The 285,831-nt window shown below is 43.4% G+C and overlaps 7 protein-coding genes and 1 pseudogene across 12 annotated transcripts; 5 read left to right on the forward strand and 3 right to left on the reverse strand.

The window, feature by feature from the left end:
- The first annotated feature begins 353 nt into the window (after positions 1-353).
- zfyve28 (zinc finger, FYVE domain containing 28) lies at positions 354-64,109 on the forward strand. Of its 3 annotated transcripts, none has more exons than XM_021584939.2 (14): positions 354-716; positions 32,087-32,227; positions 35,026-35,163; positions 40,965-41,167; positions 41,280-41,369; positions 41,501-41,590; positions 41,683-41,784; positions 41,990-43,477; positions 43,770-43,868; positions 44,157-44,320; positions 61,040-61,150; positions 61,284-61,388; positions 61,502-61,605; positions 61,706-64,109. In XM_021584939.2, exons 1-14 carry the CDS (start codon positions 681-683, stop codon positions 61,835-61,837), a joined length of 3,003 nt encoding a protein of 1,000 aa, XP_021440614.1. In that variant the 5' UTR covers positions 354-680; the 3' UTR covers positions 61,838-64,109. The 3 variants fall into 3 exon arrangements, with proteins under 3 accessions (XP_021440614.1, XP_021440616.1, XP_021440617.1); XM_021584941.2 differs by having other exon boundaries at positions 61,287-61,388; XM_021584942.2 differs by lacking the exon at positions 43,770-43,868 and having other exon boundaries at positions 355-716.
- A 637-nt stretch (positions 64,110-64,746) lies between these two features.
- Positions 64,747-118,879, forward strand: LOC110505613 (fibroblast growth factor receptor-like 1). The gene is made up of 7 exons (XM_021584943.2): positions 64,747-65,251; positions 67,881-67,976; positions 97,738-98,010; positions 107,571-107,657; positions 107,783-108,067; positions 108,828-109,181; positions 116,634-118,879. Exons 2-7 carry the CDS (start codon positions 67,892-67,894, stop codon positions 117,068-117,070), a joined length of 1,521 nt encoding a protein of 506 aa, XP_021440618.2. The 5' UTR covers positions 64,747-65,251; positions 67,881-67,891; the 3' UTR covers positions 117,071-118,879.
- A 4,261-nt stretch (positions 118,880-123,140) lies between these two features.
- LOC110505614 (transforming acidic coiled-coil-containing protein 3) lies at positions 123,141-133,091 on the reverse strand. 2 transcript variants are annotated; one of them, XM_036962316.1, is made up of 18 exons: positions 132,947-133,091; positions 129,096-129,273; positions 128,705-128,835; positions 128,518-128,564; positions 126,566-128,407; positions 126,373-126,484; positions 126,172-126,220; positions 125,887-126,088; positions 125,735-125,793; positions 125,505-125,635; positions 125,205-125,286; positions 124,962-125,123; positions 124,815-124,882; positions 124,684-124,727; positions 124,423-124,583; positions 123,793-123,899; positions 123,572-123,692; positions 123,141-123,446 (listed from the first exon to the last, which is right to left on the reverse strand). In XM_036962316.1, exons 2-18 carry the CDS (start codon positions 129,270-129,272, stop codon positions 123,381-123,383), a joined length of 3,561 nt encoding a protein of 1,186 aa, XP_036818211.1. In that variant the 5' UTR covers position 129,273; positions 132,947-133,091; the 3' UTR covers positions 123,141-123,380. The 2 variants fall into 2 exon arrangements, with proteins under 2 accessions (XP_036818211.1, XP_036818210.1); XM_036962315.1 differs by having other exon boundaries at positions 126,373-128,407.
- Positions 133,092-133,177: 86 nt separating this feature from the next.
- kif15 (kinesin family member 15) lies at positions 133,178-153,688 on the forward strand. The gene is made up of 35 exons (XM_021584947.2): positions 133,178-133,740; positions 133,974-134,016; positions 134,258-134,444; positions 134,569-134,645; positions 134,727-134,764; positions 134,869-134,966; positions 135,061-135,240; positions 135,380-135,589; positions 135,749-135,874; positions 135,973-136,095; positions 136,328-136,472; positions 136,630-136,718; positions 143,219-143,428; positions 143,600-143,777; positions 143,993-144,134; positions 144,325-144,466; positions 144,661-144,846; positions 144,949-145,077; positions 145,401-145,506; positions 145,775-145,940; positions 146,093-146,243; positions 146,393-146,478; positions 146,577-146,655; positions 146,828-146,914; positions 147,000-147,104; positions 147,224-147,346; positions 147,460-147,606; positions 147,756-147,851; positions 147,954-148,118; positions 148,241-148,344; positions 150,061-150,127; positions 150,243-150,280; positions 150,412-150,544; positions 150,895-151,026; positions 152,777-153,688. Exons 1-35 carry the CDS (start codon positions 133,722-133,724, stop codon positions 152,822-152,824), a joined length of 4,155 nt encoding a protein of 1,384 aa, XP_021440622.2. The 5' UTR covers positions 133,178-133,721; the 3' UTR covers positions 152,825-153,688.
- A 12,898-nt stretch (positions 153,689-166,586) lies between these two features.
- On the reverse strand, positions 166,587-168,204 carry LOC110504206 (protein RD3-like). The gene is made up of 2 exons (XM_036962266.1): positions 167,888-168,204; positions 166,587-166,956 (listed from the first exon to the last, which is right to left on the reverse strand). The coding sequence occupies exons 1-2, from the start codon at positions 168,202-168,204 to the stop codon at positions 166,587-166,589; spliced, it is 687 nt and encodes a 228-aa protein (XP_036818161.1).
- A 1,888-nt stretch (positions 168,205-170,092) lies between these two features.
- On the forward strand, positions 170,093-196,971 carry LOC110504207 (annotated as a pseudogene).
- A 519-nt stretch (positions 196,972-197,490) lies between these two features.
- On the reverse strand, positions 197,491-243,661 carry rtn1a (reticulon 1a). 3 transcript variants are annotated; one of them, XM_021584949.2, is made up of 9 exons: positions 243,222-243,661; positions 220,949-221,665; positions 219,977-220,651; positions 201,432-201,639; positions 201,160-201,298; positions 200,663-200,732; positions 199,960-200,006; positions 198,020-198,078; positions 197,491-197,862 (listed from the first exon to the last, which is right to left on the reverse strand). In XM_021584949.2, the coding sequence occupies exons 1-9, from the start codon at positions 243,439-243,441 to the stop codon at positions 197,820-197,822; spliced, it is 2,178 nt and encodes a 725-aa protein (XP_021440624.2). In that variant the 5' UTR covers positions 243,442-243,661; the 3' UTR covers positions 197,491-197,819. The 3 variants fall into 3 exon arrangements, with proteins under 3 accessions (XP_021440624.2, XP_036818166.1, XP_021440625.1); XM_036962271.1 differs by lacking the exons at positions 219,977-220,651; positions 220,949-221,665; positions 243,222-243,661 and adding an exon at positions 216,098-216,361; XM_021584950.2 differs by lacking the exons at positions 219,977-220,651; positions 220,949-221,665; positions 243,222-243,661 and adding an exon at positions 207,114-207,244.
- A 329-nt stretch (positions 243,662-243,990) lies between these two features.
- lrrc9 (leucine rich repeat containing 9) lies at positions 243,991-264,988 on the forward strand. Its single transcript, XM_021584948.2, has 33 exons — positions 243,991-244,353; positions 244,664-244,731; positions 244,826-245,044; positions 245,278-245,418; positions 245,531-245,594; positions 245,686-245,756; positions 246,543-246,725; positions 247,166-247,321; positions 247,421-247,629; positions 252,905-253,036; positions 253,262-253,441; positions 253,648-253,765; positions 253,860-253,995; positions 254,174-254,314; positions 254,448-254,572; positions 254,690-254,878; positions 255,007-255,126; positions 255,237-255,428; positions 255,534-255,659; positions 255,834-255,974; positions 256,127-256,304; positions 256,502-256,722; positions 256,869-256,991; positions 257,091-257,221; positions 257,359-257,467; positions 257,628-257,767; positions 258,276-258,412; positions 260,651-260,868; positions 261,658-261,726; positions 262,799-262,924; positions 263,847-264,030; positions 264,315-264,474; positions 264,611-264,988. The coding sequence occupies exons 2-33, from the start codon at positions 244,675-244,677 to the stop codon at positions 264,648-264,650; spliced, it is 4,536 nt and encodes a 1,511-aa protein (XP_021440623.2). The 5' UTR covers positions 243,991-244,353; positions 244,664-244,674; the 3' UTR covers positions 264,651-264,988.
- Positions 264,989-285,831: the final 20,843 nt, after the last annotated feature.

Consider the following 285,831-nt stretch of genomic DNA (forward strand, 5'->3'; position numbering starts at 1 on the left):
TCCAAGAAGCAATTTGCATACACTTTGAAAATGTAAATGTAAATTGAAAAGAAAATAAAAAGCTTAATTACATTTACGATTTTCTGTTTACCGTTTGTCTTTTTCTGTTTACCATTTTCAATTAACCATTTTCTAGTTTCATTTTAATTTAGCAATTTAATTGTGGCATTACTCGTGCACACTGATATATAATAACAACGCATTTATAATTTTTACAATCCGATTTATTATGTAACCATTGCATTTTCGAACAGGCACTGATCCCCCTCCATAGACATCTTTCTACAATGAGTTTTGGAGTCGGACATTTCCAAGTTCCCAGTTGTCTTGAACATAGCATTTCCCTGGGAAGGTGGGTGGCGATGTTGTCAACGTGACTGTCATCAAGCAGAGGGAGAGAACAGCTATGGAAGCCATCCGTGGATGATTGCTTTTTCCCGTTGGACTTGAAAAGTGGCAGTGAGGCACTAGCCAACCGTAGATTTCGTAGACATAGATACACAACGTAAATGTTCAGGAAATTTGTTAGACACTTGAACTCTTTAAATTACAATTTCGGATATCATATTGGATTCAACATTTCCCACTTAGCTAGCTTGCTAGTCTCGGTAGTCTGTCTCGCACAGGTAGAATAACGTTAACGGTTGGTGACAAAGGAGGGGTAAGGTGGCGAGGTAACGATGAATCGGTTTCGAAAGTGGCTCTACAAGCCTAAGGTAAGTTTGTGATTGTATTATCCTGCTATTGCCAGTAATCGATGTTATTAGCATATATATTGTAGAAAATAGCTTGCTATTTTCCCACAGTACAATAATGATATTGATGCATCTTGTCTTTGGCTAGCTGTATGTAGCTAGCTAGCCTACATGCTAGTGCTGTCTCTGCTAGTGTTATCTTATCGTCTATAAAGTTGTTTTTTTTAGTCTGGCATTTCGATAACTGAAGCTGTGCATTACGAATGGCTGCTTCTCGAAGCAAATTGTCATCAACTGCATTGCCGAGATTGCTCAATACAGAAATACATAACTTTCATTGCAATCTCGAACTGTACCCTACAGCTTTTGTTAACTAACTAGTTATAACAAACGGTCATATGACTCGGACTCAGAATGTATTTAGTTGTTGTAGTTAAAAAAAAAAAGATATATCTGATACAGTAGCAATTCAGCCGACTGAGTGAATGCATTTGACAAAATAAATAAATCAGGCTAGAAACCAATTCTTGGTATAGGGTAAATCTATTTGCATTCAATCACTTTTTGACAGCACCCCCTTTGAGTTGAACGAAACATTCCATACTTAGAAAGTGACATTTTGGACCTGAATGCCAAAACATTCAAGAGATAAAGATGTTCAAAGTTGACCTATTTTGCATACCCCGCCATACCTAGTCTGATTAATTAGGCGGTAATGCACAATTTTGAAACAAAGCACTGCAAAAACTTGGAAAGTTTCCTCACAAGCCATAATGTTGAATAAAGTTACATAGAGTAAGTTTATATCGGGTGTCTGTGTGGTTGGTCCTTCAGTGGGTCGACATTTGAGACAGAATATCCACAGGAAAGTATTGTTTACTTGACTTTTTAGAGAGCCTGTAAGTATAAGGTTTGGCTTGCCACCTAGGTAAATGTAGTTTTATATTGGGTATTCAGTTCTTTCATCAATAGCTATTGAACTAAGCATGCCATGCCAGTGGAAATTGTATCATCTGAATCAGCTGAGGATGCAGAACAATCCAGACATTTCTTTATTTTATTGTAATTTTTAAAATATTTAATTAGAATAAAAACAATTATTCAATTCACACAAAAAAGGTGGTGATTTTACTCCATCCTCTGATTCAGAATATACTATGTTCATTATCATGGCATGATTGGTTCAATAGTTGTTGACGAGAGCACTGACTTTACTTTGGTGCCAAACCTACCAGCTCTCTAAAAAGGCTGGTAAACAATACTTTCCTGTGGCTATTTTGTCTTAAAAGGACAAACACTACAGGTAGAGTAAGTTTAAATGTAATTTTCTGGATTGTAAGGAACATTTACACCATTTTTTTAGGCTTTAGTTTCAGGCTGTATATAGCAATTACTTGTGTATTACAACCTGATTACACCATACCATCCATGTCTTCATCACTGGAAAAGATAAATGGTTGAGAATGATTTTTATTAAAATTATAATTTTACCTTAAACGTCAATTCTAAAAGCTTGTAAATTCTCATATGTTGTAGCTCGGACCGTATTTTAGATCTTAGGTTTTTGTGTTGTGCCCACCATCAGTTGAGACACAACATGCTCTTGAATACAGGGTGGGTGCCATGTTTTGGCTAATAAATGTAATAAAAGGGGAATAAAATTTGACATTTCAACTTTCAAACGGTACCACAAAGATGGTTGGAGGTCCACACATCAGAGAATGTTAACTTGAATGGGAATAAGTTGACATTCGACGGTGGGTAGCACCGGCAGCCATCTATGTGGTAATAGTTAGAAATTTAAATTAAATTTACAAACAACTATGACAGAATCTGTAGGTAGGACTGGGATCTGAACAGATAGTTCAGCTCTTCTGGGGTGACAGGTAGCCTAGTGGTTAGAGTGTTGGACTAGTATCTGGAAGGTTGTAAGATTGAATCCCCGAGCTGACAAGGTAAAAATCTGTCGTTCTGCCCCTGAACAAGCCAGTTAACCCATTGTTCCTAGGCCCTCATTGAAAATAAGAATGTGTTCTTAACTGACTTGCCTAGTTAAATAAAGGTTCAATTTATAAAAAAATATATATAATTCTAAGAACTACCTCTTACAAGCAAGAGGGACAATCTGGTGAGATGTCTCAGAGAACCAGGGTTACATATCGTAACCCAAAGTTATCATTCAGTCGACTCGGTTCGACATCTCACTATGAGACACTTGCAAAACGCCCCGATTTTCCAATCTGTTGTGGTACATGGTAATGTACCTGATCCATCATACTCAATCCCCGACAACTGTACGCCTTGGCGATAGCCTCCACTACCCAATGGGAGAGGCGTTGTTTGGACAAAGCAAGATTGATAAAACAAGCAAACAAACAGTTGGTCACAACTCTGGAATGGCCTGGTCCTGTCCATGTAAACTCAGCAAAAAAAAGAAACGCCTCTTTTTCAGGACCCTGTCTTTTAAAGATAATTCATAAAAATCCAAATAACTTCACAGATCTTCATTGTAAAGGGTTTTAACACTGTTTCCCATGCTTGTTCAATGAACCATGAACAATTGATGAACATGCACAAGTGGAACAGTTGTTAACTTCACTAGGGTAGGGGACAGCATTTGGAATTTTGGATGAATAGCGTGCCCAAATTAAACTGCTTGCTACTCAGGCCCAGAATATAGGATATGCATATAATTAGATCTATAGATTTGGATAGAAAACATTCTAAAGTTTCCAAAACTGTTAAAATAATGTCTGTGAGTATAACAGAACTGATATGGCATGCGAAAATCTGAGGAAAATCCAACCAGGAAGTACTATTATTTGGGGCGGCAGGGTAGCCTAGTGGCTAGAACGTTGGACTAGTAACCGGAAGGTTGCAAGTTCAAATCCCTGCGCTGACAAGGTACAAATCTGTCATTCTGCCCCTGAACAGGCAGTTAACAGTTCCTAGGCTGTCATTGAAAATAAGAATTTGTTCTTTAACTGACTTGCCTAGTTAAATAAAGGTAAATAGAAATCATTTTGAAAGGCTGTTTTTCCATTGAAAGCCTATCCACCATACAAAGACTTAGGACCCAGTTCACGGTTTCTATGGCTTCCTCTACCTGTGGCCAGTCTTTAGGCACTGTTTCTCTTTCAATCAGTGGCCAGTGGAAATTTCCATTCATCAGCCATTTGCCTGATCGGGAACGCGCCTTTCTTGTTTCTCCTTTCCTATTGACTAAGCTTTTGTCCGGTTGAAATATTATTGATTATTTATGACAAAAACAACCGGAGGATTGATTTTAAACATCGTTTGGCATGTTTCTACTAACTTTTATTGTACTTTTTAAAAACTTTTAGTCTAGACTTAGTGCACGCGCCTTAAGCATTCGGATTACTGGACAAAACACGCAACATAATCGCAAAGTGTGCTTTCTCCGTAAAGCCATTTTGAAATCTGACACAGCAGTTGCATTAAGGAGAAGTTTCTTTATTCGTGTGTTTAACACTTGTATCGTTTATCAATGTTTTGATGAGTATTTCTGTAATTTGATGTGGCTCTGTAATTCTGTAATTTGATGTGGTTTGTTTGGGACAATGCATTTCTGACCATAACGCGCCAATGTAAACTGAGATTTTTGGATATAAATATGAACTTGATCGAACAAAACATACATGTATTGTGTAACATGAAGTCCTATGAGTGCCATCTGATAATTAATTTGATCATTTTCTGCTTTTTGTGACTCCTCTCTTTGGCTGGAAAAATGCCTGTATGGTTTTCTGTGACTAAGTGCTGACCTAACATAATCACATGGTGTGCTTTCACAGTAAAGCCTTTTTGAAATCGGACACTGTGGTTGGATTTACAAGACGTTTATCTTTAAAATGGTGGCTGCAATTTCACTGGCTGTTGTCGAGATGGGACGCTAGCGTCCCACTTGTACCAGAAAGGTTAAGACACTAACAGCCTACAGACGGTAGGCAATTAAGGTCACAGTTATGAAATCTTAGGACACTAAAGAGGCCTTTCTACTGACTCTGAAAAACACCAAAAGAAAGATGCCCAGGGTCCCTGATCATCTGCATGAACGTGCCTTAGGCATGCTGCAAATGAGGCATGAGGACTGCAGATTGTGGCCAGGGAAATACATTTCAATGTCCGTACTGTGAGACGCCTAAGACAGCGCTACAGGGGGACAGGATGGACAGCTGATCATCCTCGCATTGGCAGACACACTTGTAACAACACCTGCACAGGATCGGTACATCTGAACATCACACCTGCGGGACAGGTACAGGATGGCAACAACAACTGCCTAAGTTACACCAGGAACGCACAATTCCTCCATCAGTGCTCAGACTGTCCGCAATAGGCTGAGAGAGACTGGACTGAGGGCTTGTAGGCCTGTTGTAAGGCAGGTCCTCACCAGACATTCAAAGTGATCGCCTGTAAGTGCATCCAGAACCAGGCCCAAGTCCCATGATGGGGCAAGTGGCTTGAAGATGGCGCATTCCCTTCATAAAACGACAAACCAGGTGGTGAGCCTCGATTGTCGTTTCACCTAGTAGGAAATGGCAGGCTGAGATCGCCGCCAAGTAAAAGGCCTTGCCCTGTCGAGCAATTCCCATAGGAAGGCGAGAACGGCAGGGATGGAACCCTGAAAAGAGACCAACTCGCGTCAGAGACCAACTCGCATCTCTCAAAACACCTCTCGAATGCCCACCACTTCAGGTTGTAAAGACCTCTTGTAGAAGGGGCTCTGGCACTCTAAATTGTGGCAACCACGTTCGAAGGCAAGCCCACCGAGTCCAAGTTGGATCTCTCACAGGCCAGGCCCAGAAATCCATCAGCTCGGGATGAGGAGGAAATATTTTGCCCTGTGCTTGGGATAGCAGATCTCTGCACTGTGGCAGGCGCCATGGTTGCGCGTACAGGAGTGGTACAATCTCTGCCAGCCATGGCTTCCCGGGCCAATACAGGGCTATCAGGATGAGGGATAGACCATTCGTTCTCACTCTGTCCAGACTAGGGGGGATCTGGCCCACCTGGAGGGAAGGCGTACAGAAGCATGTCTGGCCAGTTGTAGGCCAGTGTGTCTTTACCTAGAGGAGCATTGTGATCTTTCATCGCGAAGAACAAGCGTCAGTGCTCGTTGTCCAGCGATGCATAGAAATCGACGGCAGCCCTGCAGTAATGCCCCCACACCTCCTCGGTGACTCAGGACGAAGTCGCCACTCCCCTGGTAGGTGGTTCCCTCGCGACAGTAAATCCACACCTGAGTTTAGTCTGCCTGGCACATGGTTTGCTGTGAGAGATAACAGCTGTTCCCTGCTCTATAGCAAGATCTCTCTCTCGTCAGAGAGTGAAATTGACGGAAGTGTGTTCCTCCTTGGCGGTTGATATATGCCACCGTAGACGTATTGTCCAACCTGACCAGGACATGTTGGCCCTGTAGGAATGGACGGAAGTGCCTGAGGGCTAGTAACACTGGTCTGAGCTACCGGAGAAGGCTGCTAAGTCTTCTTAGGGATCCTCCACTTCTGGGAGGGAGGCCTCATGGGAACGTCCTGGGCGAACATGGACTTCTGGGGCTTTGGGTCTTGTTTCCATGGTAACAGGGAGCCCAGCGCCTCAGTCTCCTTTATCTTTGACTCGAACCTGGCCTGTATCTTCAATATGGCTGGACCAAACAGTCTGGTGGGACCGATCTGTCCATTCAGGATCTTTCCCATCTCCCTCTGACACCCTTGTGTTGTTCAGCCAGAGGGCTCTCTGGCCAACGGTTGCATGCGCCATGACCCTCCCAGAAGCCTCAGCGGTACACTTGAGGGTTCGAGTCGTATGGTTGGCAAGGCGACTTAGCACCACCATTCTTCTCCAGGGAGTCGCTCAGGTCCTTAGCCTGCACCACCATGTAGATGGAGAGGAGGGCAGCTGCGTTCAAAGAGTGCTCCACCTGAGATGCAAATCGGTAGATCCTCTCCTACACGGACACGGTGAAGCGTTTCATTAGGTTGAGCGAGCAAGAGGAGGGGTAGAGGAAGAGGAGCTCAAAGCCTTCGGGTGGAGGTGCTCAGACAGGCTGAGCCAATCACGACGACTCCATGCTGTGCATATCCAAGTGGGGGTAGCGAGTCACAGGAGAAGGTGACTTGAGTGGCTCTGCCCAGGAAGACTCCAACAATGCCAGACAGTCTGGGAAGGCTGGTACACTCTGTCGGACAGATGTAGAATTATTCTGAAATTCCATCCATCCTCATCTTCTTGGAAGGTGGGGGAGGCGTGGGATACTTCAGGGGCATAATCCATTTCCTTATCAGAGAGAGCGCTGCCTGATGCGACAAGAGACATTGTCCTCACTAGGGCTGTTGCGTTGACCGTAATACCGGCACACCAGCGGTCACGAGTCATGAGTAGGCACGCGTAGCACGCGCTCCAGCAGGTATATCTCACTGGTCACCCCCAAAGCCAATTCCTCCTTTGGTCGTCTTTCCTTCCAGTTCTCTGCTGCCCATGACTGGAACGAATTGCAAAAATCTCTGAAGCTGGAGACTCACATCCCCTCACTAGCTTTAAGCACCAGCTGTCAGAGCAGCTCACAGATCACTGCACCTGTACATAGCCCATCTGTAAACAGCCCATCTATCTACCTACCTCATCCCCATACTGGTATTTATTTATTTATTTTGCTCCTTTGCACCCCAGTATCTCAACCTGCACATTCATCTTCTGCCGATCTACCATTCCAGTGTTTAATTGCTATATTGTAATTACTTCACCACCATGGCCTATTTATTTCCTTAACTTACCTCATTTGTACTCACTGTATATATATACTTTTTGTTTTCTTTTGTTCTACTGTATTATTGACTGTATGTTTTGTTTATTCTATGTGTAAGTCTGTGTTGTTGTATGTGTCGAATTGCTACGCTTTATCTTGGCCAGGTCGCAGTTGCAAATGAGAACTTGTTCTCAACTAGCCTACCTGGTTAAATAAAGGTGAAATAAAAAATAAAAATAAATAAAAATGAAGGCAGTCAAATTCCACATGACCGTTTAGTCACGGTAATTAGGATTCTCCAAGCTCTAATGCTGCTGCTGGTTATTAGTAGCCTACCAAACTTGCTTAACTGCCTGGTACTCAGCACTCTATTGTCCCTCTATTCACTCTGATGCAAATGTATTCGAAAATCTAATCAAACACTTCATGAGCTCATGTTGCACAACATTTCTGTAGGTTATGCAGTTGCGGGAGAAATTGCATACTGATGGCCGCTATAAAAAGAGGAGGGTCCCATGAGCTTTCTATAGGGTAGGCCTACTATATTTATTCATCTGCTTTCCTAATATTAAGCACATTGCTTATATTTACAACCGAAGTATAGCCTACCTGGATGGCATGAAAATAAACCAGTGTCCTCCGTTCGCTATTTAAGTTCATAGATGACATGTATTCTTTCCCGCTGCCCCTGTTTAGATATAGATGCATGATAATGGTCCATTTCTAAATCATAACAAATGTCACATATATTATTTAGTATTTGTAAAACAAAATCAAATCAGGAATAGGCTAATCTTGTCACCCATCAGACTATCACTTGTGAATGATGCCCAGCATCAGAAACAATGCCTTTTTTTGCAACATGTTCAAATCACCTCATGTAGCCTAGGCCATAGGCCTGTATGTTTTAATAAGGTTTGTTTCACAACTAAAGTGGAAAAATAACTTCTTAAAATGAAGCACATTTATCCGCTTTACAAGGGGTGTAGAGCCTAACTGGCTCTAATATAATAATAAGCAGCTCGTGAGTTTCACATTTGGGGAAGATAAAAAATAAAAATGCACGTTTATAATAAAAGCAATACATGTCTAATCTCATTTGTAGTCACTTTTGATAATGGTGTTTTCCGCTAATGGAACATTCATGCTTATAGCCTACTATCATGTGCGCATCGCTGCACTTATAATGTGAAGAAATAGTCTTAATAGTTTATCAACATTTTAAGCTAAACTTTCTTATCTGTTGCGTCAGCCACATTTTGTAAAAAAGTTTTTCTGATGCTAGTGGTTGGTTGTGTTCATTTGGGATCTATCGCATCCCACAACTGTCCCAGACTGTTTGGAATGTTTATTTCTCGCACAGAATATAATAGGTAGACTTTTGTACTATGGGGGATAGTAGATTGACATAGGCTAGTGCTTTTGCTGTTCGTTAGGCCTACTCATCTTGTTGGCAGACGAAAAGTAAATGTGGACAGTTCATCCAATATCTTCAATATACACCTCAGAAGGATGAGCACAGTTGCATCCCCATTGTGTCTGTCTTAACTTGTAGCCTGTGAGAAAGACCCGTGACGGCGTGCCGTGTGAGTGAGAGATGCTTCGGATTGCGCAGCAGACTCGGGGAGAAGGGCACAACGCAGCACCCTGGGCCGCAAAAGGCATGTCTTTTTTTAGGGTGCATTACAGCCACAAAGGGGATGAGGGACTGAAATTATAGGCATTATCAAGTGCTTGTCAAGTTGTGAATGTGTGACTGATGTACAGGCTGCGCAAAAAAACAAAGCAGAGCTCAAGCCTTTCAAGCTACTTTTTTCAAATCATCATTAGTCTCATCATGTAGCCTTACAATGTATTAAAAATCCAAACATATAGCCTAGCGTTTTTAGAACTCAAGTTACATTAACAACTCTAAATTAAGCATATAGGAGTACCTATTTCTTTGTTAACCGCTCAACACAGAATAGCTGCATGTGCACACTCCCTCAAATCATTGAGAAAATATTTATATTTTATTCAGCATTGTTCAATTGTATTCTTCATACTATCAAATAATATAAAATAATGCCACGGAATTATAAGCTAATCTTGTCTGCTAAATGAACTAGTGTAGCCCACAGCCATTTGGCATAGCCAGATCAGGACCTAACATAAGGACAACTCAAATAATCCTATTATTTTCTTCTGAAATAGAGTACATTTTCTTCATATCATGCTTCTTTAGACCTGTCTAAAACAAATAATGGATTTGTTGTGAAGGTGTAGGCTATATTACACGGATTTCTTAGACTTTTTAAAATGTAGATGTTCCAACGGTCAGCATCAGTAGCTTGTAGGCTATTTGTGGAAGCCAGGAGATGCTAAATGTGTTTATTTTAATTAACAGTCAATTACCGTGAGACCAAGTTATTTGCTTGACAATCACCAACTGACAAAATTTTGTATCTGCCACTGCCCTAGTCCTCAATTCCGGATTTGTTGGAATTAAGGTCTGCCCCCTTTGAAAGTTGGGGGTTCTCCGAATCAGCCTGAAGCGCAGACGGAGGGGATGCCTGAATAGCTTCTCCCTCCTCTGGTACTTCGTGGTCAATGGAGTCATCCTCGAGCAAGGACGAGTCCTGGCCAATACTTTCCCATGTACTTCGCTCTAAGGACACCGGAGCCAAGCTCAGCGCAATGCACGCAACTAGCGGGGTCGACAAGAGCCTGCATAGCGGGTTCAACGCCGAGGCAAGTAGTACAGAGCGGATGGTAATCAGTCCCGGACATGTGATGCCTGCAATTGCCAGAGCAAGATTTGCTAGGCTTGTGCTGCTTTTTCTCCCTCATCTCTGACAACTTGGACAGTAAGCCTGTCGATATCTCGTTTCGACCAGATGGACAAAAGCAAATGGAATTGCCGGGAGGCTAGCTAGCCACTCCATGCACTGCTACTACGACGCAAAGTTGGGAGAGACACAGGGTAACGTGAGCTTAAGCCAGGTAAGCAGAAACCGAAAGCTTTATTTACCAGGGTGTTGGGAAATAAATGCAGTCTTTATACTTTCAGTGTAATGAAAGTAGAGCCAAAAGTAATGCTAGCTAATTAGCTGGCCATCTTCACCAGAGTAATGATAGCCAGCTAGCCGAGCCATCACGTGAGATACCAAGTCCCAACTCGGTCTGTAAACCAAGTAACTTGAGGTAGAAGGAACGGCAGGGTTATCTTTCACAGGGGAATGTAAAAGAGATGGTGCTTCAATGGTGGGGTAACACACTGAAGAAACCGCACTGCTCGTGCTTGCCAAACTAACTGAAAGAGTGTTTAGCCCAGAGGTTGCTAGCTAAAACATCAGTGTTGCGGTTAGCCCAATAACTAGCCAAGAGACTCAAGTTCAGCTAGCTAACGCCGAACAGTGGGAACCGACGGAGAGCTAGAGACCCCGGTAGAAGTAGCTAAAATGTGTGGTAACCTGCTATTAGCGGGGTGCTAAAGCATTGGAGCTAGCTAGCTAACAACGCCAATTGTATGTATGCCAGGCAACAGGTGTACGTAGCTAGCTGACGACAAAAAGCTCTGCTGAGGTAACTTCACTTGTTGAAGTGAAGCTGAAGTTAACAGAATTCCTGAAATAGAAAATGAGCCACACAAAGCTCCGTGGTGGGGTGGTAATCCACACTGAAAGGAACAGTTAAGTTGAGAGCGAGTTTTCTGAAGAAAGCCTCTTAACTGGCTACTAACCAGATAGTGACAAAATAGACCTGTGAAGAGGCAAAGAATGAGGAAACCAGAGCAGTGCAGGGTATTATATAGACACACCCACAAAGCTCTGATGGGCCCGTTAGGCGTGATTGAGTAAGGCTTCAACTAATGACCCGCAAAAGAGGGCGTGTCCCATAGTGAGATGTCAAACTGAGTCGACTGAAAGAGAACAGTCCTTGCCACATGGGTTATGTTGCGAGGTTGTTCCCGTCTTTCCTACAGAGTAAATTTGAATTTGATCCTTCAGCAACTATCTCCCCATAAATAGATGGGGACATTTCTTAATGTCCTATTATGCTCCTGCAGCTCAGAGAACACTGTTAGGCTAACTCCCTCTTGATTGTGCTCCAATTCAGTGATTTTGTCAAGATGTTAGGGAAAGTATTTTTGCAGCCAGAATAACATAAACATAGTCATTGACAGCTAACACAATTGCTTCTCAGTACTTTTGCCAGGAGGAGTACTCTGCATTGCCTTTTCTGAGTATGCAGAGGGAAAGAATGTTGTGATATTACTTTTACCTGCCACTAAGTCTGTAGCATTCCCCTCTGACAGTGTTGTTCAACACCACATAGCGTTGTCATTTACAAATCAACTTTAAGTTGTTTATTTTTTAACTAGGTTCTCCTGGAGATAGAAAAGCTAAGGCTATTGATATTTTCAGAGTTGCGCTACTTCCTAGATAAGTCACATAGGGAGTCATTTTTATTTCTCTCTCCTGCAAAACAATCGCCTTTCAGTGCTTTAAAGAACTCTGGTATGAAAGTGCAAACTACCTGAAAATAAGACCCACTGCTGTCCCCCCTAGAACACTGTACCCTTGGACTGTTGGAGGAAAGGCGTTGGCTATAGGGCAAACGTAGGATTAGATGATTTACCCACATCTACAATGTTGTAAGATGAGATGGCTGTCATTCCTTCTTGCTCTGTTAAACTGGTCTTGCTGGTTTGGTCTGAATCGTCTCTTTCTGTAAAAGGTTGTTTAGAAACTGTGCCTGTTCTGTTTTACATTATTTGGCAGATGCCTGCATGCTGTACAAGTACAGGTTCAAGTGCTCTACTATTATCCAATTATGGGGCAAATGCATTGAATCATGAACTAAAATACTAATAATAGATGGCTGTTTTATCCTCAATACCAAAAATGAAATACGCAAAGTAAGAATAAAGTGAGCGGAAGGTAGATGATGGGGTCAGTGTTCATGGAGACGTGGTTGACTGCACATGGCAGCAGACGGGGACAAAGACAAGACCATGGCTAAGGTCAAATCAAAGTTGATTTGTCACGTGCTTCATAATGCAATGGGTGAAATGCTTGCTTACGGGCCCTTCTCAAACATGCAGAGAAAAAAAAGACGAGGTCTAAAGGAATATAACACGAGGAATAAATCCACAAATAGTAACTATAAACACAGGGTACCAGTGCCGAGTCGATGTGCAGGGGTACGAGGTAATTGAGTACATATAAGTAGGGATGAAATGACTAGACAACAGGATAGATAATATACAATAACAGAGTATATGATGAGTCAAGAAGTTAGAGCTAAAAGTTTCAATGCACATAGTCTGGGTAGCTATTTGGTTAACTATTTAGCAGTCTAATGGCAGTGGAAGGTTTCCACTGAGCCAACATGGCCTCTCACCTCCTCATTCATAAGAAAGAGGAAGAGAGATGTCAGCAGGCTAAACCTGCACATTTGTCTCCCCTTTCCTAGTGTTATTCTATCAGGCATTCATTGACCTTCAGCCACACACCACCTCATCTGTCAGTGTGACAGGCCCAAAACCAGCGATGAGCCAGTCGGGCACGCTCAGCTCGCCTCCATCTGCCTGTATAGCCCGAGCAGATGGGAACAGAGCTGGGATGCTTTTCATTCCTCGCTTGCCAGTTGCCACTCTACCCACTAGCCAAGCACATTAGTACCCGCATTTATTTAAAAAACACATCCCTCCCCCATCCATTCACCCAGTAACAAGATAATATATACTGCATTTTGAGATAGAAATGTCATAGATTGCAGCTTAAAGGAAAACTCCCCCCAAAACCACTCATTCCTTTAATTTACCGTGCTAAATGACACTAATATGTGAACAATATTTTTTGTGAACAAATGTTTCATTTTGGTATTATAATAAGGTTGGTAGCAATATGGAAAATAATTGTGGAAATCTGTTGCAGTTCAAGTCAACTACAAAATCCACAATGCAATGTTCCCATTATGGGCAGGCTGGCTGGCTAGCTAGGTAGCTAGCTAGCAAACGTAGCTACACACAATAACACCAAAGACAATATCAGCTAGTTAGCTGTAAAATCGCCTAAACAAACTTCACTATCAATTTCGGAGTCTACAATCTCACCATTGTGAATGGACCAAGTACTTTGAGGTTGCTCTAAAGCGGAAAGGTGGTATAAACGAGTCAGGAGCAGGTTTTCTTAATTGAACAAAGTTCTCTATTGAGGTATTTATTTTCTTCTCAAACACTCCAACACAATCAAGGATGATCTCCTAAGGAAAACACAAATCTTATTCTTTACAAGAACAAGGAACACAAGGTGAGTATCTTTAAACTATAACATAAATCACGGGTGTGTCACCACCGTAACGATCCATTCGCTAAGGGAGCTCTTCATGAACGGATTGTTAAGGCTGTGACACACCCGCGATTCTGGGACAAGGAGCGCTCTCCTTCAAGGGAGTCTATTGGTCGATACCTCAATTTCGTAAACAATAAGTACAGCATTACAAATATTTTCAGCGATGTGAGATAATTAACTTGTTATCTGTAATATCGTATAGCTTTGGAATCGGGACATTACGTACAATACCAGTCAAAGGTTTGGACACACCTACCCATTCAAGGGTTTTTCTTTATTTTTTACTATTTTCTACATTGTAGAACAATATTGAAGACATCAAAACTATGAAATAACACATATGGAATCATGTAGTAACCAAAATAGTGTTAAACAAATCTAAATATATTTTAGATTCTTCAAAGTAGCCACTCTTTGCCTCGATGACAGCTTTGCACACTCTTGGCATTCCCTCAACCAGCTTCATGAGGAATGCTTTTCCAACAGTCTTGAAGGAGTTTCCACGTACGCTGAGCACTTGTTGGCTGCTTTTACATTAATTACTCTGTGGTCCAACTCATCCCAAACCATCTCATTTGGGTTGTGGTCGGGTGATCTGATGCAGCACTCAACACTCTCCTTCTTGGTCAAATAGACCTTACACAGCCTGGAGTTGTATTTTGGGTCATTGTCCTGTTGAAAAACAAAAGATAGTCTCACTAAGCTCAAACAAGATGGGATGGCGTATCGCTGCAGAAATCTGTAGTCCCAATGCTGGTTAATTGCGCCTTGAATTCTAAATAAATCACAGACAGTGTCACCAGCAAAGCACCATCACACCTCCTCCTCCATGCTTCACGGTGGGAACCACACATGCGGAGATCATCCGTTCACCTACTCTGCATCTCACAAAGACACGGCGGGTGGAATCAAAAATCTCAAATTTGGACTGTGAAGACAGATTTCCGCCGGTCTAATGTCTATTGCAAGTCTCTTCTTCTTATTGGTGTCCTTTTAGTAGTGGTTTCTTTGCAGCAATTCAACCATGAAGGCCTGATTCACGTAGTCTCCTCGGAACAGTTCATGTTGAGATGTCTGTTACTTGAACTCTGCATTTATTTGGGCTGCCATCTTAAGTGCAGTTAACTCTAATGAACTTATCCTCAGCAGCGGTAACTCTGGGTCTTCCTTTCCTGTGGTGGTCCTCATGAGAGCCAGTTTCACCATAGCGCCTGATGGTTTTTGCGACTGCACTTGAAGAAACTTTCAAAGTTCTTGACATTTTCCGCATTGACTGACCTTTATGTCTTAAAGAAATGATGGACTGCCGTTTCTCTATGCTTATTTGAGCTGTTCTTGCCATAATATGAACTTGGTTTTTACCAAATAGGGCTCTCTTCTGTATACCAATCCTGCCTTGTCACAACACAACTGATTGGTTCAAACACATTAAGGAAAGAAATTCCACAAATTAACTTTTAACAAGGCACACCTGTTATTTGAAATGCATTCCAGGTGACTCTCTCATGAAGCTGGTTGAGAGAATGCCAAGATTGTGCAAAGCTGTCATCAAGGCAAAGGGTGGCTACTTTGAAGAATCTCAAATATAAAATGTATTTTGATTTGTTGATAACTTTTTTGGTTACTACATTTTTCCATATGTATGTTACTTCATAGTTTTGATGTCTTCACTATTATTCTACAATGTAGAAAATAGTTTTTAAAAATAAAGAAAAATCTTTGAAAGAGTAGGTGTATCCAAACTTTTGACTGGTACTATAGAGAGTGAGATATTTTTACGAATCAATACTTGGAGTCAAAATATCAATATAATATCATCCAAAATAATATTATGATATGTACCTGTATTGATATTTTACCCCATCACCACTATCTGGTGGTTAGGCTGTGTAGTGGGCAACTTGCACCTTCTCATGAAGGTGTAACAAACATGAGTGCTTATGGGAAGGAGTTGCCACAGACGCTTTGGCCTACATTATTTACTGAATATCTCTTAAAATAAGTAATTATTGTTGTTTGATTTGTTCACTGTGTGTTTGAAATGTAAGTGTTGTCTGTTTTGAAAGATTACTACTCCATGTAGCCTCATTTTGCCTAAATTCTTAAGAATCTAACCAAAGTCATGTCCTTTTCGTTATTCAGCATCCCTTTGCTGTCAGGGAAATATTGCTGTAAAATACAGAAAAAGCTAAAGAAACCAAAGTAATTAGCGGCTTGTCTGGTCCAGAGTGGGTTCTGTACAATTGGCACCAAGAGGGAGTGAGAGGGAGCAGCAAATTGCTGAGCCGCGGCCAACATGCCTGAATATTTAGCCTGGTTTCTCCAGCTCTTTATGCTGCCCTGCCAAGCAAAAATGCTGTAACTGCTCATTTGGTCGAAAAGGAGTTAATGTCATTTTTGCTACATTAAATACATGCTTAATCATGTGGACAAGTATCCTGCCTCTATTGTGTTTTGGAGAAAATGTGGGTCATGTTAACAGTAACTGTATAAAGTTACTGTGAAACCAAGGTAAATAAAAGCATTTTTTTTCTCAGATCCACGCTATGAGCAGTTACTGCCGTTTTGCTTGGTAGGGCAGTATATGGATGTCTCCATTCTGCTTACCTAACAGCCGTGACATAATTGATTTGGTGTCAGCTGCCTGGATTTAGAGAGCTGACCCATGGTGCACATCTAGACAGGCCAGCCGATTGAAGGCCTTTTTGAAATTAATTGCAGGATTGGTATACCGTCTGTTGTGTCCTAGGTGTGGGGAGAAAGTGATTGAATGCAAGGAGCTGTGGAGAGGTTGGGATTGAACGCCACCAGGGAGACGCCTCTAGTGAGGGCAGATAATGAGAGTTTAATGGATTTCTTTTGACATTACGACATGTTGATAACAATCTGTGGTCCATCGATTAGATTGGAACAGGTTCTTTGATTCCACTTTATAGACGCAGTACCATGCACTTGAGGTGTTCTTTGCATTGAGTGTATGAGTCTGTTTGCTGCAGCAGGCAATGAAATGCACAATAACACTCCTTCTCTCGCCACCATCTCTCCAGCGGGGAAAAGGGGAGGGGGTGAGCCAGGGAGGGAGAACAGTAGGCCTATATTTTGGGGATTTGTTCTTTCTTGGCCATGGTTACGGTTGGCAGGAGATCAAATAAAAGGATGCGCCTCTCACAGCTTTCACACACTGGTATCTCTTCCTTTTTGTTTCTCCTGACTATTCAGTCTCACACCATGGGGGTTTTTGAGAACAAAGTCTCTGAGAAGGGCAGATTGAACAGCCAATGCTGTACAAACATTAGTCTAGTCCTACTGTTCATTGTGATTGAAATTTGCAGCAAAGATAAATATTTGTTTCATATTATTTGTTTAGACTTGCTGTAAAAAAATATGTTTAGTCGTGGCTTTTGGTAATTCATGTTTTGCAAGTTGATATAGCCTAAACTTAAAGATGGAACACGTGCTCAGAACCTTCAACTAGTTCACCATTGGATTGAGATGTCAATTGGGTTATTTTCCACTCTGTAAATGTGCCCACAGTTGAGTATGGCATGTGGTTTGTGTATAAATATCTTCCCTGCAGATGGCGGGCACCATGGCAGAAAGGACCTCCATGGAAACTGGACAGTGTGTATGTGGATGAAGAAAACCTGCAAGATGTGTTTGTGTGTGCGGTCCCTGCAGTCAGTCTTCATCCACGACTGTCATAATGTCTCTTTTCTCTAGCCTATATGGTCAAATTCTTTGTCCATCCATGACAATGGGCTGTTTCTGTGTGGACAGACTGAGCTAAGGCTTACTGAGTTGAGTTATGTTCCACAACAGTAGAAAGGGTTATAGTTCAGAGTTTATTTTATGGAGGTCTGACCAGAGCCCAGGGAGCTGACTCATTAGAATAGTACATTATTTATTTCAGCTCTCTGTCGAAGTAAATTTACTAGAAGTATTTTCTATTTTGACCTGATTTATTATATATATTTTTTGATATAATAGCATGTTACAGAATGAAGACAAACACAATGCCATGATGCATCTAAGAAGAAACTACATTCTGTCTCTCCCGGCCTCACTTCCGCCTCCCTGTCACCCCATCGGCCTAATTTATGCTGTTGTTTTGGGAATTTGAAACCCCCCCTCCATCTGTAGCCACCACAGCAGTCAGCCTGTACTGGATTGTATAACGGGATTAGTGCTTGCATAAAAACATCCTGGTGGTCACGGGTCCTAAGGAAGTGTGTCGGGTGGGAGGGTCCCCACATGCAACGCTGCCATCCAAGGGTCTGGGGACCCGCTTGCAGCAGCCCTAATCCTCTTAGCCCCCCCCCTCTGTGCTGCGGCTGCCCCATCCTGCCCTGCCAGCTCTTGTGCCAGGCTCCATCTCTCAGATCAAAAATCAGATGATGCCAGTGGCCGTTAAGACCCACACAATCAGATGATGACAGTGGCCGTTAAGACCCACACAATCAGATGATGACAGTGGCCGTTAAGACCCACACAATCAGATGATGACAGTGGCCGTTAAGACCCACACAATCAGATGATGACAGTGGCCGTTAAGACCCACACAATCAGATGATGACAGTGGCCATTAAGACCCACACAATCAGATGATGCCAGTGGCCGTTAAGACCCACACAATCAGATGATGCCAGTGGCCGTTAAGACCCACACAATCAGATGATGACAGTGGCCGTTAAGACCCACACAATCAGATGATGACAGCCTCAACCAGATCCAAATGGGAAGATGATCATGACTATGATAGGCTTCAAAGTCGAGACATAACTGACATAATTGAACTGACATAAAGGACCTAAAAGTTGTCTTTGCAGGGTAGCAGAGAGGTTTAATGATGACCAATGGGCCTGACTAGGACCATCGCTGTGTACAGCTGCTCTGCTCATTTGCCAGTAGCTGGCAGACACAGAATGGGCTGTTGCGGACAGTGTGAGTGAGACCGGTTCTCCTCCACAACAGTTGCTTGTGTTGTGTGTGAGTGAGATAGCCTATGTTTGGCAGGCAGCCAGGAGGCAGGTGAGTGATTCTGGAAAATGAAGGGCAGAAGAAGGCTTGTTATGAACGCCCTGACGTAGAGTCTATCTATGATGCGCAGGTACTGATGATGATGTAGGTTAATGGAGCAGTATTAGCCACCCCCACCATTTAAATGGAAATGAAGTCCGGAGTCGGCACCACCACAGAGACACGGCTGAAGGAGACTGCTGCTTGAGACAACACAGAGGTTTAACAAGATTATGCAGGCAGGCAAGACAACGCACCTCGAATGACAACAGCCCACTTTGTTCAATTACACTGATATCATCAAAGCTAAACCAACCAATTGGAAACACTCACTAAGTCTGTTTTTAAGTGTAGCCTAAGCCTAATATTGGTGCAGGTGTAGGGAATAGCCTTGAATATGTATCACTAATCCATCCAGGGTTAGGTTATGAGTGGTTAATCATCGGTAATGACAGGTTTTTGACCACAGAGAATGAAGAGGTTTGAGTCATATGAAAGAGAGGATCAAGGACATCTGACAGCAGTAGTAATTACAGGCCCTTGTCCTGCCACAGGGGATGGTCGGTCGCTGAATCTGCTGAATCATTTTCTCAATCAAGGTAGTGGTTGGTTGTCCTCAAGCAAGGGGACATGAGTTGCAGTTTTTACAGTAGATTCCAAAAACCTCGCAACCTCTCCTTAAGAGACTGATTTTAGTCACAACAAGAAAATGTGGTATAAAGTTGATTGGTTACAGACACTGTTATAGAAAATGGATTGTAGCCTGTCAAGCTGTTGGGAAATTGGTGTTCTGACTAGTCCTGCTCCCTTCAATCACACCAACTATTGTTATCGACTACATTTTGTTTCACTGAATCATAGCTACAGTTTAGTCATTCTTTTACCACTGACAGTTTGCCTTTTCTCTTTTGACATCCTTACTTTTGTTTTGCATTTAGTTGTCACTCAGTTATAACAAGGTTTCAAATCTGTCACTGTGACTAATCATAAATCATCTGTTATCCTGGACTATGGGAAGAAAGGGTTGCTCTCATTTTATCACTGGAATGACCTAACATTTCATACGTGACCTATGTATTCACCAACTGGACTATAGGTTTGGCTGAGCTGAAAATTGTGACTTGTTGCGTTGTCACATTGACATGTGTTTTACTAACAGATTAGTTGTCATGCAGGTGCCAGAATTGACAGGGACACTTAAGACATGCCTGTCATTCCGATGAGATATAGTGGAAAAGAATGTTGACAGGCTTTATGATAGGGAGAAGTTTTAGACTCACCTGTAGAATTTTCAGGCACTGTAATATGTAACTTTATGTCACTGTAGGCCTAAGTATCATACCAAATCCCTTCATGTGGTAAGTGACTGTTTCCGTATGACTGATTAGGGAGGTTGGATGAGAAATACCCTTCTAGTTTCTACCCTCATAAGAAAGATGGGTCAAAATGTCCAGCATATCACCCTCTATAGACTTCTGCCTATGACGCAAATGCTGTTGGAATGTTCCCTCTTGAGTGTGGAATGCTGCATAGAGCTAATGCTATCTCAATGGCGTTTTGTCTTCCTCTGAGTCTTGTGGACCTCGCCTGTGTCCTACCGTAACTCCCAGAGGAATGCCATCCCTCTCTCTATGGGCTGTGTTTTGCCCCTAAAGGTCAACCCCTGGCCTGGTACGGATTCCTATCCAGCCGCTTGTATGGCCTACATGTCATCCTGCAGATAATCATTTGACTAACATGCAAATAAATGTAGCCCGGTAGGCAATATCTAGATCTGTTTAAAGCTTCATCCAACTCCTATGATGTTTGTTGTCATGCCTTATGTGTTTGCATGACAACAGAATATGACAGAGGAAAGGCTAAAGGGAATCTGCCTCTGTCTTTGAATTCTACTCCAGGGCTGCGTTCCGTGCAGAAAAAAAGGTGTGCACTGCGAAAAGTTTAATTAAATGGAAACAGTGTTGTCCTGAATGACCATTTGAAAAACTGGGAGGGGTTGGGTTGTGCACCGCTGCCCTTTTTTTAAATGTCACTCATTGCTTCAAGCCACACCCCGCCCATACCCTCCAAACGTTCCTCAAAGTCTTGTAGAAAAAAGCAGGAAGGGAAGCGCTGCAATGGTACGCAATAGTAGGTTTTTGTAGACAGAAGGTGCTCTTTGGTAAAAGGGGTAAATTGGTCATCAAAAAGAAACGCGGACCAGGGCACTCTTCATATAATTAATTAAAATGCCTTTTTGTATGGCATGTTCAAGGGAAACAAAGATGGAAAAACTCTGATGCATTTCAACTGCATGGACTTTGTCAGGGAGTACAAAGTCTGTTCATTAACATTTTGGGGAAAAGTGCCGTTAAGTACAAACCGTTACACAATGTAGCAAACGTTTAATCGAACTGAATGCACCCCAGTTGTTTGAGCTCAAACCTTCTGTTGTTTCTGTCTTTGAATTTTTCACCCATGATGCACCATCTTCTCAGCTACCCTCCTGGCTCAGCGGTGGTGGTTTACAGCAGCAGGCACTTATTAACCTGTGTTCTCGTATCTGTGCTCACTGACCCACACTGAAGATGGGATGGTCTGTGGTGTGAAGACTAATTGTGTGTTTATGCTTTCACTGTCTCCTCTCTGAGAGCTACTTATTTCTTAGAAAACCATATAGGCCCTCTGTTTCCTCAGCTGTTTGTCTATCTGCTCTAATGCTTTTCGTTTGGGACCATACACAAACACACACTATCAGCCTATGCCTTTTCTCCTCTCTATCAGCCTCTGCCTTTTCTCCTCTCTATCAACCTCTGTCTGGAGCACTCTCACAATCTGCCAGTTCCTCTCTTTCTATATCAAGAATTGTAACACCAATGTCTATCAAAGTACAGCCATTCCTCTCCCCTCCAGTAATGTGTATATTGGATGTCATGTTAGTTCAGTGATTTTTGGCTTGTTGAGATGTATTGTAGGCTTGGGCGGTATATTGTATATACCAGGGTTCCCCAACTGGCGTTCCCCAACTGGCGGTCATTTAAGAACAAATTATGATTTACAATGATGGCCTACCAAAAGGCAAAAAACCTCCTAGGGGGACAGGGGCTGGGATTAAAAAAAATATAGGACAAAACACACATCACGACAAGAGAGACAACACAACACTAGATATAGAGAGACCTAAGACAACAACACAGCATGGTAGCAGCACAACATGACAACAACATGGTAGCAACACAACATGGTAGCATGCACCAGGTGATCTAATTACAGTATAGAATTCATAACTAAATGTTTGCCAGCTAGATATCTTATAACTATTAAGTTAACTGTCTAAAAGGTGCTAAATGCTCTGCAGTTGTGCATTTGGTCTGCTAATTTAGTAGCTAGTTAGCTATCTAGTTAAGTGTTTAGCTAGCTTCTTCCAAAATCAAGCGTTCGCTTGGTAACAGCAGAGTATCCCCTTCTGGATCAAGAGCCTTGCTGTTTAATATTTGTTTTGTGCTTGCAGCAAAATATGAGTAGCATTTTTTGTTACTTGTGTACTTGTATTGTTTAGGGCAGAAACAGGACAAAATGTTCGCAATGCGCTCATTAGCATTTAGTTAGCATTCTCTATAAGGATTCCTTAGTACTTGTTAGCATTTTGTTATCATTCTGGTAAGTGACATTTTTGGGGCTTCTCCCACAGCCCGCCAGTGAGCTTCCTCTCACTACCATATTTGGTAGTGAGTGGAAATGCCAACCGGATGCTTCACATTTATACATCCAGTGAAATAACTGTCTCATTGTCCTATCTGTGGTACTAGTTTCCCAAAACAGTGGTTTGAGCCAGTCAAGTGTTTGTTTACAAAAAGCACAATGAGCAAAATGGGAGTTTTGTAAAGTGTCACTCCTGCAGCACAACTTAAGTGAGGTGATCAAGTTACACTTGTATTAAATGCACTTCTGTTTGCCAGCTATATCTTATAACTATTAAGTGAACTATCGAAGATGTGCCAAATAAATTATCTTCAGCTGGGTTTTGCTAACTTGCTATTGTTAGCAAGCTTCTTGGTAACAGCAGCAGAGACAATCCCCTCCTGGATTAAGAACCCTGCTGCTTAATATTTGTTTTGTGCGTGCTGCAAACAGCGTTTTGAGATACTTTATGAGCTGGTTATGAGCTGGGTTGTCTGCCCAACCCCTCTGAGTTCGTAGTAAATGTTTGCATGCGCTTGTTAGCATCTGCTATGAGAATTTCTTAGTACTTGTTAGCATTCTGATAAGTGACGTTTTTGGGGCTTTTTTTTACGTTTGAAAAATAATAAATAGCACCCCTTGTGTGCACCACCAGTAATACCGTGTATCCCGGGATGGGACAGTATGAAGGTATGGAAATCTGGATAACGCCCAACCCTAACGTATTGTGTCGAGAGGCAGGCCATTGATCCTTTCCCATTAGTAGGACTAGCTATTTCTTGTACTTTGTGAATCTTCCTAATCTATCCTTGTTCTCTCACTGCCTTTCTCCCCATTTTAGCAGCTGGGCGCTGCAGCCTCTATTCTCATCCGTTATTTATATAAAGAGCTAGAAGATGTTCTTGACCTTGTTGAGAAAGAACACTTGATAAGTGTGAAACATTTATTTGCCTTCCTTTGCAGAGCTCAGTTTCCTGCTTACCATTTTACAATGACATGATCTGTACTGAATAATGAGGGCGTGGATCCTTACGTGTGTGCATGGGTACATGTGTGTGTTTTGTCAGTACCTCAATACCACCTTTTGGAGCGAGGTAAAGGAACAGTACATCATATTCAGCCTGGTCCCAGACAGCCCACAAGGAGAGCCTCACGCTATTAGGGATCAGACTGACTAGGGAAAACAGCTTGTGAAGCTCCAGAAAACATCATACTGTATGTGGATGATTTCCTATATAAGGGACATTTGGAAAAATATCAACAGTATTCCTTTGTCTGTGTTGTCAGGTTCCCTTAGCGAGGAGGAGCTACAGTATTATTTATTTTGGTCTGCTGGTGATGCCGCATCAATCCTTTTATGTTTTCATTTCCGTTAACATTTGAATGTTCCCTACCTTTCCCACAGATAGTTCCCCACCTGCTTCTCCCTCTTTGTCCCTATGCTTCAGCACACCTCTCTGAGTGGCGTGGCTGTGCATGTGCTCTGCTCAGCAGTGGAATGATCTGCTGTGCTGTGCTCTTCCCCACAGAACCACACACAGTGTGAGAGAATGACACAAATCCTTTACCAAGGCCAAGCTCTCTAATTACGCCTGCTCTTCTGGGGAGAGAACAGACAATATTAACCATCTGTTAACATCCTACCCTCTTAGAACCCAGCCTGTTTTCATCCATTTCACCATCTTTGTGCTCAAACATGTTCACTCATCCGTAATCCTGTTTTTATGGTATTATGTCTTGGTTGTCGTCAATTAAGTGGAAACCAACAGATCTATCATTGTAACTGGGATATAGAGGAGAGGAGATGAAGTGCTTTATTTAAAATCTAATTTTATTGGTCGAATACACATTTAGCAGATGTAATTGTGGGTGTAGCGAAATGCTTGTGTTCCTTGCTCCATCAGTGCAGTAATATCTAACAATACACACAAATCTAAAAAGTTCAATAATGAAATATTATATATATATATATACAGTGCCTTCGGAAAGTATTCAGACCCCTTGACTTTTTCCACATTTTGTAACGGTTACAGCCTTCTGTTTTTTCCTCATTAATCTACACACAATACCCCATAATGACAAAGCAAAAACAGGTTTAGAAATGTTTGCTAATTTATTAAAAAAAAACTGATATCACTTACACACGTATTCAGCCCGAGTCATAGTGGGTATGACGCTACAAGCTTGACACACCTGTATTTGTGGAGTTTCTCCCATTCTTCTCTGCAGATCCTCTCAAGCTCTGTCAGGTTAGATGGGGAGTGTTGTGGCACAGCTATTTTCAGGTCTCTCCAGAGATGTTCGATCGGGTTCAAGTCCGGGTTCTGGCTGGGCCACTTAAGGACATTAAGAGACTTGTCCCGATGCCACTCCTGCATTGTCTTTGCTGTGTGCTTAGAGTCGTTGTCCTGTTGGAAGGTGAACCTTCGCCCCAGTCTGAGGTCCTGAGCGCTTTGGAGCAGGATTTCATCAAGGATTTCTCTCTACTTTGCTCCGTTCATCTTTGCCTTGATCCTGACAAGTCTCCCAGTCCCTGTTCCCAGTCCCTGCTGCTGCCACCACCATGCTTCAACATAGGGATGGCGCCAGGTTTCCTCCATACGTGACGCTTGGCATTCAGGCCAAAGAGTTCAATCTTGGTTTCATCAGACCAGAGAATCTTGTTTCTCATGATCTGAGAGTCTTCAGGTGCCTTTTGGCAAACACCAAGCGGGCTGTCATGTGCCGTTTACTGATGAGTTGCTTCCGTCTGGCCACTATGCCATAAAGGCCTGATTGGTGGAGTGCTGCAGAGATGGTTGTCCTTCTGGAAGGTTCTTACATCTCCACAGAGAAACTCTAGAGCCCTGTCAGAGTGACCATCAGGTTCTTGGTCAACTCCCTGACCAAGGCCCTTCTCCCCCGACTGCTCGGTTTCGCCAGGCGGCAAGCTCTAGGAAGAGTTTTGGTGGTTCCAAACTTCCATTTAAGAATGATTGAGGCCACTATGTTCTTGGGGACCTTCAATGCTGCAGACATTTTTTGGTACCCTTCCCCAGATCTGTGCCTCGACACAATCCTGTCTCAGAGCTCTACGGACAATTCCTTCGACCTCATGGCTTGGTTTTTGCTCTGACATGCACTGTTAACTGTGCCTTTCCAAATCATGTCCAATAAATTGGATTTCCCACAGGTGGAATCAAGTTGTAGAAACATCTCAAGGATGATCAATGGAAACAGAATGCCCCTGAGCTCAATTTCAAGTCTAATAACAAAGGATCTGAAATACATGCCAAGAGTGTGCAAAGCTGTCATCAAGGCAAAGGGTGGCTACTTTGAAGCATCTGAAATGTAAAATATATTTTGATTTGTTTAACACCAATCTCAACTTCAACAGTGAAGAGGCGACTCCGGGATGCTGACCTTCTAGGCAGAGTTGCAAAAAAAAAGCCATATCTCAGACGGGCCAATACAAATAAAAGATAGGCAAAAGAACACAGACACTGAACAGAGGAACTCTGCCTAGAAGACCACCATCCCGGAGTTGCCTCTTCACTGTTGACGTTGAGACTGGTGTTTTGCGGGTACTATTTAATGAAGCTGCCAGTTGAGGATTTGTGAGGTGTCTGTTTCTCAAACTAGATACTCTAATGTACTTGTGCTCTTGCTCAGTTGTGCACCGGGGCCTCCCACTCCTCGTTCTATTCTGGTTAGAAACAGTTTGCGCTGTTCTGTGAAGGGAGTAGTACACAGCGTTGTACGAGATCTTCAGTTTCTTGGCAATTTCTCACATGGAATAGCCATAATTTCTCAGAACAATAATAGGCTGATGAGTTTCAGAGGAAAGTTCTTTGTTTCTGGCCATTTTGAGTCTGTAATAAACCCACAAATGCTGATGCTCCAGCTACTCAACTAGTTTAAAGAAGACCAGTTTTATTGCTTCTTTAAGCAGAACAGTTTTCAGCTGTGCTAACATAATTGCAAAACGGTTTTCTAATGATCAATTAGCCTTTTAAAATGATCGACTTGGATTAGCTAACACAACATGCCATTGGAACACAGGAGTGATGGTTGCTGATAATGGGCCTGTGTACACCTATGTAGATATTCCATTAAAAATCAGCCGTTTCCAGCTTACAATAGTCACTTACAACATTAACAATGTCTACACTGTATTTCTGATCAATTTGATGTTATTATAATGGGGGAAAAAATAAATCAAGGACATTTCTAAGTGATCCCAAACCGTGCACCTGGCAACCTTGGTTAGCGCGCACTGCGCCCGGCCTTCCTCAGGAGTCGCTGGTGCGCGATGAGACAAGAATATCCCTACCGGCCTAACCCGGGCGACGCCAGGTCAATTGTGCGTCGTCCCACGGACCTCCCGGTCGCGGCCGGTTACAACAGAGCCTGGGCGCGAACCCAGAGTCTCTTGTGGCACAGCTTAACCACTGCGCCACCCGGGAGGCCCGTGATCCCAAACTTTTGAACGGTTATGTGTGTGTGTGTGTGTGTGTGTGTGTATATATATATATATATTTTTGTTGTTATTTTGTTGTTTTCTATGTAGGCTCAAAATCAAAAGTAACAGTCAGTATCTGGTGTGGCCACCAGCTGCATTAAGTAGTGCAGTGCATCTCCTCCTCATGGACTGCACCAGATTTGCCATTTCTTTCTATGAGATGTTACCCCACTCTTCCATCAAGGCATCTGCAAGTTCCCAGACATTTCTGGGAGGAATGGCCCTAGCCCTCACCCTCCGATCCAACACGTCCCAGACATGATCTGGGCTCTTCGCTGGACATGGCAGAACACTGACATTCCGGTCTTGCAGGAATTCACACACTGAACGAGCAGTATGGCTGGTGGCATTGTCATGCTGGAGGGTCATGTCAGGATGAGCCTGCAGGTAGGGTACCACATGAGGGAGGAGGATGTCTTCTCTGTAACGCACAGCGTTGAGATTGCCTGCAATGACAATAAGCTCAGTCCAATGATGCTGTGACACACCGCCCCAGACCATGACGGACCCTCCACCTCCAAATCGATCCCGCTCCAGAGTACAGGCCTCGGTGTAACACTCATTCCTTCGACGATAAACGCGAATACGACCATCACCCCTAATGAGACAAAACCGCGGCACATCAGTGAAGAGCACTTTTTGCCAGTCCTGTCTGGTCCAGCGATGGTGGGTTTGTGCCCATAAGCGACGTTGTTGCCCGTGATGTCTGGCGAGGACCTGCCTTACAACAGGCCTACAAGCCCTCAGTCCAGCCTCACTCAGCCTATTGCGGACAGTTTGAGCACTGATGGAGGGATTGTGCGTTCCTGGTGTAAGTCAGGCAGTTGTTGTTTCCATCCTATACCTGTCCCGCAGTTGTGATGTTCGGATGTACCAATCCTGTGCAGGTGTTGTTACACGTGGTCTGCCACTGCGAGGACGATCAGCTGTTTGTCCTGTCTCCCTGTAGTGCTGTCTTAGGAATCTCACAGTACGGACATTGCAATTTAATGTTCTGGCCACATCTGCAGTCCTCATTCCTCCTTGCAGCATGCCTAAGGCACGTTCACGCAGATGAGCAGGGACCCCGGGCATCTTTCTTTTGGTGTTTTTCTTTTGGACCTTAATTGCCTACCAAAGCTGTTAGCTGTTAAGCTGTTAACGACCGTTCCACAGGTGCATGTTCATTAATTATTATGGTTCATTGAACAAGCATGGGAAACAGTGTTTAAACCCTTTACAATGAAGATCTGTGAAGTTATTTGGATTTTTACGAATTATTTTTGAAAGGCAGGGTCCTGAAAAGGGGTGTTTCTTTTTATATTAGGGTGGATACGTGCGTCTTGTTTGGTAAGATGCTTCACCGGGTGGGAGGAAGTTCAACAGTTTTTTGTTTTATTTTTTCTCTTATGTCAGGTTCAGTCTTCCATTTCCATTTAAAAGGCTTCACTCATTTCCTCTTTTTCCAAAGGAGGACTCAACCTCATTTAATAGGGTAGTCTGCTGGGAGTATACTTATGTCTTCTAGTTTGAACTTTAAAGGTTTGAACCAGCCAGTCAAACATAGTAGAGTACTTAATCTTCAACATCTGAGGACACAGATTGCTTTTTTACAAGAGACCCACCTGAGGGTTTTACATCACTTTAGATTGCGAAAAGGCTGGGTAGACGAACTTTATCACTCCACTTTTCAAAATAAATCGAGGGGAGCTGCAATTCTGATACACAAATCAGTGCCCTTTGTTTCTTCCAATGTTATTTCAGATGCCAATGGCAGATATATTTAATACACCATTGATCCTTGCCAATATCTCTGTACCAAATTGGGATGACAAAAAAAAAATGCCTTTGTCTTCACTTCCAGGTTTGACCTCACAGTTATTAATCTTGGGAGGCTGGCTTAATCCTACTTTGGATCATTCCGCCAACAACAATTTTCCATTACAGACCCCTGACTTTTTTTCAATCCAACTAGTAGGGAATATTCATTTTCCCCCTTGTCCATCACACTTATACCCGCATTGACTACTTCTTCTTGGACAACAGACTTCTTTCCTCTGTACGCTCATACAATTCCATTGTCATATCTGATCACGCCCCTCTGACTTTAGAGCTATTAATTGGTGGTGGGACTGAGCCTTGTGTACCTTGGCATTTTAATACGATTGCTGTCTGAAAGTTTTGTCAACTTTCTGACTACTCAGATTTATGTTTTTATAGCTACTAATGACACCCCCAACGTTTTACATCTGTTCTGTGGGAAACTTAAGGCCTACATTAGAGGTCAAATAATTTCCTACACTAGATTTGAAAGAAAAAATAAGAAAAAGAGACTCTCTTAGACAGTACTTCACCATCCCCAAATGTGTACAGGGATTGACTCTCTTTACAAGCTGAATTCAATACCTTGTCAACAGGCCAAATTGAGGAACTGCTGCTTAAGTTGTGACATACTCATTGTGAGTATGCTGAAAAGGCAAGTAAGTTGCTTTCTCATCAACTTCGCCAGTCTTCCTCTGCTCAACAAATGTCTCAAATTCTAACACCTACAGGTGCAACAATGGATCCCCAGCTAATAAATAACATGTTTAAGGACTTCTATGCCTCTTTATACACTTCAGAACAGTCTGCTGACCCCTCTGCTCTTTTTTTAATAGTCTAACTGTCCCAATAATTGATTCAGTCTTCAAGCTTCAATTAGAGGTACCTATCACCATGGAAGAGATTTCAGAGACGACACGTGCAATGTAAGGTGGTAAATGTCCCGGGCCAGATGGGTACCCAATAGACTTTTATAAGAAGTTACTATACACTTGCATCTGTCAGAACGAATAACACCCACTCAGACTGTTTCCCTCTCTCCAGAGGCACTTGACAGGGGTGTCCAATGTCTCCCTTGCTTTTTGCCATCACCATCGAGCCCCTCGCAATTGCATTTAGATCCAACCCACATAAAACAGGAGTGTTCAGAGGTGACATCAAACAAAGGGTCTCACTTTATGCTGATGACTTGCTTAGTCAAAACAGTGAGACAAAAAAATCCAACTTGTATCCGTAAAGTTCATAGAAACATGTCAAGCGATGTTTATATTCAATCCTCAGGTTGTTTTTTAGCCTAAATGATCTATAATATTTAAACCGGACAATAACGTCGTCAATATAAAAGGTAAACAAAAAATGCACATGCGCCTGAAAAAGCTCTGCGACACGTTAGGGTCCACTCGTTCAGACTGGTCTTACTCCTTCATTTATAAGAATACAAGCCTGAAACGATTTCTAAAGACTGTTGACATCTAGTGGAAGGCATAGGAACTGCAAATGGAGTCCTAAGTCAATGGATACTGTAATGGCATTGAATAGAAAACAACAAAACCAACAAAAAAACCTACTTCCTGAATGGATTTTTCTCAGGTTTTCGCCTGCTAAATCAGTTCTGTTATACTCACAGACACTATTTTAACAGTTTTGGAAACTTTAGTGTTTTCTATCCAAATCTACCAGTTATATGCATATCATATCTTCTGGGCCCGAGTAGCAGGCCGTTGAATTTGGGCATGCTTTTCATCCAAAATTCCGAATGCTGCCCCCTACCCTAGAGAGGTTAATGTATTTGGCCTAGACGCTGGTTACAAGTTAAATCTGAATAAGAGCGAGCTTTTACTTTTAAATGCGGCAGCTTGTAAAACTACCCATTGCCTTACAGAGTAGTTCTCAACAACATACTTGGGGGTACATGTCACAAACAAATCTGATCATTTTTAAGGCTAATTTTACTCTGGTGGAGAAAGATTTTAAACCATGGTCACTACTCCCCCTATCATTAGCTGGTCTACCTCTTTCAAAACCTATTTTTATTCCAGAATATTTTTTCTGCAAACTAGGGATGTGTGGGATAATCTCACACTTCATCTGTAATAATAAAAATCCAAGGATCCGCTAGGTGTTCCTGCAAAGGCCTAACTAAACTCTTAGGGGGCATGGCCCTACCTAATTTCCAGTTCTATTATTGGGCTGCCAACGTCCATGTAATTCAGTACTGGATCTGTGCAGATACCCCACATATCATTCCAAGATATAATCTTCCTCATGTATGCCATCCTCACTGGCTGCTTTGGCACATTCCCCTATTCATTCTACTACTTCAAGTTATACCAAAAACATTTTAGTAAAAACCACTTTCAAGATCTGGAATCAGTTTAGACGTCACTTTGGTTTGCAAACCTATTCATTAAGGGCCCCTCTACTCAGAAATCACGTTTTCCATCCAACGCTAGTAGATGGAGCCTTCTCCATGTGGTTCAGCCTTGGCATCAAATCATTCAATAATTTGTATATTGACGGCACGTTTGCATCGTTCCAACAAATCTCAGCTAAATTCCACCTTCTGAATAATAATTTCTTTAGATATCTACAAGTGAGCACCTTTGTTCGTGACATGACCACCCAATTCCCCACTCTTTCTGTGGGCCCTCCCACTGATGCATTTTTCACACCTTCCCCAACAGTAAAAGGCATTATTGCTTATATCTATGATGAAATGTACTCTCTTCACAATCCTTCATTCGCAGCTATTAACACTTTATGGGAACAGGATCTAGGTGATGAGTTTGCTGATGACACATGGGAAGATATTCTATACCGTGTCCACTCCTCTTCTATTTGTGCCAAACAGGGTTTGATCCAATGCAAAATGTTACACCGCACTCACTGGACTGAATGCAGACTTTCTAAGATCTATCCTGATGTCCACCCTGTTTGCGACAGGTGTTGGCAAGCTGCTGCTTCATTAATACATGTTTTGGTCCTAGCATTTGTGAGTTTGTTGGCAGGAAGGTTGATTTTACTTATATGGAATATGCCCTCTCCTCCCTCTCATTTTGTGTGGATTAAAGATATCTTACACTTTAGTAAATTGGAGAAGATAAAATTGACCCTACGGGATTCTTCTGTCAAATTCTACTGAATGTGGCAACCTTTCTTTACCTATGTAGAGACACTGCAATTTCCCTCTACTCTACAGTAAACTGCCTACCTAAGAGTTATTTAATTGATCTACCTTTGTGAGTGTTTAATATTAGCCTGTATTATTATTATTATCATTATTATTATTATTTTTCTATCTCTGCAGAGGACGGACCCTCAGCTCCTGGCCCAGTTCTACTATGCTGATGAGGAGCTTAACCAAGTGGCCACAGAACTGGACAGCCTGGATGGCAGGAAAGACCCTCAGAGGTGTACTCTGCTGGTCAACCAGTTCAGATCCTGTCAGGTAAGAATCGAAAGGTACTGACACTGGTTGATTTGAATACCCTCGGATTAGGGCCACAATTCTATAGCAAGTCTTTTATAGTTTAGCTTCGCTATGTTTCCAATTTCTTTGACTTAAAACTCCATCAATTAATACAAATCCTTCAGACATTTTATGAGGTAATTTTATAACCCTTTTTGACATCGAGCACTTAAGTAATCCACCATGCCAAGCAAAGTGAGTGATAGTTCAAGTATTGAAGTTTCCAGCAGATTCTGTTAAAGCGACATGCTTTTGAGTTAAGAGGATCATTATTTTTTACTCCTAAGTGGAGTTTGAACTGCAAAATGGCTGATATTGGTTGGCTAATATGGTAGCGGTTATATGATTGGATGGGCCCTTAAATCAAGCCAGCTCACAGTGACAAGGTGAGATAAGGAGTCACTCGGGGTGGAAGCAGTTGATTCTCATGTCACATTTTGTTGTTGTTTTGATAGCCTTTATCAGGTTGTGAGTAGGTTGTGTTGCTGTTATCTAGGTCAGGACTGAAGCCTTGAATGAGTGACTTCTTTGGAAGGCTTTTATCTAGAGATAGGCTATCATGACACCTGGTTTGATGTTTTCAGGCAGTATGGGGTCAGAGTGAATGGTTGAATGTCAGGTTGTTGTTGTATGACTTGATATGTCAATGTTATGTAGATCCACTATAGGATATTAACCTGCTTGCCAGGAGCTTAAGCTTATCTGCCTCACAAACGTACTGTATTTGTCTCTGTCTGAGACCTGTCACATGACCAATGGTAGGCCATTGTGTCATTTTGGAGTCGGGGGACTTTGACATTTATATACCATTCATCCTCCATATATGCGGTGAGGGTTAGGTGATGCGTGTGGGGTCGGGACTGTGTGAGTTGAAGGCTGCCATGCTGCTGCCTGCTGGTGTGATGTTCAGGGGGGCAGACTGAGAGATCGTTAGCAGGCCCACCACCATAAATGAGCCTAGTGCACCCAGGGCCCCGAGGGGGGGAAGCTCCTAATAAGGTCACTGCTTGAACCCCAACTGCTTTTCCTCTCCTATTTTTCTCTCTCTCCATCGCTCCCACCCACCTCCTCGCTCCCTTTCCCCATTCCATGCTCTCATTGTCCCTCCTCTCTTTTTCTTTCGCTCGCTTCATTGTCACCTTAAAGATGCACTATGCAGAAATCGCTAGCAATCGCTCGCAATAGTTTGCCTAATTTCACGTAGAACAGATATACCGCTTCTTAGACTTAGTTTCAATGAGTGACAGATCTATAACACACACTTCTATTTGGTCGGAACACCCAAATAGTTTCCTATTGCAGCTTTAAATTGACCACGCCCTGCTGTGGTCTGTATGTTAGTTTTGCATTGTGATGTGCTTCGTAAACTGAAAGAAAGGCTTTTAGCTGACTGACTGCAGGACATGTTCAGCAACTGAGAATTATAATTCCTGGTTTGGCTCTTTCCATATCTCCCCTAAAGGAGTCAGTGTTTTGCTTACACACTCAGTTATGGGAAACATGACTTTCACTTTTAATATATTTGGTATACTTTTAAATCCCATGATTAGAAAATTATTTTGGTGTAGGCTATCTTGTGAAGACAAAACACAATGTTACCAGCATGCTTTCATAATACCCTGTACACCTGAGACGTCCAGAATGGAAGGCAAGTGGTCTGAGCAAAGCAAAACCTAGAGGGTAGGAGTGTAGAGAGTGCAAGCTCTCTATTCTGCAGCTACTCTAGGTATCATCCCAATGTCATGTTCTGTGATGAGGGCTGATAGTGGTCAAGATTAGCCCTTGCTGTAGTGTACCACACATGGCCAAGACATACGTAGTACTGCACTGCAATAAAGGAGTCGGTGGTTAAGCTTTTTATTCTTTCTCCTTGAGGGCAGCAGAGACTCACTGATGTTCCTGACCAGATTACAGCAGCACACAGAGTGAGAGTGTCTAGGCGTGAAAGGCTCATTGTATCTCATTGTTATAACTGTTGTACATGCCAGCGCTACACAAGCTGTTGATTAGCTCTCGCTGTGTGTGCCAGTGTGTGTGCACCGCTGCAATTATGGGATTTAGTTTAGTGTTTTTTATTGAGGGGGAATTAAGATGTGACTGAGGGCTATAATGGGCCGTTCTGGACATGGGCCTGTAATTGTTTTCAGCCTGTTTCCTGTTTAAAGGGATTCTCCGGCACAGTTGGATACCTTTTTTGCCAGTAGTTTTGAAAGTAGCGCTCATGAGCCAAAAGTGGTCCCTGAAAATGGCATACTACGTCACGTACAGTATGTGCACCACGTCATCGCTCTCTTTCTCACTCTGCTGTGGGTGCATCTTGTGCATATTGCTAGCTGTCAATCATATGGCGAGGGGCTGAAGCTAATTGGTTAAACTGAATTGCTAGGTTGCTGGCCCACGTGCGGGAAAATGTAGGGAAAATGGCGCAGCACAGATTTCAGAAAAACAGTTGCTTTCAAACTAGGAATTTCGTAGCAAATTGAGGTAAGAGTAATTCTGCTCATAGATAATGCATATGAACTACACATTGACACATCCAGCCCAAAGTGGGAAGTTTAAAAAATAATTACTAGTCGCCAAAGGTCCGGAACATATCTTCGAGACACTACATGTAGGGGGTGATATTTAGTTAGTGGATTTACAGGGGTAGATTTTTTTGCTCTGTTTCCAGTCATTCACCCAACAGAAAAATATATATTGACTGCCCTTTATCATTCAGTACGTTTATTCACAAATGTATTCAATCTCTTTTCCTGTCACTCTCCATGTGTCTGCAGGACAACGTGTTGAACATTATCAACCAGATCATGGATGAATGTATCCCTGATGACCGAGCCAACAGAGACTTCTGTGTCAAGTTCCCAGAGGAGATTCGCCATGACAACCTGGCAGGACAGCTGTGGTTTGGGGCTGAGGTACTGTACTGTACTGTATGCCCTCCAGTATCATCTCACATCACAATAACTATAGGCACTCTTAAAGAAGTCATGCCCGTTTACTGTCTTTTTCCTATCTGTCTTTTTCCTATCACTATGTAAAGGTGTATCGTTATATAGCCTAACTCATTATTCCTTGTGTTAATCAGTTGCACATAGACAACAAGTCTTAATGAGACTAACCTGGATAAATAACTTTAGGTTACGACCGTAACCCCGGTTCTCTGATAGTATGAGTGAGGTATTTCACTTATGGGATCCTTCTCCAGCGTATTCGTTTGAAGCTTTTATTACACTACACCAGCCATGATTGGCTGGACATCGAGACGTGTGCGTCGGGAAGGGTGTCCCTCCTACCCTATAAAAGGTTCAACGCAGTGTCTCTTGAGTCATTCAAAAATATGCGACACCTCTTCCTCGCTCATACAAGGAGGGGGTGGTCTGGTGAAATACCTCACTCATAATATCAGAGAACCAGGGTTGCGGCCGTAACTTAAAGTTCTCTTTCAAGTATTAGTTTCGGTAGTTCACTTATGTGATATAAGGGGCAGCAGGCAGTATTAAAGTGGGCGAATGTGGGGGAATGTATACAGGTAGACGCGTGGGCACTCATGTGCCAATGCGTCCACTCCCATCGGTGCATACCGATCCCTCAGGGAAAAGAACAGTGGACACTGAGTATTCTCCATTGATGCATAAAGATCCACTGCTGGACTGCCGAAGTGCATCCAAACCTGATTGGCTACCTCTGGGTGGAGCTTCCACTCTCCGTGTAGAGTGTTCCCCCTGGAAAGTAAATCTGCCCCCAGAATCTGTACTCATGGTACATGAGTAGCTCTCAGTGACTGGAGATGCACACTGCTCCACATAATCAGTGCGTGTAAGTGAGAGGATCGCAGTCCCCCTTATTTATGTAAGCCACGACAGTGGTATTGTCTTTTCTGACTAGAACATGAAGACCCACCAGAAATGGGAGGAACAACTTTAATGCTAGGGACACTGTAAGGAGGTCCAGGCAGTTTATGTCCGGTGTTTCCAGAGGTGCAGTGCTACCATGCAGTCTATGGAGATCTGTACATGTGATGTTTGTGACATATTGGGCTCAGACCTAGAGAAGAGACCCAGCGTTGAAACCCTCTCATATTCTTAATGGGGTGACTACTCAAGCCGATGCCATCAAACCTAGCAGCCTCAGGCGTGTTTTGAAAAAGACTAGGTTCCCTCTGAGAAACAGTGCTAGGCAAAATTGGAATGTACTTATACGTTTCACTGAAAGGCGAGCTTTGAATGATACCGAATCTAGGATTAAACCTAGGAAAGAGATTGCGTGGGAATCAAAACACTCTTTACTGTGTTTATTCTGAAACCTAGCGATGCCAGGTGTTCCAATTGTAGCTGACTGTGTTCTAAGACCTCTTGTCTCAATTACTTGCACAACAGACAATTATCTATCTACAGTTGAAGTCGGAAGTTTACATACACTTAGATTGGAGTCATTAAAACTCGTTTTTCAACCACTACACAAATTTATTTTTAACAAACTATAGTTTTGGCAAGTCGGTTAGGACATCTACTTTGTGCATGACACAAGTCATTTTTCCAACGATTGTTTACACACAGATTATTTAACTTATAATTCACTGTATCACAATTCCAGTGGGTCAGAAGTTTACATACACTAAGTTGACTGTGCCTTTTAACAGCTTGGGAAATTCCAGATTGTCATGGCTTTAGAAGCTTCTGATAGACTCAGGAAGGAGACGTGTTTTGTCTCTTAGAGATGAACGTACTTTGATGCGAAAAGTGCAAATCAATCCCAGAACAACAGCAAATGTGTCACTTTCTGACCTTAGTTCCTTTGTTTTGTCTTTGTTTTAGTATGGTCACGGCGTGAGTTGGGGTGGGCAGTCTATGTTCTTTTTTCTATGATTTGGGATTTCTGTGTTTGGCCTGGTATGGTTCTCAATCAGAGGCAGCTGTCAATCGTTGTCCCTGATTGAGAACCATACTTAGGAAGCCTGTTTTCACCTTTGAGTTGTGGGTGATTGTTTTCTGTTGAGTGTTGGTATCTGCACCAGACAGAACCGGGTTCTCTTTATTGTTTTTGTTCAGTGTTCATTTACTTTATTAAAAAGATGGACACTTACCACGCTGCGCATTGGTCCTCACCTTCTTCCACCAACAGCGGCCGTGACAAAATGACCCTGTGAAGATGCTTAAGGAAACGGGAACAAAAGTATCTATATCCACAGTAAAACAAGTTCTATATCGACAACCTGAAAGGCCGCTCAGCAAGGAAGAAGCCACTGCTCCAAAACTGCCATAAAAAAGCCTGACAACGGTTTGCAACTGCACATGGGGACAAAGATCGTACTTTTTGGAGAAGTGTCCTCTGGTCTGATGAAACAAAAATAGAACTGTTTGGCCATAATGACCATCGTTATGTTTGGAGGGAAGCACGGGGGTGGCAGCATCATGTTGTGGGGGTGCTTTGCTGCAGGAGGGACTGGTGCACTTCACATAATAGATGGCGGGAAAATGATGTGGATATATTGAAGCAACATCTCAAGACATCAGTCAGGAAGTTAAACTTGGTCGCCAATGGGTCTTCCAAATGAACAATGACCCCAATTATACTTCCAAAGTTGACTTAAGGACAACAAAGTCAAGATGGCTTAAGGACAACAAAGTCAAGGTATTGGAGTGGCCATCACAAAGCCCTGACCTCAACCCAAAAGAAAATTTGTGGGCAGAACTGAAAAGGCGTGTGCGAGCAAGGAGGCCTACAAACCTGACTCAGTTACACCAGCTCTGTCAGGAGGAATGGGCCAAAATTCACCCAACTTATTGTGGGAAGCTTGTGGAAGGCTACCTGAAACGTTTGACCCAAGTTAAACAATTCAAAGGCAATGCTACCAAATACTAATTGAGTGTCTGTAAACTTCTGACCCACTGGGAATGTGATGAAAGAAATAAAAGCTTAAATAAATCCTTCACTCTACTATTATTCTGACATTTCACATTCTTAAAATAAAGTGGTGATCCTAAGTGTAACGGTTGTCTTCGGTGGAAGGGGAGGAGGACCAAAGCGCAGCGTGGTATATGTTCATGATATACACTGCTCAAAAAAAATAAAGGGAACACTTAAACAACACAATGTAACTCCAAGTCAATCACACTTCTGTGAAATCAAACTGTCCACTTGGGAAGCAACACTGATTGACAATAAATTTCACATGCTGTTGTGCAAATGGAATAGACAACAGGTGGAAATTATAGGCAATTAGCAAGACACCCCCAATAAAGGAGTGGTTCTGCAGGTGGTGACCAAAGACCACTTCTCAGTTCCTATGCTTCCTGGCTGATGTTTTGGTCACTTTTGAATGCTGGCGGTGCTTTCACTCTAGTGGTAGCATGAGATGGAGCCACACAAGTGGCTCAGGTAGTGCAGCTCATCCAGGATGGCACATCAATGCGAGCTGTGGCAAGAAGGTTTACTGTGTCTGTCAGCGTAGTGTCCAGAGCATGGAGGCGCTAACAGGAGACAGGCCAGTACATCAGGAGACGTGGAGGAGGCCGTAGGAGGGCAACAACCCAGCCGCAGGACCGCTACCTCCGCCTTTGTGCGAGGAGGATTAGGAGGAGCACTGCCAGAGCCCTGCAAAATGACCTCCAGCAGGCCACAAATGTGCATGTGTCTGCTCAAACGGTCAGAAACAGACCCCATGAGGGTGGTATGAGGGCCCGACGTCCACAGGTGGGGGTTGTGCTTACAGCCCAACACCGTGCAGGACGTTTGGCATTTGCCAGAGAACACCAAGATTGGCAAATTCGCCACTGGCGCCCTGTGCTCTTCACAGATGAAAGCAGGTTCACACTGAGCACGTGACAGACGTGACAGAGTCTGGAGACGCTGCGGAGAACGTTCTGCTGCCTGCAACATCCTCCAGCATGACCGGTTTGGCGGTGGGTCAGTCATGGTGTGGGGTGGCATTTCTTTGGGGGGGCGCACAGCCCTCCATGTGCTCGCCAGAGGTAGCCTGACTGCCATTAGGTACCGAGATGAGATCCTCAGACCCCTTGTGAGACCATATGCTGGTGCGGTTGGCCCTGGGTTCCTGCTAATGCAAGGCAATGCTAGACCTCATGTGGCTGGAGTGTGTCAGCAGTTCCTGCAAGAGGAAGGCATTGATGCTATGGACTGGCCCGCCCGTTCCCCAGACCTGAATCCAATTGATCACATCTGGGACATCATGTCTCGCTCCATCCACCAACGCCACGTTGCACCACCGACTGTCCAGGAGTTGGCGGATGCTTTAGTCCAGGTCTGGGAGGAGATCTCTCAGGAGACCATCCGCCACCTCATCAGGAGCATGCCCAGGCGTTGTAGGGAGGTCATACAGGCACGTGGAGGCCACACACACTACTGAGCCTCATTTTGACTTGTTTTAAGGACATTCAATCAAAGTTGTATCAGCCTGTAGTGTGGTTTTCCACTTTAATTTTGAGTGTGACTCCAAATCCAGACCTCCATGGGTTGATAAATTTGATTTCCATTGATACTTTTTGTGTGATTTTGTTGTCAGCACATTCAACTATGTAAAGAAAAAAGTATTTAATAAGAATATTTCATTCATTCAGATCTAGGATGTGTTATTTTAGGGTTCCCTTAATTTTTTTGAGCAGTGTATTTTAATGAAATATCACTGGACACAGAAAACAAAAGGAACAAGAGAAATAAATGAAAACCGACACAGTCCTGTGTGGAACAAACACTGACACTGAAAAATAATCACCCACAAAACACAGGTGGGAAAAGGCTACCTAAGTATGATTCTCAATCAGAGACAACGAACGACACCTGCCTCTGATTGAGAACCATACCAGGCCAAACACATAAACACAACATAGAAAAAAGCACATAGACTACCCACACCAACTCACGCCGTGACCAAACTTAAACAAAGACATAAAGGAACTAAGGTCAGAACGTGACACTAAGACATGCAATTTTTACTTGGATTAAATGTATTTGGCTAAGGTGTATGTAAACTTCCGACTTCAACTGTACATCATCAGCCAAATGCCCCTCTCTCTGAGTGGGGCTATGGCTGCCTCGGCACACTTCGTAAAGACACAAGGTGACAGTGAGAGTCCGAAAGGGAGTCCCAGAAAAGCGAATCTGAGAAATTTCTTGTGAGGAGGGTATATTGAGATGTGAAAGTAAGCGTCCTTCAGGTCGACGAATACGAACCAATCCCCTGGTCGCACAGAACGTAGCAGAGCAGTGTGTGTCAACATTCTGAACATGTACTTTCTCATGTGCCTGTTCAGAACACGTAGATCTAGGATCGGGCGTATGCCGACCCCCTTTTTTGGAACCTGGAAATAGCTTGAGTAAAAACCGCAGTGGCTTTGCTTGGGAGGAACAATTCTTATTGCCCTTTTCCCTATTAGCGATGTGATTTCCTCCCGGAGTACACACGCTGATTCCTGAGTGTATATGATTCCATTGAATTGAGGCGGGGTGACAGCGAATTCTAGTCTGTATTCCCTGTCTATCGTGCCCTGTACCCAGTTTGACACTGCTCATGCCAACCAGTTCTCTCTCTGCTCCAAGAGAGGGCTGACCGGGCTTCCCCCCACGTTCAGCCAATCATGGCTGGTGTAGTGTAACAAAGGCTTCAGACGAATACGCTGGAGAAGGATCCCATAAGTGGAATACTTGAAAGAGAACTGTTAAATAACACAAGTCATTCTCTCTCCATCTCTGTGTGTAGTGTCTGGCTGCAGGCTCCATCATCATGAACAGGGAGATCGAGAGCATGGCCATGAGGCCTCTAGCCAAGGACCTGACCCATAGTCTGGAGGAAGTCCGAAACATCACGAGAGACCAGGCCCTCAGAGACCTCAACTTATACACCGACCGCATGAGGGACGCGCTACGCCACTTCGACAGCCTCTTTGCTGAGTTTGAGCTCAGGTAGCTATAGGACATCAACATGTTTAGCTTTTGGACATCATCAACAACAATATATTTGACTGTATTTACGTATTTTGTTTTACACAATTCCCTCTATCTCCTCTTCTGTCAGCTATGTGTCAGCCATGGTGCCTGTGAAGTCTCCCAAAGAATACTATGTTCAGCAGGAGGTGATTGTGCTCTTCTGTGAGACTGTGGATAGGTGAGTTGTATGCAGGGGCAACAGAGGAATAGAGACAAGTGATGTCACAGGAGATGCAGGGTTTAGTACATTTTTTAAGTGGTTGGCCAATATTATTTCACATCCTCTCGTCTTTGTTGTTTTTGTCTCAGGGCGCTCAAGCTGGGCTATCTCAGCCAAGACATGATCGATGACTATGAACCCGCTCTGATGTTTACAATCCCCAGACTAGCCATTGTGTGGTAAGTGTTTTCTCCTCTGTCTCCATCTTCCTCTTCTTCCTAGAAGTCTCTGATACTAATAACATGTTATAATCCCCCTGTCTCTCTCTCAGTGGTCTGGTGGTGTACGGTGAAGGTCCACTCAACCTGGATAGGAAACCAGAGGACATGTCTGAGCTCCTCCGGCCTTTTCGCACTTTACTGAAGAAGATCAGGTACCGTTAAGAGGATACACATATAGATCCTCTTGTGTCCTCTGTATTTAATCATAGAAAATAGCTCTGTCATTCACAACAATCTTTTGAACATCAGTCTCAAGAACCTGGGCAAACAATCTAAAGGTCATGGGCCACTACCATCCTCATTGAATGATCATTTTAGGCTGGTAAGTATGTTGTTAAGGTTGTGTTATTCCCATAGAGACCTGCTGCAGACCCTGTCAGAGGAGGAGTTGTTGACGCTGGAGCGGAGCCTTTGTATCTCTCAGGATGGGGAGTTCCCCTTGGTCCCTGAGTGTCCCCCCACACCCACCCCAACCACCACCATTGCCCCAGACCTCCCTTCATCCAGCAGCCCCACCAGCGACACTGGTGAGGAGGGGAGCGAGGAGGAGAGAGTGCAGCAACAGGAGGTGCTGTCTCTGTGCATCTCCCACATCCAGGAGGAGGAGGACAGGGAGTGGGAGGAGGTGAAGCGGGCGAGGGAGCAGGGTTCTCTGTGTGAGGAGGTGGAGGAGGCAGACCTGGCCTGCTCCATGCAATATGATGAGGAGGAGATCGAACAGCTCAACATGATGGTGTACCGTGTGGGGGATGAGATGTCCACGCTGCTGTCCCCTCCCAGCCAGGGCCAGTCCCCGGCCCACCGCCCCAACAGAGGGGGCTCCAGCGGGGGCTCCAGCACCGAGGCCTCCCCCCTCCGGTTCCTGGTGGGCCGGGGAAGGACAGGTCTCTACCATGAGGAGGAGGACAGAGTCTTCTTCATGGAGGACCTGGACGCAGGAGGGGACATTGTGACCAGCAGCCGTTTGACCTCGCCTTCCAAAGCCCCTCAGCCCTCCTTGCCTCAGCCCCACAGACCTGGCCTCCTGACAGACTCAACCAGGAATGGCTGGTCCACTGATGCTCAGTCAGATCCATCCCAGCAGCCCCAAAACATGCCCCCCCAGTGCCCAAACACCAAGCGACCAGGCCCCACCCCCGGCCTGGAGCCCTTGCCCTACACTAACGGCTGGGAGGTGGGCCTGGAGGGGGGCGAGACTGCTGAAGTCATTGCACACCGTATGGGAGGGATGAAGCTCTCGGCCACGGTCATCTTCAATCCCGGCTCCCCCAGCCTGACTGAGCTGGCTGTGGACAAGCTGCTCCTGCCCCGCCCCCCCCCCTCCTCAGCTACAGAGCCCTGCGGCCCCCTGGTGGCCACCCACTGCCTGCTCAACTCCTGTGTCTGCTGCGGCAGCTGTGAAGACGGCCATGATGACACCCTCACCATGGACAACACAGGGCTGGGGATGGACCTGGGGTTGGACAAACACTGCAAGCCCCATCCGCCACACAGTTCTGTCATCCAGTCCTCTGCCTGTCGCCTGGCCTCCTCAGGACACAACTTACATAGGAAGGGGGACTCTCCCCCCCAGCTGACACCCCCCTCCTCCCGCTGCTCCTTAGAGCCTCCTCCAGGGGAGGAGGAAGGGGACCAGCGCTGTGACAAGTGCCTGGTGGTGGTGGCCCCGGGATCTCAGCAGGGCCTGGGCCAGGACAGCAGCCCCAATGGAGTAAGGGGAGCCCCAGAGCCCTGTGTCCACCAGTGGAGGACAGTGAGGAGGCCTCAGGCCAGCGGGGGAAGGGACAGGACAGGAACCAGACAGACAGAAGGGGAGTCCAAGGAAGAGAGCAAGAAGAACACTAGGTATGCGCATATGTACTATAGCTGTGTGTTTGGGTGATGTATTATCAGCGCTCCCCTTCAAAGCAGGTAGGCCTCAACAACAGTCATTTACATATCTGTGGAAAGCAAACTTCCTCCATGTCTCTCTGGCTAATTGAACCCAGAACTTGTCATCCACTTGTTGTTTTATGTTCTAGTTGCTATTTGCACTTGGCTTTATGCTACTTTTGTGCCTATCATAATGTTCACAGATCCCGTTTTATGTTGCCCATATGTTATCGGTTTATTATTTTATTTAATGATTTATTCCCAGTTTTTTCCAGGACTCTCCTCTCAGCTCAGTCTCCAGTAGTGACTGTGAGAGTGTGTCTGTCACCACATGTAGTCTGTCCAGCAGTGCTTACACAGCCAGGTAACCGCTGGCCGTGTGTGTGTTTCTGTTTCGTACATCCCCATGTTACAGCTTATGTTATTACTATGACCCTTGCCCATCTCTATTTCACTCACTTTGAGATTGAAATCAACCAAAACCCCTATAGTACGATGCATATTCAAGTGCAGTACACAATATGTCAATATGCTGGTGAACAGTGTTTCTGTGTTTATAACAATGACAATATGACAGTACCTCCTCTCTCCCTCCATCCTCCCTCTCCCTTCACTGGATCTCTCTCTCCCGTTCTCACTCTCTCTCCTCCAGCCCTGTCAGCAGTCTTACCACGAGCTCAGGGACGTCAGAGGATCTGGACCACCATGAGATCCAGCTGGCCCTGCAGGCTGCTAAGATGGCCGCCAGGAACAAGATCCGCTCGCGCTTCCACAGCAGCAGTGACCTCATCCACCGCCTCTTCGTCTGCATATCGGGTATGACACACTCCCTCTCTGAGGGTATGACTATCTGTCCAAGGATATTACTCTCCAAGGGTATAGCTGTGGTTTGATGGGGTAAATCAGTCTATGTTTCTCATGTTTTTCTTTCTTTTTACTCTGAAAGACAATGAAATCATGCTTTTGTTGCTTAACCAGTATGCACTCCTCTTCACTCCACCCCATAGTGCTTCTCTATTTATTACAAAGGATTTGCTGCTAGTCTTACAAGAAGCTAAAATGACTATGTAGGCTGATGACTACACATCAGCACCCACAGCCAGTGAGCTCACTGAGACGCTTAGCAAGGAGTTACAGTCAGTGTCAAAATGGGTAATGACCAAATAACTGGTCTTAAATACATCTAAAACCTTCCTCTTAGACCACAACCTCAGCTGTAGTTTGACATAAAGGCTGTGCCCATTGAAGAAGTTGAAGTCCTAGGAGTAACATTGGATAGTCCGTTATCACGGTCAAGTCATATTGACAAAGTTGCTGTGATGATGGGGAGAGGTAGGTCTGTTTTATAAAAATATTTTCTGTGTTTTTGACACACAGATCAACTAATTGTTCAGGCTCTGATCTTGTCCCATCTTGATGACTGTACAGTAATGTGGTCAGGTGCAGCAGAGAAAGACCTTGTAAAACTGCAGCGGGCTGAAAACAAAGCAGAACGCCTTGCCCTTAACTGTACACAGAACTAACAACAACATGCATGATCGTTTTTCATGGTTGAGAAATTGACCACTACTATTGACTAGGAAACGTGTGTGTTGGAAATGCCTAAACACTTGTATAATCTATTTGCATACACTTCAAACAGACATACATACTCCACCAGACACTCCACTATGGGTTTCTTCACGGTACCCAAACCAAAAACAGATGGAATGCGTCGCTCAGTTATGTATAGAGCCATGACATCGTGGAATGATCTGTCACCAGAGGTTACTCAGTTATGTATAGAGCCATGACATCGTGGAATGATCTGTCACCAGAGGTTACTCAGTTATGTATAGAGCCATGACATCGTGGAATGATCTGTCACCAGAGGTTACTCAGTTATGTATAGAGCCATGACATCGTGGAATGATCTGTCACCAGAGGTTACTCAGTTATGTATAGAGCCATGACATCGTGGAATGATCTGTCACCAGAGGTTACTCAGTTATGTATAGAGCCATGACATCGTGGAATGATCTGTCACCAGAGGTTACTCAGTTATGTATAGAGCCATGACATCGTGGAATGATCTGCCACCAGAGGTTACTCAGTTATGTATAGAGTCATGACATCGTGGAATGATCTGTCACCAGAGGTTACTCAGTTATGTATAGAGCCATGACATCGTGGAATGCTCTGTCACCAGAGGTTACTCAGTTATGTATAGAGCCATGACATCGTGGAATGCTCTGTCACCAGAGGTTACTCAGTTATGTATAGAGCCATGACATCGTGGAATGATCTGTCACCAGAGGTTACTCAGTTATGTATAGAGCCATGACATCGTGGAATGATCTGTCACCAGAGGTTACTCAGTTATGTATAGAGCCATGACATCGTGGAATGATCTGTCACCAGAGGTTACTCAGTTATGTATAGAGCCATGACATCGTGGAATGCTCTGTCACCAGAGGTTACTCAGTTATGTATAGAGCCATGACATCGTGGAATGATCTGTCACCAGAGGTTACTCAGTTATGTATAGAACCATGACATCGTGGAATGCTCTGTCACCAGAGGTTACTCAGTTATGTATAGAGCCATGACATCGTGGAATGCTCTGCTGTCAGAGGTTACTCAGTTATGTATAGAGCCATGACATCGTGGAATGCTCTGTCACCAGAGGTTACTCAGTTATGTATAGAGCCATGACATCGTGGAATGCTCTGCTGTCAGAGGTTACTCAGTTATGTATAGAGCCATGACATCGTGGAATGCTCTGCTGTCAGAGGTTACTCAGTTATGTATAGAGCCATGACATCGTGGAATGATCTGTCACCAGAGGTTACTCAGTTATGTATAGAGCCATGACATCGTGGAATGCTCTGTCACCAGAGGTTACTCAGTTATGTATAGAGCCATGACATCGTGGAATGATCTGTCACCAGAGGTTACTCAGTTATGTATAGAGCCATGACATTGTGGAATGATCTGTCACCAGAGGTTACTCAGTTATGTATAGAGCCATGACATCGTGGAATGCTCTGTCACCAGAGGTTACTCAGTTATGTATAGAGCCATGACATCGTGGAATGATCTGTCACCAGAGGTTACTCAGTTATGTATAGAGTCATGACATCGTGGAATGCTCTGTCACCAGAGGTTACTCAGTTATGTATAGAGCCATGACATCGTGGAATGATCTGCCACCAGAGGTTACTCAGTTATGTATAGAGTCATGACATCGTGGAATGATCTGTCACCAGAGGTTACTCAGTTATGTATAGAGCCATGACATCGTGGAATGCTCTGTCACCAGAGGTTACTCAGTTATGTATAGAGCCATGACATCGTGGAATGCTCTGTCACCAGAGGTTACTCAGTTATGTATAGAGCCATGACATCGTGGAATGATCTGTCACCAGAGGTTACTCAGTTATGTATAGAGCCATGACATCGTGGAATGATCTGTCACCAGAGGTTACTCAGTTATGTATAGAGCCATGACATCGTGGAATGATCTGTCACCAGAGGTTACTCAGTTATGTATAGAGCCATGACATCGTGGAATGCTCTGTCACCAGAGGTTACTCAGTTATGTATAGAGCCATGACATCGTGGAATGATCTGTCACCAGAGGTTACTCAGTTATGTATAGAGCCATGACATCGTGGAATGATCTGTCACCAGAGGTTACTCAGTTATGTATAGAACCATGACATCGTGGAATGCTCTGTCACCAGAGGTTACTCAGTTATGTATAGAGCCATGACATCGTGGAATGCTCTGTCACCAGAGGTTACTCAGTTATGTATAGAGCCATGACATCGTGGAATGCTCTGCCACCAGAGGTTACTCAGTTATGTATAGAGCCATGACATCGTGGAATGCTCTGCTGTCAGAGGTTACTCAGTTATGTATAGAGCCATGACATCGTGGAATGCTCTGCTGTCAGAGGTTACTCAGTTATGTATAGAGCCATGACATCGTGGAATGCTCTGTCACCAGAGGTTACTCAGTTATGTATAGAGCCATGACATCGTGGAATGCTCTGCTGTCAGAGGTTACTCAGTTATGTATAGAGCCATGACATCGTGGAATGCTCTGCTGTCAGAGGTTACTCAGTTATGTATAGAGCCATGACATCGTGGAATGATCTGTCACCAGAGGTTACTCAGTTATGTATAGAGCCATGACATCGTGGAATGATCTGTCACCAGAGGTTACTCAGTTATGTATAGAGCCATGACATCGTGGAATGCTCTGTCACCAGAGGTTACTCAGTTATGTATAGAGCCATGACATCGTGGAATGATCTGTCACCAGAGGTTACTCAGTTATGTATAGAGCCATGACATTGTGGAATGATCTGTCACCAGAGGTTACTCAGTTATGTATAGAGCCATGACATCGTGGAATGCTCTGTCACCAGAGGTTACTCAGTTATGTATAGAGCCATGACATCGTGGAATGATCTGTCACCAGAGGTTACTCAGTTATGTATAGAGTCATGACATCGTGGAATGCTCTGTCACCAGAGGTTACTCAGTTATGTATAGAGCCATGACATCGTGGAATGATCTGCCACCAGAGGTTACTCAGTTATGTATAGAGTCATGACATCGTGGAATGATCTGTCACCAGAGGTTACTCAGTTATGTATAGAGCCATGACATCGTGGAATGCTCTGTCACCAGAGGTTACTCAGTTATGTATAGAGCCATGACATCGTGGAATGCTCTGTCACCAGAGGTTACTCAGTTATGTATAGAGCCATGACATCGTGGAATGATCTGTCACCAGAGGTTACTCAGTTATGTATAGAGCCATGACATCGTGGAATGATCTGTCACCAGAGGTTACTCAGTTATGTATAGAGCCATGACATCGTGGAATGATCTGTCACCAGAGGTTACTCAGTTATGTATAGAGCCATGACATCGTGGAATGCTCTGTCACCAGAGGTTACTCAGTTATGTATAGAGCCATGACATCGTGGAATGATCTGTCACCAGAGGTTACTCAGTTATGTATAGAACCATGACATCGTGGAATGCTCTGTCACCAGAGGTTACTCAGTTATGTATAGAGCCATGACATCGTGGAATGCTCTGTCACCAGAGGTTACTCAGTTATGTATAGAGCCATGACATCGTGGAATGCTCTGCCACCAGAGGTTACTCAGTTATGTATAGAGCCATGACATCGTGGAATGCTCTGCTGTCAGAGGTTACTCAGTTATGTATAGAGCCATGACATCGTGGAATGCTCTGCTGTCAGAGGTTACTCAGTTATGTATAGAGCCATGACATCGTGGAATGATCTGTCACCAGAGGTTACTCAGTTATGTATAGAGCCATGACATCGTGGAATGATCTGTCACCAGAGGTTACTCAGTTATGTATAGAGCCATGACATCGTGGAATGCTCTGTCACCAGAGGTTACTCAGTTATGTATAGAGCCATGACATCGTGGAATGATCTGTCACCAGAGGTTACTCAGTTATGTATAGAGCCATGACATTGTGGAATGATCTGTCACCAGAGGTTACTCAGTTATGTATAGAGCCATGACATCGTGGAATGCTCTGTCACCAGAGGTTACTCAGTTATGTATAGAGCCATGACATCGTGGAATGATCTGTCACCAGAGGTTACTCAGTTATGTATAGAGTCATGACATCGTGGAATGCTCTGTCACCAGAGGTTACTCAGTTATGTATAGAGCCATGACATCGTGGAATGATCTGCCACCAGAGGTTACTCAGTTATGTATAGAGTCATGACATCGTGGAATGATCTGTCACCAGAGGTTACTCAGTTATGTATAGAGCCATGACATCGTGGAATGCTCTGTCACCAGAGGTTACTCAGTTATGTATAGAGCCATGACATCGTGGAATGCTCTGTCACCAGAGGTTACTCAGTTATGTATAGAGCCATGACATCGTGGAATGATCTGTCACCAGAGGTTACTCAGTTATGTATAGAGCCATGACATCGTGGAATGATCTGTCACCAGAGGTTACTCAGTTATGTATAGAGCCATGACATCGTGGAATGATCTGTCACCAGAGGTTACTCAGTTATGTATAGAGCCATGACATCGTGGAATGCTCTGTCACCAGAGGTTACTCAGTTATGTATAGAGCCATGACATCGTGGAATGATCTGTCACCAGAGGTTACTCAGTTATGTATAGAACCATGACATCGTGGAATGCTCTGTCACCAGAGGTTACTCAGTTATGTATAGAGCCATGACATCGTGGAATGCTCTGTCACCAGAGGTTACTCAGTTATGTATAGAGCCATGACATCGTGGAATGCTCTGCCACCAGAGGTTACTCAGTTATGTATAGAGCCATGACATCGTGGAATGCTCTGCTGTCAGAGGTTACTCAGTTATGTATAGAGCCATGACATCGTGGAATGCTCTGCTGTCAGAGGTTACTCAGTTATGTATAGAGCCATGACATCGTGGAATGATCTGTCACCAGAGGTTACTCAGTTATGTATAGAGCCATGACATCGTGGAATGATCTGTCACCAGAGGTTACTCAGTTATGTATAGAGCCATGACATCGTGGAATGCTCTGTCACCAGAGGTTACTCAGTTATGTATAGAGCCATGACATCGTGGAATGATCTGTCACCAGAGGTTACTCAGTTATGTATAGAGCCATGACATTGTGGAATGATCTGTCACCAGAGGTTACTCAGTTATGTATAGAGCCATGACATCGTGGAATGCTCTGTCACCAGAGGTTACTCAGTTATGTATAGAGCCATGACATCGTGGAATGATCTGTCACCAGAGGTTACTCAGTTATGTATAGAGTCATGACATCGTGGAATGCTCTGTCACCAGAGGTTACTCAGTTATGTATAGAGCCATGACATCGTGGAATGATCTGCCACCAGAGGTTACTCAGTTATGTATAGAGTCATGACATCGTGGAATGATCTGTCACCAGAGGTTACTCAGTTATGTATAGAGCCATGACATCGTGGAATGCTCTGTCACCAGAGGTTACTCAGTTATGTATAGAGCCATGACATCGTGGAATGCTCTGTCACCAGAGGTTACTCAGTTATGTATAGAGCCATGACATCGTGGAATGATCTGTCACCAGAGGTTACTCAGTTATGTATAGAGCCATGACATCGTGGAATGATCTGTCACCAGAGGTTACTCAGTTATGTATAGAGCCATGACATCGTGGAATGATCTGTCACCAGAGGTTACTCAGTTATGTATAGAGCCATGACATCGTGGAATGCTCTGTCACCAGAGGTTACTCAGTTATGTATAGAGCCATGACATCGTGGAATGATCTGTCACCAGAGGTTACTCAGTTATGTATAGAACCATGACATCGTGGAATGCTCTGTCACCAGAGGTTACTCAGTTATGTATAGAGCCATGACATCGTGGAATGCTCTGTCACCAGAGGTTACTCAGTTATGTATAGAGCCATGACATCGTGGAATGCTCTGCCACCAGAGGTTACTCAGTTATGTATAGAGCCATGACATCGTGGAATGCTCTGCTGTCAGAGGTTACTCAGTTATGTATAGAGCCATGACATCGTGGAATGATCTGTCACCAGAGGTTACTCAGTTATGTATAGAGCCATGACATCGTGGAATGATCTGTCACCAGAGGTTACTCAGTTATGTATAGAGCCATGACATCGTGGAATGCTCTGTCACCAGAGGTTACTCAGTTATGTATAGAGCCATGACATCGTGGAATGATCTGTCACCAGAGGTTACTCAGTTATGTATAGAGCCATGACATTGTGGAATGATCTGTCACCAGAGGTTACTCAGTTATGTATAGAGCCATGACATCGTGGAATGCTCTGTCACCAGAGGTTACTCAGTTATGTATAGAGCCATGACATCGTGGAATGATCTGTCACCAGAAGTTACTCAGTTATGTATAGAGTCATGACATCGTGGAATGCTCTGTCACCAGAGGTTACTCAGTTATATATAGAGCCATGACATCGTGGAATGATCTGTCACCAGAGGTTACTCAGTTATGTATAGAGCCATGACATCGTTGAATGATCTGTCACCAGAGGTTACTCAGTTATGTATAGAGCCATGACATCGTTGAATGATCTGTCACCAGAGGTTACTCAGTTATGTATAGAGCCATGACATCGTGGAATGATCTGTCACCAGAGGTTACTCAGTTATGTATAGAGCCATGACATCGTGGAATGATCTGTCACCAGAGGTTACTCAGTTATGTATAGAGCCATGACATCGTGGAATGCTCTGTCACCAGAGGTTACTCAGTTATGTATAGAGCCATGACATCGTGGAATGATCTGTCACCAGAGGTTACTCAGTTATGTATAGAGCCATGACATCGTGGAATGATCTGTCACCAGAGGTTACTCAGTTATGTATAGAGCCATGACATCGTGGAATGATCTGTCACCAGAGGTTACTCAGTTATGTATAGAGCCATGACATCGTGGAATGATCTGTCACCAGAGGTTACTCAGTTATGTATAGAGCCATGACATCGTGGAATGATCTGTCACCAGAGGTTACTCAGTTATGTATAGAGCCATGACATCGTGGAATGATCTGTCACCAGAGGTTACTCAGTTATGTATAGAGCCATGACATCGTGGAATGATCTGTCACCAGAGGTTACTCAGTTATGTATAGAGCCATGACATCATGGAATGATCTGTCACCAGAGGTTACTCAGTTATGTATAGAGCCATGACATCGTGGAATGCTCTGTCACCAGAGGTTACTCAGTTATGTATAGAGCCATGACATCGTGGAATGATCTGTCACCAGAGGTTACTCAGTTATGTATAGAGCCATGACATCGTGGAATGATCTGTCACCAGAGGTTACTCAGTTATGTATAGAGCCATGACATCGTGGAATGATCTGTCACCAGAGGTTACTCAGTTATGTATAGAGCCATGACATCGTGGAATGATCTGTCACCAGAGGTTACTCAGTTATGTATAGAGCCATGACATCGTGGAATGATCTGCTGTCAGAGGTTACTCAGTTATGTATAGAGCCATGACATCGTGGAATGATCTGCTGTCAGAGGTTACTCAGTTATGTATAGAGCCATGACATCGTGGAATGATCTGTCACCAGAGGTTACTCAGTTATGTATAGAGCCATGACATCGTGGAATGATCTGTCACCAGAGGTTACTCAGTTATGTATAGAGCCATGACATCGTGGAATGATCTGTCACCAGAGGTTACTCAGTTATGTATAGAGCCATGACATCGTGGAATGATCTGTCACCAGAGGTTACTCAGTTATGTATAGAGCCATGACATCGTGGAATGATCTGTCACCAGAGGTTACTCAGTTATGTATAGAGCCATGACATCGTGGAATGATCTGTCACCAGAGGTTACTCAGTTATGTATAGAGCCATGACATCGTGGAATGATCTGTCACCAGAGGTTACTCAGTTATGTATAGAGCCATGACATCGTGGAATGATCTGTCACCAGAGGTTACTCAGTTATGTATAGAGCCATGACATCATGGAATGATCTGTCACCAGAGGTTACTCAGTTATGTATAGAGCCATGACATCGTGGAATGATCTGTCACCAGAGGTTACTCAGTTATGTATAGAGCCATGACATCGTGGAATGATCTGCTGTCAGAGGTTACTCAGTTATGTATAGAGCCATGACATCATGGAATGATCTGTCACCAGAGGTTACTCAGTTATGTATAGAGCCATGACATCGTGGAATGCTCTGTCACCAGAGGTTACTCAGTTATGTATAGAGCCATGACATCGTGGAATGATCTGTCACCAGAGGTTACTCAGTTATGTATAGAGCCATGACATCGTGGAATGATCTGTCACCAGAGGTTACTCAGTTATGTATAGAGCCATGACATCGTGGAATGATCTGTCACCAGAGGTTACTCAGTTATGTATAGAGCCATGACATCGTGGAATGATCTGTCACCAGAGGTTACTCAGTTATGTATAGAGCCATGACATCGTGGAATGATCTGCTGTCAGAGGTTACTCAGTTATGTATAGAGCCATGACATCGTGGAATGATCTGCTGTCAGAGGTTACTCAGTTATGTATAGAGCCATGACATCGTGGAATGATCTGTCACCAGAGGTTACTCAGTTATGTATAGAGCCATGACATCGTGGAATGATCTGTCACCAGAGGTTACTCAGTTATGTATAGAGCCATGACATCGTGGAATGATCTGTCACCAGAGGTTACTCAGTTATGTATAGAGCCATGACATCGTGGAATGATCTGTCACCAGAGGTTACTCAGTTATGTATAGAGCCATGACATCGTGGAATGATCTGTCACCAGAGGTTACTCAGTTATGTATAGAGCCATGACATCGTGGAATGATCTGTCACCAGAGGTTACTCAGTTATGTATAGAGCCATGACATCGTGGAATGATCTGTCACCAGAGGTTACTCAGTTATGTATAGAGCCATGACATCGTGGAATGATCTGTCACCAGAGGTTACTCAGTTATGTATAGAGCCATGACATCATGGAATGATCTGTCACCAGAGGTTACTCAGTTATGTATAGAGCCATGACATCGTGGAATGATCTGTCACCAGAGGTTACTCAGTTATGTATAGAGCCATGACATCGTGGAATGATCTGCTGTCAGAGGTTACTCAGTTATGTATAGAGCCATGACATCGTGGAATGATCTGCTGTCAGAGGTTACTCAGTTATGTATAGAGCCATGACATCGTGGAATGATCTGTCACCAGAGGTTACTCAGTTATGTATAGAGCCATGACATCGTGGAATGATCTGTCACCAGAGGTTACTCAGTTATGTATAGAGCCATGACATCGTGGAATGATCTGTCACCAGAGGTTACTCAGTTATGTATAGAGCCATGACATCGTGGAATGATCTGTCACCAGAGGTTACTCAGTTATGTATAGAGCCATGACATCGTGGAATGATCTGTCACCAGAGGTTACTCAGTTATGTATAGAGCCATGACATCGTGGAATGATCTGTCACCAGAGGTTACTCAGTTATGTATAGAGCCATGACATCGTGGAATGATCTGTCACCAGAGGTTACTCAGTTATGTATAGAACCATGACATCGTGGAATGCTCTGTCACCAGAGGTTACTCAGTTATGTATAGAGCCATGACATCGTGGAATGCTCTGTCACCAGAGGTTACTCAGTTATGTATAGAGCCATGACATCGTGGAATGCTCTGCCACCAGAGGTTACTCAGTTATGTATAGAGCCATGACATCGTGGAATGATCTGTCACCAGAGGTTACTCAGTTATGTATAGAGCCATGACATCGTGGAATGATCTGTCACCAGAGGTTACTCAGTTATGTATAGAGCCATGACATCGTGGAATGATCTGCTGTCAGGGGTTACTCAGTTATGTATAGAGCCATGACATCGTGGAATGATCTGCTGTCAGAGGTTACTCAGTTATGTATAGAGCCATGACATCGTGGAATGATCTGTCACCAGAGGTTACTCAGTTATGTATAGAGCCATGACATCGTGGAATGATCTGTCACCAGAGGTTACTCAGTTATGTATAGAGCCATGACATCGTGGAATGATCTGTCACCAGAGGTTACTCAGTTATGTATAGAGCCATGACATCGTGGAATGATCTGTCACCAGAGGTTACTCAGTTATGTATAGAGCCATGACATCGTGGAATGATCTGTCACCAGAGGTTACTCAGTTATGTATAGAGCCATGACATCGTGGAATGATCTGTCACCAGAGGTTACTCAGTTATGTATAGAGCCATGACATCGTGGAATGATCTGTCACCAGAGGTTACTCAGTTATGTATAGAACCATGACATCGTGGAATGCTCTGTCACCAGAGGTTACTCAGTTATGTATAGAGCCATGACATCGTGGAATGCTCTGTCACCAGAGGTTACTCGGTTATGTATAGAGCCATGACATCGTGGAATGCTCTGCCACCAGAGGTTACTCAGTTATGTATAGAGCCATGACATCGTGGAATGCTCTGCTGTCAGAGGTTACTCAGTTATGTATAGAGCCATGACATCGTGGAATGCTCTGCTGTCAGAGGTTACTCAGTTATGTATAGAGCCATGACATCGTGGAATGCTCTGCTGTCAGAGGTTACTCAGTTATGTATAGAGCCATGACATCGTGGAATGATCTGTCACCAGAGGTTACTCAGTTACGTATAGAGCCATGACATCGTGGAATGATCTGTCACCAGAGGTTACTCAGTTATGTATAGAGCCATGACATCGTGGAATGATCTGTCACCAGAGGTTACTCAGTTATGTATAGAGCCATGACATTGTGGAATGATCTGTCACCAGAGGTTACTCAGTTATGTATAGAGCCATGACATCGTGGAATGCTCTGTCACCAGAGGTTACTCAGTTATGTATAGAGCCATGACATCGTGGAATGCTCTGTCACCAGAGGTTACTCAGTTATGTATAGAGCCATGACATCGTGGAATGCTCTGTCACCAGAGGTTACTCAGTTATGTATAGAGCCATGACATTGTGGAATGATCTGTCACCAGAGGTTACTCAGTTATGTATAGAGCCATGACATCGTGGAATGCTCTGTCACCAGAGGTTACTCAGTTATGTATAGAGCCATGACATCGTGGAATGCTCTGTCACCAGAGGTTACTCAGTTATGTATAGAGTCATGACATCGTGGAATGCTCTGTCACCAGAGGTTACTCAGTTATGTATAGAGCCATGACATCGTGGAATGCTCTGTCACCAGAGGTTACTCAGTTATGTATAGAGTCATGACATCGTGGAATGCTCTGTCACCAGAGGTTACTCAGTTATGTATAGAGCCATGACATCGTGGAATGATCTGTCACCAGAGGTTACTCAGTTATGTATAGAGCCATGACATCGTGGAATGATCTGTCACCAGAGGTTACTCAGTTATGTATAGAGCCATGACATCGTGGAATGATCTGTCACCAGAGGTTACTCAGTTATGTATAGAACCATGACATCGTGGAATGCTCTGTCACCAGAGGTTACTCAGTTATGTATAGAGCCATGACATCGTGGAATGCTCTGTCACCAGAGGTTACTCAGTTATGTATAGAGCCATGACATCGTGGAATGCTCTGCCACCAGAGGTTACTCAGTTATGTATAGAGCCATGACATCGTGGAATGCTCTGCTGTCAGAGGTTACTCAGTTATGTATAGAGCCATGACATCGTGGAATGCTCTGCTGTCAGAGGTTACTCAGTTATGTATAGAGCCATGACATCGTGGAATGCTCTGCTGTCAGAGGTTACTCAGTTATGTATAGAGCCATGACATCGTGGAATGATCTGTCACCAGAGGTTACTCAGTTATGTATAGAGCCATGACATCGTGGAATGATCTGTCACCATAGGTTACTCAGTTATGTATAGAGCCATGACATCGTGGAATGATCTGTCACCAGAGGTTACTCAGTTATGTATAGAGCCATGACATTGTGGAATGATCTGTCACCAGAGGTTACTCAGTTATGTATAGAGCCATGACATCGTGGAATGCTCTGTCACCAGAGGTTACTCAGTTATTTATAGAGCCATGACATCGTGGAATGCTCTGTCACCAGAGGTTACTCAGTTATGTATAGAGCCATGACATCGTGGAATGCTCTGTCACCAGAGGTTACTCAGTTATGTATAGAGCCATGACATTGTGGAATGATCTGTCACCAGAGGTTACTCAGTTATGTATAGAGCCATGACATCGTGGAATGCTCTGTCACCAGAGGTTACTCAGTTATGTATAGAGCCATGACATCGTGGAATGCTCTGTCACCAGAGGTTACTCAGTTATGTATAGAGTCATGACATCGTGGAATGCTCTGTCACCAGAGGTTACTCAGTTATGTATAGAGCCATGACATCGTGGAATGATCTGTCACCAGAGGTTACTCAGTTATGTATAGAGCCATGACATCGTGGAATGATCTGTCACCAGAGGTTACTCAGTTATGTATAGAGCCATGACATCGTTGAATGATCTGTCACCAGAGGTTACTCAGTTATGTATAGAGCCATGACATCGTGGAATGCTCTGTCACCAGAGGTTACTCAGTTATGTATAGAGCCATGACATCGTGGAATGATCTGTCACCAGAGGTTACTCAGTTATGTATAGAGCCATGACATCGTGGAATGATCTGTCACCAGAGGTTACTCAGTTATGTATAGAGCCATGACATCGTGGAATGCTCTGTCACCAGAGGTTACTCAGTTATGTATAGAGCCATGACATCGTGGAATGATCTGTCACCAGAGGTTACTCAGTTATGTATAGAGCCATGACATCGTGGAATGATCTGTCACCAGAGGTTACTCAGTTATGTATAGAGCCATGACATCGTGGAATGATCTGTCACCAGAGGTTACTCAGTTATGTATAGAGCCATGACATCGTGGAATGATCTGTCACCAGAGGTTACTCAGTTATGTATAGAGCCATGACATCGTGGAATGATCTGTCACCAGAGGTTACTCAGTTATGTATAGAGCCATGACATCGTGGAATGATCTGTCACCAGAGGTTACTCAGTTATGTATAGAGCCATGACATCGTGGAATGCTCTGTCACCAGAGGTTACTCAGTTATGTATAGAGCCATGACATCGTGGAATGATCTGTCACCAGAGGTTACTCAGTTATGTATAGAGCCATGACATCATGGAATGATCTGTCACCAGAGGTTACTCAGTTATGTATAGAGCCATGACATCGTGGAATGCTCTGTCACCAGAGGTTACTCAGTTATGTATAGAGCCATGACATCGTGGAATGATCTGTCACCAGAGGTTACTCAGTTATGTATAGAGCCATGACATCATGGAATGATCTGTCACCAGAGGTTACTCAGTTATGTATAGAGCCATGACATCGTGGAATGATCTGTCACCAGAGGTTACTCAGTTATGTATAGAGCCATGACATCGTGGAATGATCTGTCACCAGAGGTTACTCAGTTATGTATAGAGCCATGACATTGTGGAATGCTCTGTCACCAGAGGTTACTCAGTTATGTATAGAGCCATGACATCGTGGAATGATCTGTCACCAGAGGTTACTCAGTTATGTATAGAGCCATGACATCGTGGAATGATCTGTCACCAGAGGTTACTCAGTTATGTATAGAGCCATGACATCGTGGAATGATCTGTCACCAGAGGTTACTCAGTTATGTATAGAGCCATGACATCGTGGAATGATCTGTCACCAGAGGTTACTCAGTTATGTATAGAGCCATGACATCGTGGAATGATCTGTCACCAGAGGTTACTCAGTTATGTATAGAGCCATGACATCGTGGAATGATCTGTCACCAGAGGTTACTCAGTTATGTATAGAGCCATGACATCATGGAATGATCTGTCACCAGAGGTTACTCAGTTATGTATAGAGCCATGACATCGTGGAATGCTCTGTCACCAGAGGTTACTCAGTTATGTATAGAGCCATGACATCATGGAATGATCTGTCACCAGAGGTTACTCAGTTATGTATAGAGCCATGACATCGTGGAATGATCTGTCACCAGAGGTTACTCAGTTATGTATAGAGCCATGACATCGTGGAATGATCTGTCACCAGAGGTTACTCAGTTATGTATAGAGCCATGACATCGTGGAATGATCTGCTGTCAGAGGTTACTCAGTTATGTATAGAGCCATGACATCGTGGAATGATCTGCTGTCAGAGGTTACTCAGTTATGTATAGAGCCATGACATCGTGGAATGATCTGTCACCAGAGGTTACTCAGTTATGTATAGAGCCATGACATCGTGGAATGATCTGTCACCAGAGGTTACTCAGTTATGTATAGAGCCATGACATCGTGGAATGCTCTGTCACCAGAGGTTACTCAGTTATGTATAGAGCCATGACATCGTGGAATGATCTGTCACCAGAGGTTACTCAGTTATGTATAGAGCCATGACATCGTGGAATGATCTGCTGTCAGAGGTTACTCAGTTATGTATAGAGCCATGACATCGTGGAATGATCTGCTGTCAGAGGTTACTCAGTTATGTATAGAGCCATGACATCGTGGAATGATCTGTCACCAGAGGTTACTCAGTTATGTATAGAGCCATGACATCGTGGAATGATCTGTCACCAGAGGTTACTCAGTTATGTATAGAGCCATGACATCGTGGAATGATCTGTCACCAGAGGTTACTCAGTTATGTATAGAGCCATGACATCGTGGAATGATCTGTCACCAGAGGTTACTCAGTTATGTATAGAGCCATGACATCGTGGAATGATCTGTCACCAGAGGTTACTCAGTTATGTATAGAGCCATGACATCGTGGAATGATCTGTCACCAGAGGTTACTCAGTTATGTATAGAGCCATGACATCGTGGAATGATCTGTCACCAGAGGTTACTCAGTTATGTATAGAGCCATGACATCGTGGAATGATCTGTCACCAGAGGTTACTCAGTTATGTATAGAGCCATGACATCGTGGAATGATCTGTCACCAGAGGTTACTCAGTTATGTATAGAGCCATGACATCGTGGAATGATCTGTCACCAGAGGTTACTCAGTTATGTATAGAGCCATGACATCGTGGAATGATCTGCCACCAGAGGTTACTCAGTTATGTATAGAGCCATGACATCGTGGAATGATCTGTCACCAGAGGTTACTCAGTTATGTATAGAGCCATGACATCGTGGAATGATCTGTCACCAGAGGTTACTCAGTTATGTATAGAGCCATGACATCGTGGAATGATCTGTCACCAGAGGTTACTCAGTTATGTATAGAGCCATGACATCGTGGAATGATCTGTCACCAGAGGTTACTCAGTTTTGTATAGAGCCATGACATCGTGGAATGATCTGCTGTCAGAGGTTACTCAGTTATGTATAGAGCCATGACATCGTGGAATGATCTGCTGTCAGAGGTTACTCAGTTATGTATAGAGCCATGACATCGTGGAATGATCTGTCACCAGAGGTTACTCAGTTATGTATAGAGCCATGACATCGTGGAATGATCTGTCACCAGAGGTTACTCAGTTATGTATAGAGCCATGACATCGTGGAATGATCTGTCACCAGAGGTTACTCAGTTATGTATAGAGCCATGACATTGTGGAATGATCTGTCACCAGAGGTTACTCAGGCAAAAATAAAAATAAAAAAACATCTTGTATCACATCCTCTTCTCTCTTTATAGATCTAATTGAACTGTATATATGAATAGTGTGTAAATTGTATTTTTGTTGTCCCTTGTTGTCTTTCCAATATATAGTACTTTGTCATGAATTTGTGTGTTTTATGTGGACCACTGGAAGAGTAGCTGCTGCATGTGCAGTAGCTTATAGGGATCCTAATTAACTAAACTCCAAAGGTTTTACACTGTGTTCCACAATACATTAGCCTACTGGGCTTTGCTCTTATCACATGTACCACATTTGCACCAGTTTCCTTGCCTCTCACTGGTTCCTCTTGACCCCCAGGTGTTGCTGACCAACTGCAGACAAACTACGCGGCTGACCTTCGAAGCATTCTGAAGACACTGTTTGAAGTCATGGCTACCTCTGAGCAGGGGGACAATGACAAGCAGAAAGGTGGGAATCTTTATATTGACTTGCAGTAATGCCAAGGATCTTAGTGTACTTCTCCCAGTATGTTATTCTGTAATGTACTGTATACTGACAGAATGACCATGGTTATGACACAGCTGTGCTCTGTGTGGTTCAGCAGGTCCAGGGCTGCGCAGCGCCATGCTGGAGGACTGTGCTCTCTGTCAGGAGACCATCTCTTCCTCTGAGCTGGCAGCCAAGGCCCGGGAGGAACAGTTCGAAGGTCAGCACCTCCCCTTTCTCCTCAAAAATCACATACACACATATGCATGCATGCACAGTGACGCATGAATAAACAAGCACCACTATTAATGTGCCTATGCTTTTGCCCTGTAGACCCCCCAGACTGGGTTCCTGATGAGGAATGTGACTCCTGCATCACCTGTAAGGCCCCCTTCACAGTCATCCGCAGAAAGCATCACTGTAGGAGCTGTGGCAAGGTAACACAAAACAGCTGCACAGATCTCTTTAAGTATTGTACTACGTAAAATAAATGGTAAACAATCAAATATACCTTGTTTCTTCTACGTGTCATTTCAGATCTTCTGCTCTCGCTGCTCCTCCCACTCAGCCCCGTTACCACGGTACGGCCAGGTGAAGCCCGTTAGGGTGTGTACACACTGCTACATGTTCCACGTCACACCGTTCTACAGCGACAAGACTGGCATCTGACCCCTGCTGTACCAACAGACTCCCCCGCCTCCCTGCCCCCTGCCTCTACAGAAGCATATCCAGGGGATATGAGGCTATATTCAAAGTAAATCCCCAACTGCACAGAGCTACCTTAACGATCAACTTCATCACACTGCACGGCAAAGCAAGGCAAGGCTTTGAACTAGGAGGACATGGATGAGAGCGCAGAGAGATGAAATAAGGTCGGATGTGAAGGCACATAAACTATGATTATACCCTTTCTGTTATTTTTGAGATGCTACTGCTGCCTGAAAGGGACCCACGGCGCCTGATGCTATGCTGTCCTCCTCCCCTCTGACTCACTGATGCCTGTCTGTGGAGGCAGAGGAAGAAGAAAGAAAACAACCGACTGGAAATAGGGTTTTGTACTGGCATGTTGCAAGGCTACTCTGGACAGGTCCAGTGCTTTAGGAACAGCTTCTAGGGCTGTTTGAAGCTGAAAAGAGCGAGAAAGCCTGTGGAACATTTCTGTTTTATTGCTTGTGTATAAAAAAAGGCCTTCTGACATCATGTCCTATGCTTTAGTGGGCGTCCCACACTTGTGCCAGAGCTCTCTCAGGGCTCCGATGTTCATTTAAAGAATGTAAGTCATAATAAACATGTAAATTAAGGATGATTATGTTGATAGTGATGATAATCTCCGCACCACTGATCTCGCTTGTTTGGCCAAAATGGCCCTAAAGGTTTTCATTTTAGTTTGTCATGTAATTCCTGATGCTGTAATGATGAGGAGGGGAAAGCAATCCTCACCAGGCTACCTATCAGCGAAGCAACAAAAAAAAGAGATTTACTCCTAGAATGGTTTAGGTATAGATTCCTCCCACGGAAATGTGTGGAGTTTTCAGCAATGCTTTAAACGGCAATGAATGTGTTATATCGTTTAAATGGGATTTTGATTTTAGCGACCATGTCTCAAAGACACTTAAGTTGTCTGGCCTTTTAATAACAATGTGGGCAGTGGCCATTGCTCTTTCAGTCATAACATTTCATGTTTTTAATGATTTATCTTGTTCCCTACCCACCCCAACCTTAACCGGTGTAACTCGTCAACCTCTGAGATTGATGTGGTCACATCAGTCACTCTCTCAGGCATTGGATGCCCCCTAGTGGAGAGAGACTGTAAACTCCTACCACACATCATCAGCACCAAGATTATCTGTGATTATTAGAATCATGGAGGGCATATCACATACTAGTTAGAGGTTCATGAGGCTTGTCTCCCATCAGTTGGTTAAGGCAGCAATGTTGTTTTTTTTCCCTTCAGTGTATATTGTTGCAAAGCACATTTATCTTAAGTCATATTTGAACTCCCAGTGGTGGCACTGATCAAATCAAAGTTTATTTGTCACGTGCTCCGAATACAACAGTGAAATGCTTACTTACAGGCTCTAACCAATAGTGCAAAAAAGGTGTTAGGTGAACAATGGTCAAGTAGCACTGATAGCACACTTATCTAGACAGGTGTCACTAGAATAGAGACACAACTCTCTGACTACACTAAGCAGGTCAATGGTGTACATTCTCATTATCTTGTTTACATACCAGCTGCTATTGCAGAAACATATGTGATCTGTAGTGAAATCAGTTAGAATATGTTACAAATATAGTCTCCTATCATTAAGTTGTTAAAAATGTTTTGTTACATCCTAACCTGGTTATATACATTGTCTCCATACCTCTCTGCACAATGTAGTACTGTTCCCAGTTGATAACCACTTCCTCTACTGTTACATCATCATATTCCTGCTCCCTCTAGTCATCTCTGATGCAGAGGGAACGCTTCCCCATCTGGGTTACAATGGAGAATGAGTTGGAGTTGATGTGGATAGAGGAATGGCGTATCTGACATAACTGTCTCAAACAACCATGGCTTTTTACACTTCAAGGCCACACCAGTTATATCAAATCTGCGCTGTCTTATAAGCTAATTCTCAGGCTTCATCTTGTCTAGACCACTCACTACTTATACAAGTTTTATTTTTATTGAGGAAAATATAATAACTTTTAAGAGATTGTCATTTTAATTTTATAAAGAACAAAAGTAAATGATGTAAATGTATAAATCTATTACTCCTTTTTGTGTATAGAGGAATGATGCAGTAATTCAATGACTGGACGTTCTATTACTTCACAGCTTGTTCTTATTTTGTAAAGGCTAGCTACATTTCAATAATAAGAGCTATGTGGAACATTGGAAAAAAGACATAATATGATGTAAATGTCATGAAAATTAAATGACTTCCCCTTTGAATACGTGTTTATTGTCATTTATGTCATTTATGTCATTGTTATTCTCTCAGGCAGGTGTGACATTTGTCAACTCGTCATTGATACATACGGTCTTGGCACTTGAGTGTAGACACCTTCAAGCACAACATGATCCAAAAGGATTTCATGGAACATTGGAACATGCCTCTTGTGACGTTCTCAGGGCAGATACATCCCAGGCCCACTGGGTGGCAGCACCTATTCATTTGATCCCTCATTGGCTGATATCTGACTGATCGTATGCAGTTGTTTAGTATTTATTAGGATCCTTATTACTTCCTGGGGTTGAAACAGGGTGTCTTCAGTATGTTATCCATACATTAACACAACTCACCCCTAACAATTAAAATGTTTCCTTTTCATAATTCATTTTAAAGAATTGATGTTATGAGCGTTGCTGAAAGTCTACTCTGTTTTGTTCTTCTGGAGTTAGGATACAGTTGCCTCAATGCTGATCTGAGGTCAGTGTTGTATTTTTCCTCCTAATGGTCAAGGTCAGGAATTAGGGAGGGAAACCTTATCATAGATCTGTTACAGGGGTGACGTTCACCTCTGATTGTCAGCACTGCAATTGTTTTAAATTACTGTGAATTATTTTGACAACTTTAAATTGAGGCATATATAGTTACATATTTGACTCGTGTAGGGGCTATTGGATCGTGATAGTGAGAAATAAAGAGTTAATTTTGATAGTTACCCAGTCCTTATATGTGATTGGTCCAAAATTGAGAGCTGGGATTAGACAGCGCTGCCCTGCTAAATCTCGTAGTCGATGAAGTAGAGTCTACTGTAGATACAGATTGGATACAGACTTTAAAAACGATCTAACATTTCCAGTTTGTCGAGAAGTTAATTCAGCATTTTAATGGATACCTGTGTGTGATAAATGTACGCATTTGATGGTATGCTTTGTCTGATTGACAGTTTTTCCATATAGCCGATCTATGCTGAAAGGATATACAGTCATGCAGCGATCATTAATTATAGTGGTGGTTAAGAAAGCGCCGATGAAATCGGCCACTGTCAATAAATAAATGGAGACTGCGAGGACTTGTATGAGAATGGGTAACAAGTGTTCTATAAAGAGGCTGATACGAGGTTAACTTCATTCACTGGAAACTTCAGGTATGTCATTCATAAAAAACATTGTTGCGCAAAATATACAGGGCATATGACATTTTTCACACGATTAAATGGTTGGCAATAGTTCATAGAAATATGATTTATTTAATTTACTATAAAATAAGACATGATTGGCTGTTATCTATTGGTTGCTTACCTATATAGTTTTATGGATAAAATTACTATTCAATTAATTTGCCATGATGTGTAATTTTTAGATATGGTAAAATGTTATATACAGTAATTAATTAATGGAAATGGTGACAGTTATACAATATAATACAGTTGTGTTTCAGATAAGAAATATTCATTTTTTTATTTGTTGAAACATAAGGGTCAGTCTGTGAGGGCAGCATCACTTGAATGAGTGTGTGCCATATTGACCACAGATACAGAGCCTTCAGAAAGTTTTCATTCCCCTTGACTTATTCTTATTCTTATTTCTTTTTCCAGACTGAATTCAAAATGGGTTAAGTAGATTTTTTCTCTCTCACCCATCTACACATCTACAATACCCCATAATGGCAAAGTGACAAAAAAGTTTTGTTTGACATTTTAGCTCATTTATTAAAAATGAAATACAGAGCTATCTCATTTACATAAGTATTCACACCCTTAAATCAATACATGTTAAATCACCTTTGGCAGCAATTACAGCGGTTCGTTTTTCTGGGTAAATCTCTAAGAGCTTTGCACACCTGGATTGAACAACATGTGCACATTATTCTTTTAAAAATTCTTCAAGCTCTGTCAAGTTCGTTGTTTAATCATTGCTAGACAGCCATTTTCAAGTCTTGCCGTAGATTTCCAACATTCGATGTCGTCTTGGTAAGCAACTCTAGTGTCTATTTGGCCTTGTATTTTAGGTTATTGCCTTGCTGAAAGGTGAATTTGTCTCCCAATGTCTGTTTGGAAAGCAGACTGAACCAGGTTTTCCTCTATGGTTTTGCCTGTGCTTAGCACTATTTCGTTCGTTTTATCCTAAAACAAAATCCCTAGTCCATGCCGATGACAAGCATATCAATAACATGATTCAGCCACCATGCTTGATAATATGAAGAGTGGTACTCAGTGATGTGTTGTGTTTGGATTTGCCACAAACATACTGCTTTGTATTCAGGACATAAAGTACATTTCTTTGACACATTTTTTGCAGTTTTACTTTGGTACCTTATTGCAAACAAGATGAATGTTTTGGAATATGTTTTATTCTGTACAGGTTTCCTTTTCAGTCTGTCATTTAGGTTAGTATTGTGGAGTAACTTCAATGTTGTTGATCCATCTTCAGATATCCCCTATCACGTCTGTTAAACTTTGTAATTGTTTTAAAGTCACCATTGGCCTCATGGTGAAATCCCTGAGCCACGGCAGCAGCTTCTCTTCCCGTGGTCCAGCAAAATTAAGGCATATACCATTTTTTAAATATTACAATACATTTCACAACAGATTTCAGGCCTTTACGCTACTATCACATATCTACAACACAAAATACGTATATGTGTGTGTGCGTGTCTCTTCACCGTCTCCGCTGTTCCATTTTTATCCGTTTTTTTTTACTTATCTGATGTTACTACTTGCATGAGTTGCTTGATGTGGAATTAGAGTTCCATGTAGTCATGGCTCTATATAGTACTGTGCGCCTCCCATTGTCTGTTCTGGACTTGGGGACAGTGAAGAGACCTCTGGTGGCATGTCTTGTGCCGTATACAACGCGGTCTGAGCTGTGTGCTAGTAGTTTAAACAGACAGCTTGGTGCTTTCAACGTGTCAACACCTCTCACAAACACAAATAGCGATGAAGTCCATCTCTCCTTTACTTTGAGCCTGGAGAGATTGACATGCATATTATTGATGTTAGGTCTCCGTGTACATTTAAGGACCAGCAGTGCTGCTCTGATCTGGGCCAATTGTAACTGACTGCAGCTCTTTGTTGAGTGTTGCAATGATTTCACTTGCTGTGGTAGCTGATGTGTATAGTGTTGTGTCATCAGCATACATAGATACACAGGCTTTACTCAGAGCCAGTCGCAGGTCATTAGTAAAGATTGAAAAAGTAAGGGACCTAGACAGTTGCCCTGGGGCATGCCTGACTCTCTCTGGATTATTTTGGAGATGCTTCCATTAAAGAACACCCACCGTGTTCTGTTAGACAGGTAACTCTCGATCCACAATATAGCAGGGGATGTAAAGCAGGGTATTGTGTGTAGGCCAGAGACACAAAATCTCAATTTAATCCATTTTAAATTCAGGCTGTAACACAGCAGAATGTAGAAAAAGTCAAGGGCTGTGAATACTTTCTCAAGGCATTGTATATATTGAATATAGATAAATATACTAACACAAAGGGTACATATGTTATTGTGTCAATCAATCACATGATTTTAAAAATGTGCATAGCTGCACTATGCGTTCTCATTTATAAGAGAAATCCCCATGCATTTCAATTCCATTATGGCAGAAACCAACAGCCATGACACATAACTGTGTCGGACTGGTTGGAGCATATATATTGTCCATATCATCTAACAAGGCAAACTGCTTTCCCTGGGGATGGATGTGAGTTCTACTGTGTGCACTAATACAAATCTGGAAGGCCTGAGTGTTTTTATATTTTTTGACCGTATGTCTTTTAGATTTGGGGAACATGAAGTTGTCTTCAGTCAGAATGGGAGTCGTCAAGGTCATGTTGCTCATCTTTTTGGCCATTCTGTTGTCTGACTGTGCAAGGGGTGAGTAACATCTTTGGGATATTTATTTTATTTTTCTTAACTTTACTACCTTTCTTTCTGCCTTTCTTTTCTCTTTCTTTCTTTCTTTCTTTCTTTCTTTCTTTCTTTCTTTCTTTCTTTCTTTCTTTCTTTCTTTCTTTCTTTCTTTCTTTCTTTCTTTCTTTCTTTCTTTCTTGCCTACACAGTAGGGTGCAATCGTTTTAGTGAAATATTAGTAGATAAATTGGTTAGTCTAAGTTAGTTTGACTGCTGTGGCTTTTTGTTTACACGGAGAAAAGCTCAGTTGGCTCTAACTTCTTTACACTAAGAAGTAAGAGGGAAAAAGTAGAACAAAAACTCTAAATAGAACCCAAAATCAACAGTGGGGAAGTAGCGAGAAAACCAACCCAACTCCCCCCTTCAGTGTGGGATCTCTTCAGTCATGGCCATACAGTATGTGTGTGTGACTGTGTGTGCATGCACCACAGCTAAACCAAACATACACATCCATCAGCTTCCCAGGGTGAAAGAACACAAATCAGTCCAGCTCTCCCAGGGTTGTTCCATCGATCAGACTGTCTCAGCATCACGTCTGTGTTTGTGTGTCTGTTTGTCTCTGTGTGTCTGTGTGTCTGTTTGTGTGTGATTCCCACAATCAGGGAGGAATAAGCCGGAAATCCGGAACCCTCCAACCAGGACTTCGGGAAAACCAGGAAAGGTGTTGAAAGTTCCCGGATTTTTGCAACCCTAACCATGACAGTGTCGTGTGCTATTGTTCAGACAACTGTCTGCATTGATTGAAATTGTTAGACAAATGCAGAATGCATTGTATAATTATGTGTATCATTTCCACAATATCACCTGTCATCAACGGCTGAAAATGTCCAGAACAGTTCAGTAGAGTTTGAAAGTCAAAGAAAATAAATCACCTTTTCAATTAGAGCGCTTTGAAGCATTCACATAGACTTTTAGTGTGTTCTCCAGCCTCTTGAAGTGGTAAACCAGGCATCCTGTTCTATGCCTCTCTCCTTATTCTCAAACTCAGTATGGCAGCAAATGGAAGTAGAACCTGCATGTGGCTAACAGAGCATTGCAATACAGGGCAGGTGCGGGCCACTGCTGGGTTCGAGGGGGGCAGATTACATCTGGGATTACAGACAATGCCTTATTCACAGCAGGACAGGCGAGCCTTCGCGATGCTGCTAAAGTGAAAGTGAACAAGACGTGGAGGCTAAATAAGATTAGACAGGCAATTGTGTCTGTTTACAGATTTACACATGTCAGAGAAAGGATACAATTGCTGACTGGTGAGAGAAAAACAAGACATCCTAATCACACAGAGATTAACCAGTATATCAGCTAAAAAATAGTCATATCTAGTCTGCTTTTCATACTTTCTTTCTGAAAGTGATTGTAGAGGTGTGTACAAGTGTATTGTATCCAAGACAGAGAAAAATGAACATTTACTATTGCCAAACATCGTATTCTCCGTTTTAAGTGGCCATGTTTTCACATACACTGAGTATTACATTTAGAACACTTGTTCTATCCATGACATAGACTGACAAGGTGATTCCAGGTGAAGGCTATGATATTTTATTGATGTCACCTGTTAAATCCACTTCAATCAGTGTAGATGAAGGGGAGGAGACAGGTTAAAGAAGGATTTTTAAGCCTTGAGACAATTGAGACATGGATTGTGTATGTGAGCCATTCAGAGGGTGAATGGGCAAGACAAAATATTGTGTCTGTGAATGGGGTATGGTAGTAGGTCCAAGGTGCACCGGTTTGTTTGAAGAACTGAAACGCTGCTGGGTTTTTCATGCTCAACAGTTTGCCGTGTGTATCAAGAATGGTCCACCACCCAAAGGGCATCCAGCCAACTTGACACAACTGTGGGAAGTCAACATGGGCCATGTTGGAGTCAACATGGGCCAGCATCCCTGTGGAATGCAGTCGACACCTTGTAGAGTCTGTGCTCGACGAATTGAGGCTGTCTGAGGGAAAAGGGGAGGGGAGCGCGACTAAATATTAGGAAGGTGTTCCTAATGTTTGGTATAACCAGTGTATATTTTAGTTAATTACATGAAATAATTTAGTTAATTTAATGAAATAATCTATTGGACTAGGATTGTTAGGATTATTTAGGATTATTTTAATTGTCAAGCATACTGCACTGCAGGGGGAAATTAAGTCTCCAGAATTTGATTGGAAAGTGGACTGGACAATCCCTTTGAGAGAATGATGTGACCACAAGCTCCCAGTTATGACACAATGTGTTCCAAGTGTAACAACTTCACTGTTTAATATCCTATGAAATAAATGGTTTTGATTGGAAACATGGTTTTGTAGATAGAGTGTATCCTGGCTGTAAAACTGTCCCTATAAAAGTTAGCATCATTGATAAATGAAAATTAAATTATACAGGAGACAATCCTTTTGAGTTACGTGTGAAGATATAGTAACATATTGGAAGTGTTTAGCGGTTTTATCAGGTATTATATAAGCATTTAAACCTTTGCTAAGTCCAACTTAAAGGACACAAAATGATAATGAGCTTGCTGCTGTCAGTCACCTCACCATACAATATCTGATCATTTATCCCACTACGCCAGGCAAACCTAAGACACCCCCCAACCCCTCCCCTTGTGTTCCCCCGAGCAGCTGTAGGAGGTGCTCAATGATGCGTCCCAGCAGAGCTTCTAATGTGGTGACAGGACTGGGGACCCCTGTGGTATAGTAACTGGAATGCAGCAGCCAGGACATATGGACCTGCTGTGTGTTCTGCAGGCCTGCTCGGTGACAATGAGAGGATACAAGGTGTCCCTAGTACTTACCAGCATTCCCCCTCTCTCTGTCTGTCTGTATGTCTGTCTGTCTGTCTGTCTGTCTCTCTCTCTCTCTCACACACACTCTCACACACACTCTCTCACACACACACACACACACACACACACACACACACACACACACACACACACACACACACACACACACACACACACACACACACACACACACACACACACACACACACACACACACACAGGAATTATCACATGGCTCTTATAGGAAACAGAATTGCAGTGACATCTATACAAATTGTGTACTTTGTTTGTAGGCGAGGCCAGTGATTTTTTGATGCAGACGAGTAAACTGAATCAACATGTCGCAAGTAGCATATTAGCTTGACATGAGAGTTTTTAACATCAGACAAATGTTTACTCATCTATACCTCCTGAGCCATCTGAATACATTTAGAGCATACAAACTGCTCAGCAACTCTTTTGGAAAATATACATTTTATAGGAGAGTTACATCCTGGTTTTATAACAAGAAAGTACTTTTGGATAAATTGTATGCCAAGGGCCTTTAAAATCACAAGGCCATTTGGCTCTCAGTCAGTTTTCCATTTCCTTTAAACATAATGAGGCTAGTTTCCCAGTAACCAAATACCCCAAAGTCCTCTTATTTTTTGTAAATATGGCCCAAGTAGTAAGAAGGTAATGACACAGTGGTGTTCTGGCACATGAGCCCAGCTGGAGAAACAGAGGGAGAGTAGACCAAGGGGAGAGTGAGAGAAAGAGTGAGAGAAAGAGTGAGTGAGAGTGAGAGTGAGTGAGTGAGTGAGTGAGTGAGTGAGTGAGTGAGTGAGTGAGTGAGTGAGTGAGTGAGAGAGAGAGAGGGGGGGAACGAGAGAGAGAGAGAGAGAGAGAGATAGAGAGGGAACGAGAGAGAGAGAGAGAGAGAGAGAGAGAGCGAGAGGGAACGAGAGAGAGAAGAGAGAGAGGGGGGGGGGGGGGTCTAAACAGTACTGTAAAATCTTTGCCATGTGTTTGAGTAGTCCCCTCTGAAAACACTTGATTTATAAACGACAAATAAAATCAGTGTCATCAGATTCGCCCATGAAACACCAGAACTTGAATGGAGCGGATTCAGCATAAACCCACCAACACCCACAGACCCACCCAACTCAGTGCTGTCCGACTGATTGACATGCCACCTCTGAACTCTGCGGGGTTCCCCATGCCACTTTATGACCAAACAACAACCACTGCTCGCTCGCCATACCCCTTACACATGTCTCCCTTCTCTCTCTCCAGACCCTCTCTCTGCATTTCCTCCCGTTTATTACCAGTGTAAAGCCAGAGGAAGTGAACTAAGTTAATGTGCTGTCATTAAAACAAGGCATGGAGCTGACCTTTACTCCCACCCACCCTCACTCAGCTCCCCAATAGCTCCTATTTACTGAGTCTGGGACTTTGTCTATTTGCAGAGAACAATGGGCAGATTATTACATGCACTGGTCCCCCCAGTCGGACATAGCAGCACTAATTAATTTTAAACACTCTTCATCCCTGTAGACTAAGTTTATTTGCAGTCTATTAGAGTGTACTGAAAACCAGGGACTCATTTTACTGAGGGGCTGCAATTTAGAGGTGCGTGAGAAGGAGTTACGAGAGGGAGCTACGCTCAGGGTTTCGTGTATAAGTGTGTCTTTATACGTATGTGTGTGTTTTATTAAGCACACAGCAATTGCTCTGTGAGAAGTTATGATAATGAGATACCCAAGGAGCAGAAATGAATTTAGAAACCCTAGAAGTATGAGTTACCAGCAGTGGTGTAAAGTACTTAAGTAAAAATACTTTAAAGTACTACTTTTTATTTTTTTTATTTAACTAGGCAAGTCAGTGAAGAACACATTTTTATTTACAATGACGGCCTACCCCGGCCAATCCTGGATGACGCTGGGCCAATTGTGCGGCGCCCTATGGGACTCCCAATCACGCCCGGATGTGATACAGCCTGATGCAGCCTGTGATACTTAAGTCGTTTTTTTTGGTACATGTACTTTGCTATTTATATTTTTGACAACTTTTACTTTTACTTCACCACATTCCTAAAGAAAGTCATGTACTTTTTACTCCATACATTTTCCTTGACACCCAAAAGTACTCATTACATTTTGAATGCTTAGCAGGACAGAAAATGCTCCAATTCAAACACTTATCAAGAGAACATCCCTGGTCATCCCTACTGCCTCTGATCTGGCAGACTCACTAAACACAAACGCTTCATTTCTAAGTGGTGTCTGGGTGTTGGAGTGTGCCCATGGCTATCCGTAAAATAAAAAAACTAGAAAATTGTGCCATCTGATTCGCTTAATGTAAGGAATTTTTATTATTTGTACTTTTACTTTTACTTGAGTCATTTTCTATTAAGGTATCTTTACTTTTACTCAAGTATGACAATTGGGTTCTGTTTTCACCACTGGTTACCAGCTACAGCAACACTTATTCCCTCTCCAATAGTTCCACCACTAATAGTTACTACTACATCAACTAGATTCAGCCGCGAGACGATATTTTGTTGAGCGGATGGTCGGGGGACCCGAACATAATTACAAATTATTTTGTAGACTGCAAATTGACCGCAAGAAGCTCAAACAGATATAATATTTGACTGAAACATAATAATTTCAAACCTTGCTTACATTTGTATACGATCACGTTTCTCTTTATTATGCATGGAAATACTTTGGAACAGATTTTTTAAATTAAAATCACTAGGAACTGATGTCCTGGTATTTTTACAGTATTTTATGTCCGGCATTGAAAATGGTAAAAAAAAAATATATATATATATATATATATACACAGTGGGGCAAAAAAGTATTTAGTCAGCCACCAATTGTGCAAGTTCTCCCACTTAAAAAGATGAGAGAGGCCTGTAATTTTCATCATAGGTACACTTCAACTATGACAGACAAAATGAGAAAAAAAATCCAGAAAATCAAATTGTAGGATTTTTTATGAATTTATTTGCAAATTATGGTGGAAAATAAGTATAAGTATTTCTATTTTCTTGTTATTGTCCTCCCGGTTCTAACCCCTGCCTGACTCTGGACTTCTTTCCCGCCTGCCTGATCATCCTGCCTGCCCTGACCTTGATTCTGCCTGCCCTTCGGTACCTATTGGACTCTGATCTGGTTTTGACCTTTTTGCCTGTCCACGACCATTCTCTTGCCTACCCCTTTGGATTAATAAATATTGTAAGACTCCAACCATCTGCCTCCTATCTCTTCATCTGGGTCTTGCCTTGTGCCTTGATAATCTCCTTTGTTTTGTTGACGTTGAGTGAGAGGTTGTTTTCCAGACACCACACTCCCAAAGCCCTCACCTCCTCTCTGTTGGGTGTCTTGTCATCGTTGGTAATCAAGCCTACTACTGTTGTGTCGTCTGCAACCTTGATGATTAAGTTGGAGGCGTGCTTGGCCACGCAGTTGTCGTGACGTTGTATTAGTGAATATGTTGCTCATCGAATGATTAAAAGTTTCTAGTTGCGTGATTAACTGAATCAAGCAATTATTAACTCATTAACCTGGGACACCATGGGAAAATAAGTTTTTATTGAGTTTCTATTTCCCAAATTAACTCAAAGAATATCAGAATATCGATTTTACAACAGCTGCTAATTAATCAGTTACCTCTACAATCTCGTTCTGAACGTCGTATAGTCCGTGAATCTGCACGGACCCGGGTCTCACCAATGAGTTCGTACCACACAAATCTTAGTTGAATATTTATTTACTAGAAAGCTAAAATGATGATAAAAGATACACATACACAAAAAAACACATTATTGGCTATTGATTAGAACTTAGTATAACGGGCCAACACACTATGCGCGTGTTACCCAAAATGGGGATTTAAAAGAGAGAGAAAAAGAGAATGTACACGAGAGAAATATACATTTGGGTGAATTTGTCAGCTATGCGTATTCTAACCCTAGCCTTGCCCCAAACTGCCACTCTTATGGGTCAGAATATAATGATATAATTACGTAGGGAAGGTCTCTGTGGATTCTCCGCGTGGACCGTTCAGGCTGCTCAATGACGCACTTCTCCGGTGCACCTCTCTGGTCGTCCTCACCATTTCAGTGTCCTTTTGGCTTAGGAGTCTGTTTCCTCGCCCTTGTTCTGGAAGGGCTCTTCGGAGGACAGACCGCTCTGTAGCTCAGAGCTCACAGCGTTGGAATGAAACAGTGTAGATACCACGATTCGATGGGAAGTGGAAGCTAGGTGGTTCGACTAAAATTCACCCGCTTAGACACAGCTACTCATCCGTAGCTTGGGTAGAAAAATATTATTTGTCTTCAAACTTGCGTTGCGTTTTGGGTTCGTTTACTTTTTAGACCTCGGCTGCAGCTTGGGTCACGTAGTCTCATCTGTACATTTTTTACTCACAGGTTTTACACCCTCGTGTCAGAAGTGGGCATAACCGCCTTTAGGGCCCTTCTCTGGGCGTACCAAGTTATGGGCAAGGTCTAGATTTTATTCAAATCCAATTTCACATTTCATCTTTACCAAAACATTCTCTTTGACTTGGACATTTTCCATACAACGTACAATGTATAAACATCAAACATATACTAGGTAAACTGTTGACGTTACAATGTTTTTGTAATAACGTCATCTATTAACCTTTAATAACAAAACAAAATTACATACATTTTAATATTCCATCTATCGTCATGACCACCATTGTGGCTGACGGAAACCATTGTTTTCCAAAGTCCCTTTATTTCATGTTTAATGTTCTGAGGCTGGTTCTCCATAGTAACAGGACAAAAGGAATTTGTCTGTGGCCTAAGATTTACCAGGGGCATGAGGGGTCATAAAAACCCCACAGCTTCAGACCCCCTAGATCTCTCCTCCTCTGTTGGGGTTGAGAGATAATCTGTAGGGTTGTGGTCTCCTGTAACCTGACCTGATCAGGACAGTCCCCCCCCCCCCTTTGGTGGTTCACCCTGGTAGGATTTCCGCAAGCTGCGGACCACCGCCAGAATGGACCTGGGAGGTCCGGCAGTGGCTCTGTGTTCCGGCCCGTCGTCCGGTTATCCCGGCTAGTGGACCTAGGCAGTAACTTGGCAGACGTTAACAACGCACAACACTCAGGCAATACATTGTTACATTTCCTCCCCAAACGAGCGGCATTGGGCTCTACTGCTTCCTAAGTGTCAAAGGAAATTAAACGAAAAATAATGTAATAAAAACATAAAGGTAAACAAAATGTGTCTACCACACCGTAATCATCTAATTTGGACTATGTTCTATATATGTCCAAGATCTTGGCTAAATGACTCTATCATGGCATTGTCTCTAATGTCATGTCTAGGGTGATCCTAAGGCACTTGGGGAAATTTGGCCCCTGAAGGCCAAAGCTTACATTGGGCACATTACTGGGCTGACCTAACGAGTTCGGGAGAGGAGGTTGGGACTGGGCCCCTTAAGGGGGTTTCAGGATCTATTGCCAACTTTCCAAAAATCGGAATCGCTTCCGTCCCACGGGTGATCCTAGTATAAGACCTCATTAGGTCTTCCATTGCACGTGTGCGCCTGTGTACGTAGTAGGTGCACACGCCAAGGGAAATAAGACTAAGGATCATGGTAACAGTCAGGATATTGTCCGGTACGTCCAAGAGCGGGCGACAGACCAATCTTTTGGTCTGTAGTCAGTCGGGTCAACTAAAAGTGCCTCATCCAGTACGCTAAGATCAACAGTCATGGGTCCCTCGTACTGGATTTGGTTTTGAATGGCTTGTGGTAACTCAAGGGAATGTTTAGCAAAAGCATCCGTCATTTCAATCTCGGTGTCTATCCTGTCGTCGGGAAGTTGGTATAGAGCGAGGTCTATGTGAACAATCGCCCCCTCTGGCACCTTAACAAAAACAGTCTGGTTGGGGAGGTTCATTGGGTGATGGAGTCATGGCGTTCGTAAGTCATAGTGGCGGATGCGAACGGTGTGTTGACCAACCATCGGTTCCCTACCACCTCCACTTGTGTGGTGGTGGCCCCATCCCTGGCTGTTAGTTTGGCTCTACAGCGTTCTTCGCTGGTGATAGCTTTAATACCACAAATACGCTCAGTGTTATCCCTGACAAACGGTTTGCTAGGACAGAGGTAGTGGACATCTTTGGTTAGAGTACACATTAACAGGTTAGGGGTGAGATAGAAATCTGGGTTGTTTTCCTGGTAAGCTACAACTGGGGGCGTGGCAATCTTTACATGGGTACTGTCTCGCCAAAATCCTACATTGAGAACTGTTTTCAATCTATAGATGTTCTCCAGTTCAACAACTGACAACGTAAGTAGAAATCCCACTTCATTACGATCAACATCAACTTGTATTGGGATGGCCGACCCCAGACTATAGACCAAATGTGACTGTAATGGCCTTATCGTGGTTGAAGTAGCTGAGGTCAATATGTTGTGCACCATTGAGAGGGGCACTAGATATGAGGGATTCTATTCATGGCCAAGTGGTCCATAGAAGAGCTAACTTCACAGAGAAAATCTTCCAGTAACAATCGAACCAATTGGACATGGGCATAGTCATGGTTCATGACCTCTGCTAGCTTTCCTACAGACAGGATAGTTTTGTTCAGGAGAGTAGCGTGTGTGTTGACCACCAGAATAGTGTCCTGGAGAGACTTGGTTGGTTGTGGTCTCCTGTAACCTGACCTGATCAGGACAGTCATGACACAGTCATGGGTGAACAGGGAGTACAGGAGGGGGATGAGCACGCACCCTTGTGGGGCCCCAGTGTTGAGGATCAGCGGAGTGGAGGTGATGTTTCCTACCTTCAACGCCTGGGGGTGGCCCTTCAGGAAGTCCATGACCCAGTTGCACAGGGCGGGGTTCAGACCCAGGGCCTCGAGCTTAATTATGAGCTTGGAGGGTATTATGGTGTTGAATGCTGAGCTATAGTCAATGAACACCATTCTTACATAGGTATTCCTCTTGTCCAGATGCGATAGGGCAGTGTGCAGAGTGATGGCGATTGCATCGTCTGTGGATCTATTGGGGCGGTAAGAAAATTGAAGTGGGTCTAGGGTGGCAGGTAAGGGAGAGGTGATATGATCCTAGTCTCTTAAAGCACTTCATGATGACAGAGGTGAGTGCTACGGGGCGATCTTCATTAAGTTCAGTTACCTTTGAATTCTTGGGTACAGGAACATTGGTGGCCATCTTGAAGCATGTGGGGACAGCAGACTGGGATATGGAGAGATTGAATATGCCCGTAACACACCAGCCAGCTGATCTGCTCATGTTCTGAGGATGCGGCTAGGGATTCTGTCTGGGCCAGCAGCCTTGCAAGGGTTAACACTTCTAGGGTCTAGGGTTTCTGGGATGATGGTGTTGGTATGAGACATGAACAGCCTTCCAAAGCACTTCATGGCTACAGATGTGAGTGCTACAGGTCGGTAGTCATGGAAGCAGGTTACCTTGGTGTTCTTGGGCACAGGGACTATGGTGGTCTGCCTGAAACATTTAGGTTTTAAAGACTTGGTCAGGGACAGGTTGAAAATGTCAGTGAAGACACTTGCCAGTTGGTCAGTACATGCTCTGAGTACACGGCCTGGTAATCCGTCTGGCTCTGCGGCCTTGTGAATGTTGACCTGTTTAAAGGTCTTACTTAATGGCCGCTCTAATTAGCATTCTGATGGAATCTCAATGATTTATTTATTGTCTGCTCCCATTCACTGTTGTTATTCTCAGCTGTATGGAAATTGGTAGAATAAAGTGTGAATAGGATTGTTTATAATCTGCCTGTCATATGAAGGTTTGTCTGTGTAGGCCTACATCATGTTTGGCTCTGGGTGGGTGTGACTTCAGGCCACACACTCTATCCCTGCTGGGTGAATGGAGTGATAGACAGACAAAATGGATTCGTGGTGCCCTACTTAACCCATACTGATCTCATAGAGTAGTTTACAATGGACCAGAGAGCTGGTCTGATTGACATGTCATCATTCAAACGGTATTCACCTGCATGTGTTTTTTGGTTTGATTGTTTGAGATTAACAAAACATAGTTTCCTTCGATTCAATATTGGAATTGAGGGATATTTTATTAAATCCTCCACCCACTGGTCTCGAAGTTGTAGAATGTCATAGTATCACTATAACAAACAATAAGAGTTCCAAGCTCCAGCTGCATATTTCCCTGTAGATATGGAGGGCATGGCTGCTGTGTTACACCCTTGGGCAGAAAGAGGGGCTGTAGCCATTGGGAGGGAGGGAGCCCGGAGGTGGGTGTTAGGGGACGCCCTGTGAGACCCTTACAAGTGACCTTACAATAACATTTCAGCTACGCAGTGGAAAGTGTTTATCTTGCGCAACCTCTCCTTTCTCAGCCTCTTTGTCGCCCTCCCCTCCTCCCCTCCTCTCCTCCTCTCTATTTTCTATTTTCTTTCGAGGAGTGGAGAGCCCCCTCACACCTCTGTTTCACAGCTGTTCTCTCAGTCACTCAACAAACGAAACGTTGAGAATCTGAAGCCTCTCACCCCTCAACAGGAGACAGAGAGTCTCATTTTCCTGTAGATGTTAGCGTGTGGATTTATGCTGGGGACTGGGGTTTCTATGCAGCTGTGCACAAGGCAGATTTCAGAGCTCTCCCTCTCTCTGCCCCTTTGCTTTCTCCCTCTTTTAGGCAGGTATAGACTTCTCATTTTGCTCATATAAGGGGATGTTTTAAGCATTATATTGCTCATCTTGTAATCTTGTATGCTGATCTTGCCACAGCCTTCTTTAGTTGATGATTAATTTTCTCCTTAGTTATCAGAATTACAAATCACTGGGATATCTCTTGAAAATGTTCTGAAAATGAATGGCATCTCACAAGTTTATATTTATACTCCAGCACAACAGAACAATACGATGCATGGAGCAAAACCCACTACACGCAGTTACTGATTAAATATCCTCCCTAGGTCCTCTCCTAAAATCCTCCCTAGGTCCTCTCTTAAAATCCTCCCTAGGTCCTCTCCTCTCAGAGGTATTCACTGGAAATCACCCGCAGTTCTGACTCCTTTCCCCCCCTCCAACCTCTCCCCTGCCTCCCCTTCCACGCATTTTGTTCTGCACTTAAAAGGTTGATTGAAATGTTATGGTGGCAACAGCGATGCCTTGCTGGGTCAAAAGAAAGCAGAGCCAAGGGATGGCTGGGATAACAAGGGCTGAATGAGGCCTCCACAGCTTCCACCATACCCCCCTGCTCTGATCAACATCCCTCTCTGCCCCACTCGCAGTTGGCCTCTGATGGGCGTCAATGAGGCCCAGCATGGATTTTTTCCTTTTCACTCAGAATTCTCACTGTTTTACTTTGGGAATTATTTTTAGAATTCGCAAGTTCTATTCTGTATGCAGTGTCTGCAGTGTCTCTTGTGCCTTTGTTAATTGGGGAATGTTGTCGTAGTATGTCAGAAATTGAGTTCTGATGGGGGAGACTGTTGGAGTGGAATTTGCTACAATGCCAAATATCACCCTACTGTAATTGTTGAAATTCTTTATTTTTAATATCGATCATCACTCTCAGGAACCAAAAGTACCAATGTAGGTTCTTAATTTGACCAGTATTGTTAAAGCAAAATAATCTTGCAGCAACATAATTTTAACATTTAGTCCATAATGTTGGTTGATCGGTGGTTAGGCTATTAGCTGGCCAAAATTAGACTACATGAAATGTGCAATACTGTTGATATAACCATGTGTTGGTGCGAGTTCTCAATGCATTTATGTCTATCTTGAAGCTCATCTCAGCAATAAAAGAGTGATCAAATTAAGATCCTACATCTGTAAGGAACCCTTTTTGTTGTGAACTTTATATATACGTAAGGGACCCACTTAACGATGAATGGTTTACGATGAATGGAAAAATATGTACAGCTTTGACATGAAGAATAGAGGAGACTGGGGACAGGAGAGGAAAATGTTTCAGAAGCTGAGAGTATGATCTGTCATATTTTATAGTTGGGCTACTGCTGTTCCAGCCTGGAATTCTGCACCCTGCAGTGAAACTGATTTGATTTCCTCATGCACAGGGATGTGATTTTATGCTCTGGCTACAGCTTTGGGCCAGGATGCACTTGGGGTGAGGGGGACTGGCTTACACATGGATATTTTTTGGGAGGATTCCTTACCAGGCTTGGTATTTGGTATTTTATTGGGATCCCCATTAGCTGTTGCGAAAGCAGCCGCTACTCTTCCTGGGGTCCACACAAAACATAAAACATGACATAATACAGAACATTAACAGACAAGAACAGCTTAAGGACAGAAGTACATTTATTTAAAAAATATATATTTCACCTTTATTTAACCAGGTAGGCCAGTTGAGAACAAGTTCTCATTTACAACTGTGACCTGGCCAAAATAGAGAAAAGCAGTGTGACACAAACAACACAGAGTTACACATGGGATAAACAAACATACAGTCAATAACACAATAGAAAAGTCTATATACAGTGTGTGCAAACTTAGTAAGATTAGGGAGGTAAGGCAATAAATAGGCCATAGTGGCGAAATAATTACAATTTAGCAATTAAACACTGGAGTGATAGATGTGCAGAAGATGAATGTGCAAGTGGAGATACTGGGGTGCAAAGGAGCAAAACATAAATCCAATATGGGGATGAGGTAGTTGGGTGGGCTATTTACAGATTGGCTATGTTTAGATGCAATGATTGGTAAGCTGCTCTGACAGCTGATGCTTAAAGTTAGTGAGGGAGATATAAGTCTCCAGCTTTAGGGATTTTTGCAATTCGTTCCAGTCATTGGCAGCAGAGAACTGGAAGGAAAGGCGACCAAAGGAGGAGTTGGCTTTGGGGGTGACCAGTGATATATACCTGCTGGAGCACATGCGATGGGTGGGTGCTGCTATGGTGACCAGTGAGCTGAGATAAGACGGGGCTTTGCCTAGCAAATACTTATAGATCACCTGGAGCCAGTGGCTTTGGCGACGAATATGAACCGAGGGCCAGCCAACGAGAGGATACAGGTTGCAATGGTGGGGGCTTCGGTTACAAAACGGATGGCACTGCGATAGACTACATCCAATTTTCTGAGTAGATTGTTGGAGGCTATTGTGTAAATGACATCGCCGAAGTCAAGGATCGGTAGGATAGTCAGTTTTACGAGGGTATGTTTGGCAGCATGAGCGAAGGATGCTTAGTTGCGAAATAGGAAGCCGATTCTAGATTTAATTTTGGATTGGAGATGCTTAATGTGAGTCTGGAAGGAGAGTTTACAGTCTAACCAGACACCTAGGTATTTTGTAGTTGTCCACATATTTTCTTAGTCAGAACTGCCCAGAGTAGTGATGCTGGATGGGCGGGCAGGTGTGGGCAGCAATCGGTTGAAGAGCATGCATTTAGTTTTGCTTGCATTTAAGAGCAGTTGGAGGCCACGGAAGGAGTGTTGTATGGCATTGAAGCTTGTCTGGAGGTTTGTTAACACAGTGTCCGAAGAAGAGCCAGAAGTATACAGAATGGTATCGTCTGCGAATCACCAGCAGCAAGAGCGACATCATTGATTTATACAGAGAGAAGAGTCGGCCCGAGAATTGAACCCTGTGGTACCCCCATAGAGACTGCCAGAGGTCCGGACAACAGGCCCTCCGATTTGACACACTGAACTCTATCAGAGAAGTAGTTGGTGAGCCAGGCGAGGCTGTCATTTGAGAAATCAAGGCTGTTGAGTCTGCCGATAAGAATGCGGTGATTGACAGAGTCGAAAGCCTTGGCCAGGTTGATGAATACGGCTGCACAGTATTGTCTTTTACCGATGACGGTTATGATATCGTTTAGGACCTTGAGCGTGGCTGAGGTGCACCCATGACCAGCTCTGAAACCAGATTGCATAGTGGAGAAGGTACGGTGGGATTCAAAATGGTCGGGGATCTGTTTGTTAACTTGGCTTTCGAAGACTTTAGAAAGGCAGGGTAGGATAGATATAGTTCTGAAACAGTTTGGGTCAAGAATGTCACCCCCTTTGAAGAGGGGGATGACCGCGGCAACTTTCCAATCTTTTGGGACCTCAGACGATACGAAAGAGAGGTTGAACAGGCTAGTACTAGGGGTTGCAACAATTGCGGTAGATCATTTTAGAAAGAGAGGGTCCAGATTGTCTAGCCCAGCTGATTTTCCAGCTCTTTCAGAACATCAGCTATCTGGATTTGGGTGAAGGAGAAATGGGGAGGCTTGGGCAAGTTGCTGTGGGGGGTGCAGAGCTGTTGACTGGGGTAGGGGTAGCCAGGTGGAAAGCATGAAATTCTCGATTATCGTAGATCGATGGTGACAGTGTTTCCTAGCCTCAGTGCAGTGGGCAGCTGGGAGGAGGTGCTCTTATTCTCCATGGACTTTACAGTGTCCCAGAACTTTTTGCCGTTTGTGCTACAGGATGCAAATTTCTGTTTGAAAAGCTAGCCTTTGCTTTCCTAACTGCCTGTGTATATTGGCTCCTAACTTCCCTGAAAAGTTTCATATCGCGGGGGCTGTTCGATGCTAATGCAGTACGCCTCAGGATGTTTTTTGTGCTGGTCAAGGAAAGTCTGGAGTGAACCAAGGGCTATATCTGTTCTTAGTTCTACATTTTTTGAATGGGTCATGCTTATTTAAGATGGTGAGGAATGCACTTTTATAGAATAACCAGGCATCCTCTACTGACAAAATGAGGTCAATACCCATGAACTGTCAGTACATGAATTACAAATTGGCCATTAGCTGAATTTGCTGATTGTGTGTGATTTCCGTGTCCGTCTAAGTTACGTAATAATTTTTTTGTGCATCACGTTCACTTTGCAAATGTATTTCTGCAGGTGCTTTGGTAAAGGGACTGTGTGACTCCATGTGTGAGGTTGGTGAATGAAGGAAACAGAGACAGATCAAATAAAGAGAGATAGAGACAGACTGGCAGACAGAGATGGATAGTGTAGTGACCTTTGTAGGGAAGACCTGTAAGATGAACCGGTAAAGCGGTGAACAAATTGTCACTGTGGAAGGGCGGGTACCTCCGGGAAATGACAGGCACAACAGCTCCACGATGACAGATTGATTTCAGACAATATTCCTGGATTGTCAAGAGGCCCCATGGCTGTCAGTAGGAGCTTTTCCAACTCCCCCATCCCGTCTGCCTATCTGTTTCTCTCGTCTTCACTCTCTCCCTCTGTCTCGTCTGTGTCTCCCCCCTTTCTTCCTCTCCTACCCTCTCCTCTGCCCCCCTCCCCATTTACTCCCATCCCTGTCTGAATTGTCCCTTTCTACCCAGACATTGCTGTTACATCCCATTCTGTCATTGGCTCTCTCTGTGTAAAGGCCTGGCTGACAAAGGCGCTGGTGTAAAACGCTTCATTGTGTCATGTGGAGGAGACGGTGATCCTCAGAACGTACAGTAACAGGGGTGTAGGGTTCCTGCTGGGTGCAGCTAATGGAGGGGCACACACACAGGGCCAGGGTACAGTATGGGTCACCACACACAGCTCTTCTATGGGCCCCCTCTGACCTCAGATACAGACACACACTGCTGGTGCTGCTGATGAAATCAGCCTTGTTTACTAGACAGGCCTAGTGGTTAGACAGGCCTAATGGTTAAACAGGCCTAGTGGTTAAACAGGCTTAGCAGTTAGACAGCCCTAATGGTTAGACAGGCCTAGTTGTCAGACAGCCCTAATTGTTAGACAGCCCTAGTGGTTAGACAGGCCTAGTGCTTAGACAGGCCTAGTGCTTAGACTAGCCTAGTGCTTAGAAAGGCCTAATGGTCTAATGGTTAGAACTTTTGGTGTTCTAGTAGTTAGGGAAGGACCAGTTGTACAGATCTCTATCTCCATATGGCTTTCAGGAACTGTTGACTTGTTGATAAAGGAGGAAGACTATGACCTAACCAACAGACCCAATCAGTTGACTGCAGATTAAATAGTGTTGGCCATGCTTGAGACCCATGTTGGAATGCAGGGGAGTGGCAGAGTACACAGACAGAGACAACCTCTATATTGACTGTCAGGGCCCATGAAGCACCAAAGAATACAAACCCTGCAGCTAGAGAAGGGAAGAGAGCAGGCAGAAAAACAACCTGCCAGGGTTGTCAGACTGATTTCTGAGGAGGAAGGAGTATTAGTTCAAACCTAATTAGGAGTTTATTTTATTGTTTTTTTTGTTGTTGCTTTTTGCCACTTTTTTGATATCCAATTGGTAGTTACAGTCTTGTCCCATCACTGCAACTCCCGTACGGACTTGGGAGAGGCGAAGGTCGAGTGTCATGCGTCCTCCGAAACACGACCCTGCCAAGCCGCACTGGTTCTTGACACACTGCTCGCTTAACCCGGAAGCCAGCCGCACCAATGTGTCGGAGGAAACACCGTCCAACTGGCAACTGTGTCAGGGTGCATGCGCCTGGCCCGCCACGGGAGTCGCTAGAGAGCAATGGGACAAGGTAATCCCGGCCGACCAAACCCTCCCCTAACCCGTAAAAGCTGGGCCAATTGTGCACCGCCTCATGAGTCTCCCTGTATTGACTCCTCAAGCACTGAGGACCGCTGCACCACTCGGGAGGCCCAAAGGGGTTTAATCTTTAACCCACTGTGGTTGGTCAGGTAGACAGATTGACGTACAGATGAATAACTCTATCTATGTGTCTGTATTGGTGTGGGGGAGGCCACAATAATTCGACATGTTTCGCTCCTCTCCAATCATCTGACAAGCATAGCAATAAACAGGTGCACATATGCCCTCTACTGTCCCCCCATCCACACGCACAGAGAGAGAGAAAATAGTTTTTCTGTTTTAATGTGTCATGTGCCAGAGGCTGAGCCCAGACCAGACCAGGGTGCAGGGAGCAGGGTGTGAGATTGTTGACATTCCTGGTTACTGCCGCCTGGACCCTCCTAATCCCCTTCACTACCTCCAACTCTCCTCTACGCGTCCCTACGAGCTGTGTGTTCAAGGACGCCTCACTGCCATCTTAGCCTCGGCTCTCTAAATCAACCTCTCTCTTACTTTAACCCTCACCCTACTCCTCTCTTTCTAACTTCTCTTCCATTTTCTCTCTCCATCTTTAACTCCCCCTCTGTGATCCTCTCTCTCACTGCCCTCCAATCTCTTCCTAACCTCTCTCTTGCCCTTCTCCCACTCCCTCCCTCTCTCTCTCCCTCCTTCCCTCTCCTCTGATAAGTACCCCTAAGCACACTCTCTGCTCCTGTGTGTGCACCATGCTGTGGGCTAATGGAGTGAGATAAAGCTGCGTGGCGTAGTGAATGGCACTCACTGTGCTCTCCGTGACACACCAGGCCTTTGCACATACTCAGATGAGCAGTAAAGCAATGCTTCATAAACAAATGTGCTCTCTGTTATAGTATTGATATTCAGCACAACATATATATGGCTATGTCCAAAGGGGTTAACATTTCCATTTGTTCCGGCATTCAATGCATGCTTTTTCAAATTAACCTGTTAAAAGCTATGTAGCACCAGTAATTGTTATTGATACATGGTTCTCATGCACAGCTACAGTCACTCAGACAGGATGGCAGAGTATAGCGGATATGTGATAATGTCCTTGGTCCAGTGGTCCAGTGGTCCTGTGGTGATTGCAGCATGGACCCTGGCATACATACACACACTTCTCCCCTCAGCAGCAGCTGCGGCTGGTAGAAGGCCTTCAAGCCTAGTGAAATGTAGCAGCTCAGAGTTCAAAGGCTCCACAGTAGGGCCTGTTAGAAGTATGCTGTGTGATGGAGATGTTTCCAGAAGCTTTATGACGCGGACTCATTTCTGCCTTTTTTCCTGTTTGTTTGATGGAGCCTGCAGGAGCCTGTTATTCTGCATGGGGCCATAGGAGGGGAAGCGGAGGCTGAACTTTATAATTGTCAGACCAAGCTTCCTCTCAGCTTTGAAGTGGCAGCAGTTGTATTTCAATTCATTAACATTGATAACATAGATTGGCAGGAGCATTCTCTCTCTCCCTCTCCCTCTCTTTGCATAGTCTCATGCCACCTAATAGCTCTTACTCTCCTGGTATTCCCACCACTGTACCTGTGGCTATTCAGCCCACATCAGATGGTGCCGAAGAAAGCCTTATTGCCCCCCCCCCCCCCCCCCCCCCCCCACCACCAGGTGTTGTCTTACCCTTCCTTCTCTTATCTATTGATTGGAGAGGTGAAAGGGTCAAATAAAAGGTATTGATTACCAGACGAAGTGAAGTTGGTGGGCAGGGTGTCTGGGGTTGATAAGAAAAGACAGCATTCTTTACCCACTGCTGTCAGAAAACCCTCCCTCTGTCTCTGTCTCTCCTTCTCTCTCTCTGCCCTCCCCTTTCACCCTATCACCCCCCCCCCCCCCCGCCTCTCTTTCTCTCTGTCACCTGGCATCTATTCTTGAGTCGCCAGGGTGTCCCTTTCTCTGAATGATCTTTATCTGTGCTTGTGAAATGTATAGCCCAGCCTGGCGCAGCAGTGGTCTCAGGACAGAAGCTCTGGCCTTTCACACACTCCCCATGCCATGATGACTACCTCACCTTTTCCCAACACTCAACCTCTAATGTCTCAAGTAAAGCCGCTGGTCCTGGGTTCGGTTTCTTGCTTTCATTTATTTATTTATTTCCATATCCACCTTCCTTTTTCTTCCTCCTGATTTGGCTGGCTTGGATAGATTAAATGTGTGTAACATGCTATCCCACTGTTTTTTTGTAATATAAAAGTTTCCCTGAGGTTTTAAGAGATTTATAGTAAGATGATATTTCCCTTGAACCACAGCTTCCACTGAACACTGATGCCGCTGGGCAGTTAGTGAAGACTGATGCCTGCCCCTGTCTGGAGACTGGTATGCTTCACTAAGGAAACAGACAAGCAGTAGTGAGGAGGAGAAATGCCTCTCACTCACTGATCCAGAACAGGGCGTGACTAGGGGGTGATCTAGTATAGATATTTCTATGTGGGTGCTAATATGGTTCCCAATTAGAGGCAGCTGTTTATCGTTGCCTCTGATTGGGGATCATATTTAGGTAGGTTGTTTCCCCACCTGCATTTGTGGGATATTATTTTGTGTTTTGTGCATGTGCACCACGTAGTCACGGTTCATTGTGAGTTGATTTGATTTATTGTTTTGTTTTGCTAAGTTTCACTTTATAATAAATATGTGGAACTCAACGTCCGCTGCGCCTTGGTCCGTCTCTACACACGACCGTTGCAACAAGAGTGGTTTAATACTTTCAAATGGTTAACGTTAGGATTGGTGAGAGTAAAGCTGATTTTGGATCAGTGTTTCTGAACAATGTCTTGCTAGAGTCAAAATATTGAATCTCATCAATGTTGAATCTCTGTCAGTGGCTCATGGTGTTTAAGAGAAAATGGTTTTGTTTATGCATAATCAAATAACATTCTGCTCAGACACCCATACATACCCCACACGACATGCCATCTGGGATCTCTCTTACTCAAGCAAACAGCAAAAGGACCTTTAAAAAACAGATTAAACAACATCTCATGGAACGAGGGGACAAAAACACACACACACACACAATTGTTTTGTTCTATTGTTTGTATATTGTTATAGTTTACATTTGTGTGACTCTCCTTGTCTCTCAGTGAATCAGTGTTTTGTTACTTGAGTTTTTGTAGACCCCAGGAAGAGTAGCTACTGCTTCTGAAAAAGCTAATGGGGATCAAATAAACCGATTGTCACGTTCTGACCATCGTTCGTGTGTGTTTTCCTTGTTTTAGTGTTGGTCAGGACGTGAACTGGGTGGGCATTCTATGTTGGATGTCTTGTTTGTCTATTTCTATGTCCGGCCTGATATGGTTCTCAATCAGAGGCAGGTGTTAGTCATTGTCTCTGATTGGGAACCATATTTAGGTAGCCTGGGTTTCACTGTGTGTTTGTGGGTGATTGTCCTTAGTGTTAGTTTGCACCAGTTTAGGCTGTTTCGGTTTTCATTACGTTTATTATTTTGCACTGTTTGTATTTAGATTCATGTTGCTATAGTCACAATAAACATGGATCGCAATCTACACGCCGCATTTTGGTCCGACTCTCCTTCACACCTAGAAAACCGTTACAGAATCACCCACCACAAAAGGACCAAGCAGCGTGTCAACAGGCAGGAGCAGCGCGAGGAGACGCGCAATAAGGATTTCTGGACATGGGAGGAAATCCTCGACGGGAGAGGACCCTGGGCTAAACCAGGGGAGTGTAGCCGCCCAAAGGAGCAGCCCAAAGAGGAGGTATGGACATGGGAGGACGAATTAGAAGGAAGAGGACCCTGGGCTCAGCCAGGAGAATATCGCCGCCCCAAAGAAGAACTGGAGGCGGCGAAAGCGGAGAGGCGCAGATATGAGGAGGCAGCACGACGTAGCGGATGGAAGCCTGAGAAGCAGCCCCAAAAATTTCTTGGGGGGGGGGCTAACAGGGAGTATGGCTACGCCAGGTAGGAGACCTGGGCAGACTCCCTGTGCTTACCGGGGGGCTAGAGAGACCGGACAGGCACCGTGTTATGCAGTGGTGCGCACGGTGTCTCCAGTGCGGGTGCATAGCCCGGTGCGGTATATTCCAGCTCCGCGTGTTGGCCGGGCTAGATTGAGCGTCGAGCCTAATGCCATGAAGCCGGCTCTACGCAGCTGGTCCCCAGTGCGTCTCCTTGGGCAGGCTTACATGGCACCAGCCTTGCGCTCGGTGTCTCCGGTTCGCCTGCATAGCCCAGTGCGGGCTATTCCACCTCGTTGCACTGGCAGGGCGACCGTGAGCATTCAACCAGGTAAGGTTGGGCAGGCTCGGTGCTCAAGAGCTCCAGTGCGCCTGCACGGTCCGGTTTTTCCAGTACCACCTCCACACCCCAGCCCTCCGGTAGCAGCTCCCCGCACCAGGCTTCCTGTGCGTGTCCTCGGCCCAGTACCACCAGTGCCAGCACCACGCATCAGGCCTACAGTGCGCCTCGCCTGTCCAGCGCTGTCGGAGCCCTCCTCCTCTCCAGCGCTGTCGGAGTCTCCCGCCTGTCTAGCGCTGTTAGAGCCTTCCTCCTCTACAGCGCTGCCGGAGTCTCCCGCCTGTTCAGAACTGCCAGTCTGCAAGGAGCTGCCAGTCTGCAAGGAGCTGCCAGTCTGCAAGGAGCTGCCAGTCTGCAAGGAGCTGCCAGTCTGCAAGGAGCTGCCAGTCTGCAAGGAGCTGCCAGTCTGCATAGAGCTGCCAGTCTGCAAGGAGCTGCCAGTCTGCAAGGAGCCGCCAGAGCTGCCTGTCTGCAGGATGCCGCCAAAGCCGCCAGTCTGCAAGGAGCCGCCAGAGCCGCCAGTCAGCATGGAGCAGCCAGGGCCGCCAGTCAGCATGGAGCAGCCAGGGCCGCCAGTCAGCATGGAGCAGCCAGGGCCGCCAGTCAGCATGGAGCAGCCAGGGCCGCCAGTCAGCATGGAGCAGCCAGGGCCGCCAGTCAGCATGGAGCAGCCAGGGCCGCCAGTCAGCATGGAGCAGCCAGTCAGCATGGAGCAGCCAGAGCTGCCAGTCAGCATGGAGCAGCCAGTCAGCATGGAGCAGCCAGAGCTGCCAGTCAGCATGGAGCAGCCAGTCAGCATGGAGCAGCCAGAGCTGCCAGTCATCATGGAGCAGCCAGTCAGCATGGAGCAGCCAGATCTGCCAGTCGACCAGACTCTTCCAGCTCTGCCAGTCGACCAGACTCTTCCAGCTCTGCCAGTCGACCAGACTCTTCCAGATCTGCCAGTCGACCAGACTCTTCCAGATCTGCCAGTCGACCAGACTCTTCCAGATCTGCCAGTCGACCAGACTCTTCCAGATCTGCCAGTCGACCAGACTCTTCCAGATCTGCCAGTCGACCAGACTCTTCCAGATCTGCCAGTCGACCAGACTCTTCCAGATCTGCCAGTCGACCAGACTCTTCCAGATCTGCCAGTCGACCAGACTCTTCCAGATCTGCCAGTCGGCCAGACTCTTCCAGATCTGCCAGTCGGCCAGACTCTTCCAGATCTGCCAGTCGGCCAGACTCTTCCAGATCTGCCAGTCGGCCAGATCTGCCAGTCGGCCAGACTCTTCCAGATCTGCCAGTCAGCCAGGATCTGCCAGAACCGCCAGCCAGCCAGGATCTGCCGGATCTAACTACCTGCCTGAGCTTCCTCTCAGTGCTGTGCTACCCATCAGTCCCGAGCTACTTCTGTCCCGAGCTGCCCCTCTGTCTCGAGCTGACCCTCTGTCCCGAGCTGTCATTAAGAAGGGTCACCTATCTAGGGACGCTAAGGAGGTGGACTAAAACTGTTATGGAGTGGGGTCCACGTCCAGCGCCAGAGCCGCCACCGCGGACAGATGCCCACCCACACCCTCCCCCATAGGTTTAAGTTGTGCGTCCGGAGTCCGCACCTTGGAGGGGGGGTACTGTCACGTTCTGACCATCGTTCGTGTGTGTTTTCCTTGTTTTAGTGTTGGTCAGGACGTGAACTGGGTGGGCATTCTATGTTGGATGTCTTGTTTGTCTATTTCTATGTCCGGCCTGATATGGTTCTCAATCAGAGGCAGGTGTTAGTCATTGTCTCTGATTGGGAACCATATTTAGGTAGCCTGGGTTTCACTGTGTGTTTGTGGGTGATTGTCCTTAGTGTTAGTTTGCACCAGTTTAGGCTGTTTCGGTTTTCATTACGTTTATTATTTTGCACTGTTTGTATTTAGATTCATGTTGCTATAGTCACAATAAACATGGATCGCAATCTACACGCCGCATTTTGGTCCGACTCTCCTTCACACCTAGAAAACCGTTACACCGATAAATGGAGAGGAAATACTTTTGAGTGGGTGAGTTAGTGTAGTACAAAGTAGAGATCGACCGATTATCATTTTTTAACGCTGATACCGATACCGATTATTGGAGGACCAAAAAAAGCCGATACCGATTAATCGGCCGATTAAAGAAAAATGTTTTAAGTATTTGTAATGACAATTACACCAATACTGAATGAACACTTATTTTAACTTAATATAATACATCAATTAAATCAATTTAGCCTCAAATAAAATGAAACATGTTCAATTTGGTTTAAATAATGCAAAAACAAAGTGTTGGAGAAGAAAGTAAAAGTGTAATATGTGCCATGTAACAAAGCGTGCCATGTAAAAAAACGTCTAAGTTCCTTGCTCAGAACATGAGAACATATGAAAGCTGGGGGTTCCTTTTTTAACAGGAGTCTTCAATATTCCCAGGTAAAACGTTTTAGGTTGTAGATATTATAGGAATTATAGGACAATTTCTCTCTATACGATTTGTATTTCATATACCTTTGACTATTGGATGTTCTTATAGGCACTTTAGTATTGCCAGTGTAACAGTATAGCTTCCGTCCCTCTCATCGCCCCTACCTCGGCTCAAACCAGGAATACATCAACAACAGCCACCCTCGAAGCAGCATTACCAGTCGCTCCATAAAAGCCGCGGCCCTTGCAGAGCAAGGGGAACAACCACTCCAAGCCTCAGAGCGAGTGACGTTTGAAACGCTATTAGCGCGCACCCTGCTAACTAGCTAGCCATTTCACATCGATTACACCAGCCTAATCTCGGGAGTTGATAGGCTTGAAGTCATAAACAGCTCAATGCTTGAAGCACAGTGATGAGCTGCTGGCAAAACGCACGAAAGTGCTGTTTGAATGAATGCTTACGAGCCCGCTGGTCCCTACCATCACTCAGTCAGACTGCTCTATCAAATCATAGACTTAATTGTAACATAATAACACACAGAGATACGAGCCTTTGGTCATTAATATGGTCGAGTCCAGAAACTATCATCTCGAAAACAAGACGTTTACTCTTTCAGTGAAATACGGAACCGTTCGGTATTTTATCTAACGGGTGGTATCCCTAAAGTCTAAATATTCCTGTTACATTGCACAACCTTCAATGTTATGTCATAATTACATTAAATTCTGGCAAATTAGGTGGCCCAAACTGTTGCATATACACTGACTCTGCGCGCAATGAACGCAAGAGAAGTGACACAAATTCACTTGGTTAATATTGCCTGCTAACCTGCATTTCTTTTTGCTAAATATGCAGGTTTAAAAATATATACTTCTGTGTATTGATTTTAAGAAAGGCATTGATGTTTATGGTTAGGTACACATTGGAGCAAGACAGTCCTTTTTTGCGAATATGCACCGCATCGATTACATGTAACAAAGGACACGCTAGGTAAACTAGTAATATCATCAACCCTGTGTAGTTAACTAGTGATTATGATTGATTGTTTTTTATAAGATACGTTTAATGCTAGCTAGCAACTTACCTTGGCTTCTTACTGCATTCGTGTAACAGGCAGTCTCCTCGTGGTGGTTAGAGCGTTGGACTAGTTAACTGTAAGGTTGCAAGATTGAATCCCCGAGCTGACAAGGTAAAAATCTGTCGTTCTGCCCCTGAACAAGGCAGTTAACCCACTGTTCCTAGGCCGTCATTGAAAATAACAATGTGTTCTTAACTGACTTGCCTAGTTAAATAAAGGATAAATAAAGGTTTAAAAAATAATAATAATACAATTTTAAAAATTAAATCGGCCAAATCGGTGTCCAAAAATAACAATTTCCGATTGTTATGAAAACTTGAAATCGGCCCTAATTAATCGGCCATTCCGATTAATCGGTCAACCTCTAGTACAAAGACCTAAATCAGTTGGGTTTACTGTATTGCATCACCCAGTATGTCTCACTGTGGTTTCATGAGACCCATCTGTTCTCTATTCTAATGCCTGTCAGCAGAACAGCCAATCCTTTATTGACCTGTTTGCGTTGACTAGAAAGACCAAAGCACTCTTATAGAAATCCACAGGTGTTTTGAAGAAAACAGAAAGGAGGGAAGAGCTGCCAGCACATCTGAACATCACCTAAGACTGTCAGCCTAGCATAGTCTGCTTGTGTGTGTTCCTCTCTCTTTCTTTTTTATTTTCCTATTCCTTTTTCTCTCTCTAGATGTGTCCTCATGTTGAATCAACAGTTTCTTAACCCCTCAAAACAGTTTATGAAACCAGAGCTATATTTAGCCTGAATCACAAGAATGAATGCCTCCTGTTGAATGTACCCCTTTCTCTTAAAATAATCCATCACCAAATTGAGCAAAGAAAAACGGAGCTAATTCTATGTCGCCAGACCTCCTTCTCTTCCTGCGTTATGAAAGATTCCATTCACACACAGAGCTCTACTAAAGTAAGGCCCTTCACCATTGCAGCAAAACTGGAAAGCCCATGCATGCGGTCATGTGTATCGCTTTCCGTTTACAGGGATTTGTCATCCCAATGTTTAGTAGCAGAGTTCCTCCACTGACATATAAGGACGTCCTCAGGGTAGATCCAAGTAAGTAAATTATGTGTCATAGAACATGTAAAAGAACAAACTGTGAATCTAAGTGTGTAAGAGAGTTACAAACTGATATCACTGCAATGGACCTTTTGAGGATTAACTTCATAATGAGGGCCTCTCTAAGCATGTTATCTGAGGCTTCATCTCAGTTACAAGGTTAAGAGAACCTCTCCTTGAGACGGAGGAGGAGTATTCCTGTTGAGGAGAGGATGTTGGTCAGGCATACAGCACAAATACTCATTATATTATTCAGACGGTGGCCTTGACTTTCAGCACCTCTTCATGTTGTTTTTTTCAAAGCACATCAAAGGGCTTTTTAAGAGGAGAGACGGAGGGAGGAAATCATTTGTTGCACATTCCACGCACTTGGAATGAGCTTGGTTTTTTGTTGCAAAGAAGTGTTCTGGAGTGCTCTCAAGTCTCTAACAACACTAAAGAAATACTTTGCTTTGTGCTTCCTCTTGCATACAATGCCCCTTTTGAAAATACAATTTCTCAAAAGATAATTTGTATTTTAACACATGATATAGAAGAAAGAGAATGTGGGGTTAGAAAAACTTGACCCTTAAGACTTTGTTCTGTTAATGTTGAAGTAGTGCATTTTGACAGTTTGATACAGACCTCAGAAATGAGTTGGTTGTTATATTTAATCTGTGGTAGAATATAGCTTCTCTGTTCTAATTGCACATTGAGAAGCAGTTGATTGCATTAGATTAACACCCATTAGCTCTATGAGTTAGTGAAGCTGTGGGACTCAGGCAGGGCAGTGGGTATTTCCACCATGTGTTGTGACCTCTATCTCTGTGGTTGTGAGTAGATAGTCTGCTGAGGAGGACTGAACACTGAGCCCCTCTGTTCTGCTCTTCTGTTAGCAGAGGAGTGAGATATGGGCCGGCTGACAAGTCCCCTCACGTCCTCCTTGCAGACCTAAACAGTGGCACTTACAATTTCCTGTGCATGCTTCAGAACAGGAAGATCAGAGAGGATGGCAGAGCCTGTGCACTCCTTGTGTGTGTATCTGGGAGAATGCCTGTGTGTTAGATATTGGTTTTATTTATTTATTTTATTTCACCTTTATTTATCCAGATAGGCCAGTTGAGATCAAGTTCTCATTTACCACTACGATCTAGCCAAGATAAAGCAAAGCAGTGCGACAAAAAGAACAACACAGAGTTACACATGGGAAAAATATATATACAGTGTGTGCAACTGTAGTAAGATTAAGGCGGTAAGGCTATAAATAGGCCTTAGTGGCGAAATAATTACAATTTAGCATTAACACTGGAGTGATAGATGTGCAGATGATGATTTGCAAGTAGAGATACTGGGGTGCAAAAGAGCAACAAAACATTTATATAGCCCTTCTTACATCAGCTGATATATCAAAGTGCTGTACAGAAACCCAGCCTAAAACCCCAAACAGCAAGCAATGCAGGTGTAGAAGCACGGTGGCTAGGAAAACCCCCCTAGAAAGGCCAAAACCTAGGAAGAAACCTAGAGAGGAGCCCACAGCCCAGGGTTCCAGATATTTTACCTGCTTTTGAGTTGAGCCACATCTGTTATCAACGTGACCAATAAAGGCCCAGGTGGAGTTATCTGCAGCCACCTTCCCTATACACCCCCATCTCTGTAATGAACTGCTTGTTTACCATATGTGTGAAATGCACCGTTGGAATATGTGTGTGTGTGTGTGTGTGTGTGTGTGTGTGTGTGTGTGTGTGTGTGTGTGTGTGTGTGTGTGTGTGTGTGTGTGTGTGTGTGTGTGTGTGTGTGTGTGTGTGTGTGTGTGTGTGTGTGTTGAGAGAGGTCTTGTTTATTTAGCCTTCTCAAAGTTTTTACTGCTACCAGACTGACCATTTGTATTGAAAGATAAACGGCCAGGTGGACTGGACTTATGTTTTTAAGATCAGTAACTATTTTGTTAAGTTATGTTGCATTCACCACCCTTTTCCTCTACTGTTTTTCTGTTTCTGTTCTGTCTTTCTATGCTCAGTTTCTCTCTGTTAAGTTGTTGTCTGGTTCAGGTTCAGCACTACCGCTGCTTTAAGCGCTGTCTCAGTGAGTTGTGCAGGCCTCCTAAGTAACATTACTATCACAGAGCATCTGAGCCCGCTCCACTTCACAAGATCTGAGGAGGCCAACCTGAGCCAATTAGGAGCAGGACGAGGGGCTACTGTCCTCCCTACAGTGGCCCTGCCCTCTCCACTGCGCTTTGATCTCCCACATGCTACACGCAGGCAGAGCCTTCAACTCTCTCTGTCTATAATGGATGACAAGGCTAGTCCAATTATTACAATCTGGTTTCATCTCAGGGTAAACAGATGAAGGAAGGAGGTAATGAATGAGCCCCCACATCTTCCCTAAAAGCATCCAAGTGATGTTGCTTCATTCAATTCAGCCCAATTCAGATATAAATTGTTTTCAATTCATTTCAAATGAAATATGAGTGAGTGTAATATGTTGTTTATGGATGTACAGTACCAGTCAAAAGTTTGGACGAACCTACTCGTTCACGGGTTTTTCTTTTTTTTTATAGAATCATGGAGTAACCAAAAAAGTGTTAAACAAATCAAAATACATTTTACATTTTAGATTCTTCAAAGTAGCCACCCTTTGCCTTGATGACAGCTTGGCACACTGTTGTCATTATCTCAACCAGCCTGGAATGCTTTTCCAACAGTTTTGAATGAGTTCCCACATATGCTGAGCACTTGTTGGCTGCTTTTCTTTCACTCTTCAGTCCAACTCATCCCAAGCCATCTCAATTGGGTTGAAGTCGAGTGATTGTGGAGGCCAGGTCCTCTGATGCAGCACTCCATCAGTCTCCTTGGTCAAATAGCCCTTACACAGCCAGGAGGTGTGTTTTGTGTCATTGTCCTGTTGAAAAACAAATGATAGTCCCACTAAGTGCAAACCAGATGGGATGGCGTATCGCTGCAGAATGCTGTGGTAGCCATGCTGGTTAAATGTGCCTTGAATTCTAAATAAATTACTGACTGTGTCACCAGCAAAGCACGACTACACCATCACACCTCCTCCTCCATGCTTTACTGGGGGAACCACACATGCGTAGATCATCCGTTCACCTACTCTGCCTCTCACAAAGATACGGCAGTTGGAACCAAAAATCACAAATTTGGGCTCATCAGACCAAGATTTCCACCAGTCTAATGTCCATTGCTTGTGTTTCATGAACCAAGCAAGTCTCTTCTTCTTATTGGTGTCCTCCAGTAGTGGTTTCTTGGCAGCAATTTGACCATGAAGGCCTGATTCACGCAGTCTCCTCTGAACAGTTGATGTTGAGATGTGTCTGTTTCTTGAACTCTGTTAAGCATTTATTTTGGCTGCAATCTGAGGTGCAGTTAACTCTAATGAACTTGCCCTCTACAGCAGAGGAAACTCTGGGTCTTCCTTTCCTGTGGCGGTCCTCAGGGGAGCCAGTTTCATCATAGCGCTTGATGGTTTTTCTGACTGCACTTGAGAAACTTTCAAAGTTCTTGAAATTTTCCGTATTGACCGACCTTCATGTAAAGTACTGTATATCAATCTAGTCTTTGTATTAAATGTTTAAATAAAATTTTGGCCAAAAGTTAAACTCATCGATTGTTTGTGTGCTGCTCCAGGACCTCCACTGGTGGCTGAGAGGGTGGCCCATAGACAGTCAGTGCACCTGGGGAGTTCCATCAAGCTGCCATGCCCTGTTGTAGGAGACCCGCCACCCCTCATCATGTGGACCAAAGACGGCCACAACATCCACAGCGGCTGGACCCGCTTCCGCATCCTCCGCCTGGGCCTGAAGATCAAGGAAGTGGAGGTTGAGGATGCTGGAACATACATCTGCAAAGCCACCAACGGCTTTGGCAGCGTCAGCATCAACTATACCCTCATTGCCATTGGTAAGTAGAAAGGTGTCTTGCTGCTGCTGGTCATTAGTAGCCTACCAAACTTGCTAACTGCCTGGTACTCAGCACTCTACTGTCCCTCTAATCACTCTTACATTAATGCAAATGTTGTGGAAAATCTAATCAAACACTTAATGAGAGCCCATGAGCTCATGTTGCGGAACATTTCAATAGGCTATGGAATTGTGTGAGACAACAGAGTGATGGTCTCTACTAAAAAGAGGAGGATCAGCTTTCTATAGGCTAGGCCTACTATATTTATTTCTCAACTTTCCTAATATTAAGCACATTACTTATATTTATAACAGGAGTAGAGCCTGCCTGGCTGGCATAAAATCACCAATGTGTCGGAGGAAACACTGTGCACCTGGCAACCTTGGTTAGCGCGCACTTCGCCCGGCCCACCACAGGAGTTGCTGGTGCACGATGAGACAAGGTTATCCCTACCGGCCAACCCCTCCCTAACCCGGGCGACGCTAGGCCAATTGTGCGTCGCCCCACAGACCTCCCGGTCGCGGCCGGTTACGACAGAGCCTGGGCGCGAACACAGCGCCCTTAACCACTGCGCCACCCGGTAGGCCTTAAATACGTTTTTTTTATGCTAGTGATTGTTTTAATTTGAGATCTATCGCATCCCACAACTGTCCCAGACTATGTTTGCAATATTTATCTCTCACACAGAATAAAATAGGTCAACTTTTGTACTATGGGGGATAGTAGATTGACATAGGCTAGGGCTTTTGCTGTTCGTTAGGCCTACTCATCTTGTTGGCTGACGAAAAGTAAATGTGGACAGTTCTTCCAATATCTTCAATATGCACATCGGAATTGGATAAGGACTCGCACAGTTGCGTCTCCGATGTGTCTGTCTTCACTTGTAGCCTGTGAGAAAGACCCGATCACGTGATGAAGTACGCAGCACTCAGGGAGAAGGGCACAATGGCCACTGGTCGCAAAAGGCATGGATTTTTTTTAGGGTGCATTACGGTCACAAGGGAATGCCGCCATGAAATTCTAGAGATTATCAAGTGCTTGTCAAACTGTGAATGAGTGACTGATGTAGTGTGTAAAGCCTGCGCAAAAAAACAAAGCAGTATTAAAAATCTAAACATATAGCCTAACGTTTGTATAACAAATAAAGTTACATTAATAACAACTCTAAATTAAGCATATAGGAATACCTATTTCTTTGTTAACCTCTCAACACAGAATGGCCGCATGTGCGCACTCCCTCAAATCATTGGGAGAAAATATCTGTTAAATTGTATTCTTCATAATATAAAATAATGCCACGGAATTCGAAGAAAGTCTTGTCTGCTAAATGAACTAGTGTAGTACACAGCCATTTATCTATCATAGCCAGATTTGAAATAAGGGGATTTAGGAAGGGGGATTGTAGTTGATACCCTCCTCTCCTATATCTGTTATATCATTCAGCACTTAAGCCCAAAGTCAACAGAGAGAATAGGATATTGTTTCATACTACATCATCCTCTGTGACTCAAGCGGATCTTAACTTCTTCCCTCTCCCCAGGCTAAGCTGTAGTTTGTCAAAGCATTAACATTAACCTATTAAGCCTCTTAAAGCTTATAAGAGGACATGATGGTCTCATGTGCAAGAGACATACTTGTAACTCTCAGTCAAGTCAAGCAACTGTACAGTACAGTTTACTCTATGCTAGAGTAGAGCGTGATGAATGAGAGGACTGGAGTGTGATAGCACTGTTTAGTTTAAGATGCCTAATTAGGTCCAGAGCCTCCTGCAGGGGAGGGGGGTGGATGGCAGGGGCCGACTGGAGGAGCTGCTTCCTGGTCTTGTGATCAAATCAAATTGTATTAGTCGCATACACAGAATTTCAGATGTTATCGCTGGTGCTTTGAAATGCTTGTGTTTCTAGCTCCAACAGTGTAATAATTCCCAATACCCCAGGGCAATGATTGGGGACACTGTCCTGTGTAGGGTGCCATCTTTCGGATGGGACGTTAAACGGGTATCCTGACACTCTGAGGTCATTAAAGATCCCATGGCACTTATCGTAAGAGTAGGGGTGTTAACCCCGGTGTCCTGGCTAAATTCCCAATTCTGGTCCTCAAACCATCACGGTCACCTAATATTCCCCAGTTTACAATTGGCTCATTCATCCCCTCCTGTCCCCTGTAACTATTCCCTAGGTCGTTGCTGCAAATGAGAACGTGTTCTCAGTCAACTTACCTGGTAAAATAACGAATAAATAAATAAAAAATCAATAAAAATAATACCAAGCAAAAGAACTAAGAAAAAACACAATAATCCCGAAAAATTCAGAAATTAAGAAATATCAGAACGAGCAATGTCAGAGAACGGAATATAAATATATATACATATAATGGTGTGTAAAGACAGTATGGACAGTATATGACTAGAAAAGGTGTGTATAGCAGTAGTTATATACTGTAGGATGAGCCATCTCTAGAATGCGTAAAACAGTATGTAAACATTATTAAAGTGACCAGTGTTCAATTACTCTATAGGGTAGTACCGGGTGGTAGCTGGCTAGAACAGCGACTAAGGTTTCAAACTGGCCTTATTTTGGAGTAGAACCCTAATCACATAGATCAGACCAGGACAACAGAAAGTAAAGAGAATGGTGCCCGTTGGGTAGTATCATAGGGTCGAGATGCGGATCTGGGGAAGTGTTATTCTAACAAAGTTATTTTGGCTCACGTTAAAGATGAAGTTGACTGAGAAGTCAGAGTGAGGGTAGATCTGTTGATTGTCTCCCGAGTGGCGCAGCGGTCTAAGGCATTACTACAGACCTGGGTTCGATCCTAGGCTGTGTCACAGCCAGCCATGATCGGGAGACCCATGAGGCGGCTCACAATTGGCCCAGCGTCGTCCAGGTTAGGGGAAGGTTTGGCCAGCCGGGATTACCTTGTTCCATTGTGATCTAGCGACTCCTTGTGGCGGGCCTGGGCGCCTGCAAGCTGACTTCGGTCGCCAGCTGGACGGTGTTTCCTCCGACACATTGATGCGGCTGGCTTCCAGTGTGCCAAGAAGCAGTGTGGCTTGGCAGGATCGTGTTTCGGAGGACGCATGGCTCTCAACCTTCGCTTCTCCCGAATCCGTTGGAGAGTTGCAGCAATGAGCTAAGACTGTAACTACCAATTGGATATCACAAAATTATGGAGAAAAAGGGGTAAAAGTACCCCTTCCCCCCAAAAAATGTTTTATCTGTTGACTGTTCCTGGACAATAAAAATAGATTTATAGACAGACACCAAGAGGAGGAATGTCAAAATTCACACTAGAGCTGTATTTCATGGTTGTCTATGACTGTACTGTACTTCCATTATTTACTGTACATGGAAAATAAGAGCACTACTTTTGGCAGACATTTATCGAATGTGCAAAGTTTCAGGTTGCCCACATGATTGACAGTGGATCATGCTAAGTTCAGAACAATCCATATGATTGCAGAGTACAGCACCATTTGTATAAATCAAGTCAATGTATCCAAATGATAGATAGCATCTCTCCCTCTCGTCTTACCAGGGTTGGGTAGGATACTTTCTAAATGTAATCCATTACAGTTACTAGTTAGCCTACTTATCCAAAATTGTAATCAGTAATTACCCAAACTCAGTAACGTAATCTGATTACTTAACGTTACTTTTGGATTACTTTCCCCTTAAGAGGCATTAGAAGAAAACAAGAAGGATCCATCAAACACATTTGGTGTGTTATCATAGTTGTTTCTGATTTGTGGTCAGACTCGCTCAGATAGAACAAACAAACTTATTTTCAATGCTGAATTAAATGTCATTGAGAAAACAGAAAGGTGTCATAGGGTATTTTTTTGCAGACATCCTTTCTGAATTTAAAAGTAATCCAAGAAGTAATCATCTAGTTTTTAAAAAGTATCTGTAACCTGATTACAATATGTTTTGCTGGTATTGTAACTGATTACAGTTTATGTTTTTTGTAATCAGATTACTCTCCAACCCTGCTGCTTTACACACTGTAGTAGTGTTTTTAACTCAAAACTGATTTATCTAGCTTGGCATCTGCAGTTTGATGAAATGAAAAGTATTTAGGCTTTCAGTAGTGCTGAAACAGGGGGAGGTTTATAAGATAAGTTCAACATGCCTGCTTGTATTACTATCTACTCCCACACAGGACAGAGATGTCTCTTACCTTTAAAAGTTCAAAGGCATTTTTTTTTCTTGAGGGATACTGTTTTCTCATGTGTATTTTATTAAACTGAACACCATTATTTTCACTCTCTCTGATCTCCATCACAAGCTGTTTGGCCTCGCTCTTAAGCCTGATGGAGTTGGTTCTGTTTTTCTTTCCCACTGTTTGTGGTGAATGCGTGACAACCCAACACTAGTCTCTCAGCAGTCATTCCACATGTCTGTTTTGTAAGACCACAGAGACCTCTCCCTCGCTCTCCTCTCTCTCTCTCTCTCCTTGCCGTTCTCTAATCCATCATTCCAGCCAGGGACTGGCACACATCACCAGTTTGTTTGTTTTTATTATAGTCCTATCAGGCGTGCAGTGCAGTCAGAGGCTTATTTGGCTACGGAGATTAGGGGAGCCTCATTTTAAAACATTTACAGGACGGAAGTCATACATTGGGAGAACTGACAGCCTAAAAACAGTAGAATGGTCCATAATTATTGTGAGCGGAACGTTTCCAATCAATGGTGAAATGATTGTACCTCTTGATGTACCTAGTTATTAGGCATTTTAATAGTGTTTTGTATATAGTTCAATGCCTGGTGGGGAAGGCTGGTAGACTTCTCAGAGAGATGATTTATTTGAAGTGTTGTAAATGGGAGGTGTAATAATGGCTAGCTTCCAGGGTAGCTCTGCAAACAGCATCCATCATTTGAGTGGATTATTTTTACTGGAGCTCAGAAAGAGTGCTGTTCAATATCCTGGCTGGCTTTGAAGCTCAAGGGCCGTAGTGAACAACACACTTTTTAATCAGGACATAAAGAGAGAAGGGCAGGGAGGAGAAGGAGAGGGCGAGTAGGGGAGAAACAAAGGGATAGGGGTATAAGAAAGAAATGAAAGATGTGGAAGGAAGAAAGAGAGAAAAGAGTGAGAGAAAGAAAAGGGGTCCTGGTGATATAAGGGTGTTTCCCCATCCAGCCACGGCTGTAGAAGCAATCCTTCTCCAAATCGGCCAGTGGGCAGCCTGTCCTCCCCTGAGCTATCCCAAGAATCTGGTCAGCCAGTGCAACATGGCGCCTCCTCAATCGCCCCAGCTGGCTGTTTGTGCTCTGTTTGGGGTGGTCTCCTGACAACTGACTCCCACCCGACCCTCCTACCCTCACCCCTCCTGCTGGTGGACTGGAATAGATAGGGACATGACTGCCACACTGACAGACAGACAGACAGACAGATACACAATCTACACTGATCCGTTTTTTACAATTAGCATGGTGTAAAGTTTATATTGTAACACGGTGTTGACACAGCACAGACCATGTAAACAGAGAGAGGATCATGGTAGCCTTCATTTCTACATGGATACTTTAAATCTCTATAGTACAGTGGTAGTGATAGTAGAAGTGCTGTAGTGGAAGTGATAGTACAGACTTTGTTGACTGTCCAGATACACTGCATTATGTGTGGCTCATAACATATGGTGGTTGTTTGATGATGTATGTGCGCACTCCCTCAAATCGTTTGGAGAAAATATTTGTTAAATTGTATTCTACATAATATAAAATCATGCAACGGAATTCGAAGAAAGTCTTGTCTGCTAAATGAACTAGTGTAGCCCACAGCCATTTATCTATCATAGCCAGATCAGGACCTAACATAAGGACAACTCAGAGTATGCTATTCTGTTCTTCTGAAATAGGATACATTTTCTTCATATCATGCTTCTTTAGACCTGTATAAAATAAATAATGGATTTGTTGTGAAGGTGTAGGCTATATTACATGGATTTATTAGACTTTTTAAAATGTAGATCTTCCAAAGGTCAGTATCAGTAGCTTGTAGGCTATGTGTGGAAGCCAGTAGATGCTAAATGTGTTTATCACTGTCAATTACCGTGAGACCGACAGTTATTTGCTTGACAATCACTGGCTGACGAAATGTAGTTTGCCAAGTAATACCCTTCATAGTGAAATCCCTTTTAATATGACGCTACCCAGAAACCATGCATATGACTCAGATCTGAAACTCATTGTGACCCACAGAATGATGGGGCATTTTCCTGAGATTCAGTTGAAGCTCAAGGCCAGGGAGTGAGAGTGACCTATTACCTTTGTCTGGATTTGTGAATGAAGAGGAGAGAAAGAAGGGAGGGCACCAGACCCCGTGGTACAGTAGGCTAGAGAGATAGTTTCAATGGATTCTTTGGTTGTTGTTAGCCGTTTACTTTGCCTGTCTTCCCAACATTATGTCTGTAACTGAATGTGTCTGGGTACGTGGGTGCGTGGGTGTTTGCCTTTCCCTTCCATCTCTAAATGTACAAATGTGCTGTGTTCATTTAGAAGCTATATTCCATTCTGGTAATAGAATTGGAATACAAAGTAGTCTACATGTTTTATCGCTTGAAAGTTGTGTCCTGCAGAATCCGAGTGGATTGCTGTTCTTAGTTACTCTTTGATGAGGGAGGATAGGGCCCCTCTCAAGGAGAGAGAGAGGACGCAAAAAGGGTTGACAGGGAGGTCTGCAAGTCCTCTCCTTTTACTGATAATTGTATTTTTCAGTATTCCAACAATAACAACTATGTAGCAGCACTGAGATGTCCTGCCTTCCCCCAGTCTGCAGGTCCAGTGAGCCAACATTGTGTAAAGACAATAGCAGCCTAGGATAGTAGTTTAGGCCCAGACTCATAAAGGGTACCATTGTTCCTAAGGACCTCAAGAAAATAGAGAGGAAAGAGATTCAGGAACAAAAAAAATGTGAAAAGAAAATCCGGGCAGCGTGGGACCGTGTTCTGTTTGGATTGGGAAGTTCAGGAACCGGGAGGAATGTGGAGAGCCCAACTGAGCAGCAGAGAAATATATATTCCAAAAGAGGGTGTTTTTTAAAGGGAATGGGTTATTATAGTTGGCCAGTTTAAGCCCTTCAATACTGGACATCAGGGGACTTTATGGTTCTTATTCCAGTTTAAAATGGCCATGTAACTTTTTTGTTTGTAATAATCATGACATCATGACTGGGCCTGGTGCTGGAGGTGACAGACAATGGAAGTTTTGTGCCCAGAGAACCATAGACAGCTTTGGGGGGTTTGGGGAAAGTCGGAGGGTGCCTGGAGTGGGGGGTTAGAAGCCCCATCTGGTCCCTTTACCTGCCCCATTCAAACGCAGAGTGTGCGCCAAACTGGATTTGGACACATTTTACTGGAGGCTACACTGGGTTCAGGCTCTGTACAAGGTGTATGGCAGTGTTTCCCAAACTAGGGGTTGCCTGATTTGAAAATTAGGTCGTGAGAGAAACTCTAAAATAAAATAAAAAACTTGTGCTTGGTTCATAGAAGTAACATCAGTATCCTCCGATAGCCGCTAGATGTGGTTAAAATAAACAGAGCTGTGTCTGTTTCTTCCTACAAATGTTGCTCTATCTTTTGAACAGTTTAAGCTACAAAATATTATGACCCCATCACTTAGGAACACATATCCCACTGGGTACAGACTTCAGTTCAACGTTTAGTTTTGATTTACATTTGGTTGAATTGTCAACTAACGTGAATTCAAAGTGAAATCAACAAAGCATTTCATCATGTCATTGGATTTAGGTTAAATGTTGTGTGAAAAAAAGATGAAAATCCCTTACTTTGATTACTTTTTGCTAATCCAATTAGTTTTCCACATTGGATTCAATGTCATCACATTGATTTTTGGGGTTGAAATTACTTGGAAACAACGTTGATTCATAATTTTTTCCCCCAGTGGTATGTGTCTTCTGTTTCCCTCTACAATGCCCATAAGCCGTGCAGGACTCAGTAGACCAGGCACTAAATCAGACTGTGGGGAAAAGAATATCAACATGTTATTGCCTGATGGTCTTCACAACTTCGCAGTACCTTTCTGATGCATTTCAGTCACTTCAAACCATACTATCTTCAGATTGAAATACAGTCCAAAGTATTGTCGGATTGATTTACAGTAGACTGTCAAATAATGGTCGTTGATTACATCACTTTTTTTACATGGTGGGGTCGCACATTTTTGTTAAATATCCAAAGGGGGTTGTGGGCAAAAAGGTTAGGGGACCCATGGTATATGACAATAGAACATACATTTTATATTTGTTTATGAAAGTATTTTCTATGTACTGAGTAACACATTCACTTAATTTATGAAATGTGTTTGACGTCAATATCAGAATTCTGTAGTGGATACTTCAGAATGTGAAGCTTTAGTAAGTAGGCAACGTTAGAACTGACAAGCTCAGTGCTGGTATATTTGAAAATATTTGAAACTTGTGAATGACTCTACTAGCATGAAGTGATTCAGTGCAGTAGTTGCATGTGTAATCTATCTATCTGACACCCTGCTCTGCTTTGGTTGAACTTCTATAATTGGTCATAATGTTTGGTATTCTGAGGAATGGTAGTAGTTGGCAAGGAACATGATACATTCCATAAATTCATCAATGTCTACCTCACGAAGTGGATATACATTACAAATGTTCTATTATGTTTCATTGATAATATTTTCACTAAGCCGTGTCTTAGCTCCACCACATGAAGTCAGTCAGTCAATGACATCAACTCCACAGCTGTCTTTCTGAGCTGCACTTATGAAAACTGATCATATTCCTCCCAAATGTTACAGCGTGTGACCTTAGTATGTACCCCCTCAGTGTATCCTATAAATGCTAAATTTACTCAGATGGAGCCAAGCGTGTTTTACTGTGCCTGTTTGGCTGGGGGCCATGTCAATGAAAATGTAAAAAGTGTGAAACAAAAAGCATTGAATTCAACTGAAACATTTTTCCCCTGCTTGTTGAATCCCTTGCGAAAAAAGATTGCAGTCAGTGTGCAGTATAACTGCAGTATGCTGAAAATACTGCATCCAAAATAACACTGTTTTTTTTTTACTGCAGCAAATTTGCAGTTCAGTTCAAAATACCACAGTCGACTGCAGTTACTGCACTTTTACTGCAGTTTCAAAATGGCAATCTTTTTTTGTAAGGGAATACTCATAAGCCTCATAATTGTGTCCTGAGTTAGAGGAGAGGTGAATCTGACTAACAACTTGTGTCTACTCCATAATAACAACATATTTGATAGTGTTCAGCTTTGAATGTGAATGAATTATATAAACCGCGTTGCAATAACTAAGAAAAACACCCCTCTGAGATCAGAACTGGAAGGTCACTCCAGTTGATGTTAGCCCAAATGGCGGCAGAAGTCTTTCTAGTTTAACACTTGTGAAACCCTAATAGGCTTACTTCATATCTCTGTCATCACCCTCTGTTAAGACCTCCAAGGCCTTTCCTGTGTGAGTATTGGGCATAACTTTTATACCATGTTCAATTATATGCTGCACATTTTCTTTGCAATGTTAAAATCTAAATGTTCTGTTCCTTTTCCCCTATAGATTACTCTGGTGCTGATAAGACTGGGCCAGGGGTCCCTGGTGGGGTGGACTCAGAGTATGACCCTGACCACCTATCAGGAAAACTAGGTAAGATCATAAAAAAAGCAACATTACTGAAGTTATTTGCATTAGATTGAGTCTTATTTTATGATTCTGTTATCCATCTCTGCAAAGTAGTAAACCCAAAACTCTCTTTCCTCCTTTTCCCAAAGTGCGTCCCCGCTTCACACAGCCTGCTAAAATGAGGAAACGGGTGATTGCCCGCCCAGTGGGGAGCTCTGTGCGGCTGAAGTGTACAGCCAGCGGTAACCCTCGGCCAGACCTTGTGTGGCTGAAGGACGACAGGCCGCTGACGGAGCGCGAGGTTGGCGAGGGGCGCCAGAAGAAGTGGACTCTGAGCCTGAGGAACCTGACCCCGGAGAACAGCGGCAAGTACACCTGCAGAATCTCCAACCAAGCCGGGGAGATCAACGCCACCTACAAAGTGGAGGTCATACGTAAGTATCATACAGTCACAGAGGCCTGAGTTATAAATACACTTAACGAGTCAGTCCAAGATCTCATTGCTAATGTATGAGGTAAAGAAGGGGAAAGAACCATAAAATACTGTATTATATACTGTATCACAGTCCTGCAGACTGAGTTCTATGGACGTTGTGATAATGATATATTGGCTATCATGGATGGAAACTCAATGTGAACGTTGATACAATTGCCACGTAATCATAGTAACGTCGGGTCTGGATTTGAGGAGGAACCATAACCTTTTGGAGATCCTTGCTCTCTGATCTACCTTCGTCAGACGGCTGCGTTTGATCAGTAAGTCTTACTCATATCCCTACTCCATGGATGAATGTGCTTGTCTAATGATGTACGTATATGAGAAGCATATTGAGAAGGCAGGTCTGAGAATGAGGGTTGTGTTCTGGTGTGTGGGGGAGGAGGAGGGTGGCTGCTCAACCACAAGCCCCTCCAATCTTGAGCTGATTAGGATCCAGCTGTCTGCCAGCCCCCCCACCCCCCTGAACCCCTCCTCCCCCTGAGATGTGTGTCCTGTACAACCAGGAGCAGAGAGAGAGAGGAAACTAATCACACATACTTCTTGTGTTACATGTGGTATTTCTCTCTCTCCGTCTCTCTCTGTTACAAGTTCTAAGCCTGAGGCCAATAACTGCCATTACGCTGGTACATGCAGAGAGTCAGCCTTGTTGAAATATGGAATAGTTGTGACAGTTCGTCCATTATGTCTCTCTGCAGAGCGGACCAACTCCAAACCCATCTTGACGGGCACTCACCCGGTCAACACCACAGTGGACTATGGGGGGACTACCTCATTCCAGTGCAAAGTGAGGAGCGATGTCAAACCGGTCATCCAGTGGCTCAAGCGTGTGGAGTCCAACGGGGAGAGTCGGTACAATTCCACCATCGAGGTGGGCGACCATCGCTTTGTGGTGCTGCCCACGGGAGAGGTGTGGTCACGCCCTGATGGCTCCTACCTCAACAAGCTGCTCATCACCCGCGCCAAGGAGGAGGATGCTGGCATGTACATCTGTCTGGGTGCCAACACCATGGGCTACAGTTTCCGCAGTGCTTTCCTCACCGTGCTGCCAGGTAAGACCAGAGCCAGGATGCCAGCCATCTAGTACATCATTACCTTTAACCTGGCCACCCAAAAATCCAACTTTCAAAACCTTCCCCATCACTTACAGTCGTGGCCAAAAGTTTTGAGAATGACACAAATATAAAACTTTCGACAAAGTTTGCTGCTTCAGTCTTCTTTAGATATTTTTGTCAGATGTTACTATGGAATACTGAAGTATAATTACAAGCATTTCATAAGTGTCAAAGGCTTTTATTGACAATTACATGAAGTTGATGCAAAGAGTCAATATTTGCAGTGTTGACCCTTCTTTTTCAAGACCTCCGCAATCCGCCCTGGCATGCTGTCAATTAACTTCTGGGCCACATCCTGACTGATGGCAGCCCGTTCTTGCATAATCAATGCTTGGAGTTTCTCCAAATTTGTGGGTTTTTGTTTGTCCACTGATGGTAGCTCTCACCTTGTCTTCTCTGGACAAGCTTTTTTTCTGGATGCCCCAAACAGTCAGAAGGGGATTCATCAGAGAAAATTACTTTACCCCAGTCCTCAGCAGTCCAATCCTTGCACCTTTTGCAGAATATCAGTTTGTCCCTGATGTTTCCTGGAGATAAGTGGCTTCTTTGTTGCCCTTCTTGACACCAGGCCATCCTCCAAAAGTCTTCGCCTCACTGTGCGTGCAGATGCACTCACACCTGCCTGCTGCCATTCCCGAGCAAGCTCTGTACTGGTGGTGCCCCAATCCTGCAGCTGAATCAACTTTAGGAGACGGTCCTGACACTTATTGGACTTTCTTGGGTGCCCTGAAACCTTCTTCACAACAATTGAACCGCTCTCCTTGAAGTTCTTGATGATCCGATAAATGGTTGATTTAGGTGCAATCTTACTGGCAGCAATATCCTACCCTGTGAAGCCCTTTTTTGTTCAAAGCAATGATAACGGCACGTGCTTTCTTGCAGTTAACCATGGTTGACAGACGAAGAACAACGATCCCAAGCACCACCCTCCTTTTTCAATCTTCCAGTCTGTTATTCGAACTCAATCAGCATGACAGAGTGATCTCCAGCCTTGTCCTCATCAACTGACATGATGTCAGCTGGTCCTTTTGTGGCAGGGCTGAAATGCAGTGGAAAAGTTTTGGGGGGATTCAGTTCATTTGCATGGCAAAGAGGGACTTTGCAATTCATCTGATCACTCTTCATAACATTCTGGAGTATATGCAAATTGCCATCATACAAACCGAGGCAGCAGACTTTGTGAAAATTAATATTTGTGTCATTCTCAAAACTTTTGGCCACGACTGTACACACAAACTCCCTATATTGATCTTTCAAATGAGTACCTCTGCGACCTGAAACAAGCCATTCCAAACATACTGAGAATGCTGTTCATTGACTACAGCTCAGCTTTCAAAACCATAGTTCCCTCTAAGATCATTAAGCTCAGGGTCCAGACTTCCTGACAGGCAGACGCCAGGTGGTGAGGGTAGGCAACATCTCTTCCGTCATGATGACTCTCAACACAGGGGCCCCCCAGGGGGGTCAAAAGCTTTCTTGGCATGTACATCATAAAGGACCGGGGTGAGGATGAATGAGCCACTTCGAAGATGGGGATGATGGTATGAATTTAGCCAGGACAACGGGGTTAACACCCCTACTCTTACGATAAGTGCCATGGGACCAAAGAGAGTCAGGACAACCGTTTAACGACCCATTTGAAAGACGGCACCCTACACAGGGCAATGTCCCCAATCCCTGCCCTGGGGCATTGGGATATTTTTTTAGATCAGAGGAAAGAGTGCCCCCTACTGATGTTCTACAGCTGTTCTACAGCTGTACCATCGAGAGCATCTTGACCAACTGCATCACTGCCTGGTATGGCAACTGCACCGTCCTCAACTGCAAGGCTCCACAGAGGGTGATGTGGATGGCCCAATGCATCACTGAGAGCAAGCTCCCTGCCCTTCAGGACATATACAGTGCCTTGCGAAAGTATTCGGCCCCCTTGCACTTTGCGACCTTTTGCCACATTTCAGGCTTCAAACATAAAGATATAAAACTGTATTTTTTTGTGAAGAATCAACAACAAGTGGGACACAATCATGAAGTGGAACGACATTTATTGGATATTTCAAACATTTTTAACAAATCAAAAACTGAAAAATTGGGCGTGCAAAATTATTCAGCCCCTTTACTTTCATTGCAGCAAACTCTCTCCAGAAGTTCAGTGAGGATCTCTGAATGATCCAATGTTGACCTAAATGACTAATGATGATAAATACAATCCACCTGTGTGTAATCAAGTCTCCGTATAAATGCACCTGCACTGTGATAGTCTCAGAGGTCCGTTAAAAGCGCAGAGAGCATCATGAAGAACAAGGAACACACCAGGCAGGTCCGAGATACTGTTGTGAAGAAGTTTAAAGCCGGATTTGGATACAAAAAGATTTCCCAAGCTTTAAACATCCCAAGGAGCACTGTGCAAGCGATAATATTGAAATGGAAGGAGTATCAGACCACTGCAAATCTACCAAGACCTGGCCGTCCCTCTAAACTTTCAGCTCATACAAGGAGAAGACTGATCAGAGATGCAGCCAAGAGGCCCATGATCACTCTGGATGAACTGCAGAGATCTACAGCTGAGGTGGGAGACTCTGTCCATAGGACAACAATCAGTCGTATATTGCACAAATCTGGCCTTTATGGAAGAGTGGCAAGAAGAAAGCCATTTCTTAAAGATATCCATAAAAAGTGTTGTTTAAAGTTTGCCACAAGCCACCTGGGAGACACACCAAACATGTGGAAGAAGGTGCTCTGGTCAGATGAAACCAAAATTGAACTTTTTGGCAACAATGCAAAACGTTATGTTTGGCGTAAAAGCAACACAGCTGAACACACCATCCCCACTGTCAAACATGGTGGTGGCAGCATCATGGTTTGGGCCTGCTTTTCTTCAGCAGGGACAGGGAAGATGGTTAAAATTGATGGGAAGATGGATGGAGCCAAATACAGGACCATTCTGGAAGAAAACCTGATGGAGTCTGCAAAAGACCTGAGACTGGGACGGAGATTTGTCTTCCAACAAGACAATGATCCAAAACATAAAGCAAAATCTACAATGGAATGGTTCAAAAATAAACATATCCAGGTGTTAGAATGGCCAAGTCAAAGTCCAGACCTGAATCCAATCGAGAATCTGTGGAAAGAACTGAAAACTGCTGTTCACAAATGCTCTCCATTCAACCTCACTGAGCTCGAGCTGTTTTGCAAGGAGGAATGGGAAAAAAATTCAGTCTCTCGATGTGCAAAACTGATAGACATACCCCAAGCGTCTTACAGCTGTAATCGCAGCAAAAGGTGGCGCTACAAAGTATTAACTTAAGGGGGCTGAATAATTTTGCACGCCCAATTTTTCAGTTTTTGATTTGTTAAAAAAGTTTGAAATATCCAATAAATGTCGTTCCACTTCATGATTGTGTCCCACTTGTTGTTGATTCTTCACAAAGACATACAGTTTTATATCTTTATGTTTGAAGCCTGAAATGTGGCAAAAGGTTGCAAAGTTCAAGGGGGCCGAATACTTTCGCAAGGCACTGTACACCAGGCGGTGTCTGAGAAAGGCCTGGGAGATCGTCAAGGACTCCAGTAACCCGAGCAACGGACTGTTCACTCTGTTACTATCTGGCAAGTGGTATCGGAGCATTGTATCTCGGAGCAACAGGCTCCAAGACAGCTTCTACCACCAGGTCATCAGACTGCTGAATAGCTAACCCTGCTGTCCACCTGTCCACCTGCTTAGACCTGCATCTTAAAGACTTCAGTGCATTTGGAAAGTATCCAAACCCCATGACTTTTTCCACATTTTTTTATGTTACATCCTTATTCTAAAATTGATTAAATCGTTTTCCCCCCTCATCAAGCTATACACAATACCCCATAATAACAAAGCAAAAACAGGTTTTTAGACATTTTAGCAGATTTGTTAAAAAAAAAAACTGAAATATCACATTTGCATATTCAGTATTCAGACCCTTTAGCCTTGAGTCTTCTTGGGTATGACGCTACAAGCTTGGCACACCTGTATTTGGGGAGTTTCTCCCATTCTTCTCTGCAGATCCTCTCAAGCTCTGTCAGGTTGAATGGGGAAGCTAGACAGCTATTTTAAGGTCTCTCTAGAAATGTTTAATCGGGTTCAAGTCTGGGCTCTGGCTGGGCCACTCAAGAACATTCAAAAACTTGTCCCAAAGCCACTCCTGCATTGTCTTGGCTGTGTGCTTAGGGTTGTTGTCCTGTTGGATGCTGCCACCACCATGCTTCACCATAGGGATGGTGCCAGGTTTCCTCCAGATGTGACGCTTGGCATTCAGGCAAAAGAGTTCAATCTTGGTTTCATCAGACCACAGAATCTTGTTTCTCATGGTCTGAGTCCAAGCGGGCAATCATGTGCCTTTTACAGAGGCGTGAATTCCGTCTGGACACTACCATAAAGATCTGATTGGTAGAGTGCTGTAGAGATGGTTGCCCTTCTGGAAGGTCCTCCCATCTCCAAATAGGAACTCTGGAGCTCTGTCAGAGTGACCATCGGGTTCTTGGTCACCTCCCTGACCAAGGCTCTTCTACCCCGATTGCTCAGTTTGGCCGGGCGGACAGCTCTAGGAAGAGTCTTGGTGGTTCCAAACTTCTTCCATTAAATAGTTATGGAGGTCACTGTCCTCTTGGGGACCTTCAATGCTGCATAAATGTTTGGTACCCTTCCCCGGATCTGTGCCTCGACAAAATTCTGTCTTGGACCTCATCCATAATTTAGCACATCTATAATTTATACTGTATATACTCAGTTTATTAGGTACACCACCCCGTTCATGAAAATGGTTTGCTCCTACAGACAGTGAGTCACGTGGCTGTGCCTTGCTAGATAAAACAGGTAGACAGGCATTGAGGCATTCAGTTACTGTTTTATTGAACGTGGGAATGGGAAAAACAAGTGACCTAAGCGACTTTGAGCATGGTACGATTGTCGATGCCAGGCAGGCCGGTTCCGGTATTTCAGAAACTGCCGGCCTCCTGGGCTTTTCACGCACGAAAGTGCGCATCCGAACATTGTTGTTGACCAGGTGCATCTCTTCATGGCTCCAGGGGGCTCCGACCCAGTACTAGATGTGTGTACCTAATAAACTGTCCACAAGTGTATATTGTGTACGCCTCAGATTACTACTACACATACTACCTATTCTATTACTTATTGTATGGCCCTATCATTATTTATATTGGTCATCGTACTGCAATGTTGCAGCAGCTTGCACACAAGCATTGCGTTGCACCATTTATATCTGCTGTAAACTGTGCACGTGACAAATATAATTTGATTTAATACTAGAGCTCCCCTAAACCTTAATTTGGCTTTCTCAAATCCCCAATATCCTGGGATTCTGTCCTGTACAGGGATATATTGTCCTGTACAGGGAGATATTAATATTTTCAGTGCATGTAATCCAAGATTACTCAGAGTAAGGAACATGATAAAACTCTTCTTTGTTTCCAGTTTTCTTCATCCACTGATTCTTGTGAACTTTGCATTGGTGAATAATGTAGTATTGACCCACTACAGGGATTTAATTAATCAACCAAGACCCTCTGATGTGTAGCTACAGTTGAACTCGGAAGTTTACATACACTTCAGCCAAATACATTTAAACTCAGTGTTTCACAATTCCTGACATATAATGCAAGTAAAATTTCCCTGTCTTAGGTCAGTTAGGATCACCACTTTATTTTAAGAATGTGAAATGTCCGAATAATAGTAGAGAGAATTATTTATTTCAGTTTTTATTTCTTTCATCACATTCCCAGTGGGTCAGAAGTTTACGTAACCCACAATTAGTATTTGGTAGCATTGCCTTTAAATTGTTTAACTTGGGTCAAACGTTTCGGGTAGCCTTCCACAAGCTTCCCACAATAAGTTGGGTGAAATCTGACCCATTCCTCCTGACAGAGCTGGTGTTGTAACTGAGTCAGGTTTGTAGGCCTCCCTTCTAACACACACAGGGCTTTGTGATGGCCACTCCAATGCCTTGACTTTGTTGTCCTTAAGCCATTTTGCCACAGCTTTGGAAGTATGCTCTGGGTCATTCTCAACTTGGGAGATCCATTTGCGACCAAGCTTTAACTTCCTGACTGATGTCTTGAGATGTTGCTTCAGTATATCCACATAATTTTCCTTTCTCATGATGCCATCTATTTTGTGAAGTGGACCATTCCGTCCTGCAGCAAAGCACCCCCACAACATGATGCTGCCACCCCCGGGCTTCACGGTTGGGATGGTGTTCTTCGGTTTGCAAGCCTCCCCCTTTTTCCTCCAAACACAACGATGGTCAATATGGCCAAACAGTTCTATTTTTGTTTCATCAGACCAGAAGACATTTCTCCAAAAAGTACGATCCCTATGTGCAGTTGCAAACCGTAGTCTGGCTTTTTATGGCGGTTTTGGAGCAGTGGCTTCTTCCTTGCTGAGCGGCCTTTCAGGTAATGTCGATATAGCGCTCGTTTTACTGTGGATATAGATACTTTTGTACCTGTTTCCTCCAGCATCTTCACAAGGTGTTGCTGTTCTGGGATGGATTTGCACTTTTCGCACCAAAGAACGTTCATCTCTAGGAGACAGAATGTGTCTCCTTCCTGAGCGGTATGACGGCTGCATGGTGTTTATACTTGTGTACTATTATTTGTACAGATGAACGTGGTACCTTAAGGCGTTTGGAAATTGCTTTCAAGGGTGAAGCAGACTTGTGGAGGTCTACAATGTTTTTTCTGAGGTCTTGGCTGATTTATTTTGACTTTCCCATGATGTCAAGCAAAGAGGCACTGAGTTTGAAGGTAGGCCTTGAAATACATCCACAGGTACACCTCCAATTGACTCAAATGATGTCAATTAGCCTTTCAGAAGCTTCTAAAGCCATGACATAATTTTCTGGATTTTTCCAAGCTGTTTGAAGGCAGTCAACTTAGTGTATGTCAACTTCTGACCCACCGGAATTGTGATACAGTGAATTATAAGTGAAATAATCTATCTGTAAACAATTGTTGGAAAAATGTATTGTGTCAAGCACACAGTAGATGTCCTAACCGACTTGCCAAAACTATAGTTTGTTAACAAGAAATTTGTGGAGTGGTTGAACTACGAGTTTTAATGACTCCAACCTAAGTGTATGTTAACTACTGACTTCAACTGTATATGTGTATATGTATAATGACAATTACAACAATACTGAATGAACAATGAACACTTTTATTTTAACTTAATATAATATATAAATAAAATCTATTTAGTCTCAAATAAATAATGAAACATGTTCAATTTGGTTTAAATAATGCAAAAACACAGTGTTGGATAAGAAAGTAACTCCTCACTTTAGAATGATTGACTCCATGTTGACTGATCATTATTTTTCGGGTCTTCTCCTCCTGCAGACACCAAGCCACCCATCCCCCCGATGTTCACCCCAGCCTCCAGCACCCTACCCTGGCCTGTCATCATCGGCATCCCTGCTAGCATGGTGTTCATATTCGGTACAGTGCTACTGTGGTTCTGCCAGAGTAAGAAGCACTGTTCCCCTCCCAGCACTCCGGCTGCGGCTGCCCAGGTCCTGCAGGCCTCCCACCGGCTGCCCTACCAGGAGAGGGACAGGAGCTGTGTGGCCCACTTCTCCACTTCCTCCAGCCCAGAGAAGGACTGCCTGAGCTCCATAAACTATGAGGAGTATCTGGCTCAGCAGCAGCTTCTCCTCACCCAGGGGGTCTCTGCCCTACCCCCCAGAATCTACCCCAAAATCTACCCAGACATCCACACTCACATCCACTCCCACGTGGACGGGAAGGTGCACCAACACATTCACTTTCAGTGTTAGCCATGTGCCAAATATAATAATATATGCCATTTAGCCAAAGCAACTTATAGTCTAGCGTGTATACAATTTAAGTATGGGTGGTCCCAGGAAACAAACCCACTATCCTGATGTAGCAAGAAACATGCTCTACCAACTGAGCTACAGAGGACCAAATGTAATGTTGTCCCCTTCTCTGCGCCTCTGAAGAATGGCATCGTACAGTGAGGGTCTGAGCTGTGGACTGAACCTCAGAGAACAGCTCTCTGGTTGTACCTGCATACCTGCCTGGTCCTTGGTGCAACTTGTTTCATATCAACACCACTAAAAGACATCAAACCCCGATGTGCACTTTGTACACAAATCCCCAAGGGATTCTGCAATGTGTTAACAGCTATTCAGACTTACTGAGAGGGCTATGTATGGGTTGTTCCACCAATTTGGTGCCTTTTGAGAAGTATTTTTTTAAATTTAATTTTACATTCTGTCATAAAGATTTTTTATTTATTTAACTAGGCAAGTCAGTTAAGAACAAATTCTTATTTTCAATGACAGCCTAGGAACAGTGGGTTAAATGCCTGTTCAGGGGCAGAACGACAGATTCGTACCTTGACAGCTCGGGGGTTTGAACTTACAACCTTCCAGTTACTAGTCCAACGCTCTAACCCCTAGGCTACCCTGCCACCCCAAAATCACATGTTCGAATTCATAAAAAAAGTTTTCCCATCTCGAGAGTTAAAGCTAGAATTCTTAGTTGCTACATCCATTTTTGGAGTTTTAAATTAATGATATACACTGCACAAAACATTAAGAACACCTGCTCTTTCCATGACTAACCAGGTGAAAGGTATGATTCCTTATTAAATTCCTGTTAAATTCACTTCAATCAGCGTAGGTGAAGGGGAGACAGGTTAAAGAAGGGATTTAAGCCTTGAGACAATTGAGAAATGGATTGTGTATGTGTGCCATTCAGAGGGTGAATGGGATAGACAAAATATTGTGCTTTTGAACGGGTATGGTAGTACGTGCAGGTGCACCAGTTTGTGTCAAGGGGGGAATTACCTGGGGAGCTCTGAGGTACCTGAACACATGAGAAAAAAATCACGCATGCATATCATCACATTTACGTAGTGACGTAGAGTAGAGGCACTTACAGAAGTTGCACACATAGGCAAAATGTTGTGGCCAAGGGTCCAGGTATTTTTGGGCCTCTTATAAACGCATGTCATGCGATTCTACATCATTTTACATGACTGGAGATTTTTGCATATATTTTTTTCAATGCCGCGTTTGGGAACTTGGAGAACTCAGAGCTGGGAAATCTCCAACTTCAGTACATTCAAGACAACTAGGAAATCGGTTAAAAAAAAACGAGCTCCGAATGGGAAAATTATTTATTTATATACTTTTTAAAATATATATATTTTTTACCCTTTTTCTCCCCAATTTGTCTTGTCTCATCGCTGCAACTTCCGTACTGACTCGTGGCACAGCTAGTCTGAAAATTATCATCTAGGATGTTGGTAAAAGCCTTTGGTTAGTATCATAGCAAGGAAACAAATCATAGCAAGGAAACAAAACACATAGCCGATTTCAATTATTTACGACAACAGCCCTAATGTTGATATCAATCATTGTCATCCAGTCACGTTTATGATCCTGTTCTAGCAGGATCCGGCTCAAATTAAGCACCGAAGTCAACATGGGCCAGCATCCCTGTGGAACTCTAGAGTCAATGCCCTGACGAATTGAGGCTGTTCTGAAGGCAAAACTGGGTGCAACTCAAAATTAGGAAGTTGTTCCTAATTTGTATACTCAGGGTATATTCATACATTTAAAAAAATAATAATATAACGTATAAATGAGCTTAGTTTAGCTGTCGTACCCCATCAGAACCCAAAAAGATAAGCTTATTTTACTCCAATGTTTGTAAAATGTAAATGTAAAGAAAAAAACCTGTATTGCCTCAAAACATGAATTTGTATATAATGGATGGTCAGTTCTCGCATCCATACCTCCGTTTAGGAATTTGAGAGTGGTTACATTTCTCTAGGCACATCCCTCAGTTTATAACTAGGGTTTAAGATTGATGGTGAAAACTTGGTGAAATCTTGGGGTTAAGTGTGTTAAAATCTTCCTAGAAGTCACAAAGGGTGCATGGAGAGATTCTCCAAGTTGTCTATATGAAAGGGGTATTTCATTTATTATAACAGGTTTATAAAATCCAATATTGTACTCAAGAGGCACTCATTTCGTGGAACAACCCATATCCATCAGTAACTGTGCTGTTTACCCATCTCAACTAACCTAGAGGGGTTAGGGTCAGTTTAGACCTTTACCTCTAAACCTGTTGTAGGGCACAAGATACAGTACTTAAGCTCTGCTAGGTGATGATGTTAAAGGACGCATGGAATGTAATACAAGAGGGCTGGTTTTACACTCATACTCAGGTCATCCCTTTGATGAAAAAAAAATGTTTCATTGTTTGAATGCACATCCATTTAACCCTGACCACTAGTGTCCATCAATAATCCTGTTTCATTTCACTCACAGTCACCCCTGAAGGCCTCGAAGGGCTATATGAAAATAGATAGGTAGCATTTTTGGGGGATATTTGAATCATGTCCATATCGAAGACTGCAAAGAATGATATTGCACCAATGTTGACTGTTTGGCTGGACTCGCTACATATCACTGTCGGAATCCAAATGTTACTTAGGTTACCACCACTACTAGCCTTTTGTATGTGTTTTATAGAATCTTTGCTAGAGGTATGAGGTCAAAACTATCCCCAGTGTTGCAGTGAATATATGTAACACCATTGGGACTGCAGTCCAATCCAACAACAATTGATATAGATGTAGTCATTTTATATGCATTTTAAAAGAGACGTGTATTTAATTTATTTTGTTATGGAAATGTATTGTTTATTTTTCAAAGTCAGGCATTTTGAATATGTTGAATGTGTAGGATTATGTTTACTGTAGTTGCAATGTAAAGTATACAGTGCATTTGTAAAGTATTCAGACCCCTTGACTTCTTACACATTTTGTTACGTTACAGCCTTATTCTAAAATGTATTAAATAGTTTTTCTCTCATCTACACACAATACCCCATAATGCAAAGCAAAAACAGGTTTAGACATTTTAGCAAATTTATAAAAAATTGAAAACTGAAATATCACATTTACATAAGTATTCAGACCCTTTACTCAGTACTTTAAAGCTTCTTTGGCAGTGATTACAGCCTCGGGTCTTTTTGGGTATGACGCTACAAGCTTGGCACACGTGTATTTGATTAGTTTCTCCCATTCTCTGCAGATCCTCTCAAGCTCTGTCAGGTTGGATGGGGAGCATCGGAGAACAGCTATTTTCAGGTCGGGTTCAAGTCCAGGCTCTGGCTGGGCCACTCAAGGATATTGAGACTTGTCCTGAAGCCACACCTGCATTGCTTTGGCTGTGTGCTTAGGGTTGTTGTCTTGTTGGAACGTGACCCTTCACCCGCTCTGGAGCAGGTTTTCATGAAGGATTTCTCTGTACTTTTATTTTTAGGAGGTGTATCACCCTTTTCGCTGTAATTTGCGGCATTCATCTTTCTCTCGATCCTGACTAGTCTCCCAGTCCCTGCCGCTGAAAAACATGCCCACAGCATGATGCTACCACCACCATGCTTCACCGTAGGGATGGCGCCAGGTTTCCTCCAGCCGTGACACTTGACATTCAGGCCAAAGAGTTCAATCTAGTTTCTCATGGTCTGAGTCTAAAGGCACCTAAAGGCACCTTTTGTCAAACGCCAAGCAGGCTGTCATGTGCTTTTTACTGAGTCGTCGTTCCATCTGGCAACTCTACCATAAAGGCCTGATTGGTGGAGTGCTGCAGGGAAGGTTATCCCATCTTCAGAGGAACTCTGGAGGGCTGTCAGAATGACCATCGGGTTCTTGGTCACCTCCCTGACCAAGGCCCTTCTCCCCCAAATGCTCAGTTTGTAAAGGAAGAGTCTTGGTGGTTCCAAACTTATTCCATTTAAGAATAGAGGCCACTGTTATTGGGGACCTTCAATGTTGCAGATATTTTTTGGGGACCCTTCCCCAGATCTGTGCCTTAACAGTCTGAGCTCCACGGACAATTCCTTCACCCTCGCGGCTTGGTTTTTGCTCTGACGTGCACCTGAGCTCAATTGAAACTCTAAGCAAAGGGTCTGAATACATGTGAATACGTTTATTTTTAATACATTTGCAAAAAAATAACAAAACTGTTAGCTTTGTCATGGGGTATTGTGTGTAGATTGAGGAATAAGGCTGCAACGTAACAAAACAAGGAAAAAGTCAAGGGGTCTGAATACTTCCCGAATGCACTGTATTTCATATTTTAAAAGGTAGACTCGGCGACATGACGTTTCCACAAGCAGCACCGCAGATACGTAGATGAGTGAGATGAAAGACATCTCAGTCAGTGCATTTTTTTTATTGAATGTTTATTTAAACTAGGCAAGGCAATTAAGAACAAATTCTTATTTTACAATGATGGCCTACCACAGCCAAACCTTGCCCTAACCCAGACGCTGGGCCAATTGTTGCGCTGCCCATGTGCATGGGTTCACTTCAAGCTGTTCACAGCGTGGTAGCCACAGGATCAAAACAGTGGAGACATTGAGCCTCATGCTTCAATGCTCTTTGTTGCAGAAATTGACCCACTGCGGTTTACTTTCTGCTGAGTCTACCTTTGACATTGCCAACCAGGTTAATCATATTTAGTTTATATGCAAGTACTTACACAATTGGTTATGTTTGACAATCTTATCGATGTACCCCATTAAAAGTAGAAAGTCATTTGAAGTTTGATTAAAGGACAAGCAAATTTACACTTTGTTCATGGCCTCAATTCAAGGTTCTCTGTTCCTGTAAAGCACGTGTCACTCATTCCATGGCAAACCTAGGATTTTTGCACCTCCCTGGTACTTAATTGATGAAAAGGTCACTAATTAGTAAGGAACTCCTCAACTTTCTGGCTGAACTTACTTTTTTTTGTTGAAACACTAGGCCCTACTAGAAATGCTTGATTGATGTCTCAATTATAAAATCACATGTATAATATGAAGGACCATGGTGAGAAAAGTTTGAATGACCACTGTGCAAGAGCTTTCCCAAAGTCTGAAAATGATCGAGGTTGGTAAAAGCCTCTGGCCTGCCTAACTGCTTAAAGTTACACAGGATGCCACTGGGAATGAGGTCAGTGACTAGAGCCAGGACTAGTGTCCCGATACTTGTTTCCTTGATATGATACCAACAACTCGGATTTCAATTCTTTAGGAACAAAACAGCCCTAATGTTGGAAACAATCGTCATCCAGTCACATTCATTTTCCAAGCTGTAGCACACAATATTTTACATACAGCAGGTTAAGAATCAAGACTTTTCATTTTTGCCATTGAAAAAAAATAACCCAATACTGGTATTGTCCCAGTCTTAAGTTACCGGTCTTTCCAGAAAGGGACCATCAGGAGGCTCCTACAAAAGTTAATACTTTCCTCCCGACTTGGCTAGAAAACCTAGTCATCTATACAGGGTGAGACAGGGCAGCCAGGGCCAGTGGTAATGGAATGAATTAATGACTGGATAGATGGTTTGAGGACTGAGAGCGCTCGTTCTGACTAGCATTTCTCCCCTCACTACCAGTCAACTCCAATCTAGGAAGGATTTTCTTTTGTTTAGGATGTGCATTGTCCTGCTCAGGGAGTGATGACACTACGCTGCCCAGGGAAGAAGGAAAGCATTGTATAAGGGCATCCCATTTGTTTTCTTGTAAGCATTGTAGAACGGGATGAGCTTTGGCTCTAGAGAGAAGAGGGATAAGGAAGCTACTGAATGGTTGACATTAACAGCACAGCTCACCACTAGAAACGTCTAAGGAAGAACACTTAGCTACTGTTCTGAAATAAGTACAAATGTCACAGCTATGCTCAATTGGAACTTGCAATAACATGCATGAAACTAGAGGAGTCCAAAATACTCTATGGTAAACAGCACCTCCTTGTGGCTGAAAAATTTGGGATACAAAGAATTTAAAATAAACTTGCAAGGCGCTACAACTGATATTGATTAGTGAAACAATTTTATTACAGTAATAAAGGCCGACATTGATAAAAGGAACCAACATGAATCAGTATAATTGAAATCTAGTGAAATACTATTATGGCACTTGATCTCCAATCAAGAGCAACAAAACATATTTACAAAGCACTATTCACACACACTTGTTCATCAGGACCACCACATACTCAGATTTGTAAAAAATCTTGACAACCTAACAACGTCAGACAGACATAAGGTTGAACTCAGCCCTTCTGGACTTTAGCTATTAGTTCATCGCAAAGGTTGGTGAGTTCTTCAGTCTCTTTTACCTGAGGGGACAGAAAAATCAGCAAGGAAGAAAACAAATCAACCATCATAAGTGCAAAAAACTTTTCAGAACAAATGAAACTGATAAAAGCAGCCTCATGGACTACTTCAGATTGAGGTGACTTACTTTCTGGTCAAGGCTCTTCTCCAGTGACTGGGCCTTTAGCTGCTCCCTGCGCAGCTGGGCCTGAAGTGCAGCGACCTCAGACTTTAATTTGGAGCGCACCTCCGCAATCTCTCCATTTGCCCTGAGGATAAGAGTAAGTCAGCCCAGTGAACCTACACAAAGCCCAGCAACTAAACAATTCTGCAACTATGTTGCACAGAGTATAGTTTGATGAGTCTTACAGGCTAATTTTCTGCTCTGCATGGGCTTTCAGGGTCTGGTAGCGCTGCTCCTCCTCCTTGATCCTAGCCAGGTAATCTTGAGCACATTTCTTCAGCATCTCTTCATTCTTAATATGGGCACACATTTAAAACCCTAGGTCATGATGTTGGCAAAGTAAAGTCTAGGACCTACACATACCCTTTTAATTTCTTCCTTCATAGCAATGTTACTGTCCTACACCAAAGCCGAGCCCTGTGTTTTGCACAATCATGTGAAAAGGAAAGAGTCTCCTGTAATGAAAGGGCTATAAAGGGATTCTGGCATTTAAGCCATTTTTCTACTTCGTAAGATTAAGTTTTGGATACCATTGTTAGGTCTGCGTGCAATAGAAGCAAGTTGGAGATCGTTTTGCGAGCCAATGTTACTAGCGTCAGCACAATGACTGGAGGTCTACCGGAACAGTAAACAACCTCCAACTTACTTCCTACTGCACACAGAAAGCAGTATCCACAAGTCCATCGACTCTCAGCAAGGCAGAAAAGCAGCTTAATTTCCAGAATCTTGCAATATCCCATTTAAATCCAGGCATTTCACATGGTGCAAAACACTGGGCCCAATGCATAGGGCATGACATCCTTTTTCATGCTGACCTTTATGTAACCCTCGATGACCTCTTTGTATTTGTCTAGTCTCTTGAAGAGATCTGAGAAGGACCGCTCCATTGCATTCAGGTCCTCTGATAACTGTTCCTTCTCCTGCAGGACTTTAGTGATGTCAGCCTGGGCTTTCTCCGTCTCCCTCTGTTTATCAGCTGCCAGCGACACAATGACATCACACCAAGCCATGCATTTTACATGAAAATTACATTTCAAAACATTTCTGGTAACTTTCCAAATTGCATTACAACGTACCCAATATCTGAGCGATTGTGGCTTCAAACGCTGACATGATTTTCCTGCAAAAACAAAAAGCAGTGATATTTACAATTGTTATAGGTCTGAAATTAGAAATCAGTGACCAAATACTAAGCTTAAATGCTTACCCCATTTCATGATTATCCTGAGATAGCGTGTCATGCTTCGATTTCCATTCATCCGCATTCTCCTTTGCCTATAAAAAATAAACCCTTGTAAATGAATGCTGATTGGATTGAAAAGGGATGAGTGAAACATTTGAGGAAAACACCTACTTGTTTCTGGATCTTGGCAATGGCAACATTCATATCTTGCTGACTGTATTTCAGAACCTCTATGATGTTATCATCAGGGTTGGCTGGTTGGGGGAAAGTAGGGACCAGATTCTCAAGAACAGGGGAATTCGTCACAAGAGTCCGAGGACCAACAACTTGAACCTAAAGGGAGTGAAGACCTGCATTTAACAGTTTTCCCACATTACTACATTATAGTAGAATCTTTGAGGACAGGCAACTTACAGGTGGTAGGTCATGAAGCAGTTTAGGGTTGACAGATTTCAGTCCATTCACCTCCTTGGTTCCAGTCTTCTGGGTCTCCACACTGAAAGAAACATCCCTCAGACTTGGCGCAAACACCTTGATATTCACCATTGCATTTCAAACTCATTTTAGTGACAAACTACAGATTAAGTATGCTCTCAATTCTAGACCAAATAAACACGTATTTACAATTAGAGCATTTTAAGATGAACATAAGGCATTTCTTTTCAATCAGATGGTAAAAAAAAGCCTGTGATTATGACCAGGAGAGTAACATACCGTGAAGCAAGGGGAGCAGGTCGTGGGAGGTTGTCGAGTCCTGCAGGGACGCCAGACTTCTTGGGGCTCTCCCGCATTAGTGGGTCAAATTTGAGGTACAGTGATTGTTTTCTCAGTGCCGACTCCTTAAACTGAATATAAAATGCAAAGTAATTGAGGAAGCCCAAAGCCTAAAATGCAAAACAAACCATGTAATAGTCGATTTATAAAAGTACAAAGCATATACTTACAGTGCTGGACCCAAACTGCTCCAGGTAGTCCATCTGCCTGTCAAAGTCATTCGCCATGACTGGAGGGAAGGAGGGACTATAGTTAGTCAAAAAGCTAAGGTGAAGTCAGCATTACCGCAACTAAAATGCATTTGTCAATTTATTTGACTTACATGTGGTTCCAGGAACAAAGTCCTCATTAAATTCTGACATGTCATTCTGTGGGGTCTGCTCAAATTGGCAGAGTTCCAAGGGTTCTGGAGTGCTTAGCGAAGGTTGGTCAGGTTTAGTCGGAGGTTCCTGCTCTTTTCCAGAGGAAGGATCCTGAACTTCACAAGAGTCCATCTGAAGTGTCGGATTCTGTGGAATGTTGTCCTACAATTGGAGAGAGAATGTCACCCAAGTAGTCACACCACAATTAATTAATACATTTTTTAAACAAATTTTAAAAGGCTTACAATTCCTTTTACGGCAGAACGATCAGGTTCATATCCAGCAATAGAAACACTGAAAACAGAACCAACATAAGAGTGGTGTGGTGTAGCTACATTAAGGTGATATCTACAAGCTCAAACAAAACAATAATGCTTTACATATAAATCAAGACTTCGTTAAAAAATGGGGATAATAAAGTTGCAGCAAAATGAAAATGAACTTACATTAGTGATGGTGCAGTTTCTTGCTGAACAGGCTCTGCCACGTTCTCAGGGTAGACAGCCACCCTGACTGAGGTTGGTGCCTTGGCATCTGGACTGGATTTCACCTTACAGACTGTAGATTCAGTCATTTTTACATTTGTACCAAATGGATTGACACTTGGGTCAAATTGATCAAAGTCAAAGTTGTACTTGCCCTCGGGAAGAGGAATTTCATAATCAGTATTGACCAATGGCGTCACTGGAGATTCCTTGGATTGAGCAGGTTCTTTTTTTTCTGTAGGTACAGCCTTTTTCCATGTCGGCTTCAAAACAGGCCTTTTGTCAAACTTTTTTGGGGGAGGGTTGACCTCGCCGTCATCATCAAAATTTAACTCAAGTTTCACTGCACCATCCTTGGAAGGGGCTGCACTGGGCTGAGGTATGGATTCTTCAGCTGGCTTGCTGGTCTCTTCGGGAGCAGTTGACAATGGTGCAATAGGGTTCATCTCTGGCTGGACAGGTGCCTCTAGGACAGGCTGAACCACCTCAAGCATGGCTGCAGGCTCTTCAACTTCCACCTTTTGAGGGTCATCGCATGGCCGCTTCCTTCCAAGCACAGGGGAATTCTGCAATTTGGAGCCTCCCGTTTGGAAAGGGTTGACTGAATCAAGGTTGTCAAAATCAAATTCATATGTACCTTTTGGCGGCAGAGCAGTCTCCTCAGCTGTAGAGGTGATGGCCACAGCATCTTCAGCTGGCTTGGTAGTCTCCTTCGGTGCAATAGGTTTAATTTCTGGCTGGACAGGTGCTTCTAGGACAGGCTGAACCACCTCAAGCATGGCTGCTGGTTCCATTTCCTTTACTGCAGGCTCTTCAACTTCCACCTTTTTAGAGTCATCGCATGGCCGCTTCCTTCCAAGCACAGGGGAATTCTGCAATTTGGAGCCTCCCGTTTGGAAAGGGTTGACTGAATCAAGGTTGTCAAAATCAAATTCATATGTACCTTTTGGCGGCAGAGCAGTCTCCTCGGCTGTAGAGGTGATGGCCACAGCATCTTCAGCTGGCTTGGTAGTCTCCTTCAGTGCAATAGGTTTAATTTCTGGCTGGACAGGTGCTTCTAGGACAGGCTGAACCACCTCAAGCATGGCTGCTGGTTCCATTTCCTTTACTGCAGGCTCTTCAACTTCCACCTTTTTAGAGTCATCGCATGGCCGCTTCCTTCCAAGCACAGGGGAATTCTGCAATTTGGAGCCTCCCGTTTGGAAAGGGTTGACTGAATCAAGGTTGTCAAAATCAAATTCATATGTACCTTTTGGCGGCAGAGCAGTCTCCTCGGCTGTAGAGGTGATGGCCACAGCATCTTCAGCTGGCTTGGTAGTCTCCTTCAGTGCAATAGGTTTAATTTCTGGCTGGACAGGTGCTTCTAGGACAGGCTGAACCACCTCAAGCATGGCTGCTGGTTCCATTTCCTTTACTGCAGACTCTTCAACTTCCACCTTTTCAGAGTCATCGCATGGCTGCTTCCTTCCAAGCACAGGGGAATTCTGCAATTTGGAGCCTCCCGTTTGGAAAGGGTTGACTGAATCAAGGTTGTCAAAATCAAATTCGTATGTACCTTTTGGTGGAAGAGGAGTCTCCTCGGCTATAGAGATGATAGCCACAGCTTGATCTGGGTCGAGGTTAACTGATGGTACAGTTTCTTCCTCACCAGAGTTGGATAACTTGTCGGCTGGGTCCTCAATCATGGTAATCACTCTGCTATCTGTTGAGCACATATCGGCTGAGAAGTCAGCAAGAAAATTTTCCACTGATGGCATGAACGGGAGTGTATCATCCAGTGCCTTTTCATTCCTGTCAGAAACTGCTTCAATGACATTATGTTCTCGCTGTTCTTCAGCCTTGGGAGTTTCAACTAGCTCACTGGGCCTTGCTGGGGAGAGGACCATTTTAGTAGACCCTTGGAAGGGATTTATGGCATCAAGGTTGTCAAAATACAGCTGACAACCTCCTTTACTCTGCATATCATCATCAGGATAGGACGACACATTTGTGAAGTCTGTAGTAAAATAAGTTGAAAATCAAGTAAACATTATGGTTGAAGTAGTTAATGTGACAATGTAGTATTGGGTAATGAATCTTGAAACTTTAGCCAATCAGATTCTTTACCTGATTTTGCTACATCAACAAGCCCATTGGTTTCTAGAGGTACCACCCTGTAAAAATACAAGAGGACAGATAAACCTGTTATCTCAACTTGATACCAGAATATGAATCAGCTTTCTGCCGATGGGACACACACACATACACATATATACATATATCTAATAAAAAATAAAAAAAAGCATATACTTACTCTTCGGGTGATGTAAACTGCAATGTATCCAGGGCTTTACTACAGTCATCCAGGCTTTCTATCTTAAGGGACTTTGTTGGTGATACTATTCTCTTAGTGAGAGGGTCTCTTCTTGGAGTCTGAAAACAAACCTGAAAGCAAAACCCAAAAGAGTATCTGAAAACAAATGCTAACAGGTAAACCTAACCTGGTTAGAGTGTGCAACTTTCTTTCTATACAGTTTACTCGCCGTGAGTCAACAACTTTCCAAAACATTGTGTAAGATCATGCTTTTTACTAGACTAATCAGTCAAGCATAGATCCTCATAGTCACAAGATTGTACAGAGGGAATTATTCTGGAACATTTGAAATGACTTTCAAGTCTAGGCTTCATGATAACATATTCTGTACCTTTCCGCCCTTTGCTATAGTTTTGTTTGACAGGTTCTCTGCCTGAGACTGGCGAAGAATGGAGGGCCTCCCAGTCGGCTGATCAAAAGAAAAGATGTCACAAATTGTCTCTGAATTGCTCTGCTTTCTTCCAGTGCAGACCCCACAATTCTCATCGTTTACAGCAGTAGAACTCATCCTATAAAGAAAGGCACACAGAAGTGAGGGAACTGAAGCAAAAGTTGTCAACATCTACACCTTTATTTAACTAGGCAAGTCAGATAAATTCTTATTTCCAATGATGGCTTACACCGGCCAAACATGGAAGACGCTGGGCCAATTGTGTGCTGCCCTATGGGACTCCCAATCGCAGCCGGATGTGATACAGCCTGGATCTAGCTACAGTGCAGTCGGAAAGTATTCAGACCCCTTCCCTTTAGAATAAGGCCTTATTACAGCCTTATTATATAATGTATTAAAATTGTCCACCCCTCCCCAATCTACACACAAGACCATCACGACAAAGCAAAAACAGGTTTAGAAATGTTGGCTAATTTATTACAAATAGATTTACATAAGTATTCAGACCCGTTGCCATGTCTCAGAATTAAGCTCACGTGCATCTTGTTTCCATTGATGTTTCAACAACTTCAGTGGAGCCACCTGTGGTAAATTCAATTGATTGGACATGATTTGGCCAGGCACACAACTGTCTATATAAAAAGGTCCCACAGATGACAGTGCATGCCAGAGCAAAAACCAAGCCATGAGGTCAGGAATAGTCTGTAGATCTCAGACAGGCACAGATTTGGGGAAAGGGTAACAAAAAAAAGTATGCAGCATAGAAGGTCCCCAATAAGATTGGCCTCCATTCTTCTTAAAATGGAAGTTCGGAACCATCAAGACTCTTCCTAGAGCTGGCTGCCTGGCCAAACAACGAAGGGCCTTGATCAGGAAGGTGACTAAGAACTCAATGGTCACTGACAGTGCGTCAGAGTTCCTCTGGAGATGGGAGAACCTTCCAGAAGAACAACCATCGCTGCAGCACTCCACAAATCAGGCCTTCATGGTACAATGGCCAGATGGAAGCCACTCAGTAACAGGCACATGACAGTCTGTGTGGAGTTAACCAAAAGGCACCTTAAGGACTGACCACGACAAAGAAGATTCTGTGGTCTGATGGTCTGGAGGAAACTTGGCACCATCCAGACGGTGAAGCATGGTGGTGGCAGCATCATGCTGTGGGGATGTTTTTCAGCATCAGGGACTGAGAGACTAGTCAGGATTAAGGCAAAGATGAACAGCGCAAGGTCAAGATACTTGATGAAAACCTGCACCAGAGTGTTCAGGACCTCAGACAGGGGCAAAGGTCCACCCTCCAACAGGACAATGACCCAAAGCACACAGCCAAGACGTAGGAGTGGTGTCAGAACAAGTCTGAATGTCCTTGAGTGGCCCAGCCAGAGCCAGGACTTGAACCCGATTAAACAGCTCTGGAGAGACCTGAAAATAGCTGTTCAGCAACGCTCCCCATCCAACCTGACAGCATCTGCAGAGAAGAATGGGAGAAACTCCCCAAATACAGGTGTGCCAAGCATGAAGCATCATACAGAAGACGCAAAGCTGTAATCGCTGCCAAAGGTGCATCAAAGTACTGAGTGGAGGGTCTGAATACTTATGTAAATGTGAGTTTATTTTTAACATTATCAAACATTTCTAAACCTGATTGCTTTGTCATGGGGTATTGTGTTTAGATTGAGGGGGAAAACTATTTTAGAATAAGGCTGTAACATAAGTCAAGGGGTCTGAATACATTCTAAATGCACCATTTAAGTGTATGGTGTTTGGATCCTTGTTGACAATGAATGCATGTAAACAGCAACACAGAAGTCATCTGCAATTAACTTTGAGAGAAAAGGTTCAAGAGTCATGTGGCTACCAGTGGGGAGAAATACATATTCATCCGGCCACAATAGGTGTCTCTGACACATTTTTTTTTACTAACATTAACTTCCAAGGTACTGGCTGAATTCATATGACCAGATAGTGAATTGCAGACATGACTGTAGTATATACCATAGTATTCTTTGTGTTTTCATTTGGAATTCCTCAGTTTGACCAAAATGTAATTTTCTTTGGTGCATAGTCAACTAAACTAACGTTAACACGAATGCAGCATTTTTGTTTAGAACCTCTACAGGATCGGTGGGTCCCCCGCGGGACGGTTGAGCTAACAGACTAATACGATTAGCATGAGGTTGTAAGTAACAAGAACATACATATCTGATATTTGCAGAAAGCTTAAATTCTTGTTTATCCAACTGCACTGTCCAATTTACAGTAGCTATTAGTGAAGAATATCGTGCTATTGTTTGAGCATGCACCGTTCTGAACTTGACCATGTATTAAAAAAAACAAATTAAGCACATTTGGGCAGATCTTTTACCAGATCTAATGTGTTATATTCTCCCACATTCACTTAACATTTCCACAAACTACAAAGAAACTCCTTTCAAATGGTATCAAGAATATGCTTATCCTTGCTTCAGGTCCCAAGCTACAGGAAGTTAGATTTGGGTATGCCATTTTAGGTTAATTTTAAGGGGCAGAGCATTTCGAAGCTTTAGCAAAGTTTGGAACAATGCCATGAGCTAGTCTTGCTATTGTCTTGTGTAAGTGCAGTAATGTCTGATTGTGAAAAAAAATTCTTTACAAATTGTCATTGCACTGACATCACCTAGGTAATGTTAACTCAAATAGAGCTTGCTCACATTACATAACTAACATCTATTCATCAACACATTAGCCCTGTAATATGCAAACTTGTAGTCAAAATCCAATTTTATTAGTCACACGCATCAAATACAACAGGTGAAATGCTTACTTACTAGTCCCTAACCACCAATGCAGTTTAAAAAAAAACATAAATAACTAATTTAAGACCAGCAGTAAAATAACAGCGAGACTATACAGGGGGATATCCGTTCAGAGTCAATGTGCGGGGGCACTGGTTAGTTGAGGTATTATATACATGTGGGTAGAGTTATTAAAGTGACTATGCATAGATAACAGTAGTTTTTGTTTAAAAGAGGGCAATGAAAAGTCTGGGTAGCCATTTGATTAGGTGTTCAGGTGTCTTATGGCTTGGGGGTAGAAGCTGTTTAGAAGTCTCTTGGACCTAGACTTAGCACTCAGGTACGCTGGAGTCGTACACTTTTTAAGGCCTTCCCCTGACACAACCTGGTATAGAGGTCCTGGATGGCAGGGAGATTGGCCCTAGTGATGTACTGGGCAGTTCACACTACCCTAGTTGGCTACCGTTTGTGGGCTCCCGAGTGGCCCTGCAGGCTAAGGCACTGCATTCAGAGTCCTCACTACATTCCCTGGTTCGAATCCAGGCTGTATCACATCCGGCCGTGATTGGGAGTCCCATAGGGCGGCGCACAATTGGCTGAGCCTCGTCCGGGTTTGGCCGTCACTGTAAATAAGAACGTGCTTAACTGACTTGGCTAATTAAATAAAAGGTTAAATAACAATATTAAATGTTAACGTTCAACGTTAACGTCAGCTGCTGCCAATGCGGGTTAGAGGCTCGCGTTGACACTACAATAACCAGCTAACTTAAGACAGCTAACGTTATCTAATGTCGTTTTGCTCGTTAGGAAGTTTAGCGTAACAATTACCTGTTTTGAATTATATTTTGCCCTCAGTAAGTAGGACTCAGGCAGGAAAGAAACTAAAGTCAGTTAGCGAGTTAGCTAACGTTACCTTACGCAACGTTAACTTTAGTTAAATTACTAGAGTCAGGCAACAACTTAAGAAATTATGCGAGATAGATGAACTTAAAAGCAGATAGCCAGATAGCTACATACCTCAATTCAAGTCAGATAAACAGAAAATAACTTCTCTATCCAGTAACGACCTCCACACACAGCTCACGTTTTCGAAATGCCCTCGATGAGCAAGTGACCAGTAGATTTCGAATTTAAACGCCTCGATTTGGACCAATTAAATAAACTGAAAAAAAGGAAATAGGGCGGAGCTGCTTACGAAATAGCCAATAGCGTTGCATGACTTTGAACCAAACCAGCAACAAAGTGAAGTGCTGGTCGCGACCGAAAAAGAGTCCACATTTTATTATAGGAGAGTGTACATTTTATTAAAATAGTATTTATGATAACTGTCTGTTCAGTAATGGGAAATTATATATGCAGCTTCTGCTTTGGGAGAAGGAGATAATTATATACCAGATTAGTTGAAAATATATGGTAACCTTTTCTGTAGGCAAACCTGTAACGCCCAGTAATGGATACCACAAATCTTTGGCTATACAGTATCACCACAGATAGAACAATGAGAACATCTTTGGTATCACATTATCTGGTGTATAATTTGTAGCTCGGTTTCTCGATGCTTTAAAAAAAGAGGTTGATGTAAATCAGACTTCGTCCAGCTGACGGCGATAAACAATTGACTGATTCCATAAAATTATTGAAAAAGGCACGAGCAGTCGATGGTCGAGTACACACCCGCCAAATTCGAAGATGGATTTTAGTAGCTGTAGCTAACACACAATCGCGGAGTTTTGACATTAGTTATTGTGAATGGTTTGCTAGTAGCAAAGCTACCTGTCTGAAAATATTCAACATGAATACAAAGGGAAAGGGTACGTCACCTTAACATTCATATTTGCAAGTGATTTAAAAACAAATATTTTGGCGTTTGTTGGCTACCTAGCTACTTCCGTTAATATTATTCGCGAGCTAACGTTACCTAGCATGCATTTGCTGTATGAAGCTTAGACATCTGATTAAACTTGTTTCTGTTTAAACCAGTGTCTCTAGTTCCTTTATCAGCCTTGACTAACTAGCTAACTGTATGTCTTCTCTCTGTTACCAGAATCTGTCGATTGCTCAATGCAGCATCAACAAATAACCAACAGGTAATGTGGCTTAATAATGCTTATTTCTCGCAAGAGCTGGCTATTGTCTTCAATTTAATAATACAAACTCACTCTACACATACTGACACACGAGTTGCCCTGCCTCATTTGGCAATTTATACTGCCAGTACCTCTTGTTTGTCACGGCAATTCCATAAGAAGTTGGCAAGGGAGCAGAAACTGGCACCCTGTCTGTTGGTAAAGTGTATTAACCCTTGAATGTTCGTGTTCTGTAATGTAGTGGTGATAGTGACTCGATCAAAGTGTTTGTTCGGGTGAGACCTCTGACCCAGGGGACTGGCCTGACCACTGATGGAGACCAAGGCCTCTGTCTCACAGTCACCTCTCCCAACACCATTCGCCTGCACTCCAAGCCGGAGCCACGGACATTCACCTATGACCATGTTGCTGACATGGACATCACTCAGGTCAGTGTTGGTGGATAGATTATAGTTTAACTGTTGCTGTAACCTGGAGTAATTCACACATCAGTAGATAGAGGCTCAAATCAAACCAACTTAATTTTTCTTCCGTCTCCTCTCTGTGTAACAGGATTCTGTATTCTCCAGTGTGGCCAAGAACATTGTTGAGTCATGTATTAATGGATACAATGGCACCATTTTTGCCTAGTGAGTGGTTTTTCTTATTGTTTTACAGTTCATTCTTGTTCTATTAAGTGCTGTAATATCTCAGATGTTTTCCTATTACAGCGGACAAACTGGCTCTGGAAAAACATTCACAATGCTTGGTGAGTGCTGCATTGAATTATTTTGTTTTTCGTTGCACAGACACCTTCAAATCTTTGCAGTGCCTCTGTACTAAATGTTGTATGTGTGTGTGTTCTTTCCCTAGGTCCGTCTGATTTCGACAACTTTACTGATGACCAACGGGGAGTTATCCCTCGAAGTTTTGAGTACCTGTTTTTCCTCATCGACAGGGAGGTAGAAAGGGTGAGCAGAAAGTAACTGACATTGAAGTGATTTTGTTGTTTATCTGTTTTTTTTCTCTGATTGAGGATTTAATATGCATTGTTTTTCCTGACAGTCTGAGAATGCCAAAAGCTTCCTGTGCAAATGCTCCTTCATTGAGATCTACAACGAGCAGATCTATGACCTGCTGGACAGCGCCTCAGCCAGCCTGTTCCTCAGAGAGAACATCAAGAAGGGGGTGTTTGTGGAAGGGGCTGTAGAGAAGTTTGTCACTTCAGCTGCTGAAGCTTACCAGGTAGTAAATAATTAAATGTGATTGATTCAATGACTTGCTTTATACAATGCTTTGGTCATAGCATACATTAATTTATTGTGGAAGATTGATTTGACTGACATTGAGCTGTTTGCGTTGAACTTATCCCGCTTCCTCTCAGGTGCTGTCGATGGGCTGGCGTAATCGGCGCGTGGCCTCTACCTCCATGAACAGAGAGTCCTCGCGGTCCCATGCAGTCTTCACCATGACTCTGGAGTCCAAGGAGCCTGCTAAGGAGGTGGTGAACATTCGCACATCCCAGCTGAACTTGGTGGACCTGGCAGGGTCGGAGAGGCAGCGAGACACACACACAGAGGGTTCCAGACTCAAGGTGATGCTCCAGGACTACTGTCCACTGACTGAACAAACATTCACAACACTGCACACAACAAAGGCTACATTCCAACTTGTATGTGTTATTATATGCTGTGTACACTCATTTGTTATATTGTTATCACTCCTGACATATACCCCCTATCTTCTCTTCTAGGAGGCCAGCAGCATCAACCGCTCCCTCATGTGCCTGGGTCAGGTGATCATGGCGCTGGTGGATGTGTCTAATGGGAAGAGCCGGCATATCTGCTACAGGGACTCCAAACTCACCTTCTTGCTTCGGGTAAAAGACACTTTTGTCTAATTTGATTTAATACAAAAACAAAGCTCTTGCTTTCTTGATGTTCCTGATGTGTGCTAACAGAAAACCTTTTTCTGCAGGACTCTCTTGGAGGAAATGCTAAGACCTACATTATAGCCAATGTGCACCCAGGCTCTAAGTGCTTTGGGGAAACTCTATCCACCTTACAGTTTGCCCAGAGAGCCAAGTTGATCAAAAACAAGGTTAGTATGAAAAGTTTATTTTTATCACAATCAGTAATTGAATAGGCAAAAAAAAATATCCATATAAAGTGCTACTGATTGTAATACATATATTACAATCAGTAGTAATATAGTAGCGCTACTATATATATATCTATATATATATATATCTCTCTCTCTCTCTCTATCTATATATATATATATATCTCTTGTAGTTTAGTGAGCATCTCCTCGTGATTTCTGGTGCTTTCAGGCCATGATCAACGAAGACACGCAGGGGAATGTGAGGCAGCTTCAGACTGAGGTGAAGAAGCTGAAGGAGCAGCTAGCTCAGGCTCTCTTTGCCCAGACACACAGTGGGGGAGATATGGCCCCAGGAGGGCCCCAGATTCCCATTGGTAAGGTTACTATTCAGGTTCCCCTAAACATCTGACCTAGGCGTTTGTTACACTGGCTCACTCTAGTTGATTCTTACATGTGTGTGTATACTGTCAATTTTCCCCTGTAACATTCATTCTGGAAAGTGTTATTGTTTTTACACATTCATCTCCCCAGACCTCACTGAAGGCGGTCTTGATGCCTCATACAAGACACAGTTTTTAGAAGCTGTGCGTCTGTGGAAAAAGTGTGAAAACGACAAGCAGGTATAGCTTTCTGTACTTTGAAACAGATGACACAAGTCAATGTTGTGTCTGAATTAGAGGTTGACCAATTATGATTTTTCAACGACTGATTATTGGAGGACCAAAAAAAGCAGATACCGATTTATCTGACTTTGTGTGTGTGTGTGTGTGTACACACACACCTTAGCCAAAAGCATTTAAACTCAGTTTTTCACAATTCCTGACATTTTAATCAGAGTAATAATTCCCTGACTTAGGGCAGTTAGGATCACCACTTTATTTTAATCATGTGAAATGTCTGAATAATAGTAGTGATTTATTCACCTTTTTATTTCTTTCATCACATTCCCAGTGGGTCAGAAGTTTACATACACTCATTTGGTAGCATTGCCTTTAAATTGTTTAACTTGCGTCAACCGTTTTGGGTAGCTTCCACAAGCTTCCCACAATAAGTTGGGTGAATTTTTGCACATTCCTCCTGACAGAGCTGGTGTAACGGAGTCAAGTTTGTAGGCCTCCTCACTCGCACACGCTTTTTCAGTTCTGCCCACAAATTTTCTATAGGATTGAGGTCAAATCAAAGTTTATTTGTCACGTGTGCCAAATACAACACCTTAGTGAAATGCTTACTTACAGGCTCTAACCAATAGTGCAAAAAAGGTATTAGGTGAACAATGGGTAGGTAAAGAAATAACACAACAGTAAAAAGACAGGCTATAAACAGTAGCGAGGCTACATACAGACACCCGTTCGTCAAGCTGATTGAGGTAGTATGTACATGTACAGTGCCTTGCGAAAGTATTCGGCCCCCTTGAACTTTGCGACCTTTTGCCACATTTCAGGCTTCAAACATAAAGATATAAAACTGTATTTTTTTGTGAAGAATCAACAACAAGTGGGACACAATCATGAAGTGGAACGACATTTATTGGATATTTCAAACTTTTTTAACAAATCAAAAACTGAAAAATTGGGCTTGCAAAATTATTCAGCCCCTTTACTTTCAGTGCAGCAAACTCTCTCCAGAAGTTCAGTGAGGATCTCTGAATGATCCAATGTTGACCTAAATGACTAATGATGATAAATACAATCCACCTGTGTGTAATCAAGTCTCCGTATAAATGCACCTGCACTGTGATAGTCTCAGAGGTCCGTTAAAAGCGCAGAGAGCATCATGAAGAACAAGGAACACACCAGGCAGGTCCGAGATACTGTTGTGAAGAAGTTTAAAGCCGGATTTGGATACAAAAAGATTTCCCAAGCTTTAAACATCCCAAGGAGCACTGTGCAAGCGATAATATTGAAATGGAAGGAGTATCAGACCACTGCAAATCTACCAAGACCTGGCCGTCCCTCAACTTTCAGCTCATACAAGGAGAAGACTGATCAGAGATGCAGCCAAGAGGCCCATGATCACTCTGGATGAACTGCAGAGATCTACAGCTGAGGTGGGAGACTCTGTCCATAGGACAACAATCAGTCGTATATTGCACAAATCTGGCCTTTATGGAAGAGTGGCAAGAAGAAAGCCATTTCTTAAAGATATCCATAAAAAGTGTCATTTAAAGTTTGCCACAAGCCACCTGGGAGACACACCAAACATGTGGAAGAAGGTGCTCTGGTCAGATGAAACCAAAATTGAACTTTTTGGCAACAATGCAAAACGTTATGTTTGGCGTGAAAGCAACAAGGCTCATCCCTCTGAACACACCATCCCCACTGTCAAACATGGTGGTGGCAGCATCATGGTTTGGGCCTGCTTTTCTTCAGCAGGGACAGGGAAGATGGTTAAAATTGATGGGAAGATGGATGGAGCCAAATACAGGACCATTCTGGAAGAAAACCTGATGGAGTCTGCAAAAGACCTGAGACTGGGACGGAGATTTGTCTTCCAACAAGACAATGAGCCAAAACATAAAGCAAAATCTACAATGGAATGGTTCAAAAATAAACATATCCAGGTGTTAGAATGGCCAAGTCAAAGTCCAGACCTGAATCCAATCGAGAATCTGTGGAAAGAACTGAAAACTGCTGTTCACAAATGCTCTCCATCCAACCTCACTGAGCTCGAGCTGTTTTGCAAGGAGGAATGGGAAAAAATGTCAGTCTCTCGATGTGCAAAACTGAGAGACATACCCCAAGCGACTTACAGCTGTAATCGCAGAAAAAGGTGGCGCTACAAAGTATTAACTTAAGGGGGCTGAATAATTTTGCACGCCCAATTTTTCAGTTTTTGATTTGTTAAAAAAGTTTGAAATATCGTTCCACTTCATGATTGTGTCCCACTTGTTGTTGATTCTTCACAAAAAAATACAGTTTTATATCTTTATGTTTGAAGCCTGAAATGTGGCAAAAGGTCGCAAAGTTCAAGGGGGCCGAATACTTTCGCAAGGCACTGTAGATATATTTAAAGTGACTATGCATATATGATGAACAGAGAGTAGCAGTAGCGTAAAAGAGGTTGGTGGGTGGCGGGACACGATGCAGATAGCCCGGTTAGCCAATGTGCAGGAGCACTGGTTGTTCTCAGACACCCGTTAGTCAAGCCCAATTGAGGTCGTATGTACATGAATGTATAGTTAAAGTGACTATGCAAATATGACAAACAGTAGCATCAGCGTAAAAAGAGGGGTTGGGGGGGGGCACACAATGCAAATAGTCCGGGTAGTCATTTGATTACCTGTTCAGGAGTCTTATGACTTGGGGAAAAAACTGTTGAGAAGCCTTTTTGTCCTAGACTTGGCACTCCCGTACCGCTTGCCATGTGGTAGTAGAGAGAACAGTCTATGACTGGAGTAGCTGGGGTCTTTGACAATTTTTAGGGCCTTCCTCTGACTCCGCCTGGTATAGAGGTCATGGATGGCAGGCAGCTTAGCCCCAGTGATGTACTGGGCAGTACGCACTACCCTCTGTAGTGCCTTGCGGTCAGAGGCCGAGCAATTGCCGTACCAGGCAGTGATGCAACCATCAGATGCTGTAGAACCTTTTGAGGATCTCGGGGCCCATGCCAAATCTTTTTAGTTTCCTGAGGGGGAATAGGCTTTGCCATGCCTTCTTCACGGCTGTCTTGGTGTGTTTGGACAATTCTAGTTTGTTGATGTGGACACCAAGGCACTTGAAGCTCTCAACCTGCTCCACGACAGCCCCGTCGATGAGAATGTGGGCGTGCTCGGTCCTCCTTTTCCTGTAGTCCACAATCATCTCCTTAGTCTTGGTTACGTTGAGGGATAGGTTGTTATTCTGGCACCACCCGGACAGGTCTCTGACCTCCCTATAGGCTGTCTCGTCATTGTCGGTGATCAGGCCTACCACTGTTGTCGTCTGCAAACTTAATGATGGTGTTGGAGTCGTGCTTGGCCATGCAGTCGTGGGGGACCAGGGAGTACAGGAGGGAACTTAGCACGCACCCCTGGGGGGCTCCAGTGTTGAGGATCAGCTTGGCAGATGTGTTGCTACCTACCCTCACCACCTGGGGGCGGACCGTCAGGAAGTCCAGGATCCGGTTGCAGAGGGAGGTGTTTAGTCCCAGGATCCTTAGCTTGGTGATGAGCTTTGCGAGTACTATGGTGTTGACCGCTGATCTGTAGTCAATGAATAGCAATCTCACATAAGTGTTCCTTTTGTCCAGTTGGGAAGAGCAGTGTGGAGTTCAATAGAGATTGCATCATCTGTGGATCTGTTTGGGCGGTATGCAAATTGGAGTGGGTCTAGGGTTTCTGGGATAATGGTGTTGATGTGAGCCATTACCAACCTTTCAAAGCACTTCATGGCTACGGACGTGAGTGCTACGGGTCTGTAGTCATTTAGGCAGGTTGCCTTTGTGTTCTTGGGCACAGGGACTATGGTGGTCTGCTTGAAACATGTTGGTATTACAGACTCAAGCAGGGACATGTTGAAAATGTCAGTGAAGACACCTGCCAGTTGGTCAGCACATGCCTGGAGCACACGTCCTGGTAATCCATCTGGCCCCGCAGCCTTGTGTATGATGACCTGTTTAAAGGTCTTACTCACGTCGGCTACGGAGAGCATGATCACAGTCGTCTGGAACAGCTGAGGCATGCATGAGAGCATCAGTGTTGCTTGCCTCGACGCGAGCATAGAAGTGATTTAGCTCGTCTGGTAGGCTCGTCACTGGGCAGCTCCCGGCTGTGCTTCCCTTTGTAGTCTGTAATAGTTTGCAAGCTCTGGCACATAAGACAAGCATTGGGAGCTTTGTGATGGCCACTCTAATACCTTGACTTTATTCTCCTAAAGCCATAACTTTGGAAGTATGCATGGGGTCATTGTCCATTTGGAAGACCCATTTGCGATCAAGCTTTAACTTCCTGACTGATGTCTTGATGTTGGTTTTGGAGCAGTGGCTTCTTCCTTGCTGAGTTGCCTTGCAGGTTATGTCGATATAGGACCAGTTTTACTGTGGATATATATATACTTCTGTACCTGTTTCCTCGAGCATCTTCACAAGGTCCTTTGCTGCTGTTCTGGGATTGATTTGCACTTTCGCACCAAAGTACGTTCATCTCTAGGAGACAGAACGCGTCTCCTTCCTGAGCGGTATGACGGCTGCGTGGTCACATGGTGTTTATACTTGCGTACTATTGTTTGTACAGAGGAACGTGGTACCTTCAGGCGTTTAGAAATTGCTCCCAAGCATGAACCAGACTTGTGGAGGTCTACAATTGTTTTTCTGAAGTCTTGGCTGATTTCTTTTGATTTTCCCATGATGTCAAGCAAAAAGGCACTGAGTTTGAAGGTAGGCCTTGAAATACACCTTCAATTGACTCAAATGATGTCAATTAGCCTATCAAAAGCTTTTAAAGGCCTGACATCATTGTCTGGAATTTTTCAAGCTATTTAAAGGCACAGTCAACTTAGTGTATGTACACTTCTGACCCACTAGAATTGTGATACAGTGAAGTAATCTGTCTGTAAACAATTGTTGGAAAAATTACTTGTGTCATGCACACATGTCCTAACCGACTTGCGAAAACTATAGTTTGTTAACAAGAAATTTGTATAGTGGTTGAAAAACGACTTTTAATGACTCCAACCTAAATGTATGTAAACTTCTGACTTTGTGTGTGTATGACATTTACAACAATACTGAAAGAACACTTATTTTAACTTAATATAATACATCAATAAAATCTATTTAGTCTCAAATAATGAAACATGTTCAATTTGGTTTAAATAATGCAAAAACACAGTGTTTGAGAAGAAAGTAAAAGTGCAATATGTGCCATGTAAAAAAGCTAACGTTTAAGTTCCTTGCTCAGAACATGATAACATATGAAGCTGGTGGTTTAATATTCCCAGTTCTTCAATTTTCCGAGTTAAGAAGTTTTAAGTTGTAGTTATTATAGAAATTATGAGGCGTCAACGATTTCTCTCTATACCATTTGCATATCATATACCCTTGCATGTTCTAATAGGCACTTTACTATTGCCAGCCTAATCTCAGGAGTTGATAGGCTTGAAGTCATAAACAGCGCTGTGCTTCAAGCATTGCTAAGAGCTGCTGGAAAACGCAGTAAAGTGGTGTTTGAATGAATGCTTACAAGTGTGCTGCTGCCTACCACCGCTCAGTCAGACTGTTTTATCAAATATCAAATCATATACTTCATTATAATATAATAATCACACAGAAATACGAGCCTTTGGTCATATGGTCAAACCAAGAAACTATCATTTCGAAAACAAAACTTTTATTCTTTCAGTGAAATATGGAACCGTTCTGTATTTTATCAAACGGGTGGCATCCCTAAGTCTAAATATTGCTGTTACATTGCACAACCGTTAATGTTATGACATAATTATGTAAAATTCTGGAAAATTAGTTTGCAACGAGTCAGGCAGCCCAAACTGTTGCATATACCCTGACACTGCTTGCACTGAACGCAAGAGAAGTGACACAATTTCCCTAGTTAATATTGCCTGCTAACATTAATTTATTTGAACTAAATATGCAGGTTTTAAAAAATATATACTTCTCTGTATTGATTTTAAGAAAGGCATTGATTTTTATGGTTGTGCTTTTTTTCAGCAATGCGCTTTTTGTTAAATCCTCACCCGTTTGGCGACGTTGAAGTATGCTGTGATTCAACGATAAATTAACAGGCACCGCATTTATTTTCTGCAACGCAGGACAAGCTAGTTAACCTAGTAATATATTAACGACCATGTGTCGTTAACTAGTGATTATGTGAAGATTGTTTTTTTTTTTTATAAGATAAGTTTAATGTTAGCTAGCAACTTACCTTGGCTCCTTGCAGCCACAAGTTCCTTTTGACGCTGCACTCGCGTAACAGGTGGTCAGCCTACCACGCAGTTTCCTCGTGGATTGCAATGTAATCGGCCATAATTGGTGTCCAAAAATGCCGATTAACGATTGTTTTGAGAACTTGAAATCGGCCCTAATTAATCGGCCATGCCGATTTTAATAGGTCAACCTCTAATCTGAATATTGTTTGTTAGAGAGGGATGGTAGTTAATAGACATACTGTACATCCTCCCCTCCTTAGATGCTGCTCCAGAAGGTGGCTCAGCTTGAGGAGGCCTGGTCCCAGAAGGAGAAGTTCATTCACTCCAACCGCATGATTCTCAAGTTTAGAGAGGAACACATCTCTCGCCTGGAGAAGAGCCTAAAGGGTGGCCAGGGATTACTGTCTGACCCACAGAGCCAAGCCCTCGTCGACCAGCTCAAGGACGAGATTAAGATCCTTCGAGACCAGGTACAATATGTTACCCCGTTAAAGTACTGTTGACCCCAATCTGAATTGGTGACATTTTTTTCAACTCGCACTTTCACAAAACACTTCAGAAAATGAACAACCACATGTACAACTCCTTAATTTGATTGAATTTGGCATTTGTGGCTACTTCTCATTCCCTCTGTCCTACAGATTGCGCATCACCCAAAGATGACCCGGTATGCAGCAGAGAACTACAGCCTCCGGGAGGAGAACCGGCAGCTCCGCTCTCTTGAGTCTGTGAAGAGAGCTAAAGAGGCTGCAGGCCAAGCTGCTGCAGAGCTAGAGGAGGAATTCCAGAGGGCTCTAGAGACTGAGTGGTCTGATGGGGGTAAGCACAGGAGATGCACAAGTAATGAAGGGACTGCACATCATTGTGAAAGTAACGCATTGTAGCGCTGTACATTTTTGAATTATGCTTATCAAGTATGCTTGTAGTAATATGTTTGTATTATGCTTATTATTCTTGTTGTGATTATATTAGTGATGTAATTCATCAAAGCATGCAAGGGTTTTCAGTCAAGTGAATTTGACATTTCTCCACAGCTCAGCCGTCTTACTCCACTCCGGTAACTGCAGAAAACATTTCTGCCATATCCATGGAGAGGTTGAAGGCCCAGTTTCTCCAGAAACAGACGGAACTTACAGCCACCATCCAAGCCTTCGAAGAGTATAAGGAACTCACCAAGTAAGGAGGCTCTCTAGAGACATGCATGCTGTCATGATATTCAGTATGAACCCTTGACTTCATGGACAAAAACAAATTGTTGCATTTAATTGTAATTAGCTCTTGGATCTTGAAGTTTATTGGCACCATGTTTTTTGTTATAGGCCCATATTGTGCTTCAGAGGTTTAAGGATTGTTCCTTATGTTCCAGGAAACAGATGTCAGAGTTGGAATCAGAGAAGAGGTACCTGGATAAGTCCAACAAGCACCTGGAGAACATTCTGGAGGCCACAAAGGCTCACAAGAAACTGGAGGTTTCTCAGCTGAACAAGATCCACTTTGAAACTATCAAGGTGAGGGTATTTGCTTTATTTAGCAGCTCGCCGATGGCTCAATGCCCCTCGAGTGCTGTGCCTGAGCTACTATAGAGGGTCACGGTTGGGGTACCTCTAGATCCAAGACTTTGCTCAACCTTGGTTTAATTCTATGAAGATTGACTAATACTTTATTTCTCATGCTAATTTTATGTGACTGTTTGGTTCTCCAGATTCTCACCACCCCCACCAAGGCCTACAACCTGCGGACCCGCGTGGTGCCACTCTCCAGCCCCGACCACCTGAACGTGAACGGGAGAGGAGATGAAGATGTGGATGACATCCAGAGTGAGCAGCCTCCACCAGCTATGACTGAGATGGCCTGTGAGGCGCTGACTGAGGAGCTGCAACAGGTCCAGGTACAGCACCCGGGCCTCATCACTTATAAAACAGATAACGTAACGTTATACTTCTCATTCTCTTGGTGGAATCTACAAATCTATTTCCCTTTTGCTTGGCAGGAGCAAGCCAGTCAGGTGCAGACTCTGCTGGACCAGGAGGAGCTGAAGAGCATGAAGCTGCTGCAGCAGATTGTAAAGCTGGAGGAGCAGGTGACTGGGATGATAGAAGAGTTCAGCTGCAAGGATGAGGTAGGGAACTTCTGTCATGTTCTGGATATGTTATGTTAGTATTCTTATATTTTATTATTTCTTATTGTTGCATTGTCGAGAAGGAACCTGCAAATAAGAATTTCGTTGGATGGTGTATACCATGTGTATCCTGTACATTTGATTTAAAACTTGAAACTTTCATAACTATGTACAGATAAAGCTGAATACATTGCCTGAGGTGTTTCATTCCATGTGATATTCAAGCCCTGTCTTGAAGATAATAAAGTCATCCCTTGAGCTGTATTGGTGTACAGGTAATGACTATGACGCTATGGTAATTAATTCTTTATTTGCTTGTCCAGCTGCTCTCCACTGAGCGAAGTGGCTGGAACAGAGAACAGCTGAGCCTGCAGGAGACTATTAGCAACCTGGAGCAGAACCTACAGGCAGAGAGAAGGTCCAGGGAGGGTAATAACCAATCACACACTTTACCAAGTTTATACTGAGTTACCCAGGGTTCTCTGGCGATAGTAGTCGAAGACTGTATGCATCCACTATGGCCAGAACTGTAATACTCAATTGTGTTACTAGTGTTAGACTAAAGAAACCCCTACTTCACCACCCAGGCACCCACTGTTAAAACCATAATGTACCAATAATTGAGTCGGAGGACAGGAGGGTTTGTCTTTTTCCTGGGTATTATATGGTTATCAAAACGATCCAATCTCTTTTGTAGTTCTGAAGAGCGAGGTGCATGACCTGCGCCTGGTGCTGCAGTCCTCTGATAGGGAGCTGGCTGCTGTGAAGAAGGAGCTGTGTGAGGGCCAGAGTGAACAGCAGAAGGAGACGTCACACCTCTCTAGCAGCCTGATCAGCACTCAGCTACAGCTCCAAGAAGTCCAGTATGTATGCATGGCTACAGCTGTCTTGTTGTTTCGTGTGTGTCGGATGAGATTTCCTCCGTTTGATGGAAACCCTGCGAACTCAATGTCACCATAGTAGTTAGCAGACTCTCCATCTCCTCCCCCTCACATGTTTTCCCTCTCTCCCTCAGGCGGGAGTGGGAGCAGCTCCTAGAGCAGCAGCGGTCCCTGCAGGATGCCTTTGACCAGCTCCAGGCAGAGGCCAAGTTTGATGCAGACCAGTCCAGGCAGCAGCTAGAGGAGAAACGGCAGGAGGTCACAGCTCAGCAGGCCCAAATCACGGTCAGTCAGCCTCTCTTTAAATCAACCAAGCACTGCTTATCTGTTAAGGACATTCAGAACATGTCTCTCATTTGTATTAAATTACAGTTAAACGTTTGAGGGTTTTGTGTGATTACTTTTTCTTGATGAATATGTTGCTTGCGTTGTAGGAATTGACAAACGCTCTGCAGTCTGAAAGAGAACACACCAGTAATCTGACCTCCCAGTTGAAAGAGGATAAAGAGAGCACTTTAGAGTGAGTTGTATAAAGGATTGTTTTCGATTTGTGGATGATGAGACCTCCTTGAAGTGTATTTGAAATGTTATGTTGACATGTCATTTGTTTCTCCCCAGAGAGCTTGTTCAGACAATGGAGCAGAATGCAGTGCTAAGGAAGCAAGTGTCTGACCTGACTACACAAAGCCAACAACAGGTCTGTTTTTCATCGTTAGTGTTTCGTGTTTACATGGTTGGGTATTATAGAAGTTTTATATTTTTTTTCTTAGAAATTGCTATCAACAGTATGTTTAGTTGAACACTCTTTGCCATATTGAATCTCCAATCAACTGTAATTGACCCTCTCCGTTTGTATTTTACTTTGAAAGGCTTCTAATATGGAAAGCCTTAAACAAAATCTGGCAGCTGCCAATGGGACCATAACCAGTCTTGAGCAAAAGATTGCACAAGACAAAGTAAGTCTGCTCACTTAAATGACCTGCCATGAATTATTATTATTTTGGATTATAGGATGGATATGATGTCTCTTGTGTTTGACAGGAGTTTGTGCTGGAGCTGATAAACCAGACCAGGGACCTCCGCAGTGAGCTGGGTGAAAAGGACCAGTGCCTCGCCATGTTGTCTGGAGATGTCAAAGACCTCACGGTACTGACTCAAGTAATTTGTTTATCTTTTAATGAATTATCATGTTTAACTTGTATTCTTCTCAATTCTTACTGTATTTTATCAATGTGTTTTAGTTTTGGCCTGTTTTGTTCTGACAGGCTAAGTACAGTGCTGCTTGCTCTGAGAGAGAGGAGATCAAGGAACACAACAACAGGATGCAAGCAGAGCTCCTGGACCTGAGAGAAGTAGCAGAAAGGAAGGTAGCTTCTAATCTGATAGAGGTAAGACTTGGAGTTCATTTTAAATTAACAATATGGCCACTTGAGCTTTGGTACGATAACATGTGCCTGAAATCCATCATTATGACGATGTCTGGATGGATGTTTGTCCTCAGGTAGAGGTGCTTCAGGAGGAGGTGGTCTATGCCACTGAGGAGGTGGAGCGACTCACCAAGGTGTTAGATGAGCAGGCAGGTCTTCTCCAAGCTTCACAGGATCAGACTGCTCAGAAGGAGGCTATCATCCAAACTCTCCAGGAGAAGGTAACAGACCTATTTCTATACATATACAAAGAGCCACTGAAAATGAATCAAGGGCTACAGTAGCATGGAAAATGGTAGAATTGAGACCAGACAAAATTGATTTAATCTCTACTTTACGCATGGGATTTTCCCTGCCTGCTTTTCACCAGTTAAAACAACAGCAAGAAGCGGTTGAGAGGACTGTCCGAGGCGAGAGTGCCAATCGTATTCCACAGTCATCCGTCACCCCTAAAGTGCTGCCACAGGTAACGGATACTTGTGTCTGAGGGTTTTCCCTCCTGTATGCATTACCAGGAAGGAACTCTGTCTGATCAAGAGAGGGTTAGCTAATCTTATTGATTTCTCAGACACCTCACACCCCCCGGAGCTTCAACACTGATCTGAGCCAGGTGCTGGAGTGCCAGGAGAGGGAGCTGGAGAACCGACGCTCCTCCATGTTGACTATGGAAGTGCTCCTCACTGAGCTCAACTCGGAAAGGGCCGCCAAGAACGAGGAGATCCAGAGGCTCAAGGTGTTGTTTTTTGTTTGTTTGCGGGATGTCATGATGAATGCTAAACATCCAATCTTGAGACACTTATTTAACACATTGATATAACGCATATGGCATCTAATAAGTCTGTTGATTTCCGACAGGGTCAGCTGAATGAGAAGGAAATTATGCGAATGGAGATCCAAGTTCTTCTTGACCAGTTCTACACCAAGCAGAACCAACTGGCTCAGAATGAAAACACAAATTGGTTAGTCCATTCAAAATCTCTTATTTTCACCAATTACAGTGCCTTGCGAAAGTATTCAGCCCCCTTGAACTTTGCGACCTTTTGCCACATTTCAGGCTTCAAACATAAAGATATAAAACTGTATTTTTTTGTGAAGAATCAACAACAAGTGGGACACAATCATGAAGTGGAACGACATTTATTGGATATTTCAAACTTTTTTAACAAATCAAAAACTGAAAATTGGGCGTGCAAAATTATTCAGCCCCTTTACTTTCAGTGCAGCAAACTCTCTCCAGAAGTTCAGTGAGGATCTCTGAATGATCCAATGTTGACCTAAATGACTAATGATGATAAATACAATCCACCTGTGTGTAATCAAGTCTCCGTATAAATGCACCTGCACTGTGATAGTCTCAGAGGTCCGTTAAAAGCGCAGAGAGCATCATGAAGAACAAGGAACACACCAGGCAGGTCCGAGATACTGTTGTGAAGAAGTTTAAAGCCGGATTTGGATACAAAAAGATTTCCCAAGCTTTAAACATCCCAAGGAGCACTGTGCAAGCGATAATATTGAAATGGAAGGAGTATCAGACCACTGCAAATCTACCAAGACCTGGCCGTCCCTCTAAACTTTCAGCTCATACAAGGAGAAGACTGATCAGAGATGCAGCCAAGAGGCCCATGATCACTCTGGATGAACTGCAGAGATCTACAGCTGAGGTGGGAGACTCTGTCCATAGGACAACAATCAGTCGTATATTGCACAAATCTGGCCTTTATGGAAGAGTGGCAAGAAGAAAGCCATTTCTTAAAGATATCCATAAAAAATGTTTAAAAGTTTGCCACAAGCCACCTGGGAGACACACCAAACATGTGGAAGAAGGTGCTCTGGTCAGATGAAACCAAAATGGAACTTTTTGGCAACAATGCAAAACGTTATGTTTGGCGTAAAAGCAACACAGCTGAACACACTATCCTCACTGTCAAACATGGTGGTGGCAGCATCATGGTTTGGGCCTGCTTTTCTTCAGCAGGGACAGGGAAGATGGTTAAAATTGATGGGAAGATGGATGGAGCCAAATACAGGACCATTCTGGAAGAAAACCTGATGGAGTCTGCAAAAGACCTGAGACTGGGACGGAGATTTGTCTTCCAACAAGACAATGATCCAAAACATAAAGCAAAATCTACAATGGAATGGTTCAAAAATAAACATATCCAGGTGTTAGAATGGCCAAGTCAAAGTCCAGACCTGAATCCAATTGAGAATCTGTGGAAAGAACTGAAAACTGCTGTTCACAAATGCTCTCCATCCAACCTCACTGAGCTCGAGCTGTTTTGCAAGGAGGAATGGGAAAAAAATTCAGTCTCTCGATGTGCAAAACTGATAGACATACCCCAAGCGACTTACAGCTGTAATCGCAGCAAAAGGTGGCGCTACAAAGTATTAACTTAAGGGGGATGAATAATTTTGCACGCCCAATTTCAGTTTTTGATTTGTTAAAGTTTGAAATATCCAATAAATGTCGTTCCACTTCATGATTGTGTCCCACTTGTTGTTGCTTCTTCACAAAAAAATAGTTTTATATCTTTGTTTGAAGCCTGAAATGTGGCAAAAGGTCGTGAAGTTCAAGGGGGCCGAATACTTTCGCAAGGCACTGTAATTTTTGCAATCCAAGTGTTATCAGACAGTTGATTTTTTCAAGTGTTTGATGGATATATATTAATTGACAGTGAAGTTGTAAATGAGGCCATTCATCAGAATGTCTCGAGGGAGCTGCAGGAGGAGAGGCGTGAAAAGGTGTGTATCAATCACTCATCTCTCCTGTTCACCTGAATTTTAGTTTTTGTAAACAGAAAATGCCATTGTTTGCAGAAGGTGGTTTTTCATATTGCCTCATTCCTTTCATTTTCAGAGCACAGTAATACAGAGGCTCACTGAAGCTCAGGAAAGGTATGCAAATAGAATGTGTGAGAGAACAAAGTATGTTATGTGTAATCTACATGTGTATGCAAATACACTTTCTCTAATATGCATTTGTTAAAGTTTGACATCTGTTTTTGTTTGTTTCTGGTTTTGATTAGACTGCAGAGTCAGGAATCCCTACTGGCCCAGTCTCACATCTGTGTCCAGGAGCTGACTAACGAGCTGAGGAATCGCTGCCTGGAGCTCAGAGAGCTGAGCACTAAGGAGCACGACAAGGAGAGACTGCTTCAGGTGAGAACGGCATCAGGGTCTGAAGGGGTTCTGGTTATTGTAATTTTGAATAGACACAATTATTAATTTTATTTGAGCAGGCAGGTCAATCAAGATCAAATTCTTATTTAAATAAATACATGTAATTTATATGGAATGCAGAAAATAGCAACTTTCACTAGTTGACAGGCTGGATCATTTTATGGGAGACATCGATCTCCATGCTCCTCCAGACAGCAATGATATCAGGAGCTGTCCTAGTCCATGATTAGTTTTAGGAGGGTCCTTCTGTACTGAATCTAGTTAATATATGGACATTGTTTTAGTGTGAAGGTGGGAAATGTCTGTATCTGCCTGACTGTCCCCTATAGGAAGTGGAGGTTCTTCGGAAGCAGGTTGACCACTTGTCTGAGGAGAACGGCAAGCTTGTGGGCCATAAGAACCATAAGCAGAGGATTGAGTACCTGGTTAAGCTAAAAAAGGAGAATACCAAACTTCAAGAGGTAATAATCATACAGTGCCTTGTGAAAGTATTCGGCCCCCTTGAACTTTGCAACCTTTTGCCACATTTCAGGCTTCAAACATAAAGATATAAAACTGTATTTTTTTTGTGAAGAATCAACAACAAGTGGGACACAATCATGAAGTGGAACGACATTTATTGGATATTTCAAACTTTTTTAACAAATCAAAACTGAAAAATTGGGCGTGCAAAATTATTCAGCCCCCTTAAGTTAATACTTTGTAGCGCCACCTTTTGCTGCGATTACAGCTGTAAGTCGCTTGGGGTATGTCTCTATCAGTTTTGCACATCGAGAGACTGACATTTTTTCCCATTCCTCCTTGCAAAACTGCTCGAGCTCAGTGAGTTGGATGGAGAGCATTTGTGAACAGCAGTTTTCAGTTCTTTCCACAGATTCTCAATTGGATTCAGGTCTGGACTTTGACTTGGCCATTCTAACACCTGGATATGTTTATTTTTGAACCATTCCATTGTAGATTTTGCTTTATGTTTTGGATCATTGTCTTGTTGGAAGACAAATCTCCGTCCCAGTCTCAGGTCTTTTGCAGACTCCATCAGGTTTTCTTCCAGAATGGTCCTGTATTTGGCTCCATCCATCTTCCCATCAATTTTAACCATCTTCCCTGTCCCTGCTGAAGAAAAGCAGGCCCAAACCATGATGCTGCCACCACCATGTTTGACAGTGGGGATGGTGTGTTCAGCTGTGTTGCTTTTACGCCAAACATAACGTTTTGCATTGTTGCCAAAAAGTTCAATTTTGGTTTCATCTGACCAGAGCACCTTCTTCCACATGTTTGGTGTGGCTTGTGGCAAACTTTAAACAACACTTTATGGATATCTTTAAGAAATGGCTTTCTTCTTGCCACTCTTCCATAAAGGCCAGATTTGTGCAATATACGACTGATTGTTCTCCTATGGACAGAGTCTCCCACCTCAGCTGTAGATCTCTGCAGTTCATCCAGAGTGATCATGGGCCTCTTGGCTGCATCTCTGATCAGTCTTCTCCTTGTATGAGCTGAAAGTTGAGGGACAGCCAGGTCTTGGTAGATTTGCAGTGGTCTGATACTCCTTCCATTTCAATATTATCGCTTGCACAGTGCTCCTTGGGATGTTTAAAGCTTGGGAAATCTTTTTGTATCCAAATCCGGCTTTAAACTTCTTCACAACAGTATCTCGGACCTGCCTGGTGTGTTCCTTGTTCTTCATGATGCTCTCTGCGCTTTTAACGGACCTCTGAGACTATCACAGTGCAGGTGCATTTATACGGAGACTTGATTACACACAGGTGGATTGTATTTATCATCATTAGTCATTTAGGTCAACATTGGATCATTCAGAGATCCTCACTGAACTTCTGGAGAGAGTTTGCTGCACTGAAAGTGAAGGGGCTGAATAATTTTGCACGCCCAATTTCAGTTTTTGATTTGTTAAAAAAGTTTGAAATATCCAATAAATGTCGTTCCACTTCATGATTGTGTCCCACTTGTTGTTGATTCTTCACAAAAAAAATACAGTTTTATATCTTTATGTTTGAAGCCTGAAATGTGGCAAAAGGTTGCAAAGTTCAAGGGGGCCGAATACTTTCGCAAGGCACTGTATTTAACATTTCATCACATGCCTGCATGGTGTACCACAAGAAACTTGGCCTCGGCAGTGAAATACTGAGGGGCCATTTCACTGCATTAATAGACTATAATTAACCCAATTTTTATTTTATTTTTTTATTCAAGGAAAATGAAAAACTCAGATCGGAAATGAGTGTGCGAGAAAATGCATGAAGCATGGAGAGATTCTATTGGCCACTCAACATTTCTTGTTGACTGCGAACATGTCCCCCAAACAACCTTTTCCCATTTTGAGTTGACTGATAACCATGCTATTGTATCATCACATAGGATAAACAGGTCAATAAACAGGACATTCATTACCTGTTTCAAAAACTGATTCTCTCAAATGTATTTTAATATTTCTATATGAATATACTCCTATTTTTTTAAGGCTGGGCTGGCCAATACATTGTTTATTTTTACTGCAATATGAATAATTGCGGTAAGTATGCATCTCATTGGATCTTAGTATCCCATGATATTTCCACTATACCTCTGCAGGTTAAAACATGGGCTACTTGTTCTCACCTGCAGCCAGTGTAGCCCCCTAGGCCACGTTTAAATGGAGGCCATGCCACAGCGTCATCTGCATTTATATCTTACACTCGTTTATACGATATCATCCTTGTATTGTAATTCTTTTGATATACATTTTGGTCTATATCGCCCAGCCCTAGTGTTTAACACAGTGGCTACCAGAGATGCCACAATAGGGTAGTCACGTTGTTTAACAACTGAACTGCTGGTTTAAATATATTTCAAAACTGTAAATGGATGTTCTCTGTAGTAGAATAATAAGTAATACGGGTGAATTTAGTTTTTGTTACCATTTATCTTGTCTGTTGGAACAATGTGTGTCTTGTTTTACTTTTTCTATTAGTCTCATCTGGCTTTAGAATAAGTGGCAGGATCATGTCTTTGGACAGGGTGCAAATAATTTCCTGTTACTTTATGCTAAACTGTGTACTGCTTCTTTCTACCATTTCTACTCTTTGTAATATGTGTTAATGAGATGAATAAAGAAATCAAAGTGTATATTTACGTTTCTTGTGGTTTGCATTAGGAACACATTAAAGTATATCAGAGGTGTCAAACATGCAGGCTGTGGGGGTGAGGGACAAACTCCATATACTTCTGAAATGACTTGAACTAAATCGAAACTGAAGGAATTATAATCCTCAATATCCGAAAAGAAAGCTAGAGAGTCAGGGAGAATCAAATTCAACCTGGACTGAGGGTAGATGTACCAACGTTGGGTAGGTTAATTTCGAATTGTAATCCACTACTAATTATGTCAAATTGGGTAAAAGTTGAATTACTGATTAAACTAACGTAATCTGATTACATTCTGTTACTTTTAGATTAGTTCCCCTTTTTTATGATGCATTAGAAGACAAATGTATGTTACCTATTGATTTATCCTGCAATGTTAGATTACATAGCTGGCCATATGGATGTTACATTTTACTTTATGGGTTGGTTATGTAGGCTTCTAACCCATCACTTTCTACTACATATAATACAATTAAATTATATCTTTACATTAAAAACTAAAGTCTATCAGAATTCCACTCATTCCAATAAATATTATACCCCTTGATCTTCAAGAATAGGACTTGGAAATATGGATGTATAGATTAGTCATTGTTTTACCTGAGAATGACTCAAACTAAGGACTTATTAGCCAGCCCTACTGTTAATGATTTTGTTGTCATGGAGGACTGATTGGGCTCATTGATCCGAGTTGAAACATAAATGCTGCACTCATGGAATGGCATGCTTTGAGCACTAATGAAAAGTGCTATTTACATTGAAAAAATGAATGCCATATGCTACATTTGCCATAGGCCTATTGTTTACCTTTTTGTGGGTGACAATTTGATATCTTGATAATATGCAGCTGTTTAAAGGGCAAATCCACAGATTAAACAAAACGACCACCCCAACTCTGTTTTGGTAAAAAGCTGAGGGACAGGCCTGGAGAAATATAACCACTCAGATTAATAGACCGCTATGGGTACAAGGACTGACCATCCATGAAATAAACTTTTTTGTTTTAACCATGTTATGATTAACATTAACATTAACATTAACAATTAAACTTACATCTGGCAAATGTTTAACAACCATACCTGGTGCAAAAAGACTCCTTTATTATTAAGACACTATTCACAGTAATCTTAATTCACATTCTTGTGTTAATGTAAACAATGTTTACAAACTTTGGAGTAAAACTAGCTTATATTTGGGGTTCTCATGGAGTGGGACAGTTGAACTAAGATCATGAGGCAAATTAAATTCTTCAAGAAACATTGTACAGTTGAAGTTGGAAATTTACATGCACTTTAGCTAAATACATTTAAACTTAGTTTTTCACAATTCCTGACATTTAATCAGAGTAAAGATTCCCTGTCTTAGGTCAGTTAGGATCACCACTTTATTTTAAGAATGTGAAATGTCAGAATAATAGTAGAAATAATTATTTATTTCAGCTTTTATTTCTTTCATCACATTCCCAGTGGATCAGAAGTTTACATTATCTGATTAGTATTTGGTAGCATTGCCTTTAAATTGTTTAACTTGGGTAAAACGTTTTGGGTAGCCTTCCATAAGCTTCCCACAATAAATTGGGTGAATTTTGGCCCATTCCTCCTGACAGAGCTGGTGTAACTCAGTCAGGTTTGTAGGCCTCCTTGCACGCACACGCTTTTTCAGTTCTGCCCACATATTTTCTATAGGATTGAGGTCCGGGCTTTGTGATGGCCACTCCAATACCTTGACTTTGTTGTCCTTATTAAGCCATTTTGCCACAACTTTGGAAGTACGCTTGGGGTCATTGTCCATTTGGAAGACCCATTTGCGACCAAGCTTTAACTTCCTGACTGATGTCTTGAGATGTTGCTTCAATATATCCACATACTTTGCCTGCTTCATGATGCCATCTATTTTGTGAAATGCACCAGTCCCTCCTGCAGCCAAGCACCCCTACAACATGCTGCCACCCCCGTGCTTCACGGTTGGGATGGTGTTCTTCAGCTTGCAAGCCTCCCCCTATTTCCTCCAAACATAACAATGGTCATTATGGTCAAACAGTTCTATTTTTGTTTTATCAGATCAGAGGACATTTCTCCAAAAAGTACAATCTTTGTCCCCATGTGCGGTTGCAAACGGTAGTCTAGCTCTTTCATGGCGGTTTTGGAGCAGTGGCTTCTTCCTTGCCGAGCGGCCTTTCAGGTTATGTCGATATAGGACTCGTTTTACTGTGGATAGAGATAATTTTGTACCTGTTTCCTCCAGCGTCTTCACAAGGTCCTTTGCTGTTATTCTGGAATTGATTTGCACTTTTCACAACAAAGTACGTTCATCTCTAGGAGACAGAACGCGTCTCAGTCGGCTGTGTACCTCAGTGGGATATTTGGGTAGGGTAGTGACACTTACTACCCGGAGCTATAGCCTTTTTCCCCCTGTTAGGCTTAACGACGTGTTTCATTTTTGGAATAAGTTGGGCATGGTTATTTTGTTTGTTATTTTTGTGTGGTGTCTGGACTGAGCAGTTGTCTCGGGGGTACATCCGTGGCTTGGGGGAATCTGCCAGCGTGCTGGGTGGTTTATTTCCTTGCCAGCGGGCTACAGTGCATAATTCCCCACCGCAAATCTGCACGAAGACTAGGGTTGAGTTACTGTATGTTTTGGGGAAGCTCCATATATATCTCATCTCTCTTCTGTGGTGCCCAGTGTGATTGTCACTTCTCTTGTGGTCTGGTCAGGTGTGTTCAGCAGAGAGGAAGAGCGAGATAAAAAAAAATATATATATTTACTTTTGGCTATGGAGTTCCTTCGCTTTCCATCAGGGGAACTGATAGAATTATGTACTAAAGAACATCTGTTGAAGATTGCTGAACACTACAAGGTTGAAATTAGGTTGAAATTATTAGGTTAATATTGAAGGCCAATCTGATGGAGAGTGGTATTCTTGAAGTTACCACTGGGGCAACCTCTGCCGTAACATTACAATGGCCGCTCCATGTTAGTCTTCTTTTTGAACAGCAGTAAGAACTGCTTCTGTTACAGCTAGAACATGATTGTGAGAAGCTAAAGCATGATCGTGAGAAGCTAGAGGATGACCGTGCAAAATATGAAAAATAATTGCCATTTGAACAGGATTTGGAGCGTGCTGATCGAGTAAAGTATGAAAAGGAATTGGAATTTAAACAGGATTTGGAGCGTGCTAAAATCAAGCTGCAAAAGAGCGGCTAGAGCCGGTTAGGGAAGGAAAGCTCTCAGGGAAGAGTTTGCTCTGGGAAGGTGACCCAGATTTAGCCACATTTGATATGGTTGGGAACTTACAGTTGTTGCCTAAATTTAATGAGAAGGACCCTGAGACATTCTTTTTGTTGTTTGAGCGTGTTGCTGACGCCAGGAGTTGGCCTGATTCTGACCGCACTTTAATGTTGCAGTTTGTGTTGACTGGTAAAGCGCAGGAAGCATATTCAGCTCTTAGTGTAGCCGACAGTGTCAGTTATGACAAGGTTAAAATGGCTGTGTTACAGATTTACGAATTGGTCCCTGATGCTTACCGCCAACAATTTACAACTTTAAAAAGGGATAATAAACAGAATCATGTTGAGTTTGCGCGAGAGTTATCTTCACAGTTAAATCGCTGGTATTCCGCCTCTGCAGTTATGACTTTCCAAGGGCTATGTGATCTGATTATGCTAAAGCAATTTAAGGACACAATTCTTGATCAAATAGCCACTTACATTAACGAATGAAAAGTAAAGACTGTTGCTGAAGCTGCGGTTTTGGCAGACGAGTATGTTTTGACTCACAAGAGTGTCTTTGCAGAGAGTGAATGGGGGCGTTCGGAGAGATTTGGGCCTCGCTCACCGAGATACTTTGGTTCACAGGCAGAGTTTCATTCAACTAGGGTTGAGCCTGAATCCTGTGGTAAAGCTGACTTTGGTCAAGAGTGTCACTACTGTCAAGGTCCGGGTCAATGGAAAAACGAATGTCCGTTTCTCAGGGCTAGGGGTAAATTCAGTATGTGTGCTTACGTTAAATCTAAGCCTATTTGCGTTAGCTGCGCCTATTCCACATCAGTCCACTCCTGACACATTGTCTCATGCCCAGGGGCATGGGAAAGTCCATATTCTCCCAGACTATTTACCTTTCATTACGGACGGTTTTGTGTCTATGTTAAGAAGTAAGGACCTAGTGCCAGTGAAGATCCTGAGAGACACAGGTGCCTCTGAATCATTTGTGTTAGAGTCTGTGTTACCCTCCTCTGTTGAGACTGATTCAGGGAATAGTGTTCTAATTAGGGGAATAGGTTTGAACACTGTCTGTTCCATTGCATAAACTGATGTTGATTGTGGACTGGTGAAAGGTGAGGTTGTTGTTTGAGTGCATCCTTCGTTGCCTATTGAAGGTGTCGACGTTATCCTTGGGAATAACTTGGCTGGTGAGCGTGTATGGCCTGTTGTGTTTCCATCTAAAGTGGTTTCCTCTAAACCGTCATTTGTAGGGATTCCTGATGGGTGTGCAGAGTTTCCCAGAGGTGTTCTCTGCGTGTGCAGTGACGCGTTCTATGAGCCGTGGCGACCTGGTCACTGCGCCGGGAACCGAGAATGCCATAAAGAAATCTGTCACTACTTTCCCTGTTATCCCGTTATCTGTACCCCGCTCCGATCTAATCAAGGCGCAACGGGCTGACCCCACATTAGAAGAGTTGCGTGACCAAATTGTGCCTGTGGAACAGTTGGGAGATGTCACCCATGACTATTGTCGTACAAATTTCCTGTATTACCAAATCATCAGAGAGCAAACCACACACAAGTCAGAGTTATCATAAAGTCCATCTTTAATTATATGAGCTTCACCATAGCCTTGTGACTCTCAGATCAATTCAGTGTCTATAAATGAATTCTCTGAGAGTGCTTACAAAACAGTCCTTAGTATCATTTATACCCAAGACACACCCATCTAAACTCACATGACAAATAACAGATCTTAGGAACATTGCACAAAGAACCCTTTACTTGAAAAAAGAGTATCCCATAATTTATAGCATTAGCTATAAATTATTGTTCAGTTTGGTCTCCTAAACGAAGTTCTTATCTCGTTCTTGGAACCACTTAGGACCAAAACATTACCTCATCCAATGGCATATATCAATTGTTAATCCTAGATACCTCCATCTCAAATGCAACCCCTCCTGGACAAGCTCACGGAGACAGTGAGCCTCATAGGTCATATACTAAATCAAGATAAGTGCAACCTCAGAGGGGACATGTAATAGTTACAGACACATTCCCATAAGAAGACAAGCCTCTTCCCTCTCTGGGCCCCAAGTAACTGAGCCCTAGCAGAGAAGGGATAACTGCAAACTGCCAACAGTATTATTCAAAAAGATGACATTCTAATGACATATCTCACATAAGCATTATTTTGTAAATAAAACATCTTATTTATCAATGTTACCTAACTAATTCTGATTCTGCCACAACACTATTTTATCCAAGAGGATGTCCTGATGAGAAAGTGGGTGTCTCATGGTAGTTGTTTTCTGGGGGAGGCGATTAGTCAGGTTGTTGTACCAGTTAAGCTTTGTGAGTTGATGTTGACAACTTCCCACAATGACATTGCTGGATATATGGGTGTGAGGACCTACAATTGCATATTAAGACATTTATTTTGGCCTAAGTTAAGGAGGGATGTTTCTGAATTCATCAAAACTTGTCACACCTGTCAATTAACTGGTAAACCTAATCAAGCTATTAAGCCGGTACCACTGTTTCCTATTCCTGTACTCAGCCAACCTTTTGAGTATCTGATTATTGACTGTGTTGGTCCTCTGCCTCATTCTAAAAAGGGTAGTAGTTACCTGTTCACTGTGATGTGTCAGACTACTAGGTTTCCTGCTGCCTGTCCTCTCCGGTCTATCACGACTAAGTCTGTGTTAAAAGCTTTGACTCAGTTTCTCTCACTGTTTGGAATCCCTAAGGTCATTCAGAGCGATCAAGGATCTAATTTCACCCCTAATCTGTTTGGTCAGGCTCTCGAACAGCTCCATATTTAACACAATTTGTCTAGCGCCTAACACACGCAAAGTCAAGGAGCACTGGAATGTTTTCATCAAACATTTAAGTCTTTGTTGAGAGCTTATTGTACTGAGATGGATAACGATTGGGAGGAGGGCTTGCCTTGGTTACTGTTAGCCGCTAGGGAGGTTTCACAGGAGAGCACGGGTCAGTCCAAATTACCTTTTGTTTGGACATAGGGTGTGTGGACTTCTATCTGTTCTCCAGGATGACTGGAAGTCTCCCAAGCCCCCTCAGTCCCTGTTATCTTATGTGTGTGATTTCCAGCAACGCCTGTAAGCCGCTGGTGAAATAGCTAAAGAGAAGCTATCATCTTCACAGGAGAGGATAAAGAGCATATTTAATCGGCGAACTGAGCCTCATCACTTTAGTCCAGGTGACCAGGTTCTTGCTCTGCTGCCAATTGTTGGCTCTCCTTTACAAGCCAAGTTTTAAGATCCATATACGGTTGTGCGCCAGTGCACTGAGCAAAACTATCTAGTTGCCACTCCAGAACGGAGAAAAGCACACCAACTGTACCATGTAAATTTGTTAAAACCCTATTATGCACGTTCCTCTGAGGCAGTGGGAATCTACACAGGACGGGAAACCTGTTATTTTACCCAATACCGTTATTTCGCTGGGTTCTTGTCATGCTAGGTCTGTGCATGAGGAGGAAGATGTTCTTGGTCCCGACGATTGCATACTGCAGGGTAGATTGAAAAATTCAGAGACACTGGATATTTTAAACAGCCTTCTTGCTCATCTACCTGTTGATGGGCGGACAGAGATGGTTAGTCTGATTCTGAGATTTCCAGGTTTATTTTCTGATACATCTACACGTACAAACTTAATAGAACACGATATTGACGTTGGAGATGCTGACCCCATTCGTCAGCGGTTCTATAGAGTTTCTTCAGAGAAACTGTGTTGTCTGGATGCTGAGGTCAGGTACATGCTGAAGAGTGATATAGCAGAGCCTTCTTTCTCCAGTTGTGCTTCTCCCTGTATCTTGGTCAGTAAACCGGATGGGACAAACAGATTTTGTACGGAAGGTAAACAGTGTCACTAAGCCAGATTCCTTTCCTCTTCCTCGGATGGAGGACTGCGTTGATCAAGTCGGAGCAGCTAAGTTTGTGAGCAAATTTGACCTGTTAAAGGGATTTTGGCAGGTGCCACTGATGAGTACGGCAAGTGAAATCTCTGCCTTTATTACAACCTCTGGTCTGTACTCATATTCGGTTATGAGTTTTGGCCTGCATAATGCACCTGCCACTTTTTAGCAACTTATGAACAGGGTTGTCTCCGGTCTGGCCGGGTGCACTGTTTATCTGGACGATGTGTGATATATGCAGATACTTGGGAGGCAGCTACTTACATCTGTCCCGTATTCAAGCCTTGTTTGACCGCCTAGCTGCAGGTCGCCTCACGATCAATCTGGCTAAATGTGAGTTTGCTCAGGCGACCGTTACATTCCTTGGAAAGGTGGTTGGGCAGGGTGAAGTGCGTCCTGTTTGGGCTAAGGTGGTGGCTATTGATGCTTTTCCACCACCAACTACTAAAAAGGAACTGATGCGTTTCATGAGAATTATTGGCTATTACCGTAGCTTTTGTAGGAACTTCTCTACTGTGGTCGCTCCCTTGACAGATTTGCTGAAAGCTAAGGCTGTTTACGTATGGTCTTCTCATTGTCAACATGCATTTGAAGATGCAAAGAGGTTGCTTACCTCAACTCCGGTGCTGGCTGCTATTCGCCTGGATGCTAGTCATGTGGGGGCAGGTGTAGTTTTGCTGCAAGAAAATGTGTCTGGTGTTGAGAGGCCTGTTAGTTTATTTTCCAAAAAGTTTAACCATTATCAGTTGAACTACTCTGTCATTCAAAAAGAAGCGCTAGCACTCATATGGGCGCTACAACATTTCGAGGTCTATGTTGGGTTGGGAGTAATATCTATTGTGGTCTACACCGAACATAACCCTCTCACCTTTTTGAGGTCCATGATGTGTCCTAATCAGAGGATAATGAGATGGTGTTTATTTTTTACAAGTATTCCATCTCGTTGTGCGGCACATCCGGGGGACGGATAATGTCGTTGCTTAGGACATCTACTGTGTGCATGACACAAATCATTTTTCCAACAATTGCTTACAGATGGATTATTTTACTTATTATTCACTGTATCACAATTCCAGTGGGTCAGAAGTTTACATACCCTAAGTTGACTGTGCCTTTAAACAGCTTGAAAAATGCCAGAAAATTAGGTCATAGGCTAATTGACATAATTTGAGTCAATTGGAGGTGTACCTGTGGATGTATTTCAAGGCCTATATTCAAACTTAGTGCCTCTTTGCTTGACATCATGGGAAAGTTTTAAAAAATCAGCCAAGACCTCAGAAAAAAATTGTAGACCTCCACATGTCTGGTTCATCCTTGGTAGCAATTTCCAAACGCCTGAAGTTACCACATTCGTCTGTACAAACAATAGTACGCAAGTATAAACACCATGGGACCACACAGACGTAATACCGCTCAGGAAGGAGACGCATTCTGTCTCCTAGAGATGAACGTACTTTGTTGTGAAAAGTGCAAATCAATCCCAGAACAACAGCAAAGAACCTTGTGAAGATGCTGGAGGAAATAGGTACAAAAGTATCTATATCCACAGTAAAACGAGTCCTATATCGACATAACCTGAAAGGCCGCTCAGCAAGGAAGAAGCTACTGCTCCAAAACCACCATAAAAAAGCCAGACTACTGTTTGTAACTGCACATGGGGACAAAGATTGTACTTTTTGGAGAAATGTCCTCTGGTCTGATGAAACAAAAATAGAACTGTTTGACCATAATGACCATCGTTATGTTTGGAGGAAAAAGGGGGAGGCTTGCAAGCCGAAGAACACCATCCCAACCGTGAAGCACAGGGGGGGCAGCATCATGTTGTGGGTGTGCTTTGCTGCAGGAGGAACTGGTGCACTACTCAAAATAGATGGCATCATGAGGCAGGAAAAGTATGTGGATATATTGAAGCAACATCTCAAGACATCAGTCAGGAAGTTAAACCTTGGTCGCAAATGGGTCTTCCAAATGGACAATGACCCCAAGCGTACTTCCAAAGGTGTGGCAAAATGGCTTAATAAGGACAACAAAGTCAAGGTATTGGAGTGGCCATCACAAAGCCCGGACCTCAATCCTATAGAGAATTTGTGGGCAGAACTGAAAAAGCATGTGCGAGCAAGGAGGCCTACAAACCTTATTCATTTACACCAGCTCTGTCGGGAGGAATGGGCCAAAATTCACCCAACTTATTGTGGGAAGCTTGTGGAAAGCTACCTGAAATCATTTGACCCAAGTTAAACAATTTAAAGGCAATGCTACCAAATACTAATTGTGTGTATGTAAACTTCTGACCCACTGGGAATGTGATGAAAGAAATAAAAGCTGAAATAAATCATTCTCTCTACTATTATTCTGACATTTCACATTCTTAAAATAAAGTGGTGATCCTAACTGACCTAAGACAGGGAATTTTTACCAGGATTAAATGTCAGGAATTGTGAAAAACTGAGTTTAAATGTATTTGGCTAAGTTGTATGTAAACTTCCGACTTCAACTGTAGGCAGTCATTGTAAATAATAATTTGTTCTTAACGGACTTGCCTAGTTAAATAAAGGTTACATTTAAAAAAAGTTATTTGAAAGGAGGGAGTTGTGTAGTGACCTTGGTTTATAAGCGCAGATATCAAATCTGCCAGTCGATGGTTCACTGTGCCTTGGGCCAGAAGGTTGAGGGTTCAAGCCGTACTCGCTTCCTGTTTCATTACAATATGTATGGATTCCAATTTGTTGTGGCTAACGTTAGCTAGCTGGCTAATGTTAGCAAGGTTAGGGTTAAGGTTAGGGGTTAGCTATCCCTTCCCCTAACCCCTTAACCTAACATGCTAAAAAGTAGTATGTCGCTGCTAAAAGTTGTCCATGATGAGATTTGAACGCACAACCTTTGGGTTGCTAGATGTTTGCATTATACCAACCACTCTCGTTTATTCTGTTTTATGTAACCATACCAAACATATCATACTAATTTGAGTGTCTCGGATTTATATTTACTGTGTTACGTCCAGTCTGAGACCAGGCTGCAAAAATCTAAAAATGATGGATAGAGGATTTTCCCCCCACATTTTGACAGTGAGGAAATATAACACATTTTCAATGCAACCATTCGCACTTGTTGAAAACCGAATAAGGCCTTGAAAAGTCTAAACGGAATCCTTGGTATGTCCCAACTCTGACATTACCATGTTGAAATTGAAAAGGGATAGGTGTTTAAAGCTGCAATATTGAACTTTTTGTGCTACCCGACCAAATTCACATATAAATGTGAGTTATAGATCTGTCATTTTCATTGAAAGCAAGAAGTGGTAGATATGTTCTATGTGCACTATTTCTATGCGTCCCATGCTTAAGTTTCCCTTTTGCATATTTACTTTTGGTTTTGTACACCCAGCTTCAAACAGCTGTAAATACAATATTTGTGGTTTTTGAAAATATATTTCACAGTGGATTAGATGATATAGTGATTCTCTACACCATTGCTTGTTTTGTCACAAACAAAAATTAGACAAACTATTTGAATTTTAGTAATGTGGAAATGGCAGAGTGATTTCTGCATACTGCACCTTTTAAGGTTAGGTGTAGGGACATCCCATGGATAACCTCCCTTGTCATCCCTACAGCCTATGATCTGTCGGACTCACTAAACAAATTTACTTTTACTCAAGTATGACAATTGTGTACTTTTTCCACCAATGCGGCTCCTGAGGCTAAATCAGGGCAAAATTAGTTTTGACAACCCCTGCAGAAGATGGATGTTTGATCCAGACCAACCCAGACTTCTCGACTCCTTTGCAAGGGATCCAGACAAACCCAGACTCCTTAACGGGGTTTCCACTAGTTACCACAGCAGAGTCAAAATGGGCTATATCGTAAAAAAAAATATGAAAACCAAAAGTCGTTTTTTGGTCTTTATTTAAGGTTAGGGATAGGCATACGGATAGCAGTGTGGTTAAGGTTAGGTTTAAAATAACATTTTAATAAGCGGGGTTTATGACTGTTGGAACCCCTTAGCAGGTGTACTGTCACGTGCCTTTGAACTAATTTAGAATTCTGCAGCATCACCATTGAACACAGACCAATCGAAGCGGTCGCTGAAGTCCACAAAATATTAAACATGAACAAAGCAATAACTGCAGAACAGATAACATAATGATTTACATTGGGCACCCAATTTGCTACCATTAGAATCACAGATGAACCTCCAAAAAAAGTAAATTCGGAGGAGTCATCAAGACAGAGGTAAGTAAACTGGCTAGCTAGATAATGTAGAATTGTTAAATTGTACATGTTCCCTCGCAATGTAGCACTGTAGCTAATTTACCAGATTGGAACTTTATACTTTTGTGTTAGCTAGCTACATTGCTACTTGCCTGACAATCAGACTTGTACCTCTGCTCTGGTTCAGTCTGAGATTAATGCTATAATTTACAAATGCTTGGAAATGTCTTCTCATAAGAGACTGTTGAATAACATTTTTTTACGTACTTTACCGAATGTCCGTGCAGTTTGTCCTTTTGCAGGTAGAAAGGTGAGACAATATATCCACAGACAAGTAAATTTACATCAACTTTTCAAAACGTTTATAGTGTGTTGAGATCTCTCACCTGAAGCATGAGCAGAACCATGTAAACACTTGCACCAGCTCGTTAAGTATGCATACGTTTGTATATTTTCATATTGTGCACATGCTTCGGGTGATATAAATCTGAACGCACAGCGCTTTGAAAAGTTGACGTAATTATACAATTTAAATAAAATCATTAGGCCCTAATCTATGGATTTCACATGACTGGGAACGGTGCAGCCATAGGTGTGCCTGGTAGGGTATAGGCCCACTCACTTGGCAGCCAGGCCCAGCCAATCAGAATGAGTTTTTCCCCACAAAGGGCTTTATTACATACAAATACTCCTCCCACAAGTGAAGCAGCCTGATATGGAGGTCCTGGGCTGTGCATGGTTACACGTGGTCTGCTGTTTTGAGGCCTGTTGGATATACTGCCAAATTCTCTACATTGATATTGGATGCAGTTTATGGTAGAGAAATTAACATTAAATTAACTGTCAACAGCTCTGGTGGACATCTTGCAGTCAGCATGCCAATTTGCACGCCCCCTCTAAACTTCAGATATCTGTGGTGTTGTGACAAGACTGCACGTTTTAAAGTGATGTTTTATTGTCCCCAACACAAGGGGCACCTGTGTAATGATCATGCTGTTTAATCAGTTTCTTGATATGCCACAACTGTCAGGTGGATGGATTATTGTTATGCCAGAATAAGCCTTCACAAAACACAGCCCTTATTTGAAGTGTTTCTAAAATCCCCTATGGGAAAAAATGAATGGTGGAAAAACAATAGGAACATTTCCTTGTTTGACCGGTATGTTTTATGGGTATTATGACTCATGGTAATCTGTAGCCAGGTGCCAAAATGTCTAAGCACGGGTTGACTTGTCAGTGTAAATGAAGTAGGCTCGCTAGTAGACTAGCCTATTGTAGTAGCTAGTATTGAGATGCACCCCTAGTTCAGGTAGATAGCAGTATACATTGTTGCATGTCTGAATCTGTCCCCAAGTGTTTGTCCTGTGCAAGATTGTGTTGCAGTTCATACATTCAAATGAATAAATCTAAAATTGTATGCACATTTGGGGGGGGGGGGGGGGATTTACAACTCTTTCAAGCATGACATAACAAGGATAGAAGGTAAGCATGGTCATGAGTTGGGGACTACTTTACCACCCTGTCTCCTCTCACAGCATGGTGCTGTAGGCCTCTGGGGAGTTGTGTGGCACTGGGTGATGGTAGTAGTAGGGAAGGTCCCAGTCCCTATGGGCAGTGAAAGGACTAGAGCCTCTCATAGTACGGTCCACATATCCAGAGATGGTTGGGATCTCCTCTCTCAGTGGCTCACCACAGTCCGGCACGGTGGGTGTGACAAAGCCCTGCTTCATTTGGTATCGGTTGGTCCATTCCTCCATTGGCCCAAGCAGTGCTGGCTGCGGCAGATGCTCCTCCTCTTCTTCCCCTTCCTCTTTGTTGAGGAAGTCTCTCAGCACCTGCTTGAAGACGTACACCAGCTCCCAGGGCAGGATGTTGTTGCTGGCCAGCACCTCTCGGAACCTGAGAATGGGATAGATAGAGGGATATTGTGGGTTAATAAACTCTTTAACCCAAACTGCATTATCCACAATAATGAGGCCATTTGGGAGAAGCTGTTTTGGGTTTCAATTATCTGTTAGACCTAGTTGACAAATTATGCTGATAATGATGTAGGCTATTTCAAAGTATCATGCATTGTGTGAGGTGACAAGGCTGAGGGCATATTTATGAGCTCACTCCAATCTAGTTGTCAGGAGGACATTTTGCAAAGAAGTAAAATGTTTGCAGTGAGTTTCCGAACCGACTAATATCCCTTGAATAATTGGGCGATCTTGTTACTGTTGTAATGTGCTTATGCAAACCTAGTCACACCTCAGGATTGAATGGAGAGTTCTTGGGGGGGGGGTCGAGTGTTTGTGTCACTTCCGTCAGTGGTATAACTGGGCTTTGAACAATTTCTTTGACAGCCGTGAAGATCAACCATGTGGATGTGGTTATGCACATCTAGTTAATGTACATACATTTTTGCAAGACCCATGGTGGATTTAAAGGTTATTTCAAGTATGATTACAAGGGTCATGATTTCTCATTTAGCCCTCCAAAAGACCAAATCTGTGTTCATACAAATGTCACCATCACTGTAAAACATTGTTGTTGGATGTTTTTATTTTAATAGGGATATGATATTGCTGATGCAGAGTGCTTTCCCTGGGGTTGTTTTCACTGTGCCTAGCCACATAGGATCCACTTCACTGTTGCATATTCACACCCCATGTTCCCTACTTCTGTGACGACAACACAGTGGCTTCCCTGGCAGATTGCTCTGCCCCGCTCTCCTTGAGACTCGTCTCCTTCGCCTATTCTCACCCTGGTGTGGTGGCAGTGGCTATTTCGGACACAGTGTGCTTATATGAAAAGGGTACTACTGTATGAAAATGGGTGTACAATGTACCTGGAGAGCACCGTGGCGGTGTGTATGGGCTGGATCTGGGCACACAAACGCTCCAACTGGTGACGCTCCGATGCGGGGATCAGCGTGCGTAACCTTGGGTAGCTCTGAAGCCAGTGGGGGTATCCCACGGTGTTGTGGGCCAACCTGTGTTCCCGCTCCACCTCCCGTGCCAGGCGCTCCCTCTCCTCCACGTGCCACAGCAGCTCCCTGATCAATGTACAGCTGGGTAATACCCCTGTGGACTTAGCAGACGTCCCCTCATCTTGAGCCTGTTCTCCTTCAGCACGCAACCATTTCATCCAGCTGAATAGGGGCATGGCGGAGGAATACTGTGGTTACTGCAGTGAGAAAATAAAGTGTTGTACATCCTGAATCAAAAGTATTGTCACTGATGTCCTGTTCTCCTGAAGTCTGTTTTAACAGAACTGTTGAAAGAATTGCAATTGTATTGATTTGATCTGCACTCGTTGAAGACTTGACATGTTGGAAAGTGAGAAATGGATCACCTCCATACAAGCTGACCTCTGTCTTCATCAGTGTTCTGATATCATTCAGTGGCATTCTCTCTGTTGAGGAGGATGCCCAGGTGTGGGTGTGTACTGAACTCCTCAGACTGTTGGTTCCCTCTGTACCTCACACCTTAGCTACACTCAGATTAGGCAGCCTGGGGTAACGGGTACTGTAGTGTTATATCAATGTCTCAAAGCATAAGAAAAGTAATTTGTTTTATTAAACCTGACTGTCCTAGAAAATGTCTAAAAATAATGGGCCAAATCATTTGTGGCTATTGTCTAGATGAGTGACATTTTATTGTTGGAACTTTCTGATCATAAATGGCAAATAGCGTATGTACTGTGAAATGTAATTTACAAAAAAATAAAAATAAAACACACATGGTTGTTGGTACTTACTCTTGAATGCTGCAGTGAGGATGCTTGAGGGAGAGCCAGTCGTAGGCAGAGAGATCAACACAGGCACCTCAGAGTAGCATCTCCAGGACTCTGTATCCATGGGTCTGTCAGTGAAGTCTCCATTCGCTGGTTCTTACTGGACTTGTAGTCCTGATCGAGAGTGGCTCATACGCTGTCTGCACTCCTCTGCTGTCTGTAAGAAATTGTCCTCTCTGTACTGCGTAATCTTCACTCGCCCCTGCTCTCCTGTCCTGTGGACTGTGTCCAGCGGAGTTACTCAGGGTTCTCCTCCGACTCAATGCTGTCTCCTTTCCTTTTCTGCTGCTTTGTTGTAAGGTCAGCTGCTTTGTTAGATGCTGAAGAGTGTGTGCATGTCAACCCTTGTGCATTTTTAGATGTGTGTGTGTGTGAGCTGCTCCCAGCTCTGACAGTGTGTCTGCCTGCTGTGTAGATAAAGTCCTACTCTCGCCCGGAGAGAAGCTGGGATGACTGGGACTGCTCTCTCTGCAACACTGCCCCAGGCCTGACTGGCCCAGCCACGGAATGAGAGGAGTGGGGGAGATGACAGGGAGGACGAGTAAGAGAGGAATGTTAGAAACTCAGAGAAAAAAGGGAAATAATTTTTGGTTGAAGGGAGGGAATTTAGAAAGAAAGTAGGGGGAGAGCTATTTGACATGACAGACACTAGCATTACTCAACATTATTTACTCAGTGAAAAAGCCACATTATCACTACTAGGATGCGGCTGCCTAATATGAGTGCAACGAGGGGAGCTTTGTTTCACCTAGTTTTGATTACACCTCTTTTTCTAAGAGTGTAGTGGTGTATCTAGAACCTAAGGGTTCTTCGGCTGTCCTTGAAGAACCCTTTTTTTGGTTCCAAGTAGAAAGAGCCCTTTTGGGTTCCATATAGAACCCTTTCCACAGAGGGTTCTACCTGGAACCAAAAAGGGTTGTATCTAGAACTAAAAAGGGTTATTGTATGGGGAAAGCCGAAGAACCCTTTTGGAATCCTTTTTTGTAAGAGTGTACATGGACTTACAGAACTGCATTGTCTCTCCTTGACGCTTAAATGCTGATAAGTTTGGTTTTCTAAAAGGATTGGGTGGCTGGACTGAAACACCATACAGCAGTTTTCTCTTGTTTCGCCAGAGCAAAGAGTCATGGAATTGACATTAGTTGACAGTCTGACATTTCAGTGCACAATCTTTTGATTTACCTGAGAATCTGTGTTTCTCTCTAGCCCTGTAAAAGCTCCCCAACAGCAGGTCAGCCCAAAGAGTGAACATGGGGGAATGAGGAACAAGACAGGAAAGCCTGACTTTTCTGCGAGTGAGTTACACATTGATATACCTTTCTAATTCATTTGGCTTTCAATTGGATTCCTTTTTTCCCCGACAATTAAGAAAGTCAATGAGCAAACCTTTTTGTGTTTCTCTCTAACTCTAGGTGCGCCTCCAACCCCATTGGCCAGTTATGACTACCCCAGCTTGCCCATCACAAAGAATAGACAGGAGGTAAAATACTTTAGTAGCCACACACGCTTTAGGTACTTCTGCCATTTCAGACCTTTTCAGGTCATAGACTTGAACAGAGATGGTCATTGGCAACAGTTCCTCAGGTCGTAACTCCATTCAAGGTTTTACTGTGCTTCAGATGAACACTGATTCTATCTGATGGAGCCATAGGCGCAACAAGAGCAGGGACCCTAACTCACTGTGACTGTCATCACATGCTTTCAAGTAACAGTCTGATGGAGTAGGGCCATTATTGAAAATATCTGTGTTTCAGACTTTCATTTCCTACTCAGATTCACATTTATTGTCCAGCAAGAGCAGAATCTGAATGTTTTGGATGTTTTTGTGGCTGAACATAAACAGATTAGAATACTTTTTATTATAAACTATAATTTAGGTTGTTGAATCATATTTTGATTTTCAGCTTTAAAATGGCAAATATAATGTTCTCTCCTCTGTTGTGTTTGATATGTGTTTGTGTATTTCTAGCTCATCTCTCTGATTGAGAACAACTCTGTGGTGATCATTCGTGGAGCCACAGGCAGTGGGAAGACTACCCAGCTGCCTCAGTTCATCCTGGACTACTACAGCAAGAAGAATGCCCCCTGTAACCTCACGGTTACCCAGCCTCGCAAAATAGGCGCCAGCAGCATTGCCCGATGGGTTGCCAGAGAGCGCAAGTGCACCCTGGGTAGTCTGGTGGGATACCAGGTTAGTGAAGAATTCACACCACACTCACTCACACCTTGTTAATTATACAATTTTGATATCTATACCCCAAAAAACACATTACCATGCACACCATACACATCCCTTGGTGGAAAGAAGAGAGAAAAAGATGCAAGAAACAAGAATTCAGAGTTCAGGTTGCATAACAAGGGGCAGTGGACTGAGTTTAGCACCTCTAGCGATACTATTATCTCTCGATGAAGCGCTGTACAAAAAGCCCACTTGACGTTTCTCTAACAGAGAGAGGAGTGGAAGGAGTGGGGTGGACAGGATTCCATGCTGGGCTGTTTCCAGGCTGTCTGGTTGCATTGTGTCCAGCTCTGAAACAAGAGACAGTCTAATTATAACTCCCTGCTCCTCGCCTCTGTCTGCTCTGCTGTGGACTGCAGCAGGGGTGATGTCACTGCTAGCAAGACAGTGATTGAGGAGTGATACAGTGATGGGCTGACCTGATGAACACCTAAGGGCTTGAAAGCTTGTCAGAATAAATATAGATGGGAGGTCACAGTATAGTGGAGAGTGTGAACTAATGAAAGATGAAGGGGTGAAGCAGAGCTGTAGGAGACACTAGAAGATAATGGTAGCCAAGTACTCATACTCTGCACCTTGTGGGAGCTATACATTGTTATTTATACCATTCATGTACTACCATATAATGATTATTATTCAATTGATAGGTTCCTACCAGTGTAATGGTTCCAGTGGAGAGCTGGAGAAACTGATGGGTTCCAGGCCTTGAGGATGTATGGAGAGTTTCCACTTTCACAGTGACCTTCCCCTGTCAGTACTAACAAGGAGGGCTGCTTTTATCCAGTTCTCTTAGCTTTGGCTCTGTCTGTCCTAGGGGGATTGTAGTGGATATTTACTGTGCCTTCTCTCTCGATCTTTAGTTTCTCTGAGAGTTTTATGAAAGTCAAGCCGTAAGGGAATTTGTACTTTGAGTTGAGTAGCAGAACATGAGGGCATCTTCCCTGGGGGGGGGGAGGTGGTTGTTAGGACAGGTCATTTGTCTGATAGAGAGTCACGTTGTGTGGTGAGACAGTGCTCTGGGTAATGATTGTTTGATGTCACAGATGGAAGCGACAGATGTAGCATCCTCACGTCTGCCTTTAGACTTCACCTTTCCTCTTGACCTACATGGATGTGTTTATGTGCTTGTGTGTGAATGTACACTTGCCACTTAGCCATTATGTTTGTTGGTTTGTTTCAGGTGGGCCTAGAGAAGATGGCCACTGAACACACCAGACTCCTCTACATGACCACTGGGGTGCTGCTGCAGAAACTGGTACTCCCACATCTTTATAGATGAGGTAACCAAGACTCACTTTCCTGTTGAGACAGACTGGCCGTAATTTCAAAGTCGTCTACAGATGACTAGACCGCTAATAATGTTGTCCTATCTGGTGTTCAGTGTATCTTAGTACCCAGTAACATCAAACTAGCGTGTGGTGAGTAAAGTCTTGCCTTGGCAGTGGATGAGCCAGTAGGTAAGCAGGGTGGTTCTGTGTATTTCAGGTCCATGAGCGGACGGAGGAGTTGGACTTTCTCCTGTTGGTTGTGAGGAAGCTCCTCCATTCCAACTCTCGTTACATCAAGGTGAGCCCACGCTTCTCAGCACTCACCACCATGTGATCCTAAACCGTACTGACTAAACAGACACACAACGCCTCCCTTCCCTCTTTATGCAGGTCATCCTCATGTCAGCCACCATCAACTGCAGGGAGTTTGCAGAGTACTTTGGCACGCCTATCCGCAGCCAGATGAACCCAGCCTATGTGTTTGAGGTGGAGGGGGCTCCCTACGCCGTTGAGGAGTTCTACCTGGATGACCTCTGCAGCCTGATTCCTCACAGGGTGGGCGGGGTAGCATCAAGCCTCGTCTGTGGATGTAGCTGGTACTCACAGTTTAGACTAACCTAACACTGTCTGTGTATTATCTATCAGGTGGATACCCACCATCTAGATGAACCTTACATCACTGAGGAGATGTACAACGTGGCTGTCAGCCTTATCCAGAGCTTTGATGAGCTGGAGGCCAAAGATCAGAGGTTAGGGTTCAAGCAGCAGTACTCTTCATCTTATCTTGCTTGATAAATTAAGAATTTGTTCACTATTTATTAGTTACTGTTGATTTTAGATGTCCTATAGTTGTCCTATAGTTATCCCATTGTGTGTATCTCAACAGCAGCACTGAGCGGTAGGGACGCCTGTCTCTGCCAGACCGGGGCAGTGTGCTGGTGTTCCTTCCTGGTCTGGGTGAGATCCACTACATGCAAGAGGCCTTGTCTAAGCTGGTGCGCAAGAGGTGGGTGTTGTGTGTCTGACGTTCATTGGTTACGTCTCTGGGGCATGACTATGGTAGGTTGTGTGTGTGTCCGGCACTTACTAGAAACTTGATGGTGCTGTTATGGTGTTGTTATGGTGTATGTTTCAGACTGCAGGTGTACCCTCTCCACTCCTCTGTCACTCTGGAGGAGCAGAACGGGGTGTTTCTGGTGCCTGTCCCAGGGTACAGGAAGGTAACTATCACACCACTCTACTGAATAGGACTTCTAGCTCTGTTTTTTAATGTTCTGTCTGTCTCCACAGATCATCCTCTCCACCAACATTGCAGAGAGCTCTGTTACAGTCCCAGATGTCAAATATGGTGGGTGCTTTCTTTTTCATAATGTTTATATATAAACTATATAAACTCAACAAAGAAACGTCCTCTCACTGTCAACTGGGTTTATTTTCAGCGAACATGTTATGTTCATACAAATATTTACACAAGATTCAACAACTGAGACATAAACTGAACAAGTTCCATAGACATGTGACTAACAGAAATGGAATAATGTGTCCCTGACAAAGGGGGAGTCATAAGTAAGTCAGTATCTGGTGTTGCCACCAGCTGCATTAAGTACTGTAGTGTATCTCCTCCTCATGGACTGCACCAGCTTTGCCAGTTCTTGCTGTGAGATGTTACCCCACTCTTCAACCAAGGCACCTGCAAGTTCCCAGACATTTATGTGGGGAATGGCTCAAGCCCTCACCCTCCAATCCAACAGGTCCCAGACATGCTCAATATGGATTGAGATCCGGGCTCTTCACTGGCCATGGCAGAACACTGACATTCCTGTCTTGCAGGAAATCACACACAGAACGAGCAGTATGGCTGGTGGCATTGTCATGCTGGAGGGTCATGTCAGGATGAGCCTGCAGGAAGGGTACCACATGAGGGAGGAGGATGTCTTCCCTGTGACGCACAACGTTGAGATTGCCTCCAATGACAATAAGCTCAGTCCGATGATGTTGTTACACACCGCCCCAGACCATGACGGACCCTCCACCTCCAAATCGATCCCGCTCCAGAGTACAGGCCTCGGTGTAACGCTCATTCCTTTGACGATAAACGCGAATCCGACCATCACCCCTGGTGAGACAAAACCGCGACTCGTCAGTGAGGAGCAGTTGTTGTTGCCATCTTGTACCTGTCCTGCAGTTGTGATGTTCGGATGTACCGATCCTGTACAGGTGTTGTTACACGTGGTCTGCCACAGCGAGGATGATCAGCTGTCCATCCTGTCTCCCTGTAGTGCCGTCTTAGGCATCTCACAGTACGGACATGGCAGTCCTCATGCCTCCTTGCAGCATGCCTGAGGCACGTTCATGCAGATGAGCAGGGACCCTGGGCATCTTTCGTTTAGTTTTTCAGAGTCAGTAGAAAGGCCTCTAGGTGTCCTAAGTTTTCATAACTTTGACCTTAATTGCCTACCGTTTGTAAGATGTTAGTGTCTTAACGACCGTTCCACAGGTGCATGTTCATTAATTGTTTATGGTTCATTGAACAAGCATGGGAAACAGTGTTTAAACCCTTTACAATGAAGACCTGTGAAGTTATTTTGATTTTTACGAATTATCTTTGAAAGACAGGGTCCTGAAAAGGGGATGTTTCTCTTTTTGCTGAGTTTATATTATTATTTTATTTTATTTTACCAATTTCGTGGTATCCAATTGGTAGTTACAGTCCTGTCCCATCGCTGCAACTCACGTACCGACGACGGCCGTGCGTGCTTTGAAACAACCCAGCCAAGCCGCACTGCTTCTTGACAACGCCCGCTTAACCCGGAAGCCAGCCGCACTAATGTGCGGTACACAGTACACCGAAACACAGTACACCGCAATTGTGCGGCTTTGACCGAGCCTGGACTCGAACCAGGTTCTCTGGTGGCACAGCTAGCACTGCTATGCAGTGCCTTAGACCACTGTGCCACTCAGGGGGGCCTTTTTCATAATGTTTACAGACATTCTTTGCGTATTCAGCCCCCTTGAACTTTGCGACCTTTTGCCACATTTCAGGCTTCAAACATAAAGATATAAAACTGTATTTTTTTGTGAAGAATCAACAAGTGGGACACAATCATGAAGTGGAACGACATTTATTGAATATTTCAAACTTTTTTAACAAATCAAAAACTGAAAAATTGGGCGTGCAAAATTATTCAGCCCCTTTACTTTCAGTGCAGCAAACTCTCTCCAGAAGTTCAGTGAGGATCTCTGAATGATCCAATGTTGACCTAAATGACTAATGATGATAAATACAATCCACCTGTGTGTAATCAAGTCTCCGTATAAATGCACCTGCACTGTGATAGTCTCAGAGGTTCGTTAAAAGCGCAGAGAGCATCATGAAGAACAAGGAACACACCAGGCAGGTCCGAGATACTGTTGTGAAGAAGTTTAAAGCCGGATTTGGATACAAAAAGATTTCCCAAGCTTTAAACATCCCAAGGAGCACTGTGCAAGCGATAATATTGAAATGGAAGGAGTATCAGACCACTGCAAATCTACCAAGACCTGGCCGTCCCTCTAAACTTTCAGCTCATACAAGGAGAAGACTGATCAGAGTTAATGGCCAAGAGGCCCATGATCACTCTGGATGAACTGCAGAGATCTACAGCTGAGGTGGGAGACTCTGTCAATAGGAGAACAATCAGTCGTATATTGAACAAATCTGGCCTTTATGGAAGAGTGGCAAGAAGAAAACCATTTCTTAAAGATATCCATAAAGTGTTGTTTAAAAGTTTGCCACAAGCCACCTGGGAGACACACCAAACATGTGGAAGAAGGTGCTCTGGTCAGATGAAACCAAAATGGAACTTTTTGGCAACAATGCAAAACGTTATGTTTGGCGTAAAAGCAACACAGCTGAACACACCATCCCCACTGTCAAACATGGTGGTGGCAGCATCATGGTTTGGGCCTGCTTTTCTTCAGCAGGGACAGGGAAGATGGTTAAAATTGATGGGAATATGGATGGAGCCAAATACAGGACCATTCTGGAAGAAAACCTGATGGAGTCTGCAAAAGACCTGAGACTGGGACGAAGATTTGTCTTCCAACAAGACAATGATCCAAAACATAAAGCAAAATCTACAATGGAATGGTTCAAAAATAAACATATCCAGGTGTTAGAATGGCCAAGTCAAAGTCCAGACCTGAATCCAATCGAGAATCTGTGGAAAGAACTGAAAACTGCTGTTCACAAATGCTCTCCATCCAACCTCACTGAGCTCGAGCTGTTTTGCAAGGAGGAATGGGAAAAAAATTCAGTCTCTCGATGTGCAAAACTGATAGACATACCCCAAGCGACTTACAGCTGTAATCGCAGCAAAAGGTGGCGCTACAAAGTATTAACTTAAGGGGGCTGAATAATTTTGCACGCCCAATTTCAGTTTTTGATTTGTTAAAAAAGTTTGAAATATCCAATAAATGTCGTTCCACTTCATGATTGTGTCCCACTTGTTGTTGCTTCTTCACAAAAAAATACAGTTTTATATCTTTATGTTTGAAGCCTGAAATGTGGCAAAAGGTCGCGAAGTTCAAGGGGGCCTGATCATGGGCCTCTTGGCTGCATCTCTGATCAGTCTTCTCCTTTTATGAGCTGAAAGTTTAGAGGGACGGCAAGGTCTTGGTAGATTTGCAGTGGTCTGATACTCCTTCCATTTCAATATTATCGCTTGCACAGTGCTCCTTGGGATGTTTAAAGCTTGGGAAATATTTTTGTATCCAAATCCGGCTTTAAACTTCTTCACAACAGTATCTCGGACCTGCCTGGTGTGTTCCTTGTTCTTCATGATGCTCTCTGCGCTTTTAACGGACCTCTGAGACTATCACAGTGCAGGTGCATTTATACGGAGACTTGATTACACACAGGTGGATTGTATTTATCATCATTAGTCATTTAGGTCAACATTGGATCATTCAGAGATCCTCACTGAACTTCTGGAGAGAGTTTGCTGCACTGAAAGTAAAGGGGCTGAATAATTTTGCACGCCCAATTTTTCAGTTTTTGATTTGTTAAAAAAGTTTGAAATATCCAATAAAGGTCGTTCCACTTCATGATTGTGTCCCACTTGTTGTTGATTCTTCACAAAAAAATACAGTTTTATATCTTTATGTTTGAAGCCTGAAATGTGGCAAAAGGTCGCAAAGTTCAAGGGGGCCGAATACTTTCGCAAGGCACTGTATGTACTGCATACTGTATTCACTCTGTGTCTGAATTTGATGTATTCCTGTTGACAGTGATTGATTTCTGTCTGGCGCGTCACATGGTCTGTGACAAAGAGACCAGTTACCAGTCCCTCCGCCTCACCTGGGCCTCCAAGACCAACTGCAACCAGCGCAGAGGTACAGTACTATGCAGTTCCACCTCAGACTGGCCATCAGGGAGGCAATTCCATTTCAAGAGAGCAATTGATATTCCAATTCAATAATAAAATTCCCAATGAGGATTTGTGAATCCTCTCTCCCTCTCAGGCAGGGAGCGGTTATGCACCGGTTGTGATTACTGAAAGACTAGGCAGGCTACTCAACTAGACCTATAAAGCTGCTAGTTTATTCTGACAGTAACTAGGATATTTTTGTACTTTTCCCAGCGTGCCCCCCTGGCCAACATCATGCTCAAGGTGAAGCTACTGGACATGGGGGACCCCCGCTCCCTCCTCTCCACTGCCCTCTCACCCCCCAACCTCAACGACATCGAGAGGACTGTGCTTCAGCTCAAAGAGGTACCTCACTGTGGACCTGCTGACATCCTTATCCCAAACAGACATTGATGGAATTGGATTCCTGTACTTATGGAGAGATTTTAAAAAACTAAAATATACAACGTGCAACAACTTCTGAGATTTTACTGAGTTACAGTTCACATAAGGGAATCAGTCAATTTAAATACATTCATTAGATCCTAATCTATGGATGTCACATGACTGGGAATAGAGAGATGCATCTGTTGGTCACATATCTCTTAAAAAAGGTAGGGGCCTGGATCAGAAAACCAGTCTGGCGTGGCCACCATTTGCCTCATGCAGCACGACACATCTCCTTCGCAAAGTTGATCAGGCTGTTGATTGTGGCCTGTGGAATGTTCTCACTCCTCTTCAATGGCTGTGCGAAGTTACTGGATATTGGCAGGAACTGGAACATGCTGTCGTACACATCGATCATTGAGCATCCCATAAATGTATGCAGGCCATGGAAAAACTGGAACATTTTCAGCTTCCAGGAATTGTGTACAGATCCTTGCGACATGGGACCGTGCATTATCATGCTGAAACATGAGGTGATGGCGGCGGATGAATGACTCGGCAATAGGCCCCATGATCTTGTCACTGTGTCTCTGCGATAAATGCAATTGTTTGTTGTCTGTGGCTTACCGTAATGGTGCCCCATGGTGGTAAGCTACACCACCACCATGGGGCACTCTGTTCACAACGTTGACGGCAGTCAACTGCTTGCCCACACAAAGCAATACACGTTGTCTGCCATCTGCCCGGTATAGTTGAAACCTGGATTCATCCATGAAGAGCACACTTCTCCAGCGTGCCATTGGCCATCGACGGTGAGCATTTTCCCACTGAAGTCAGTTACAACACCGAACTGCAGTCAGGTCAAGACAACAAGCACGCAGATTAGCTTCCCTGAGACTGTTTCTGACAGTTTGTGCAGAAATTCTTTGGGCTGTGCAAACCCACAGTTTCATCAGCTGTCCAGGTGGCTGGTCTCAGACAGATCCTACAGGTGGAGGTCCTGGGCTAGCGTGATTACACATGGTCTGTGTTTGTGAAGCCGGGTTGGACGTACTGCCAAATTCTTTAAAATGGCGTTCGAGGCGGCTTAGGGTAGAGAAATGAACATTACTGCAATGGTGGTCATTCCTGCAGTCAGCATGCCAATTGCACGCCCCCTCAACTTGAGACATCTGTTGCATTGTGTTGTGTAACTGCACATTTTAGTGGCCTTTTGTCCCCAGCACAAGGTGCACCTGTGTAATGATCATTCTGTTTGATCAGATTCTTGATATGCCACACCTGTCAGATGGATCATCTTGGCAAAGGAGAAATACTCACACAGGGATGTAAACAAATTTGAGAACATAGGACCAACACTTTGCATGTTGCGTTTCTATATTTTTGTTCAGTATAGATACAGCGGTGCTGAAATCCCAGTTCTGTCACTGTGTGTTTGTGATGTTGCAATGATTTCCTAACGTTGGTTCTGCTGTATCAGGACCTCTGCGTCAGCTAGCATTAGCTCTGTCAGTGGTGTTTGTGAGTGTGGTTGTCAGGTGTGATTTTGGGGGGGTTTGTGCGTGCTGTGGATGGGCTCTTCAAATAACATATTTATCACATGTTTCCTAAACAACAGGTGTAGACTAACAGTGAAATGCTTATTTATGGGCCCTTCCCAACAAATAGAAAAATATTAACACAAGGAAGAAATACACAATGAGCAATGATAACTTGGCTATATACATGGGGTACCAGTACTGAATAGATGTGCAGGGGTATGAGGTAGATATGTACATATAGGTAGGGATAAAGTAACTAGGCTACAGGTAGATAATAAACGGTAGCAGCAGCGAATGTGATGAGTCAAGAGTTGACACAAAAAGGTTCATGCAGATAGCCACCCGGACTAACTATTTTAACTAACTACAGTGCTTTTGGAAAGTATTTGGACCCCTTGACTTTTTCTACATTTTGGTACATTACAGCCTTATTCTAAAATGGATAAAATAAAAACATATCCTCAGTAATCTACACACAATACCCTATAATGACAAAGTGGAAACAGCTTGTAGAATTTTTTTTTTTGCTAATTTATTAAAAATAAAAAACATATACTTTTGTAAATAAAAGGTATTCAGACCCTTTTGCTATGAGACTTGAAATTGAGCTCCGGTGCATCCGGTTTCCATTGATCATCCTTGAGATGTTTCTACAACTTGATTGGAGTCCCCATGTGGTAAATTCAGGGTCCTACAGTTGACAATGCATGCCAGAGAAAAAACCAAGCCATGAGGTCGAAGGAATTGTCTGTAGAGCTCAGAGAAAGGATTGTGTCGCAGTGCTAGCTGTGCCACCAGAGATCCTGGTTCGAGTCCGGACTCTGTCGAGGCCGGGAAACCCAAGGGGGCGGCGCACAATTGGCCCAGCGTCATCCAGGTTAGGGGAGGGATTGGCCAGCAGGGATGTCCTTGTCAATTCGCGCACTAGTGACTCCTGTGGGGGACCGGGCGCAATGCAGGCTGACATGCTCGCCAGGTGTACAGTGTTTCCTCTGACACATTGGTGCGGCTAGCTTCCGGGTTAAGCGGGCATTGTGTCATGAAGCAGCGCGGCTTGGCTGGGTTGTGTTTCGGAGCACGCACATCTCTCTACCTTCGCCTCTCCCGAGTCCGTACGGGAGTTGTAGCGATGGGACAAGACCGTAAACTACCAATTGGATACCACGAAAAAGGGGTCAAATAAAAATAAGACTCGAGGCTGTAATCGCTGCCGAAGGAGCTCCAACAAAGTACTGAGTAAATGGTCTGAATGCTTATGTAAATGTAATATTAAATTATTTTTTTTACAAATTTGCAAACAATTATTTATTTTTTTGTCATTATGGTGTATTGTGTGTAGATTGATGAGGAAAACTAACATTTTAATCAATTTTAGAATAAGCCTGTCACACAACAACATGGAAAAAGACGAGGGGCCTGAATACTTTCCTAATGCGCTGTATACTGAACAAAAATAGGAATCCAACATGTAAAGTGTTGTTCCCATGTTTCATGAGCTAAATTTAAAAGATTCCAGTAATGCTCTGTATATTATGCACAAAAAGCTTATTTTGTTTGCATCCCTGTTGGTGATAATTTCTTCTTTGCCAAGATAAACCTGACAAGTGTGGCATATCAAAAACATGATTAAACAGCATGATCATTACATGTGCAGTTCTGTCACACAACACATTGCCACAGATGTTTTGAAGGGGTGTGCAATTGACATGCTGACTTTCAGGAATGTCCACCAGAGCTGTTGCCAGAGAATTGAATGTTCATTTCTCTAACATAAGCTGCCTCCGTTGTTTTAGAGATTTTAGCAGTATATCCAACCGGCATCACAACCACAGACCACATGTAAACACGCCAGCCCAGGACCTTTGTGGGGATTCTGATTGGCTGGGCCTGGCTCCCCAGTCATGTGAAACCCATAGATTCTGGCCTAATTTTTTTTTCTTCAGTTGACTAATTTACTTATATGAACAGTAACTCAGTAAAATGGTTGAAATTGTTGCATGCTGCATTTTATATATTTTTGTCCACTGTATTTAGCAGTCTTTATGGCTTGGGGGTGGAAGCTGTTCAGGGCCCTGTTAGTTGTAGACATGGTGCATCGGTACCGCTTGCCGTGCGGTAGCAGAGAGGACAGTCAGGTCTCTTTGGCTGGAAGGATTGATGGATAGAGACATTTTGACTGTGAATCAGTGTGTAATGTGTGACACTAAGCATTCTTGCAGTCAGTTATCATTTGAAGGAAAGAGAATCGTCATGACGTGTTTGTGGTGTAGATGGGCGCACTGTCCCTGGGGAACAATGGGCAGGGCCAGAAGCGTTTTGATGGAGAGCTGACGTTCCTGGGTCGGATGCTGGCTAACCTGCCTGTGGACCTGCACCTGGGGAAGATGATCGTACTCGGACACGTCTTTGGCTGTCTGGAGGAGTGCTTCATCATAGGTCAGTGGGGTTTGGGTTTTTGCTTTGTGTGTTTGGTCAACAACGACGTGTGTGTGTCTCTCTCTCAGCTGCCTCCCTGTCTCTGAAGAGCTTCTTTGCCATGCCCTCCCTACAACAGCTGGCAGGCTACAGGTGAGTCGGCACATTAAAATGTATGCATTTTCTCTCATTCAGCAAAAAATATATAATTGCACTTATAAACTGGGTGGTTTGAGCCCTGACAGCCATTGTATATCAGATGTTGATAACCTGTTTTATAACAGCAATAAGGCAACTCCGGTTTGTGATATATGGCCAATATACCATGGCTCAGGACTGTTGTGTTTTGCTTAGGCCAATGTACAGTCACCAACAACCATTAGGGAGGGTCAGAAAAGGGTAGGTTACAGTTCTGTTTGCTTGTTTACATGCAAATGCTTCTTAATAAAACCTATTTTAAACAAGCCATTACACTTCGTTATTACCATGGCATTTCATTTTTTCCCCCCAGGTTATTAAATATCAATTAAGAAATGCCAGGTTGGAGAGAATCTGTAGCATTTTCGTATTGACACAGAATTAACGGAATCAAAATAAAGCTACATGCCCACCCTTGTAAAAGCACCCGTCAAATCAAAGCCACCAGCATATGTCAGACACAAGCAAATATATATAGTTTCCTTAAAATTTATTAAAAAACCTAGGCCTACCTTGGGCTATAAGGAACTGAAATGGAAATATGAAAGGGACAGCTATGCTATAGTATGAATATGAAAACAAATACACACACACCGCATGTCCATAGCCTATTTATCAGCAATGCTGATTGTCGAGTTTAAAAATATTTTTCAAAAACTGAGGAACTATTATAATTTAACTTACTGTGTGAGGTGAAGAAAAAATGACAAGCTCAGCTGGGCACTTTCATACATTTACGAGAAGCAGGCCAGGTACCTATTCGTGCTCAGGCGTGCACCATAAACATTAACAGGACAGGGAAACCAGACACATGCTCACATGGAGCGTGTAAATGATGGGATGAAATAAACTATAAGTGTAGCAGGTTGTGAACTCTACAAACAGCATTTCCACGCCGAGAATGGTAAATTACTAAGTAATGCATGCATTAACAGAAATTAATGTAACCAAATGACAGGGTTTAACAGTAAATTGCCTGTTCTACATATGGTAGGCTACCACATGGGCATTCGTAAAAGTGCATTGTAGGCTGATGCTATATAGCCTAGGCTGCTATTCTAATTTGCGGGGGTAGGAGGGCATAATTCATTTTTCTTTGTCTCGCCTACGGTGGCATATCGTCCAGGACTGGGCCTGATCAGCGTTGATTAGTCTATAAATAAAGAGAAGATTCCGGATCAATTTATACCATGCCAGGTTGGAGAGGATTGGGACATTGTCCATTTGACACATCATTAGCGCGTAAGGCTATAAGCCTCAGACACATCCAACCTTTTTTTTTTTAAATACCAATGTATTTATTTTACTTACAAGCAATGTAAACGTTCGTTGTATAAAAAAAGTTTACACATCAAATTTTTGTTATATATATATTTTTTTACTGAAGTGCCATAGCCTATAGCTCTCTACACCCCCACACATCTAGCCGGATTAGCTGCTCCAGCATCGAAGGACAGTTGGAAAGACGAGGAGATGTTGAATAGACTAATATAGCAAAACAACTGCTTATCATTATTTAACACTCCCACTATTAGGTCAAGTTTACAAGAAAATACAGTTAGTAAAAATAATGAATGTAGTCCTATTTAGAAGGTTTTGAACATTATTTTATTTTCATGAGTCTTCATCCATAAGTCAGTTATTAAATTACCACCACAGTGCTAGCTATAACACTTGTCCCTGTCTTCTCTTAAATGTTTGAATATTTAGGCGCAAGCTGTCCTTTGCACACGGTGTGCCGAGGGATTCCATTGCTTTTGTCAACGCATTCAAGGCTTGGCACACGTCCAGAAACAAGGGACAGTTGAGGCATCCAAAAGTGAGAGCATTTAGATCGTTATGTTACATAAATTAACTTCCAACATGGATAATACATAGAAGCCTATGTAATAAAGGAGGTGCCTAAAGACATCAGACAAGGTGTGTGTGTGTTCTTCCTCCCAGGATGAGCTGGAGTGGGGCAAGGAGAACTGCATCCAGATCAGGAGGATCAGAGAGGTATAGAGATGAGCATCTCACGAAACACACACCAGTTGTCCCTAATTTCTGACCACCTGACCCCGACTCTGTGACCCCCCCAGGTGGCCGAGCTCTATGAGGACCTGAAGAAGAGGACGTCCCAGTTCAACATGCATGTGATTGAGAACCCATTGCCCATGGACTACTCCAGCCTCCACAAGCAGAGATTCATCTTGCAGGTGAGACGAGGCACATGCAAGCATTCTGGAGCTCTACACCTTACTTCCAACTTATCTCTATTCAATTGAGGGAAGGCTTAACTGAATAGAGTAAGCCTTCATTGAAATACATCACAATATTGGTGAGAAGAGAGCAGATTGATGATTGCACAGGTATGCCCATTGATTAATTAGAAAGTGTGGTAAAATTGCATTATTCAGCAGTGCTTATTGGCCATAGGGTAATAGGTGACTGATGTTCTGCACGTGGCTAATTAATAGTAAAGGAGGAAAAGCGACATGAGAACATTGTAAACATCAGATGTAAATTCTTGCTGTGCCCATAGAGGAAGCAATGTCAATTATATTGTGCTTACTGAATGAAATAGTGAGCTCTCCATTCAGACCAACCTTACTGATTTGAACCTGCGTTATGAACTACTTTATAAGTATTGTTATGACACTAATTTCACCTTGTGTACCTAGCCCTTCTACACAGACTCTGGCCTTGTCTATTTGATAGAATCTCATATTTCTTTTTCTCAGGTGGTTATCGCTGGTGCCTACTACCCCAACTACTTTGCCCAAAGGGAAATGGATGAAGAGCTGGCCTCCAAAGACCTGTCTGGCCATGATCCCAAAACAACAGTGCTAGTATGATGCCTTTACCCCCGATTCATCAGATTCCTATACATGAACCGTGTTGTATCTTGTGAATGCTAGCCCACTGACCGGCTCTTTGACTGTTTGGTCTCAGGTGAGGAACCTGCCCCCCTATAGTTTCCTGTACTATAAGCAGCTGCAGTCCCTGTTCCGCCAGTGTGGCCAGGTCAAGTCCATAGCCTTTGATGGATCCCGGTAACAAACTAATAGATGAAACCTTGACTATATAGACCATAACTCATCATGTTTCATAGATAAATACTTCTTAGATGTTTTGACCTAAATGGTCTAACAGCATACCCATAGTTCATTGGTAAGATGAACATTTGTTTGTTCGTTCAGGGTGCATGTGGAGTTCTACCGGATGACTACCCGGGGGTCAGGGGTGCTCCCTGAGGTGTCACTGGCCCTCCTCCTGGCCCACCAGAGGCATCCTCTGGGCCTGTTTGTGCACCCCAGTGACAAAGTGGAGTCCCACGCTGGGAGCAGGACCGTCTGCCACATGAGATACGCTCGGTAGAACGCCTATACATCCTTCTCACACTAATAATACTCTGCTAGGAGGTGTAGTTTTAACCCTCTCATTGTCAGGTGCGTGAATGAGGACCCAAAAGCGAATTAACAAAACAGAGTTTCTTTAATGACGAAACACACGTAGGCTCAGATGGACAGGCAGATTCCGACAGGACAGGACAAGGTTAGATGAACAGGCAGATTCCGACAGGACAGGACAAGGTTGCAGCAAACACGACGATAGTCTGGTTCAGGCATGAGAAACACAAACGAGAATCCGACAAAGACAGAAGCAGAAACAGAGAGAGATATAGAGACCTAATCAGAGGGAAAAAGGGAACAGGTGGGAAAAGGGGTGAACGAGGTAGTTAGAGAAGACAAGGAACAGCTGGGGGAAAGAGGGGAAGAAAAGGTAACCTAATACGACCAGCAGAGGGAGACAGGGTGAAGAGAAAGAACAGGAACAGGACAGAACATGACACTCATATGCTACAAAATACAGTTTTCTGCATGGGTGAAGCATCTTACCCCAACTTCTCAAGATAAATGTGTTTTGCGGTCAGTAGATGTCTAGCTAATGCCAGCTCTGGCTCAGGGCCAGGTACCTCTTCAGGGGGGTGGAGGTGTCCTGTCAGTGGCTGTTTGGGGGAAGTGGGCCCTGCAGCCACCCACAGGCTGCACCCCTCCACACTGGGCCTTGATGTAACCTGACGTGCTGGCACTATGGTTAACACTCCACAGCCATCACACAGCCTCTTAGAGGGAAGATTTAGGCCGAGCTAGACCCCGCCCCCCTTCTCCTTACACATATTTAGAGACTGGGCTGTCATGAGAGTGAGTTACAGTTGGGTCAGTCTCATAGATGATTTGTGTCACTGATGCAGCTCAGTGACTGACTGTTACACTTGCACTGTGTTCCCCCTTGGAGGGATCCTCCAGGTTTTTTTTTCATCACTCATTCTATCCAGTTCTGTGGTTTGCAGGGTGAATGTGGACTTCCAGGACAACTCGGTCTACCCAGTGGGGGTGCTGAGCAGTACCATCGACCCAGACAAGCTCGTGGTCAACATTACAGAAGTTGGTAATCAGGCTGAAACTCCTTTTTCAGTCACATTTCTTTGAGTTATTTGTGTAAATGAGTAATGTGGTGAAGATTATATCTAGAGTAACTGAGTTTAGGTGATCACATACCCTCCATGTTCGTTATGTACAGTCTACAGTGGAGGTGGTAACCGAGCATGCCCCCTTCATCTTGGCTCCCTAGGTGGTGGAGGTGGGCCACTTCTGGGGCTTCCAGGCAGGCGAGGCCAGCATGGAGAAGCAGCGCTATCTGACAGCTGAGATGAATTCTCGTGAGCTGTGTCCAGTTCCTGTCTCTCTCTACCCCAACCTACTGTGCCTGGCACCTTTCTCTGAGGGCGACGAGCAGGGCCTCTACTACCGTGCCAAGATCCTGCACGTCCGCGGCAGCTCTGTGGAGGTACAATCACATGCTCTCCAAGCTTACTGGCACACACAATGACTCCCTTTCATACACTTAAATACAGGTTAATTATAGTTGCTGTTATAGTGGATGAACCATGTAAAGTATGTGTTTTGAATGTACCAGGTGTTCTTTTTGGACTACGGAAACACCACCCTGGTGTCATGCAGCTGTCTGAGGGAGCTACCTGCTGATATCATGGCCCACCCATTGCAGGTACAGCTACAAAGTCTATATAGTAAACCTACTGTATCTTCCTGATCCACCCTATTTTGGCCACACCCTAACCAGATAAAATGTGCCTGTATTCTGGTGTGACTGTGTCCTACTCAGGCCCAGGAGTTTCGTATCTCGGGGATGCATCCATCAGCCCAGTGTTGCGTGCGCGGCTGCACGGCGTCATGCACGTGGGTCATGCGGCGTCATGCACGTGGAGCTGCTCATCAACACCGACACGGTCACCTCCAGTGTGGCTGATATCATGATACAGGAGGGACACGCCATTAAGACCGAAGAGAGCTTTGAGTCCAAGGTACCTTAAGAAACACAGACCAGCTTTCTGTCTTCACTGCAGAATCAACTGCCATGTATCTTTTTGGAAAGTTGTGCTAATGGGGAATTGTTCAATTGTTGTATTCTTGTAAGGCTTGGCTATAAACAAATATCATTCAGTGTGTCCTAGCTGTCCAGCAGTATAAACACAGAGAGGCTGTGGCCCTGACAGTGCTGTGTCGTTGTGTCTTGCAGCAGAGCCACGAGGTGCTGATGTCTCTGTATAAAGACTTGCAGGACGGAACCTTCACCCCCAACGCTACCAGCAGCTCCTGGAAGACCAACAAGGAGAAAGAGAAACAGCTCATCGACAGCCTGCTCCAGTCCTTCTCCAAGACCAGCCGGTCCTTTCTGAAGAGCAAGGCAAGAACACTGGCCAAACGGCTAACTCACATTTCCTAGGTTGTGTTCAATAGACTGCCTGTCTGGTTCAACCAGACGGTGTTAGTTCACCACAAGATGGCGTCATTGGCATTTTGGTAGCATGTGAGCTGGTGTAAATTTGGTTCTACAGTGTATTAGTGGGCCAGGGCCACACCTTCCTGTCAGGAATTCCTGGGATACAATAGGTATCTGGTGATTTTTTAAAATGTATTTAATTAATTAATTAATTGTTCCTGTTATTTAACACGTATAAGGGTCTTTCTATAAATAATGGGGCCAATGTGTAACATTGGGCAAAACATTTCTGAATGGTACTTAGAGGAATTAAAGTGAATATATGCAAATTAGCCCATATCTCCACCTATACAACAACATACAATGTCTGTATGACCCCTGCTTAAAGAATGTATGTCAAATTCAAGGACTTCCAGGGACTTCTTCAAGCACTTCATTGTAATTTTCAAGGACACCAATGTTATACAATTATATAATTTATATAATTGTACATATAGGGCCTAATATAGAACCCATATGCACAAAAAGCTTATTTCTCTCAAATTTTGCGCACAAATTTGTTTACATCCCAGGTGTGGCATAACAAGAAGCTGATTAAACAGCATGATCATTACACAGGTGCACCTTGTGCTGGGGACAATAAAAGCCCACTAAAAAATGTGTAGTTTTGTCACACAACACAATGCCACAGATGTCTCAAGTTTCTAGGGAGCGTGCAACTGGCAAGTTGACTGCAGGAATGTCCACCAGAGCTGTTGCTAGATAATTGAAAGTTAATTTCTCTACCATAAGCCCCCTCCAACGTTGGTTTTTAGTTAATTTGGCATTATGTCCAACCGGCCTCCAAACCGCAGACCATGTGTAACCACGCCAGCCCAGGACCTCTACATCTGGCATCTTTACCTGTGGAATCGTGGCGGGGGGCGGGATTTCTATCTGTAATAAAGCCCTTTTGTGGGGAAAAACTAATTGATTGACTGGGCCTGGTTCCCCATTTTGGGTTTGTATGCCCTTGAACTGTTTTCACACCGTGTAACATAAGGAGACACAGTGTTACACTGAATTTTTGAGATCTATACAAAAAACTGTCCAACAGCTAGATCCAGGATTTGTACACTGTTCAATTTCAATGTCTCATTTAATTGATGAATGCTTAATATATGATAACAACTTACAATACCATAAATGCAAAGACATCACACGATGTTGGACAAACCCAACTAGATGCCAACCATGATAGTGTTAAACACAGTTTTTAAATCAATTTGTGAATTTTATTGTGAAAAAGTATACCCACCCTTTGGAAAGTGTATTTTAATAGATTTTTTACGTATCTGGACACATGGATATTTTTGCAAAATTCCAACCACATTCATTGATAAAGGTAACTCAATTGAACACATCACACACAATGTTTTACTTTTAAAATGTTATGCAATTAAAATAAACAAATGCAATTTCCTTATGCAGAAAAAAAGACCTTTACCATCACCTAAAGTTAGGATCCGGTGCACCAAAACAGGTGCAAATGGTTAGGAAATCATTAGAGTACCTTGCGAGGGTCCAGCCTTCCATAAAGTTTTGAAACATTGTCTGGTTTGGTCTTTATTTTTTTAATTTAACCTTTTACTTAACTAGGCAAATTCTTATTTACAATGACGGCCTACCCCGGCTAAACCCTAACCCGGATGACGCTGGGCCAATTGTGCGCCGCCTTAACCATATGGGTGTGTGGTAACACGTCATGCAAAGATCAAAATACCTTGGAGACCCTCAGACGAAAGATTATTGATGCCCGTGAGTCTGTGAGGGGTTACAAATCCATTTCCAAGCAATTCGAAGTACATCGTTCCACTGTCCGACGGATCATCTACAAATGGAGAAAATTCCAGACCACTGGCAATCAGGTCATCGAACCAAATTCAGCCCAAGATCTGACCAAAAGATGCTCATAGAAGTCTCTAAGAACCCCAGGGTAACATCAAGGGATCTACAGGCCTCTCTTGCCACAATCAATATCGAAGTGCATGAGTCAACTGTCAGAGACTGCACATACTTGGCCTACGTGGGAGGTCAGGAAGGAAGAAGCCTCTAATCTCAAAAAAATAATATCAAGACACGACTGACGTTTGCCAGACAACACCTGAGTAAAGACTAAAACTACTGGAACAATGTGCTCTGGACAGATGAGTCAAAGGTGGAGTTTGTCGCAATGCCAGGCGAAAATGAAACGGCCTTTGAACAGAAGAACCTCATACTGACTGTAAAGCATGGTTGGCGTTATTGTTTGTGGCTGCTTTGCTGCCTGAGGGACAGCTTGCCTTCATTTAGTCAACCATGAATTCCATATTGTACCAGATAATTCTTGAGGAGAATGTGAGGCCATCTGTCAAAAAGCTAAAGCTGAACCAAACATGGATCTTGCAACAGGACAATGATCCATAACACACAAGCAAAGCTACAACAGAATGGTGCAAAAATAAGAAATGGTTATGGAATGGCCGAGTTAAAGCCAAGATCTCAATCCTGTCAATGCTGTGGGGGGACTTGATATGGGTTGTGCATGCAAGAAATCCCTCCAACATGACACAGTTGAAGCAGTACCTTTTTAAAAAAGAGTGGGATAAAAAAAATCCTCCCAGTTGATATAAGAGACTGATAGGCAGTTAAAAGAAACGGCTACATTAAGATATTTCAGCCAAAGAGGACAACACCAGCTATTGAACTAGGGGTGTACTTATTTTTCCGCACTATGGAATTCCATTTCTGTTCCTTTTTTTTTTAATTGTTTTTTTTTTTATGATTAAATGATAGACTATAATTTGCATTCAGTTTAATTTGTTATATTATGTGACCTTTATCTCTCAATAATGTTGAAGTGAAGATTACATATCCATCTGTCCAAATATTTACAAAAAAATAAAAACAATTTCCAGGGGATGCACTTTTTCACATGACTGTAGCTATGAACCCCCCTTAATGTAATGGCAGGGGGGTTCTGATTATTATCAGACTTATCAACAGCTGTAACAAGGTGTTCAGTGTAGGAAATACTGGTGTCCTAGTTTATAGAAAGACTCCGAACATAAATGTGTATGAATGTTAGTGGCTACAGAATGCCCATTTGAGTCTTACTGCTGATTTGTAAGTAAGTGTTGCTGATGCTGTTCCCAACTGGTTCCTGTGCATGGCCCATCCAGCCCCACAAAGTCAACTTCCACAGCTTTTGCAATGTCAGCCACTACAGGTTAGTCCGTGTCACCCAGATCAGGTTATAGTTTGGCCCACTTCTGGTGACAGTGCTAATGTCAACTCCTTACAGGTGAGTGCGCATAGAAAAGGACAGCATCAACTCAGTGGCGTTGAATGACAGTCCTCAGTGGTCTACACTTGAATTTGAGGGCTCTAGAATAAGGGTGAGACCCTACCAGACATTGACTTTGTTATAACAGTAAGATGCGTGTGTGTGCTGCTCTAGGCGCATGCATTCTACTGAAGGAGACTACGCTGATGCCTCACATCCACGGCCTGCCTGCTCTCATCACCATGCACTTCCGCCCTGTCATAGAGCTACGGTCAGTCTGCTTGGAGATAGTATGCTCCTCACCACATTCACATTTGATCAAATTGCCTATCAGAGAACCGTACCCTAAGGCCCTATAGGGAATGTGAAATGATTGGGGTTCTACCAAGCTGACGTGGAATTGTTTTAAGACGATCATAACAAGGATAATTTAGCTATTTGGTTTAGAATTTTAGGACACCTTAAGGTATATTAAAAAAAAGATATATACACTGCTCAAAAAAATAAAGGGAACACTTAAACAACACAATGTAACTCCAAGTCAATCACACTTCTGTGAAATCAAACTGTCCACTTAGGAAGCAACACTGACAATAAATTGCACATGCTGTTGTGCAAATGGAATAGACAACAGGTGGAAATGATAGGTATTTAGCAAGACACCCCCAATAAAGGAGTGGTTCTGCAGGTGGTGACCACAGACCACTTCTCAGTTCCTATGCTTCCTGGCTGATGTTTTGGTCACTTTTGAATGCTGGCGGTGCTTTCACTCTAGTGGTAGCATGAGACGGAGTCTACAACCCACACAAGTGGCTCAGGTAGTGCAGCTCATCCAGGATGGCACATCAATGCGAGCTGTGGCAAGAAGGTTTGCTGTGTCTGTCAGCGTAGTGTCCAGAGCATGGAGGCTCTACCAGGAGACAGGCCAGTACATCAGGAGACGTGGAGGAGGCCGTAGGAGGGCAACAACCCAGCAGCAGGACCGCTACCTCCGCCTTTGTGCAAGGAGGAGCAGGAGGAACACTGCCAGAGCCCTGCAAAATGACCACCAGCAGGCCACAAATGTGCATGTGTCTGCTCAAACGGTCAGAAACAGACTCCATAAGGGTGGTATGAGGGCCCAACGTCCATGTGGGGGTTGTGCTTACAGCCCAACACCGATCAGGACGTTTGACATTTGCCAGAGAACACCAAGATTGGCAAATTCGCCACTGGCGCCCTGTGCTCTTCACAGATGAAAGCAGGTTCACACTGAGCACGTGACAGAGTCTGGAGACGCCGTGGAGAACGTTCTGCTGCCTGCAACATCCTCCAGCATGACCGGTTTGGCGGTGGGTCAGTCATGGAGTGGGGTGGCATTTCTTTGGGGGGCCGCACAGCCCTCCATGTGCTCGCCAGAGGTAGCCTGACTGCCATTAGGTACCGAGATGAGATCCTCAGACCCCTTGTGGGACCATATGCTGGTTCGGTTGGCCCTGGGTTCCTCCTAATGCAAGACAATGCTAGACCTCATGTGGCTGGAGTGTGTCAGCAGTTCCTGCAAGAGGAAGGCATTGATGCTATGGACTGGCCCGCCCGTTCCCCAGACCTGAATCCAATTGAGCACATCTGGGACATCATGTCTCGCTCCATCCACCAACGCCACGTTGCACCACAGACTGTCCAGGAGTTGGCGGATGCTTTAGTCCAGGTCTGGGAGGAGATCCCTCAGGAGACCATCCACCACCTCATCAGGAGCATGCCCAGGCATTGTAGGGAGGTCATACAGGCACAGGAAGGCCACACACACTACTGAGCCTCATTTTTACTTGTTTTAAGGACATTACATCAAATTGGATCAGCCTGTAGTGTGGTTTTCCACTTTAATTTTGAGTGTGACTCCAAATCCAGACCTCCATGGGTTGATACATTTGATTTCCATTGATCATTTTTGTGTGATTTTGTTGTCAGCACATTCAACTATGTAAAGAAAAAAGTATTTAATAAGAATATTTCATTCATTCAGATCTAGGATGTGTTATTTTAGTGTTCCCTTTATTTTTTTGAGCAGTGTGTGTGTGTATATACACACACAGATACACTTACTCATTCCAGGGTTTTTATGTTTTACTATTTTCTACTGTAGAATAATAGTGAAGACATCAACTATGAAGTAACACATTTGGAATCATGTAGTAACCAAAAAAGTGTTAAACAAATCAAAATATATTTGAGATTCTTCAAAGTAGCCACCCTTTGCCTTAATGACAGCTTTGCACACTCTCAATCAGCTTTATGAGGTAGTCACCTCGAATGCATTTCAATTAACAGTTCTGCCTTGTTGAAAGTTAATTTGTGGAGTTTGAGCCAATCATTTGTGTTGCGAAAAGGTAGGGGTGGAATACAGAAGATAGTCTGTTATTATTCATACTGGATGGACTGGTTAGCTTATGCCAATGGTGTAAGAAGTACCCAATTGTCATTCTTGAGTAAAAGGAAAGATATCTTAATAGAAAATGACTAAATTGAAAGTCACCCAGTAAAATATTAAGGAAGTAAAAGTAAAAAAGTATTTGGTTTTAAATATACCTAAGTATTAAAAGTATAAATCATTTCAAATTCCTTACAGAAATTAAACCGGGTGGCACCATTTTCTTGTTTTTGTTTTGTTGCCAGAGGAACACTCCAACACTCAGACGTCATTTACAAACATAGCATGTGTGTTTAGTGAGTCTGCCAGATGTTCTCTTGATACTTTTCATTGTCAGGGAAAATGTACAAAGTACATTATTTACTTGCTATTGGTATTTTTAACTTTAAGTACAGATACCCCAAGTAGTACTTTCAAGTATTTTTACTTAAGTTCTTTACACCACAGCCTTATGCTACTCTCCAAAACTTCTATCGACGAATCTGGAAGAGAACGTATAGTTGTAGGCGATGCTGTTGGTTCATTGATTGTGCACGGTGACTTACAGTTAGCCTACAATTATATTGAATTTGATTTTCGAATAGCCAAGTGAAATATTTAAAAATATATATTTTCATAATTAATTGGTTGACACATTACCTTTTAAGCTATACAGAATCTCACCACCTTGCGTTTCCATCTCATCTCTCCTTTATTTATTTCTCGAGCGTTCAGAGGGGGCGTCAACAGTTTAGTGAAATATGTTTAGTTGCGAAAGCGTTTTACTATTGCTGTTCCCGAACAGATTTCACTTGGTTTCCCCAAATTTAACAACTGGGTAGCTGCAGGAACACGTTTGGAGAGCCCATGGCATACAGGGTTTGGGCAGAATGTCAGCATTCTCCTCAAACAGTGGTTAATGCGTGGAGTAAAATAAATTGTATTTATTTCTCAGCTGCTCATAATAAGCACCACTATAAAACCAAAGTAGCCTACCAGGCATCATTGGGAAAAAAGGACAGGCGGGAAAAGCTCAATTGGAGTTCATAGAGATGATGATGGCTTTTCCCCCCTGCCGCTGTTCCTGCCCATTTGATAATGGTCCATTCTAAATGGAAACAAATTTGACATATTAGTAAAGACTAGATTAAATTGACAATAGTCTGATGGGTGAAAATATGATTATTTGATGAGGGAACAGCTGTGCAGCCTGAGGCATGGTAAGCTTTTCAATTTTCTCAAATCATCAACAGCCTACAGTCACACCATGCAGCCCTTATGTTTTTATTCAAGACATTCTAAGGTTTATATCATTCACAACTAAAGTTGCCTAATAACTCTAAATCTAGCATGGAGCATTGCCAGATAACATACAGTAGACCAACTTATATTCTGTTTTTCATAATGTGTCTTTAGACATGGCTAAAATAAATAATGGGTTTATTGTGATGGTGTATATTGAATTGATTTATACTTTTTTTTTTGTGTAAATTGATGTTCCAAAGGCACGCATCAGCGGCTTGTATGCGTGGAGATACTAAACGTGTTTGTTAATTAAAGTTCAATTACCGTGAGACCACACCTACCTAAGTTTATATAAACTGTTTGGCAAACCGTTCGGACACTACAGCTGTTTTCGTGAGAAGACCAATTTTTGGATGTCTCATGGTCTGACAAACACGGCTCTAGCTCTGCCACCCTTCACTGCAGATGGGATGTCTCATGGTCTGACAAACACGGCTCTAGCTCTGCCACCCTTCACTGTAGATGGGATGTCTCATGGTCTGACAAACACGGCTCTAGCTCTGCCACCCTTCACTGCAGATGCGGAAGGGCGACATCGGTGGATAGAGACACAGCCTCATGCGAAAAAAACACATCTCTAGCTTAAACTGACAGCTTTTATTTTTTTGCTTATTATATTTCCACACGTACTCTAGGGGGCTAAGTGATAACATAAATAATGTTGCAATATTCACTTGAAATCATACATTAAGTTCTACAGGTCTGTAATGTAACCTTGCCTGTTCTCTGCAGCACCAACAAGGAGAGGACCAGCTACACTGGTGCCCTCTGTGGTCTGGGGTGGAACGTCCAGTCTCAGGAGGCTGTCCTGCCTGAACATGACACAGAGCTCGCCTTTGATGTCAAATTCGATGTAGAGGACATCACAGAGGTAGCTAACACCCTTGTAGTTCCTGCGTCAGTCCATTCAAATCAATTCAACTTTCCACACACAACCAGTGTTTTTTTGTTTGTTGGATCAGATCAATGCTTTGCGTGGTGCCATCAACCGTCTGGTGTGTGAGGGGCCCAACGGTCCTCTGCACCTGGGGCCTGGCAGGATCAACAGCCTGCAGGAGGACTGCAGCGAACGCCTCGTCAGGTTATTTACTAAGTCACCCCCTCGGGAAGACCTTGTTCCTGTGTACTATGAGGAACCAAATAAATGGAACCAGGTATGGCTTGAATTCATGGTGTAATGTTAGTTTTCCCCACTTCAATCAAATCAGTCCTGACTTTAAAAAGAAAGTAAGGCCCATACTTAACTATAATTTCTAGTGTTCAGTGTATATTGAGTGTGTGCGTGGTGTTTGTGTGCAGGTGGATCCCAGTCAGAAGATGGAAAGAACAAAGGGGTCCTGTTCCAGCTACACCCCGTCACACTGCTCAACATGTGAGGCCATTCTAAAGCAGCAACCAGAAGCACAGCATGCTGCTGTTTTCACCTTGACTCCCCTTATTTATGTTTTACAATATTTTCTTCTTCTGGAATCCTCAGGGAGGACATTCTCGTTTGATAATTGTGGTATATATTTGGATCATTTTGCACATGGTCCTACCATGCTTCTCATGTCCTGGGTTTTTCTTTTTATTCAGCTTTGCTATTGCTGTGTTAGGTGTTTGGAAAGTATAACTACACTATAATTTTGGGATATAAATCATTGATATTCAAGGAATGGAACTCCTTTTCTTTTGTATAAATGAATCTGACTTAGTCACGGTATGGTGCTAGCTTTAGTTCAGTGACCTGACAGCCAAGTTAAATTTGTCACCTCAGCATACTGACATGCAAGCACACACGTAACAGGAAAGGGCCTTCTGTGCCAGAAGGTATCTGTTTGTTCATAGAATGTTATTTCAAATCCCTTTGGATATTTATCTAGTGTTGTATGCACTCTGTACCATTACATCTCGTATGTCCTAATATTTCTAACTCAAGACGAGGCTGCCCTTGTCAAAACTTTGTCTTGGACCCTATTTTCAGTAATGCATCTGAAAAATGATAACATTATACATCAAGGAACATTTATTTGTCTTATCCTGTAATTAAATACATACTGTAAGTGCAAATAGTTAGACCAGGGTCTAAGAACTACATTGAGTATAGGTGAACATTGTACAAAGTTGGACAGTTAATTCAAACAAGCTAAATATCATCAGATAATCATTGTCTTCATAGTAGTTGAACAACAGTACCTAAAACATGATATTGTGTGTAGTTACATAGTTATGCAAAAAACTACAATTACATAAAATGATTTTGTGCTTGAAAACACAAAGGAAATCATTTTGAAATGTGTATATATATATATTGACTATATATACTGAGAGAAGCCCCACCAGCTAACTCAGAAACATGAAGCAGTATTTAACATTGGCAGCAGAGCATTTCTGTAGGCATATCGCTTTTTTGTGCCAAACCTTAGTTTGTTGTAAGCACTGAAGGAAAATAAAAAACTAGTGTGAAAACTGCACGAAAGATACAAAATAATATTTACTCAAGGCTTGACTTCATGCGCTTAATAACAAGCAACACAAAATAAAAAATACATTTTCTTCCAAATTGTGTACTTGTCTACCTAGACTTATCTTGAACATGGGTGATTTACTGTGTGTGTTAACCATTCTAGACAGTTTTGGGGTCAAGGCTTCTCCAGTGGTTGGTTTTAGAGAACACCTTCTAGATGACATAGTACTACCCCCAGATAATGACAAGGCTATCCAACAATGATCAAGCTGTCTGCCACTGAGTCTGAGCTGGGCTCCACTGTTAGCAAGGCGCAGGTCTACTCTTCCTTTCGCTTGGCCCCGGGGATCTTCGCCTGGATCCTGTCGAGACAAAACATGGAGGTCACCACTCTGATACAGTGTTAAACTTTTCTAGTTTGTATCAAGATGAACATCATTCCAATCTATTTTATAGTGGGATGTTCCAGGGACTAGTGTGTTTATTCTTGAGTAAAAAAGGTAATTAACTACTACTCACTTCCCCACCACAGAGTTCACTTGGGTCCGTATTAGTCCCACATATTGGTCAATCTGTGCCTGAGGGTGAAGAGAGGAAAAACAACTTGGATTACATAAAAAAATATTCTTTATCCCATTACTCAACAATTTGAAAGTAGAAATAATTAAACGCAACAGTCTTTCTATAAATCTAATGGGTAGAATAAACCTCTTCAGAATAGCATGACTGCCAGAGTTTATGCTTCTCTGTAATACCAGCTACCCCACCAAAGACATTCTTTAAAAAAAAGTATACTGTTATAAGACTATATGGGAAAATAAAACTCAGAATAAAAAGGAATGTTTTAGATCTTCCTAAGTCTGAGAGTGGTTTTAACCTTCCAGACTTGGACTTGTATCAACTCACCACCCAGGGCTTTTTACTTGAGACATATTGTTAAATGCACTAAAGAGGAACAATGGGAACATATTGAAGATGCACATTTATGGCCCCAAAATATTTGTGTTTTTTCAAAGGATTAAGCTAAGAAGATTCAACTTCATAGTTAACACTATAACAACAGCAAAGGTAATTAAATGTATTCTACAAGAATCAATATCACTCCCTAAAAACACAACCCTATGAAACAATCCTTGGATATCTTTCAGAATTAACTATTGGAACGTAGACTTAAAAATAACTGATATTGGCATAAATGGAGGGAATGTTGGAACATAACTAATACAATTACAGTTAACTAAACTGTATGCTTAATCCAGTATATTAATATATATACAATTTATTACACAAGACAAAATTCACAAATTCTACACCACAATAGCAGTCATGTGTAAGTGTAAAATTAACAATGACTATAACATTCCCAGAAGGCATGGATTATTAAATTCAAAAGTTATGGCCAGAGTTAGAAAGGTGGCTGTCAGAAGTATTACAATGTACATTTATTTACTTTTAATCCGTCTGCATATTTCAAGACATGGCAAATGAGGGTGCAGTGAGATACCTCATGGGTTGGATGATACTTTTCTTGTCAACCCTTTTGAAAAACTGAACTGGAAATCAACCAATCCTCCGTGGTTAAAAACTGAACTGGAAATCAACCAATCCTCCATGGTTAACAACTGAACTGGAAATCAACCAATCCTCCGTGGTTAAAAACTGAACTGGAAATGGAAATCAACCAATCCTCCATGGTTAACAACTGAACTGGAAATCAACCAATCCTCCGTGGTTAAAAACTGAACTGGAAATCAACCAATCCTCCATGGTTAAAAACTGAACTGGAAATCAACCAATCCTCCATGGTTAAAAACTGAACTGGAAATCAACCAATCCTCCATGGTTAAAAACTGAACTGGAAATCAACCAATCCTCCATGGTTAAAAACTGAACTGGAAATCAACCAATCCTCCATGGTTAACAACTGAACTGGAAATCAACCAATCCTCCATGGTTAAAAACTGAACTGGAAATCAACCAATCCTCCATGGTTAAAAACTGAACTGGAAATCAACCAATCCTCCATGGTTAACAACTGAACTGGAAATCAACCAATCCTCCATGGTTAAAAACTGAACTGGAAATCAACCAATCCTCCATGGTTAAAAACTGAACTGGAAATCAACCAATCCTCCATGGTTAAAAACTGAACTGGAAATCAACCAATCCTCCATGGTTAAAAACTGAACTGGAAATCAACCAATCCTCCATGGTTAACACAATGGAAAGGTCAAATGTTTTATTATCGAAATGTTTGAAGAGCCCGGGTGACAGAGAGAATCAAAATGGTACAGTTTGAGGACATATGGCGGAGAGTGTGCGGGTACTGCAGATGGGCGTGTGAGTCTGGGCATGTGTGATGTTGACTATGACTATGTTTGTATGTGTGTGTTTTGTATTGTAAAAAAAGAATAATGTACAGTACACATGTGTTCTAGAGAGTGAGGGGAAGTTCTTACCTGGTTTTTCTCATAGACAATGGGCATGCTGAACATGGACACCACGGCTGTAGGGGAAGAGAGTGAGCGCGTGTTGGAGCAGTTAGACCCCTGGGAATATTCTCATGTACACAATGTGTCAACCAAGCCCCAGCTCAGAGACTTAACAAAAATATGAGATCTGTTACGTCTTCAGTTGTGAATGAATCCTTTGAACAAGGCCCTTACTGAATTGACCTTTTTTTTAGGATGCAACTAATCCTAATCTTGGAAATCGACTGTTTTTGCTCAAAAGGGCAGAACGATCAATAATCCACTGTGATACAGAATTGATACAGATTTCAGTAAAACTATTACTGGTTCCATGAAGAACCATATGTGATGAGGCAACCATTAGGCTGTCTGAGTTGCTCTTGTCAGGTCATGTTTCCCTGCTCCACAGCGTGTGTTCTCACTGTGTTGGGTTAACCATTGACAGACACTGGGGTACTGTGATGCTTGCTTATTACAGCCCACTCCCCTGATTATAGTACATACTCCAATTGCCTCTGTGATGGTGTAAATGGAGGTTTCAATATTATTCATTATATTACATTTTATAAAATGTTAGACAGCTGAGACAAAATACAATATGAGCTGTGTGTCAGGCTGAACATGGTGTGCAGTAGAGAGGTGCAGAGCTGAGTATAACAGCTACAGTAGCCAGTCGTAGAAGGATCCTCACCCAGAATAAGCAGAGTCAGGCCATTGAAGAGAGCGCCCACATAGGTCAACAGCCACATCAGGACAGCAAACTGCAACACAGGGTAAAGACATTTAACTATTGGCACTGCTTAAACAAATCCACTCCCACAATTTATGGTATGTGTATATGACATTTGACTGAAGGTATGTCATAATAAAATTATTTGATGTTTTAAGTGTAACTTAATGTTTGACAGCAGGAATAGTACTGAGATGACATATGTTAAAGAATGTAGTGTTGGTAAGAAGATTGTGTCCACTATGTCATTATTATTATGATGTTTTTTACCCCCAATTTCGTGATATCCAATTGCGATAACCGGCCGCCCTATGGGACTCCCGGTCACGGCCGGTTATGACACAGCCTGGGATCGAACCCGGGTCTGTAGTGACGCCTCAAGCACTGCGATGTAATGCCTTAGACCACTTGGGAGACAATGTCATTATTTTAAGCCCAGAGGCGAGAGTGAGGCTGACCTTCAGTGAGTCGATGAGGTCCTGGACCAGGAACAGCCTACGGAGCTCCTTCATACAGGTGTTGGCGTAGAGCAGAGCCTTGTCAGCATATTTACCGATCTGATCCTGGGACAGAGAGATCTCCACCTCCAGATAAGATCTATAGGGAAGAAGTACAACAGACTATTAGTGTCCAGGCTAAAGTGGCATTGCAAAAAAGTTGAGTGAATGTTTAAATGTCAGATTATTTCATGTGCTGAGTAAACACAGATCCTGTCTCCTCCCTAACTCACTTGAATGGGTGCCCTTCATCGGTCTTCTGCACGGCCTGAAGCACAGACTTGTAGATCCTGAAGCTGATGCTGGCAGAGAGGGCGGCCAGGGTTAAGTAGGCTCCCACACTGACCACACTGAACTGGGTCAGAGAGAAGAGCAGCAGGAGCACACTGCCAAACACAGCTCCAGACTGCTTCACGTTCCTCCAGTAGAGCAGGTCAATGGCTGGGGGGAGGACAGAGACAGGAGAGCAGAGTTAGGATCCAGTGTTAGACCCAGCATTACACACTACAGCAGGGATCTCCAACTGGCGGGCCGAATTTGGCCCCCCAACTTTTTTTGGGGGGGACATAAGACTAAAAACACATCAGTTCCAAGTGATTTTAATCTTGGAAATCTGTTCCAAAGTATTCCCACGCATAATAGAAAGAGATGTGATCGTACACAAATGTAAACAAGGTTTTAAATGTTTGTTTTAGTCAAATATCTGTTTGGGCTACTTGCGGTCAATTTGCAGTCTACAAATTATGTTCTGGCCCCCTGATTATTCGCTCAAGAAATAAAATCGTCCAGAAGCTGAATCTAATTGATGATCCCTGCACGACAGTATGACCAAGACCCATGATTACAGAGACCGTATGATGACCCATCTGTGGGGTGACTGGGGTCACCTCAACATTACAAAGTATGACCCAACCGTAGGGTCACCCCAACATGACACAGTTGACCCAACCGTAGGGTCACCTCAACATGACACAGTATGACCCAACCGTAGGGTCACCCCAACATGACACAGTATGACCCAACGGTAGGGTCACCCCAACATGACACAGTATGACCCAACCGTAGGGTCACCTCAACATGACCCAATATGACCCAACCGTAGGGTCAACCCAACATGACCCAACCGTAGGGTCACCCCAACATGACCCAGTATGACCCAACCGTAGGATCACCCCAACATGACCCAATATGACCCAACCGTAGGGTCAACCCAACATGACACAATATGACCCAACCGTAGGGTCACCCCAACATGACACAGTATGACCCAAACGTAGGGTCACCCCAACATGACACAATATGGCCCAACCGTAGGGTCACCCCAACATGACACAGTATGACCCAACCGTAGGTTCACCTCAACATGACACAGTATGACCCAACCGTAGGGTCACCCCAACATGACACAGTATGACCCAACCGTAGGGTCACCCCAACATGACACAGTATCACCCAACCGTAGGGTCACCCCAACATGACTAACCGTAGGGTCACCCCAACATGACCCAACTGTAGGGTCACCACAGAATGGCACAGGGATAGAATAACCACAGTGCTCAATAGTGTTCCTTAGCACGTCTATGTTGTGATATCCTTTACAGCAGTAATCCCAGGGTACCCCAGGCAGTTAGGTCAGATAACCTCAGAGGCCCCTGACGTGTGGGATTTTGCTCTAACCTATGTTTTATTGCGTTTGATTGAGCTGTCGATTAAACGGAGGAGTGAAAGTGCCAAAGTGAAGACCTTTCTGTCCTGCTTCTTTTCGCGCATATATATATATATATACACACACACACACGTAGTCTGCTGTTGTGAGGCCGTACTATATACACTGCTCAAAAAAATAAAGGAAATTTATCAACCCATGGAGGTCTTGATTTGGAGTCACACTCAAAATTAAAGTGGAAAACCACACTACAGGCTGATCCAACTTTGATGTAATGTCCTTAAAACAAGTAAAAATGAGGCTCAGTAGTGTGTGTGGCCTCCACGTGCCTGTATGACCTCCCTACAATGCCTGGGCATGCTCCTGATGAGGTGGTGGATGGTCTCCTGAGTGATCTCCTCCCAGACCTGGACTAAAGCATCCGCTAACTACTGGACAGTCTGTGGTGCAATGTGGCGTTGGTGGATGGAGCGAGACATGATGTCCCAGATGTGCTCAATTGGATTCAGGTCTGGGGAACGGGCGGGCCAGTCCATAGCATCAATGCCTTCCTCTTGCAGGAACTGCTGACACACTCCAGCCACATGAGGTCTAGCATTGTCTTGCATTAGGAGGAACCCAGGGCCAACCGCACCAGCATATGGTCTCACAAGGGGTCTGAGGATCTCATCTCGGTACCTAATGGCAGTCAGGCTACCTCTGGCGAGCACATGGAGGGCTGTGCGGCCCCCCAAAGAAATGCCACCCCACACCATGACTGACCCACCGCCAAACCGGTCATGCTGGAGGATGTTGCAGGCAGCAGAACGTTCTCCACGGCGTCTCCAGACTGTCACGTCTGTCACATGTGCTCAGTGTGAACCTGTTTTCATCTGTGAAGAGCACAGGGTGCCAGTGGCGAATTTGTCAATCTTGGTGTTCTCTGGCAAAAGCCAAACGTCCTGAACGGTGTTGGGCTGTAAGCACAACCCCCACCTGTGGACGTCGGGCCCTCATACCACCCTCATGGAGTCTGTTTCTGACCGTTTGAGCAGACACATGCACATTTGTGGCCTGCTGGTGGTCATTTTGCAGGGCTCTGGCAGTGCTCCTCCTGCTCCTCCTTGCACAAAGGCGGAGGTAGCGGTCCTGCTGCTGGGTTGTTGCCGTCCTACGGCCTCCTCCACGTCTCCTGATGTACTGGCCTGTCTCCTGGTAGAGCCTCCATGCTCTGGACACTACGCTGACAGACACAGCAAACCTTGCCACAGCTCGCATTGATGTGCCATCCTGGATGAGCTGCACTACCTGAGCCACTTGTGTGGGTTGTAGACTCCATCTCATGCTACCACTAGAGTGAAAGCACCGCCAGCATTCAAAAGTGACCAAAACATCAGCCAGGAAGCAGAGGAACTGAGAAGTGGTCTGTGGTTATCACCTGCAGAACCACTCCTTTATTGGGGGTGTCTTGCTAATTGCCTATAATTTCCACCTGTTGTCTATTCCATTTGCACAACAGCATGTGACATTTATTGTCAATCAGTGTTGCTTCCTAAGTGGACAGTTTGATTTCACAGAAGTGTGATTGACTTGGAGTTACATTGTGTTGTTTAAGTGTTCCCTTTATTTTTGGGAGCAGTGTATATACTACCGTTCAAAAGCAGGTTTTTTGTCCATTAAAATAACATCAAATCGATCAGAAATCCTGAAAGCATTTCACTGTAAGGTCTACACCTCTTGTATTCGGCGCATGTGACTAATACAATTTTATTTGATCTGATCTATGGATTTCACATTACTGGGAATACAAATATGAATCTGTTGGTCACAGATAACTTAAAAAGTAGGGTCATTTATCAGACAACCAGTCCGTGTCTGGTGTGACCATTTGCCTCAGCGCAACATCTTCTTTGCAGAGTTGATCATGCTGTTGATTGTGGCCAGTGGAATGTTGTCCCACTCTTCAATGGCTGTGCGAAGTTGCTGAATACTGGCGGGGACTGGAACACGCTGTTATACTCGTCGATGCAAAGCATCCAAAACATGCTCAATGGGTGACATGTCTGGTGAGTATGCAGGCCATGGAAGAACTGGGACATTTTTAGCTTCCAATAATTCTGTACAGACCCTTTTGAAAACATGCTAAAACATGAGGCGATGGCAGCAGATGAATGGCATGACAATAAGCCTCAGGATCTCATCAACGTATCTCAATGCATTCAAATTGTGTTTGTTGTCCGTAGCTTATGCCTGCCCATACCATAACCACACCGCTACCATGGGGCACTCTGTTCACAACGTTGACATCAGCAAACCGTCGCCCACACTACGCCATCTGCCTGGGTACAGCTGAAACCGGGATTCATCCATGAAGAACACACTTCAGTGTGCCAGTGCCCTCGACGGTGAGCATTTGCCCACTGATGTCGGTTACGACGCCAAACTGCAGTCAAGTCAAGTCCCTAGTGAGGACTACGAGCACTCAGATGAGCTTCCCTGAGGTTACTGACAGTTTGTGCAGAAATTCTTCAGTTGTGCAAACCCACAGTTTTATCAGCTATCTGAGTGGCTGGTCTCAAACGATATCGCAGGTGAAGAAGCCGAATGTGGAGGTCCTGGGTTGGCGTGGTTAAACGTAGTCTGCTGTTGTGAGGCCGTTTGGATGTACTGCCACATTCTCTAAAACGAGGTGGCTTATGTTAGAGAAATGAACCTTCAATTCTCTGGTAACAGGTCTGGTGGACATTTCTGCAGTGAGTACGTCATTTGCACGCTCCCTTGTGTGAGAAACCTGCACATTTTATAGTGGTCTTTTATTGTCTCAGCACAAGGTGCACCTGTGTAATAACCATGCTGTTTAATCAGCTTCTTGATATGCCTCACCTGTCAGGTAGATGGATTATCTTGACAAAGGGGAAATGCTCACTTACAGGGATGTAAACAAGTTTGTGCACAACATTTGAGAGAAATAAGCTTTTTGTGCAAATGGAACATTTATTTTCTTTCAGCTCATGAAACCAACACTTTACATTTAACTAGGCAAGTCAGTTAATAACACATTCTTATTTACAATGACGGCCTAGGAACAGTGGGTTAACTGCCTTGTTCAGGGGCAGAACGACAGATTTTTACCTTGTCAGCTCGGGGATTCGATCTAGAAACCTTTTGGTTACTGGCCCAACGCTCTAACCACTAGGCTACCTGCCATGTTCAGTATACATCCAATTCAATGGTGTCTTACAAGACTGGCGCCATGTCTTGCTATTTATGGTTTTTGGGCATAAGACTCAGTATGTTTTCAGCCCCCAACAAAGACGGCAGAGGTTTGTCACCCCTGGATTAGCCCTGAGTCAGTGTACCGTTCCAGCTCAGCTCAAGTGACCCCCACAGCCCTCTCCGGTGTTGGCTGGAAACACAGGCTTGTTTCCATGAGAAAAGTGTCTGGTTCACCCACAGTTGTGAGCCAGCTCCTCAACATCCAGTGACTGTGGCTCAGTGTACATTCATGTATTTCAATGTTCAACTGTTGATGTGACACCTGCAAGCCCTCTGTTTTACGAGGAGGAGGAGACAAAGCCTGTTCCAAAGAGTTTGTGCTCCTGTTCCATAGAGGAGTGAAAAACGGCTGCGTGCTCTGGGTGTCTTCTCCTTCCTCCCTAAGCCCTCGTGTCTGCCCATCCGCCTTCCTGCTCTAATTTTAGCTGTGGAGCTGTGAGCGGCACAGAGATGATGGCCATCTTGATTTCTAACAGGCATCTATGGATGCCAAAAAGGTGTTCTAAAACTGGGTGCTGAAAGGACTCTAATTTTACCACCACTGACCCTCTCACTTTATGAGGGGCGGGTGCACATTTTGCCATACCCCCATAATCATCTGCCCAAATTACCAATACTGAGCTTCCCTTCTCAATAACCAATACGGACTAACCTCTTTCCCTGTCATCAATAACTACTCAATAAGGCTGGATTACCACCCCTTCATCTATAATCTTCCATTTCTATCTGACTGAGTGCCACTCCCTATAAACCCACTGTCACTAGTCAGAAACTCACTATGATTTGCCATTTATCTACTCTATTGCTTAAAATGGAGATGCAAAAAAAGAATAATTCACACACGCACCAAGCGAAGCAGCCGTAAAACAGACAGGCAGGACAGCAATGCCAGAGAGACTTGACATACAGCAGCATTTGTGCATTGTGATCTGATCTACAGATTGCACAAAGAGAGAAAAGCTTTAGCTAGTGCAGTAGAAGCGTGTGTACTGACCTGCGGCTCCCATGGCTGAACAGGGATAGAGGCAGCTGCTTTATCCACAGACAAAAGGAGAGCATGAAGGGGGAGTGGCCACAAGCACACAGGCTAGTCATTGGTCTGGGGGAGGGTTAAGGGGATAGGTTGCCAGAGACCTGAGCTGCGATCCAGCACACACTCGTACACACACCCTCTCAGTGAGCTCTTTTAAGACTGCCAAGCAAGGGTAAAATTAAAGTGACTATCTTATTCAAAATGGTGGATGGGTATCTCCCTCCACCAGACAGGAAGATGGAATTCTTTCCGATCATTTATTCTCTTATCTATAGCCCGCAGCATGTGACTTCATTGGCAGTATACCATCTACTGAGTGGGTTTCTCAGCAGATCTGCAACGTCTGTGAGGGTGTTATATGACCTTACTGTGAGGATGAAAGATGCAGGCTGAAATGTACTGCTCTATTAAAATGCTTCAGCTCTGTGAGCACCTGCCTGGTGCAATTACCATAGCTACGGTGCTGCATTTTCTCCCCCTCCACTCACAGATAGAGAGGAGGAAGGAGAGAGAGTGAGAGAGAGATGGAGGGAGAGAGCGAAAGCACTCCCTGGGGAACTGAGACAGATTCACTTGCTCTGAATATGTGGAATGAGGGACACGTAACGTGTCTACACCGACACACCCAGCCTTTATTGTTCAACACAAAAGGACAAAGGGACGGTTTAACAGGAAGCTGTCAAAACAACAGACACAAACGTCATGGACATGGTTTCTAAACGCTGCTGATAGAATCTGACACGGTTTAAATACCATAATAAAGGCTTCATGGAGTTTGATGGCTGAGTTTGGGTTGTCATCTAAAATGCCAATCGTTAAATCATATTACAAATCATGCAACTGTCTGGAACTAGCCTACATTTTCTTTTACTGACAAAATACTGCCACAAAACATGTTTTGCTTATTCTTATCAAGGAAGACTATTGGTGAATAATACCGTTTTCAAACTAGATGGTAATTTTGCATTAAGTAAAAAAAAAATCTGGTTAAAAGTATTTTTGTGGTAGTTGAACCAATTGATTGGTTTAAACTATTTCTGTTCTGATTTCAGATCTGGGTTGCAGAGAAGTAGATTTCATAGTATCTTAGAAGATATTTCTGTTCTGATTTGAATAGCAGAGAAGTAGACTAATATTTAATACACTAAGTTGTTAGGAAAGTGGTCAAAGTAGTGGATGTGTCAAAAGTTACATGAATTACTGATTGTGTCATTCTTAGAATGTGCTCCCCCTGTGCTGTAGTTAACAAATTCAAAGTTTCAAGGCAGTCAGTGGGAAGTTAGCCTACTACAGTTGGGTGATATTAAGATAGCATCGTCTACTGACGATGATTGACAGCCATAGTCGATGGTGATGACACAGTGATGTGACAGATGATGGTTTAGCCTTTTAACGTTACTGGCGCTGCGCAGTGAAGAATGGCGTCTCGCGGCACACAGCAGGGGAGCACGCAAGTGACATTCCCGAGGAATTTGCCTTTTCCTATTTTCTAAAGCCTATTTAAATAAATACTTTTTGTTATATACAGAGCGCAAGAGAGAAATGTAGGCCAGTCAGAGAGAAGAATTCCACCCAAGCAGCGCAAAAGGTCCAGTCAGAAAATATTGTTTCTCTCTCTCTCTCTGTCGGAAACTCCTTGACTTTCTTGTGTCTAGCTGTAAAAAATAATTGGTTGCCTATATTCCCCTCTCTTTCCATTCGATAGGCTATGAATAGGATTTTGGGCTATAGGCTACACTCATAATTTTATGCATGGCTTTCTCCCGATCAAACAATGAATGTAACAGAGTTCAATCTCAAAGAGTTATTTGAATAGCCTAAAAATGTAAACGGTAGCCAGGGTAATAATGAGAGAAAATAAACAACATCAATGGCCTATAGAAAACATCTAACGACCAGTTTAATAAAGTTTAAGCTTATCAAGAAAGAGATGATCCATGCGGACCAAGAAAATCCCTCTACACGAAGTTGAAAACCAAATGGCCAATAACCTATCCTCCTACTAGGTCTATCATAAAAGCTTTAAGAGAGGTTAAAGTTCCCAAATTTTCTAGCCTAAGAAGGTGTTGTCCTAAAGTTGCCACTTTCAAAAAGAACAAGTATGAAAGTCTATAGCCTAGGCTATTCTTAAATCACAGCTTTATAAGCGATAGTTTGTGCTATTATACTATTATTTATTTATTATTTTACAATTATTTTATGAGGCAAATGTGCGTAGCCAGGTGCTAAAATTGAACTTGGTTCTATTTGTGATGCTTAATGTGCTGCAAGTTCCGCCTTTCCTATCTCCTCATTGGTTTTTAGGAGCATATCCCACGTGGGTGATTGAAAGATGAACTGAGGTCCACACTCCTGTCCAGTTGGTGGTGGTAATGCAACCTTCAAGTTGGTTGCCAACCTCCATATAAAGTCCAAAGAAGAAGAAGAAGCCTGAAGTAGGAGAGATCACTAGAAACTAACTCGGTTTACCATTTTATCTGTGGACAAATTGTCAGAGTAGAGGACCATGACTTGCATTTCAGGTAAAATAACAACCCAATGTTTATATCCCAGGACAAATTAGCTAGCAACAGCACGCTAGCTAGCTAAATTTCCATAAATGTTTGCTTATCGACCTGTCCCCAAATTAATATAATTGGTTCAGAGATCGTTTTGACATTTCAACCATCTGGCGTCGAAGGACGTTCCTTATCAGACTGTCACCACTCCGTCATGTGTGCGACACACACACCTATTCCATGCTGGAGCTCCTCCACCAGAAAGGAATATTCTGAAATATTTGCCTGCACTTAGCCTCGGCCCAGGCTTTCAACAACATTATATGTCATTATGATTCGTCCAGTTGTAGCATTCGATTTCGTGCTATAGCCCAACGGTTTAGTCAAGTATTATTTATTGGTTGGCCAATAGGGGTCAATACCATCGTATGTGATATACACTGAACAAAAATATAAACATGCAACAATTTCAAAAAGTTTACTGAGTTACAGTTAATAAATAAATTCATTAGGCCCTAGTGTATGGATTTCACATGCCTGGGATTACAGATATGCATCTGTTGGTCACAGAAACCTTAAAAAAAGGTAGAGGCGTGGATCAGAAAACCAGTGACTATCATTTGCCTCATGCAGCGCGACACATCTCCTTTGCATAGAGTTGATCAAGCTGTTGATTGTGACATGTTGTCCCACTCCTCTTCAATGGCTGTGTGAAATTGATGGATACTGGTGGGAACTGGAACACGCCGTTGTACATGTCGATCCAGAGTATTCCAAATATGCTCAATGGGTGACATGTCTAGTGAGTATGCAGGCCATTGAAGAACTGGGACATTTTCAGCTTCCAGGAATTGTGTAGAGATCCTTGCAACATGGGGCCATGCATTATCTTGCTGAAACACGAAGTGACTGTGGCGTATGAATGGCACGACAATGGGCCTCTGGATCTCGTCACGGTATCGCTGTGTATTCAAATTGCCATTGATAAAACGCAGTTGTGTTCATTGTTCGTAGCTTATGCCTGCCCATACCATAACCTCATCGCCACCATGGGGCACTCTGTTCACAACGTTGACATCAGCAAACCGCTCACCCACACCACACCATACACGCTGTCTGCCATCTGGCCGGTACAGTTGAAACCGGGATTAATCTGTGAAGAGCAAAATTCTCCAGCAGCCATCGAAAGTGAGCATTTGCCTAGTGAAGTTGGTTACAACGCCGAACTGCAGTCAGGCCAAGACCGTGGTGAGGACAACGAGCATAAAGATGAGCTTCCCTGAGATGGTTTCTTACAGTTTGTGCAAAAATTCTTCAGCTGTGTAAACCCACAGTTTCATCAGCTGTCCGGGTGGCTGGTCTCAGATGATCTTACAGGTGGAGAAGCCATATGTGGATGTCCTGGGCTGGCGTGGTCTGTGGTTGTACGTGATATACATGACGGCTTATGGTAGAGAAATTAACATTCAATTCTCTGGCAACAGCTCTGGTGGACATTCCTGCAGTGAGTATGCCAATTGCACATTCCCTCAAAACTTGAAACATCTGTAGCATTGTGTTATGTGACAAAACTGCACATTTTAGAGTGGCCTTTTAGGTGCATCTGTGTAATGATCATGCTGTTTAATCAGCTTATTGATATGCCACACATGTCAGGTGGATGGATTATCTGGGCAAAGGAGAAATGCTCACTAACACGGAGGTAAACAAATTAGTGGCACAACATTTTAGAGAAATAAGCTTTTTGTGTATATGGAACATTTCTGGGATATTTTATTTCAGCTCATTAAACATGGGACCAACATTTTACATGTTGTGTTTATATTTTTGATCAGTGTACAGTACCAGTCAAAAGTTTGGACACACCTAATCCAGGGTTTTTCTTAATTTTTACTATTTTCTACATTGTAGAATAGTAGTGAAGGCATCAAAACTATGAAATAACACATATGGAATCATGTAGTAACCAAAAAAGGGTTAAACAAATCAAAAATATATTTTAGATTCTTCAAAGTAGCTACCCTTTGCCTTGATGACAGCTTTACACACTCTTGGCATTCTCTCAACCAGCTTCACCTGGAATTATTTTCCAACAGTCTTAAAGGAGTCCCCACATATGCTGAGCACTTTTTAGCTGCTTTTTCTTCACTCTGCGGTCCAACTCATCCCAAACCATCTTAATTGGGTTGATGTCGGGTGATTGTGGAGGCCAGGTCATCTGATGCACCCCTCTCCTTCTTGGTCAAATAGCTCTTACACAGCCTGCACAACATTTTAGAGAAATAAGCTTTTTGTGCGTGTAGAACATCTCTGGGATCTTTTATTTCAGCTCATGAAACATGGGACCAACAAATATATCGTGATGATGAATTATGGGTACATAATCACTATAGGACAAAGGTTGGCGTCACCTGCTTACTGTTGACACGGTTACTAAAACAGCTCCACCCTTTGATTGGCAAAATATATTTCTGTTCTGATTTCAGACTTGAATAGCAGAAACAGAGGAACATTTCATATGCTCTAACCTTTTGCCTAAGTTGTTGGAAAAGTGGTCAAAGTAGCAAAAATTGCATTGTTTACAGTGATGAACTGTTGGAAGTCATGTGACTGTCTAACAATGGGGAATGCTTTAGAATGTTGAAAAAAGTCCCATTTAAGTGAAGATTGGGGGGAAAAAAATGCAAAAGGCTTAATAGGTTAAAAAGTACAAAATACACTGCTCCAAAAAATAAAGGGAACACTTAAACAACACAATGTAACTCCAAGTCAATCACACTTCTGTGAAATCAAACTGTCCACTTAGGAAGCAACACTGATTGACAATAAATTTCACATGCTGTTGTGCAAATGGAATAGACAACAGGTGGAAATTATAGGCAATTAGCAAGACACCCCCAAATAAGGAGTGGTTCTGCAGGTGGTGACCACAGACCACTTCTCAGTTCCTATGCTTCCTGGCTGATGTTTTGGTCACTTTTGAATGCTGGCGGTGCTTTCACTCTAGTGGCAGCATGAGACGGAGTCTACAACCCACACAAGTGGCTCAGGTAGTGCAGCTCATCCAGGATGGCACATCAATGCGAGCTGTGGCAAGAAGGTTTGCTGTGTCTGTCAGCGTAGTGTCCAGAGCATGGAGGCGCTACCAGGAGACAGGCCAGTACATCAGGAGACGTGGAGGAGGCCGTAGGAGGGCAACAACCCAGCAGCAGGACCGCTACCTCCGCCTTTGTGCAAGGAGGAGCAGGAGGAGCACTGCCAGAGCCCTGCAGATGACCTCCAGCAGGCCACAAATGTGCATGTATCTGCTCAAACGGTCAGAAACAGACTCCATGAGGGTGGTATGAGGGCCCGACGTCCACAGGTGGGGGTTGTGCTTACAGCCCAACACCGTGCAGGACGATTTGGCATTTGCCAGAGAACACCAAGATTGGCAAATTCGCCACTGGCACCCTGTGCTCTTCACAGATGAAAGCAGGTTCACACTGAGCACGTGACAGAGTCTGGAGACGCCGTGGAGAACGTTCTGCTGCCTGCAACATCCTCCAGCATGACCGGTTTGGTGGTGGGTCAGTCATGGAGTGGGGTGGCATTTCTTTGGGGGGCCGCACAGCCCTCCATGTGCTCGCCAGAGGTAGCCTGACTGCCATTAGGTACCGAGATGAGATCCTCAGACCCCTTGTGAGACCATATGCTGGTGCGGTTGGCCCTGGGTTCCTCCTAATGCAAGACAATGCTAGACCTCATGTGGCTGGAGTGTGTCAGCAGTTCCTGCAAGAGGAAGGCATTGATGCTATGGACTGGCCCGCCCGTTCCCCAGACCTGAATCCAATTGAGCACATCTGGGACATCATGTCTCGCTCCATCCACCAACGCCACGTTGCACCACAGACTGTCCAGGAGTTGGCGGATGCTTTAGTCCAGGTCTGGGAGGAGATCCCTCAGGAGACCATCCGTCACCTCATCAGGAGCATGCCCAGGCATTGTAGGGAGGTCATACAGGCACGTGGAGGCCACACACACTACTGAGCCTCATTTTGACTTGTTTTAAGGACATTACATCAAAGTTGGATCAGCCTGTAGTGCGGTTTTCCACTTTAATTTTGAGTGTGACTCCAAATCCAGACCTCCATGGGTTGATAAATTTGTTTTCCATTGATAATTTTTGTGTGATTTTGTTGTCAGCACATTCAACTATGTAAAGAAAAAAGTATTTAATAAGAATATTTCATTAATTAAGATCTAGGATGTGTTATTTTAGTGTTCCCTTTATTTTTTTGAGCAGTGTATATCAAAAGTATGTAAGCACACTATTCCAGACCGGTCTGTACGTTTTAAAGTTTGAATGACGTTTCTATCTTAAACGGTGTAGGAGGGATGGAGTGCTCATAATAACTAGCCAATAAGTCAGAAGTATGGTAGAGATTTAGAATGAGACGTTTGCAAGTCCCATTAATAATTTGTTCAGCATCTAATTCCCTTTTATTAGGCTTAGCGCTAGATAGCAGGCTTTGCTTTCACATTGGTACTGTACAGTAAACAATTGGTATAGGCCTATAGCCTATTTCACAGAGTGAGTCATGGGTGAGGTTCTGTCAAGCTCTCTGGTTTGTAGAGACCCTGGGGATTACTGTCCTGCCCAGCCAGCATGAACACAGGATGTTGAACCAAAACGTACAGTAGGTACCGTGGCACGCAGACAAACCCTGATCACTGATACAGGCCTGTATGATTTCTGCTTCTGATACTCAACAAGCTGACGCAATATTCCTCACTCTTCAGATTTGTAGTCAGATTATGTTCTACATTTTTAGGTAGCGGCAGAGTGAACCAGTTTGAGCCTGACCCGGTTAGACCACTAAAGTCATCGACACTGGCTCAAACCATGCCCCAAGCCAGCATGATCAAACATGTATCCAAACCTGTGTCTTTGCTTCAACAGCTTATTCAAACTAAAGAACATCCAACTGGTCAATTTTATCATTTATCTGTGTGTGTTTTGTGTGTGTTAAGGTGAAACTCTATGTTGGACCAAGGTGTATCATTGTCAATGCTAATATGGCTAAGATTCACTAGCTAGCTAACCAACAACTGTAACAATGTATTTGAGAAATGATGTATGTTATCAACAAGCTAAGTGAAACCAGTCTGTTTTGCCCCATAGTTGCGCACGCGTCACTTTTGTTGCTAAACAACCAACCCGTCTATAGTGAAAGCTCAGAGAATACAAGCTATTATCCTCACAACTCTGTGACTGAATGAAAGGAACTGGTTATTGTTCAATGAAAATAAAGTATCCACATAGACCTGTGTGGCTCCTTCTCTGTATATTTTATAAATAGATTTATAGGCTATTAGTCTTGCATTTTAATTTGGAGATTCTATTCTATTCTCCATTTTAAATCTTAAAATCACTCAGTTTCATTCACAGGTAAGGAAAAGGCAGGCCAACCAACCCAATCTCTCTCCTACAATAAGCATGGATGCAATAGAAAATGACAGCCAGCTGGAAAGGCAAGGAGGAGGAAGGGACACCATTTTCTCTCCTCGTCAGGCAATACTAATGCACACCATGATGGAGAAAAAGGCAGACGGAGGCTGTGCCTTTCTTTCCCAGTCGCTGCAAGGTGCCCTGGCAGCCGATGGATGAGACTGATGTAATTAGGATGGGTGTGGCCTGGTTGCCATGGAGACAGTCAGTCAGTGCCATCCGGATGCTCCAACAGCCTCGCACACAAAAATAGCTCAAAGTCTCCGGCATGAAAACAGCTCCCCACAGAGCGTCACACTGGGAGGGCGATAACAATGACAAACCTTGGTCCAACATAGAGTTTCACCTTAACACACACACACACACACAAAACACACACAGACACTGAACAACAGACATCTCACAGCATGTATGTATACATTCGTCATCAACGTCTCACAGCCACCCATCCTCCCACCCTCTTTTTCCCCTTTGTCTCAAAACGGCACACAGAGAGCGTGATCAGGGCGTGTCTGCTGTGAGACGGGGGGACGGGGGGGGGGGGTAAACAGCTAAGCTTGTTCACCCAGGCCCCGACTAACACACACCTTGGATACCACCACGACCATACATGCAACATCCCCCTTTCACACAAACACAACTAGAGCTTTGCACTCACAGCATAAATAGGCTACATGTGCACCTCATACATACACACAAATCAGATCACCACTCACAGCCTAGATACACACACTCCTAACACACAGACAGAGACAGATAATCCATTCCTTACTTAGATTTACGTGTATTTTGGGTATATGTTGTGAAACTGTTATTACTTGTTAGATATTGCTGCACTGTCGGAGCTAGAAGCACAAGCATTTCGCTACACCCGCAATAACATCTGCTAAACATGTGTATGTGACCAATAAAATGTGATTTGATTTACACAATAAACACAGCAAACACATCAGTACCCTGGCCTTTCCAGCTACTCCAGGAGCACTCCTTCTTGATACCGTCTGCAGTGGCCTGCATGCTGATGATCAATCTCCCTGATTTTCCTTTCTCTTGGTCTTCTCCGTTTTCTTCTAGCTCTTCCTCTTCTTGTGCCACTGATTCACTCACTCATCTCACAAAGGCATGAATAGTTGGAATGATGAGATGCGGAGACGAGAGGGAGGGAGTCAAGGTTTCCAAGGTACTGCTGGCTCGCGGAAAAAACAGAATGATGCTGTGGAGCAGTGTTAGTGAGAACAGAAGGAGGAGAGGGGGTGTGTGGGAGGGGGGGGGGGGGGTGATCGAATAAACGCCACACCACAGTCGCTACTGCAGCAAATCATCCATGCAATGATTTAGTGCGGGGGGGGTAGGCATCCCTTCACAATAAAAGTCCTCATGCTTATCCTGATTCTCAGAGCAGACTAGGTGGTGGGCTGGGGGTTTGGTAGTGAAAGAGTTAACCAACATGCCCTTTGATTAAGCTCAGTCGGAAACAGGCAGGTGCACCGTCATATTTCCTAGCCCACCCCTCATGCTCCCATTTTTGTGGCTAGTTTCATCGTGATCAATATTTGTATAGAAGATCATTTACGGATAAGGTGCCAGATTGAAATGACAATTGAAAGAAATCTGACGTCATCCTTCACAGCATTGAGACTGTGGGTAAAAGGTTTTGTGTTAAGACTGAGGATTCTATAGGCTACTGCTGGGGAAGGGACCTAGCGTAGCTAAGAAATCATCTAGCAAATAGTCAACTCCTCTGTCCTTTGTTTCTACGCTTTGTACAAAATAATGTTTAAGCTTGTGGTCAATATGACACAAATACCGTAGTTATTTTCAATATGTCTCACTAATTATTGAGCAGCTTAAGTGCTTGTCTTTTTAATAATTAATAAATATACACACTGTAGCCTACAGTAATAGCCCTCAAAGGTTTACTGCTTTAAGGCTGTGGTTCAGTTTGTGCTTTAGGTCCCACCAGGATGCATTAGCAATGCAAATGACCTGACAAAGCTCTAGGGCGTTTCCATGACAGCGAAAGCTGAAAATATTTAGGATATCTCAGATTGTTCTGGCAATTCTCACAAATAAACGTCATTAGGAGGAAGGATGTTTGACATGCTTTTTACATTTGTATCACAAACCATTTTTTGAGTGGCCATTTTAGGTCCTTTTTAGACCTATGCATGCCTCCTGTAAGACCCTATGATCTGTGAACTGTACATGATACAGACAACATCTTGATGTCATTATACTTCTTATAGTGTGATCTAAAATATGGAGTATGTCTTGATTCTGAAATATAATTTTTCACATTCATTTATTCAACATTAAAAATATGAATATGAATATCTGAAAAGTACCCTTTCTGATTTTGTTAATTTTAAGACATTGTTTGGAACGATATACTCTACAAGTACATCACATTTCCAGAGTGGGCTCTTGTATGAGCACCACCAACACAGTGAATGGGAAATGGAATTCAAAGGATGATTTGCTGAATGAGTAATTGTAGAGGAGGGCTGTGACTTCATGAAAACTTAGATCACAGAGGCCTATAATAACTCATAAAATCAATCATAACATATCTTATGCATCCCACATCTCAATACCACATAAACAACATATTTGGTCTTGCCCACATTAAGTACACTTTTTTTAAACCAACCAGGGATTTTTGTAAGGCAACAAAGTCAGATTGCAGCTCTAACAACACCTGGTCTACAGTTGGGGCAATGGCAGTTAATTACCTATAATATCAATTGTTATGTATAAAACGGGTCATATCATTAAAATGACCAGAGAGCCCACTCTGGGAATTTGATATGTTGAAGAGTAGATTGCTACAAACAACATAATGTTTTTTGAATGTGAAACATTTTAATTTCAGCATCTAGATATACTCCAAATGTGAGACAACACTATAAGGAGTATAAGTACACCAAGATGTTGTATCATGTACGGTTCACGTACAGGTCTAAAAAGGGACATAATTGACACTTTCATTATGATTAAAAAATACAGAAATTGTGATACAAATGTACAAACCATGTCAAACATTCCTTCCTTCCAATGAAGTTACTATGTGAGAATTGCTAGAACAATCTGAGGTACGAAAAATATTTTCGGGGTACGATGGCATGGAATTGCCACAGTGATGCATGTAGAAGCTGAGTCCAACACAGACAGTACCACGTCTAAACAGAGTCTGTGTGCATTGATAGAGAATAACTATATCATCAGGATTTTGAATGTTAACATTGACCCCTCTATTTCAGTGACATTGGTACAGTCAGTGCACAGACAGCCTTGTTGGCATCCCCCTCACACTTTCTGCTTGCTGCAGCCTTGAGAAAGCTCTCTACCACGGCAACAGCCAATGGGCAAAAAATATATGAGCCTGTGATGTGCTCTCCCCCTTGGACGGTGTTGCCATGGCAACTTCTGCGGAGCTGCACAGGCCTTGGTACATAATGTCTGCTCTGCTTGTCTTCACTCTCCAGCGTACACACGGACCTCTGTTATAGTCTATGGTGCCCTGCACCACCTAGTGGTGGAGGAATATCAACTTCATCAAATGGGTTGACCTGCTTTTAGAGATTCGAGAACCTTCTTCTGTGGTTGTCTGTTTGTAAACACCAGGAGAGGGGAGGGGCTTCGACTTTTCCTCAAGCACATTAGATGTTTTCATTTCTCTTTGTTCTCCCCATCTGAATAAGGAATGTCAGTTACATACTATAGGTGGATATTGTGCTATGACAGCAAAGGAACCATAAGATAATAAGTGAACTGTGATATTTTTGTCACTGCATCTATCTGCACATCAAATGAATCCTCCTAAGCGTAAATTGATGTGTGTGCGCCCCAGATTTGACATCACAGGATTACATAAACCCACTATTTACAACAAGGATGAAAAAGAAGCAAACAGAAGAAAGACAACTAAGTGCCAACATAAAATGCCCGGCTTTACACACAGAGAACTCTCTGGCTCAATGTGGTGCAAAGTGATCTCTGGCGTGATCTGTGATGATGTCTGTCTGAAAGAGTTAGGAGACAGATGGCCTGTTTGGGATGTGGGAGTGAGAGAGTCAGGGCTGTTTCAAAACAATTCTATACATATCCAATGAGAGTGAGGGATTAGTTGATATCTTTAATGATGTAGAGGCTCAGCCTCTGTTGATAGTCATCGTAAAAATGCTGGCCTCAGACATGTTTTGTAACTATAGCCTACCACCAGAGGGAAGCAGATCTTGAAATCATGCAGCAGCTCAAAATCCAAGATGCTCACACCCACCACAGCACAGAGAGAACAGAACTAGCCGTCTCATAGCAACCCTTTTTATTTCCAACCTTGTCAACACAGCCGAGATAACAACACTCTTTGACCTTCCATGCTATCTCTTCTGATACATCACACACTCAGGGCAGTAAAAACAGTGCATGAACAACCTGCTGTATTAGAGGGATTCCATTGTCATAGCAACAGCCTGGTAAAAGACATGCAGTTACTAGTGTTAAAAAACGGCAAACCACACAGCCACTGGATTCTCCACTGACAAACAAATGCACCGACAGATACCGTACTACCTGTTCGATAAGATGGTAGAGAAATTTCTGGAATGTTGTGATGAAATATAATGCAAAGGCAACACAACTGCAACAAGGAAAGATATAAAGATAACACGGCTGCAAGGAGGGATAATAGTGTAGTTAGGTAGGTTTATCACCACAGATTGTATGTTGGAATGCAGGCTATAAGAGTTAATGGGCAGAAAATAAATAGGCTACAGAATACCATATCAAATTCTCTATCAACAGATGAGGACAAGTTGATTAATTACAGGACTTACCTTTCTGTTTGTCAAAGCCCTCCATAAAGACTGGCGCAGTAGGTTTGGTCAGGTCTCCCTTCCCCTCAGTGATGTGCTTGTCATCCAGGAGGGGCCTCTCAGACCTCACCTCCGGGGGCACGGCAGCCGTGGGGGGCTTGGGCTTGGTGGGGCAATCCTCTTCCATCTTCATGTGGCTCTTGCTCTTGTCATTGGATGATTTCATCATGGAGCTCGTGACAGGCTCGGCTGGAACCACCTCTGGGGCAGGGCAGGCGGGGGGAGCAGCGGTGGGGATCAGAGGTGAAGGGGTGTTGACCCCCTGTTTGGGGCCGGACCCCTCTCTCTTGGGGCTCTCCTCATTGGCAGACTCGATGAAGAGCTCACTGTCCAGCTCAGCCTCCCTCTCCTCCCTCAGGATGCTGTAGGATATGGGTCCCTTGGCGCTGGGGGGATTGTCGAAGGGGTTGCCAGTCTGGCTGAAACCTCCCTTGCTGCTGGGAGGCTGCTCAAAGGGGTTGTTACTGGATTTGGTGCTGGGGGGGCTCTGCAGGGGAGGATCCTCAGAGACCAGCTCTATCTCAGAGTCCCCCGACTCTGCACTACTGCCATCCTGCTCCCTGGTCTTGGTGGAGCCTGGGGTTGGCTTGCTGCTGGGGACAGCCTTGAACAGTTCTTGGGACGGAGATTCTTTCTCTGCACACACACACAGAGAGACAGAGACAGAGACAGAGAGAGACAGAGAGAGACAGAGAGAGAGAGAGAGAGAGAGAGAGAGAGAGAGAGAGAGAGAGAGAGTGTGTGTCAGGGTCATCTTTAAAATGTTTTTGTCCTTTTATGATGTGTTGTAAACCTTAAAACCTTACATTTTTACCAAACTTGAAATACTGTATTTCAAATCATAGCTAAACCATAGTCCAAGACCATAGAACATGTTGATGGTGAACTCTCTAACTCACTAGAACACAGTAGGAGAGTGTGGGTGATAGCTACCTGTTGGGGATGCATTGGGGGAGGAGTTGGGGCTGTCGTCCTCTGGCTCAGAGAGTGTAACCGTGGGAACGCCCTGCAGGCCCAGGCTGAGGATGTTGTCAGACACATTGGCCTGCGGGGGGGTGGGTTTGGCAGAAGCAGGGGGGTGGGACTCGGTCAGGGTGATCTTCACAGGGCTAGCGGTCTGAGGGGTGCCCAGGTTACGGTAGGAGCGGTAGTCAGACAGCTCCTCATCCTCAGAAGGCTCCTCTACGTAAGGGAAGGAGTGCGAGTCAAGCGCCGGGCCCAGGTTCTCTTCCTCTTCCTCCTCCTCGAGTTCTGCAGGGCTCTTATCCATGTAGCCTCCCAGGGAGTCCAAGCTAGACAGCCCAGTGTCTACTAGGCTATGCAGGGGCCCCTGGCTCTGGTGCTGGTTGTGGACGTCATCACCATGGCTGATATCCATGTAGTTGTAGGCCTCGGTCTTCGACTCGGAGCCCCCCAGCAGGGACTTGGGCATCTCATCAACCAGGTCAGTGATCGTCTTGGTGTTGGAGGAACCAAAGATGCTGTAGGAGTCGAAGGTGTCCTGGGAGGAGGGGCCAGAGGAGAGCTTCAGATCATCAGACAGGTAAGAGGCATCCCGGCCTGAGGGATGGCTCTGATTGGACAGGAGTGAGGTGTACAGGTCACCATCATCACTCATGGGCTTCTGGAATAGGTCAGACAAGGCGTCACCTAGAAGGAGAGGATGGACAGTGGATTTAATCACAGACCTCAATTGGATAAGGCAAACTTAAACAAATGGAAAAGTGGATAGATGAAATAGGCAGAAGATAGCATCACAGGCAACATAACATGTCATTGATATATTTCAGTCAACAGTGAACTGGGGCAAATATGACAATGCTGCGTTAGAGTTGAAATTCTTCAAAACACGTTCCAATCAAGTTGCAATGTTGAATTGACAATAATAACAAGATTATGTTACATATGTGTACTCCAGGCCTGATAGTGGAGATGTGTGGGATCGTAGGGAGAGTATGGGAATCAGTTGGGAGATCTGCTGGCGGTGCAGATCAGTGATGCAGCACTAACAGAGGGTACTTGTGCCCTGAGCCATACAAAGGGGGATTGTTCAAACCCCAAAACTCATCCCGCCAGCTAAAAATCCTCAGACTGAGGTACGGGGGATGGGTTCTGCATTCAAAAACAATTGTATTTTATTTGTCACATGCACTGAATACAACAGGTGTAGACTTTACCGTGAAATGCTTACCAACAATACAGTTCAAGAAATAGAAAAAATATATTTTTTAAATTAAAAAAAAAAAAAAAATTACATAAACAGTAACACAATAAAATAACAATAACGAGGCTGTATACATGGGGTACTGGTACCGAGTCAATGTGCGGGGGTACAGGTTAGTCAAGGTAATTTTACATGTAGGTAGGGGTAATGTGACTATGCATTGATAATAAACAGTGAGTAGCAGCAGTGTAAAAACAAAGGGGGAACGGGGGTGTCAATGTAAATAGTCCGGGTGGCCATTTGATTAGTTGTTCAGGACTCTTATGGCTTGGAGGTAGAAGCTGTTAAGGAGCCTTTTGGACCTAGACTTGGCGCTCCGGTACTGCTTGACTTGCGGTAGCAGAGAGAACAGTCTGTGACTTGGGTGACTGGAGTCTTTGACAATTTTTTGGACCTTCCTTCCTTCCTCCTTCCATTCCCATCACTCGTTTGTATTCAGAAATCTCCTCTGACAAGATGGCCGATTGTCACTGAGGCACACACACATACTACTGTACCCTATCATTTTCTGTGTGACTTTCCACCTACGGTACGGCCTGTCCAGTATGGCATGAAGGCTACCACAGTATGAGAGCGTTGCAAAATGCAAAGGCATCCCAACAACAGTAGTTACGAAAGAGTAATCTTTTGTTACCCTCCATGTGTCGTCTACCGGCAAGTCCAAAGCTTTTAATGTGAAACTAAATATTTTGTTTCAGTGACCTCAGTAGAAAATATTTACAGTGGAGACAGCCAACATTTTTGTGCAAAGTTATTGCACAGGGCATTTCCATTGAAAATTACCCATGAGCACCAACATGTGAAGTTCATAGGAACATATCAAATTGCGTGTCAAATCAAATCAAAATGTTATTTTTCACATGGTTAGCAGATGTTAGTGTAGCGAAATGCTTGTACTTCCAGTTCCAACAATGCAGTATTTTTATACCTTTATTTAACTAGGCAAGTCAGTTAAGAACAAATTCTTATTTTCAATGATGGCCTAGGAACAGTGCCTGTTTAGGGGCAAAATGACAGATTTGTACCTTGTCAGCTCAGGGATTTGAACTTGCAACCCTTCGGTTACTAGTCCAACGCTCTAACCACTAGGCTACCCTGCCGCCCCAACGAGTAATCTAACCTAACAATTCACAACAACTACCTTATACACAGAAGTGTAAAGGGATGAAGAATATGTGCATAAAATATATGAATGAGTGATGGTACAGAACGGCATAGGCAAGATGCAGTAGATGGTATCGAGTACAGTATATGAGATATATGAGATGAGTAATGTAGGGTATGTAAACATAAAAGTGGCATAGTTTAAAGTGGCTAGTGATACATGTATTACATAAAGACGGGAAGATACAGTAGATGGTATAGAGTACAGTATATACATATGAGATGAGTAATGTAGGGTATGTAAACATTATATTAAGTGGCATCTACTTAAGATAAGTCTTTTTTGGGGGGAAATGAAGAAATAGATACATTATTCAACCTTTTTCAATCTTAAAAATTAGGCATCAGTAAAGGCTCTGATTTCTAGATGAGCAGATGGAAAAGGGGACTTAAAACCATCAGAATACATCAAAACACAATAATGTTGACATAAAGGCCCCTGCCAAGTACCAACTAATATCGACTCATCCTGTTTTGGAGAAATTGTTTACCTTCTGTAAGTTTAAGAAATATTGCCTTGTACCTTGTAATTCCGTCACCAAAAACTAGTGGTGGAAAAAGTACCCAATTGTCATACTTGAGTAAAAGTAAAGATACCTTAATAGAAAATGACTCAAGTAAAAGTGAAAATACTACTTGAGTGAAAAATACTACTTGAGTGAAAGTCTAAAAGTATTTAGCTTAAGATCAACTTAAGTATCAAAAGTAAATTGAATTACCTAAATATACTTAAGTATCAAAAGTAAATTGAATTACCTAAATATACTTAAGTATCAAAAGTAAAAGTAAAAATAATTTCAAATTCCTCATATTAAGCAAATCAGACGGCATCATTCTTTTTTTAAATTTTTTTTTACGGATAGGCAGGGGCACATTCCAACACTCAGACATCATTTACAAATGAAGCATTTGTGTTTAGTGACTCCGCCAGATCAGAGGCAGTAGGGATGACAAGGAATGTTCTCTTGGTAAGTGCGTGAATTTGACCATTTTCCTGTCCTGCTCAGCATTCAAAATGTAACTAGTACTTTTGGGTGTCAGGGAAATGTATGGAATAAAAAGTACATTATTTTTTAATTAGGAATGTGATTTTTGATTAGGAAGTTGTCCAAAATATAAATAGTAAAGTGAAGTACATTTTCCTCCAAAAAACTACAGTAGTACTTTAAAGATTTTTTACATAAGTACTTTACACCACTGCCCAAAACTTGCATATCTTTAAGATATTATTTAATTTCTCTCCCTCATGAGGGAGGATGATAAAAGTCCACAGAAGTAACAAGTAATGATAGACCTACCAATTAGCTATAGTGATTTTACTGATTATATAAATTTTGTTTATGAATTATTAAGAGATTAAAACTTGTAATTCCATTACCAAATTGGTAACGGAATTACTGAAACTGAATTGGGTCACCTGCTACTGTCCTCCCTTCTGGCATATGTTATGTTTAGCTCATAACTATTCCTTGTCTTTGTTGCCTGCTGGTCAAACCAAGAGGGTCTGGACAACCCTTCCCTCTCTCTCTCTCGCTCTTCCTCTCCAGTTAATGTCACCTCCCTCAGCTCTTACTACCCATAAGCACCGACCGACACCGGACATCCATGGACGTTGAAAAGAAGTCGACATCTTGTCAGTTCCCCCTGGTCCACAGACCGACCTGACTGGACCCAATTTGAACCAATCATAGACGTACAGTATGTTTCATAATTATGAATAGCACAGTACAGTGAGTAGAATACAGTATATTGTACTGTACTCTACCAAACTCTACTCTGCTATGCTGTATTGTACTGCACTGTACTCTACTGTGCTGCACTTTCCAAACTTGTGAAACATAAGAATGACATTCCTATCCATAATTATGCATCTCTGTGTAGTACAGACCAGGGACCCATGATGTAATTTTCCGTTACCATAATTCCGTGACCTGGTGTGAATCCACTTTACTTACTGTAGTTCCATAATCAAAATAGATGTTTTCAAACTCAAGGTGCCATGCCACAGCTGATACCCCATTCTTTCTGCAGACATCTTTGAATCTTAATTGGTAGCAGATATTTAACCGTTTTTGGAAAACATGTTTGCATAATAGCCTGAGGCAGATTTTACTGTAATTACAGTGCCTTGCAAAAGTATTCGCCCCCCTTGAACTTTGCGACCTTTTGCCACATTTCAGGCTTCAAACATAAAGATATAAAACTGTATTTTTTTGTGAAGAATCAACAACAAGTGGGACACAATCATGAAGTGGAACGACATTTATTGGATATTTCAAACTTTTTTAACAAATCAAAAACTGAAAAATTGGGCGTGCAAAATTATTCAGCCCCTTTACTTTCAGTGCAGCAAACTCTCTCCAGAAGTTCAGTGAGGATCTCTGAATGATCCAATGTTGACCTAAATGACTAATGATGATAAATACAATCCACCTGTGTGTAATCAAGTCTCCATATAAATGCACCTGCACTGTGATAGTCTCAGAGGTCCGTTAAAAGCGCAGAGAGCATCATGAAGAACAAGGAACACACCAGGCAGGTCCGAGATACTGTTGTGAAGAAGTTTAAAGCCGGATTTGGATACAAAAATATTTCCCAAGCATTAAACATCCCAAGGAGCACTGTGCAAGCGATAATATTGAAATGGAAGGAGTATCAGACCACTGCAAATCTACCAAGACCTGGCCGTCCCTCTAAACTTTCAGCCCATACAAGGAGAAGACTGATCAGAGATGCAGCCAAGAGGCCCATGACCACTCTGTATGAACTGCAGAGATCTACAGCTGAGGTGGGAGACTCTGTCCATAGGACAACAATCAGTCGTATATTGCACAAATCTGGCCTTTATGGAAGAGTGGCAAGAAGAAAGCCATTTCTTAAAGATATCCATAAAAAGTGTTGTTTAAAGTTTGCCACAAGCCACCTGGGAGACACACCAAACATGTGGAAGAAGGTGCTCTGGTCAGATGAAACCAAAATTGAACTTTTTGGCAACAATGCAAAACGTTATGTTTGGCGTAAAAGCAACACAGCTCATCACCCTGAACACACCATCCCCACTGTCAAACATGGTGATGGCAGCATCATGGTTTGGGCCTGCTTTTCTTCAGCAGGGACAGGGAAGATGGTTAAAATTGATGGGAAGATGGATGGAGCCAAATACAGGACCATTCTGGAAGAAAACCTGATGGAGTCTGCAAAAGACCTGAGAATGGGACGGAGATTTGTCTTCCAACAAGACAAAACATAAAGCAAAATCTACAATGGAATGGTTCAAAAATAAACATATCCAGGTGTTAGAATGGCCAAGTCAAAGTCCAGACCTGAATCCAATCGAGAATCTGTGGAAAGAACTGAAAACTGCTGTTCACAAATGCTCTCCATCCAACCTCACTGAGCTCGAGCTGTTTTGCAAGGAGGAATGGGAAAAAATCTCAGTCTCTCGATGTGCAAAACTGATAGAGACATACCCCAAGCGACTTACAGCTGGTATCGCAGCAAAAGGTGGCGCTACAAAGTATTAACTTAAGGGGGCTGAATAATTTTGCACGCCCAATTTTTCAGTTTTTGATTTGTTAAAAAAGTTTGAAATATCCAATAAATGTCATTCCACTTCATGATTGTGTCCCACTTGTTGTTGATTCTTCACAAAAAAATACAGTTTTATATCTTTATGTTTGAAGCCTGAAATGTGGCAAAGGGTCGCAAAGTTCAAGGGGGCCGAATACTTTCGCAAGGCACTGTACGTTACCAAAGTTTACATTCTTCAATTAAATTAGTTTTAGTACATTTTTCAGTGGCAATTGTGAAAAGTAGACCCTATGTATGATTTGTTAAACTTCTAAAATCAATGGTTTTAGTTTGGCACACATAAAGTGAAAAAAAACTGAGTCAAAGCGCAATGCCGTTACCGTGGCATTGCCCCACACAGCTTGGACAGACAGTGGGGCCCATCGTTACCGTGGCATTGCCCCACACAGCTTGCACAGACAGTGGGGCCCATCGTTACCGTGGCATTGCCCCACACAGCTTGCACAGACAGTGGGGCCCATCGTTACCGTGGCATTGCCCCACACAGCTTGCACAGACAGTGGGGCCCATTGTTACCGTGGCATTGCCCCACACAGCTTGCACAGACAGTGGGGCCCATCGTTACCGTGGCATTGCCCCACACAGCTTGCACAGACAGTGGGGCCCATTGTTACCATGGCATTGCCCCACACAGCTTGCACAGACAGTGGGGCCCATTGTTACCGTGGCATTGCCCCACACAGCTTGCACAGACAGTGGGGCCCATTGTTACCGTGGCATTGCCCCACACAGCTTGCACAGACAGTGGGGCCCATCGTTACCGTGGCATTGCCCCACACAGCTTGCACAGACAGTAGGGCCCATCGTTACCGTGGCATTGCCCCACACAGCTTGCACAGACAGTGGGGCCCATTGTTACCGTGGCATTGCCCCACACAGCTTGCACAGACAGTGGGGCCCATCGTTACCGTGGCATTGCCCCACACAGCTTGCACAGACAGTAGGGCCCATCGTTACCGTGGCATTGCCCCACACAGCTTGCACAGACAGTGGGGCCCATTGTTACCGTGGCATTGCCCCACACAGCTTGCACAGACAGTGGGGCCCATTGCTGGAATGTGTGCTGTGTTTGCACAGCTAAGTGCAAAGCCTAGTTTTACTCCCCCACTAACTGTGCTGTGAGCGCCTCCCCTCGCTCCCCAGAGCTGCTCTCCACTCTTTACCTCTCACTGGGCAGCAGTATCTCTATAAATAGGCTAGATCCAGCTGCTGGGGTAGGTGAGGATGAGGGGATGGGGGATTTACATAGGAACCTTCAGGCTCCCCCAGAGGATGTAGGTTGAATACCCTACGGGTCAGGATGTCCCGTCCCTCCCCATTAGGGTTGCACATTTTGGGGAATATTCAGAGGTGGAAACTTCCGTGGGAATAAACTGGAATATATGGGAATTAACGGGAATATATGGGAATTACCGGGAATATATGCAAATTATTATTAATACTTAAATGTAGATGTGTTTTGCATTGGATATATGTACCATATCATCTGGAGCCAGAAAGATAAACCTTTTACCATATAATAAGTAGACATAATTGCAAATGATTAAATCCTTCAAAATAAATTTAAAAAACGACTTAGTTTGATGTATTTCAGAACTGCAGAGCAGAGTCTGAACATCAGACAGGATGGCATTGTCTCCCTCAATCTGTGCAATGGCTACTGCTATAGGTTTCAGGAGTTTCGGGTTGCTTAGCACTCTCTCCCAAAATGCATCATCCAGGAGGATCTCCTTGACGGGGCTTTCCATATCGGCAGACTGTGATACGGCCATTTCTTGGAGAGACTCCTTCCCCTCCAGGAGACTGTCAAACATGACAACAACACCACCCCAAAGGGTGTTTCTGAGCAGCTTCAATGTGGTGCTCTTATTCTTCTCACTTTGCTTGGTGAGGTAGATTGCTGATATTACTTGATGAACCCTTCACATACCTAACAATTTCCTTGGCTTTAGACCAAGCAGCCTTCATGTTCACATTGTCTGTCACCAGTGCAAATACCTTCTGTGGTCCAAGATCATTGATGACTGCCTTCAGCTCATCTGCAATGTAGAGACCAGTGTGTCTGTTGTCCCTTCTGTGCTCTTGTCGAATAATGGTTGAGGGGTGAAGATGGTGTAGTTAATTATTCCTTGCCCACGAACATTCGACCACCCATCAGAGATGATTGCAATACAGTCTACTTTCTCTATGATTTGCTTGACCTTTACTTGAACTCTGTTGAAACTCTGCATCCAGCAAATGAGTAGATAAAGCATGTTTGGTTGAAGGGGTGTACGCTGGGCGAAGAACATTCAGAAATCTCTTCCAATACACATTTTTTATTTATTTTTATTTCACCTTTATTTAACCAGGTTGGCCAGTTGAGAACAAGTTCTCATTTACAAATGCGACCTGGCTAAGATAAAGCAAAGGAGTGCAACACAAACAACACAGTTACACATGGGACAAACAAACATACAGTCAATAACACAATAGAAAAGTATATATACAGTGTGTGCAAATGTAGTAAGATTAGGGAGGTAAGGCAATAAATAGGCCATAGTGGCGAAATATCTACAATTTAGCAATTAAACACTGGAGTGATAGATGTGCAGAAGATGACTGTGCAAGTAGAGATACTGGGGTGCAAAGAAGCAAACAATAAATAACAATATGGGAATGAGGTAGTTGGGTGGGCTATTTACAGATGGGCTATGTACAAGTGCAATGATCGGAAAGCTGCTCTGACTGCTGATGCTTAAAGTTAGTGAGGGAGATATAAGACTCCAGCTTCAGTGATATTTGCAATTCGTTCCAGTCATTGGCAGGAGAGAACTGGAAGGAAAGGCAGCCAAAGGAGGAGTTGGCTTTGGGGATGACCAGTGAAATATACCTGCAGGAGCGCGTGCTACGGGTAGGTGCTGCTATGGTGACCAGTGAGCTGAGATAAGGCGGGGCTTTACCTAGCAAAGACTTACAGATGACCTGGAGCCAGTGGGTTTGGCGACGAATATGAAACGAGGGCCCTCTAACGAGAGCGTACAGGTCGCAGTGGTGGGTAGTATATGTGGCATTGGTAACAAAACGGATGGCACTGTAATAGACTACATCCAATTTGCTGAGTAGAGTGTTGGAGGCTATTTTGTAAATGACATCACCAAAGTCAAGGATCGGTAGGATAGTCAGTTTTACGAGGGTATGTTTGGCAGCATGAGTGAAGGATGCTTTGTTGCGAAATAGGAAGCTGATTCTAGATTTAATTTTGGATTGGAGATGCTTAATGTGAGTCTGGAAGGAGAGTTTCCAGTCTAACCAGACACCTAGGTATTTGTAGTTGTCCACATATTCTAAGTCAGAACTGTCCAGAGTAGCGATGCTAGACAGGTGGGCGGGTGCGGGCAGCGATCGGTTGAAGAGCATGCATTTAGTTTTACTAGCGTTTAAGAGCAGTTGGAGGCCAAGGAAGGAGTGTTGCCCTCCGATTTGACACACTGAACTCTATCAGAGAAGTAGTTGGTGAACCAGGCGAGGCAGTCATTTGAGAAACTAAGGCTGTTGAGTCTGCCGATAAGAATGCGGTGATTGACAGACTCGAAAGCCTTGGCCAGGTTGATGAATACAGCTGCACAGTATTGTCTCTTATCGATGGCAGTTATGATATCATTTAGGACCTTGAGCGTGGCTGAGGTGCAGCTTGGAAACCAGATTGCATAGCGGAGAAGGTACGGTGGGATTTGGATTTGGGATTTGAAATGGTCGGTGACCTGTTTGCTAACTTGGCTTTCGAAGACATTAGAAAGACAGGGTAGGATAGATATAGGTCTGTAAGAGTTTGGGTCTAGAGTTTCTCCCCCTTTGAAGAGGGGGATGACTGCGGCAGCTTTCCAATCTTTAGGGATCTCCAACGATATGAAAGAGAGGTTGAACAGGCTAGTAATAGGGGTTGAAACAATTGCGGCAGATAATTTTAGGAAGAGAGGGTCCAGATGATTTGTAGGGGTCCAGATTTTGCAGCTCTTTCAGAACATCAGGATTTGGGTGAAGGAGAAATGGGGGAGACTTGGGCAAGTTTCTGTGGGGAGTGCAGAGCTGTTGACCGGGGTAGGGATAGCCAGGTGGAAAGCATGGCCAGCTGTAGAAAAATGCTTCTTGAAAAACTTGATTATTGTAGATTTATCGGTGGTGACAGTGTTTCCTAGCCTCAGTGCAGTGGGCAGCTGGGAGGTGATCTTATGCTTACATTGCCTGTGAGCATCAGAGGGGAATCAGTTCAGAGTCAAAGAAAACTTCTGATTTTTGGAGGACCATGAGCTGTTGCTATCGATAAGGTGTCTGATTCATCATTTTCACCTTGAATAGAAGTAGAGGGACTTTTGTCAGAGGTTGCTTGTTGTGAGCGCTGAGAGAACGTTATGCACTTGGCCAGATGATTCTGCATCTTTGTTGCATTCTTCACATATGATTTGGCACAGTATTTGCAAATGTACACTGTTTTTCCTTCTACATTAGCTGCAGTGAAATGTCTCCACACATCAGATAGTGCTCGTGGCATTTTCCTGTAAAGATTAGAAAAAAATGTGTCAAAAAATAAAATAAGATTCCATGTACAGATAAATAGTTACGCAGTTTGATTAAACAACTCCTTTGTAAGATACAATTTTAAAATGTAACATGTATGGAAATAGGTGAATTAATACTCCTCAGTTAGCAGGCTCAAGCAATCTAAAACCCACATGTTAACAATTTCTGCTAGTTAATTGTTGTTACCAAGTTAGAAATGATTTAAACACACTTTTCTGTAGGCTACTATTTACTAGTCGACAAAAAATCATGTAGGTCATATAAAATATATTCACCCCACCCAGTATTGTAATCAAAACTTACCAGAAAGCATGTGGTCCTTGGCTCAGACAGTGTAGTGGTGTGGGCTCAATAGCATCTCATTAGTGTGCAAGATCTTGAGAATCAGCTGCACATGTGATGGAAGAATGCACTGTGCATGCAGAGAAATGCAATGCCATTGAATTGGGGATAGTTAACCACAATATGCTACAAGACCTAGAATTGCCTTATATGTATCCCACAAAAAAGGTTCACTGTTATAAGCTACGTTTTTTAATGAATTTAAGCAAAATTCCCAGGCTTAACTTCCGGAGAAATGCAGGAAATTTACTGGAAAGTTTCCGACCCTTTGTAACCCTCCTCCCCATCTTTCCTTGAATGGCCGACTCCTTTCCCCCTGTTCTGTTGTCCCTGCTGGACCTGCTCCCTCTTCTCATGGCATTAGAAAATGTCTACAATGTCCTTAACAATACATCATACAAAACACAATGTCATGAACACTAGGCTAAACCAATGATGCAGAGACACGAGACAAAACACTAGATGAAAAAACATGGTGAGTTCCTAAGCAGAGCAACATGGCAGCCCTTTGACACACTGCAGTAGATAATATTCTGTTAAATAGAGTAGACAAGGCAGCACATGAAGTGTCTGAGCATCACCAGGCTGTTCCTAAAGCAGATGGGAACAGCTGTTGCTGTGGTTTCTAGAGTTCAATAGGGTTCATGAAGCCATACTGACAGCAAGTCAGGCTCCTAATGTATAATCCTCTTATGGCTCTCCTTTCCCCCCTGTAGGCCCATACTGCTATCCCCCTGACAACAACAGAAGCATAAGCTACTAGACGGGGTCAAATTAACTATACAGAATTGGACAGGACTCGGGACTCATAAAGACAACATACTGTGAACAGAGGTGACCTCTGGAACTGGTTGCAGAAGTCCCGTTGATTCATGGCAGTGGGTCACACGCACCCCCCATATTCTGTCTCCACACCGCTGGCTGCTCTAGAGTCTGACAGTGGTAGCGCTGAGCGGTTACTTGCTTACGACCCGCAGAGGCGTCTAAGATGCAGAATGATGAGAATAGATGGGCTGAGTGTTCAGCAGACAGACATCAGGGCAGCAGTGGCAATAAGAGTCTGCTGAGACAGACAGGGAAGCGGTCTACTGAGCCACATCAGCATACAGCAGCAGTGGACATTGTGGCGCAGCAGCAGCACCCAGACAGTCAGACATTGAAAAACCCCCACAAGACAAAGCAAGCGCTTCAGTTCATTCAGACTGGATCAGATGTGACAGCAAGGGAATTCTCTTTTCAGAATTTGCCACATAACATAATCATGCTTCTGAGTGGATAACACATTTAAATAAATCATACGCTTTGACTCAATTTTTCACTTGAAAATGTATGTATGCCAAACATATGCCTCATAAACCATATAACTCTATGCACAAGTCCCAGATCTGTACTGTATAGAAATGCATAATATGATATGAATATCATTATTTTCCTGATGATAGGTAAAGAACGATAGAAATATGCAATATCCTACATATTTGGGTATTATTCTACACACGGGTATTATTGTAATGAGCTACGCCCCCAAACAAGACCACATTTGGTTGGTCCGGACCAGACCAAATCTGAAACAATCATAGACATCTATATTTCATAAGTTTGGACATCACACAGTACAGCCAGTAAAGTAGAGTTCAGTACATTATACTGTACTCTACTTTATTGTGCTCTACTGTAGTGTTCAAACTTGTGAAACATCTACATCTATGATTGGTTCAGATTTGGTCCAACCGAAGGATGCTCGTTACAGCAAGTCAATAAGAGCCCAGAGAGGTGGCGTTAACTGTAGCGAGAGAGAAGAATGAGAGACAGCGGCAGAGAGAGAGTGAGAGTGAGAGTGAGAGTGAGAGAGAGAGAGAGAGAGAGAGAGGGAGTGTGAGAGGATATCCAGACTGTTTTCACAGTCTTGCTTTTGACCACCAGATGACAGAAAGTGTAACGATGTGCTCTAAGAGTCGGGAAGCAAGTTCGGGGAGTGTTTTAATAAACAAAACATAATGGAAAACAAGAAACACTAACAGTACACAGAAATGAAAATGAAACAGAAACAATGACGCCTGGGGAAGGAACCTGTCACGGATCCCTCTGGTACTTTCATTGCGAACACCTGGCCCCCATTCCCACTGATTAGTAGTGCGCCCTTTGTTCACCATGTCCGTTGGTGCGTGTGAGTACCTGCGATGTGTGTCCTGGGCTTTCGTGCCATTGTGGATTGCGCAGATGATTACAGGTCTCGTCCAGTGTGTTCATCATCGTGCGCGTGTGTTATTTATTCGAGGTACTCCTCGCTCTTTTGTTTGGGGTTTCAACCCTGTGTTTTGTATACGTGTCTGTTTGGTCTTCGTCCCCGTGCCTTTACACGGCACACCGTAATTTGGGGTATTATAACAAAAACTATCACGCATTCCTGCGTCTGTCTCCTGAATCATTCATACCAGCGTGACAGAACCAAAGGGAGTGACATATATAGGGCAGGTGATGGAGTCCAGGTGATTGTCATAAAGCGCGTATCGATGATGACAGGTGTGCGCCATAACGAGCAGCCTGGTGACCTAGAGGCCGAAGAGGGAGCACGCATGACAGAAAGAGGAAAAAAAATGGCAGTAATTCCGTTACCGACTTGGTAACAGAATTATGAGTTTTAATCACGTAAGACTTCATAAACAAACTTGGTATTAGTAAACACTAACTAATTGATAGGTCTACCTTTACTTGATACTTATGTGAACTTTCATTATCCTCTCTACTCAAACGTCTAATCTAATATGGGAGAGAAATGACAAAATATCTTAAAGATATGTGGGTTTTTGGTAACGGAATTACAAGGCACACTGTAATGTTTCTTAAACTTACAGAAGGTAAGTCATTTATCCAAAAATAAATAAGTGTTGATTAGTTGGTAGGGGCCTTTAATTCAACATTACTGTGTTTTGATGTTTAAGATGTTTGCTGGTAAATGTTGTCTAACACTCCTTTGCCATCTATTTGACCAGAAATCAAAGTCTGTACTTATTCCACATTTTTTAGGATGTAAAATGTTAGAAAAATGTATACTTTAATTTCAAAAATGTTTATTCTTAGCTTTCATTTGATATGCTCCTATGAACTTCACTTGTTGGTGGTCATGGCTATTTTTTTTATGGAAATGACCCCTACACACAGGCAACGCAGCTATTCACCTAATGCACCCTGGCAATAGCTGCTACACTAGGCTTCTCTCATTATGTGGCTGGAGACAAACGTGATAATAGATGACATCTAAAGTATTGAGTATTACATGTACTGTATAGGCTTGGAAGTAGAGGTTCGATGAACTGCATGTGGCCCAATGCAGTCATTCCACAAGACTCTGCCATTGATCTCAGGATAATGATAGTGGTCTTCGATGTTGATCTTTCTCTATTGTGTTTGGCTGCGCTAATTTGATATTTCTAAAATAACAACAATCAAAACAACTATCAAGGGGATTTGAAATCAAAGAGTTAATGTCGAGTCTTGGTTTGTTTTCCTAATGTCTTGCAGTTGCACACAGAACTGTCAGTTCCCCTCTAGCTCCCAGGAGCCCCACTCCCTAAACCTCTCCACTACCACCTCCATGCAGCCTCCTGGCCCTGAGGGGGGCATAGGAGATGCTGTGCTGCATCAGCATCGCTCTGGAGCAGGAAGGCCTTTTAATAAACTGCCATCATGGTTCTTCCTCTACTTGTATTGACTTTCAAATTAACTTAGTGTTTTACAGACACTGTTGTTCAACTTTACTGTACAATGCTATAATTACTAGAATGACGTCACGTTGAATGACAGTAACTGAAAAGTGAATGTAGGCTTACACTGTACAGCCAGTGTTTATACTGTATGCGAACCTGGATAAACACTGAACAGTATACGTGCTACTGTTTTTCCATGTTCAACCAGTGTGGTATTTCTTTTCAAGAGTCCTCTCCAGCAAACCAGACAAACAGGGCGAGAGGGGCCTTACATTAGGGTTCTTCAAACGGAAACCTCAGGCAGATAAGAGGGTGACAATGAGAAAGGGGAAGAAAGAAACAGAGACGTTGAATTGAAGTAAGCAAGAGGTTTCACAAACACAGCAAATAGAAGTTGCTCAAAAGTGACAACGGGGGTATTAATACTGAAGGTCAATAGGTAGGCAGCTGAGAGGTAAGTCAGGGTATATAACTGCAAATGAACTATTGATATCAGGGCATTAAGATTGATCCATGGCATACAATAACTGTAAAAATATTATGTTTATCCACCATCTTTTTAAACGCCCATTATGGCTGGACAGGCAGAAAATTGTTATTGTCAATTGGGATGAGAAAAATCTATAAAAACAGTCAGCCTACATGCAATAAGCCCTATTGTATTCAAGTTGTGAAGTCAATGTAAGCTTTGGTTGCCAGTGCCACCTGTCATTTATTGATCCTGGCAAAGTCCTTGCCTGAGTGGAATGGTGAGGATAGATTATTTGAAGCTCCAGACTGAGTGTCTACAACCTGCCAGCTTTGTAGCCCAGTTGTCAATTAACTATTTTATTGTCTCACTTCACTTTCATTTATAGCCAAGACACACATGCCATGCACTCAAGGACAGCACACACATACACAAAGGACACGTAGGACAACATGCACAAATTAGTGTCTTTTTTTGTCCCCAGTCTATTAAATTTGGACTAAATGCTGAGGACAGTGGTTGGAGTCCACTGACTGCCAACATCCCTCTGCATCCAACTACCAACCAATGTGGACAGAGTTGAGTGTTGAGAGAGGCCTAGTGCTATTGAGCAATTCAAATACAATCATGTCACATCTATCTCTGTACATCTTTTTTTATAAAGCCACTGTGTGGACTGACTGTGCCACCTATTTTTTGTTATATTATTGCTCTAGATTGCTGGAAATGGCAGTTACAGGTGTAAAAAAAAATAAAGAATAAACATAAACTTGCCGTACTCAGCAGCACCAACTTCTTCAAAAATCCTGGGGAGAACCATGCACACTGACAGTGAGAAGGTTTGAGAAAGCATTAGGCTCGATTCAAAGATAGCACATCGTTGTCTGTGGGGGGGATAGAAAAATATTTGGAGAAGAATCTAATTAGGTCCACAGTTCACGACAGCTGACATTCTGTGTTGTCCCTGGAGTGGAAGTTTCATGAACCTCTCCTTCGTTCCTTTATCTGTGTCCTTCCCTCAGCATTAGCTAATTGGCCCTGGAAGCTGAAGAAGATGAATGAGATTGGAAGGCAGTCTGGCAAGAAACAGGACAGGCAGAGGGGCCCAAGTGTTTTTATGAGGCAGCACAGGCAGAGACACTAGCAGCACAGTTTATTGCATCTTCATTATCCTTCCTCCCAGCAACATCGCAGGACTTTTGGGTCTCTGGGAATAAGAGCAGAGATCTCCCTGGTTGATGAACATGTACTGTAGGCCTAACATGGAACCCAAACCAGCTGCGCGCGTGCACCATCGTGCATAAATGTATTTTGTCCCCCCACACCAAACGTGATCACGACACAGGTTAAAATATCAAAACAAATTCTGCACCAATTATATTAATTTGGGGACAGGTCAAAAAGCATTAAACATTTATGGCAATTTAGCTAGCTAGCTTGCACTTGCTATATAATTTGTCCTTTTTAGCTATCTTGCTGTTGGTAGCTAATTTGTCCTGGGATATAAACATTGAGTTGTTATTTTACCTGAAATGCACAAGGTCCTCTACACCGACAATTAATCCACACATAAAACAGTCAACCGAATCATTTCTAGTCATCTCTCCTCCTTCTAAGCCTTTTCTTCTCTGGACTTTATATTGGGATTGGCAGCTTTTATAAATCAGTTGCATTACCGCCACTGACTTCGTTCGTCTTTCAGTCACTCACGTGGGTATAACCAATGAGGAGATGGCATGTGGGTACCTGCTTCTATAAACCAATGAGGAGATGGGAGAGGCAGGACTTGCAGTGCGATCTGTGTCAGAAATAGAACTGACTTCTATTTTAGCCCTTGTCAACGCAGACGAGCAGTGTGGGTGCAATAATTGAATAACATAGATTTCTACATTTATTTTGCAATGCACGCGACGCGAGTGATGTAGTAAGCCTGTAAGTGCTTCCTCTCTCCTAACTATGGAAAAGTCCCAGACAGTAGACATCATGTCTCATGCTTTATGCTGAGATGCAGAAGAGGAGGGACTAGCAACCCCTGAGTCACTGTGTCAAAATGTGGCTAGTGAACAATGATTGGTGTGCTTGTCTGGATAGGAGACATGTAAAGGGAATGTGTACTATTAACCTAATACCTTTAATCTTCAGAGAGTAAAATGTGTCTTTCACTGTGTACAGTGGAACAGTCCTATTCCTTTAAAAAAATCTCAGAATATCAAACACAGACTTCAAAACATACAATATTCACAGAGACAGAAGAAATGCCAGAATTCTCTCACTTTCTGCACAATGTGTTTGTTTGTTTTGTCTACCCCAGAGGGCAGGGGAACCCATTAGATGCATATAAATGAACAAGTGGAGCGATATCCTCATGAGCATTTCACAGCGTAGTCCGATCTGGTCAGAATTCTGGATGGAGCGACATCCTGCTCATCATTACTACATAGTTTTTTTTTTATCTGTATTAGATATTTGTGTGCAACATCTCTATGTGCAGAGGGCGGGGATGATTGGGTATCACTTAGCCTAGAGGAGAACAGGCATGCTGTATGGTTCACGGTTATTCTTCTCAAGTTCTGCTGCTGCAATTTAATATGTGTAGCTGAGGTCAGCTACTGGAAATGGGAGGGGCCTAATGTACAGTAGCCTCACTCTGAGGTTCTGTGAGTTATGTGGTCCGAGAAGTATGCAGTTGAATTTTCTTGAGAAAATCGTGTGATACAACAAAGATTGGAGCATGATATCTACAGGCGAGAGTGAAATCTGTGTGAGTACATTGTTGCGTGGATAGGGTCAGGGCCAGGGTCCTAGACAGGTCAGAACAGGCTAGGGCTTTTCTGTCCAAAGGCTATTGTATCATCCCCTCTATATGAGCCATGTTACAATTCCCAGCAAGCGAGTTAACCCTATTGGCGCAATGCATAGGGTGTTTGCATTTCACACCCGCGATCTGGGGTTCACTTCTCTGCCCCTTTGTTCCCGACACTATTGTAGACCTGGCTGTCCAGTGTCTGCCTACAGTATTTGAAAGCAGCCTAGCTCTGAAAAGATCCACACTGTGCCTACCAATACCACAAGTGTCACAACAGAGTGTTTCTATGTTATAGGCAAGGCTAAAAGGTAGTTATTTCCCTTTTGATGATTTTGAAATGGCTGCTTTGTGTATGTGCACGCATGAGTGCATGTGTGACTGCATGCATGCATTGTGTGTGTGTGTGTGTGTGTGTGTGTGTGTGCGAGTTTGGGAACAGGTCCATCCTCTGACTTGAGCTGTGAAGCCACAGAGTGAGTAAACCATTCACGTGAACCTGGGGAGGCAGGTAGCCTAGTGGTTAGAACGTTGGGCCAGTAACTGAAAGGTTGCTGGACCAAATCCCCAAGCTGACAAGGTAAAAATCTGTTGTTCTGCCCCTGAACAAAACAGTTAACACACTGTTCTCCGGTAGGCCGTCATTGTAAATAAGAATTTGATCTTAACTGATTTGCCTAGTTAAAAAAATATATGTTTATCTTGCCATTAGGGCAAAGAATCTAGCAGGCTGTCTGAACTGAAGCCATGTTTAGAAGACAACTTCATTTTCCACACAACAACAAAAACAATGTTTTTTTAAACACTGATATTTAATGCCACGTTTACTAAGACACTGCATTAAATCAGATTACAGGCCTAGATGCCTCTCTGTTTACGTAGAAAAAATGTGCTTGCCATCTCAAAAAACGAAATTACAGTGCTGAAAGATCTAAGGAAAAGGCCTGGGTTAAGAAGAGAGCTGGGATTTGAAACACCACCTTATGAATATTTCAGAGGAACTGTGAATCAAAATGAAAGTGCAGGGCTCCAGTTCCCTACTCTCCAAGTGGATGGTGAGCTGTTTCTCCAGAATTAAAAATAGCAGCATAGGCTGAACTCTGCTGAAGAGGGTAATGGACTTAGAACAGAAGCATGAATGATGCTCCCACAAAAACACTGCTTTGAGGTGCAACAGCACACTGCTTAATCAATGCTACCCAACCTCATTAACATGTGTGATAAGGTGATAAGGTTCAGGGTTGGGGAATAACTGATTACAACAAAAAAATGAATCAGTTACATTACCAGAAAAAAATGTGTAATCTGATTACAGTTACTTGTGAGAAGGGATAATTCCTTCTTGGATTACTTTTACATTTAGAAAGAAAAATACATTATGACACATTTATGTTTTCTCAATAACATACAAATAAATCAGCACTGAAAAAAGGAACAAATGTAAGTTTGTTGCAACTAAGTGAGTCTGACCACAGCCAGAGACCACTATGATGACACGCCAAGTCTGTTTAAAAATAATAATTTATTCAACTTTTATAGCGCTATTCATCACATAAAGAAAATGTAAACAACATTTAGTCATCATCTGTAGATCAACGGTGAAGAGATTGAAAGGTTGAAAAAGTTAATGGCTTGATTGAGGTCAGTGGATGGTGGGGAGAGCCAGGAACAGGCAGACAGCACGTTGTCATTGCGTTGTCTTGCCATCCACACCATCTGTCACTGTGGTTTTGTAGTGGGACTCAGTCCGATGAAGTTAGTTTGGTACTAGCCACGGGACTAGAAGCTAGCCTCTTAAAGGGGAAAGTAATCCAATTAAGTTACTGAGTTTGGGTAATCCAAAAGTTACGTTACTGATTGCAATTTTGGACAGGTAACTAATAACTGTAACAGATTACATTTAGAGTAACCTACCCAACAGTGCTTAAGATGTGAGTGACTGATTGTATTCTAGGCAGACTGCCTTTGTAAACAAACAATTAGGACTATTTTGGAAATGCAGGCCTTTGGAGCTAACATTTTCAGTAAAAGCTTGTTATGCAGACACAACAAAAAGGCATATAGTGCTGATTTAAAGGAATATATTTTTAAACTTTCAGTTTAACATTCTAGTGATATAGCTATGCAGTGTGTTGTCCCTAGCTTGAATAAAATGTAGTAAAAGGACTGTACCCTACCAATGTTTGTAGCCTACTAGGCCAATGGCTAGCCCAAGATGTACTCTTAAGGAGACTAACGTTACCATTACTCCTTAAGCTGCAAGTACCTTATTATGTTATTTTCAGAGGTTGACTCAAATTCTCAATTGCGATACGGTTCTAGAAACATAAAGCCCTTTACTTTCATGTCACATCAACATAATTTCACAAATGCAAAATACAAACTTACTGTACACTGTTTTAACCGGCTTTATCAGAGTTGCAGATGACAGTATTTTTCAGCGACAACTTTTCTGGCGGCCTTCTTCCGTTACACACAGGTGTTCGGGAAATTGCCATATAGCTAATTATCACAAGTGGTCTCTCGGTTTTCCATAAACCCGTGTAGTAACATGGAGATATGTCCGTTTGGGAACACTAACCCTATACAGTATATAATATATACACTACTGTTCAAAAGTTTGGGGTCACTTAGAAATGTCCTTGTTTTTGAAAGAAAAGCAAATGTTTTGTACATTAAAATAATGTCAAATTGATCAGAAATACAGTATAGACATTGTTAATGTTGTAAATGACTATTGTAGCTGGAAACTGCAGATTTTTTAAATGTAATATCTACATAGGCGTACAGAGGCCCATTATCAGCAACCATCACTCCTGTGTTCCAATGGCACGTTGTGTTAGCTAATCCAAGTTTATAATTTTAAAAGGTTAATTGATCATTAGAAAACCCTTTTTCAATTATGTTAGCACAGCTGAAAACTGTTTCTGATTAAAGAAGCAATAAAACTGGCCTTCTTTAGAGTAGATGAGTATCTGGAGCATCAGCAATTGTGGGTTCGATACAGGGTCAAAATGGCCAGAAACAAATAACTTTCTTCTGAAACTCATCAGTCTATTCTTGTTCTGAGAAATTAAGGCTATTCCATGCCAGAAATTTCCAAGAAACTGAAGATCTCATACAACGCTGTGTACTACTCCCTTCACAGAACAGCTCAAACTGTCTCTAACCAGAATAGAAAGAGGAGTGGGAGGCCCCGGTGCACAACTGAGCAAGAGGACAAGTACATTAGAGTGTCTAGTTTGAGAAACAGACGCCTCACAAGTCCTCAACTGGCAGCTTCATTAAATAGTACCCGCAAAACACCAGTCACAATGTCAACAATGAAGAAGCGACTCTGGGATGCTGGCCTAAACTGTTGTCCTGAAGTTTATTGCTTCAGGACAAGTTTTCAGCTGTGCTAACATAATTGCAAAAGGGTTTTCTAATGATCAATTAGCCTTTTATAATGATAAACTTCGATCAGCTAACACAACATGCCATTGGAACATAGGAGTGATGGTTTCTGATAATGGGCCTCTGTTTGCCTATGTAGATATTCCATAAAAATTGACAAAAATTATATTTTCTTTAAATAACAAGGACATTTCTATGTGACCCCAAACTTTTGAACGGTAGGGTGTATGTATACATTACAGTATAATATATATATATATATATATATACATTACATATGGTGTATACATTTAACGTTTTGATTTTTGACAAAAGTTTTCTCAGTGATATGGAGGATAAGGTCATTATGCTACCAAAACAATAACGATAAGCGATGCGTGTTAATGTTCAGAGCATAGTGGCTCTTAACAAAACTCGCCTTCGTCCAATGACTCTTATGTGTAATGTACTGGAACTGAGTCATGATCAAGGGCTAGGCCCATGGCTAGGTCACAGCCGGACTGTTGTTTGCTGTCTTCTCTTAGTTTGTTCTGTTGACCTGTTTCTCTAAGACATTTCAATGTTATGTAGACCTAGATTTCATAGTCCATAAACGGTTTTGAATTGTATTTTATCCAAGTTCAAATTCTGTTATATTCTGTAGTTACCCACTAATAGGAAATCGATTCCATTATTTGCACTTAAGTACATTTCCCAGCCAAACCCATGACTGGTGTAGATTCGATCTACTAAACTTTTCACTCCGTGAGAAAGTACAGAATGTCTGGTACACTGCGATGACGAAGGTTGCATCTCAGACATGTTACACCCCAAAAAATAGGTATTTGTGATAGCATCGTCTGCTATGAGAAATGTGAACAGACTCGTTTAAATTACGCACGATGTATATCTATATAAAACAAGTGTTGTCTATAAGTGATCAGATAAATGTTATTGATAAACCGCTTTACCTGTAGATGTAGTTTCCATAGCAACGGGAGGCCTTTTCCCATCGTCCTCAAATTGATGGAATTTTTCCAGGTCGCTCGTCTCCTCCCTGGTTTTCGGTTTTAAATCTTCACGTAGCTCATCAAACCGGGGTGGGGTGCTTCCAAACAGGCCATTTCTTTCATAATCGTCCCCAAACCATTTCCCTTCCGAACCTAGTTCGTCGCTGGGCTTCGAAGACATGCTTTTAGGGAGAGGTTGCGCGAGAGATAACAGCCACAAGCTGTAACGCGGGCTACACAATGGATAGTGGGTTGGTCAAACGAATAAAACAGGAAAATGTGCTATGAAGGCCGACTGCCTTTACAAATGTATACTTAAACTGTAAAATTATAATTGCTACGCGGTACAGCCCGAGAGCACAAGTGAGCGAGGTTGATTGTTTTAGTTCAGCGCTTCAAAGCTGACGTCATCGTATTAGCTTATTATGGTTGGCACTTATTTGGGGCAGAGTAACATTCTGTTAACTGTTTCAGCATGACTAATATTAAAGTGTTTGAATATACAATGGAAGTCAATGCAGTATGTTTCCAAGAGTACGCATAAAATAACTTGAGCATATTGAAGCATCTTTCAAGCGTATCATGTTTGAAATGCTTAAAACCATATCACAATAATAACGCAAATTGTAATATTCCTGTACCATGTTATGTTTGAACATACGACAGTTTTTTGTTTTTAGTTAAACGTTTTCACGTTAGTAGATGCAAGTAATTTCACTCATGCAAATATCCAATTGAGGACCATTTCTTTGTTCTGTTCGTGCCAGTTCGTGCTCAAATGAATTGCACTGTAGCGCCCTCGTGTGGTGAAAAAAAAAGTACGAGGGAAAAAAAAGTACGAGGAAAAAGTTCAGATGACTCCTGAGCAACAGGGACGCACTTCCCTAGATACGGGTTGATGACAAACCTTGCTGGGGCATGCTAGCTACAGGTGCAAAATGTCTACCATATAAACACGCTAAAATTATATTTTTGTTTTCATAAAGAGAATAGCTGCAATGACAGATGTCCAAAACTGGTATTCGATTAACTTAGTGGTCTGAGCAGACAGTGTCCGTGACAGTGAACTAATGTGCAGGCTGCAACTTCGAATGTAAGTACATTTGCATTAGCTGACGTTACAGTTAGCTTAGCTAGAGCTAACGTAGCTAGCTAGTAAACTAATTATTGAGTGACACAAATCACGTATTCTTGCTATTTGTACTTATATTAAATGTTTTCTATCTCTTATCTGTCCTCAAATTTTAGCTAACGGTACATTTTATGAATTTTTTCAGATGCTTGTTTACTGATAGATAATATTACCCCAGACAACCCCCTAAAGCCCCCTGAACCAAGACCAGTTAAGTTTAGCAATGATCCTTATTTTAGCATGACATGATTAACAATTGCCTATATTTCAGCACAGAACAACATGATACAGAGTGAAAAGCAAAGACATAATGGTGATGAGGAGGTTGTCAAAGAACTGGTGAGTGTAATTTTGTGTCAACCAGATACTTATGATTAAAACTAGTGTAATTTTCTGTTTGGCTTGTGGAGACACTTTTTTTGTACCTCAACAGTGTATTGCCAATGGGGTGTCTTATGAGAAGATACCCCAGGAAGGTAGCAGCATCACAGCCCTGGAGGTGTTCTTCTCAGGTTATCCTCGTATGGTTGGCCTCTCCCTTTTTCCAAGGCTGTGCCAGCTCACATTGGTAGGCCAGAGTATCAGTCACATCAAGGGCCTTGAGTCCTGTCCCCTGCTTCGGGAGTTCTGGGTGGTGGAATGCCAGCTGACAGTAAGATCCAGGTTTCTCTTCATTCCTTCATGCTGACATCTTGGAGATGTGTGTAAAGTTTTCATCTAAAGAGTATCTAAAACAGAATTATATTGACCATCAAAACTGAGCATCTTTGATTTCTCAATTCAGAGTAGACTGCAAAATAACTGTAGCTAGGATTTGCATCTTTGTCTTTAATACCAACAATACTCTTTTTTTTGGGGGGGGGGTATTTATTTTCATTATTGTAGGACATTTCTGGACTTCAGAATTGCCATCAGTTGCAGAAGCTGTACCTCTATGACAATCAGATCAGTAAGATTGAGAATTTGGAGTCACTTGTCAATCTACAGGTGCTGTGGCTTAACAATAACTTCATCACTCACATAGAGGTATGGATGCATTTCTGTGTCATGTAATGCACCTCATAATCTGTATAGATTGGTTTTCTTGAAATCTGCATTTTTTTTAGATGTCTCATCCTTTCTTCATACCTGTTTCAAGGGATTAAACAGACTTCAAAAGCTGAGAGAGCTGAATCTAGCTGACAATAACATTGAGAAGATAGGTGAGTTGAAGGTTCATCTCCAATGGCTATAAACTTGACAGATTACATCATTGATGTATTTATAATGATAATTATTCAATCTGTTTCACAGGACACAGTCTTGATCCTAATATCAGCATTGAAAATCTGAATTTATCTGGGAACAAGATCTGCTCTTTTAAGGTAAGAAAAAAATCTGCACCTTCTCAATCTAATATCTGACTACCACCTTTGCATATGGTGAATTACAGGCTTGCTTTTCAGTCGAATATCTTGATTGCCTAATTTAGAGTAGATTCTATATATGATAATTAATTCAAACCTTTATTCTAGTCAACAATGTAGAATTCAGTCACCCAACAAAGGATTGGGTATTATTTTTGATTGGCCGTCAGTCTTGATAGTTTCCTATTACCCCGGTCTCTTTGGTTTTGAAAGAGCTGATTACAGCAATTCCCTGTATTTTATCTATGTCGAAGGCCTATTGCTACAGCAGTACAGAAATATCTGCTGATTTTAACTGTTGCACAATTCATCTGAAGCTTACCATCTTTGCTATTTTGATATGACATTTCTCCTTTAGTTGAACTATGCAGGGTTAAAGTGAGATTCCCACAAAATTATGCATGAAATTGTGTAAGAAAAACAAATGTTTTACCATATTCTTACAACATACAGTATACAGAATGTCAGGTATGGCTTGAGTTTGGGTGAAGGAACAGTTGGTCCTCTATGATCTACCCTGAAACCTCAGAGAAATCCCCCCACCAGCAAACAAGTAGAAATCCAATCATCTCATCAATCAATTATGTTAATGTTATCCATTAAGGAGATTCCCTCCTCACAGATATACAGCATCAAAACCATTAGTGGGGTTGAGTGCCAATCAGGGTTGTGCATGCTTCAGTTTAGTGTTTTTAAATGTGTCCCTCTTAAGCATCAACATCATGTTATCGTGTTGTGTAACAGGAGCTGACCCTCCTGGCCCCATTGACCTGTCTGAGAGTGTTGGGACTGAAGGACCCCCAGTCAAGTCCCACTCCAGTATGTCTGCTGTGTAACTATGCCACCCACGTGCTCTACCACATGCCAGGCCTCCAGCGGCTTGACACCTACGACGTCTCCAGCAAGCATTTGAAGGACGCTGCCGAGGTACAGGTCAATAGTCCCAAGGGTCAGCCTTCGTAACTGTTGTCACTGTGCAGGCTCCAGGGCTGTGATAGCATAGAATTAGCAATTAGAATACTAGAATGGACATTAATTGTCTTATAACAGTATTAAAGATCAGCCATTTTGGTAAAGAAGTAGAATTTCTCCCTGACCAAAATGTTTGCCATTATCACACCATTCTGGAACTTTAAGGGTTTATGACATAACCCCTCTAGTAATTTAATAGGATCTTAATGTCTGATACTCTCTACTACTGAGAGATTAAAGCATATGTTTAATAAGTCGTCCCTGAACTCTGATAATGAATGTATTTTTCCGGTGTTGCTTTTTTTCTAATCTTCTTGTAATTACAGTCTAATGAACTATGGTATAATAAAGGGGTTCCATTGCATACAGTACATTGTAACATCTGTTCATTCCAGTCCACTGTGATTAAGAAGATGATGTACTACAACATGCGTGTGCGGACAGCCCAGAGGAACCTGGCAGAGACCCAGGCCAATCTGCTGGAGAACAAGAGGAATCTCTTACAGCTGCCAGAGGACCGCATCAGAGCTCTCAATTATGCCCTCAAAAACGTCCGTACAACACTATGCCCTCAACAATGAACTTTTGATGCATATGTCATACATTTACAGTAGTGCTTAATATGACTATTGTGTTGGTGTTTTGAGCAGCTGGAGTGTGAGCTGTCGGAGGTGCAGGCCCTGTGCAGGAAGTCGGCCCGTACCTGGGAGGATGGACTGTCACCGCTGAGTGAGGGCTCAGGGGACCGCAGTGACACCCTTGCTGACATCACCCGCGACCCCGGCCTGGAACACAAGATCCTCTCCAAGCTGGACACCCTGAAGGAGAGGTTGCAATTTTGGAACAGGAAGCTGGAGGAGTGAGTTCATGTACATTAATAATGGATTAGACCTCCAAGAGAGATTCAAATCTAAAATCAAATTATATTTGTCAAATGCGTCGAATACAACAGGTATAGTAGACCTTACCGTATAATGCTTACTTACAAGCCCTCAACCAACAATGCAGTTTTAAGAAAATAGAGTTAAGAAGATATTTATTAAATAAATTCAAGTAAAAAAAATCATAATAATAAATAACACTATAAAATAACAATAATGAGGCTATATACAGAGGGTACCGGTACCGAGTCAGTGAGCGGGGTACAGGTTAGTCAAAATCATGTACATGCAGGTAGAGGTAAAGTCACAATGCATGGATGGGGGGGTCAATGTAAATAGTCCGGGTGGCCATTTGATTAATTGTTCAGCGGTAGTAGAGAGAACAGCCTATGACTTGGGTGACTGGGGTCTTTGTCAATTTTTTGGACCTCCCTCTGACACCGCCAAGGTCCTGGATGGCAGGAAGCTTAACCCCAGTGATGTACTGGGCTGTTAGCAGTTGATATTACTCTTCAATAACACAAACCCCAAAGCAAATCAGGGGGAGAAAAATAGGTTTATTCAAAGAGGACAAATCATAGATGTTATGCCGAGAGATAAGATGTTCATTCTTCACTGTCCTCAGTGATTCTCTCCTCAGTGATTCTCTCCACAGAACAAAGGAGACAGGATGTAATTTATAACCCAACCCTAGCTTGTGGTTGACCAATTAGAATTCCTTGCAATCAAACTTGGCCAATGGCCAAATAACAAGTATCCTATTTCAGGTTCAATGTATAAACAATTTGGACCAATGAGAACTTGCCATGTAGCTATGAGTTCCAGACTGAAATTCCTCCCATGTCTCTGACCCCTTGATCATTAATCCCCTTTTACAGAAAAAACCTTGCAATGAGTGACATGTATCCATCGTGATCCATTGATCGTTAGTACTCTATTGACTTTTAGTCCTCTTGACCTTTAGTCCTCTGTGTTGTGTATTTATCTTCTAAATATCCATACACTCCAAATATACTTCAAATGAATTTTTAGAAAACATGAAAAAAATAGATAGTATAAAAAACATTAGCAGTAAACATAAAATCATTCACATTAAACAGCTTGTATTTCTATAAAACACAAAGGGCATATTTTACTTGCTGTTACAATAAGACATATTTTTTATAACTTTGTTTTAAAACTACGTATTAACAGATGTAATGATGATGTCTCACGATTCCTACCACATCATGTATTTGGAGGAAACACACAAAAAAAATATTGTCTGCAAGACAATAATATTCAATCGTCCTATTGGCAAGGTAATCATTCACAAAGTCCTTTAAAAGTGACCAGCTCTTCCACACTGGTATCAGTCCCAGATACAGTGCATTGCAAAATTATTGGCGTTTTTCTTATTTTACTGCATTACAACCTGTAATTTAAATGGATTTATATTTGGATATCATATAATGGACATACACAAAATAGTCAAAATTGGTGAAGTGAAATGAAAAAAATAACTTGTTTAAAAAATAAAAAAAATTCAATGGAAAAGTGGTGCGTGCATACAGTTGAAGTCTGAAGTTTACATACACTTAGGTTGGAGTCATTAAAACTCGTCTTTCAACCACTCCACAAATTTCTTGTTAACAAACTATAGTTCTGGCAAGTCGGTTAGGACATCTATTTTGTGCATGACAAGTAATTTTTCCAACAGACAGATTATTTTTATTAGTTTACAGACAGATTATTTCACTTATAATTCACTGTATCACAATTCCAGCGAGTCAGAAGTTTACATACACTAAGTTGACTGCCTTTAAACAGCTTGGAAACTTCCAGAAAATGATGTCATGGCTTTAGAAGATTCTGATTCTGACATCATTTGAGTCAATTGGAGGTGTACCTGTGGATGTATTTCAAGGCCTACCTTCAAACTCAGTGCCTCTTTGTTTGACATCATGGTAAAATCAAAAGAAATCAGCCAAGACCTCAAAAAAAAATTGGAGACCTCCACAAGTCTGGTTCATCCTTGGGAGCAATTTCCAAACGCCTGAAGGTACCACGTTCATCTGTACAAACAATAGTACGCAAGTATAAACACCATGGGACCACGCAGCCGTAATACCGCTCAGGAAGGAGACGCGTTCTGTCTCCTAGAGATGAACGTACTTTGATGCAAAAAGTGCAAATCAATGCCAGAATAACAGCAAAGGACCTTGTGAAGATGCTGGAGGAAACCGGTACAAAAGTATCTATATCCACAGTAAAACGAGTCCTATGTCAACATAACCTGAAAGGCCGCTCAGCAAGGAAGAAGCCACTGCTCCAAAACCGCCATAAAAAAGCCAGACTACGGTTTGCAACTGCACATGGGGACAAAGATCATACTTTTTGGAGAAATGTCCTCTGGTCTGATGAAACAAAAATAGAACTGTTTGGCCATAATGACCATCGTTATGTTTGGAGGAAAAAGGGGGAAGAACACCATCCCAACCGTGAAGCAAGGGGGTGGCAGCATCATGTTGTGGGAGTGCTTTGCTGCAGGAGGGTCTGTTGCACTTCACAAAATAGATAGCTTCATGAGAAAGGAAAATTATGTAGATATATTGAAGCAACATCTCAAGACATCAGTCAGGAAGTTAAAGCTTGGTCTCAAATAGGTATTCCGAATGGACGATGACCCCAAGCATACTTCCAAAGTTGTGGCAAAAGGGCTTAAGGACATCAAAGTCAAGGTATTGGAGTGGCCATCACAAAGCCCTGACCTCAATCCTATAGAACATTTGTGGGCAGAACTGAAAAAGCATGTGCGAGTGAGGAGGCCTACAAACCTGACTCAGTTACACCAGCTCTGTCAGGAGGAATGGGCCAAAATTCACCCAACTTATTGTGGGAAGCTTGTGGAAGGCTACCCGAAACGTTTGACCCAAGTTAAACAATTTAAAGGCAATGCTACCAAATACTAATTGAGTGTATGTAAGCTTCTGACCCACTGGAAATGTGATGAAAGAAATACAAGCTGAAATAAATAATTCTCTCTACTATTATTTTGACATTTCACATTCTTAAAATAAAGTGGTGATCCTAACTTTTTACTAGGATTAAATGTTTAAATGTATTTAGCTAAGGTGTATGTAAACTTCCGTCTTCAACTGTACATGTAGGTAAAGTTATTAAAGTGACTATGCATAGATAATAACAGAGTAGCAGCAGCGTAGAATATGCAAATAGTCTGGGTAGCCATTTGATTAGATGTTCAGAAGTCTAGGTAGGCGAATGTTCCCTAATGTTTCTCTGTCAAGGTAGGCAAATAATTACAATTTAGCAAATTAACACTGGAGTGATAAATGATCAAATGGTCATGTGCAGGTAGAGATACTGGTGTGCAAGAGCAGAAAGCAGAAAAGTAAATAAATAAATGGGGATGAGGTAGGTAAATTGGGTGGGCTATTTACTGATGGACTATGTACAGCTGCAGCGATCGGTTAGCTGCTCAGATAGCAGATGTTTAAAGTTGGTGAGGGAGATAAAAGTCTCCAACTTAACGATTTTTGCAATTCGTTCCAGTCACAGGCAGCAGAGAACTGGAAGGAAAGGCGACCAAATGAGGTGTTGGCTTTGGGGATGGTCAGTGAGATACACCTGCTGGAGCGCGTGCTACGGGTGGGTGTTGCCATCCTGACCAGTGAACTGAGATAAGGCGGAGCTTTACCTAGCATGGATTTGTGGATGACCTGGAGCCAGTGGGTCTGGCGACGAATATGTAGCGAGGACCAGCCGACTAGAGCATACAGGTCGCAGCGGTGGGTGGTATAAGGTGCTTTAGTAACAAAACGGATGGCACTGTAATAAACTGCATCCAGTTTGCTGAGTAGAGTATTGGAAGCTATTTTGTAGAGGACATCGCCGAGTCGAGGATCGGTAGGATAGTCAGTTTTACTAGGGTAAGTTTGGCGGCATAAGTGAAGGAGGCTTTGTTGCGGAATAGAAAGCCGACTCTAGATTTGATTTTAGATTGGAGATGTTTGATATGAGTCTGTGGGGACGACGTCGTTGATGCATTTATTGATGAAGCCGGTGACTGAGGTGGTATACTCCTTAATGCCATTTGATGGATCCCGGAACATATTCCAGTCTGAGCTAGCAAAACAGATCTGTAGTGTAGCGTCCTCGTCATCTGACCACTTCCGTATTGAGCGAGTCACTGGTATTTCCTGCTTTCATTTTTGCTTGTAAGCAGGAATCAGGAGGATAGAATTGTGTGGAGTAGAGGTGGTCTAGAGTTTTTTTCCTCTTGTTGCACATGTGACATGCTGGTAGAAATGAGGTAAAACGGATTTAAGTTTCCCTGCATTAAAGTCCCCGGCTACTAGGAGCGCCTCTTCTGTATGAGCATTTTCTTGTTTGCTTATGGCTTTATACAGCTTGTTGAGAGCGGTCTTAGTACCAGCATTGGTTTGTGGTGGTAAATAGACGGCTATGAAAAATATAGATGAAAACTCTATTGGTAGATAGTGCGGTCTACAGCTTATCATGAGGTACTCTACCTCAGGCGAGCATATACCTTGGGACTACCTTAATATTAGACATTGTGCACCAGCTGTTATTGACAAATAGACGCACACCCCCACCCCTCGTCATACCAGACGTAGCTGCTCTGTCCTGCCGATGCACGGAAAACCAAGCCAACTGTACGTTATACAGTTCAGCTACGACTCGGTGAAACATAAGATATTACAGTTTTTAATGTTCCGTTGGTCGGATAGTCTCGCATGGAGCTCATCCAGTTTATTTTCCAGTGATTGCACGTTGGCTAATAGAACGGATGGTAGATGCGGGTTACACACTCGGCAACTAATTTTCACTAGACACCCTCATCTCCGCCCCCTGTATTTCCTTATTGTCTTCATGCGAATGACGGGGATTTGGGCCTTGTCGGGGAGCAACATTATATCCTTCGCGTCAGCTCATAAAAAATCTTTGTTCAGTTCGAGGTGAGTAATCGCTGTTCTGATATCCAGAAGCTCTTTACGGTCATAAGAGACGGTAGCATCAACATTAAGTACAAAAAAAATTACAAACAATATGAAAAAACACAAAATAGCAATTGTTTTGTAAAACAGTGCCATTCTGAGAATTTCTAAATTTCTTTGAGTTTAGAAGGGCTCAATACAGTCTCATTTGGCATTCTTGTTTATATGTAAGCTTTCTATTGGCACTAAGATTATGAAGCGTGAAAAGGAGATTGTTTTTATCTTGTTTTTGCAGGATTGAGTCCTGGTACCAGCGGGACTTGGCCCAAGCCACCAAAAGGAACGAGATGATGGTCTACTTTCTGCTGATGGAGCTTGAGACAGTGGGGAATATTCGGTTTGAAGAGGGCTGCTCCACAGACCCCTGGTACAAATGATCTCCTTTTCAATAACAGTGACATTAGCCAGGGTACCTGCAGGGAAATTACTTATGTGATCATATAGTACTAGATCATGATATGTTTCATCCAAGTCTTCTGCGGACTGATCTGTCTTGAGTTTACCTCATTTGTGTTGGTGATTTGTGTAGATGATTATGTCGGTGATTTGCAGCATTTAGCTATTGAGTCCACTGTTTTCTCTCTCCCAACAGGTTCACTTCCTGTTATGACCTCCTGCTCTCCCGGTTCTGTGCGTGGGACTACAAGGCTCATGGCATCACTGGCATCAAGATCAACCGTATCATCCGCATCCATAACCGTTCGCTGCGGCTTCGTTTCGAGGACAAGCTTCATACCCTGTTGGCCAGCGAAGAGTCGACAATGTTCTCACAGTGAGTTCCCATGATGAGACTGTTAAATCTTAAAATGGCAACTCTTTCTTCTACACGCAGCGTTCCTTTTCTCTATGATATTCACCTCAGCTCCTCAGTATTATGTCTATGTCTGATATTACACAGAAATAGTTGATAACAGACCACATAACCTGAAATATTTTGACAGTATTTACATTTGTCTGACTGCAGTTCCATCTGTGCAGGAATTACAAACGCTGGCTGGAGTACCTGTTCTATGTGTCTGATCCTGAAAGAACCAGTGAGAAGAATGAGATGTTACACATTCCAGAGGACGGCTTTAAAACAGCAGATATGTATAAGGTACACATATTGCTTATTCAGACTGTACACTATGCCTGAGATTGTGTCATTGTTTTAGTTCTTGACACTGTCGTGTGTCTTGTGTCTGTGTTAGGCCCTGGGCAGAGAGAGAGCTGTACCCTTGTCTAACAGCCTGAGTGTGACGGACAGCCCCAGGATTGAGTACACACAGCGACAGGCCAACCAAGGCACCTCCAAGCAGAGCATAGACCCTCTTCTTTTCAGACATGGTCTGTATGGTCCTATTTCATCCTTTCACACACTTCAATTACTTTGTATTGCTAATGAAACCTTGAGGATATAAATCAGGACAAAAATTTAAATGTACAAATTATATTTTTTTGCTTTAAATGAACCTGTGTCAGAGAAACTGAAATTGAATTATTCAAACTCTCCTCCTGTTTCAAGGTCAGCTCATAGTGTCCAAAGTGTTCCTGGGCCGCAGCTTCCCCATCCACGAAGGGAATTCAGTGGACGCCCTCAACTACCCCAAAGCTCACTCTGTTTACCGCAATGTGAGCCCAGAGCAGGTCCATAAGACAAATGGAGGTAATGTCACAATTGTTACTTTTCAGAACAACCAGTTTTTTACTGGTGACAGTGGAATGGAAACAACCAGCAAAAGTCAACATTCTTCTATTCCATCTTATTGTTGACCAACCTGAGACTTTTATCCAAATAGAGAGGCCTTGCTCCTCCAATATCCACAGTGGCTGTGACTGCAGTCTGAGACAGAGTCAGTGGTTTGTATTTGACCGTGAGCTTGTCCTGCCGGAGTACCTCATCGACTTTGAGTATATCACGCAGGTAGGAAAAAGTATACCCTGTTTGTCTTTCAATGTTCCAATTTTTGTAAACCCACCAAACAAGTGCTGATATTCACCAACCGTTTGTCCTCACCACTATGATGTTCCCTCCTCTCAGGACCGAGCCCAGCCTGCATTCCCAGAGCCCAGCAGCAGAGGCACAGACAACCCCCCTCCCAACGATATCAACCTGGACGAAGAGACTCTAAACATGGAGCCCATGCTCAAACCGCGGCCCAAGCTGCTGTGCCTGGACGAGAAGACTTTACTCAATGTAGCCAGGGCCAACGTCCTCAGTCAGATTACAGTAAGGGTTGAGGCCTCTGAGTGAGGGACTAACACATAATGGTACTTTAGCCCACTAGGTTTAGCGCTGATATCCTCTCTGTACTGTGCTGGTGCCCCACTTTCATCTTTCTTCTTCCCTGGTCAAAGGTGTTGAATCTCCATGGCAACAGCCTGAGTAAACTGAAGGAGATCTCTCGTCTGACAGCCCTGCGCCGCCTGACTATCAGCTTCAATGAGTTTACACAACTAGATGACATCTCCCACATGGTGCGTTCTGACGGGTGGGGCGTTTAGGTCGACCAATCTTCATGAATCATTTTCAACTTAGTCCTACATACAGCAAATAGGTTCCCTAATGTTTCTCTGTGTTCCTCCAGCCCAACTTGGAGTTTGTGGACGCCAGCTACAACCACCTGCTGACCCTGGAGGGGCTGAGGGGGCTGGGGCGTCTCAATCAACTGGACCTGCGCTGGAACCAGCTGACCCGCGCTAGAGAGGAGACGGCTGTGCTCCGGAAACATGCCCCCACCCTGCTGAGACTGGACACCCGCCACAACCCCTGGCATAGGGTAAAACCACACACACTAACACCAGCTTTAACATTGGTCTAGTCTAGTGTCCATATAGTAAGACCATAAGACACTGTGCTAATGAAAGTGATGTGTTTGTCCCAGCCTGAGGCGGTAAGGATGACGGTTCTGGGACGTCTGATTAGCCTTACACACCTGGATGACATGCTGGTGACAGAGGAAGAGGCAGGCGCTGCTGTTCAGATGGCTGCAGGCTCCAGAATCAGCCAGGTAAGAGTTAGACAAGAGAATCACTCTCTCTTCTTAGTTCATGATTTGCCAGATAGGTTGAATACTTTAATGTAAGTGAGCTACCTTTGCTGTTACATGCTGCATGACAAAGTTTGGTCTACCGTCTGTGTTGAGAGTAGTAATTCCTCAGTCTGATTCACACTCTGGCTACAGGCATCTCTGCTGGCCCACTCCCGGACGGACAGTGAGCGTCCCCGCAGTCTCAGCCTGCTCTCTGCAGCCCAGCTCCTGGATCAACTCAGCCCCTCGCCCTGGGACATCACTGGAGACCTAGAGCAAGGCTGGACCACCAAGGTGAAACAAACACTAATATACACAATACTGGAGTCCAGGAACAATAAAGATGTACTCGTTTCAGCTTGTAGTTTATGGGTTCTCTCCTGGTGCTTCATCTGGGGTACAAGTGCAGTCTGTTTACTTAACAGTGACCTCTGAACTCTGAGCAGATCACAGCCCTTAACCTTGACAGCCAGAGGCTCTCCAGGCTCACCAACCTGGACAAACTGGTCAACCTGCGCTGGGCCTCCTTCAATGACAACAACATCTCTAAAGTGGAGGGTCTGGACAACTGCCAGCATCTAGAGGAGCTGTCCCTCAACGACAACTGCATCTCTAGGCTCGACGGTCAGTCCTAATCTCAATGGTCACCACATGACAAATTATTAAGTGTTGTCATATATATTTTAACACAATAGAAAACCCTTGGCACTCTTGGTTCAGAATGCACTAGGTCTATTCAAGGAAGAGAGAACAATTTGGTATTGACAAGGGAATCATGTCCATCATGTATGAGATATCCCTCCCTATCTTTGTCCTCTCAGGTGTGTCCAAACTGCACCAGCTCACTAAGCTCAGTGTGAATGGGAACCAGCTGTCCTGTCTGGATGGCACTGTCCTGGACCGGATGCCCAACCTCCACTTCTTGTCTGTGGAGAACAACTGCATTGGCTCCCTGAACGGGGTGCATAGGGCCCGCTCACTATTCGAGCTGTACATAGGCAACAACATCATCACCTCCACACGAGACATCTACCACCTAAAGGTGAGCTGACCTCACACAGCCAAGCATGATAACATACTGTACACCAACCCACAGGATACATAAAAGTTGTTTTTATACACTGTTACTAATAGTCAATGTGTAAATTAAAATAAAGTAAGATCATTGTTTTTTACATTTTTTTCTAGGCTTTGACAAACTTAATCATTCTGGATCTGTATGGTAATCCTTTAGTGGAGAAACTGGAAAGCTACAGGATTTATGTGGTGTTCCATCTACCCTCTCTAAAGGCACTGGATGGGGTTGCAGTGGTATGTTTACGTCATAATCAAAGGGAGCTATTCGTTTAGAGATAAATAAAATTGAGCTGAATTGAGATGAAACAGAAGTGACGTCATTGTGATCCACAGGAAATGACGGAGTGTGAGAACGCCAAGGATGTGTTTGGTGGACGCCTGACCCCTGACATGGTGGCAGAGAAACTGGGACACTCCAACTACTCTGACGTCGTTGATCTCAACCTGCAGTCCAGTGCTATCAGGTCATTGAGCATAGTGTATTGTAGGTCAGCTACTACTGTGTAGTAGTTCATCACAGTATTTCAGTCACCTTTTAGATGAGTAGAAGAGACAGTAAAAGAAAGAGTGAGTGTGTATAAACTGTGCCCTTTCTCCCCAGTATGGTGGACCTGGCCCCAGCAGACCTGTTCCACAACATGCGCAGTGTCAACCTGGAGCACAACAACCTCACCTCCTTCAGTGGCCTTGTCTACCTGCCCAACATCAAGGTGGGCCTGCCAAATTATTGTTACCAACCGGCCAAACTTTTCCGACCATTCTAAAATGTAATCTGTGCCATATATTTTACATTTATAAGTTGCACTGTCAGGTTTTTTTAAAACCATCAACAATAAAAAAAAAAACATTTTTTTATTTTCTTCCATGTAGGCACTATGTTTGAACTATAACCACATAGAATCCATCCTGCCCAGGCAGAAGGCCCAGGCCCCCCTGACTAACAGACAGATTCTCTATCACAAGGTGAACTCCAGTGGCTATGGCCAGCAGGGCTCATCAAAAGGCAGCAGGTACCAGCAGTACAGATAAAAGTATAATATTTGAACATGGCATTGAAATGTATTACTTTTAAACCTAGTTTGTGAGGTGTAAATGTACAATTCATGAATAGATTTAAAAAATTCTGTCTTCTCAGTATACTGTGTGGTTGGCAAAAGACTCATTTCATGTCTTTGTTGCAATGGACTAGAGTATATTTTTCTACTTTCAGCCACTTGGGGGCAGCACGAAGCTGTTGAAGTGACAAAGATTTTAGGCTTCTGTTAGCTGCTCTCGGAAAAGCACAAATCTCCCTTTTCACTGATACTATTGAAAAAGACCAGAGGAGAGTTTACACAAAGTAAAAGGTTTAAAATGTGAAGGGGTTGGGGGGGGGTCAGGCTTTTGTGTGGTTTGCCTTGAGTTGCTGTGCACCTGAGGTCTGGCCTTCTAAATGAGGCACTAGGGAGAGAAGTTGCAGTGCATTCAGTCAGAGTGGCAGCTAAAGCTCAGAGTGCCCATTCTTTCCCTCTCTTTCAGGGAAGTGGGTCCTGTGGACAGCCTAGAGCCACTAATGAGCAGCCTGGAGGTGCTGCATTTGAGCCACAATGGCATCTCAAATATGGCCAATCTGCAGCTCAGCAGGCTCACAAATCTCAAAGCACTCTTCCTCCAAGGTACAGTAACAGCTTCCTTCAGGTTTCAAAGCTGATGAAAAGTACAGCTCAGTAACAGACGAGGCTCTCTCAGACCTGCCCAGGTGGAGATGGTGCAACAAGAATAGGAACGAAATGGGCATGGCAATGAGTCACAGGAAAACAGTGCCTTTTTCTGTCTGCCATTGTTTGCATTTGATTATTGTTTTCTTCAGTTGAGTGACTGTCTGATCCTAATCCCACCCTGGGTGTTTGTTTATAATCCTGTCAAGACAGCTTTGTACACAGCACAGACCACACTCACTATACACACGGATTCAGGGCAGGAGATGCACCTTTTCCAGTTCCTCTTTAAAATGGCATTCTGTAGTTGCTACATACATTTTTGTACTTTTCAATTATAGATATACAGTGGGGCAAAAAAGTATTTAGTCAGCCACCAATTGTGCAAGTTCTCCCACTTAAAAAGATGAGGCCTGTAATTTTCATCATGGGTACACTTCAATCATGACAGACAACATGAGAAAAGAAAAAAAATCCAGAAAATCACATTGTAGGATTTTTAATGAATTTATTTGCAAATTCTGGTGGAAAATAAGTATTTGGTCACCTACAAACAAGCAAGATTTCTGGCTCTCACAGACCTGTAACTTCTTCTTTAAGAGGCTCCTCTGTCCTCCACTCGTTACCTGTATTAATGGCACCTGTTTGAACTTGTTATCAATATAAAAGACACCTGTCCACAACCTCAAACAGTCAAACTCCAAACTCCACTATGGCCAAGACCAAAGAGCTGTCAAAGGACACCAGAAACAAAATTGTAGACCTGCACCAGGCTGGGAAGACTGGTAAGCAGCTTGGTTTGAAGAAATCTACTGTGGGAGCAATTATTAGGAAATCGAAGACATACAAGACCACTGATAATCTCCCTCGATCTGGGGCTCCACGCAAGATCTCACCCCTGAAGTTTGCTAGAGAGCATTTGGATGATCCAGAAGAAGATTGGGAGAATGTCATATGGTCAGATGAAACCAAAATATAACTTTTTGGTAAAAACTCAACTCGTCGTGTTTGGAGGACAAAGAATGCTGAGTTGCATCCAAAGAACACCATACCTACTGTGAAGCATGGGGGTGGAAACATCATGCTTTGGGGCTGTTTTTCTGCAAAGGGACCAGGACGACTGATCCGTGTAAAGGAAAGAATGAATGGGGCCATGTATCATGAGATTTTGAGTGAAAACCTCCTTCCATCAGCAAGGGCATTGCATATGAAACGTGGCTGGGTCTTTCAGCATGACAATGATCCCAAACACACCGCCCGGGCAACGAAGGAGTGGCTTCGTAAGAAGCATTTCAAGGTCCTGGAGTGGCCTAGCCAGTCTCCAGATCTCAACCCCATAGAAAATCTTTGGAGGGAGTTGAAAGTCTGTGTTACCCAGCAACAGCCCCAAAACATCACTGCTCTAGAGGAGATCTGCATGGAGGAATGGGCCAAAATACCAGCAACAGTGTGTGAAAACCTTGTGAAGACTTACAGAAAACGTTTGACGTCTGTCATTGCCAACAAAGGGTATATAACAAAGTATTGAGATAAACTTTTGTTATTGACCAAATACTTATTTTCCACCATAATTTGCAAATAAATTCATTAAAAATCCTACAATGTGATTTTCTGGATTTTTTTCTTCTCATTTTGTCTGTCATAGTTGAAGTGTACCTATGATGAAAATTACAGGCCTCTCTTATCTTTTTAAGTGGGAGAACTTGCACAATTGGTGGCTGACTAAATACTTTTTTCCCCCACTGTATACCTACCTATAACTTATAAATGCCTCATTAGCTTTGTTCAACTGTCGTTACCTATCAGAACCCAAAATATAAGCTTGTTTTATTCCATTGTTTGTAAACGATGTAATTGTAAACACACTGTATAGCCCCAAAATATGGTTAAAACTATTATTTTAATCGCATGGATGGTCAGTCCTATCGATAGCTCTGTCTATGAATTAGAGAGTGGTTACATTGCTCAAGCCCCATCCTTCAGCAGTTTACCAAAAACAGTGGCGGGGTGTTCGCTCTGTTGTTGTTTCAACTGCAGATTTCCCCTTTAAGTGTCTGAGTGAATTTCAGAGTTAATGATTGAAATTCACAGTGTGGTCATTTGTAATGATGCCGCCCAGTCAAATCATATTGGTAACAGGGGTAGCTGTAGTCATGTAATTACCTACTGATTTAATATCTTACCTTCTCCTCTCAGGTAATGAGATCAGCCAGGTGGAGGGCTTGGAGGGTCTGCATCAGCTCCGGGAGCTGGTCTTGGACCGGAACCGGATCAAGGCCCTGGGGGAGAACTCCTTTTTTGGTCAGGCTTTTCTGCTGGAGCTGCACCTGGCAGAGAACCGCCTACGGGAACTTAACCACCTCCAACCCCTTACCGAGCTGAGGAGGCTGTTCCTGGGCATGAACAAACTACAGGTACCCCTCCTCCAGCAGTCCTCCAGTGTCCTGCAACTGCAAGTTATTGTCCTTTCTGGCAATACTGAGCCTTTCATATGCATTCATATACTGTAATGAGGAATTGATTCATTCACAGTGTGGAAATGTCCACCAAGTTCAAAGTCAAACTCCCTGTACAGCAGTTACTGAATTATGGTGATGCACTCATCATGTGCAAAGCATTTGGCATCTAAAATGTGTTTTATTTTGATCTACAGTGTATTCTAGGGGGTGAAAATATAGTCCCATAATTATAGACCGTTACCACCTCCGCTGTGGCGTGTGTGTGGGAGTAGCTAGTATTAAGGAGAATCGACATTGACTGAAGGTCAGGGTTATACATATGAGGACAGAGAGGAACAATCAAGGCAACGTGTAATCAGTGTCTCAGCCTACATCTCATTCTCACCCCAGGCGGGTGATTTGTGTTTTGTCTCAAAATAAATTCTCCAATTGCTTCTTTTTCTTCCTTAATCTTTTCATGTTTTCAATTAATGGAGGTCTGTGTGAGTCATAGCCCCGCTCAGTCACGTTCCGTGGGGGAGAGAGACGCCCCCGCTCCCCTTTTGCATACCTAAACTCTCATGAGATTAATGAAAGATCACACATGTAATCTCTCCCATGAGCTGCCCCGCTCCTCTCTCACAGCTTCAAAATGTGGATGAGGTTTGGCACTAATGGATTGGGGAGGGGTTAAATTCATGCTGCTATGAAGTGAGTAGGACAGACAGTATAATATCTCTTATCTCTCCTTTCTATTCCCTGTAGGACATCTCAGAGCTGGACAAGCTAGAAGTCCTTCCCTCCCTGATTGAGCTGTCAGTTGTAGGGAATCCTGTGAGTATCTATTTGTTTGTTTTTTACCAATGTCGGTTACAACCTTGTATGTCTACCGGAAGCTACATTTACTACAATCAAGCAAGGGCTAAGTGAATTGTATTACCCCCATGACAGTATGAAAATTGTCAAATTATGCCCATTATGGGTCTCCTTCACTTGCATTTCAGTGTGTGTTCATTTTGTCTGAAAAGCCCCTGAGTTCTGTGCGCAATGGAAATCCAAGAGACCAAACATGGCTGCTCTTATTTAGAGGCCAGAGGACACTTCAAATATGTGTACTGAGACACAGACTCTCTCTCACACACACACACACACACCACCTCATTTACACGCTCACCCAAATTCTCACACACAAGCTCACAGATTCACTTTTACAAAACACACACTCAGTGCAACTCTATAGTTATAAATTAAGTGATTACATGATGGACCATCTGCTGTGCCTCAAACTGGCCTGCATCAGAGACAAATCCGCTGACCAAATCGCAGGGCCGTTATCAGACACTATTGGCCTGGGTTCAGCACCCATCTGGAGCCCATGGATCAGAGCTCTTATTGCCCAGTGCAGAGGGCTTGCCATCCATGGAGGCCTTCTCAGCTGGGCCAGCCTGTTTACCCCACAGCCCCCACCCCCCCGTCCCATCCCTTCCCCCATGGGGCTTAATCCTGCCAGGGTGGAGAGTCAGCAGCCGCTCCAGAGACAATACCTCCTGCTGTCAGCTGTATGAAATCACTGCTGCACCCATGTGCCCTGGCCAGACCATCTCTCCTCTCTTCTCCTTCTCTTCTGTTCAGTTTTCCCTCCTGTATGGACTGACAGGGCTCTGACCGGAGAGGATGGCTTTGTCCCCTGTGAAGGGGGAGCAGAGGGTTCCATTAGCTGGACCGGGGAGAAGGGTAGGGCTAATGGGGCCGGCATAGGAGATGATGAGAGTGTGGTCTCTGAGGGTGGTGATTTCAGAGAACTGTTGGACTCACAAACAGACCCATGCCAGTTTAGTCCTTACAGGACAGCCTTGCAGCCTTCACTCCGAGGTCCTACATGAGTAAATGTTTTCTGTTGTCCCAGGTGGCCCGGCGATCCCTCCATAGGCCGGCAGTGGTACTACGCCTCTCCAGACTGCAGGTTCTGGATGGGGTGATGGTCACCCTGGAGGAGAGGACCAGGGCTGAGCTACTCTGCACAGAGGTCCAGGTGAGAGTTATTGTACTGCCTTTGTGTATCACCTGGTTGGTAAGAGCTTTGTCTTCTTACCTGCATCTTCTCCTGCGACCACTGCAGCTATCTCCATGCCCTTATGAGACTGACCTAAAAAGCCACAAAGGCCTAATTTCTGTTAAAGGCCAGATAACTGGCCATATCATGTCAACTGCAATGCAACTTGAACTCAAACAGCGTACAGAAAAACAACAACCAAACAGCAACTACCAAAAAACAAGGATCAAACTTCCAGTTTGTCTCCCTGATTTGATCTGCACATAACAAGAGATGGGGGCAGTAATGCTCCTCCAGTGCTGAATTAAAAGCAGCCTAAGCCAGCTCAGTTCATCCTGCTGATTAGATGAAATGTGCACGGCCGATAATGCACCAATGGATTTGCCCCCCTATTAGCTGGGTCAACCCGGCCCCCTGTGCTCGTTAAGAGAGTATTTGGGAGCGAGAGAGAGAGGGGGATCCTGGGTTTTCTCATTAAAAACATAAATTCAAAACCCTCTTCCTGCTCTTGACCCCCATCCCTTTCGTTTCAGACTTATGCCTGCTCTCACCCAGCTCTTTTTTTGTTTTCATTCAACAGTTATTATTATTATTGAGTGATCATTATCATTCTCTAATTAGATTTTTACACGTGATAAAAGACAATAGAAATTTGGCCAGCCATACTAACGTGGGTGTAGCAGAGACTAGCTATGGAGGGTGTAGTGAGGCAGGAAGCATAGATGGGAGCCAATGCAGGACATATTAATTAGTGAGGTCAGAGAGTTGAGACAGTGTTGCTAACGTGTCCCCAGGTGCACTTATTATGGACACCCATTAATATCACCTGACTCAAAGTAGCTTTATGTAGGCTGTATATCCCCTTTTGTGGTATTCACTGTCTTTCCCTTTCTCCCCACAGTGCCCAATGGCTCATGGATCCGGCATGGATATGAACCTGCCTGGCCTGCTTCCCCTCATGTCCCGGACTGCCCATCTGCGGGGGACCAGTCTGAGTGGAGGACTGCAGCTGCAGCACTTCCTGGGTCATGAGATCCTGATGCCCTGCAACTTGGATGAAGCACTGCCCCATGACACGCCCAAACGTTAGTTAGCACTCCCTCGTATATGTCACACACACGGCACATCTGCACAGTACATCATGATATCCTCATCAATATTAATGAAATACCAACATTAGAATCTAAGTGTCTGGTTATGGGGAACACACATGTATCATTCACCTCCATGATGGGCAGAGCTGTTAACCAACACAGAGAGCATACGTCTTTCTCTTTTTGGCTATGCTATGGGACTCAGGCTTGGTTATACACTCATTAGGGTCAGAGATACCACTTTATCCACACAACTGTGTTAATTCCCATCTCAGACAAGAAGCAAAAACACAGCAGCGCTGCCCACCACGCCCGCAGTGCCCAGGCAGAGATGACCTTTAGGCAGATCAGAGGAATGGCAGGTACCCTGCCATCCACCGGCCTCCTTCCTAACGGGTACAGGGTCCTGATTACCAACCTCGAGCAGGACAGCAGGTGGGTAAAGCCCTAAACTCAGACCCTTGGGTTGTAGTGAGTAAACCTAGTTTGGTCTTGAGGTCAGATGTCCGTCTTCTAGAGCGGAGGATACACTGTATAAAACCCTACCTGAATGCTTGTGTTTCTTTTACAGATACCAGAGTGGTGGTGCTCCTAAACCCCCACCCATGTAGCACCCCAGGGGTTTGGGCAGAGGAATGGGAGACACTACTGTGGGCACGAGGAAGTAGAGAAATGGGAGGATCCTGATACTCCTGTGTGGGTCATTGCACACATGCAGAGTAAGAGTGGGAAGTATTGTTCAGCTGAATTCGGTTCACTTCCGGTCCATAGACTGTAGATTAGTGAACTGCGGATAACCCCCTTTCCTTTAGTTTGTCTGTTTATAAATGTACACTGAACAAAAATATAAACTCAACATGTAAAGTGTTGGTCCCATGTTTCATGAGCTGAAATGTTCCATATGGACAAAAAGCTTGTTTCTCTCAAATGTTGTGCACAAATTTGTTTACATCCCTGTTGGTGAGCATTTGTCCTTTGCCAAGATAATCCATCCACCTGACACCTGTGGCATATCAAGAAGCTGATTAAACAGCATGATCATTACACAAGTGCACCTTGTGCTTGGGACAATAAAAGGCCACTCTAAAATGTGTAGTTTTGTCACACAACACAATGCCACAGATGTCTCAAGTTTCTAGGGAGCGTGCAATTGGCAAGCTGACTGCAGGAATGTCCACCAGAGCTGTTGCCAGATAATTTAATGTTTATTTCTCTACCATAAGCCACCTCCACTGTTATTTTCGAGAATTTGGCAGTACTTTCAACAGGCCTCACAACCACAGACCACGTGTATGGCATCGTGTGAGCGGTTTGCTGATATCAACGTTGTGAACATAGTGCCGCATGGTGGGGTTATGGTATGGGCAGTCTTAAGCTACGGACAACAAACACAATTGCATTTAATCGATAGCAAAATCCTGAGGCCCATTGTGAGGCCCTTTTTTTTTTTTTAAGGTTTCTGTGACCAATTCCCAGTCATGTCAAATTGAAAGATTAGGGCATAATGAATGTATTTCAATTAACTGATTTCCTCATATGAACTGTAAGTCAGTAAAATCTTTGAAATTGTTGCATGTTGCATTAACATTTTTGTTCAGTATATTTACTTTTGTGACATATAATGTGAAACATGAACTGCTGTATGCTTTGTCAAAATATATGTGATGTCGATACTTTACGTTTTTTTTCTTTTCATTTTCACAAACACGTTCAGGGCCAGTGAGCTGATGATACTTGAAAAGAGCTACATGTGCAGTTGAAGTTGGAAGTTTACATACACTTAGTTTGGAGTCATTATAACTTGTTTTTCAACCACTACACAAATTTCTTGTTAACAAACTATAGTTTTGGCAAGTCGGTTAGGACATCTACTTTGTGCATGACACAAGTAATTTTTCCAACAATTGTTTACAGACAGATTATTTCACTTATAATTCACTGTATCACATTTCCAGTGGGTCAGAAGTTTACATACACTAAGTTGACTGCCTTTAAACAGCTTGGAAAATTCCAGAAAATGAAGTCATGGCTTTAGAAGCTTCTGATAGGCTAATTGACATAATTTGAGTCAATTGGAGGTGTACCCGTGGATGTATTTCAAGGCCTACCTTCAAACTCAGTGCCTCTTTGCTTGACAAGGGAAAATCAAAAGAAATCAGTCAGACATCAGAAAATAAATTGTAGACCTCCACAAGTCTGGTTCATCCAGAAATTTCCAAATGCCTGAAGGTACCATGTTCATCTGTACAAACAATAGTACACAAGTATAAACACCATGGGACCAAGCAGCCGTCATACCGCTCAGGAAGGAGACGCATTCTGTCTCCTAAAGATGAACGTACTTTGTTGTGAAAAGTGTAAATCAATCCCAGAACAACAGCAAAGGACCTTGTGAAGATGCTGGAGGAAACGGGTACAAAAGTATCTATATCCACAGTAAAACAAGTCCTATATTCACACAACCTGAAAGGCCGCTCAGCAAGGAAGAAGCCACTTCTCCAAAACTCCCATAAAAAAAGCCAGACTACAGTTTGCAACTGCATATGGAGACAAAGATCGTACTTTTTGGAGAAATGTCCTCTGATCTGATGAAACAAAAATAGAACTGTTTGGCCATAATGACCATCGTTATGTTTGGAGGAAAAAGGGGGAGACTTGCAAGCCGAAGAACACCATCCCAACTGTGAAGCAAGTGGGTGGCAGCATCATGTTGTGGGGGTGCTTTGCTGCAGGAGGGACTGGTGCACTTCACAAAATAAATGGCATCATGAGAAAGAAAAATTATGTAGATATATTGAAACAACATCTCAAGACATCTGTCAGGAAGTTAAAGCTTGGTCGCAAATGGGTCTTCCAAATGGACAATGACCCCAAGCATACTTTCAAAGTTGTAGCAAAATGGCTTAAGGACAACAAAGTCAAGGTATTGGTGTGGCCATCACAAAGCCCTGACATCAGTCCCATAGAAAATGTGTGGGCAGAACTATAAAAGCGTGTTCGAGCAAGGAGGCTTACAAACCTGACTCAGTTACACCAGCTCTGTCAGGAAGAATGGGCCAAATTAACCCAACTTATTGTGGGAGGCTTGTGGAAGGCTACCCGAACCGTTTGACCCAAGTTAAACAATTTAAAGGAAATGCTACCAAATACTAATTGAGTGTATGTAAACGTCTGACCCACTTGGAATGTGATGAAAGAAATAAAAGCTGAAAGAAATAAAATCAAATCCAAGTTTATTTGTCACGTGCGCCCAATACAACAGGTGTAGTAGACCTTACAGTGAAATGCTTACTTACAGGCTCTAACCAATAGTGCAGAGTGAAAAAAAAAAGTATGTGTAGGTAAGTAAAGAAATAAAACAACAGTAAAAACACATTTGAAAATAAGAGTAGCAAGGCTATATACAGACACTGGTTAGTCAGGCTTATTGAGGTAGTATGTACATGTGTGTATGGTTAAAGTGACTATGCATATATGATGAACAGAGAGTAGCAGTAGCCTAAAAAGAGGGGTTGGCGAACAGTCTCTCTACTGTTATTTCACATTCTTTTTAAATTGTACCCCTTTTTCTCTCCAATTTCGTGGTATCCAATTGTTGTAGTAGCTACTATCTTGTCTCATTGCTACAACTCCCGTACGGGCTCGGGAGAGACGAAGGTTGAATGTCATGCGTCCTCCGATACACAACCCAACCAAGCCGCACTGCTTCTTAACACAGCGCGCATCCAACCCGGAAGCCAACCGCACCAATGTGTCGGAGGCTACACCGTGCACCTGGCAACCTTGGCTAGCGCGCACTGCGCCCGGCCCGTCACAGGAGTCGCTGGTGCGCGATGAGACAAGGAGATCCCTACCCACCAATCCCTCCCTAACCCGGACGACGCTAGGCCAATTGTGCGTCGCCCCACGGACCTCCCAGTCGCGGCCGGTTACGACAGAGCCTGGGCGCGAACCCAGGGACTCTGATGGCACAGCTGGCGCTGCAGTACAGCGCCCTTAACCACCCGGGAGGCCTGATATTTCACATTCTTAAAGTGGTGATCCTAACTGATGTAAAACAGGGAATTTTTACTGGGATTAAATGTCAGGAATTGTGAAAAACTGAGTTTAAATGTATTTGGCTAAGGTTTATGTCAACTTCTGACTTCAAGTATGTTAGGAGAGTGGGGCATGAACAAGTGTCTCTTTCTATCCACAACTGTTATTCTCCAACCAGTGACCACTGTAATCTATTTAATACTGTGAGGTTTTGAGTCATGTCCATTACACTCCTTTCCTTGCCTCCAAAACTGAAAAAATTATAAACACCCACGTGTGAAGCTGGCTTGTGTTCATCGGGTCAAATGGATCCCCAGCAAGTGGATAATATGGGTTTAGTGCACCTCTCTGTGGACAATAATCTGCAGTCACTTAGATGGGGCCATAATCTTGAATGAGATCCAAATGGATTGCAGAGATCTGTCAGTTTCAGCATGTTAGCCTCTTTTAAAAGGCCCACTCTGGTTTTCCCTCTGATAGGCAACTCTCATGGACCGTTACTGAAAATAAACCAGTGATCTCTTACAGTTGGCCCTTTGAGTGATGTGAGAGCTGACTTAATTTACCATCATTGCTGTATTCATGTTAATGTAGCCCAGTATTAGACGGTTTAACAGAAACAAGGCTCCTCTGATAAGTACAGTATTAGCACTAAATCAGGAATTAACCTGGGTGTAACAAGCACATGTATGCCCTCTGTGCCCCGAGCTAATGATGTAAACCAACATGAAGTGAAAGTGTTAGTTTCCCACACATCCAGTGATCAGGTACATGTATTCCGATTACAAAAATCTGTAATCAATTACGTTACCAGCAACAACAACAAAAAATAATCAGATTACAGATACTTTTGAAAAACTAGGTGATTACTTACTAATTCAGAAAGAGTGTTTACGACAAAAAAAAAGTTCCATTACTGATTATGCTTGTGGACAGGTAACTAGTAACTTTTAAAGATTACATTTAGAAAGTAATCTACCCAACCCTGCACCCAGTGATGCCATTGACCTCTAGGTGTCCCTAGTGCTCCTTACGCCCTGCCCTCAGCCTGCTGTTAGTCAGAACACTGCAAATGATCTTCCACTGAGTAACACATTGACTCAAGGCCAGGTTGAGTCGATGTTCAGTAATGCCCTAGGTTATGCTCACAGCTAACGTGACCTGTTCAAATCTTATGGAACAACAACTAAACTCAACAAAAAAAAGAAACATCCTCTCACTGTCAACTGCGTTTATTTTCAGCAAACTTAACACGTGGAAATATTTGTATGAACATAAGATTCAACAACTGAGACAAACTGAACAAGTTCCACAGAACAGAAATGGAATAATGTGTCCATGAACAAAGTGTGGGTCAAAATCAAAAGTAACAGTCAGTGTCTGGTGTGTCCACCAGCTGCATTAAGTACTGCAGTGCATCTCCTCCTCATGGACTGCACCAGATTTGCCAGTTCTTGCTGTGAGATGTTACCCCACTCTTCCACCAAGGCACCTACAAGTTCCCAGATTTCTGGGGGGAATGGCCCAAGCACTTACCCTCCAATCCAACAGGTCCCAGACGTGCTCAATGGGATTGAGATCCGGGCTCTTCGCTGGCCATGGCAGAACACTGACATTCCTGTCTTGCAGGAAATCACACACAGAACGAGCAGTATGGCTGGTGGCATTGTCATGCTGGAGGGTCATGTCAGGATGAGCCTGCAGGAAGGGTACCACATGAGGGAGGAGGATGTCTTCCCTGTAACGCACACCCTTGAGATTGCCTGCAATGACAACAAGCTCAGTCCGATGATGCTGTGACACACCGCCCCAAACCATGACGGACCCTCCACCTCCAAATCGGTCCCGCTCCAGAGTACAGACCCCGGTGTAACGCTCATTCCTTCGACAATAAACGCCAATCCGACCATCACCCCTGGTGAAACAAAACCGCGACTCGTCAGTGAAGAGCACTTTTTGCTAATCCTGTCTGGTCCGGCGACGGTGGGTTTGTGCCCATAGGCAACATTGTTGCCGGTGATGTCTAGTGAGGACCTGCCTTACAACAGGCCTACAAGCCCTCAGTCCAGCCTCTCTCAGCGTATTGCAGAGCACTGATGGAGGGATTGTGCGTTCCTGGTGTAACTCGGGCAGTTGTTGTTGCCATCCTGTACCAGTCCCGCAGGTGTGATGTTCGGATGTACCGATCCTGTGCAGGTATTGTTACACGTGGTCTGCCACTGCGAGGGCGATCAGCTGTCCGTCCTGTCTCCCTGTAGTGCTTTCTTAGGCATCTCACAGTATGGACATTGCAATTTATTGCCCTGGCCACATCTGCAGTCCTCATGCCTCCTTGCAGCATGCCTAAGGCACATTCACGCAGATGAGCAGGGACCCTGGGCATCTTTCTTTTGGTGTTTTTCAGAGTCAGTAGAAAGGTCTCTTTAGTATCCTAAGTTTTTATAACTGTGACCTTAATTGCCTACCGTCTGTAAGCTGTTAGTGTCTTAACGACCGTTCCACAGGTGCATGTTCAATAATTGTTTATGGTTCATTGAACAATTATTGGAAACAGTGTTTAAACCCTTTACAATGAAGCTCTGTGAAGTTATTTGGATTTTTACGAATTTATCTTTGAAAGACAGGGTTCTGAAAAAGGAACGTTTCTGAGTTTAGTTTCTGCAAGAGTGGAATGCTCTCTCCCCTGAAGAGTTCCTCCAATGCATGTACTTAACTTCAATTAATTTGTGTTAACTCCCAGCATTAAGCAGGGCTAATGACTGAGCGAGTGAGTGCACTGTCATTACCTTGCTTTGCTTGACATCAAATGGCAATTGATGGCCCTCACTGAAAAGTACAGTAATGCACAGATTTGGGGGTTGATGAGCAAAAGCTAAAGCAGGAAGCACCAGTGACTCAGTCAGTAAAATAATGGCCAGATGAAGCAGATGCAAAGCTACAGGACTGTTTTGCTAGCACAGACTAGAATATGTTCCGGGATTCTTCCGATGGCATTGAGGAGTACACCACATCAGTCACTGGCTTCATCAATAAGTGCACCGAAGACGTCGTCCCCACAGTGACTGTATGTAAATCACCCAACCAGAATGGATTACAGGCAACATACTCACTGAGCTAAAGGGTAGAGCTGCCACTCTTCAAGGAGCGGGAGCTTATACGAAATCCTGCTATGTCCTCCGACAAACCTTCAAACAGGCAAATTGTCAATACAGGACTGAGATTGAATCGTACCACTCCGGCTCCGACGCTCATCGGATGTGGAACGGCTTGCAAACTATTCCAGACAACAAAGGGAAGCACAGCCGCGAGCTGCCCAGTGACACGAGCCCACCAGGCGAGCTAAATTACTTCTATGTTCGCTTTGAGGTAAGTAACACTGAAGCATGCATGTGAGCATCAGCTGTTCCGGACGACTGTGTGATCACGCTCTCCGTAGCCAATGTGAGTAAGACCTTTTAAACAGGTCAACATTCACAAGGCCGCAGGGCCAGACGGATTACCATGACGTGTTCTCTGAGCATGCGCTGATCAACTGGCAAGTGGCTTTACTGACATTTTCAACCTGTCCCTGACTGAGTCTATAATACCAACATGTTTCAAGCAGACCACCATAGACCATGTGCCCAAGAACACTAAGGTAACCTGCCTAAATGACAACCGATCCGTAGCACTCACATTTGTAGCCATGAAGTGCTTTGAAAGGCTGGTGATGGCTCACATCAAGACCATTATCCCAGAAACCCTAGACCCACTCCAATTTGCATACCGCCCCAACAGATCCATAGATGACGCAACCTCTATTGCACTCCACAGTGCCCTTTTCCACCTGGACAAAAGGAACACCTATGTGAGAATGCTATTAATTGACTACAGCTCAGCGTTCAACACCATAGTGCCCTCAAAACTCATCACTAAGCTAAGGACCCTGGGACTAAACACCTCCCTCTGCAACTGGATCCTGGACTTCCTGACGTGCCGACCCCAGGTGGTAAGTGTAGGTGGCAACACATCCACCACGCTGATCCTCAACACGAGGGCCCCTCAAGAGTGCATGCTAAGTCCCCTCCTATACTCCCTGTTCACTCATGACTGCATGGCCAGGCACAACTCCAACACCATCATCGAGTTTGCCGATGACACAACAGTGGTAGGCCTGATCTCCGACAATGATGAGACAGCCTATAGGGAGTTCAGAGACCTAGCCGTGTGGTGCCAGGACAACAACCTCTCCCTCAACATGATCAAGACAAAGGAGATGATTGTGGACTACAGGAAAAGAAGGACCGAGCAAGCCCCTATTCTCATCGACAGGCAGCAGTGGAGCAGGTTGAGAACTTCACGTTCCTTGGTGTCCACATCACCAACAAACTATCATGGTCCAAACACATGAAGACAGTTGTGAAGAGGGCATGACAAAGCCTACTCCCCCTTAGGAGACTGAAAAGATTTGGCATGGGTCCTCAGATCCTCAAAAAGTTCTACAGCTGCACCATTGAGAGCATCACTGGTTGCATCACTGCCTGGTATGGCAACTGCTCAGCTTCCGACCGCAAGGCACTATAGAGGTTTGTGCGTACGGCCCAGTACATCACTGGAGCCAATCTTCCTGCCATTCAGGACCTCTATACGAGGCAGTGTCAGAGAAGGCCCAAAAAATTGTCAAAGACTCCAGCCACCCTGGTCATAGACTGTTCTTTCTGCTACCGTATGGCAAGCGGTACCGGAGCACCAAGTCTAGGTCCAAAAGGCTTCTTAACAGCTTCTACCCACAAGCCATAAGACTGCTGAACAGCTAATCAAAGGGCTACTCAGACCCCTCTTTTACGCTGCTGCTACTCTCTGTTTATTATCTATGCATAGCCACTTTAACTCTACCTACATGTACATATTACCTCAATTACATCGACTAATCGGTGCCCCCACACATTGACTCTGTACCAGTACCCCCTGTATATTGCCTCGCTATTGTTATTTTACTAATTATGTTTAATTATTTGTTACTTTTATTTTCTATTTTTTACTCATCTCTATTTTACTTAACACTTGTTTTCCTTAAAACCTCTTAAAGCATTGTTGGTAGGTCTTGTAAGTAAGCATTTCACTGTATTCGGCGCATGTGACAAATAACATTTGATTTGATTTAACATTACATTTCTTCCATACATTGTGGAAGGATAACCAACCTTCCAATTAATGGCAATGCATTTATTAGCCACTATCAATGCTAGGTTACACAGTTTATTCTGATAACAGTCTCCAGTTTCAACATTTCCAAGCAAACAAAAAACGGTAGAAGGGAGAATCTGTAGACATGCTGAGATAAAAAATAAAAAAAAAGTAAACTCTTTGCCAGAATTCAGCCAGCTTTCACAAGACCACAATATATGCAAATATGTCACCTACTGTGCGTTACACCTAAATCAGAATAATACAGTTTCCGTGTGCATGATATTCAGTTTCACTGGCATATAATATGTTCTATGGATGGTCTTAACCTGCAGTAACTTATGTCTGAGATGATATGAACATGACTGGACATTCTAACATATCTGTATCCATTCTTCATCATCAATAGCATCTCCCAGGTCTTCCTCACATTTTTGTTTGACATGTTTTGTGTCATCAGGAAAGCCTCTATCAACCCTTGATACAGTTTGGAAATCAACTATGGAGTTTTGTCATACTGCCTTAAAATATATTAAATAGTTTAAGCTTCTAGCTTGTCCAGTGTTTGCTGCACAGAGAGAATTAAGTGTTTATTCTGCAAAAGTTCACCCCACCTCTGTTACAGACTTGTCTTCCCTGGCTGCCTGACTCGGCTGAGACCCCTGTCACCATCTGATCCTCCTAAAATGAGGCATGACAAAGAATTCCCTTGGTGTACATTTATACATTGTATTGTCCAAGAATAGAATCAATGGTTCAATAATTGAAATTACCATTATTCCCAGATCCCAGACTGTAGCTTTAAACTGCTGTCCTGTAGCTACTGTAGGTCTTCCCATCAATTCAATAACGAACTTTGTAACATTCAATTAATAAACTGCAAAATTCACCTAAACTCGATAGACTGGTCTTCCCTGGCTGTTTGACCCTGCGGGAGATCATTGCGGCAGGGTCGGCATGTTTCATGCTGCAGGCAGGAGGAGCAGGCGGTCAGACAGATGACTGGGGAAGAAAATATTTTTGTTGTCCCACAGATTATTCTGCTTTGTATTCGTTAGCCTACCTATTGTGTTAAAAGCACAACTTTTTGTCATTATTCACACACAGAATTCGCAGCTTCAACTTCAGAAGCCTACCTCTCCTTGTTGGCCGTGACAGTCGAAGAGCGCCTAGTATGTGTGGTCTCATTGAAATAGAGTAGGCTGCCTACATGGACGGAGAATCACGTGGCAGTTAACTTGAATATGAAATTATCTTAAATATTTTTAGACTGTAGTTTACTACAGTGTCTATAAATAAATATTGATAATGAAAAGAAGTGGAGGGCACTCAACCAATAGGAGTCTAGGTGCAATCAAAAAATGTAATCATGATTGAAAAGGAAAAGGCACAACGGGCACATAGATTAGGCTACTATGGTTAGCGAGCATTGCGCCTTTTCATTTTCAGTAAATACCCAGCTAGCACAGTGGATCTGGACCGATTCTGGCTGAAAGTCAGGGCACTCGGCTGAGAGTCAGACTCGGCCGACGTCATGTGGCCCGAGTCTGGACCACTTTCGGCAGTATTACTAATGGATACGATGCGGGGATTGAGCTCAAGCCAATTCCGGTGTTGCTCGGGCGGATTGGGGCTACTATCTGGCAGATTATCTCACGGGCTGCTTAATATAATTAGCATTTCATTAATTATTTTTCCATATTTTCTCATTGTTTCTGTGATCAAAAAATACAGTTAACATTGAAATGAAATTCTTTAAGAGTCCTGTGTAGTATTTTAGTATTTTGATACTTTGTGCAAGGCAATCCGAAGCCTCTGGAGTGGCGCAGACAGATGTTGGTTCGAGACCCGTACCGGCCGCGCCCGGGAGATCCACGAGGTCGATGCACAACTGGCCCAGCTTCGTCCGAGTTAGGGGAGGGTTTGGCCTGCCGGGATGTCCTTGTCCCATCGCGCAGTAGCGACTCCTGTTGCGGGCCAGGCGCATGTACGCTGACATGGTCACCAGGTGTATGGTGTTTCCTCCAACACAATATTTTTTTGTGGATGGGTATAATTTGTATGTATAAAATGTATAATAGTAATATTTAAAATGACTACATCGGGTAATTTTGTATACATTTATTTAAATTAGCATCGGCCAGCTTCTGGGGGGATTCTGGTAAACTGCCAGCAATGTCGGCTGAATGGAAACGGCCCGATGTAATTGGGCAGATTCTGGGCAGTCATTCATTTTGATTCCGGGCCGAGTCCAACACCCGATTCCGGGCCGAGTCCAACACCCGATTCCGGGCCTATTCACCCGATTCCGGCCCCCCGGAAGAGGACCGCTTCTGGGCCGATTCCTCATTGCCAGCTGGGTCTGGATTATCCCTTTATTTTTCTATGCCTGTAAATCGTCCTGCTAAACGGCAGGCTATATCCTATAGGTCTATAGGTCAAAACGTAGCAAGTGTCACTGTCATAATTCTCGCGTGTGGTCTCAATTAAATAGAGTACGGACAGTTAACTTTCCAAGGAAATGTACTTCCTAAATAGGCCTATGATGAGGCTATAGTTTACTACATTGCCTAGAAATAGGCCTAAATATTGATCACCCATATTTCTCCATCTAAAGATCTTCCCACTCCTAAAAGGTAGGCTATAAAATAGCTCAAGAGAAAGTGCAAGTTTCTCCATCTCTGCTCTCCTCAAACTACATCTAGCATATTGGCTGATATAGCCCAGTAATACAATGTAAGGGCCATGCAAACATCTCTGGTAATTTAACCTATTTCGTAAGTTATTTTTGCGCATTTGATATTGGCTATAGGGGGCACAATTGCTGGTACCATGGCTGGCAAGTGAGTTGCGTCACATACGCCTAACATTACATTACGGGACTGCGGTTGGGTTTGGGACCAGTTTTTGAGGTAGCGGATGGGAGTCGGACAGGAAGCCAGCGGGTGAAGGTGGGAGCGGGTTCAAGAAATCGGTCCCACGCAGACCTCTACAGTACACCATGACAGTTAAGCTTGTAACGTTAGAGCTGATCTGTTTCACTTGTCTTTGTGCCCGTCTCCACCCCCCTCCAGGTGTCGCCCATCTTCCCCATTATCCCCAGTGTATTTTTACCTGTGTTCTCTGCTGGTCTGTTGCCAGTACGTTTTGTTTGTCAAGCCAACCAGTGTTTTTCCCCTTGCTCCTGTCTGTTTCTAGTTCCTGTTTTCTAGTTTTCCTGGTTTTGACCATTCTGCCTGCCCTGACCCGACCCTGAGACTGCCTGCCGTTCTGTACTTTTTGGACTCTGATCTGGATTACTGACCTCTGCCTGGCCTTGACCTGTCGTTTTGCCTGGCCCCTGTTCGAGTAATAAACTTTTGTTACTTCGACATTGTCTGCATCTGGATCTTCCCTAAAACGTGATAGTACGAACTGGTCATGACTGACCCAGCAGACTTGGACCATGTCCGTAACGCCATCTCCTCCCAAAGAGTAACCATTGGAAGGCACAAGGAGTGGCTGTGTGGTCTTATGGAAGGGTTCCAGACCTTGGCCGAATGCCATGACGAGCATTGAACACATTGCTGGAGCAAATCTGAGGGTTGTCTGTTAGGCAGCCTACCACGACGGTAACTTTCCAGCCCCTCAGTAACTCGGCTGTTAGCAGCGCCGTCTCCCCGGCCACCACGGTTTCCCGGGAACCCCGCTTACAGTATCTCCCCTGGAACGCTTAGATGGAGAGTCGGGCAGCTGTTGGATGTTTCTCACTCAGTGTTCCCTCATCATTGAGCTACAGCCCTCATCTTTCCCCTCGGACCGCTCTAAGAAAGCGTAGCTCATCACGCTGATGTCCGGGAAGGCTCTCGCCTGGGCTACGGCAATATGGGAACAAGAGTCGGCTGTATGCTTCTGTCTGGAGGAGTTCATGGCGGCGGTAAAGAGAGTTTTTGATGCTTCATTGTCCGGGTGAGAGCCTGCCCGGAAGTTACTCCAGCTTCGAAAAGACTTCTGCAGTGTGGCAGACTATGCGGTGGATGTCTGCATGTTGGTAGCTGAGAGGGTCTGGAACCTGGAGGTGCTGTTCGACATGTTCCTGCACGGAGTATCGGAGGAAGTAAAGGACGAGCTTGCAGCCCGGGAACTACCGACTGATCTCGACTTGCTCATCGCTTTGACCATTCGGATCGATGGGCGACTACGGGAACGAAGGAAGGAGAGGAGAGGAGATTTCACTCGCTCGCCCAAGGATTCCACCTCACCTCCGAGGCATCCCAGAAGTCCCCGACAGCTCCGTTGCCAAGAGAACCCGAGGCTACCCGAGTTCCCCCGAGAGTCTCTGAAGTCTGCCGATTCACCTCTTCCCGAGCCAATGCAACTAGGCAGAGCTAGGCTGTCTCCAGCCGAATGGCTATACAGGCTTCACACTAAGAGTTGCCTGTATTGCAGGACTACTGGTCATTTCGTCTCCACCTGTCCACTAAAAGACCAGGCTCACCGGTAGGAGCGAGTACGCTCCTGGGCCATACGGACAACTTTTCCTCTCCCCTTACTCGCACCCCTTTTCATGTCATTTTGCTGTGGGGGAACCAGTCGAAATCTCTCCGGGGTACTCATCGACTCTGGGGAAGATGAGAGCTTTATGGACGCTACCCTGGAGTCCGAGCTGGGCATCCCCACTTAGCCCCTCTCCATTCCTATGGATGTTAGAGCGCTGGACGGGCGCTCTATAGGCTGGGTCACCCACAATACCACCTCCATCAACCTACGTGTGTCAGAGAACCACAGCAGGATGATCCAATTCCTGCTCATTAATTATCCTCAGGTTCCCGTGGTATTGGGATTCTCTTGGCTCCAGCGACACAATCCCCTTATTGACTGGTCTGCTGGTGACATTATAAGCTGGAGCCCGTTCTGCCAAGCTCATTGCTTGAAGTCAGCGCAGCCTGCCCCAGGACGTCTTCCTGTTGGCTAGTAAGTTGCCCCGGACCTCTCCGCCATTCCTGCGTAATACCAGGAACTCCTGGAGGTGTTCAGTAAGGCCCGGGCCACTTTGCTTCCGCTGCACCGACCCTATGACTGCGGGATTGACCTTCTCCCAGGCACCATTCCGGCCCCGGGGATGACTGTACTCTCTGTCGGGTCCGGAGACCAAGGCTATGAAGACCTGTATTGAGGACTCCCAAGCTGAAGGGTTCATCTGTCTTTCTGCCTCCCCCACCGGTGCAGGGTTCTTCTTTGTGGAGAAGAAGGACAAAACCCTGCGCCTGTGCATCGACTACCGACTCAACGACATCACGGTGAAGAACCGCTACCCACTACCACTCATCTCCTCGACTTTGGAGCAACTCCAGGGGGCCACCGTGTTGTCCAAGCTGGACCTACTGAATGCCTACCACCTAGTGCGGCTACAGGAAGGGCAATAATGGAAGACTGCCTTCAACACGGCCAGCAGTCCCTACGAGTATCTAGTCATGCCATTTTGCCTTTAGCAACGCCCCAGCTGTGTTCCAGGCTCTGGTTAATGATGTTCTCTGCGACATGTTGAACCGGTTCATCTTCATCTACCTCGACATCATCCTCATCTTCTCCTGCTCCACTCAAGAACATGTGGTCCACGTCTGACAGGTTCTCCAAATTACATACAGTGGGGAGAATAAGTATTTGATACACTGCCGATTTTGCAGGTTTTCCTACTTACAAAGCATGTAGAGGTCTGTAATTTTTATCATAGGTACACTTCAACTGTGAGAGACGGAATCTTAAAAAAAATCCAGAAAATCACATTGTATGATTTTTAAATAATTAATTAGCATTTTATTGCATGACATAAGTATTTGATACATCAGAAAAGCAGAACTTAATATTTGGTACAGAAACCTTTGTTTGCAATTACAGAGATCATACGTTTCCTGTAGTCCTTGACAAGGTTTGCACACACTGCAGCAGGGATTTTGGCCCACTCCTCCATACAGACCTTCTCCAGATCCTTCAGGTTTCGGGGCTGTCACTTGGCAATACGGACTTTCAGCTCCTTCCAAAGATTGTCTATTGGGTTCAGGTCTGGAGACTGGCTAGGCCACTCCAGGACCTTGAGATGCTTCTTACGGAGCCACTCCTTAGTTGCCCTGGCTGTGTGTTTCGGGTTGTTGTCATGCTAGAAGACCCAGCCACGAACCATCTTCAATGCTGTTACTGAGGGAAGGAGGTTGTTGGCCAAGATCTCGCGATACATGGCCCCATCCATCCTCCCCTCAATACGGTGCAGTTGTCCTGTCCCCTTTGCAGAAAAGCATCCCCAAAGAATGAAGTTTCCACCTCCATACTTCACGGTTGGGATGGTGTTCTTGGGGTTGTACTCATCCTTCTTCTTCCTCCAAACACGGCGAGTGGAGTTTAGACCAAAAGGCTCTATTTTTGTCTCATCAGACCACATGACCTTCTCCCATTCCTCCTCTGGATCATCCAGATGGTCATTGGCAAACTTCAGACGGGCCTGGACATGCGCTGTCTTGAGCAGGGGGACCTTGCGTGCGCTGCAGGATTTTAATCCATGATGGCGTAGTGTGTTACTAATGGTTTTCTTTGAGACTGTGGTCCCAGCTCTCTTCAGGTCATTGACCAGGTCCTGCCGTGTAGTTCTGGGCTGATCCCTCTCCTTCCTCATGATCATTGATGCCCCACGAGGTGAGATCTTGCATGGAGCCCCAGACCAAGGGCGATTGACCGTCATCTTGAACTTCTTCCATTTTCTAATAATTGCGCCAACAGTTGTTACCTTCTCACCAAGCTGCTTGCCTATTGTCCTATAGCCCATCCCAGCCTTGTGCAGGTCTACAATTTTATCCCTGATGTCCTTACACAGCCCCCTGGTCATGGCCATTGTGGAGAGGTTGGAGTCTGTTTGATTGAGTGTGTGGACAGGTGTCTTTTATACAAGTAACGAGTTCAAACAGGTGCAGTTAATAAAGGTAATGAGTGGAGAACAGAAGGGCTTCTTAAAGAAAAACTAACAGGTCTGTGAGAGCCGGAATTCTTATTGGTTGGTAGGTGATCAAATACTTATGTCATGCAATAAAATGCAAATGAATTACTTAAAAATCATACAATGGGATTTTCTGGATTTTTTTTAGATTCCGTCTCTCACAGTTGAAGTGTACCTATGATAAAAATTACAGACCTCTACATGCTTTGTAAGTAGGAAAACCTGCAAAATCGGCAGTGTATCAAATACTTGTTTTCCCCACTGTAGCTCCACCATCCCCTTCCTGGGTTACATCATCACTGCAGGGTGTGTACAGATGGATCCCGGGAAGGTGAGAGCGGTGGTGGATTGGCCCCACCCTACGTCCAGGGTGCGGGTGCAGCTGCAGCGTTTCCTGGGGTTCGCCAAATTCTATCTCCGATTTATCCAAGGATACAGCACCCTGGCTTCCACCCAGTCTGCACTCACCTCTCCCAAGGTTCCGTTCACGTAGTCCCCAGCTGCTGACCGGGCGTTCCGGGATTTCAAACACCGTTTCACCACCAAATACTCAGCCCTGCCACTTCCACGCTGCCGGATCGTAATCTCTGCTTAGTCAGTCCACGTTCTAGCCATTTGTTACTGTGCTGCCATCCTGTTAGAAGGTAACAGATTATTTTATTATAATGGTTAAAATGGATTTTCATTGTGTTCCATGGTGTTATTCGCCCCCTAATGGAGCTTTCTGGTACTTAGAAAGACTGTACGCAAACAGGAAATAGAGAATTAGTTCTGCACGCATAGAAGCAGCCAAAAACAACGCTAGGTCTTTCAGTGTAGTTATTTCTAGTCACGCTTCAGCCTCAGAAAATATTTGTTTGTAAGTTCGATTCAAGCATTTAGCTAGTGATGATAATCTTGTTATTGATAGAGTTGCTTACATATCAATATTGGTTGGTTGCATTTACTTACACAAATTGCAATGCCTTTCATGTATGCCGTCAGCTGTATTACTTTGCTCGTGCGTCATGCAAATGAATTGTAAAATATACAATACTGTAGTTTTGTTACTGTTTCTAGTGTAATATGCTTTGTTATTCTACAGAGATGGTTGTACATTATTAGAGTAATGAAAGGAGTTAGCCAATTACCATATGAGTAACAATTAGCTATATGGTTTGGCATCATGCCAGATGCATGGTACCTTAGCACGTGCTTTGTATTCATGCAACTTCAAATGTATAATGTACAGCTACAGTATGTCGGTGTGAATCGAATACTAAAATATATATTCTTTTCTGTATTTTGCAGTTTCACAACATAAACGTTTTCAATATATTTATTCAAGAAAAGTCACGCCTTCGGAGTTTTATTGAAGACTTAGTTGTTAGCTATCTGTCTAGTTTTGCATGGGAACGCAACTCAAGGGCAGAATAGTTACTATTCAAATCCTGCTATCCTGTTGTGCCTGTTTTCTGCCTGACGCGGTTTTCCTCTCTGCTACAGTTCTGCTCGCTCTGCCTCTGGTCCCTGTCTCCTGTCCCACGTCTCGTCATCCTGCTCCTCTGTCCTGGATTTCGCACTCTACTACCCCCTTGGATTCCCCTCCGGACCTGCTTACCCTGTCTCAACCCCTCTCACTCCAGCCTCAGTCTCCGCACCTGGTTTCCAGCAACCTGCCGGAGCTTCCCTGACCTGCACTCCATCTACCCCTGGGATTCAATAAATACCTTGGTTACTTCATCCGAGTCTCCTCGTCTGAGTCTGCTCTTGGGTTCCCCTGTTCCATCCCACGTAACAGGAGGCCGATGCTTCGGATGTCAGAGTGGGAGCTGTCCTGTCCCAGTGTTCTGCCCTGGACCTCAAGTTACATCCCTGTGCCTTGTTCTCACATTGTCTCAATGCCACGGAGAGGAACTACGATGTAGGGAATCATGAGCTTCTTGCAGTGAAGTTGGCGTTGGAGGAGTGGAGGCACTGGCTGGAGGGGGCGGAACATTCATCCATTGTGTGGACCAACCACAAGACCCTGGAAAGTCTTCGCACCGCCATGCGTCTCAATTCCAGGCAAGCTAGGGGGGCCCTGCTTTTCACCCGGTTCAAGTTCTCCCTCTCATACCGACCGGGATCCAATAATGTCACGCCAGATGTCTCATGCCTATATAGCCCCACGGCTACAATCACGGAACCTGAGACCATCCTTCCCACCTCGTGCCTGGCTCATGGCACTCAGCTGGGGGATAGGGAAGCAGGTTCAAGAGATGCTGTGTTCCCAGCCAAACCCTGGAGAGGTAACCAGATGTTTGTTCCTGACACGGTCCGCTCCTCAGTCCCAGAATGAGCCCACTCCCCCAGGCTTGCCTGCCAACTGGGCTCCCGTCGGACCCTGGCATTTGTGAGACAACGCTTTTGGTGGCCTACCATGGTTCCTGATGTCTCTGCGTTCATCGCCACATGCACGATCTGTGCGCAGAACCAGACTCCTCGGCAAGCTCTGGCTGGTCTCCTTCAACCTCTGCCTGTCCTTCACCATCCCTGGTCTCGCATATCCCTGGGCTTTGTGGAAGGCGTTCTGCACACTCATTGGGTTGTCGGCCAGCCTGTCCTCCGGGTTCCACCCCCAGTCCAACGGCCCGTCGGAGCGAGCCAACCAAGACCTGGGGACAACTCTTCGCTGCCTGGTCTCCGCCAACCCCACCACCTGGAGCCAGCAACTAGTGTGGGTCGAATAAGTCCGCAACAACCTTCCTTGCTCTGCCACGGGTCTCTCGCCCTTCAACTATTCCCTGGGTTATCAGCCCCCGCTGTTCCCTGAGCAAGAGGAAGTGGTCGGCATACCTTCGTCCCAGATGTTAGTGCGCCGCTGTCATCTTACCTGGAAGAGAGCCTGGTCAGCCCACCTCCAGGCATCGATGACAAGGGGATCGCCACCGGACCCTGGCTCCCCGGTATCGTCTTGGGAAGAAGGTATGGCTGTCCACCTGGGATCTGCCCCTCTGGGTGGAGTCCCGCAAACGTATCCCCTGGTTTATCAGCACTTTCCCCATCTCCAAGGTCATTAGCTCCTCTGCTGTTCGTCTTCTGTTGCCTCGTACCCTCCATATACATCCCACTTTTCATTTGTCTAGAATCAAACCCATTTCTCACAGCCCTTTGTCTCCTGTGATAAGCTGTTTATTATGTGAAAGTTGGGAATTAACTAGGGAAACTGACAGATCAATAACGTTACATTGACACATTGAATAATACAACTCACATTGCACTGAAAAAACGTTGGAATATCAATCTTCAATCGTTTGGCCGATGGTTTCATCGTTTGTTTGAGGCAAAAATAATAGCTAATGTAAGTCAACTTTTGCCCAGCTTGCTCTAACGGTACATCAACTGGCGAGAGCTTGCCAAGTTCATTTACTTCTAAAACGTGAATAAAAACAAAGGCTACAAAACATTTCCATACAAACAACTGCTGTTACAGTGCATTTGGAAATTATTCAGACCCCTTGACTTTTTCCACATTTTGTTACATTACAACCTTATTGTAAACTGTACATAAATCAAATCAAATTTATTTATAAAGCCCTTCTTACATCAGCTGATATCTCAAAGATATCTCAAAGCTGATATCTCAAACATTTAATTAGATGTTTTCCTTATCAATCTACACACAACACCCCATAATGACGAAGCAAAAACAGGTTTAGAAATTTTAGCAAATGTATTAAAAATAAAAAACGTAATAACTTCTTTACATAAGTATTCAGACCCTTTGCTATGAGACTCGAAATTGAGCTCAGGTGCATCCTGTTTCTATTGATCATCCTTGAGATGTTTTTACAACTTGATTGGAGTCCAACTGTGGTAAATTCAATTGATTGGACATGATTTGGAAAGGTACACAGCTGTCTGTATAGGGTCCCACAGTTGACAGTGCATGTAAGAGAAAAAAACAAGTAATGAGGTCGAAGGAATTGTAGAGCTTTGTAGAGCTTTTGTAGAGCTTTGTAGAGCTCTGAGACAGGATTGTGTTGAGGCACAGATCTGGGGAAGGCTACCAAAACATTTCTGCAGCATTGAAGATCCCCAAGAATGCAGTAGCCTCCATCATTCTTAAATGGAAGAAGTTTGGAACCACCAAGACCTCCTAGAGCTGAAAGCCCAGCCAAACTGAGCAATCAAGGGAGAAAAGCCTTGGTCAGGGAGGTGACCAAGAACCTGATGATCCCTCTGACAGAGCTCCAGAGTTACTCTATGGAGATGGGAGAACCTTCCAGAAGGACAACCATCTCTGCAGCCCTCCACCTATCAGTTCTTTATGGAAGAGTGGCCAGAAGGAAACCACTCCTCAGTAAAACGCACATGAAAGCCCACTTTGAGTTTTTCAAAAGGCAACTAAAGAACTCTGACCAAGATTCAACAAGATTCTCTGGTCTGATGAAACTAAGTTGGAACTATTTGGCCCGTCTGGAGGAAACCTGACATGCTGTGGGGATGTTTTTCAGTGGCAGGGACTGGGAGACTAGGCAGGATTGAGGGAAAGATGAACGGAGCAATGTACAGAGAGATCCTTAATGAAAACCTGATCTAGAGCGATCAGAACCTCAGACTGGGTGAAAGTTCACCTTCCAACAGGGGAAAGGGGGATACCTAGTCAGTTGTCCAACTGAATGCATTCAACTCAACCCCTCTGAATCAGAGAGGTGCAGGGGGCTGCCATAATTGACATCCATGTCTTCAGCACCCGGGGAACAGTGGGTTAACTGCCTTGCTCAGGGGCATAAAGGCTGATTTTTACCTTGTCAGCTTGGGGATTCGATCCAGCAACCTTTCGGTTACTGGCACAACGCTCTAACCACTAGGTTACCTGCCGCGACCCTAAGCACAGAGCCAAGATAATGCAGGAGTGGCTTCAGGACAAATCTCTGAATGTCCTTGAGTGGCACAGCCAGACCCCGGACAAGAACCTAATCGAGCATCTCTGGTGAGACCTGAAAATAGCTGTGCAGCAACGCTCCCCATCCAACCTGACTGAGCTTAAGAGGACCTGCAGAGAAGAATGGGAAAAACTCTCCAAATACAGGTGTGCCAAGCTTGTAGCATCATACCCAATAAGATTTGAGGCTGTGATCGCTGCCTAATGTGCAAAAATGTAACAAAATTAAATAAATGTTTTAGCTTTGTCATTATGGGATATTTTGTGTAGATTGATTTAGGAAAAAAATATTTAATCTATTTTAGAATAAGGCTGTAAAGTACCAAAATGTGAAAAGAGTCAAGGGGTCTGAATACTTTCCGCATCCACTCTATATAGTAATAATAGCCACCTTATATCGCTATCTGACAGATAACTAGTGGCTAGAGCTGACCTGGCAGGGGTAGCTACTCACTAGCCTAGCTTATTCATTCACTTCAGTCAAGAGGGGATGGAACATTACCTCACGTTACATGTCAGTTACAATACTAGCTCAGCACTGTGAATAAGCACTAGTTATTTTTAATTTTCTGTTACGTTAAACAGCAGTTACCTTGCCAGCTACATCAGTCAACTAAAGAGTAGCCCGTTTCTGTTCCTTTTCAACTCGGTGAAAGAGCGCAATGCCACTGAACCATGCTCAATTCTCCGGCGCTGGTCCAGCCAGCCTTGCAGA

Source organism: Oncorhynchus mykiss, chromosome 25 (genome assembly GCF_013265735.2).
Source record: "Oncorhynchus mykiss isolate Arlee chromosome 25, USDA_OmykA_1.1, whole genome shotgun sequence".
In the NCBI taxonomy this organism is placed as follows: domain Eukaryota; kingdom Metazoa; phylum Chordata; class Actinopteri; order Salmoniformes; family Salmonidae; genus Oncorhynchus; species Oncorhynchus mykiss.

Excerpts from the sequence above, each read along its gene's own strand:
- zfyve28 (XM_021584939.2), top strand. The coding sequence starts at position 681 with ATGAATCGGTTTCGAAAGTGGCTCTACAAGCCTAAG. Across the intron at positions 35,164-40,964 it reads AGCTGTGGTTTGGGGCTGAG|TGTCTGGCTGCAGGCTCCAT; the intron begins GTACTGTACTGT and ends CTCTGTGTGTAG. Across the intron at positions 61,606-61,705 it reads ACTGTAGGAGCTGTGGCAAG|ATCTTCTGCTCTCGCTGCTC; the intron begins GTAACACAAAAC and ends GTGTCATTTCAG.
- LOC110505613 (XM_021584943.2), top strand. The coding sequence starts at position 67,892 with ATGAAGTTGTCTTCAGTCAGAATGGGAGTCGTCAAGGTCATGTTGCTC. Across the intron at positions 67,977-97,737 it reads GTTGTCTGACTGTGCAAGGG|GACCTCCACTGGTGGCTGAG; the intron begins GTGAGTAACATC and ends GTGCTGCTCCAG. Across the intron at positions 108,068-108,827 it reads CTACAAAGTGGAGGTCATAC|AGCGGACCAACTCCAAACCC; the intron begins GTAAGTATCATA and ends GTCTCTCTGCAG.
- LOC110505614 (XM_036962315.1), bottom strand. The coding sequence starts at position 129,272 with ATGAGTTCTACTGCTGTAAACGATGAGAATTGTGGGGTCTGCACTGGA. Across the intron at positions 124,883-124,961 it reads TTGCCAAGATCCAGAAACAA|GCAAAGGAGAATGCGGATGA; the intron begins GTAGGTGTTTTC and ends TATTTTTTATAG. Across the intron at positions 123,693-123,792 it reads GCAGAGCAGAAAATTAGCCT|GGCAAATGGAGAGATTGCGG; the intron begins GTAAGACTCATC and ends TCTTATCCTCAG.
- kif15 (XM_021584947.2), top strand. Across the intron at positions 147,607-147,755 it reads TCCAAACTCTCCAGGAGAAG|TTAAAACAACAGCAAGAAGC; the intron begins GTAACAGACCTA and ends GCTTTTCACCAG. Across the intron at positions 150,545-150,894 it reads ACAAGGAGAGACTGCTTCAG|GAAGTGGAGGTTCTTCGGAA; the intron begins GTGAGAACGGCA and ends TGTCCCCTATAG.
- LOC110504206 (XM_036962266.1), bottom strand. The coding sequence starts at position 168,204 with ATGCCCCTATTCAGCTGGATGAAATGGTTGCGTGCTGAAGGAGAACAG. Across the intron at positions 166,957-167,887 it reads ACCGCCACGGTGCTCTCCAG|GTTCCGAGAGGTGCTGGCCA; the intron begins GTACATTGTACA and ends TCCCATTCTCAG.
- rtn1a (XM_021584949.2), bottom strand. The coding sequence starts at position 243,441 with ATGTCTTCGAAGCCCAGCGACGAACTAGGTTCGGAAGGGAAATGGTTT. Across the intron at positions 221,666-243,221 it reads TATGGAAACTACATCTACAG|GTGACGCCTTGTCTGACCTA; the intron begins GTAAAGCGGTTT and ends CTCTCCTTCTAG. Across the intron at positions 200,733-201,159 it reads ACCTCATCGACTCACTGAAG|TTTGCTGTCCTGATGTGGCT; the intron begins GTCAGCCTCACT and ends CCTGTGTTGCAG.
- lrrc9 (XM_021584948.2), top strand. The coding sequence starts at position 244,675 with ATGATACAGAGTGAAAAGCAAAGACATAATGGTGATGAGGAGGTTGTC. Across the intron at positions 253,996-254,173 it reads CCCTCTTCTTTTCAGACATG|GTCAGCTCATAGTGTCCAAA; the intron begins GTCTGTATGGTC and ends TCCTGTTTCAAG. Across the intron at positions 255,975-256,126 it reads AGCAAGGCTGGACCACCAAG|ATCACAGCCCTTAACCTTGA; the intron begins GTGAAACAAACA and ends AACTCTGAGCAG.